General features: G+C 45.3%; 1 protein-coding gene across 5 annotated transcripts; it reads left to right on the top strand.

Annotated features, from left to right (window-relative positions):
- The first annotated feature begins 45,934 nt into the window (after nucleotides 1-45,934).
- On the top strand, nucleotides 45,935-206,507 carry fhl3a (four and a half LIM domains 3a). Of its 5 annotated transcripts, none has more exons than XM_078237814.1 (7): nucleotides 82,931-83,082; nucleotides 175,716-175,884; nucleotides 180,996-181,170; nucleotides 189,019-189,193; nucleotides 191,468-191,637; nucleotides 193,530-193,716; nucleotides 200,833-206,507. In XM_078237814.1, the coding sequence occupies exons 3-7, from the start codon at nucleotides 181,015-181,017 to the stop codon at nucleotides 200,982-200,984; spliced, it is 840 nt and encodes a 279-aa protein (XP_078093940.1). In that variant the 5' UTR covers nucleotides 82,931-83,082; nucleotides 175,716-175,884; nucleotides 180,996-181,014; the 3' UTR covers nucleotides 200,985-206,507. The 5 variants fall into 5 exon arrangements, with proteins under 5 accessions (XP_078093943.1, XP_078093939.1, XP_078093940.1 ...); XM_078237815.1 differs by lacking the exon at nucleotides 175,716-175,884 and adding an exon at nucleotides 136,221-136,344; XM_078237817.1 differs by lacking the exons at nucleotides 82,931-83,082; nucleotides 175,716-175,884 and adding an exon at nucleotides 45,935-45,971.
- The last annotated feature ends 81,851 nt before the right edge of the window (nucleotides 206,508-288,358 follow it).

Below are 288,358 nucleotides of genomic sequence, written 5' to 3'. Positions count from 1 at the left end.
CCGTGATTTTGATTTCTTGCAGTCAGGGGATTTTCACTTTAACTTCATTGCAGTGTGAATGTAAGGTTACTTGTGACTAATAAACAAACTTTTAACTTTTGATATCTTGCAGTCATGGGGGGATGCGGGGGGGGGCTAAGGTGTGCGTCTCAAAAGCACATCCTTTGGAGAAGCGTAGAAAACAGACCTCTGAATGTCCACGTTATTCTGCGCATGTGTGGACTCCAGAAGTTGCTGTCAGTTTTGGTGGAATAACGACAGATTGCTGGATATTTCACCATCGATACCACTGCAAAATCCAAGCTAAATAGATGAGCGCACGTCAAAGTAATTCACTTTTTATGAAGTACTTTGAAATGCCTCTGAGGAAACCACTATCAGTTGGCACGAAGAATACTCAGCTGGAGTACGTTGTACATGTGCAGGAGACACGACCTCATAACGCTGAGAGTACTCCATGACACTGCTGACATTGAGTTAAAGCAAGAAATGTGTTTATGCTGGACAATGAACAAGGTATTGTTACCAAGGTGTCATAAATCTAAACTGGATATGTAAACAATTCAGTAAGTAAGTTCTTTTTCATATCATCCATTATTTTTATTTTTCCCTCTTCATCGATCTCTCTCTCTGGAGCAAGATAACAAAGTTTAAAGATTATTTATTAATCACAAGTACACTTACATTAACACTGCAATGAAGTTACTGTGAAAATCCCCACACTCCGGCGCCTGGGTAAACTGAGGGAGAATATAGCATGGCCAATGCTAACCAGCATGTCTTTTGGACTGTGGGAGGAAACCAGAGCACCCAGAGGAAACCAACGCCGACACGGGAAGAACGTGCAGACACCACATAAACAGTGAGCCAGCTGGGAATTGAGCCCAGGTCCCTGTTGCTGTAAGGCAGCAGTGCTCACCACTGTGCCACCGTGCCATGCAAGCAGTTGATAAGAGCTTTCATCAGAGGCTTTGCCCCAAAAATACTTCTTAAATTCCTCATCCATTAATTCACTTGGAAAATCTTACCCAAAAACCACTATTGCTCAAGCAAAAGAGAAGTCGATGGCATGACCAAAGGAGGAATGTAGAGCCCCTCCAAAATTTATTTTGGCATAAGTTGCACTCCCCTCTCTATTGTAAAACTATAAATTGTCCTCATCCTCTCAACTCTGAGGCTCTTTTGTCCCAATTATCTCAACCAATGGCTAAAAAGAAATAAACATGAACTGTTGTTTCACTCATTATCAAGAGTGCAGGAATGAGATAGAGAATCTGGTGAGATGGCGCGATGACAATAATCTCTCCCTCAATGTCAACAAAATGAAAGAGATTGTCATCGACTTCAGGAAGCGTAGTGGAGAACATGCCCCTGTCTACATCAATGGGGATGAATTAGAAATGGTCGAGAGGTTCAAGTTTTTTGGTGTCCAGGTCACCAACAACCTGTGCTGGTCCCTCCCATGTCAATAGTATAGTTAAGAAAGCCCACCAATGCCTCTACTTTCTCAGAAGACTAAGGAAATTTGGCATCTCCGCTACTCACCAACTTTTAAAGATGCACCATAGAAAGCATTCTTTCTGGTTGTATCACAGCTTGGTATGGCTCCTGCTCTGCCCAAGACCGCAAGAAACTACAAAAGATCGTGAATGTAGCCCAATCCTTCACGCAAACCAGCTCCCATCCATTGACTCTGTCTACACATCCCGCTGCCTCGGAAAAGCAGCCAGCATAATTAAGGACCACACGCAACCCGGACATTCTCTCTTCCACCTTCTTCCTTCGGGAAAAAAATACAAAAATCTGAGGTCACGTACCAACTGACTCAAGAAAGTTTCTTCTCTGCTGCCATCAGACTTTTGAATGGACCTACCTCGCACTAAGTTGATCTTTCTTTACACCCTAGCTATGACTGTAACACTACATTCTGCACTCTCTCGTTTCCTTCTCTATGAACGGTATGCTTTGTCTGTATAGCATGCAAGAAGCAATACTTTTCACTGTATGTTAATACATGTGACAATAATAAATCAAACTTATCCTTAACCAAACAGGCGAACAATCAGTTGATTGCTTCAATGTAGTTTCATCATTGCTGCAGATCTTTAAATGGGGAAGTTATGAATTTTTATTACATTACAAGTCAGTAACTTTTTCACTTAACGGTTAACTTTTGCTTTGAAATGAGTTGCTGCCCTGGTCTATTTTCTGCCCCTGTTTGAAGTCATTGCCTCTTCAGTTTCACGGAACTGCTGGTTGGGAAGTCACGTTGAAGGGTTGTGACACTTGCTCTGGGCATTGCTGGAATTCACCCAGTCACTCAAAATACTCAGCTTCAGCGCACTCTGAAATCTTTGTTTTACTTTTCCCACCAGATGATTTTTATGGAACAGCAAACACAACTCTACTTGCTCCTAAACTTCAAATAAATCAGAGGAGAACTGGAGACTTTCCATGTGGTGGAAGGGAGAATCTGACTCACTGTGATTTGTACCTTCTGCTCCACTTTCGAGTTGCGTATTTAATATCTATTGTTTTTCCATAGCAACAAGAACTTGCATTGATGTAGCCCCTTTAACATAGCTGAAGGTCACAGGGTGCCTCAAAGGGCAAACAAAGTTTGATACTGAATTACATGAGGAGATTTTAGAGTGTTGACCAAATTCTTAGGCTTAGACCCCCCTATTTCCCCCCACTTCCCCGCCCCCCCCTCCAGCCCCTTCCCCACCCCCTCCCCCCTTCCCCACCTCCCCTCCCCCACCCCACCCTTCCTTGCCCCCCTCTCCTGCCTGCCCGCCCTCCCGCCCCCCCTTCCCCCCCAACACCACCACCAGCCCTCCCCCGTGGCAGATTTTCCCATGGTGGATGTGGCGGAGCCATTGGTCGTTGGGGGGGGGGGATCTTCTGGTCCCACCAAAGTCGACGGGCTTTTGCATGGCTTTGCCCACCCTGTCGCTGGTGATCCCGCTGTCAGGGGGTCGACTTCAGCAAGAAAATCCCACCCTTACTCAAAGAGGTAAGTTTTAAAAGTGTCTTAAAGGAGGAGAGGGAGACGGAGAGACAGACAGGTTTAGCAAGGAAATTCCAGTCCTTGGGGCCTTGTCAGCTGACTGCCGAGGCTGCAGCAATGGAAATCAAGGTGCACAGGAGATCAGAGTTGGCAGAGCACAGAGTTAGCTGGAAGAGATACAGAGGTAAAGAGGGGAGGATCGAAAACAAAGACGAGGATTTTAAAAACGAGGTATTGCTGGACTGAAAATCAATGTTGATCAGTGAGCACAGGGATGATGGATGAATGGGACTCGGTGCAAATTAATACACAGGCAAAGGAGTTTTGGATGAGATCAAATCTGTTGAGCGTGCAAGGTGGGAGGTCCACTTTTTCCCCATATCCCTTCTTCTCCTTGAGCGTTCAGAGCTGGGGTAAGAAATGAAACAGCATACATCTGTCACCAGAGGAGTCAGAAGAAAGCATTCATTTTGGTTGCGGTGTGACTGAACCTTTAGCCCATCCACACAAGTCGGCTGGGAAAATGTGAGCCATAGAATCATAGAATCTCTACAGTGCAAAAGGAGGCCATTCGGCCCATCGGGTCTGCACCGACCACAATCCCACCCAAGCCCTATTCCTGTAACCTCACATATTTAACCTGCTAATCCCCTAACACTGGGATCAATTTAGCATGGCCAATCAACCTAACCCGCACAACCTTGAACTGTGGGAGGAAACCGGAGCACCCAGAAGAACCCCACGCAGACATGGGGAGAATGTGCAAACTCCACACAGACAGTGACCCGAGGCCGGAATTGAACCCAGGTCCCTGGTACTGTGAGGCTGCAGTGCCATCATGCGGCTCCCGGTTTATAACAATATATCCAAAGGATTATAACAATCTTTTTTGTTGCCACTCACTATGGAAACCACCCAGTGTCACTGCACTTACTAATTCCCAATCATCACCAAACCCCCTTCAGGTAGAAGTTAAAGGTGGCTTTGCATTCCCTCAGTCAACACAGAGCAGTGCAAATCAGCCAGGCAGCAGGACAGTCCAAGCTCCACTGACAGCTCGAAATCTCTTGTACCAGGGGGACCACCTTGTGCTCTCACTGGTGGCGGGAGGTGGGAACGGCATGGATTTAGCTGGGACAGTTGCTTAATGGAAGCCAACTGCCTTCACTCAAATTAAATTCTGGGCAGGCAGGCCCATGGCTGATCTTCCTGCCCCGTTGCCTATTGAGGCCCTGAAGGGGTCTATCCCAACGCTGCTGGTATTAACCCAACAGCAAGGGGCCTGTTGCCATGCAGTGCACATGACAGCTAAAACCCTGCAGTCAGCGTTAATCAAAGGCACTCAGTGCCTTATTGAGGGAGCTGACATGGGGAAGGTTGGCACAGTGGCACAGTGGTTAGCACTGTTGCCTCACAGCGCCAGGGACCCGGGTTCGATTCTTGGCCTCGGGTGACTGTCTATGTGGAGTCAGCACATTCTCCATGAGTTTCCTCCGGGTGCTCTGGTTTCCTCCCACACTCCGAAGATGTGCAGGTAAGGTGGATTGGCCATGCTAAATTGACCTATTAAAATCCCTGTTAGGGTGATTTGTGAAGGAAATATGTGGGATTATGGGAATAGGCTCTGGGTGGGACTGTTGTCGGCACAGGCTCGATGGGCCGAATGACCTGCATTGTGGGGATTCTATGAATGAAGCACCTCCGACTGAGAACACTTGTAGTACCCGCCCTCTAACTGAGAAAGCGCAGTATTTCTCCTCCGATTGGAAGTAATTATAGCACAACTGACTGAGTGTACTTGTCTTTAACTGTTATGATTCTAAGGGGGTGCCCGCTAAAAGCTACACCCGTGTCTTTGCTGCTGACCTCCCTGACCCTTCCCCCTACAACACCAACTCAGAGGACCCCCGTTTCCTCCCATGTTACTTACCTATGGCCTAGGTCCTTCACAATCCAGTGACCCCAGAGCCTGTCCTGAGGGCAGCAGCCACAACATCCCCAGTTCTGATTGACTCCGATTGACTGACAGCTCTTGGCAAGTCCAAATTCCACCCAAGGGGTCTTGATTCCAGGGGCAAGCCTGCCGCCGAACTCTCACCGGCTTTCCAGCTGGCTGGTGAGACCCCAACACCTCAACAAGATTCTAATTGTTTAATGGTGGCCTGCTCACAACCACACATGATGCACTGACTGAACCATCTTTGCTGACATCCCATCTCGTATTAACGAGCTACACAGCATCAAGGATTTGGCCTCGTCAGGCCAAACTCTTAATTTTGCTACCAAGATAAAGTCATAGAATCTTTACAGTGCATAAAGAGACTATTCAGCCCATCGAGCCTGCACTGACAACGGTCCCACCCGGGCCCTATCCCTGTAACCCCACATATTTACCCTGCTAATCCCCTGACACTAAGGGGCAATTGAACATGGTTAATCAACCTAACTTGAACATCTTTATACTGGGGGAGTAAACCGGAGCACCCAGAGGAAACCCACGCAGAGACATGTAAACTCCACACAGTCACCCAAAGCCGCAATTGAAACCGGGTCCCTGGCGCTGTGAGACAGCAGTGCTAACCATTGTGCCACCCATAAAATTGGAGTAATAGAGGCCTAATATGCGCCCAGGTCTATGCAGAGGCAGACAGTCTTGGGTGGGACAGCAATGGCCCAGGAGATATATTGATGCCACAGTTTCGGGAAGCGAAACATTGACTCCTGGCTCCTATCCCTGTTTATAAGGCAGTGACTGGAAATTAGAACGTGCGCGAATAGGGCTATAACAAGACCCAGCTTAGCAGCGACATACATGCCAAGTTTGAGCAGCTGTCTCAAAGAGTGGAGCAATAAATGAACAAAATAACAGGAACATTTGATGGAAAAAGAAGTACTTTTCAAACTGAGAGGAAAGAGGAAGAGATTGGAGAGGGTTACAAGGATAACGAATGTTTCAGTGCACTTTTGAGGCAGGTTCGAGATTAATGACCCTTTACTGGAAACAAAAACACAGGAAACATTTGAACATGCAGAGGAACACACAGAACCTTTCGCTGATAAACTCGATAAGTATCTGAGAGCTCTGATAACGGGATAAAATCTGAAAAACAACTGCTCCATTAGACTCCTTAAAACTTGAGAGATGTGCCGAATGAACAATTAAAGAGACATTGTCATCAAGTAACGTGGCTTAGTAAATGGAGGAGGGTACGGCAAGAGCATAATGTCGCAACTTTACCCCTTCCCCCACCCCCTCTGGAGCAGGCTGGCAGGCAAGGTGGCCTAAAATCAGGGGATTGTGGGAGTTCCACACCTGTCAGTTTCCCATTTCCGCTGGTATTTTATCAATGGCAGGGGAGATGGCGGGGGTGGGGGGGTGGTGAGGGTAGGCTATGCCATGTGGTGAGATATGATGTGGAGATGCTGTTGACAATGGACTTCCCTGCAGTGGTACTGTTTTCTACTGTGGTACCGGGGGAGGCTTGGTTGCTGCTGGTGGTGATGCCGAGTTTCTCAAGTTTCCTGTTCTTGGTGTGCATGTAGATGGTGTAGTTCCTTTGTCTCGTCTGCTTGGCAGAGTTTCGCAGCTGGTCTGCGTCCTGAGCGCAAGTTGAGAATATGGATTCGATCTTGGTTTCCAGGCTGCGGCATTTGCTGTACAGTTGGTGTATGAGGTGTTTGAGGAGGGTGAGAGAGGTGCGACGGCAAAGTCTCTCAGCGTAGTCTGTGTTAAAACCCACATTATCTGTACCTTTAAGACCTGGCTGGCTGTAAAGATTTGCATTCTAATTAGTATTCTGTAACTTGATTTCTGTGTGTCTGTGCACTGTTGGAGAACAGATTTTCACTCCATCTGACGAAGGGGCAGCGCTCCGAAAGCTTATGGTATTTGCTACCAAATAAACCTGTTGGACTTTAACCTGGCGTTGTGAGACTTCTGAATGTGGTGAGATAGCCAGGTATAGTTGGCAGTTTGCATGTGGGTTCATGAAATGGGGGCTCCTTCCTGTTTGGGCACCCCATACCTCATGGAGGCCCCCCTCATTGGCAAGGACACCTGTTCCCCTTTTGCCTCTGTATCGCAGCCCACATCTCTCACTTGGGCCTGCCAAATGTTCCACCTTGGACTGCAGGCATGGACTTGGCTCTTAGACAGATTGTAGACATACTCTACAATTGTAGGCAAGTTGGTATCGGCTTAACAATTGCTTATTAGCACTACATCTAAACAGGTTACAGAGTCAACATGTTGCTCCAGGCATGATTCCAACCTCTCTCTTTCTCGAATCTAACACATCTGACTAATGTCAAGAGTACATCACTATCTACATACATTAACATATCCCATCTGTTAACCCTTTACACTACACCTCCCCCTGAAATATACTATCCTACTATTTTAACAACAGCATGAAATTATGGCCAGGATTTTCCAGCCTTGTCCAGCAGAATCTACCACAGGAGACTCGCAGGAGAATCCATTGCCTTTTGACTGGACCAGACAATCCTGGTGGCAGGATTTTCCCACCTGATGATTTTAACCATTTGCGTTACATTCCTGTAAATTCCTTTTTACAACTACAGATTCTAGCCTACTCCAACTCCTTCCCCACCTCAAGTCACAGCACCGGGTGGGGGGAGTGGGGGGGGGGGGGGGGGTGGGAGAGAGGTTTCAATCTCCCTCAGTATTCTCAGCCCTGAGTGAAGACAGCTTGGAAACATGAGAGCTTTCTCCTGCATCTGGTGGGACATCATTGTTTGCAGAATAGGACAACACTTTATCAGCAATGTTGTGAGCATAACCTGGAGGCTGAGTGCAGGTTCCAGAATGATTGAACTGCAGAGGCAACAAAGAAAGCAAGTCATTCAAATAATGAGCATCATCTGTTTTTTCCAGGATTCCTGGATGTATCCCAATATCACCACTCCAGGATGTGAAAAAACATAGAGGCTGGAATTTTACCGTCCCATCTGCCACAGGAGTCGGAGCGGGCGAGGGGCGGACCATGGAAAGGTCCATTGACTTTGGGCGGGATTTTACAGTTTCGGGATGAGCGAGGCTGTAAAGTACCACCCAGAGAGACTCAAAGATCTGGCACCCTTTGTAGCCAAGAGAAGCAAGGATCCTGCCTTTGATTGGAAGGTCTATACTGCCTGGATCATGTAACTTGATGTTTGATGGATGAAGGGTCATCAGCTGATTCCAGTCAAGATGATTTGCTGATATGTTAACAGCACCTCCAGGCACATTAGCAACATTTAAGAGGCATCTGGATGGGTGCATGAAGAACCTTCCCCCGCACATCTCCCTTAAACTTTCCCCTCTCACCTTGAACCTGTGCCCCTTTGTAATTGATACTTCCACCCTGGGAAAAAGCCTCTGACTATCCACCCTGTCTATGTCCCTCATAATTTTGTAGACCTCAATCAGGTCTCTCCTCAGCGTCCGTCTTTCCAGTGAAAACAATCCTAGTTTATTCAACCTCTCCTCATGGTCAACACCCTCGAGACCGGGCAACATCCTGGTGAACCTTCTTTGCACTCTCTCCAATAGGGAGGGAATAGAGGGATATGGACCCAAAAAGGGCAGAAGGTTTTTTATAGTTTAATTAGGGCATCATGATCGGCACAGCCTTGGAGGGCCGAAGGGCCTATTCCTGGGCTGTACTTTTCTTTGTTCTTTATTCTGGTGATGTCATGCTGATATCCCTTAAAGGTATATTACAACACCCGAAACCCTGGTTGTCTCCAGTATGTTGCTGACTGCTGATTAGCAGTCGGTGAGAGTTTTGCTCTCCCTATGGCTAATTGACAGTGTTTGGGAGAAGTGGGCACCTTGAAATCGCCTTGTGGATTCCATGCCTAACCCTCAGTTGAGCATCCTGAACACAAGGTTAGATGGCCAGTCACATGCTAGGTTTCTACTCACACCAGGCTGAATTAGTTCTCTCTGCAAATAAGGCAGTCACAGTGAATTGCTTTGTCACTTTACTGCTAAATGTAATTCCTGCACTGAATTCTGTGGTAACTTTCCTGTGCTTTACTGCATAGGGAATGAGATGGCGCCCAAAACTGTGCTCTTACGAGAGACGGTACTTTCAGAATAACACAGCAAAATATTGGATTGAAAGGCAAGAAAACATGTTTCGCGCTTTGGGTGTTGTTAGGGGTGAGGGGAGGCAATTGGAAGAGAGCAAGAGAGAGAGAGATATTGTAAGAATTCCACCTGAGTGCAAATGTTTATTTTCCACACGCCATTTCTAACTTAGATTATCAAATCAACATTACACAAAGTTGATAGTCTGTAAAGTTTGAAGCATAGAGGTTTAAACATTATTCATTCCCTTTTAATTAGTCTGCTTGTTGCAGGATAAGTGATCTCTCAGCCATTATTCAGCACGATCCATGTGGTTGCCAAGCATTATTGATACCAATAAAGGGAGTGTGGGAGCTGCTCTTTTCATCTCATTGACATAAGTGAATATTAAAGTAAAATGGATAGGTACTGCCAGTAATTCCTCATCAAACTGCCATGAAACTTCTATGATTGAGGTGGCTTTGATCAATCTCTGCCCAGTGCCCGCAGTGACCTCCATTACAGCCTCAGTGCGAATGTAAAAGAGGCCACCGCGGGCAGCACAGTGGTTAGCACTGCTGCCTCACAGCAATGGGGACCTGCGTTCGATTCCTGGCTTGGGGCACTGTCTGTGTGGAGTTTGCACGTTCTCCCCGTGTCTGTGTGGGTTTCCTCCGGGTGCTCCGGTTTCCTCTCACAGTCCCAAAGACATGCTGGCTAGCTGCATTGACCATGCTAAATTCTCCCTCAGTGTAACCGAACAGGCGCCGCTGTGTGGTGACTTGGAGATTTCCACAGAAGCTTCACTGCTGTGTAAGCCTACTTGTGATACAGATACAATCAATAAATGGTGCCGGAACAGGGATTATTGGCACCAGTTGAGTCTGCAGTTTCCCTACTTCCTGCAGTTTACATAGAAACTAGAAGCAGGAGTAGGCCATTCGGCCCTTCAAGCCTGCTCCGCCATTTATCTTGATCATGGACTACAGTATCCTGATACCCTCTTCCTCCCATATCCCTTGATCCCTCTAGCCCCAAGAGCTATATCTAATTTCTCCTTGAAATCAGAGAATGTTTGAAAAAATCCAGAGAATGTTTTCTTTCCCTGCTACACTTTTGGTGGTGTCTGGCCGTGTGGATCTGAGTGCTTCACATGCATGGTTCTTGATACAGTAAGATTTGTGTTTCATCTTGCATTTGGGATCTAGATGGCATTTCTTTAGGGGTTGTCTGTTACTCTAAGAATGCTACCATAGATGGTTATTCATAAAAACCATTCTTGCTTATTACAGATCTATGTACATCTCTATTTCACGTGAGGTTATACCCAGCATGTCTCAGTTACTGGATCATGTCACATTACGTCATACTTGCATCAGCAGTTATATCTGTATCAGATGCTTCTTATGTTCACCATTTACTTGACAATTTGTATTGGTATGACATTCACCAGATAGATTAATAAGATGATTCATTAAAAAACCCTCCATTAGTGGCACAATGGCAAGCACTGCTGCCTCACAGCGCCAGGGACCCAGATTCTATTGCCGCTTGGGTCACTGTCCGTGTGGAGTCTGCACATTCTCTCCGTGTCTGCGTGGGTTTCCTCCGGATGCTCCGGTTTCCTCCCACAGTCCAAAGATGTGCAAGTTAGGTTGATTGGCCATGCTAAATTGCCCCTTAGTGTCAGGGCGATTAACAGGGTAAATATATGGGGTTAACGGGGAAAGGGCCTGGGTGGGATTGTGGTCGGTGCAGAACCGATGGGCCGAATGGCCTCCGTCTGCACTGTAGCGATTCTATGATTCTATGTTCTAAGAAACAGAGTGATGCGCGATATAACACACGAGAGGCTGGATGTACTCGGGAAATAAAGGCTTTTATTGCCAACAATAACAGAGCTACCATATACAGTATACGATCCCAGGCTAAAGGGTCACCAGGCAGAGCAGTGGCTTTTATACCTCTCCCAGGAGGCGGAGCCGACTGGGGTGTACCATAACAACTATATTAACAGGTAGAACAGCTCAACCCTAACCCCAACAGTAACATATCTACAGACTCATAGTACTGGCCAGACCATGGCTCAGCACTACCTGGTGGGAACCAACAATGGTTCACCACACACAGACACACCCATATACTTTGGCTTAATTCAATTGTCAGCATCACTGAGATCTAAAACTAGCTGAGTGTGTATAGCAGGCCACAGCTGTTGTGGTTATCATTTCAATAACTCTCTCCTTTCATGCTAGAAATACAAATGCAAGGACTGACCTCGCGATTTCCTACTTGCCAATGGCAGTGCACCAGCGGCTAGTTCAGAGCTGGACATGCAGGGTGGCATTTTGTCCCAAAACCGTAAAATTCCGCCCAAGGTCAATGGACCTTCCAATTGTCCGGCCCTCGCCCGCTCCGATTCCCGTGTCGGGTGGGGCGGTAAAATTCCAGCCACAATGCCATATAGTCAGAGGGCTGAATTTTCTCGCCTCGCCTGCCATGGGAATCGTAGCGGGCGGGACAAGGACCATGCAAAAGTCCATTGACCTCAGCCTGGATTTTCCGGTTTTGGGGCAAGCGTGGCCGGAAAATCCCGCTCTTAGAATAATACAGTGCAGAAAAGGCCCTTGGGCCCATCAAGTCTGCACTGACAATATCTACCACTAAAGGCGTAGCATGGACCTGTTCTCCAATACATTTGACAACTTTGGCCTTATGAACATTTCAAAGAAAACTGAAGTAATGTACCAGTCTACTCCAGGAATACCCTATCTCCAGTCCAATGTTTCAGTCCTTTACCAGAACCTGTCCGCAGTTGACAAGTTCACTTATCTCAGCGCCACACTCACTTGAACTGTCGATATTGACGACAAGACACATACAAGCATTGCCAAATTAAGTGCAGCCTTTGACAGACTTTGAGCAGCAATCTAGTAACTAAGGGGAGTACGTCTGCCTCGCAAACTGAAAGACTGTGGAGCAATAGTCCTGCCCACTCTGTCCTACGCATGTGAGACTTGGATTGTGTACCAACATCATGCCAAGAATTGCAACCACTTGCACTTAAGCTGCTTTCAGAATCTCCTGGCGATCAGATGGCAGGGCAAAATGCCAGATGTTCACCCGAGCTGGCATACCAAGCGTTCACAGTTTATTGAGACAGTCACAACTGAGTTAGGCTGGTCACGTAGCTAGAATGCCTGGCACTCACCCACTAAAACAAATCTATGGAGAGCTCGAGTCTGGTGTGTGCTCTCATGATGGTCAGAGGAAGTGCCACAAAGACACTCTGAAGGCTTCACCTTGGAGTTTTGGTGTTGGCATTGAGTTCTGAGAGAAGCATGCACAGGATTGCTGTAGTTGGCACAACCATATAAGAAATGGTGGGGCCTCCTTCGAAAGTCCAGTGCAGAGGCAGAGAGAAGGAAATCCCGAGACATTAATTCATCAAAAATTCAATCGTCTGCAGTGTCCTGCCCTATTTTCTGCAGAACCTGTCAGAGGCAGACTGGCCACCTAGACCCAGCAGCACTGCACCAAACATCCCAGGTAACCAACATGGGTCAACCTCATAGATAAAGTCATAGCGGTTTACAGCATGGAAACAGGCCCTTCAGCCCAACTTGTCCATGCCGCCCTTCTTTTTTTAAAACCCCTAAACTAATCCCAATTGCCCGCATTTGGCCCATATCCCTTTATACACATCATACCCATGTAACTATCTAAATGCTTTATAAAAGATAAAATTGTACCCGTCTCTACTACTACCTCTGGCAGCTTGTTCCAGACACTCACCACCCTGTGTGAAAAAATTGCTTCTCTGGACACTTTTGTATCTCTCCCCTCTCATCTTAAACCTATGCCCTCTAGTTTTAGAATCCCCTGCCTTTGGGAAAAGATATTAACTATCTACTATGTCTATGCCCCTCATTATTTCATAGACCTCTATAAGGTCACCCCTCGGCCTCCTACGCTCCAGAGAAAAAAGTCCTAGTCTATTCAGTCTCTCCTAATAACTCAATCCATCAAGTTCCGGTAGCATCCTAGTAAATCTTTCCTTCACTCTTTCTAGATTAATAATATCCTTTCTATAATAGGGTGACCAGAATTGCACACAGTATTCCAAGTGTGGCCTTACCAATGTCTTGTACAACTTCAACAAGACATTCCAACTCCTGTATTCAATGTTCTGACCGATGAAACCAAGCATGCCGAATGCCTTCTTCACTACTCTGTCCACCTGTGACTCCACTTTCAAGGAGCTATGAACATGTACCCTAGATCTCTTTGTTCTGTAACTCTCCCCAACATTCTGCCATTAACTGAGTAAGTCCTGCCCTGGTTCAATCTACCAAAATGCATCACCTCGCATTTGTCTAAATTAACCTCCATCTGCCATTCGTCAGCCCACTGGCCCAATTGATCAAGATCCCGTTACAATTGGAGATAACTTTCTTCACTGTCCACTATGCCACCAATCTTGGTGTCATCTGCAAACTTACTAACCATGCTCCCTATATTCTCATCGAAATCATTAATATAAATGACAAATAACAGTGGACCCAGCACCGATCCCTGAGGCACACTGCTGGTCACAGGCCTCCAGTTTGAAAAACAACTCTCTACAACCACCCTCTGGCTTCTGTCAAGAAGCCAATTTTGTATCCATTTAGATACCTCAACCTGGATCCTGAGAGATTTAACCTTATGTAACAACCTACCATGCGGTACCTTGTCAAAGGCCTTGCTAAAGTCCACATAGACAACATCAACTGCACTGCCCTCATCTACCTTCTTGGTTACCACTTCAAAAAACTCAATCAAATTTGTGAGACATGATTTTCCACTCACAAAGCCATGCTGACTGTCCCTAATCAGTCCTTGCATCTCTAAATGCCTGTAGATCCTGTCTCTCAAAATACATTCCAACAATTTACCCACCACAGATGTGAGACTCACTGGCCTGTAGTTCCCAGGCTTTTCCCTGCAGCCAATTTAAACAAAGGCACAACATTTGCCACTCTCCAATCTTCAGGCACCTCACCCGTGACCATCGATGATTCAAATATCTTGGCTAGGGGACCCGCAATTTCCTCCCTAGCCTTCGACAACGTCCTGGGATATACTTCATCAGGTCACAGGGATTTATCTATCTTGATGCACTTTAAGACTTCCAGCACCTCCTTCTCTGTAATATGTACACTCCTCAAGACATCACTATTTATTTCCCCAAGTTCCCTAACATCCATGCCTTTCTCAACAGTAAATACTGATGAGAAATATTCATTTAGAATCTCACCCATCTCTTGTGGATTCGCAAATAGATGACCTTGTTGATCCTTAAGAGGCCCTACTCTCTCCCTTGTTACTCTTTTGCCCCTTATGTATTTGTAGTAGCTCTTTGGATTCTCCTTTGCCTCATCTGCCAAAACAATTTCGTGTCCCCTTTTTGTCCTCCTGATTTGGGCGGCACGGTAGCACAGTGGTTAGCACTGCTGCTTCACAGCTCCAGGGACCTGGGTTCGATTCCCGGCTTGGGTCACTGTCTGTGTGGAGTTTGCACATTCTCCTCGTGTCTGCGTGGGTTTCCTCCGGGTGCTCCGGTTTCCTCCCACAGTCCAAGATGTGCGGGTTAGGTTGAGTGGCCATGCTAAAATTGCCCCTTAGTGTACTGAGATGTGTAGGTTAGAGGGTTTAGTGGGTAAATATGTAGGGATATAGGGGTAGGGCCTGGGTGGGATTGTGGTCGGTGCAGACTCGATGGGCCAAATGGCCTCTTTCTGCACTGTAGGATATCTATCTATGATTTCTCTCTTAACTCTACTCATACACCCCCTATACTCTTCAAGTGACTCACTTGATCCCAGCTGCCTATGCATGTCATGTGCCTCTTTCTTCTTCTTGACCAGGGCCTCAATATCCCGAGTCATCCAGGGTTCCCGACTTCTGCCAGCCTTGCCCTTCTATGAGGAATGTGTTTACCCTGAACCTTGGTTAACACACTTTTGAAAGCATGCCACTAACCAGACATCCCTTTGCCTTCCCACAGACTCCCCCAATTATCATCTCAAAGGACAAACAAGAAGAAGACAGGAGGAATCCAAAAGCATGATTAGCCACATTTTCTTCTCTTTATTTTACATGGAATGTATTTCTGTGGTATTTTTTAAAGGCCACGAGGGTTTCCTCCGGGTGCTCCCGTTTCCTCCCACAGTCCAAAGATAGTGACTTTTAAGGGGCATCTTGACAAATACATGGTAGGATGGGAATAGAGGGATAAGGTCCCCAGAAGGGTAAGGGGTTTTAGTTCACACGGGCAGCATGGTCGGTGCAGGCTTGGAGGGCCAGAGGGCCTGTTCCTGCGCTGTAATTTTCTTTGTTCTTGATATGCTGGTTAGGTGGGAATAGTCATGTTCAATTGCCGCTTAGTTTCAGGGGATCAGCAGGATAAATATGTGAGGTTACGGGGATAGGGCCTGGGTGGGATTGTTGTCAGTGCAGGCTCGATGGGCCGAATGGTCTCCGTCTGCACTTGAGGGATTCTATGATAGGCTTGCAAACCACAAAAGGTACAAACAAGCAAGAGCTTTATTGGAATAGATGTTTACCCCACAGGCTGTTAGGATAGACTGCCCGGTTTGCCCGCGCAAACAGCCGATGATGTCATCAGTACGTCACGTGATCGGACTCTTAAAGTGACCCTGTTCCAACTAGGAACAAGCACCACAGTTTTATTTAAAACAGTCAAACAATTTATTGTTTTAAATTTCCTAACACGGAAATCGGGCCAATGATTACAAAACTCGTCATGCAGGAATTCAATTCAACAATAATTTACCACATTCAAAATATCATCAGCTTTTGTCCTGCCAATGGAACTCTCTAACCTCTGTCTGGAAAACCATCACTCTCAATCATTACTCATTTCCACTAATGAGCAAAAGTGAGCAACGATTAAGCAAACAGAGACGGGAAACCTTTGAGAATGAACAGGAGTTCAGTGACTAATCTCATGCCTTGAAGTCCTGTGAGATTTGTTGAAAACGATTCTGCGATCTGGATTTGGACAATGGTCTGCCATTTGATGGCTGTCGCCCAACATCTATTTATTCTGCTAGACACGGGGAAGAGGTCTGGATGCTTGTTCGTTTTGTATACAAGGAGGAAAACAGCTGCAACACACATGTCCCTCACTAATGTTTCACTGTAATGACCAATGTTTCAATGGCCCAGTGCAAATGTCCGGGTTTGCCATTAACAATAAGTCCCAAGCCCTTTTCTCCTGAGCACTAAATCCTACCTCTCTGCTGTTGCTCATTGAAATGATTCTACTCACTCCCTTAGAGATGGCAAACAGAAACTCCTAATTTACTATGTAAGACAGGGGGGGCTCGGGGACACAAGACTAGGCTGGAAATGAGCCGTAGATTGAGTGAGGAGTTGGGATTTGGTTCAGGTGGGAATTTGTTGCAGAGGGGCAAAAAGGTGCTCCTTTTTCCAGCCTCCAGCAGTTGGTCAGTTTCCCTCCATGTCTCAGATCTAGCTGAGTGCAACTTTCTATTACTTTATCTGTGTAGGTTATCAACAAATTGACTAATTAATTAAGTGAGGTTTGGAAGAAATGGCAGGGCTGGTGCTGTGCTGTGGCTGCAGCAATGGAGGACACAGCAATCCCGAACAACCAGATCTGCAGAAATATACCTGCAGCGTAAGCAACTTCAGCTCCGAGTGGCTGAGGTGGAGTCTGGGTGGTGGACATTGCGTGGTATCAGGGAAGGGAAATGTTACCCGGGCATTTTGTTCGAGGAGGCAGTCACTGCCCTTTGATTAGACAGAAACGGGGGCAGCACAGTGGCATAGTGGTTAGCACTGCTGCCTCACAACGCCAGGGACGCAGGTTCGATTCCCGGCCTCGGGTCACTGTCTGTGTGGAGTTTGCACATTCTCCCCCACGTCTACGTGGATTTCCTCCGAGTGCACCGGTTTCCTCCCACAGTCTGAAAAACATGCTGGTTAGGTGCATTGGCCATGCTAAATTCTCCCTCAGTGTACCCGAACAGGTGCCAGAGCGTGGCGAGTAGGAATAAGCTCCGGAGTTGGTCAATGTTCAGGCACAGGAGGATGTGACTGCCCCTGATTCCAACAATTAAGGCAGCCATATCGAGTACTGTCCCCACTACCCCCAACATCCCGGGGGGGGCCTCAATGCCCTCTGGTCCCACCAGCGAGGTCATCATGTCAGGTCCTGATTGCTGGGGACCAACTCTGATCCCCGCTGTTGAGAACCTTCACCGGCAAGGTTGGAAATCCAAGCGAGCTCGGGCAATTGCGTCCTGGGCTCACTAAGGAGATTCAGATGAGGATATACATATTTAAATCAGCCTCATGCCGTTCCCTGGCACGATGCTAATTACGTCAGAAAAAAATGGCCCGGGACGGTTGCGACCAGCGTCCGGCTGATCGCGGGTCCCGTTTTTGGCCTCCTGCTTAAATTTCCCACCTATCGTTTTTCACAGCCATAAAATCCCCCGATTCACAGGTAGTGAGGAAGTATGCAAATGTAGTTACTGGCCGTGTAGGTATTTTGCACATGGCAAGATCCCACATAAAATGGCGCGATAATGTTGGGTGGATGTATTTGTGTTGTTGCAATACGATAAACAGGAATGTTCCTGGGTCACCAGTTTTTTGACATATGTGCTAACTTTTCCAAGCAGCTAGCCAGCCTTTGCCAGCTTTCTAGGCTGGCACATGTGCTACGGGTCTCTGCGGGTCAAAAAGCACATCCGCCAGTGAGGCATCTGTGTCCCAACCACTGCACTTCGTCAAGCCCCTGGAAGTTAAAGAATTTCTCATTTGCAGAGTCTGCCACATTACTCTGATAGATTCTGTCGGTGCATGTTGAGCAAAAGCATGGCAAGGTTTCTATTCAGCTGCTGGAATCAAGCTGTACAGGTACACTCATTGAAACCAAATGTTGTGATTGGCAAATACGTGCAGAGAGCCTTGTTTCCTCTTGTGCCTCACTTCACTTCTAACCTTTAAAGTAAAACAATACTCCATAACTGTGCGTGAAACCTTTCAAAAAAAAACTGAGCAGGATTTTGTGGAGTCTGGTACGCTCAAAATTAAAATGAAACCACGTTTCCGTGGTTAGGATCTAAATACCACATTGTCAGTGCCAAATGTTTTTCATCTGGTTTCAATTGACTTGAGCAAAACTCCCCCACTCTATTAAAGAGGCAGTGAGAGAGACTGCACTCCTTTCGGAGCTCTCCAGTCTAGCAGCCCTTTGATGGAGTTCTTCTGCTCCAGTTTGCAATAGTTTCGCATAGCCAGCTGTCCCTTTGATTGCAATTTGTTCAATCATTCCTAACCCATGTAATCCCGGGCAGATGTCTGCCCCTCTTTGAAATCCTCTCCCATCCAGCAACTTCCCAATATGGCTGCCTTAATCGTTGGAACACGCCTTGAATCCAATAAGATCCAGTTCTTGTTCACAAAGAAAGGTAATCTATCTCTTTACTCGTTACGCACCTCACCCTCCTATTCATCTCCCACTGCACTAAATTTCTGCTAAGTGTACACTGCTACTTCATTTATAAATACATTACATTTCTAAACTGTACTTTAGTCATTTGATACCCTTATTCTTTCCAAGGTCTTAGTAGAATGAATTTGATAGGAGGCTGCCTTCCCTTGTGCCCTTGTCACTGTAAACCATTCATGTCAAGCAGGGCGCCAACTAGGATTTTTAAGAACCGCTAGAGCTATTAAAAAAAACTTAAACATTAAACGTGTAACTAATATGTAAAGAGACCTTCATTTCTGGCTCCAGTAAGATGCACACATTTGGCATGTCCACGACAACTTTCACCAACTTTTACAGATGCACCATAGAAAGCATTCTTTCTGGTTGTATCACAGCTTGGTATGGCTCCTGCTCTGCCCAACACCGCAAGAAGCTACAAAGGGTTGTGAATGGACTGGATTACATCACACAAACCAGCCTCCCATCCATTGACACTGTCTACACTTCCCGCTGCCTCGGCAAAGCAGCCAGCATAATTAAGGACCCCAAGCACCCCGGACGTTCTCTCTTCTACCTTCTTCCGTTGGCAAAAAGGTACAAAAGTCTGAGGACATGTATCAAATGACTCAAGAACAGCTTCTTCCCTGCTGCCATCAGATTTTTGAATGGACCGACCTGGCATTAAATTGATCTTTCTCTACACCCTAGCTATGACTGTCACACTACATTCTGCACTTTCTTCTTTCCTTCTCTAGGAAGATATGCTTTGTCTGTATAGCGTGCGAGAAACAATACTTTTCACTATATACTAATACATGTGACAATAATAAATCAAATCGAAACAGTGTTGGGGAGCTTCGCTGTCGAGGTGCATCCCAGATTCAATCCCTGCCATTCAATTCAGTGCTGAGTTATCCAATCTCTGTCTGAACGATGGTGTTACTATTAGCCCTGGGAGAGGTTGGTTATTAATTATAATTCCTGATGGAAGTATGGCTGAGTGTTCACATCGAGTGGATACAAACTCAGCATCTGTTGTGAAACATCTCTGATCTAATACATTGTTGACGTCCTCGGGCGGGATTTTCCAGCTGCGTTCGCCCCAAGGCTGGAAAATCCTGCTCAAGGTCAGTGGACGTTTGCGTGGTCTGTGTCCCACTCACTACGATTCCCTTGGCGGGTGGGATGGGAAAATTCTGCCCTGTCAAAAGCCACACAATCACAAGATAGTCATGGATGAGAAAGACTATTTTAAGTCATCAACCCATCCAGATCAATTCCCACCTTTGCTACAGTTTCTCAAATGATTATTGGGTTTTTGCTTCTGTCACTCTGTGCAAAAATCCATTCCAAGTGCTCACACAGTCATAATAATAGAGAAAAGACACAAATTATATCCAGAAATATGGGCGGCACCGTGGTTAGCACTGCTGCCACACAGCGCCAGGGGCCCGGGTTCGATTCCCAGCTTGGGTCACTGTCTGTGTGGAGTCTGCATGTCCTCCCCGTGTCTGCGTGGGTTTCCCCTGGCTGTTCCGGTTTCCTCCCACAGTCCTAAAGGTGTGCTGGTTAGGTGCTAAATTCTCCCTCAGTGTACCCGCACAGACCCTGGAGTGCGGCAACTAGGAAATTTTCACACTAACTTAATCACGGTGTTAATGTGAGCCTACTTGTGACACTAATCAATAAACTTTACTTTTTGGTGAATAAAACGTGAGTTTTTTAAAAATGGACATATGAACCAATGGTGGTTGAGGATATTAAGTCAACCATCTGTTATGGGTGCGAACTTGATAATGTTGCCAGCGAGGGCTGGAGAAGATCCAAAGTTTCATTCTCGCCTGCGAGAACTGTGATTTCCAGGTCCAGATCCCTGCTGGCATTTGCATGGATGGCAAACATGGGCTTCAGATTGCTCCCAGTGAAACCACCCTGTTTCTAGACCAGTCTACTTCTGAAGCATACAGAAATTAATTGCCATATCTGATGGAGACAATGGGAGATAATGGGAGATGAGTATCAACTCAAAGAATATCCTGTGCATAATGTCCCAGGTGGATTCCTGGATTACGCCTTCGAGGAAGATGCAAAGACTGGCATGAAAGCCAGCTGAAAAGCTAGCCCAAGCGTTTATGTTTGTCAGCCAGTGCTGGGGGGGGTGTCGTTACAGCATACGTGACAAAAAAAGCAAAAAGCCAACCCACCAGCAGCACCTTACTAAAGAATCTTGCAGGTATCGCTCTCTCGGATTGTTGAAGTCAGCCATTTCAGCAGCACAGCTGAAATGGAAACAGGGACGCCTCTCAGCCAAACTACAGAACATCGGAATCTTGAAACCAACTATTTGCCTAGTGAACTCAACACTACTAAAATCACAAAACCAACTATCAGTTGAAATCAGCTTGAGTGAAATCAATAAATTGCAACAGCTATAATACTCAATCTACTCCTCACAAGTCAAGGACTGTTTTGTATATATTTTTTTACTCACTTACTTTGAACTCAATTGACCTTTCTAATCTGTCTGAATGTATATGCACTTGCCTTTAATGATGAACAGACCCACTGATTCTTTAACTCAAGTGGGCCTGGTTAAATTGACTCCTTTTAAAACATAAATATTGGGTCTGGGAAAAGGAAGGGATCCCTTTAGATTAATTCTATTCTGAGCAACAGAGGGGGTTTGAAGAAAAAAAGGGAGCCAATTCATCCTGTCTTACCTGGGGCATAACAATTAGGGGGTATCCCAGCCGGATGTTAACAAGTTGGAGTGCTTGTCCGGGTTTTTAACAAATTGTGGATTACTGCTGAGTTAGTTCCCACATAGGGGATGGAGGGTAAACACATTGAGGGACCTTGGCTTGGTTAATAAATTTGAGGAACTTCACCTGAGGACCAGTTGTAACTATATATGTATTTTTAAAATTCATTTTATGGGACGTAGGCATCACTGGCGAGACCAACATTATTGCCCATCCCTAGTTGCCCTTGGGAAGGTGGTGTTGAGCTGCCTTTGTGAACCACTGCAGGTCCTGAGGTGTAGGTACATCCGCAGCACTGTTCGGGAGGGAGTTCCAGTATTTTGACCCACTGATAGTGAGGGAGCAGCAAAATATTTCCAAGCCAGGATGGCGAGTGACTTGGAGAGGAAACTCCAGGTGGTGATGTTCCCAGGTATCTGCTGTTCTTGTCCTTCTAGATGGTGGTGGTGGTGTGTTTAGAAGGTGCTCATAGAAATCATAGAAACCCTACAGTACAGAAAGAGGCCATTCGACCCATCGAGTCTGCACCGTCCACAATCCCACCCAGGCCCTATCCCTATATCCCTACATATTTTACCCACTAATCCCTCTAACCTATGCACCTCAGGACACTAAGGGGCAATTTTAGCATGGCCAATCAACCTAACCCGCACATCTTTGGACTGTGGGAAGAAACCGGAGCACCCGGAGGAAACCCACGCAGACACGAGGAGAACGTGCAAACTCCACACAGACAGTGACCCAAGCCGGGAATCAAACCCAGGCCCCTGGAGCTGTGAAGCAGCAGTGCTAACCACTGTGCTGCCTAAGGAACCTTGGTGAATGGTACTGTATCACCCACCCTCATTGTGGAAAACCTCCAGCTGCGTTTCTTCACCGCACCGCTACACAGACAGAGCAGCAGGGTAGACACAGGCAGGCAGGTAGGCCCTGGGCAACTGTCCCAGTTAGCTTCTAACCCTTTTCTTTATGTATTCCAAGTAGAAACCAGAAGACATTGGTCCATCTTGGCAATTAAGCCCAGGGTCTATGAGATAAGTTAGATATGTTGCCCCTTTGTCTTTACAGGAGATGATAATCAGTCTTTGGATCCTTTTAGAAGTACCTGGTCTGGAAACACAGGGTGGAGTTCAATTGTCTCTTAAAGAACATACTGTAATCATTCCTGTCATGGGTTACATGGGATTTGTGTCCATTTTAAAATATAAAACTCAGGTCGTTTTAAAGTCCAACATTTCTGTGTATGATTTCATGGTCTTTTTCCTCTATCATGATAACATGGCAAAATAATCTGGATATATTACTCTTGAAGGTGGTCAGACAGCACTGACTTATGGGTGGCACAGCGGTTAGCACTGCTGTCTCACAGCTCCAGGGACCTGAGTTCGAGTCCCAGCTTGGGTCACCATCTGTGTGGAGTTTGCACATTCTCCCTGTGTCTGTGTGGGTTTCCTCCGGGTGCTCCGGTTTCCTCCCACAGTCCAAAGATGTGCGGGTTAGGTGCATTGGCTATGCTAAATTGACCCTTAGTGTCCCGGGATGTGTAGGTTAGAGGAATTAAGGGGTAAATGTGTGGGGTTAGTGGGATAGGGATAGGGCCTAGGTGGGATTGTTGTTGTGCAGACTCAATGGGCCGAATGCCTCCTTCTGCACTGTTGGGATTCTACGATTTTAATGTCTTGGCCAGATAATTCAAGATTGCATTGATACTATTGATTGCCATTCTGCATTGGGTGGATATTGAGCCCACCAAAACTCTGAGCAATCAAGGGAACATCTTGCAGCCATACCTGAACAAATGTCTCTTCAATAATGTAAGTGATTAAAATTATAAATTAATTATATCACTGAGAAGGACTTTGCAATGAAATGTGAAAGACCTTACACTAATTGCAAACTTAATTCTTTTTTTAGACATTAGTATCAGGGTGTCTGTTTTCAGAGGGTCACTTGCTAAGACATCTCAGTCCAAAATCATAGAATCCCTACAGTGCAGGAGAGGCCATTCGGCCCATCAAGTCTGCACCAACTCTCTGACAGAGTATCTTACACAGATCCTATCCCCCACCCTATCGCAATAACCCCACACATTTCCCATGGCCAACCCACCTAGCATGCATATCTTTATGCTGCTTAAATTTATTTATTAGTGTCACAGGTAGGCTTACATTAACACTGAAATGAAGTTACCCGTGAAAATTCCCAAGTCACCACACTCCGGCGCCTGTTTGGGTACACTGAGGGAGAATTTAGCATGGCCAATGCACCTAACCAGCACGTCTTTCGTACTGTGGGAGGAAACCGGAGCACCCAGTGGAAGCCCATGCAAACACAGGGAGAACATGCAACCTCTGCACAGACAGTGACCTGAGCCGGGTATCAAACCCGGGTCCCTGGCGCTGTGAGGTAGCAGTGCTAACCACTGTGCCAATTGTGGGAGGAAACCGGAGCACCCGGAGGAAACCCACGCAGACAAGATATTATTCTTTTACTGCCCAGCTCTCCTTCCTCTGTATTTTGCTGTCAGTTGAGCATCAGAAGCCCCCTCATGTACCTCGGCCAGCTGATGCGTCTTTGTGTGTGAATGTCTGTAGTACATTCAGTCAATCAAGCAGACAAGAAACAATTCAGTCCGCTAGCCCACCACATCCAGTTACGCTTCAACCACATGGACCAGTGATTCACTCCTCTGAACACACAATTTCCCAGTGTGAACACAGGAGTGTAAAACGCATCTAGAGATGACTTTAAGTAAAGCTCTTAGCCAATTCCAACTGCATCCCTAAGGTAATGAGTAAAAGCTGCTGGAGACCCCGGTAACCCATAAATTCTTCTAATCCCGACTAACTGGCAAATGACCATTTAATAATCCGAAATGTCCTTTTTTATTAAAGAACTTGTCCAGCTTCCTTTTGAAGGGCTTTAGGGAATCCAAATTCAACATGTGCTTTAGTAATCTATTCCAAAGGATAATGACATTGCGTAGATGTTAAGAAATGTTTCTCTTGACACAGTCTGCTTAGGGATTTGGTATGCATGGGAAATTCAGTTGCATCATGGTCACATTTGGACATTTAATTGCATCCCGCTATTTTGCAAGGAACTCCAGACAACACCACAGGATGAGATCACTTTTGCACCATCCACACTAGCCCTGGGTAACAGGGGTCACCTGTAGACCTTTCACCATTACAAGCAGGCAGTAAACCCAGCACAAATCTGAGAATGAACTGCACTGACTGTCAGGTTTCATAGAATAGAATCCCTACAGCGCAGAAGGAAGCCATTCAGCCCATCGAGCCTGCACCAAAGACAATCCCACCCAGGCCCTACCCCTGTAACCCCAAGTATTTACCCTGTCCCCGACACCAAGGGGCAATTCAGCACTAACCCAATCAACCTAACCCACACATCATTGGAGTGTGGGAGGAAACTGGAGCACCCGGAGGAAACCCACACAGACACGGAGAGAATGTGCACACTTCACACAGACAGTCACCCAAGGCTGAAATTGAACCCAGGTCCTTGGCGCTGTGAGGCAGCAGTGCTAACCACTGTGCCACCATGCCATATCTAGCATTGCATTTATCCATGAGGAGTGATGAGCTATCAATTTTATGTAGCTTTCAACATTCCTTTTGCCTGAATCGTGCCTTGTGGTTACTTCACAATGGAATAAACACTTTTAGTATTAGTATACATGTTAGTGAGCTAATTATCCTGTTTATTTCAGCAGTGGCCAGAGAACCCGATAGTGTAAATAATATGGCACTGTCTCAGAACTCTCACCCCTGACAGTATTAAAGCATTTATGTGGGTTTTTAAGATAGCAGGTTCTGCAGGCCAGCAATGTGCTTCTGCCATCCTTGCCCTGTGTTTGCCTTCTCCAGAGCCAGGGAAAGTTAATGGTCATAATGACAACATTGCAGAAGAATGGCAAAATATAAACAGGGAGGTCTTGGCAGCACAATTTCCAGGAAGTCGTTCATAACATATTGAGAGCAATTGATTTGCGATGTTTGTAGTGAGGATACACTGTGTTGTTTATCTCTGTCTGGCATCCTCAGAGTGAATGTGTGATGGAAGCCTGAATTCTGCAGTACAGTGAACGCCATCATGGCCAGCTGTCTCTTGAATTGAGGGTATCGCAGTTCTGCCACAAGGGTCTTCATGAATAGGCCGATTTTCAACTCACAGATCTTTAGACACGCGGGTAGGACATCCCATGAGGGAGTGTGATCCGGAGTGTAGCATTTGCTTCCTTTTCTTTCCTTCCCTGCCACCACTCTGCCTCATCATTAAGATATTGGGACTCAAAACATGAGGAACCTTGTGGACGAGTTGTCTCCATTTTGAATGGTTGGTCGCAAGCTCATCCCAGACATTAATGTCAATGTTGCCACTCTTCAGTGACAGCTTTAGAGTGTCTTTACATTCTTTGTTTTCTTCTGGAACGTTGGCAATTTATGAGTTAAGAGAACAGGACTTGGTGAGGAGGACAGTTTTTGGCTATCCATAGTGTTTAGTCCATCAGAATTGCTATTGTAGGAGTTTTGCCTGAATGCTTGTGGATCTTCAAGAAGGTCACAAGTGTTAGTTTGATGGTCCTTCCCATTTGAGTCCAGAGGATGCAGCAGAGACATCGCTGATGGAAACACCAAACTTGTGCTGACTGGACTGACCAAACTTACCCTGGTAACAGACCTAATGTACCAGATCTTTAACTTATAATCTGCAAGTTTGATCAAATGTCAAAGACTTATAGTCTTAAAAACTATAATAACCTAATTATAAGCAGCTTTAATCTAATTTATCATTTTAGGGCAGCATGCTATCTCCAAGAGTTAATAAAACAAGGTCATTTGATGAAGTTACTGTGAAAATCCCCAAGTCACCACACTCCGTCAAAAACTTGCTTTTGTAGTTCGCAATCTTTTATTCTTTCAGACAGTGTGGTCGGGATTTTCCGGCCGTGCTTGCTCCAAAACTGGAAAATCCCACCCAAGGTCAACAGACCTTTCCCACAGTCTGCCCCTTGCCCACTACGATTCCCATGGATGGCAGAATGGGAAAATTCACCCCTGTAACTTAAAAAAGTGAATGAGGAACAGATTGTTCTGACTCTGTGGGTTTCGCATTAATTTTACCTCAGCAGGTTTCGAAAATGGCTGTGAATTTTGTTCTGAGAAAATCCGACATCAACTTTCCTTGACTCATTGAGATAACAAGGTCTAAGGTCCCAGTGCAGGATCTTATCTTTATTTTGGTTAGTTGGAATTTTTTGACATGACGATGGAGACCCATCACCATATTTCAGATAAGCCAAGACAAACTACTGAGAAAATGTCGGTTGAATTTTTGTTTGCCTGATATACAATGTGCATGCTCTCACTGTAACACAAAATCAGACTTTCCAAAGTGTAGATAAGTTGGCAGCAGCAGAGGTCAGAAACTCCCAAGTATGCCCAAAGGAACTATTGGAGTTTAACCAACTAAAACCACACAATTTACCAGAAGCTTCACACTGCTTGTCCAGTTGAAGTCATCTTACATGACGGAACTTTTGGTTCAGTTTTGAACTGAGTCTACTTTGGAGCCAGGTTGATTGCTCAATCCTCAACAGTACCCATAGAACTGCCTGGTTTTAGTATTTCATGATTGATCCTTATCTGAGGAAGGATGTTACTGCTATAGAGGGATTGCAGCGAAGGTTTACCAGGCTGATTCCTGGGATGGCAGGTCTGTAAAATGAGGAGAGACTAAGTCGGTTAGGATTATATTCACTGGAGTTTAGAGGAGTGAGAGAGGATCTCATAGAAACTTCTAAAACTCTAACAGGGTTAGAAAGGGTAGATTCAGAAAGAATGTTCCCAATGGTGGGGGAGTCCAGAAATAGGGGTCATTGTTTGAGGGTAAGTGGCTATGGATACCTTTTACAACTGAGGTGAGGAGAAATGTCTTCACCCAGAGAGTGGTGAATGTGTGGAATTCACTGCTACAGAATGTAGTTGAGACCAAAACATTGTCTGATTTCAAGAAGAAATTAGATATAGTTCTAGGGGCTAAAGGGATATGGGGGTGGGGGGGGGGGGGGGGGGGTGGGTGGGGGGGGGGGCGGAATCAGGATACTGAATTCAATCAGCCATGATTAAAATGAATGGTGGAGCAGGCTTGAAGGGCTGAATGGCCTGCTCCTGCTTCTAGTTTCAATGTTTCTATGAGTCTGCCATAGTGCTACCCTGGTATATCTTGTTAACAGCATATTCACTCAAAAGGAATCCTGCTTACCCGAGTTGCTGACCGTGGCTCCGTTGTAGCTCAGTTTGTCTCTCGAGTTAAAATCTTTTGGGTCGAAGGACTTGAAGACAAAATCTAGGCTGACACCCCAGTGCAATAGTGAGCGAGTGTTGCAATGTTGGGAGATGCCGGCATCCTGCAAGACATTAAACCAAAACCCTATCTGCACTCCCAGGTGATTGTAAAAGAGCCTTTGGCACCATTGGAAGAGTTGTTCCCCATGGTGTAAAGGCTAATATTTATCTCTCAACCTCACTAAAATAGATTGGAAGAGAAAATGTTGGAAAATCTCAGCAGGTCTGGCAGCGTCTGTAAGGAGAGAAAAGGGCTGACGTTTTGAGCCCAGATGACCCGGACTCGGACCCGCACCCGGATTTATCTGGCCTCGAAACGTCACCTCTTTTCACTCCTTACAGATGCTGCCAGACCTGCTGAGATTTTCCAGCATTTTCTCTTTTGGTTTCAGATTCCAGCATCTGCAATATTTTGCTTTTATCACTTAAATAGATTAAATGGTTATTATTGCACTGCTTTTTATGGGGCTTGGATGACTGCACATTGGCTGCTGCTGTGTTTCCTATATTATAATACTCTTCAAATGTTCACTCATCCCTTTGACATCAAAGAGGTCAGTAAAACTATCATCTCATTTTCTGAAGAGTCATAAAGATTTGGAATATTGAGTGGAATTGTGATCCCACATTCTCCAACCATGATATCGCTGACGAGGGCTCAATCTCTGGCGAAACCACGATATTCAATTTTCGCCACCCCTCGCTGGAGACATACGAGTATGACACTGATTTCAATTTAAGTGTAATTAAACACCCCGCTGGCCATATAATCCCCCCCTCACTAAATTTTCATTACGTGGCGAGGTTTACAACAGCTTCACCCAGACATGAACCTGTCATGGGGATTTCTCCACCTCCCCCATCCCCCCAGGGGGCACAAAGGTCACTATAGCCCACAGGGGTGAGGGACATGTCCAGGTAATTCCCTTGCAATTCTCTGCAACACTGTCCCCGGCACTTCCCCCAGCACAGGTTGGCACTGCCAGTTTGGCACTCAAGGCAGTTCCAAACTGGCAGTGCCGACCTGTTTGAGAACAGAATTCCCACTCACCTGAAGAAGGAGCTTAAGGCTCCGAAAGCTTGTGGCTTTTACAGCAAATAAACCTGTTGGACTTTAACCTGGTGTTGTTAAACTTCTTACTGTGCCTACCTGTGCCAGGGAACAAAGCCAGGACAGACCCTAGGGGGAGCCTAACATAAGCGGACTCAGCTATTTGTGGTGGGGGGCGCAGACCCTCAGTGCGATGGGGTGCCAGCGATGATCAGAGGGTGGGGGAAGCGATGTCAGGGATGATCCGAGAGGGAGTGTACGGGTGCAATAATCGGACGTGGGGGGAGGGAGAAATGCTGGTGATGATCGAGGTGAGGAGGCCATAGATACCACTGTGGTAGAGGGGGCGGGGGAGACTAATATTTGTTTTAGCGATCCAGTGTGCCCCAATCTCAATGGAGCCAGTTCCTGACTCTAACTGTCCCCGCCTCACTAGAGTAATGGTGAAAACCCCACCCACTCTCATTTTTAGGTGGCACCGTGACAAGTTCTGGAGACAAAACTGGCCTGTGGAGTGGGAGAGTTCACGCCAGTTTTCTTATCAGAACTGACGCTTTGCCAAATTCTCATAAGATTCCAACCATTAACTCTGTTCTCTCTACACAGATGCGGCCAGTCTTGCAGACTTTTCCCAGCATTTTCTGTTTTTATTTCACATTTTCAGCATCCGCAGTATTTTGCTTTTATCTAACTTTCTGCAGTTAACTCTTTGCTGACTGGAGAATGTATCTTAAAAGCAGCAAAGTGGGGACTTTTCAGGCTTGGCTTGTTCAGTTGGCATTGTCTTCAGCATCAACTGTGTGACAGGTCTCAAGGTAAGAGGCACCTTCAGGGATAGTTTCTCTTGAATAGTCTCACTTATGGGTGTCTTTTTGGCTGAAAGACATGCTGGTTAGGTGGATTGGTCATGCTAAATTCTCAGTGGTTAGCACTGCTGCCTCACAGCGCCAGGGACCCGGGTTCGATTCCCAGCTTGGGTCATTGGAGTCTGCACGTTTTCCCCGTGTCTGCGTGGGTTTCCTCCGGTTTCCTCCCACAGTCTGAAAGACGTGCTGGTTAGGTGCATTGGCCATGCTAAATTCTCCCTCAGTGTACCCAAACAGGCACTGGAGTGTGGCGACTGGGGGATTTTTATAGTAACTTCATTGCAGTGTTAATGCAAGCCTACTTGTGACACTAATAAATAAACTTTCCATTAATCGTTCATAATTGTTTGCCTATCATTCTGGCCCAGTCACCAGGTAATGATTCTTCCAAAGCCTTTGCTTTAGCTTGAGGTCTTTCTAAGGTTGAAGAGCTGCCTACCATTCCTGAATCTGACTTTGAATCTAATTTCAAGATGATTGAACACTATTAGAAGCATAGGAGTGAACAAAACATTGCAGAGTGATGGTGCAAGGCCACGCCATTGCTTAATTGACCCTATTTGTAACAGAGAAGGAGATGGAATTGTCCACATCTTCCATCACTCTCCACTTTTCAATACAAATAAGGTGGGTTACATTGATTCAGAAGTCTGGGGTGTTCCTACCTGAATCCAGCTGCTGACGTACTGGGCCATGATCTCCTCCCATCCACAATTAACTCTTCTGCAACAACTTGTTCTATTAGCTGTGTGAACTTTCCTACTTCTATATCACAGTGAATCATGCCTTCCCACAGGTACCACCTGGATGTCATCTCAATGGGCATCGAGAGATGATATCTAAATGACTGGCCGAGAAGTAAGTATAACTGCACACACTATGATCACTATCATCAGGAGATTGCCAGCAATTATGATGGTATCATTGGACTAGGAGATGTCATTGTGATTGGGCAAAAGTTACATATCTGTGGTGATCTTGACATTCTAAGCCACAGTGAGTCGGAGAGATTCTTTCCACTTAGTAAGGAAGTTAAAACTAGAGGACACAGCCTCAAAATAAAGGGGGGTCGGTTTAAGACAGAGTTGAGGAGGAACTTCTTCTCCCAGAGGGTGGTGAATCTCTGGAATTCTCTGCCCACTGAGGTGGTGGAGGCTACCTCGCTGAATATGTTTAAAGCGCGGATGGATGGATTCCTGATCGGTAAGGGAATTAAGGGTTATGGGGATCAGGCGGGTAAGTGGTACTGATCCACGTCAGATCAGCCATGATCTTATTGAATGGCGGGGCAGGCTCGAGGGGCTAGATGGCCTACTCATAGAACATAGAACAGTACAGCACAGAACAGGCCCTTCGGCCCACGATGTTGTGCCGAGCTTTATCTGAAACCAAGATCAAGCTATCCCACTCCCTATCATCCTGGTGTGCTCCATGTGCCTATCCAATAACCGCTTAAATGTTTCTAAAGTGTCTGACTCCACTATCACTGCAGGCAGTCCATTCCACACCCCAACCACTCTCTGCGTAAAGAACCTACCTCTGATATCCGTCCTGTATCTCCCACCACGAACCCTATAGTTATGCCCCCTTGTAATAGCTCCATCCACCCGAGGAAATAGTCTTTGAACGTTCACTCTATCTATCCCCTTCATCATTTTATACACCTCTATTAAGTCTCCCCTCAGCCTCCTCCGCTCCAGAGAGAACAGCCCTAGCTCCCTCAACCTTTCCTCATATGACCTACCCTCCAAACCAGGCAGCATCCTGGTAAATCTCCTCTGCACTCTTTCCAGCGCTTCCACATCCTTCTTATAGTGAGGTGACCAGAACTGCACACAATATTCCAAATGTGGTCTCACCAAGGTCCTGTACAGTTGCAGCATAACCCCACGGCTCTTAAACTCCAACCCCCTGTTAATAAAAGCTAACACACTATAGGCCTTCTTCACAGCTCTATCCACTTGACTGGCAACCTTTAGAGATTCACCATGCCGTGTACTCCTGCTCCTATTTCTTATGTTCTTATGTTCTTATGTTCCTAACTGTTGGTTCCACAGAGGATGATGTTCACCAGAACCCTGGCAGGTGTTGGTGATGTCAGAATACGACTGGCCGAGAATTACCAAACACACTCCTGGGCCTTAAAACCTGTATTTTCAAAAATATAAAGCGCAAGAATCATAGGTTCCTGCAGTGCAGAAGGAGGCCATTTGGCCCGTTGAGTCCTCACTGACTGCAATCCCACCCAAGCCCTATGCCCAAAGCCCCATGCATTTACCCGAGCTAATCCCCCTGACACTAAGCGGCAATGTAGCATGGCCAATCTACCTAACCCGCACATCTTTGGACTGTGGGAGGAAACCGGAGCACCTGGAGGAAACCCAAGCAGACATGGGAAGAGCATACAAACTCCACACAGACAATGACTCAAGCCGGGAATCAAACATTGGTCCTTGGCACTATGAGGCAGGAGTGCTAACCACGGTGCCACCATGCCGTATACGGCATGTGTTCCGGGGATAGCTGGTAAAGTACATTCGATCATCGCATGGATATCCATCATGCCTGTCAGGCTGCAGGAGCCAGAACCTCGATCCCCACGATCGGTCAATGAGGAAAGTCAATGATCATGAAACCAGTGCCCGGAGTGAAGGAGTGAGTGGACACAGGTGGCCCGTCTCATTCATGGAGATCGCTACACCAGTTGAAGAGGACAAGGAGGCGGTTTGTGGGGGACTTTACTTCCAAGACCAACGTCTATCGAGCCCCGAAGGGTCAAGCAAGGTCAGACGTCAAGTGGTGCTGCGGGTAGGTTGGGCGGGTAGGTTATCGTGCGTAGCTATAAATATTGTCGGATTTGTTGTGCTGCCTCTTGTACTTTTTTTTTGCGATTAAAACATCATGAGTCACATGATGATCTTATGGGTAAACGTCTCTGGACAAAAACTAACCCTATCTGGCTCCATTTTCAGTGGCGTGACATTCTGCTTGGCTGCAAACTGTGGTGAGGCCATATCGAATCTCAAGATCAACCCCTTGTTTCTGCCGTAGACCTTCCAGCTGTGGACTATCTGGTGGATGTCATTCAGATTCCATTCTGTAACGTGTGGCATTTTGTCAATGAGTGACATAGAAACTCGGACAAGGCACTCGAGGGAGTGTTTCAAAATGTCTAATTTATTCGATACTTTACTGAAAATTCAGACTGCCCATCCAAAACCATATACGTGGCTACCCTAACCATACGGGTGATATTGGGGCAGCACGGTGGCACAGTGGTTAGCACTGCTGCTTCACAGTGCCAGGGACCCGGGTTTAATTCCCGGCTTGGGTGACTGTCTGTGCTGAGTCTGCACGCTTTCTGTGTCTGTGTGGGTTTACTCCGGGTGCTCCGGTTTTCTCCCACAGTCTAGAGATGTGCGGGTTAGGTGGATTGGCCATGCTAAATTGCCCTTTAGTGTCAGGGAGACTAGCTAGGTAAATGCATGGGGATAGATCTTGGGTGGGATTGTGGTCGGTGCAGACTCGATGGGCTGAATGGCCTCCTCCCACACAGTAGAATTCTATGATACTGTGTCATTAAACAGATGGTCAAAATGTTGGTCAGTCAAGTAGTCTTTAAGAAGCAAAAACAGAAAACGGTGGAAAACCTTAGCAGGTCTGACAGCATCTGTAAGGAGAGAGAATAGAGTCAACGTTTCAGGTCAGGAAGACCTTTCATCATACCCTTTGTCGCAGCTCTGGCGAAGGGTCATCCAGACTCAAAATGTTGGCTCTATTCTCTCTCCACAGATGCTGTCAGACCTGCTGAGATTTTCCAGCATTTTCTGTTTTTGTTGAAGTTTTAAGAAGTGTCTTAAAGGAGCAAGCAGAGATGGGGAATGTTAGTAAAGGAATTCCAGAATTTATAGGGCCCAGGCAGCTAGAGGCACAGCCACCATTGGCTAAGCAGTGTGCAAAAGGCCTGAATGCGATGAGCACAGGTATCTCAGAGGATTGTGGGCCTGGAGGAGAGTTTGGGAGGTGCTGATCCATGGAGGGACTCACTAAACAAGGATACGGCTTTTAAAATCAAGACACTGCTTGATCGGGAGACAACGTGGATCAGCGAGCGTAGGAGCGATGGACGAACGGGAGCTGGCCTGAGTAAAGACATGGGCAATAGAGTTTTGGATGACCTCAAGTTAATGGAGGGTAGAATGAGAGAGGCCAGCCAGGAGTGCATTGGAAAGTCAGGGCCGGAGGTAACAAAGGCAGGTATGCATCTAATGCTTTTGATTCCACTCCTAATCCATACCCAATAGATAGGCCACACTTTGTGTCAACAAATCTATTTCAAATTTGCTTTTTACTAATTTAGGAAGATGTCCTTGTGTTCTCCTGCTTTGACTGCCCCGGCAACAACATTCTGCGTTCAATTTATTTTTGTCATCCAGTGCTTTAACTGTATCTAAATAAGGTTTGAGCGCATAATCAAACAGCTCGACAGCTTATGCACAGACACTGCGAGCAGTTAAATATTCAGTTAACGCTGCCAAATTGCGTAGGGAATGCTGCCTGAATCAGGAGTAATGCAGTCTGCAGACACATCAAACACTGGCAGTCTTCTGTGTCTGTTTAGCCACGGTGAATGGACTCACTATAACGCCTAACACCAATTGTGATCAGATTTCAAGAGTAGAATGAGCGATGTGCTGCTCTTTGATTGTAACAGGAGTTTCTCATTCCAAGTATCACCTCAGGCTGTCGTTTGAAATGGCTGCAAGAAACTACCAACAGAACCAGCTGTGCTTTATTGTTGAAAATTCCACATTCTAGTCAGGAACTGGACTGCCATTTTATCTAACAATCGGGAAACATGCATGTTTTCATTTATCCAGTTTAGATTAGACTTCGGGCTGGATCTTGAGCCCACTCTCAATATCTGCGGGAATGACTGCAGGAGCTCAAGATCGTGATTTCCGATTTTCACCGCCCCTCACCAGCAACATAATCAGGCTCATGCCCGTATTTTGATACTTTTTAACATATTTACATATAATTAAACACCCTCCCCGCCATATATTGCCCCCAGGCGTATTTTAAAGTTTATTTATTGCTGTCACAAGTAGACTTACATGAACACTGCAATGAACTTACTGTGGAAATCCCCTAGTCACTACACTCCGGCACCTGTTCAGGTACACTGAGGGAGAATTTAGCATGGCCAATGTACCTAACCAGCACATCTTTCAGACTGTGGGAGGAAACTGGAGAACTCGGAGAAAACCCACGCAGTTACAAGAAGAACATGCAAACTCCGCACAGACAGTGACCCAAGCCGGGACTCAAACCTGGGTCCCTGGCGCTGTGAGGCAGCAGTGCTAACCACTATGCCACTGTGTCGCCATTATGTCACATCAGCGAGGTTTACAACAGGTTTACCCAGGCAGGAACTTATCGTGGGCTCCCTCCCCAGGAGCATAAAGTTGAGTATGGTCCCCGAGGGAAAGGGACATGGGAATTGACCTGGCTATGCCCCCTGGCACAGGTTGACACTACCAGGTTGCCAAGGGGCAGACAATTAATGGGAGGCCCCATGGGGAAAGGATTCATTTATTTGTGGTGTTGGGGGAAGTGGACATGGGAGCTGGGGGATGCCCACATTGGCTGTTTGGGTGGCGGATTGGAGGGAAGAGGTCCAATGCCAGCGATGTTCAGGGGGAAGGCGGGGACTGCCCATTTAGGGGAGGTGGGGTGCCAGCTCTGATTATAGTTGGGGGGGGGGGGGGGATGGTATGGACTGAGACCTCCGAAGTGGTGGGGTGATTATTCTTTCCAATGATCGGCCGCCCTCTAAACATGGCTCCCCAATCTCGGTGCAGCCAGGCTTTGTTGGCATGTTTAGGCCCCACCCCTAAACATGACAACATGAAACAATGCCTACCTGTTTTATTTGACAGAGTGTGAGGAGATCTGGAGAGAAAGCCAGCGTGTGTCTCTGGAGAGAAACACATCTGTTTTCAGTCAGACCCTGACACTTTGCCAAATTCTGGTAAGATCGCCCCAAATGTTTTTTTTTCCCGTTCTTCTGAGTGGGGAAGAACTGATCACATTGCTGTGTGAAGCAACATCAGAAATGTATTTAAAATTTACTGTGTTGCTACACCATAATAATTCCTCCCTCCCCTTCTCCTACCATCACCACATTGGTACCTTAAGTGTGAGGCCACAGATTTTGGTCGGAAAAATGGGAAGGCGACTTATTATCTAAATGGGGAGAGACTTTGGGGTGCACCAGTGCAGAGGGATCTGGGTGTCCTCTTTCAGGAGTCACAGAAAACTAGCATGCAGTTACAGCACATATTAAAGAAAGCGAGTGGAATATTGGCATTTATAGCTAAAGGAATAGAATATAAAGATAAGGAAGTATTGCTGCAACTATACAAGGCATTGATCAGACTGCATCTGGAGTATTGTGCACAGTTTTGGTCCCCTTATGAGGGAAGATGTAGTGGCATTGGAGGCAGTTCAGAGGATGTTCACTGGATTGATTCCAGAGATGAGGGGTTTGTCATATGAAGAGAGTTGAACAGTTGCTGCCTCACAGCGCCAGGGACCAGAGTTCAATTCCTGACTCGGGTCACTGCCTGTGTGGAGTTTGCATATTCTCCCCATGTCTGCGTGGGTTTCCTCTGGGTGCTCCAGTTTCCTCCCACAGTCTGAAAGACATGCTGGTTAGGGTGCATTGACCCGAACAGGCGCCGGAGTGTGGCGACTAGGGGAATTTCACAGTAACTTCATTGCAGTATTAACGTAAGCCTTACTTGTGACTAATAAATAAATAAACTTTTTACTCTCTGGAATTCAGAAGAATGAGGGGAGATCAAATTGAAGCATATAAGATGATAAAAGGTGTGGATAAAGTAGACTTGGAGCAGATGCTTCTTCTTGTGGGACATTGTAGAATGAGAGGTTATAGTCTTCGAATTAGGAGTAACAAATTTAAAACAGAGTTGAGGAGCAACTACTTCACCCAAAGGGTTGTGAATCTGTGGAATTTGCTACCCCAAAGTGCGGTGGATGCTGGGACAGTGAGTAAATTTAAGGAGGAGTTAGGCAGATTTTTTAATTGATAATGGGTTAAAAGGGCTATGGGGAGAATGCAGGAAAATGGGGATGAGGAGCATATCAGCCATGATTGAATGGCGGAGCAGGCTCGATGGGCCGAATGGCCTAATTCTGCTCCTTTATCTTATAAATTTATTAACTTGATCACAACATCGAAAGTTCAGATGGTAGTAGAGTGCATTTTTGATATTTTTGCTAATCCAGCATCTTAGAACAGAGCTTTTACTGACGTTACCCACAGGGACCAGAAGTTCAGGGGAACCCACCATGAAGCATTCTCTGCTGAGCTGTGGAGTTTGAGTGATGTCAGTTGTCAGTTCCCTGCCCAGAGGCCCAGGTTCATTGAGATGGGTGGGGAGACGGACACTGACAGCTGAGGTAGGCAGGTCCGCGCTAGGACTGGGGTTCAAGGGAGATGAGGGAAGCCCTTGTGATGGTGGTGAGTGTTGGTGTGGGGGATGGGAATTGGAGGATTGGTGACCTAGGAGGGAGATTGGGGCACCTGCTCTGAGTGGCTAGCCTCATGTTAAGAGGTTTTTAAAGTCTCTGTGTGGGTGGGGGGGGGGGGGGGGGAAGCAGGGCCTGGAGGTGGTGGGGAGATCACGGGCTTGGTGGGGTGGGGCGAGGGACATCATAGGCCTCCGGGAAAGGCTATTAAAGGGTCCTGGTCATGCTGACTCCTCAGGCATACATCTGGATCCAGGAGGTAGGCGTGCAGACACTTCCCTCCTGACTCCTCACCTCAATAAGCTGCTGGGTTTCCTGGTACCCAGGAAATGCTGCAGACCGCAGTAAGTGTCAAGAACCAGCATGCCAATAAAACTCAGTCGTATTATCATAATTAATGTTCCAACCCTGGAGCAGTTGGGCCACCCCCAGTGCCTACAATTAAAGCCAGGAATGAACAGGTTGGAGTGGGTTTGACTCGGGGAAGCAGATTTTTGTAAGCTTAACTGCCCCCGCATACCCAGGACCCCCTAGCCCCACGCACCTCCAACTGTGAGCGAGAATGTTGTTTCATGACATGGTCTATGCCTGCTAAAAGTGGATTGGAACAGCTCAAACTGTAATGCCAAAGAGAAATATTTTCATTCCATTAATCTGTGCTGCATCAAAGCACAGATCCCAGGAGAGAGAAGGTTTATGCTCATGGTCAGAATGCCACTCAGACCCTCCGCCCACCACCCCAATCCTCGCGGATAAAAAAATCTTTTGGAATCATCTGCAAAGAATTGAGATTTACTCAATCAAGTAAATAAAAAGATGTTGTTGGGTGACAGTCCTGCCTACACTCCCAAAGCTTGACATTGCGTTCATATCCCAATATCTACCAAATCCATTGAAAAGACCCATGCTGTGACTGAAAATGCCGGAAATACTCAGCAGGTAAGACATCATCTGTGGAGTGAGAAACAGGGTTAACAGCCCCGATATCCACTATTGTATTGTGAGCAGGGGCCTGCCATAGGGTGGCACGGTGGTGCAGTGGTTAGCACTGCTGCCTCACAGTGCCAGGGACCCGGGTTTGATTCCCGGCTTGGGTCACTGTGCGGAGCCTACACGTTCTCCCCGTGGGTTTCCTCCGGGCGCTCCAGTTTTCTCCCACAGTCCGAAAGACGTGCTGGTTAGATGGATTGGCCGTGCTAAATTCTCCCGCAGTGTACCCCCACAGGCGACTTGGGGATTTTTCACAGTAACTTCATTGCAGTGTTAATGTAAGCCTACTTGCGACACTAATAAATAAACTAAATATCACATGGGAAACCAGGAATTAAGTTAGGACATCTGGTAGTGGCTTCATAACTCAGCTAGATCATTTTATTTCTGCTGTTTGCTGTCTGTTGCAAGTTACGATGCATCTCAATTTCATTTGAAATGCTGATCCAAAAGGAAGAATTTGGAGGAGTTTGAGTTTGGAACAAGAGGAACTTTATTGGCAGACTTGAGATGGGCAAAGGTTCCATCATGTTTCAATTATGTATCCCTTGGTGTGGTCGGGGCTAGTCAGGAGTGAGAGAGCTACCCGCCAGCAATGGGGAAATTAAACATTATGGTGACACCAAGAAGGCTTGGCTGGAGGCAGCCAGGATGTGGGCAGTGGGAGAGTAGTGTCATGCTAATGGGTGTAGCAAGAAGTGCTCTCATGACCCGAGCAGGACAAGGAAAGTATAAAGTTGTACATTTATTTATCTGCTGTGTGCATCACCCCCACATTTTTCTAACCTACCCTGTCATAAAGTGCCTCACACCCTTACCTGCCCAATCCACCCACTCTTTCAATTCATTGTAATAAATCCCCATCTATCATTCACCATTCCAATTCACCCTCATCTGTGTGTAAGTCCATGTCTCTCCCTCAGTCATCCTCACCAAATGCACCATATCCATCAGGTGAACTTACACTATTACATAGGTCTGCTTTTTCAGCCAGTTGGAGGGGAGTAGAGTGCAAAACACAAAGGAGAGGGAGATTAATCTTCATAGATTGTGCAGTTCACAACTTCAAAAGGTGGAGCCAATGCATATCACCGGAGTTCTGACATCCCTGATCAGACATGAGCTCCCACGTACCTGGTAACAGAATTGATTATCAGCGATTCATGTGGGATCAACTCAGATTGGTTGAGGAGTGTGGAAGAACATGCCAGGAGAAGTGCCAGGCACCAATCTGGTGAAGCTTTAACAAAGGGCTGAACAGTGGAACAGACAGAGCTAAATGACCAACAAATAAGTTTGACAGTCGTCCTACATTCAGTCATGAATGTTGGTGGATAATTAACTGGAGAAGAGAAGGTGACATGAACACCCCCCTTCACAATTATGGGGGAGTTCTAGACAAGGTTGAAGTCTTTGCAACCACCTTCAGCCTTGATGATCCAACTCAGCCTCCTTCTGAGACCCCCACTGTCACAGATGCCAGTATTCAGGCAACTTGATTCACTTCACATATCAAGAAATAGCTGCATGCACTGGATACGGCAAAGTCTATGTGCCCCAACCACACCCAGACTGTCGAGCTGAAGAATTAGCCATGCCTCTTGCCAATCTGCTTCAGCACATGTACAACACTGGCATCGACACAGAGGGGAAAATTGCCCAGGTATGACCTTTCTACAGAAAGCAATCTGGCCATTTTTTTTTGGCTATATCCAATCAAAGCCCAATTCAAAGTCTCAACCAGTGCGACATTACAGATCCAAGCTGATAAGACAGGCAAACCTCTTCCTGTCTTGGGTTTGATCTACATGATCCAAGCTGATAGGAGCAGGCATTGCATCCCCTCATTGCTTGACCTCATTTGCATCTTAGCCAAAAGGCTGAGATGCTGTTTTAAAAAATGGCTTCAAATGAAGCCTCGGGGTAACCTCATTGACTTCTATCAAATGCAGGACAGCAAAACTACACTTGATCTTAGTAAATTTCCTTTTGGCTACCCCAGTTTTCAACAAAGCGATGAAAGGTGTCATCAAAGGTGCTCACAAGTGACATCCTCACCTACAAACCCCATTAATGTTATATTTAGTGTCTCTGTCTGGAGCTGAATGTTTGGGTGTGTATTGCATATTTGGGTTGATATTGGTGCAGATTGCAGTGAATGAAGTAAATTGGTGAGAACAGTCCCCCTCACCGAATGGAATTTCAGCATTCGGTCAGACATGTGAAGATTTTCTTAATTTTTTTGTGACTTTTTTTAAGCGATCAAAGGATAAACCATGGGAGGCCAGTCCTTAAGATGTTCCCTGTGGAAGAATGGACCCCATTGAACTGACTGGGCTTCAGACAAAAGTGAGTCAGGATTAGTCACTCCATTGGGTGCAGGGAACAAAGTGCTAGAGTATTTTCACCAGTTACTGTGTCTTTGACAAGATGGGGTGGGATCTTAAGCCCACATTTACCATCCGCAGGAATGGCAGCGCGGGCTCAAAGGTTGGAAAAGCATGATTCTCACTTGCGAGGTCGTGTTTTCCAAATTTGAGCTAACGTCGCCAGCAGAGTTACGTGGAACATTCCAGGGAAGGGCAGGAACCCAATTTGAATAGATCAACATATCATTAGCGAGCACTCGTGCCGGATATCGAGTCCGGACTGAATATTCAGCTGGCGCCGCCGTGATGTCACGTTGGCACCATTTACAACAGCTCTACAAAAGTGTGAACCTGGCGCTGTCACTTCTGAGGCAGATATTGGAGGTGAGCACTCATTCCTTTTTTCTTGCAAGAACTGACACTGCAAAATTCTGGTAAGATCACCCCCAGTGTGTGTGTGATCTTCTCAAGTTAGGAAAATGTATGAGGAACAACTGAGTACATAATCTATTCTTCCTGTGTAACAGAGCAACATAAAGATCTGCACGAGGTGATCTTTTTAAAGTCTGCAATCCCCTGCTAATGTTTGTGGTTTTGGGGTGGCAGACATAGGGGTGCCGAGAGGCAGAAGGGAAATGTGTAATTCTTTGAGACTAGCTGAAATGTTACATCTCCTGGCTTCATCCATTTATGAACATTCAGAATATTGCAACATTAACAGATTTGCCTCGGTCATTTCTCTGTAGGTTGAATGGTTGGCTCCAATTCTGAGAATTGTTATGAGTTGAGTCACTGTCTTAAAAACAAACAGTGGCTGTTAGCTTAAGAAAGTTCAGTTCCTTCAGCTATTCAGTTCTTTACAAGAAATGGTCATATGATTTAGCCTGAATTTCTTCCCATTTTACAGAATCAGCAAAATGCCAGGAGTTCTTGAAGAAATATTACAGCTAGGTGATAATGAACATGAAATTCCTGTTCCTCATTTTACCGAGGAGCTGGCATATTTTGTCTCCTTAGATATCATACTTCTCATCGGTGTCTGATACTGCTGGCAAACTTCCCAAGCCACTCTAGCTCCCTTGGTAGCGATGCATGTGGTAAATATGTACATAGCATCATTTGTAAAGAACCTCTAACATTGAAAAGATGCTCAAGAGACATAAATAAATTTGGACATTGACACAAACAAGGAGTGATTAAGAGGAGAAAGCAGAAGCTTGGTCAATTGGCACGTCCAAAGATGTGCAGGTTAGGTTGATTGGCCGTGCTAAATTGGCCCTTAGTTTCAGAGGATATAGCAGGGTAAATACACGGGGTTACGGGGATAGGGCCTGAGTGGGATTCTTGTCAGTACAGGCTCGATGGGCCAAATGGCTTTGATTTGATTTATTATTGTCACATGCATTAACATAGTGAAATGTATTGCTTCTTGTGCGCTATACAGACAGGCCTCCTTCTGCACTGTAGCGATCCTAATTCTTGAGCTGCTACAGGCTGTATGGTGAAGGTGCTCATGATGTGGAGATGCCGGCGTTGGACTGGGGTAAGCACAGTAAGAAGTCTCACAACACCAGGTTAAAGTCCAACAGGTTTATTTGGTAGCAAATACCATAAGCTTTCGGAGCTTGCTGCTCCTTCGTCAGATGGAGTGGTCTCTGTTCTCCAACAGTGCACAGACACAGAAATCAAGTTACAGAACACTAATTAGAATGCAAATCTCTACAGCCAGCCAGGTCTTAAAAAGGTACAGATAATGTGGTTGGAGGGAACATTAAACACAGGTTAAAGAGATGTGTATTGTCTCCAGACAGAACAGCTGGCTTTTTGGGAGAGAGTTCCAGGATGGTGACCTAGAAACAATGAAGGAAAGGCGATATCTTTCCAAGCCAGGGGGTGGGGATGTGTGACTTGGAAGGCAACTTGCAGGTGGTAGTGTTCCCATGCAGCATAGCCCTTGTTCTTCTAGGTGGTATATGTCCTGCTTTTGAAAGATGCTGCCAAAGGCAGCTTGGTGAGTTGCTGACAGTTCATTGTGTATAATACATTCTAATGTCACTGCACATTGGCAGTGGAGGGAATGGATATTTAAGGTGGTGGATGCGGTGCCAATCGAGTGGCTGCTTTGTCCTGGATGGTGTCAAACTTCTTGGGCAGGATTTTCCTGCCATGCTTGCCCCAAGACCAGAAATTCTCGCCTGAGGTTAATGTCTGTGTCCCGCCTGCTACAATTCCCACGGCGGACAGGGATGAGAAAATTCCACCCCTTGAGTTTAATTTACATGTATATTAAAATTGTCAGTAAAAAATGAGCTGTCCTTTGTAATGCTATTGAGTACAGTGTACACTTTGCAATGGTCTATATAAACTGTCAGAAGAATGTATTGCTGTTGGAAACAAACCGTTCCAGTGGTGCTGTAACTGATTTTGAGACAGCACGGCGTCTATCAAACACAAGTTGTGTGTTAGAAGTCAAATTCGAACCATACACTTTCTCTGCTTGTTAAAGAGATGTGGCTATATTTCCATAAATAAACAAGGCTAACCAGATGAAAGGGCAGAGTCATGGAAATATTCTTATCATATTTGGGCGGATTCACCAGTGGGTTTGCATGGAAAATACATTGGACTGAAATGCGTCCTTTGTCAAACAAGTCATTGCCACCCAGAGGATTATCATTTCCTTTCAGAGCGTTTGCTTACCTCCCTGTAAATGCAATTCCAACAGAGATCACCGGACAACCATCAGGAGCAGCAAGTCTGCTTTATTCTGCTTCTCGTCTTTAATCCATGGGGGCGACACGGTGCCACAATGGTTAGCACTGCTGCCTCACAGCGCCAGAGACCCGAGTTTGATTCCTGGTTTGGGCCACTGCCTGTGCGGAGTCTGCATGTTCTCCCCGTGGGTTTCCTCCGGGTGCTCCGGTTTCCTCCCACAGTTCAAAAGACATGCTGGTTAGGTGCATTGGCCATGCTAAATTCTCCCTCAGTGTAACCGTACAGGTGCCGGAGTGTGGCAACTAAGGGATTGTCACAGTAACTTCATTGCAGTGTTAATGTAAGCCTACTTGTGACACTAATAAATAAACCTTAACACTTTAAAAATGTTGTGGACACTGAAGCCAACTGTAATACCACAGGTATTGTCCCAGAAAAGACCAGCTAGCTCTGTGCAGGCAAACTTGTGAATCTGGGATAATCTGGCCCATGGTGCTTAGTCCCACACTTGACGTTTTACCAACTAAATCATTAGATTAAACAGAAAAATACTCCAGCAAATCATATTTTAACACACTGGATAACAAATTGAAATATAGAAACAACACTTGAAGGGTTAATATTCAACATTACACAAAATGTTTTTCAACAGATGGGTCTATTAACACAAATCAGGCAAGTTGGCTGGAAGGGGATATGGTGTGAGTGTTTACGACCAACACAGTAGACTCCCTGAGTTACAACTGTTACTTTGCCCAGGGCTGTTTAATTGCAGGTACTAAGCCATTGTCAAACACTGGTTACTCATTCAACATTGAGCAATGGCTGTTTAATCTCATGTATTTTTGAGATGCAGTTGTCAACTGCCTTAAAATGTACAGGTGATTCAATGGCACAGTGATACATAAAAGATCAGGCATTAATCTGTGATACTGGGTTTGATTGAGAGCTGTGTAAGAGTTTTAAGGAGGCGACTGGGCCATTAACTGGCTTTGGCCTATTCAGAGGTCTTTGAGTATAAGGTTACATTGAATGGCATGTACAGGTTAAGATAATGTCAGTTTTATAGCCAGGACTTTTAAAAGCATTCCAATTTTTTCCATTGAGGTGGGAAGCTTGAGTCAGGAAACTTCCTGACTCAGCAGACCCATCTCCATGGAAACAAATCCTGCATGCATGATTTTTCACTCAGGGGGGGTGAGGTGGAAGGAGTTAGGCGGCCAAGGAAGTGGCAAGTGCTGAGCTGGGCTGATTCTGAGGCTCATTTACCTCAGACTTTGGCCCAGTTGTACAAATGGTCATTATGTCCTCTAGCCCTCACCCTTCACCCCACTACCCTCTTCCCCATGCGCTGCCATACCTCAATAGTCATTTACCCAGTACCCACTTTCAACAGACTCAGCAGCCATTCAGAGATTTTTAAAAAATAAACTTCCGACAATCTAAGGCAGCTCACACTTGATCCCGAAAAGAAATACTTTCGTCCATAAAACCCACTCAAAAAAATGTAAATCCTTCAAGTGGTCATTCTAGTGTAAAAACCGACAAGCTTTTATTCGCTCACTGCATCAGAGACAGCTAATCCTTCTATTACTTCATAAGATGTGCGGGTTAGGTTGATTGGCCGTGCTAAAATTGCGCCTTAGTGTCCTGAGATGCATAGGTTAGAGAGATTAGCGGGTAAATGTGTACAGATATGGAGGTAGGGCCTGGGTGGGATTGTGGTCGGTGCAGACTCGATGGGCCAGATGGCCTCTTTCTGCACTGTAGGGTTTCTATGATTCTATGAACACTCAATCACAACTTTAATTTAGTCCCCTGCTGAGATAAGTGGTTTTGAAGCTTATGAAACTCAGCCAGGCATTGCTGAAGGGCTCAGTTACAACAACAGCCCCCTGGGAAATGTCAACAATGAAGCCTATTGAAAGTGTAGGAACTGGTGGTTTATGTTTTTCCCAAACTACATCAGAAGACATGTCAATCAATCCTTCCTAGAACGAACAAAGAGCAAAGAAAATTACAGCACGGGAACAGGCCCATCGGTCCTCCAAGCCTGCATCATGCTGCCCATCTGAACTAAAATCCTCTACCCTTCTGAGGACCATATCCCTCTATTTCCATCCTATTCATGTATTTGTCAGACACCCCTTAAAAGTTTCCTTTTGCAACTGGGCCCTCACTCTAAGCATTAGCCTGTTTTTATTTTCATTTTTAAAGATCATGACACTTAAACAAACCTTATCTTCCCTTAAAGAGTCATTATGCCTCATACGTATATTTGTGACTCCCACACTGCAAGTTAAGTTTTTTGGAAAAGTGAAAATAGGATCTATTTAATTCAGCACTAATTTCAAATGGTTGTGTGTGATTCATGCATGGCGCCCTTCCCCTTGTTGGTAAAATGGGGGCAGGACTTCTGCATCCATGTCCTACCCATCATTTGTGTCTAGTGACATGTTAACATTTTTAAAATCTCAAACCTGAACCCAAGCCACTTCAGACCCTCTCACCTCCAGTTTTAAAGGAGGTTGGGGGAGTGGGTTGCATGATCAGCCTGGTCCCAAGAGGCAGGTTTAAATATATCAATGACGCTTTGTATCTCTGCTTTTACTCTCTTCCAGCTTTCATGCTGGCTAGACTTTCCAGATGACAGGAAACCCAACAGCTAAAAGGTTGGTGATGAGTGCTGCATGGAAGAGATAAGCTTTTACAGCACAGCTAGTTAAGAATCATAGAATCCCAACTGTACAGAAGGAGGCCATTTAGCCCATTGTGTCTGCACCGACTCTAACAGAAGATTTTACCCAGGCTCTATCCCCGAAACTCCACATATTTACCCTGCTAATCCCCCTAACCTGGGACACTAAGGGGCAATTTAGCATGGCCAATCCACCTAACCTGCATATCTTTGGACTACAGGAGGAAACCGGAGCACCCGACGGAAACCCACGCAGACACAGCGAGAACATGAAAACTCCACATAGTCACCCAAGGTTGGAATTGAACACTGCTGTGAGGCAGCAGTGCTAACCACCGTGCCACCGTTCCACTCCAACAGCAGCTTGTGGGCCAACAGGAGCAGAACTACTACTTCCCAGCTCCCCAAAGCTAACCTATTCCATTGTCTGTAATTGGATTTCACCTCCTGAATTAGAGCCTGCCCTTGAGATCACCCTCACCACTGCAGGGCGATTATATTCTGACTCAATCACTGACTTCCCCATGCGATTGTTGTCCCTTTGATGATCATTGACCTACCCCATATCTTCCAGATTTCTCCTTGAACCTACCCAACCCTCCAAACCACATCAAGTCCACCAGCCCAACCCCAACTCTGTTAATGATCATAACGTGTGGAACCAGAAACCTACTCGCTCCTGGGATACAACTTCTTTGGCAGAGTCCTTTGCCCAGTAGGGAGCTAAGCCAGTTACTGAGGCTGCCTCGGAGGTCTGGAACCTGTTCAAAATCAAAACACAACATGTACTCAAAACCTTTGGCCGACCAGAACTACACCAACACCACACCTGCCGCCCCCAACAACCACTAACTCCACTGCTGTCCCACCATCCCAAAAATCGCTTGAAAATACCAGACCAGCACAGCAGGGTCTTAATTTGAGAGACAACCAAAGGTAAGTGAGCAAGCAATCAGACAGCCTGTCCCACAGGGACAGAAGTGATTTTCCATTTAAAAATCTATGTTCAGAGAGAAAGCACAAAGGTCTATTATTTTATAAACAAGGATTGTTGCATTCACTGCATTATATGGTTTACTGTTGATTCAACTCTTGAGCAAATCGAATTATTTTGATTTCAAGCTTGAGTTCTTGGGTCTGGCAATATTCTCAGGTTGGAGGCAGTGTCTGTGGCAGTACACAATACAGTCCATTAACCAGAGTGAGAATTCTGTGCTACCGTCTTGGACCTTGCTTGAATTTACCTTGATATTGTGCAGAAAAATCATAGAATCCCTACAGTGCAGAATGAGGCCATTTGGCCCATCAAGCATGCACCAACAACAATACCACCCAGGCCCTACCCCATAACCCACATATTTACCCTGCTAATCTCCCTGACACCAAGGGTCAATTTAGCATGGCCAATCCACCTAACCCGCACATCTTTGGAGTGTGGGAGGGAGCCGGAGCACCTGGAGGAAACCCACGCAGACACGGGGAGAAAGTGCAAACTCGACATAGACAGTGACCTGAGATCGGAATTGAACCCGGGTCCCTGGCACTGTCGGGCAGCAGAGCTAACCACTATGGATTTCCTAAATGACCACAGTTGCAGAAAGCCTATTTTGGACGGGGAAGTGCCCAGCAGTGTGCCATCCCCTCCATGGCATGCATTAAGTGACAGGTTTTGTGGGAGATTTGGGTTGCTTGTAGAAACAGCTTCTTTGATGTGAACACAAGTTGACAGTATTGGGAAAATGCCTTAATGGTAACACTGATGTCCCGATGTCTACTTGAGTACTCAGACTGCATAATATTTATCTAGACTCACATTCTATTTAATGTGTCCTACTCATATAAAGTTATGTTACTATACAAGGCAATGATTTAACTGCCCCCGTCATTAAATATTTACGTCAAATTTTCTACGTTGGGCTATTTGGCGCTTTCAGCACTTTGATCAACGTTTGTATAAAGTCTTTTTAGCTTGATGAAACGTATCTGATTATAATTTTAATCTCCAACAATATTTTACAGGGCAATAACTGTCAAAACTAACAAGTGCCCTGAATACATTATTATTGTTGGGACCTCACCAGGAGTCAAGATATTGTACCCTGTTTTACTCTTTCAATTATCTCAGGCCTTTCATCTCTGTTATCTTGCCCAAGTGGATCGACTTTGTACAAAAGGTTTAAGGCGGTGAATTTGAGTTATTAGTCTGTGAATGGCATCAAATGCTGTCCTCATCCAGGTTCACAATGATCAAGGGGTGGATAACCTGTCTATTTATTTTCATTCTCTTATCCAGAGGCACTGCAATCAGTCACAGAATCCCCTACTTATCACAGACCAAGGCTGGGATCAGTGTGGCTGAACACTACATCACCCAGTGAATTAAAACCATCTTCTTCTTGCCTATTTTTCCAATACGGTCAGAGATCTTCCCTAAAACTGTATCTCGTTAAAACCAAGGTGCTCCTCCATTTCAGAACATTTTTCTGTCGTTAAGTTTTGGCAACTGAAAAGTTCACATAATGGAGCATAAAGTTCAATGTCAAAAGGTGAGTATAATCTTTTAAAAATTGATTTTTTTTTCTCCCCATAATGACGTTTAGGGGAGGCAATGGCCCAGTGGTATTATCGTTAGGCTATTAATCCAGAAACTCAGCTCATGTTCTGGGGACCCAGGTTCGAATCCCGCCATGGCAGCTCGTGGAATTTGAATTCAATTTAAAATATCTGGAATTAAGAATCTACTGGTGACCATGAAACCATTGTCGATCGTCAGGAAAACCCATCTGGTTCACTAATATCCTTTAGGGAAGGAAATTTGCTGTCCTTACCTGGTCTGGCCTACATGTGACTCCAGAGCCACAGCAATGTGGTTGACTCAACTGGTCTCGGGCGCTCAGGATGGGCAATAAATGTTTGCCAGCCAGCGACGCCCATGTCCCACGAATGAATTAAAACAAACTTGAGCACATAGCCAAGGTTGATACTTCAGTTCTATAATGCGTTAGTGGTCTGTGAATATGAGTGATATTAATATTTAATCTCATCAGCTGATCAAACATGTATTGAATGACTTAAAAAGAGCTTTTGAAAGACAAGCAAAGACACTGGTGGCTGCCACAAATCACTTGATGTCTGGTATACCAAGTTGACTGGATAGTTCCAATGCAGAATACAATTCAGACTTGCCCAGATATCCTCATGGAATTTCACAACTGCTGATTCAAGGAACTACCTCAATAGGATTTGCTGAAATTGTACTAGAAATTTGCATTTCTATTAAGCAGAAAAAGTCTACCAGGACAATAACTATATGGAAAGGTATTATTTCCCCCTATTTCGGCAAGATGAATAATGAATCACTCAGAAACTCATGGCTGGGACATTGTAGACCGTTCAGACATCAAACAAATACCATCCCAAATCATTATGTGGAGGGAGGTCACGTGACTGGAATACCCAGCTTTTAAATCTCTTAATACAGCACTCAAGCTGCTAAAAGAGCAGTCTGGGAAAAACCTGCCAAGGGGGTGGCAATTCTCTCCCCTTTTCTCTCAAGTCCAAGGCCCTATCTCTATTTCAGTTTAATTCTGGAATATCTTTACATCTTAACCTATCAAAACAAAACCCTTTTTGGTTGAAACGCAGGAAGGCCTGCCATAGTAGTGATTTTGCAATCAGCCTCATGCCTCATCACGGGTACACCACAAATGAGCCATAACACAACATGGTGCTCAACAGTGACACCATAATACAGCATCCCCGTCAGCTCCTTCTGTCCTCGAAGTCCTAATTGGGGGGAGATGCTCCCCCCCGCCCCTTCCCCAACCCCAACCCAACCTCTTGCCAGAAGACTGATATGGAACCCTCTCCTGTGATTAAGTGGGCCTGGCCACCATGGTTCCACTGGGGTACCCCAGTCCAACACCAGCATCGCCACATCATGATCACCATGGTTCCCATAGCAACAGGCTGCATTTAATCCAGCCCCCAGTCAACATTCCTAATCTCACCCTTTAAGAGTTATTTCTCTTCATCCGACTGCAGACAGTTTTCTATATTAAAAATGTTCAATAAATGTTTGTTGTCAGAGTGCCATTGTCATTATGGTCCTCATTCCAGCCACAATCAATCAACTTGGTGCAAATCAGGAATTGAAACCGGAACCTTCTCGTCCCTCCTGATTATTGTTACATCAGGTGGCATATTTACCCACCAGGCCAAGGAACTGCCAATGGTTCAAACTTATTGAATCTATATGCATTTAATCTGCAGAGTTTTTAAAATGTCTCCCTTCTATTGAGTGGGCTGTACCAGGTGGGATGTCTCAGAGTTGCTTACTGTACATTTCCAGTATGTGGATGTCATTTCCCATTGCCACATTGTTTATTGCATTGCCCAACACTCAGTCGCTCCCGATAGGTGGAAAGTGACGTAACACCAGTACAACAGCAATGGTATTCTACAGAATTGTAGGATCTGGCAGGCAGCTGTCTGAAAGACATTTGCTCATTCCCAGACAAAACAAGGTCCGATTTAGAGAATGTTACACTGAAGCTGCACAATGAGGTTAACAGTTGATCAAAAAAATAAACCACAAGTAATGATGGATGTGGAACTCTTGCACCTGAGGGGAGATGGTGTTAAAGAGAGAAGAAATTTGCACAATGCAAAGCATGAATGAGAAAAGTCATTCAGCTCATTGGTGTTATTTCCTCCAGAATCATAGAATCCAGACAATGCAGAAGGGGGCCATTTGGCCCATCGAGTCTACACTAACAACAATCCCACCCCAGCAATAGGAATGATCCTATACTTGCCCCATTGTAGCAGTCAATTATTTCCTTTTTCCATGTTCTCTTGTCTGCATTCTTCTATCCAGGAATTGATTCCATGCATCAGTCTACAAGAGGAGAAACATCTTGAGGTTTGTCCTAAATTTTACTAGCACAAGTCTATTTCCCTTTGTCCAATTCCTGCAAAGCAATTCAATGTGGCTTACTGGATTTATTTCTTTTGTCACAAAGTACAAAGGACTAGAATTGATAAAGTGCCATTCACAAACTTCATTGCCAATGGAGTGCTTTTGAAGTGTAGTCACTGTTTCTACACTTTACCCATCTGGTTTACCCCAAGGATTAGTCTGGAGCATCTAATTCCCGAAATATATGTTGAGGAAGAATGAGTCTGGTGTTTACCTGTACCTTAAAACAGGTTTACTTCCAAGACACCAAGGAAAGTAACAAACTCTCCCAGCTCATCCTCTCCTCAATCTTCCAGCTGTCCCCCTTTGTAGTATTTTTGGCAAAACAAATATACCAAATCAACAAATTGAGGGACAACTTGAAAAGGCAGCCCCTTAAAGAGATACTGCATCAAAAAGAAGAGAATCACAAAGGAAATTTCCAACATCAAATCAGACTGTCATTAAAGTGGTCAACAATACACCCCAACCAGTGCAGTACCCCCCAAGCATAGGTCAGTGGACTGTTCCCATTTATACTCTTTTGGGTGCAACCAATTAAACAAAAATCAAACAAACAGAGGTTCAAATTAGAAGAAAAGCACCTTAAAGGAATATTGCATCAAACAAAAATCACAAAGGAAACTTAAATCATTAAATCAAAATGTGACAAAAGGGGTCAGCAAAACATCCCAGTCCCTGTAATTCCCAAGCGTCATGGCTGGGTGGTGGCAAAAACTGCATGCTTCCTCTCCAGAGACATCCCACTGCAAATATAACCACAATATACCCCCATTTATACTCTGAGTTTTTTTAAAAAGTCTCAATTTATACTATTTTGATTAAACTCAATTAAGCAAACTAAGGGACAAGTCAAAAGAGCAGTCCTTTGAAGGGATACCGTATCAAACAAAAACAACTGGAAAAGGAAACTTAAAACATTTTACCAAAATGTTACTAAAAGACTCCACATGATTCTCACCAGGCATGAACAGCCTTGATGGTGCTGGCAAACACTGTCACCATTTATATACTATTTTAGGTTGAACCAGTTAACTTAAATTAAATAAACTAAGGGACAAATTAAAAGCTAATTCCTTTAAAGGGATACCACATCAAACAAAAACAAATTGTAGAGGAAACTTAAAACATTAAACCAAACTGTGATTAACAGGGTCAATAAAACACCCCAGTCCCCGCGGTGCCCACTGGGTACAGAATGTCTCAATGGTACTGGCACCACGTGTCCCCATTTACAGGTGGGCCAATACCCATCACCTGTTTAACAATGTAATTGCCATTGGCCCTTAACAACGTGATTAATAAGACATTGATACCTTCCCTAGCATGCGGTGTCCACGGGCGCGGTTGACGCCATCCGCGACCGCTGGGCGCCGCAGGGGCTGGGGTGTATTATCGACCCCGATAATCACCTTTTGGTTTGACGTTTTAAGTTTCCTTTCGACTTTGTTTTTGGTTCGGGCTGTTCCCCCCTTCCTTTTGGGGAGCTGCCCCTTTTACTTTGTCCCTAAGTTAATTTGAGTTCGTTTACTTGATTGGTATCGAAAGAAATACCTTCCCTCAATAAATCAATCAGTAGCAACTAATGGCAGTATGCACCAACCAAAGGTGGGAATGTGTCTTCGTGCTAGTCTGCTAGCTCTGTGATATGGGCAGCACGCTGGCACAGTCGTTAGCACTGCTGCCTCACAGCCCCAATTCCTGATTCAATTCCAGCCTCGGGTCACTGTCTGTGTGGAGTTTGCACGTTCTCCCCGTGTCTGCGTGGGTTTCCTCCGGGTGCTCCGGTTTCCTCTCACAGTCCAAAGATGTGCGGGTTAGGTTGATTGGCCATGCTAAATTAACCCTAGTGCCAAGGGGATTAGCAGGATAAATATGAGGGAAGAGGGCCTGGGTGAGATTGTGGTTGGTGCAGACTCGATGGGCCGAATGGCCTCCTTCTGCACTGTAGGGATTCTATGATTCTATTTAATGATTCTATTTCTAATAAACGTCTCATCTACCACCTGTGAGCAACTTGATGTTAAAGTACTGTACTGAAGGTGACTTTACAAGATTAAACATAATCATTGCTAGCTTCATTCGTTGGTGGTCCTGTGGTTAGCACTGCTGCCTCACAGCGCCAGGGACTCGGATTCAATTCCCAACTTGGGTCACTGTCTGTGTGGAGTTTGCACTTTCCCCCCGTGTCTGCGTGGGTTCCCTTTGGGTGCTCGGATTCCCTCCCACAGTCCAAAGACATGCTGGTTAGGTGAATTGGCCATGCTAAATTCTCCCTCAGTGTATCCGAACAGGCGCCGGAGTGTGGCGACTAGGGGATTTTCACAGTAACTTCATTGCAGTGTTAATGTAAGCCTACTTGTGACATTAATAAATAAACTTTAAACTTTTTGTTTCGACCAGTCCCCAGGTGAGATTCTCTAAATTTGTTATCCCAGGGCAGGAGGGATGAACTTGATCCCTTTCATTATTCAATCCCCTCAATTGGTTGTAACAAGATTAATTTAAAAAGGATCCCTTTGCTTGTCTATACCTTTGCCCAGCCCAATATATATATGTTTTAAAAGTAGCCAATTTAACTAAGATTTCTTGAGTTAAAGATGGAGTAAGTTAATTAGCTAATAAATGCAAGAAAAATGATAAAGCGCGTGCGTTTACATTCGCACAGATTAGAAATGCAAATTGAGTCCAAAAGTAAGGAAGTAAAAAAATGTACAACTCAAGATGGAATTTTCCCATCCCGCCCACCGCGTGAAATGTAGCGGGCGGGACAGGACCATGCAAACGTCTGTTGACCTCAGTTTTCTGGTCTTGGGATGAGCATGACTAGAAAATTTTGCCCTCAGTCTCTGACTTGTCCATGAAGAATAGACAGTGGAACATTGTGGCTGCTGCAATTCATGATTCCAGTAGTGCTGACTTCAGCGGGTGAATAGTCGGTTTTGAGATTCCAGCGTTGTGCAGTTTAGCTGAGAAGCTGTCCAGCTTTGTTTTCAGCTGTGGCTTTGCTGCCTTGTCTTGCTTCAGAGAGAGAGAGAGTTACCTGAAAAAACTTTTGCAGTTTCCTCTTGTGTACCACATGCTGACACACCTAGCAGTGGTGATTAAGTTTTGCCGCTGACTTTTATCCCTGTCTTTGTATATTCCTGGAAGGTGAGAATCCACAAACCTGTCCGACATATTGCTCATAAGATAACATTCCTACTGAGATGATAATCAGCTCCCATTATCTCCACAAGAGATGGCAGTTAGTTTCTGTATGGTTTCTGTGTTTTTGATGTGTACTTGTCTGGAAACAGGGTGTGATTCCATTGTCTCTCTCTTAATATCACCCCCAGCAATTCAGCCAATGACTGAACTTACATCGTAAGAAGTCTCACAACACCAGGTTAAAGTCCAACAGGTTTATTTGGTAGCAAATACCACAAGCTTTCGGAGCTTGCTGCTCCTTCGTCAGATGGAGTGGTCTCTGTTCTCCAACAGTGCACAGACACAGAAATCAAGTTACAGAATACATCTCCACATCATGAACTTACATCCTCAGCCATCCTTGGCTTGTATGTGCTTTTTGAAACCACAGGTCTTATTCGAAAGCTTAGTATGTCTATATGTAATTTGGGGTTTTCCTCCATCATCATGATGCTTCCTTAAAAATTCAATAATTTTAAAAAGTTAAAACTTGTCAGTTATTACTTTTGCACCTTAAAAGACCAAGTTCACTTTGAACAGGCACCATACATATGTGCAATGAGTGGAATCCCACTGGGTGGTGTCTTGCCCAAATTTGTCAGAGTGTCAGTTTCAGAGAGAAAACCAATGTGTATCTCTCCAGCTGCACAGCTGAGTTTTCTCTCCAGATTCTCTGACACTGTACACAGGGAATCTGAGGGCGCAGTTTGTGCCATCACCCTGGCGGGGGGGGGGACAGCCTTACAGAACCGGCAATGCCGGCTCCACAGAGATCGGGGCTTTAAAGGGTGTCCTGATCGGCAGTAAAAAGAATACCCCATCCCATCACAAAGGCATTGGGTCCCTGGCACTGCCAGGTTGGCACCTGAGCAGTGCCAGGTGGGCTGTGCCAGGGCAGTGTCCAGGCATGTCCCTCTCCCTGCCCCCCCCCCCCCCCCCCCCCGAGGCTATACTGATCTTTATGCCCCTGGCGGGTTTCCCTCGACAGCTTCAAGTTTTGCCAAAGCTGTTGTAATGTTCAGTGAGGGGAGAATATATTGCGGGCAAGCCCTATAATGAGATTTAACTTTATTAAAATCAATTGGCGCGAACCTTATTAAGTCAATGGTGAGGGGTGTGGAAAAGTGAGAAATGAGATCTCGCCAGCGAGAATCATGTTTCCCCATTCTAGCAAGATTTTGGGCCTGCATATCTGTTCAGACTGACAGCTAATATGGGCTCAAAATCACCCCCTCTGTGTTCATTCTTCTGATTTGGAGGCCTCACCAATTTACAGTGGGGGAAGCATCCAGCATAGTGTTCTTTATTGAACCAGCATTGTTGTCAAACTGTTTCTCATGGTGCTTAACTGCAGGCAACTGAAAACTGAGGAACCACTGGCACAGTGGTTAGTGCTGCTGCCTCACAATGCCAGGGACCCGGGTTCAAATCCCAGCTTGGGTCGCTGTCTGTGTGGAGTTTGCACATTCTTCCCGTGTCTGCGTGGGTTCCCTTCGGGTGCTCCCGTTTCCTCCCACAATCCAAAGATGTGCAAGTTAGGTTGATTGGCCATGCTAACTTGCCCCTTAGTGCCCTGGGATGTGCAGATTAGAGAGATAAGCAGGGTAAACGTGTAGGGTTGTAGGGATAGGGTGTGGGATGGGATTACTGTCAGTGCAGACTTGATGGGCCAAGAGGCCTCCTTCTGCACCGTAGGGATTCTATGGATTCTATGGAAAATAGCTTCAACTCGTTCACTCAGGTATATGATAGTTGTCGGACATTCTGGACTTAAACATCACATCCACTCCTATACCCAGTGGATAAATGCATTACCCCATCGGGTCAGGAATAGAAACTCTCAGGGATATTTTTTCCTTCAATTCAAGGAGGGCTAAGGCCAACTGCATTGCTGCTTATGCCAGCCCAACTTAAATAACCTAACTCAAAACAGACCAGGGATTAACTGTCCTGATCTATTTTGGCACCGAGTTACACTGAGCACTGCCTATACCTACCGAGTGAACAGAGGAACCCAACTCTGTTTAATTCCACGAAAGGATTTACTCTTAAAGTGTTAAAGTGTAGTAAAATCCCGCATGTTAAAGTTACACAGTAGCGATATAAACAAGTGTTTTATTGATATCATAAAGCAAAGTGAAGTAAAGCACATTTCCCATTAACAGATGCACCATATAATATATTTATTGGGTACTCAGTGTATTGAGTAACCTGGCCCCTTGTATAAAATAATAACATTTGATTCTTTCCAACTTATGCATTTTTTCCTTCTTCTTCTCGCCTGCAGTCATCGATTCCAAATAGGATATAGTTTCATGGTGCCTCATTAATGCTTTCCATCATGAGTGAGTCTAGATATTGAGTATTGTCAGACAATTTATCCCAATGGGTTATATAATCAAACCGAACCCTATCTTTAATTGATGCGCCAATCTGGAGCAGGGATCTAGTTTGGTTTTCTTTTTCCTTCTTCCATCTTCCACCTTTGAGAAGTTTAGGCTCATCCAAAGCTCATGTCCTACCCTACACCAAGTCCCGGTCTCCCTTGGTTCTGCGTCAACCTATGCCTCGATTTTACAACGCTCTCTCTTGCACTCCTCAGTGGCCTCCCTCAGTTCTTACCTCTGTAGGAATCTCGAGCCCTAACATCGCCTGAGACTGTGTTCCTCCAGTTCTGGCCTCTTCTCCAATCCCCAACTTCTTTACCCACCATTGGTGGCCACGCTTTCCAGTGTATGGACATTACGTTCTGGAATTCTTTCCTTTAAGTTCTGCCTCTCCACTTCTCTCTCCATTAACATCCCCCTTTAAATATTAACTCTTTAAGTAAGCTTTGGATTACCAATCTGAAAAGCTCCTACTTGGGCTTGTTATCAATCTTTGTCTGGTTCTTCTCCTGCGATACGTTTGGGGAAGGGGAATGGTTCAGGAACAGCGGGTGGGTTAGTGTTACTTATGTTAAGGGAAATATGTAAGTGCCAGTCATTGTTGTTGTTTAGCTGAGACCATTGAACATCACTCTCAGAAGGGAGCATTTTACATAGCACAGACCAGGAATCGAACTCAGGGCATTCTATTGCTCATTTACACAATGATGTTACCAACTGAAGTGTCAAGGGTGTGATTTTCGTAGAATCATTAGAATCCTTATAGTGCAGAAGGAGGCCATTTGGCCAATTGAGTCTGCACCGACCACAATCCCACCCAGCCCCTATCCCCGTAGCCTACGTATTTACCCTGCTGGTCCCGCTGACACTAAGGGGCAATTTATCATGGCCAATCAACCTGACCTGCACATCTTTAGACTGTGGGAGGAAACCGGAGCACCTGAAGGAAACCTACACAGACATGAGGAGCATGTACAAACTTCACACAGACAGTGACCCAAGCTGGGAATCTAACCCGGGTCCCAGGCGTTGTAAGGCAGCAGCGCTAACCACTGTGCCACCGTGCTGCCCATTTTCTTAGTCTTTTTAAAAAAACTTCTCTTTAGATCTCCACCCAAACTCAGGATGTGGGCGGACAGCCCCCTTTCAAGACTCTACCTTTGCTCCTCTGTCGGAAGATTCTGGGAGGTATATGAGAATAGCCTGCTTTGACCCAACCAGAAATAATTCCGGAAACTAACTCAGCAATTGTGAGCGCACCGTTTACATTGCAGCATTCCTTTGAGTACAACGTGTTGATCTACCAATGCACTCAGTTACCCCGAGCAAATCCAGTGCCACACAAGACCATTTTATTTGCAAAGCCTTCAGTTCTGATGCAATTCCCTTTGCAAGCAGCCTCACTAAGGGGCCATAAAGCAGAAAGCATAAAATATTGCTTGGCTCTGTGACCTAGAATCTTTGCCAGGATATAAATCCACATGCAGCAGTGTTGTAGGTTGTAACAAATATCACACAATGAAATATATTGAGTATCGCTCAATGCCTCAAGTTCTATTTTCATTCGTGCTGTAGGTTAGCGCTGGTTGTGAAGCAGCAGATGATTCATGCCGCTGTGACTATGCAATGGAAGGTGTTATTTTACCCTGGCATTTTTCTGTGAACCACAGTTTTAAACATTTTGCCAATCTAACTCTAATTCACTTCACATGTTGAAAGTAATTTTAACATTCGGCAATCTGTTAAAACAGGCCAAATGACTGCCCACTATATGCCGCTTTTAACTTCCTGTGACTTTGACGGCACATTGGCACAGTGGTTAGCACTGCTGCCTCACAGCGCCAGGAACCCGGGTTTAAAGTTAATTTATTAGTCACAAGATACTGTGAAAATCCCCTAGTCGTCATGCTCTGGTGCCTGTTCGGGTACACTGAGGGAGAATTTAGCATGGCCAATGCACCTAACCAGCATGTCTTTCGGACTGTGGGAGGAAACCAGAGCACTCGGAGGAAACCCACACAGACACGGGGAGGATGTGCAAACTCCGCATGGACAGTGACCCAAGCTGGGAATTGAACCCGGATCCCTAGCGCTGTGAGGCAACAGTGCTAACCATTGTGCCACCATGCCTTGGGTGACTGCTTTGTGTGGAGTTTGCTTGTTGTCGCCGTGTCTACGTAGGTTTCCTCTGGATGCCCCAGTTTCCTCCCACAATCCAAAGAGGTACGGTCAGGTGGATTAGCCATGCTAAATTGCCTCCTTGTGTCCAAAGATGTGTAGACTAGATGGATTAGCCATGGTAAATGTGTGGGGTTACGGGTGAGTAAGATGCTGCTCTTACTCAGAGAGTTGGTGCAAACTTGATGGATCGAATGGTTCCTTCTGCATTGTAGTGATTTTATGGTTCCAGTCTGGGCTGAGTTCCTGTAGTCAGCTCAGGTGGGAGAAGAGACACCACAATTAGTTTTAGAAGCCTGGGCTATGGAAAGGAGAAAAGGGTTTACCAGGGAGCTTGCTCCTGATTGTTATTCAGTTACCAGAAGGTGCGTGTCTGTGGAGCATGGGTGTGTACTAGATTTGGAACCAATGTGGCGTCACCTTACTGCACCACGCACCCCATTAAGATGTAACTCAGACCTGAAAAAATAACCACCTGGGCAAGGTATCTCAGGGTTGCTGGTATTTGAAACTGCAACCCAACACAAGTCACCAACTTCGCGAGAGAATGGGAACAAGACTGTGGAAACCTTCTATTAAATCTGCACCACATAAAGGAGAGGAGGTCTTGTGGTACACTGGGTAATGTCCCAACTTCCTGGTTTGAGTCCCATCCTAGGACTTGATGGCTAAGAAAAATGCATTCACAGTGCAGCCAAAAAGGTAGAGAACATCAACCTGCAAAATCCTTCCAACAAGCCACTGGCAGGCGGTGAGAGCAGAAAGTGCTGCCTCTCAAGCTATAAGCCTCTGGCAACGGGTTAGCGACTTGTTCCAGGAAAGAACTCATTATGAGAACAGATTAAAGTCTGCCTTGTGCACCACTAGGTGCGGGAAGTGAAACAACAAACAAAACACAGGAGGAAACAAGTAAATTATTTATAGCTGTAAAATGCACAGTAACTCTTCCTGCCCCAGAGTGACAATCACAGCCTGGCCAGTAAATTTGGCTTTAGTAACTGGGAGCCATATTTTCATCTGTTTCAAGTTTTAAAATGTATTTATTAGTGTCACAAGTAGGCTTACATTAACACTGCAATGAACTTACTCTGAAAATCCCCTAGTCGCCTTCGCGTATACTGAGGGAGAATTTGGCACGGCCAATACTACTAACCAGCACGTCTTCTGGACTGTGCGAGGAACACAGTAAGAAGTTTAACAACACCAGGTTAAAGTCCAACAGGTTTCTTTGGTAGCAAAAGCCACACAAGCTTTCGGAGCCTTAAGCCCCTTCTTCAGGTGAGTGGGAATTCTCTTCACAAACAGGGCATATAAAGACACAAACTCAATTTACAGAATAATGGTTGGATTGTGAATACTTACAGCTAATCACGTCTTTAAGATACAAACAATGTGAGTGGAGAGAGCATCAAGACAGGCTAAAGAGATGTGTATTGTCTCCAGACAGGATAGCCAATGAGACTCTGCAGGTCCAGGCAAGCTGTGGGGGTTACAGATAGTGTGACATGAACCCAATATCCCGGTTGAGGCCGTCCTCATGTGTGCGGAACTTGGCTATCAGTTTCTGCTCAGCGACTCTGTGCCGTCGCGTGTCGTGAAGGCCGCCTTGGAGAACGCTTACCCGAATATCAGAGGCCGAATGCCCGTGACCCCTGAATTCCCCAACAGGAAGACAACAGTCTTGCCTGGTGATTGTTGAGCGGTGTTCATTCATCCATTGCCGCAGCGCCTGCATGGTTTCCCCAATGTACCATGCCTCGGGACATCCTTTCCTGCAGCATATCAGGTAGACAACATTGGCCAAGTTGCAAGAGTATGTACCGTGTACCTGGTGGATGGTGTTCTCATGTGAGATGATGGCATCTGTGTAGATGATCCGGCACGTCTTGCAGAGGTTGCTGTGGCAGGGTTGTGTGGTGTCGTGGTCACTGTTCTCCTGAAGGCTGGGTAGTTTGCTGCGGACAATGGTCTGTTTGAGGTTGTGCAGTTGTTTGAAGGCAAGAAGTGGGGGTGTGGGGATGGCCTTGGCGAGATGTTCGTCTTCATCCATGACATGTTGAAGGCTCCGGAGGAGATGCCGTAGCTTCTCCGCTCCGGGGAAGTACTGGACGACGAAGGGTACTCTGTCCACCGTGTCCTGTGTTTGTCTTCTGAGGATGTCGGTGCGGTTTATCTGTGCGAGGAAACCAGAGCACCCGGAGGAAACCCACGCAGACACGGGGAGAACGTGTAGACTCTGCACAGATAGTGACCCAAGCTGGGAATCGAATGTGGCCCCTGGCGTTTTGAGGCAGCAGTGCTAACCACTGTGCCACCGTGCCGCCCAGGCTTCTCTCTGATGGGATGCCATCAGATGTGCTGAGCATTTCCAACAATTCCTGTTTCTACAGGAGCAAAACAAAATCCCTTGTGCCAACCCTCCAAAAACCAACCAAACACTTGTGAGCCTCTCATGCCCCTCCTGCAAGGAACCCAGCAGCAGCTGCCTGAGATCTGGTTTGACACAACATTAATCATGAGTTTCTAAGAAAAGATAAGGTATGAAGAAAAGATAAACAACCATGTCAAAGCAATGAATTAATAATGTAAAAAACAAGTCACTAATAAAGATAAAAGTGCCAAGCAGCAGAGCTAATCAAACTGTGTTTACCTTTTTGTTTAAGACACACTAGGCCCCAGGTCATGGTCATTAGGGGGGTCGGGGGGGGGGATGGGATTGGAACTGAGCTAAGGAGTTGGGTTTACATAACACTGATCTTGGGTTTGTTTCTGACGGTGCACACTAGCAGCTGGCCTCAGTGGAACACAGACAAAAATAAGGGTCGGAAGCAGGTTTCCTTTCTGCCTGGGTGTTCCACTTCACCCGATACACTTTATGGATAGGTTTCTGGGAAAGTGGTGGGTGGGGAGGGTGGTGGAGAAAATGTGTGGGTACATGTGTGCGCGTGTCTGTGTATGTGTGTGTACCTGTGCGTGTGTGTGAGCGTGCATGTGTGTGTGTGTGTGTGTGCGTGTGTATCTGTGGGTGGGATTTTACGGCTTTGCTCGATCCGAGACCGGAAAATCCTGCCCAAGGTCAACGGATATTTCCATTGTCCACCCCTCACTTGCTCCAATTCTGTGGTGAGTGGGGCGGTTGTGTGTGTGTGAGTGTGTGTATGTGTGTGAGTGCGTGTGTGTGTGCATACTTGTGTGTGTGTGTGTGTATATGAGTGCGCATGCATGTGTATGTGTCTGTGTTAGTCCGCATGTGTGTCTCATTCCCAGTCTCAGGGTTCTCTCACTCACACGCACTGTCATGCACTCACTCACTCACACACACACTCCGACACTCACTCCCACGCTCACTCACTCTTTGCAGTTTAAGTGTAAAAACCCCAAATTCTCACATTTCTCTTCCTAACCCTGCTTTCTGGTGAACCTACAATGTCCCTTTTCAATTATATTGATACCTTTTCTATTTGAAGTTGCCCAAATGCTCCCCCGTTTCTCTCTCTCTCACATTCTCACTCTCTTGCACTTCCACCCTCTTTCTCCCTCTCGCCACATTCTCACCCTCACACACTTTCACCTTCTCTCCCTCTCGCGCATTCTCACCCTTTCGCTCTCACTCTCTTGTGCATTCTTACCCTCTCGCACTTGCATCCTCTCTCTCTCGGCCACTTGTTCTTTCTTTCCTTTGCTCACTTCCTCGCAGCCCATTCTCCCACTGGGATGACTTGCTGCTCACGTCGGGGCCATTGGCTGCTTTTCTCTGTATGTGGGAGGACCCTGCACACCTTTTACCACTCTGGTAGGTTACAGTGACTCGGATTGGGGTTCAGCCTTACGCAAGATGCTGGCCTGGGATTCCCAATCCTCCCGGAATGACCCAAAAGTTCCTGGATTCAGGAGGTTCCTTCCCATGCACGCTCTCTAATAGCCCCTGAGTACACGTGGCATTGACTTACTAATCCTGTGGGGTGGACTGACCACTTGAGAGAGAGGTGGTGCTGCCCAAAGTCAAATGTTGGCCAAAACATGGTAAGAACTCCCTGTTTCAAAGTGACATCATGAGATTATTTACATCCAACCATGGACATCTTTAACCCGTGATCCAAAAGGTGGCATCTCCAACAATGCAGCACTCAATCCTTCAGCAATCCACTGAAATGTCAGCATCGATATTGTGCTCAAATTTCTGGAATGAATTTTAACCCGTAACCCGTAAGCAAGAGAGCGACCAATGAGCCACTGCTGACAGCTTCTAGAAACATCCCACTGATGCTAAGGTCACAAATATTCCAACATGCAAGTTCATGGATGAACCTGAAATCTTTACAGGACACACTGCTCACATGTGAAGAACATCCACTTGGGTGAAGTACTCAAGGAATGATGGAACCTTAGCAACCATCCAACAGCTAATTTCAGGCCCAGAATTGTCTAGTTTTTCCCAGTCTAACACTGGAAAGGACCTCATTATGCAGATGTAGACCTTTCTTTTAAATCAGGATCAAAAAACAATTGATGTTGTCTGTCCATAAGACCATAAGATATAGGAGCAGAATTAGGCCATTCAGCCCATTGAATCTGTTCCGTCATTCAATCATGGCTGATACGTTTCTCAACCCCATTCTCCTGCCTTTTCCCTGTAACGTTTGATATCCTTACCAATCAAGAACCTATCGATCTCTACCTTAAATATACTCAATGTCCTGGCCTCCACAGCCTTTTGTGGCAATCAATTCCATAGATTTGCTTATCTCTGGCTGGAGAAATTCCTCTCATTTCAGTTCTAAAGGGTCGTCCCTTTACTCTGAGGCTGTGTCTTTGCATCCTAGTCTCTGCTATTAATGGAAACATCTTCTCCATGTCCACTCTATCCAGGCCTTTCAGTATTCTGTAAGTCTCAATGAGATCTCCCCCACCACCCCCATCCTTCTAAACTCCATCCATGGGCAAGTTGGGCCGAAGGGCCTGTTTCCATGCTGTAAACCTCTATGATTCTATGACTACAAACCCAGAGTCCTCAAACATGCCTCATATGTCAAGCTTTCCATACCTGGGATCATTCTTGTGAACCTCCTTTGAACCCTCTCCAGGGCCAGTACATCCTTCCTTAGATGACGGGGCCCAAAATTGCTCAGAATGCTCCAAACGTGGTTTGACCAGAGCCTTACAAAGCCTCAGCAGTATATCCCTGCTTTTTAATTCTGTCAGCCACTATCTGGTTTTAAGACATGCGAATCATTACTGAGCAACCATCCAAAAATATGAGACTATCCAGTAAGAAAAACCTGATTGTGGACATTTTGCTGATCTTCTTCACCTTAAACAGCACAACTCTTTTTTTACCTTAAGTGAAACTTATGAAGGATCATTTAGTACTCGAACCTTCCAAAATCCATTCTTACCCAACTCCCATGTCATTTCATCCCTTCCAGCTTGTCTCCAGATTACGTTGGGAGTCTGACTGAGCACCAAGTGGGATGCCACACACCTTTCAAACAGGGTGGCACTGTTAAAACTGAACCAATACCCTTGCAATGACACCTAGTCACAAAGACCAGATATAAAATGGGCCAAAATAAAAGCAGAAAATGGTGGAAATACTCAGGTCAGGCAACAGTAAGAAACTGAGTTGATGGGCGCGATCTTACCTGCCGTTCACGCCACGTTCCCACTGCAATGAGGTTAAAGAATTTGGCAGCCAGCCAAAATCTCCATTCACTTCAGCGGGATGGGAAAGTCCGGCCGGCATGAACATTGGTAAGAATTCCAGCCAACATTTCAGATCTGTGACCTTTGAAATGTCTTCGACTTGAAATATTGGCCAAAATATTCCACCCCCTCATGCTGGTGGGATCTTCCAGTTCCACCGACGCGAATGGAGATTTCAGTGGTTCTTCGATCCCGCCACGTGGGGGCAGGGGGGTTGGCAGGTGAGGAGAGCTGGAAAATTCCGGCCATTGATTCTGTTTTTCTCTCCACGGATGCTGCCCGGTCTGTCGAGCGTTTCCGTTACTTTCTATTTGTGTCTCAGCACTCCAGCATCCGCAGCACGTTGCCTCAGCAAGAAATGGGCCACTCGCTCAGAGGAAAAGAAAGAACTTCTTCAGCCCAATTTAAGTACAGGGAAAGATAGACAGCCTATTTTGAAAAAAGAAACTCATGCCCAATCCCTCCAGAAAGAAAAGCAGACAGCTGGCAACACAAGCTCAGGAGGGTTGGTTGTGTGACCGCAACTCAGGTGTAAAGACTGCCCGTGGGAGAGGAGCTGAAGGACTGAGAAAAGGCTCTGAACAAACATCGATCCCTTAATTGTCTTTCCTGGGATTTATTGAGGCAGTTATGGAGCCGCGTTCAGTCAGGTCAACCTGATCTCGTACACAGGCAATGAGCTGGGAATAAAGCAGCTCACTGCATTCCTTTTCATGTCAGAAGCTCAGGCAGCTTGTGCCATTGAGCACTCCTATTACGAACGATCATTAGATCAATGAATCTTCAATGATTGAAAATCCTGACTCTGGCTTGATGAATTGTGCAGTTGGATTTTTACAGGCAGTCTTTTTCAATCATCGGCACATTTGAATATGGAACCTTAAGCAGCCAGGATACAGTCCTGTTGTAACTTATATGCCAGAATTCTACCCACTACCGAATTGGAGTGGGCGAGGGGCAGATAATGGAAATATCCATTGACCCTCGGCTGGGAATTTCCAGTCTTGCTCGAGCGAGGCCATAAAATCCCACCCATATTCTAATTTCTTTCACTAGTGTCCCCCTCTCTTGTTTAACTGCATTTAAGATAGTGGTCGGAATTCTCCGATCTTGCCCGTGGCTGGAATTATCCGGTCTCGCCGCTTTTAACAGAAATTTGGCCGAGCGCCGAATTCTCCGGACATGCTGGCAGCAGCAGCAAGGAGTGCGAGGCGGGAGAATTCCGGCCTGTTTTTAAAAAAAATTGCCCGGAATTTTTAGTGTGGGGTGTGAGCAGGATTGACGGGCCCGGAATTCTCATCAATTGAACATTCTGTCCCTGGTCTATAGCCAGTAAATGAAAATGTCTGCTAAAATCTGTGACTTGGAGCCCTATTAACATATTTAAATGATAGGCCTGGTTTCTGAGAGCTGGTTTGCCCCACAAGCCAGCTTCCATTAAAACCAGAAGTGTGCGTCTCCAAGGCGAGATCAGTTTTCAGATTTTTACAATGTCACCACTCCCCGCCCAGAAGGAAAAAAACAGTTCAGACCAGTGTTATTATTACCCCATTTTACTGGTGTCCCGTTTTAAAGTATACAAGACCAGTTCGAACCAGTGTCCAGTATCCTTATTTGCCCGTTTTATTGGTGTTCAATTTTAAAGTATACAAGACCAGTTCATACAATTGTAGAATCCCTACAGTGCAGAAGGAGGCCATTCAGCCCATTAGGTCTGCACTGACTCTCCAACAGAGCATCTTACCCAAGGCCACTACCTCCCCCCAGCCCCCCGCCACTGACTGCCCACCCTATCCCTGTAACCCTAGACATTTACCTCACTAATCCCCCTAACCTACACATCGTTGGGCACCAAGGGGCAATTCAGCATGGCCAATCCACCTAACCTGCACATCTTTGGACTGTGGGAGGAAACTGGAGCACCTGGAAACACAGGAAGAATTTGCAGACTCCACACAGTCAGCCAAGGCTGCAATTGAACCCAGGTCCCTGATGCTGTGAGGCAGTAGTGTTAACCACTGTGCCACCTGACCAATATTCATATTTCCACCTGTTATTGGTTATTTTTCCCTTCTGGGGCACCAACACCTTCTCCGGCTGGGCTAACTGGGTCAGCAATGTGATTGTACACTTGCTGCTCGAGGTGGAAATTCTCCAGCCACTGGACACCACCAGAGTAATGAAGTTCACCTCTTTAAAAGGGGTGCATTCACATAGGTGGCTGCACACACATGATGCCTAGCTGCTGGGGGAGAAAAGAAAAAAGCATCCCTTTATGTAAACCGAGTATTTTTTACAACACCTACATCAGTGGGCAATATTATTATCAAAGCAAAAGAGTTCTGTAGTGGGTCTGGTCCACAATTGAAAGAAGCCTTTGGTGCTTTTACTCAACAGGAATGTGGCTGAATGCCAGCTGAACCTCCCAACATCACGGCTGCCTGGAATATAACAGGCCTAGTTATCTTATTCTGACTAACATGTGGCTCTAACTTGGGGCGGCACGGTGGCACAGTGGTTAGCACTGCTGCCTCACAGCACCAGGGACCCGGGTTCAATTCCAGCCTCGGGTGACTGTCTGTGTGGAGTCCGCGTTCTCCCTGTGTCTGTGTGGGTTTCCTCCGGGTGCTCCAGTTTCCTCCCACAGTCCAAAGATGGGCAGGTCAGGTGGATTGACCATGTTAAATTGCCCGTTAGTGTCCCGAGACATGTAGGTCGGGGGATTAGCAGGGTAAATGTTTGGGGTTACAGGGAGAGGGTCTGGATAAGATGCTCTGTTGGAGAGTCAGTGCAGACTCAGTGGGTTGAATGGCCTCCTTCTGCACTGTAGGTATTCTATTCTATCAATGGGAGATGAGCTGGATTTACCAAGAGCAGTTTGTTGTCTGTAAATTTTCATCTAAACATGGACTACAACAATAAAGGGATGTGGCTCACCTAATCTGAACAAAAATATGGGAGAGCATTTTAAAAATACTGTGTCACTTTCCTGAAGCAGGATGTGGTGTTAAGTGTGGAAATATATTATCTTAACTCTACCCAAAACTGGTGGGGATCCCCTGTACTATAGAGCACAATGAATGTACTCTGTTGGATTAGTTTCAATTACCGAAGAGGTTTGGCGAGGAATTGTCTACATTTTGCCCTAATCGGCCGGGGTTTTTAATCAGGTTTTTCACTATTCTTCTGTGAGCGTGTGCCTCCTGAAGCCTGAGGCATCACTACCAAATGAGACAATTGCTGTCCTTAGCTTTCTTTTATGCTCGCACATTCATATTATATTCACTCTGACAGTCGGATCATTTAAGCACGCAAGTTTGAATAGGCCTTTTTAAAAATCCTGATGATCGTGATGATACTTACAACCTTGATTATCTCTGTACGAATCCGCAAAGTTACTTTGACAATCTCTCAATCCACAAAAGGTGTGAACGTAATCAATTGAAAATAAATTACATTTTGAAATGGTTTCCCAGTGGGTACTACCTACATTTTACAGTGGGACTGCCGAATTCATATTATCCTTCATAAATTTTATCCTTAATTCTTGAGAAAGTGACACTGTTGACAAGGGTTTGATTCAATGTGGCCAATCTACTTTGCTTCTTTTTATGCCCCTTTTCTGAAAGTCTTGTGTTAGGGGATTGTGGAGAGCCACTGCCTCTTCCAAATGGTTGCCCTTCATCACTGTACCCAGTGAATGTTGGCAGGCTCATTAACTGTGTGAAGCGATTAGAGTTGAGTTCTAGGACGAGAGGTCATAGTCTTAGGATAAGGAGTAGCAAATTTAAAACAGAGTGGAGGAGAAACTACGGCTCCTAAAGGGTTGTGAATCTTTCGAATTCCCTACACCAAAGTGCGGTGGATGCTGGGACAGTGAGTAAATGTAAGAGTCAGAGACAGATTTTTAACTGGTAATGGGTTGAAAGGTTATGGGGGGAAGGCAGGAAAATGGGGATGAGGAGCATATCAGCCATGATCGAATGGCAGAGCGGACTCGATGGACCAAATCGCCTAGTCCTGCTTCTATATCTTGTGAACTTATGAACTTGAGCTGGAGGCAGTGGGGCCACTGGATAATGATCAGGAATAAGAGCCTATTTTGCCCCCCTGCACCCCCCCCCCCTCCCCCGTTTGTTCTGGACACTTATGATAATTGTATCAGTGCAGCATAATCAAAGACCCAATGCACCCCAGACACACTCTCTCCACCTCCTTCCGTCGGTGAAAAGATACAAAAATCTGAGGTCATGTACCAACCGACTCAAGAACAGCTTCTTCCCTGCTGCCAGCAGACTTTTGAATGGACCTACCTTATATTAAGTTGATCTTTCTCTACACCCTAACTATGACTGTAACACTACATTCTGCACCCTCTCCTTTCCTTCTCTATGTACAGTCTGCTTTGTATAGTGTGCAAGGAACAATATTTTTCACTGTATACTAACACATGTGACAATAATAAATCAAATCAAATTTTAAAAGAAGATACTGGTCGAGATTACCTGCTACAGACTCTCACTATTCTTAAGCTACATGATGCTTTTAAATTGTCCACATGATACTGTGTTCCTCTTGTCAACGGGATCTGGACAAATTTGTCAAAATATTTAAAGAAATGTTGCCATGCCTCACTTCCTTTTATTAATACAGGCCTGCTCTATTATGTCACAGACATTCATGTCAGCATCCCACTTACAGTGACAAAATTGAAGTCCATTTTCATATCTAATACTTACTGTCTATGTCAATGTCAACATTATATCTGGCCTGCTTAATTCAACAAATCTTTTAAGTCCCTAACAGCATTAAAGACCTTCTTTTATTACCATTCATGTCAACAAGTCCTTATCTTCACTGAGCCATCGAAAGGAATGGAAGAAACGCCAAAGTATTTGGATAGTGCTAATCCGAAAAGAGTGTCTCAAGTGAAGCAGCCAAGCCCTCAGTAACTACTTAGAGAATAACCTATGAAAAACACATGCGAATAAACCAAAAATACAGTATTAAAATTTATAGTTTTCTTTTTTACTATTTAAAATGGTTAATATGTACAGATTATAAAAATCATCTTGATATATTGTATTATTAAGTATTTATTGCTCTTTGTATGCAATTAATTTTTTATTTAAAAGGTGAATAAATATATGTTCAATTCCAATTCTCTTCCTGCACCTAGTGATGAACTAAAACAGATTTTCATCTGTTTCCATAGCGAGTAATTCCCAGAACAGGTTGCTAGTCTGTCGCCAGGGGCTTATAGTGGCATCGCTCCACATCAAGTGTGGCTGACCAAGAATCTCCCACTCTTACCGCCAGCCATTGGCGTGTTTGGAAGGATTTGCAGGTGGACACACTCCACCTGTTTGATCGTGTTATGAACGCACTTTCCTTGGACATCAATTCCTGGAGTGGGACTCAAATGCAGAGCTTCTAGCTCAGAGGTGGTGGGGGGGCTGGATACTACCCACTGCACCACAAGACCCCCTCTAAATATATGTAATGCCTTTATATGGAAACAAAATGAAAATGGTCCCTAACGTGTTGCCATAAAGGGGATAGGATTGTCATAGAATCTCTACAGTGCAGACTGAGGCCATTCGAGCCTGCACCAACAACAATCCCACCCAGGTTCCACATATTTACCTGACCAATCCCCCTGACACTAAAGATCAATTTAGCATGGCCAATCAACCTAACCCGCACATCGTTGGAGTGTGGGAGGAAACCGGAGCACCCGGAGGAAACCCACACGGACACAGGGAGAACCTGCAAACTCCACACACACAGTCACCCGAGGCTGGAATCGAACCTGGGTCCCTGGCGCTGTGAGGCAGCAGTGCTAACTGCTGTGCTACCATGCCGTCCCAAATCCGTACTACAGATTTCCCATAGCATTGCCTATGCGATGGCAGCATTTAGGTCATGGTTGTTTAACTGTAAGCCCTGGCCCCACCTACTGAAAATGCTGCTCAGGTAGCGACTTTGGGTAAATGGTCTAGATCATCTTCAGGCAATTTAGTGTTGTTTGACGCTAGAAGTTTCTCAGGCATGGTCGCTGCTGGCCTTCACCCAGTCCTCTGCAGGTCAGTAAAAACAGCAGGAAGCAATTAGGTTTACTTCATTTCTTGGCACATTTTTGAATATTTAACATTCACATGAGCTGGTTGATCCACTGTAACATTTCTGTTAGCGCAGTTGGAGGATAAAGTATTGCATAAAGACAAGCGCATTACACATGTAGCAAATGTGTGAAGTGAAAAAGATCTCCCCAATACTTTTCACAAGCACAAGACGTCGCAAAGAACTATCACATTTCAAGTGCTATCACTGTCATTAGTAGCAGCCACTTTGCACACAGCAAGATCCCACAATCACAATGTGATAGAGTCACTGGGTGGAATTTTCCCCCCAAAAATTCTCAGTCTCACAAAGGTCTGAAAACCGGTTTTCTCAGCAAACTACCCCTGTAATTCTCCCACACTGTCAATTTCTTTGGCAGTAGGGAATGCTAGGCATGCTGCTCTCCCCTGTACTGTGCACAGGTGTACGCAGAATATGAGCGATCTGTCAACCCCCCAACTATGGACATCACCCCACCCACCCACCCACCCCCACAGATCCCCCTCAACAGAGCCCCCACTCAGAATTCCACAGACATCCCCACATTCGCCCTCTCCACAGATACCACCACAGACCTCACACATACACCCACCACAGACCCCAGCCACAGACCCCCCTCACAGATACCCACCCAATTGCAACCCCTGCCTAATGGATCCCCAATCGCCAGCCTCTTGATCGTTGCCCCACCACCCTCCCCCCCCGGATCACTGGCCACCCGATCGGCGTCCCTCAATCCTCCCTGATTGCCATCCTCACCATTAGCCCCCATTCCCCAAAGCAGAGTTTCCCTCTTCCCTCCCCTCCTACCGATCTCCCCCACTCCCCGCCTGGCTCTGTCACTGACTGGCCCCGCACCTCCTGAGGGGGCCTGCCCCCTCAGGCCTCATCCCCTTGGCACTGCCTGTTGCCTGGTGGGCAGTGCCAAGGTCCCAGCCTGGCAGTGCCCGCTCCTGCCCTCGACCACCCGGGAGGCCTCAATGACCTCCGGTCCCACCAGCGAGGCCATCATGTCAGGTCTCTTTTGGTGGGGACCATCTGTTATCCTCACCGGTGAGAACCTCCACTGGTGATGAAGGAAAGTTAACTGAGCCTGGACTATTACGCCCCAGGCTCAGTAAACAGAATTAAATGAGGATATAAATATTTAAATCAACCTCGCGCCTAGGAAGAGTGCAAAAGGGCTCAAAGGGGCAACTTTTTCACTCAGAGGCTGGTGAGTGTCTGGAATGAGCTACCAGGGGCAGTAGTAGAGGTGGGTACAATTTTGTCTTTTAATAAGCATTTAGGCAGTTACATTGGTAAGATTGGTGTAGAGGGATGTGGGCCAAATGCGGACAATTGGGACTAGCTTAATGGTGAAAACTGGGTGGCATGGACAAGTTGGGACGAAGGGCCTGTTTCCATGCTGTAAACCTCTATGACTCCATGAAACAGATTAGCATATTTAAGTTTTGAAGTGTGAGAAATTTGCAAACTGAATCACACCAAACCATCCAGTGGGAATCTCACTGGTTTTCCTACTGGGGACAACATTTTTTGGGAGTATCCCGCTGATTTTGTTTAAGGCACTATGTAAATACAGGTTGTGTAAGGTATGCAGGAAGATGTAACAACATGCACTGGGTTGGAGGTATTGGTGGGAGATGCTATCAATGAAGTTCAATGCAGTTCACAACAGCTTGCATTTATGTTGTGCCTTTAACATGGCAAAACTTGCCTGAGGTGGTTCCCAAGAGTGTAGTCAACCAAAACCAGACACCAAGCCAGAGGAGAGATGCAGATATATGATTGTAGCATTGTTAGGAATTAAAGTGTTATTTTGAACAAAAGGGTGGAAACACGCTCTGAATAAATGCTGCATTAATAGGAACCGCCAAACTGAAAGTCACGACTTAGCACATAATTTTGGGGCTAATTGATGTTTATTGTGAATTGAATGTGCCTGGAGATGCTAACTGAAAAACTAACTGAAAACCTGAGGGTTTGGCACTCAAACACTGATTAGATGCAATTCATGTCGAACAGTATACATTGGTGCCTCACACCCATTTCCACAGTGTACCGGCTGACACACAGTGGCAAGTTTAGGAAACAAGGGAGAGGATGAATCAGTGCTTGGATGCACCACTTGAGACCCTTTTGCAGGAGGAGAAGGAATATCCCATAAAAAAAAGGGGCGGCAAAGATATCACCTCACCTTCCTTTCCTTTCCTTTCCTTCCTTGCCCTCTTGTCTGCCTTTCCTTGTCTGCTTGAACTGCTCTGCTTAGCTTCATGTCCTCTTCTATTCCTCGTCCCAATCAATAGGGACCCCTAGCAAACACAACCTTTGTCCTGGTCACCCCTATAAGGTAGAGGAGGACAGCACGTATTCTTTTTAGGTGAAGTCTTCAGAGAATTCACTGCAATAAGTGTTACCCAAGTGTTGTTGAAGTCTTGATAAAGTATCCCAGAAAATCTCCCAATGTGTTTTAAATGTCTCCATTCTGAAGACTGTCATGAACTTGCCAGTATCCTTGTGAAATGAACGTGAGGTTTACTGCTGAAAAGCTGGACACAATTGGAATAGCCTTTAGTTGAAACAATTTCAACCAGAACTCTGTGCAGCCTCTTGAATGAGCGCCAGCAGATGTTTAAAGTGGTAACCAGCTGATTCACAAGCCTCAGGGTGGTCATTCCTAGCCTGGCTTCAACACCTTTACCAAGATGACATCTTATGTTAAAACCTGGGGTAAATCGGCATTTCAGTTTAAGATCCTACCTGGAGCACCTCTTTATCTCTTTAGATTCTAAATCATTTGGTGGAAATCATCCTCCATAGGTTTTAAGGATAGTCCAAAAGGAGAAGGGAGAGGTGGCATGGCAATGGAATTTACGTAGGATGACACAGTATGTACAAGATAGAACAAGCCAAACAACCCAAACAGCCCCTGCTGCTGGTGTTTATGCTCCACTCGAGCCTTCTTCCATCTTTTCTCAATTAAATTCAGCATCATAGTCATCCATTCCCTTCCTCCTTATATGTTTGTCTCGTTCCACCTTGTCGGGGAGATCACATCTACCAAATTTGATTGGATTTTTCAAGTAGGTAACTAGGTGTGTAAATGAGGGCAGTGAGGGTGATGTCATCTGCATTGACTTCAGTAAGGCTTGAGATAAAGTCCCACACAGGAGACTGATCAAGAAGGTGACAGCCCATGGGATCCTGGGCAATTTGGCACATTGGATCCAAAATTGGCTGAGTGGCAGAAGGCAGAGGCTGTGGTCGAAGGTTGTTTTAGTGACTGGAAACCTGTTCCCAGTGGTATGCTGCAGGGAATCGGTGCTGGGTCCTTTGCTGTTTGTAGTGTGCATTAAAGATCTAAACAGGAATGTGGGAGATATGATCAGTAATTTCGCAGATGACACAAAAATTGGTGGTGTGGTAAATAGCAAGGAGGAAAGCTTTAGATTATAGAATGATACAAATGGGCTGGTCAGATGGACAGAGGAGAGTGGCAAATGGAATTTAACCCTGAAACGTGTGAAGTGTTGGCTTTCTGGAGGAGTAAGCAGGCAAACGAATAAACAATGAACGGTAGGATGTTGGAAGTACAGAGGACCAGAGGAACATTGGGATGCATGTCCAAATCCCTGAAGGCAGCAGAACAGGTAGTTAAGAGGGTTAAGAAGACATATGGGATACTTGACTTTATTAGTCGAGGCATAGAATATAAGAGCAGGGAGGTTATGATGGAGATGTATAAAATGTTTGTTAGGCCACAGCTAGAGTAGTGTGTGCCGTTTTGATTGCCACACAATAGGAAGGATGTCTTTGCAACAGAGAGAGTGCAGAAGAGATTCAGCAGGATGTTGCCTGGGCTGAAGCATTTCACCTGTGAAGAGAAACTGTTTAGCCTGGGTTGTTTTTCTTAGTAAGGAGTCTAACAACACCAGGTTAAAGTCCAACAGGTTTATTTAGTAGCAAACGCCACTAGCTTTCGGAGAGTGCTGCTCCTTCGTCAGGTGGAGTGGCAGACCTCCCACTCCATCTGACGAAGGAGCAGCACTCCGAAAGCTAGTGGCGTTTGCTACTAAATAAACCTGTTGGACTTTAACCTGGTGTTGTTAGACTTCTTACTGTGTTTACCCCAGTCCAACGCCGGCATCTCCACATCTTGTTTTTCTTAGAGCAGAGAAGGCTGGTGGGGGAACCATAGAGGTGTATTAATTAAAATTATGGGGAATATATATAGGGTAGATAAGAAGAAACTTTCCCCCTTAGTGAAGGGGTCAATAACCAGGGGGCATAGATTTAAGGTCCGGAGCAGGAGATTTAGAGAAGGTTAGAAACAATCTTTTTCATCCAGAGGGTGGGGGAATCTGGAACTTACTGCCTGAAAGGGTTATAGATGTGGAAACCCCTCACATCATTTAAGAAGCATTTAAATGAGCACTTGAAATGCCATAGCCAACAGGACTCAAGCCAATTAGAATCATAGAATCATTACAGTGCAGAAAGAGGCCATTCGGCCCATCGAGTCGGCACCAGCCACAATTCCACCCAGGCCCTATCCCCATAATCCCATATATTTACCCCAGCTCGTCCCCTGACACACTCAGGGACAATTTGGCATAGCCAATCCACCTAACCTACACATCCCGACACTAAGGGGCAATTTAGCATAGCCAATGCACTTAACCAGCACATCTTTGGACTGTGGGAGGAAACCAGAGCACCTGGAGGAAACCCATGCAGACACGGGGAGAATGTGCAAACTCCACACAGACAGTGACCCAAACTGGGAATCGAACGCGGATCCCTGGTGCTGTGAGGGAACAGTGCTAACCACTGCTCCACTGTGCCGCCCAAGTTGAAAATTGGGATTAAAATAGGTATTTGACGACTGGCACAGACACAATGGACCGAAGGGCCTCTTTCAGTGCTGTAAAACTCTGTGACTCCATACTCTAAATGCATCTGTACTATCTGCTTCAACCACTCCTGATGGTAGTTAGTTCCACATTCTCATCCCTCTCTGGGTAAATTCCCTGTGGGACTTCTTGGTGATTGATTTATATTGATAGCCTCCAGTTATGTTCTTCCCCGCAAGTGGAAACATTGGGCAAAATTTTAATGTAACTGATGTGGGTTAAACTCATTGTTGGGAGATCCCGGGGGAAGCCTGCATCGTTTCTGTGGGGGAGGCCTGACTGAACTAAAACCCAGCTTGGGGCCTCTCCAGATTCTCGACCCCACAGATGAAAATCCGGCACCGCCAAGCTGTCAGCCAATCAAAGGCCAGCAACTCTCCATTGCAGGTAGTAACCCGGGAGTGATGGATGGTGCCAGTCTTAACAAGGGAATGCTATGGAATTCCTGGACACAGGTGAGTGAGGGCAGGGTGAGGGCACTGGAAAAGGGGTGCAAGGGGGGGGAGCAGGTGTTGGAGACAAGGACAGGTTTTCACTTCCAGCCACCATTGCGGCTGGGTCCTACCAGGAACACGGTACCTACTCTTGCAACTCGGCCAACATTGTCTACCTGATACGCTGCAGGAAAGGATGTGCCGAGGCATGGCACATTGGGGAAACCATGCAGACGCTACGACAACGGATGAATGAACACCGCTCGACAATCACCAGGCAAGACTGTTCTCTTCCTGTGGGGGAGCACTTCAGCAGTCACGGGCATTCAGCCTTGGATCTTCAGGTAAGCGTTCTCCAAGGCGGCCTTCACGACACACGACAGCGCAGAGTCGCTGAGTAGAAACTGATAGCCAAGTTCCGCACACATGAGGACGGCCTAAACCGGGATGTTGGATTTATGTCACATTATCAGTAACCCCCACAGCTCGCCCCCTGGACTTGCAGAATCTCACTGGCTGTCCTGTCTGGAGACAATACACATCTCTTTAACCTGTGTTTAATGCTCCCTCCACCCACATTGTCTGTATCTTCAAGACCTGGCTGGTTGTAGGGATTCACATTCTAATTAGTATTCTGTAACTTGATTTTGTGTCTCTGTGCACTGTTTGAGAGCAGATTTCCACTCCATCTGACGAAGGAGCAGCGCTCCGAAAGCTTATGGTATTTGCTACCAAATAAACCTGTTGGACTTTAACCTGGTGTTGTGAGACTTCTTCCTTTGAATGAGCACAGAGTGCCTAACAATGAGGGAGCCCCTCTGTTAGGCCACTGGCAAACACAGTAGGGTTTGATTGGCAACCTTCCGGAAACACGGGAAAACCGAAACAGCTAACTTTTAATCCCTGATTCAAGTCAACGCCAGGATAATTGGTGTCACTGAGCTCAATAATGAGCCTAACTGACAGCCGACAATGAGCAGGCAAGTTCCCCATGGCTCCTTCCGGCCTTGAACTTAATCACAAGTGGTTTTTACACCACTGGGAGACTGACGTGCAGCTTCTCCCACAATTAGGTTGACCCCACCACCATGAAGGGCTCCATTAAATCCTGCCCATTCTCTGTATTCACTTCGTCAAAACCTTTCAGAATTTCAAAGACCACTGTCACCCCTCAGCCTTTTATTTTAAAGAGAGAAGATCCCACCTACCAATCTTTTCCTCATTTCCACGCTCATGCGTTTCTGCTATTATCCTTGTCAATCTTCTCTGCCCCCTCTCCAGTTCCTCTATATTCTTTTATGATACGATAACCAAACTGAATGCTGAACTCTTTAAGTGTGCTCTAACCAAGGCTCAATACAGGTTTAGCACAACTTCCCCACTTTTCAATTCTACCCCTCTGGATATAAAACCTGGTACTTGTTTTACTTGATGTATGGCCTCGTTAACCTACGCACAATGTTTAGTGATTGATTTGTTCTCTGAATTCCCTTTGTTTCTCTTCTTCGCCTAGACTTGCCCTTTCCAAGTCATCAGTGGCGGCACAGTGGCACAGTGGTTAGCACTGCTGCCTCACAGCGCCAGAGACATAGGTTTGATTCTAGGCTTGGGTGACTGTTTGTATGGAGTCTGCACATTCTCCCCGTGTCTGCGTGAGTTTCCTCCGAATGCTCCCACAATCCGAAAGATGTGCTGGTTAGGTGCATTGGTCATGCCAAATCCTCCCTCAGTGTACCCGAACAGGTGCGGGAGTGTGGCGACTAGGGAATTTTCACAGTAACTTCATTACAGCATTAATGTAAGCCTATTTGTGACACTAATAAATAAACTTAAGTGACCTCTGTATTCTTCCTACCAAAGTGCACTACCTCACATTTATCTGTGTTGAACTTCATTTGACAATTATTTTCCCATTTTGCAAGTTTATTAATTTCCTCCTGTAATTGCTTGCGATCCTCCTCAGTATTGACTTTCCCCCTAATATGGTGTAGGCCTCGAATTTAGAAATTGTGTTTTTGATTCCAAAATCTAAATCGTCAATGTAAATTGTAGACAGTATTGATCCTTTAGAATGCCAATTCCCACCTCTGCCAACCCCTTTATTCCTGCTCTCTTCATCAAAACTAGTTAGCAATCCATTCTAAAATTTTAGGGAGGGAATTCCAGAGCTTGAGGATCAACACAACTGAAGATATGGCCTCCAGTTGTGCAGTAAATGGAGAGGGAAGGTTTGGTTGAGGGTGCAGCCCGCAAGAACTGAGGCCAATAGCCAGAAAGAAGCCAGGCTGAAACCTGATGGGCAAAGGGGAAGGGAGCATACCTGTCTTTGCTATAGAGGGAGTACAGCAAAGGTTTACCAGGCTGATTCCTGGGATGGCAGGTCTGTCATATGAGAAGAGATTAAGTCAGTTATAATTATATTCACTGCAGTTTAGAAGCGTGAGTGGGGATCTCATAGAAACTTATAAAATTCTAACAGGGTTGGACAGACTATATTCAGAAAGAATATTCCCAATGGTGGGGGAGTCCAGAACTAGGGGTCATAGTTTGAGGATAAGGGGTAAACATTTTAGGACTGAGGTGAGGAGAAATTTCTTCACCCAGAGGGTGGTGATTGTGTGGAATTCACTACCACAGAAAGTAGTTGAGGCCAAATGTTGTGTGATTTCAAGAAGAAATTAGGTATAGCTCTAGGGGCTTAAGGGATCAAGGGATATGGGGGGAGGGTGGGATCAGGATATCGAATTTCGTGATCATCCATGATCATAATGAATGGCGGAGCAGGCTTGAGGGGCCGAATGGCCTACTCCTGCTTCTATTTTCTATGTTTCTATAGTTGTGATTGCAGTATTGACTTGGTGGTATGTGTAGGTTGCTCAGCTTTGTCATCACTTATGGGGGGATCTTGGGTCATGGAAGCACTCATTAGGGGTTGTGAGAGGACTGGAGGCATGGGGAGGGAGACAGTGCCTGTGAGCTTTTGGGGTCGAGTGAGGGTGGATTCACTCAGAAGGGTGTGAACAGCTCAGAGGTTTGGAGAGCGCTCCCCATTGGAGAGCTGGCAATCATTGCACAGGGAGCCTGGATTCATAGTGGGTAAGCTTGGGCATGGGAGGAATGATGTGGGCATGAAAATGGACAGGATTCTGAGAGCTCACATGCGTTGTTGGGCTGTGAGCCACCTGACCAGGAAGAGCGCGTGTCGGGCAGATGATTGAACAGTAAGGCCTCAGATTGAAGAGGCTGCTTTGCAATGGATGGACATCTAAATGAGTTGAAGATCATTATGGATCGGTTGGGAAATGTTTGGAAAGGTTGGCTGGCAAGTACTTGGGCTGATCGGGTAAGTGAGCAGGTGGTGTGAGATAATCAACCAGTCGGTAAGAAATGAAGTGGAATGGGTACTTGGAGTGCGAACGTTGACAATTCTCATGGAGTCGAGGAATGTATGGCCTGGATTTTCATCCTTGAGATGGGTAGCAGAGACCATTGAAGCCCTCTGGGGGAGGTCAGAGGCAGGGGACACAGTGCCCCTTGGGCAGTGCCAATCTGGCACTGCCAGCATGGAACCCTGGCAGTGCCAGCCTGGCATCCTGGCACTGCCCTCTGAGCATCCTGGCACTACCAGCCTGGCACCCTGCCAGAGCGCACTGGGGACTGGGCAGTGCCAGGTGGTGGGGCCATGATGGGGGCTAGGCTATGTGAGGCGGGGCAATGATGGGGAGACAGGAGGATACTCTGCAACAGTATTGGGGCGCCGATTGGCTGGGGGGTATCAGGGCGGTGATAGGCCAGTGGGGGGGTATTGGGGTGGTGATTGGCTGTGGGGGGGTATTGGGTGGCGATTGGCCACGGGGTACTATCGGGGCAGTGATTGGCCAGGGAGGCCAGCGATCATCTGGGGAGGCCAGCGATCGGCCGGGAAAGGCCAGCAATCGGGGGATGGGGGAGGTGATGTCTGGGGGGTGGGTTGGAGGGGTAGGGACAATATTCGGGAGGGTGGGGGGAGTGACAGATCGCTCAATGTTCAGTGTACACTTGTACACAGAACACTGAGAGATCAAGGTGCATGCACAATAGCCCCCCTTGCAGTCAGCAGCCAGCTTCCCGTGAGAATAGACTCCGTGTACTCCCCCTATTGGCGTGAATCACACTTTGTCTCTTCTTTTGCACTAAGTGCCATGCGATTGCATCTGAGAACTTGCCCAAAAGTGGGTGCGATTCTCTCCTGTTTTCATGCTCATTCGGCACTTAGAAGTTTTTTGGTAAGATCGTCTCCCCCCCTCCCCCCAAGTATTCTAATCATAGAAACCCTACAGTGCAGAAGGAGGCCATTCGGCCCATCGAGTCTGCACCGACCACAATCCCACCCAGACCCTACCCCCATATCCAAACATATTTGCCCGCTAATCCCTCAAACCTACGCATCTCAGGACTCTAAGGGGCAATTTTTAGCATGGCCAATCAACCTAACCCGCACATCTTTGGACTGTGGGAGGAAACCGGAGCACCCGGGGGAAACCCACGCAGACACGAGGAGAATGTGCAAACTCCACACAGACAGTGACCCAAGCTGGGAATCGAACCCAGGTCCGTGGAGCTGTGAAGCAGCAGTGCTAACCACTGTGCTACCGTGCCGCTAATGTTGTTCTAAAGTTCTAAGGTTGTTTCTGATCTGTAACGAAGAGTAACACCAAGTGTGGGATGCATGGATAATGATATCTCTGGTCTATAATTCCAGCTCTGTGGGACCTATTTTTCTCCTTCCCACTCCCTCTGGCTTCACTTATAGAGTCATAGAATCCTTACAGTGCAGAAGGAGGCCATTCAGCCCATTGTGAATGCACCAACACAACAATCTGATCGGGCCCTATCCCGGTATTTACCCTGCTAATTCCCCTGACCCTAAGGTACAATTTAACATGGCCAATCCACCTAAACCCACACATCTTTGGATGGGAGGAAACCGAAACACCCGGAGGAAACCCACGCAGACACAGGGAGAACGTGCAAACTCCACACACACAGCCACCCGAGGCCAGAATCGAACTCGGATCCCTGGCTCTGTGAGGCAGCAATGCTAACCACTGTGACCCCCATGCCGCTGTGAGAGTCACTGTAATGCTGACAGTGGCTGGATCTTGATCTCACCTTTGCGGATTTGGTTATAATGAGGTCTGAGGCTGGATATGGCAGAACTCCATTCAAGCGCAGGGCAATGCAACCAAAAATAGATGTGCCTGAATTTCAAGGCCTTCTTTGGCTTGGATTCCAGTTTTATTTGATGAAGCACCTTGGTTATTTTACTCCATTGAAAGTAAATGTAAATTGTTATTGAACATTTGAAATGTTTCAACAGAAGTAAGATAATAGAAATGTTAGTCATGATCTGAAGGAGCCAGCTATAAATTCATGGCATGTTTCAGGTGCAGGATTTTTATTGGGCTTTGCCAGGCTGCATTCAATTATTAATCTTGTTTGATCTTTCAGAAGGTGACTATGTATTTCCTGTTTCAATGTTCACCTCTCGTGGTCTTCCTGTAAAAGGAGTTTTGATGCACTGTTTTTAACTACTAGGGATTGATCACAATCATTAATGCTACAAATGCACCAAAACTCTTATTTATTCGCAGCAAGGGCTCCAGTGGCTGCAACATGCTCTATAATTCAACATGACTGCGATGTGTGTTGAGTAGGATGATATCAGCTGGGCTCCAGGAAATAAAACACATACTTTGGTTCCTCTGGAAGGTTGGCTACCAAATCTTTCCTGCTGGGATTCTCTTCAGAAGGAAGAAGTGTCCATCTTTTCTCCCCCCTCCACAGTGGTTAGCACTGTTGCCTCACAGCGCCAGGGTTCCGGGTTCAATTTCGGTCATGGGTGGCTATGTGAAGTTTGCACATTCCCCCCGTGTCTGTGGGGGTTTCCTCCGAGTGCTCCAGTTTCCTCCCACAGTTCAAAGATATGCAGGTTAGGAGGGATTGGCCATGCTAAATTGCTCCTTAGTGTCAGGGGGATTAGCAGGATAAATATGAGGTGGAGATGCTGGTGTTGGACTGAGGTGGGCACAGTAAGAAGTCTCATAACACCAGGTTAAGGTCCAGCAGGTTTATTTGCAATCAAATAAACCTGTTGGACTTTAACCTGGTGTTGTGAGACTTCTTACAGGGTAAATATGTGGGATTACGGGGATAGGGACTGAGTGGGATTGTTGTCAGTGCAGGCTTGATGGGCTGAATGGCCTCTTTCTGCACTGTATGTATTCTATCTCGGAATAGCCTGCAGCAGTTCCTTCTTTGATATCATCAAATTTACTGCGGATAGTTGGGAACCTGTCTCGGGGGCAGGGAATTCATATGGTGTTCATGGAAGTGGAAATGACTAGGGTTGGGAAGCATTTTCCGATCAGGGCCATTGTGATCTCCTGGACTCGTTTCGATCGCCTCAGGGGGTCGGAGAGGAATTTCCCAGATTTTTTTTTCCCCATATTGGCCCTGGGGTTTTTCACTCTAGGTTTTCGCCTCTCCCTGGGGATCACATGGTCTGGAATAGGGGGTGGGGGTGAGTTAATAGGTTGTAATGAACAAAGCATCGTAGCTGTGAGGGACAGCTCGGTGGATAGGATATTGGTATGTAGATAGGCTGAAAAAATTGGGCGGGGATCCTGGATTCAGGATTCAATCCTGGACCGGGGAGCGGCGCGGGCTTGGAGGGCCGAAGGGCCTGTTCCTGTGCTGTATTGTTCTTTGTTCTTTTGTTCTTTGTTGAAGGGAGGACTGAGTAGGTGTTGATGGTGTTATCAGTGTATAGTGATCTACAACTCCAAGGTGCCACTCAGTCACACCTCCCGGCTATGCCAGCAGAGTCAGGGGAAGGAGGCCCCGAGTCAGAGCCAGTTAGTTGCTTGCTAATTACCTTGGCTTGGATACAAGGGTTTCAGGGCGGGATCCCGTGAGTCACTTCCTGTGCTTGTTGGGCCCCTATTCTTCCCTCAGTTCTGCCAGAGCAGTCAGACTCGAGCCTGCCTCTCTCGCAGACTGTATGTCAGGAGAACTCCAACCACTGCCCAAGCAGGAAAGCTCAAGACAAAGCAATTCAGCACAGTGAACCATTGAAGTATTTATGTTAAAGCAGCGCTTTGATCAGTGACCTGAGTTCATTGAAATACTGCTGGTAAGTGTCCAATTTTTTTTCCTCTCTCCTTTGAAATCTAACAATCTACTGTTCTGCTGCTCGTGCTGCCTGTGACGAGCTGTCTGGGAGCCATCTGGAGCTGTATGCTAGTGTTTCTAAAGATCTCTGAATGCACTTTGCTCTGCAGATTATATCCTGGTACAGTGTGGCACTTCTGGCTTTGCAGAATCACAGAGGTCATTGTTATGTATAGATTAAAGCAGGCAAGAAATCTAACTGCACATTTTGCTGGCAGCTTCTCCCTGACTGTATGCAGAATGTATAGTTCACTACTTCAATTAAAGGGTAGCCTGTCTCTTTTGGATATGTCCAGCTCCTGACCGCTTCAATTACCATTTGACACTTCAGGGAAAGCGGTCGTATTTTTTTCGTAAAATTTCATTAACCATCGCTCAGGTCTGCACCCCTAAGATATTATAGAATTGCAGCAGCAGTTGCCCACTGTATGGGGAAAACCGCTGTAAGACTTTGGCTTGGTCAAGCTTCCAATGTTGCTCTGAGTCACCTACTGGGTGATATTGACAGGGACAGTGAGGGGACGGGGTGAGGGGGGTGAGGTGTGGGGCGCTGGAAGAGTTTCTACAGATGGGGAGTCACTCTTGAAATTGCAGGCTCGCTCTTTGAAACTCACACGTTGAAAGTGAATCCATAAACATCAGCTTTCAGCAGCAACTGGCTGAGTCCTGTGAGTGCTTCCCTCCCCAGCTCCCGTTATCTCAAATCCTGTATTAGATTACCAGCCCAGCATTTGTCCCAAAGCTTCCCTTGTCCTCAGAGAGCCAGAGCAGTCATGCTGCTCTGAGAGTCTGTAATTGGGTACAAATGCTTTGTCAGCAATGTTTGCCCAAATCACAATCAGACCCAAACAAATCTCTACCATTTAGATGGGAAGATTTTCTTTCCTTGTAAATCTGTGGATTTTGATAATTGCTCGAGTGTTGCTATGGTTCGCTCCAGATTATCTGTGCAGTCTGCGGAAGGGCTGGGATGGAAGTGAGGAATTTATCAATTTTGCATGAGATTTCAAGGTTTCGAGTTGGAACACCATTGCTTGCGGTTTTAAGCGAAAACAGGCCTGCTGAGCATGTAGGAATGGAGAGAAAAGGAGATGTGGGAAGTATGAAGGAGTCAACATAAAACCAAGATGACAAGGTTTTAAGAACAATGTGCTCCTTAAAGCAGAACCCACTCTTGAAATGTTGCACACACCGTCATTGGCAAGCAGTGCCTTTCTGCAGAAATTTCAAAGATTCAGAGCGGTCTCAAGTGAGGTGTATTTGAGAACAATGTGAAAAGAGTGTGATTTAAGTGAGGAAAGGCTTTGAGGAACATCCCAGGTTCTCCCAAGTATTTCACACATCAGTGATGCAGGGTGTTTGGTGGCGGTGCTATGTTAACAGACTCATTTACTATCAGGGTGTGAAAAATTGTAATTAGGGATGGGCAATAAATGCTGGCCTCGCCTGTAAACACAGTAAGAAGTCTCACAACACCAGGTTAAAGTCCAGCAGGTTTATTTGGTAGCAAAAGCCACTAGCTTTCGGAGCGCTGCTCCTTTAACCTGGTGTTGTGAGACTTCTTACTGTGTTTACCCCAGTCCAACGCCAGCATCTCCACATCATGACTAACCTGCAAAACCAACATCTCTTGAAAGGATTTTAAAAAATGGACATTGAAGGCAATTCATCAACCAGTACTCCACCAGAAACAACTGAACCCCAAAAGGTTAAATTGTTTTAAACTGCGTGCCCAAAATGCAAAAGTTAAGAAACAATCATTCAAATATCTAGATAACAATATTCACAGCACTTCCAAAAAGTACTTTATTGTGTAAAATAGCTTGCGAGGTTTTGACATTATCGGCATTACATGGATAGAAATATTACTATAACTTTCTGAGGAAATATTTTGGAATGCATTTTTGGTGATCAAAGGTTCGGTTAGATGCTTCGATTTGTCACTCACTTCCTAAAAAAAAATCTCCTGGTTTTACACTTCATCTCACCCAAGTGGCCAATAGCCATATGTGAGCGGTTTGAGAGGGTCACCAGGGTATTTGATCATGGGGGAGGGAGGGGAAATTAAAGTCCAGCTGGATTTTGACCCGAGCTGGTGGTTTTTCCTTCCTTAACCTGTGAGCGCTGAGGTGAATTACATTATCATCTATCCTAGGCTGGACACCCTTTTCAACCACTTTTCATAGAAAGCATTCTTTCCGGATGTATCACAGCTTGGTATGGCTCTCGCTCTGACCAAGACCCCAAGAAACGACAAAGGCTTGTGAATGTAGCCCAGTCCATCACGCAAACCAGCCTCCCATCCAGTGACTCCGTCTACACTTCCCACTGCCTCAGCAAAGCAGCCGGCATAATCAAGGACCCCACACACCCTGGACATTCTCTCTTCCACCTTCTTCGGTCAGGAAAAAGATACAAAAGTCTGAGGTCACGTACCAACCGACTCAAGAACAGCTTCTTCCCTGCTGCCAACAGACTTTTGAATGGACCTATCATATATTAAGCTGATCTTTTTCTTCACCCTATCTGTAACTGCAACATTATATTTTGCACCCTCTCCTTTCCTTCTCCCCTATGTACTTTATGAACGGTATGCTTTGTCTGTATAGCGTGCAAGAAACAATACTTTTTACTGTATCCCAATACGTGTGGCAATAATAAATCAAATCAAAGGCTTTTTGCCCATTGAATCATACAGGGCGTGCGATTTGCTATTATGCAAGGCTGGATTCCAAACCCTACACTGAATATTCTGTGGACAAATTTTACCTTTCACACCCTGATATTACAGCAAACCGAGTTTCTAAATTCACTAGCCAATTACAATGCCAAACACGACCTTTGGAAAGAAAAACTCCCATTTGTATAATGCCTTTCGCAACCTCTGATCATTCCAAAGTGCTTGGCAGCCAAAGAAGTACTTTTGAAGTATAGTCACTGTTGTAATGTAGGAAACGGGATTTTAGCACAGCATCCTGAGATAGCAATGTGAAAATGACCAGATAATCATTTTATTTTTGTGATGTTGATTGAGGGATAATTATTGGCCAGGATATCAAAGATAATGCCCTGCTCTTCTTGAAGATGCTGCCAAGGAATCTTTTCATAGAATCACTACCGTGCAGAAAAGGCCATTCCGTCTATTGAGTCTGCACCAATTCTCTGACAAGAGTATCTTATCCAGGCACCCTCCCCCCCTATCCCTGTAACCTCATGTATTTGCTCTGATAATCCCCCTACCCTTCACACCTTGGGACACTAAGGGGAAATTTAGCATGGTCAATCCACTTAACCTGCATATCTTTGGATAGTGGGAAGAAACAGGAGCACCCGGAGGAAACCAACACAGACACGGGAAAAATGTGCAAACTCTGCACAGACCCGAGGCCAGAATTGAACCCGGGTCCCTGGAGCTTTGAGGCAGCAGTACTAACTATTGTGCCACCATGCCACCTGTCCATCTTAGAAAGGAGACAGGGCCTTGTTTTAAAGCCTTGTTTTTGAAAGACCGTGCCTTTGACAGTGCACTTCCTCAGCATTGGTTAGCACTGTTGCCTCACAGCGCCAGGGACCCGTGTTCAATTCCGGCCACGGGTCACTGTGTGGAGTTTGCACATTCTCCCCGTGTCTGCGTGGGATTCCTCTGGGTGCTCCAGTTTCCTCCCTCAGCACAAAGATGTGTGGGTTAGATTGATTGGCCATGGTAAATTGACCCTAGTGTCAGGGGTTTAGCAGGGTAAATATGTGGGGTTACAGAAATAGGGCCTGGGTGGGATTGTGGTCGGTGCAGACGTGATGGGCCGAATGGCCTCCTTCTACACTGCAGTGATTCTATGATTACTCTGTCAGCATAGATTTTATGCTCCATGCATTGGAATGGCACTTGAAGTCACAACCTTGTAAATCAAAGGCGGGAGTGTTTCCAATTGTGCCACAGCTCACACCTATATAAGCATAATAAGAACCTAATATTATCTTGGATCAGACAGTGCTATACAACATGTAATATACACATACCAAGTGGTTGCTTGGTATGTGCAAAAGTGGCTGTCACTTCAGTTCATTCTGGAAAAAAGTGATACATTTTGAGAGGAAAGACTTCTGGCATGTAAAGAGTCAGCATCACTGAGGAAGAACCTGCACAGGACTGATGTGTGGGAAGTCCAGCAGTAAGGGGCCTGCTGGAAACTTCTTATCAAGCTTGTGCACAGCCAGTTGCTGAGCACCCTTGATTTGGGCATGTGTAGTTTCTGTGCAGGAACCTCCTAACTTCAAACTATCAAGGCTGTTCTGGATAATTCTTTCAATTTCATTGCTGCCTTTGCAAGATATGATGTGGAGATGCCGGCGTTGGACTGGGGTAAGCACAGTAAGAAGTCTCACAACACCAGGTTAAAGTCCAACAGGTTTATTTGGTAGCAAATACCATAAGCTTTCGGAGCACTGCTCCTTCGTCAGATGGAGTGGATATCTGCTCTCAAACAGTGCACAGACACAGAAATCAAGTTACAGAATACTAATTAGAATGCGAATCTCTAAAGCCAGCCAGGTCTAAAGACTCCATCTGTCTAAAGACCTGGCTGGCTTTAGAGATTCGCATTCTAATTAGTATTCTGTAACTTGATTTCTGTGTCTGTGCACTGTTTGAGAGCAGATATCCACTCCATCTGACGAAGGAGCAGTGCTCCGAAAGCTTATGGTATTTGCTACCAAATAAACCTGTTGGACTTTAACCTGATGTTGTGAGACTTCTTACTTTGCAAGATATGACAGAAAATTAAAACATTACAAAGACAGAGCAACACTTTCCAATAATCACTTGTCAGGTTCAAATCATTTGGGGGGAAATAGTATCAGAGCAAAATCTATACTCATGGCTTTATGGAGCTCAATAATTACTTAAAAGGGGTCAGTAAATGTTAAAATGATCTTGATCTATTGATTTAAGTTGCTGTTTTGCTGCCCCTTTAAGAAGGTGCAGTTGTTCTGGTGTGTAAGGTTTATTGTCAATGAACAATTGCCACAATAATGCCCTTGCACACCCAACCCTGTGTCCCACTAAAAATATTCTACCTTTCACAAAATTCTTTTGGAAAACTAGCAGGACCAGGCATAGGTTGAGATTTGCTCGACAGTAAACTCTGGAGCTTCTGCAGTGCAAGTGTCTCCCGGTGATTAGCAGTCACTCTTTTTTGAGAGCTAACTGTTTCGGATTGCCCCAATGTTTAGTGCTTAGAGGTAGTAGAATGAAAATATTCATGTGTTGTTTGCTTAGTTCATCTGAGTTACCTCATCCTAAGGTCTCACTCGCTTCATATGACCTCAATGGAAGTGAAAGCAAGATTTTCACAAATATCACCATGCATATGAACAGGATTAGGCCATTTCTCTCGTCAGACCTGTTGACTATCATTCAATAAGTTCATGACTATCCTGTGACCTAATTCCATGCACATTCTCCCCCACATTCCTTATTCTTCCTTTGTTTAAAGTTTATTTATTTATTAGTGTCACAAATAGGCTTACATTAACACTGCAATGAAGTTACTGTGAAAATCCCCCCGTCGTCACACTCTGGTGCCTGTTCGGGTACACTGAGGGAGAATTTAGCATGGCCAATGCACCTAACCAGCACGTCTTTCGGACTGTGGGAGGAAACCGGAGCACCCGGAGGAAATCCATACAGACATGGAGAGAACATGCAAGCTCTGCACAGGCAGTGACCCAATCCAGGAATCGAACCTGCGTCCCTGGCACTGTGAGGCAGCAGTGCTAACCACTGTGCTGCCTGAGTAATGTAATCCTTGGGGATCACTTACCATTCTGGTAACTGCTGCACTCTCTCCAATACCAATATATCCTTCTGAAAATGTGATGCCAAAGAGCTGCTTACACCATGAGAAACTGTCTGGCCTACAGCTTGTAGTTAGTCGGTAGCTGTGACAGAAGAGCAGCCTTGTTTTGAATTTAATCTTTTTATTTTTTGTTTTATGGCATTAGAGTAGCAAAATTACAGAACTATCCAGCAATAGTGCCAATTGGAGTTGTACAATCCATTATCACCAGAGATTCCAGGTGACAGTCAGGGCAGGGACTTCCCGCCATCCCGCAGTGGGTTTTACCACAGCGAAGGCATCTGCCATTGGCCGGCGGTGGGATCTTCCTGTACCATCGCTGTCAACGGCATTTCCCATTGCTTGCACCCTCTGCTGCCGGGGAAGCCTTGAGGTGGGGTGGTGGCACTGTTGGCGGGACTGGGGGATTGCAAGATCCCACGGCGGAAATGGCCAGAAAATCCTTCCTTCAGTGTCTGAGTTGCTTACGGGCATTCCGAGAATGTGAGAAGCAACATTTCAGTGTTTGTAGGTGGAAGAAGGTTAACCACAATATGAATAAAGGCAAGAAGTGACAGTGAAAATGGACTCGGGAAAAGGGGAGGGGGAGCCTCGGGGAGAAGCTTCGTGTTAACTTGCATTAATTTATGGCTTGGAGTGGAGTTACCAGGTCATGCATAGGGCTTTCATTAGAGAACAGGTGGAGGCTTAAGGTGACGGTTACTTATAAATCTTATTTTCTGCCTCCGGCCTTTAAAGTACAAAAGGGAGCAGAGACAGGCTTCCTCGTGAAAGGTGGAAGGTTAAGGAACATTCTGGTTGAAACCTCATACAATACATGCCAGTTTTAGCCGGCCTTATGGTCGCTAACCCCTCACCCTCATTTACATTTAGATCCTGCAATGTGTTGGGGGGTAAAGAGCTGGGCATGAACTAAATATGCTGGCACAAGCGACTGCTCTCCAGGGTGGGCTTCGTGCCAACTGAACATCAAACTCTTTGCAGCATAATCTGCTACACAAGGTCGGACTGGTATTGTATGTGGGATTTACTAAATGTTGGCACTGCGGATGTCAGTGAGAGGTATTCGCTCCATTTTTGACCTTTCCTGTTTCATCTTAAAGCTGGATGGAATACCTAATAGGTTAAAGCATTTAAGTCATATAGCCTGAAAGGACACAGATGCAGCTGTGTTAGCATATCTTAAACAGGCAGCATTAGCTACCATGTTGCCCTCACTACTCCAGTCTTACAGAATGAAACAAGTAGCAAGAGTTTGCATTTCTGATGATCAATGGGGGAGGTCTAGCTGAATGAAGTATCCCCTTAACTGGCTGGCATGGGCCTTCCCTGGAGTTTAGGACCCTTGTGGCTGAAATGCTGCCAGCCAAAAGCTCCAGCCAGTCAGGGGCTGACAACTCTTCAGTGCAGGGAGTGATGGTTGGTGCAGGTCCTACAGTAAAGCCTTCACTAAAGATCATTGTGGGATCTCTGGAGAGGGGAGATTGAGGTGGGTGAAGGATTTCTGGCAAGGGTGAGGGGAGGGGTGTTTAGGATATAAAGGTGGGGGTGTGGGTGAGTGGACACTCCCCTTTCCATTTCTGAGTTCTTCAATCAGGCACTAAATGCCTTTGAAAGAGGGACCACCACCACCAGCCCACCACCACCTGTCCACCTCACCCCATGCCATACCTCTCCCCTTCCCCCCACCCCCTCACCGCGACCCCTCCCAGGAGACCACTACCGAATTCGGCAGGGTTTACTGAGCAGCCTTCAGGACCAATGCTGGTCTGGCTCGCACCCATGTAAGCCACCACTAACTCCCAATAGGCTTACAGATAATGACCTCCAAAGATGTGCGGGTTATGCAACTACACACCTTTAAATCGCGGGACTGTCCCAAGGATACATGCTTTCAAAATGTCAGCTGCCCCCAAACTATCCAGGTATTACTTTTGGCAGATTTCCCCAAATTCCCAACACTTCCCTCACTCGATCCCTTTTAGAATATTCAGCAGCAGAATATCTTTTGCAGATGCTGTCTCTCTGGGTCTCAGATAAATGATCCTCGAGTTCTGCTGAGGACGTATATGTGTGCCCTGAGACTGGTTTAAAGAAAGATCTTTGGCAGGAGATCAGATGCTATTTGAATGTTTGCTCATAATGGATGTATTTTCTCTGGTAACAGCTTGCACAGAGCAGTTAAATGTAACTGTTGAGAAGCTCAAGTGATAGGGTACTTAAATCTCAGCAGAAAGGTCACACAAGGTCACTTGCTCAAACTCCCTTTCAACCAAGCAGCTTGATCAAGCATTATTTTAACGGAGACTTTCTCTGGTAGACTAACAAGTTGAGGTGGAGAGCAGGGCAAGGGGCATGGGGGTGAGGTGGGCAGTGATGAAGGGGGATGTGTGGTGTGGGCATTGAGATGGGCAGTGGGGGAGGGTGTGTGGTGTGGAGGATGAAATGGACAGTGGGGGAGGGGGTGTATAGCATGGGGGTGTTGTGGACAGTGGGGGGGGAGGGTGGCATGGGGGTGATGTGGGCACTGAAGGGGGGGTGATGCATGGGGATGAAATGGACAGTGGGGGAGGGGATGAATAGCATGGGGGTGATGTGGACAGTGGGGGAGGAGGGTCTGGCATGGGAGTGAGATGCATAATGGGAACAGGGCGTTTGGCGTGGGAATGAGATGGGGGTTTGGGGGAGGAGGTTTTGGAGGAGGGAAGGTGTTGGAAGTGAAACTGATGAAAGCCAGACTTGCTAACCTGAAGGTTGATGAGCAAATATTATTAATAGACAGTTTTCCCTCATTCATAGAGCTTGGTCCAGATATTTAGATGGCAAGACTGGCTACACCAGGTTCACATAAAGCCTGCTATGCAGTCCATTGTTGCCACATTCTACTCATGATTCTTACTGGAGATGAAATACCTGGATGGTGGGAGAAAATGGACCTAAAGAATCCAAACATGATTGTGAAAAGGAAAGTCCAGTTTAAGTGCAGAACAGTATAATTGTTCCTCAGTTATTTGTGGTGTGAGTAACCTCTCGTGAATGCTGCTATCTGTTATCCACTGATTGTTTTTCATAAGGCTTCTGTCATATTTAATTGTCCCATAATTGCTGTAATGGGTGAGACCAATTTAAATGCAACTTCCAGATTGAAATTCTGCTGTGTGATATTATGAATGAGCACATTAACATGGGTGCATAGAATTCCTATGTCCACCATCTCAACAAAGTGATTAATGCTTTTGATAAACGAATTAACTAAACGTTTGTCACAAATATCAACGCAAAGACCCATTAAACCATTGTTGACTGGTGTAAAAACTCATCTGGCCCATTGATGGCTTTTAGGGAAGGAAATCTGCCATTCTTACCTGACCTGGCCTACATGTAATGCAGGCCCAAAAAAATGTGGTTGACTCTCAAATGCCCTCTGAAATGGGGTGGAAAGCCGTTCAATTCACAGGGAAATAGGGATGGCCACCAAATGCTGGCCTTGCCAGTGGCACCCATATCCCATAAAATAAGTTAAATTAACTGTGTATGGGATTTTGATTGAAATTGATGATATGCAGTCACGGTGAGCACTGATAGTATGCAGAACTGAGATAATGGCATGTTCCTGAAGGCAGCAATATACCCTGGGAACTTTCACAAAGCTGTTGTGGTTGTAATCCCTCCTGAAGCACATAGTGGATCAAGTGGAAAGGTGTAAACTCATCCTGGGTGTTTGCAAATTGCTTAAAGGTTTCTTCTTCCGGTTTTTAATGTGAACTAAACTGCGTTTCAGTCAGGCCAGGGCTTCGTAACTCATTCGCAGGCAGTCAGAGAGAAATTCAACAAGGGTTCGACACGGCAATGAGCAATGACTAACCACAAATCATACGGAGTATCCCTTTTTGGCAGAATGCCAAGTGATTAAACCCAGCAATGTAAATGCTGTACCTATTCCCCTGACTCCACGGGATGTTTGTGAAATATGTACTGCATGAGTGATAGGTATTGTACGTGTGGTTTGTATGATATGTGCTATGTGCAAACTAAAGATTAAATGTAGGTGTGGTATGTACTGTACTGCAATGAATGGCTTGTTGGGACTTGGTAGGCAGTACATCATTCAAGTCTTTTGAATTAATCTTGCCTATATATGGAATTATGATCCGGCCAGCATGCTCTCCCGATAGCTCAGTTACTAATGATAGTATATCGCTAATCCATACAGACCCAGAAGGTCAGATGTGACTCCTGAGTTGCATTGATTTAACTGATGCAATAAAAGGGTGCTACAATTAGCCTCAGTGTCACAGAGTTAAAGAGGAGTAAACATAGTCAGGCCATTCCACTTCCCTGATCGCTACCCACTCTGTGCTGGAATAAGTGTACATGTTGAATGTCAAACAGGACTTTGGACTCTGGATGCTATAACAGTTGAATGACCGACCAGGATTTCCGAGAGCAGAAATATTTCTCACTTTTGTTGCTGTCCTTTCTTTTCCCACCAATATTGACGTAGAGATTCCAGCATTGGGATCCTGTCTGTTGCTGTGGTATCAACAACCTGCTGCCAACACCACAAGCTTTTGCCCCCCAGTTGCATAGTCTATAATGCAGCAATGATAGAATTACATAATGTGCCACATTTTCCATTGCTGCAGCCTAGGCTACCAACAAGAACATAATTGGAGCAGAATTGACCATTCAGCAACTTAAGCCTGCTCTACCATTCAATGCGTCATAGCTGATCTGCCTTATCCCCACTAACCCGTCAGCTCTCCACATCCCTTGAGATAATTTGTCGATTTCAACCATAAATTTACTCAATTATGCAGCATCCATAACCCTCTGGGCAGACAGTTCCAAAGGTTCTCAACCCTCTGAGTGATGCCATTTCACCTTATCTCGGTCTTAAAGTGATCAACCCTTCACCCTGAGACTGTGCCTCTGTCTTCTAGGTTCCCCAGCCAGGAGAAACACCTTCCGTTTACCCTGTCAAACGCATTCAGAATATTGTAAGATTCATTCTTCCGCACTGCAGAGAATGTGGGCCCAATGCACTCAGCTTCTCATTGTCGAACAACCTCTCATCCCAGAAACCACATGAACTTTCACCGTACTGTTTCCAGAAGGAATTGATTTTTTTTCCTGGGTCCCAAGATGTTGGTTGCCCTTTGTCCTCAGGTGGCGGTGTGGAGTTTGCACGTTCTCCCCGTGTCTGCATGGGTTTCCTCCGGGTGCTCCAATTTCCTCCCATAGTCCAAAGATGTGCTGGTTAGGTGGATTGGACATGCTGAATTGCCCTTGAGTGCCCAAAAATGTGTGGGTTAGGGGGATTAGCGGGGTAAATATGTGGGGTTATGGGGATAGGGCAGGAGGGTGAGTCTGGGTAAGATGCTCTGTCGGAGAGTTGATGCAGACTCGATGGACCAAATGGCCTTCTTTGTACTGTAGGTTCCTCTCCCAAAGCGCCATTTTTCAGGTGCAAGCCAGGTTTTTCTCTTTGCTGCGATTGGCAAAGTTGGCAAGTCAGACTTTCTATCAATTCTTTCCAGGCCCCCCGCCGGATCTACCCAATTTAAATCATTTCTGTGGCATCCAGAAGGGTTTCTGCCCACGGTTTACAACGTGGGTTGGCGGAGACAGCCAATAATGTTCAATGCCTGTGCCAGCCCAAGAAGTTAGGCAGCCTTATAGAAAGAAACTTTCTTGGTGCAATGAATCCACAAATGCCGTATTGCCACCCCATGGTATCTCAATCAATTCTAGCCACCACTGAACATCTGCTAACAACACCAGACAGTTGTTGAATACTGGAGCAATTCACATCTGGCATCAAGAAACTTTGGGCAATTAATATCAACAGAGAAAATGCATTGGAGAATTTTGGGCTTTGAACTAAAAACGAAAAAAATCCCCAGGATCAGATGGCGTACATTCTTAGATTCTAATAGAGGTAGCTGTAGGGATAGTGGATTTACACAAGCTATGAATTTCCAACATTCCCCAGATTCTAGAACAATCCTAGGGGATTGGAGGTTAACAAATATTTAAAAATAAAGAGAGAAGCGGAATAGGCTAATTAGCCTGAAATCAGTCATCAGGAAAATGCTTAAGGAAGTCTTATCAATAAGCTTGAAAAATCATGATATGATCAGACAGAGCTTTTGAGGATGTAACCAGGAGGATAGATAAAGGGGATCCAGTAGATGTGGTATATTAGCATTTCAAAAAGGCATTCAATCAGCCACACAAAATGTTAGTATGCAAGAGGAAGGCCCGTGGAGTTGGAGGTGATATATTAACTTGAATAGAGGATTGGTTAATAGATCGAAAGCTGACAATAGGGGTATTTTCAAGTTGGCGCCAGTGGAGTGCCACAATGACCAATGTAAGGATCTCAGCTATTTACAATCTATATTAAAGACTTAGCCAAAGAGAATTATGGCTCAGATCATCCGATCTCCAGATAGCCAGAGACAGGATGTGCTCCAGAAGACGTGTTACGTGAATGGGAATTCCCAATGCAAGGACTCTGGCACAATTGCTCGAGAAGTTTGCATTTCTGATGGGCAATTCCCCTACTCATGGTGCACCTGCTCAGGTGGAGAAATCACTGGTTATCTGGTCATTTATCTCATTGTTGTTTGTGGAACTTGCTGTTTGCAGGTTGGCTGCTGAGTTTACCAACATTTACAACAGGGACTGAGTTTCGCGAGTACATAATTAGCCGTGAAGTATTTTGAGAAATTCTGTGGATGCCAAAGGTGATATAGAAATGCGTGCTTTTTTTTCTATTTCATGGGTGGCACAGCGGTTAGCACTGCTGCCTCACCGCGCCAGGGACCTGGGTTCAATTATGTCCTCGGGTGACTGTGTAGAGTTTGCACGTTCTCCTCATGTCTGCGTGGGTTTCCTCTGGGTGATCCAATTTCCTCCCACGGTCCAAAGATGGGCAAGTTAGGTGGATTGGCAATGCTAAATTGCACTTGAGTGTCCAAAGATGTGTAGGTTAGGGGGATTAGCAGGGTAAATGTGTGGGGCTACGGGGATAGGGCAGGAGGGTGGGCCTGGGTAAGATGCTCTGTTGGAGAGTCGGTGCAGACTCGATGGGCCAAATGGCCTCCTCTGTACTGTAGGGATGTTATGATTCTATGATTCCTCCTTGGTGGTACATGGAGCGCATGCGAGAAGGTTGGCAGCAATGGATGTACAACAGTAACTGGGGTATGCTCCAGCTCCTATAAACTGATCAATAGGAAGCATATTGAACCTAGCCATCTCCAAAGATGGTCGAGGAAAGGCAATCCACCATCACCCATTAAGATTAAACTAATTTATCAATGATACGTTGGATGGCATCATGAGGGAGGTGGATGGTGTAGGCCATGAAATACAACTGAAAACTCGGCTTTTGGTTTGGAAAAGGCAAAGAATGACAAGATACCAAAATGACAATTAAAGCGCTTGTTGTACAAGAATAATGTCTGCATTCCATATTCTGTCGTAAGTGCAGCCTTTAAGTTACTTCATGTGGAATCTGCTGAAAATGTTCATTAAATGTGGGCTGTATTACAGTTTAAAAAGGGCTTTGGAAGTTGTCTTTGTTTGGGAAATGAGAAGAATGTAGCCCAATCTCTGTAGCAGTAGTGGGTTGCACAATAATATGGCTAGTTGCAGTTCTTTACAAGCAGATTAGATTTGCTGGATGTTGTTTTCACTGTAAATGCAGCATATCCTTTCATTACTTGTGTGAGGGGAGGCACTGGATACAGTAAATCTATTTTTTTTTGCTGACTCTTCTTACATGTACTTGTTTGAAAATGATCTTACTGTACCAATCTTTGAAAGTTTGTTGTGTTATTTGTAAAAAAAAATCTTCGATAAAAATATATATTTTTTAAATGCAGCATTCAGCTGTACATGGCATACCTGGCAAAACAAGTGTTACTTCAGTAAATATCAGTTGACCATTGTAATCCAAACAGGTGTGACTGACCAGATTGTGTTACCAGCTGCAAGTATGATATTATATAAATTCAGTGAATTGAAAAGGATTTTTGTTGGCTAATGACTAGGTGTAAAATCTTGAAATATTACGTGGGATTTCTGAAACTAATCCTGTCTGTTAACAAACTGTCTTACTCAGCACAGTAGCATTGCTGCCTCACAGTACCAGGGATCTGGGTTCAATTCCGGCCTTGGGTTGCTGCCTGTGTGGAGTTCGCATCTTCTCTCCGTGTCTGCGTGGGTTTGCTCCGGGTGCTCCGGTTTCCTCCCACAGTCCAAAGATATGCGGGTTAGGTGGATTGGCCATGCTAAATTGCCCCTTTAATGTCAGGGTAAATATATGGGGTTACGGCAATATGGTCTGGGTGGGATTGTTGTGGGTGCAGGTTCGATGGGCCGAACGGCCTCCTTCGGCACTGTAGGAATTCTATGATTCTGGAATTTTGAAATTTCCAATTTGCATTGATATTGTCTGCCTTGTGCGGGCTTGGGTTGCCACGGAAAAGTTTAAAATATCTGTGGTGTCAAAATTACAGTTTATCAAGCTCTGAAACGGAGCTAGAACAGCTTCCAGGGAGTCTGATTCTCTCAGGATCTGTCTGGCAATGAGCCCTACACTGTCAAACCACTGGAACTATCAAACTGCAGACACCGTTTGGAGTTGGTTGTCAGTTGGAGGATCAAAGATCAGGCACTTACATTGGAAGCTGTGTTTGTCTGCAGCATGTAATTTCGAGACACTAAAACAAGAGGGTTTTCTCGGGAGTAGCCTGGAGGCTGAAGGTTTGATGATTTGTTGCTGTCTGTTTTTGATCCTGAATGTTGCTGCCTCTTAAAAACGTTTGACTAGTGTAACATGTAAGGGCTCCATTTCCTGGCTCAGATATACTGGAGGTAATTTTTGATGATGCTGCATAGGTGGTAACATGGTGAAGAGAGAATGACAATTAAGCTGGTCCCACAACAACAGTTTAGTGGGTAAAGGTATCATACATTACAATAATGGACCACAGGATTCCAGACCAGGTTCCTGATCTCTGCTGAACCTGGGCAGCATTGAGGCAATACAATTGACACTGCGTGGTGCGTGCGTGTGGTGCATACGTGTGGTGCGTGCGTGTGTGTATCAAATAAGGACAGGATCGAGCTTGGCTGTAAAGCCTCCACCCCATATCTGGGCCTACATATTTCATTTGATTTATTATTGTCACATGTATTGGTATACAGTGAAAAGTATTGTTTCTTGCACACAATACAGACAAAAGCATACCATTCATAGATAAAGAAAGGAGAGCGTGCAGAGTGTACTGTTAGAGTCATAGCTAGGGGGTAGAGAAAGATCAACTTAATGCGAGGTCCATTCAAAAGTCTGATGGCAGCATGGAAGAAGCTGTTTTTGAGTCGGTTGGTACGTGTCCTCAGACTTTTGTTTCATTTTCCCGACGGAATAAGGTGGAAGAGAGAATGTGTGGGGCCCTTAATTATGCTGGCTGCTTTGCCGAGGCAGCGGGAAGAACGGACAGTGCCAATGGGTGGGAGGCTGGTTTGAGTGATGGGAGTGGGCTTCATTCACCACCCTTTGTAGTTTCTTGTGGTTCGGAGAAAGCAGGAGCCGTACCAGGCTGATCTTATCAGGGAGCCCTCCCTGTTGAAATGTGTGTAGAAGTTAAGATATGCTGTGCCTGGTTTTCCAACCATTGCTCTAATAGGTGGAAAATTTTGTGCATAAATTTTTGATTTGCCTTCCCAGCTTTCCAGTCATCACTGAGAACTACTGCCCTGAGGAATGGCCACAAGCACTGAAAGAATACCATGGGCATGCTATGGAAACTACGACATTGACATCCTCAGTGGCACAGTGGTTAGCACTGCTACTTCACAGCGTGAGGGACCCGGGTTCAATTCCAGCTTCGGGTCACTGTCTGTGTGAAGTTTGCACATTCCCCCCGTGTCTGTGTGGGTTTCGTCCAGCTTCTCCGGTTTCCTCCCACAGTCCAAAGATGTGCCGGTTAGGTAAATTGGCCATGCTAAATTGCCTCTTAGTGTGAGGGGGAATAGCAGGGTAAATACGTGTTGTTACGGTGATAGGGCCTGGGTGGGACTGATGTCGGTGCAGGCTCGATGGGCCGAATGGCCTCCTTCTGCACTGCAGGGATTCTATGATTCTAGGAGGGAAAAGTATCTTGTGAGAATCTCTTCCATGTGCATAAACTGAGAAGGATGGTCCATTGGTACGAATTTATTTCAAATTAGAATCTTAACAATGCAGTTGAGAGTTTGAGACATGGCCTCTGTTGCTACAACTCAATCTTACCGCAGTTTCTCAAAGCTCATTGCTGAGGTCTCTGAATTGCCCTTTCTAAGGCAGTGGAAATAACTGGGATATGTCCCCACAAAGTGGCCACTCGCTCTGAAGTGGTGATCTGCTTTTGTCAGGCTAAAGGATTCTTTGTAGGGGAAGAACTATTGTTTCTACAGCTTTTTCTATATGCAGTTGTTGAGACAAATATTCTGGAGGTGGTCAGTTTGCTGCCAATGTGCCATTTCCAGTTTGTGTAACAACAGGTCAGAGTGGGAAAAGAGGTTTATTTACAGGTTGGCTTAAAATACCCCATGACAATATTCAAAGGCAAGCAGGGGAGTTCACCAATATTTCTCCCTCAATATTTTTTCCTATATCACAACAGTAACTTCTCTTACAGATGCACCATAGAAAACATTCTTTCAGGTTGTATCACAGCTTGGTATGGCTCCTGCTCTGCCCAAGACCGCAAGGAACTACAAAAGGTCGTGAATGTAGTCCAATCCATCACGCAAACCAGCCTCCCATCCATTGACTCTGTCTACACTTCCTGCTGCCTCAGCAAAGCAGCCAGCATAATTAAGGACTCCACGCACCCCGGACATTCTCGCTTCCATCGGAAAAAAGATACAAAAGTCTGAGCTCACGTACCAACCAACTCAAGAACAGCTTCTTCCCTGCTGCGATCAGACTTTTGAATGGACCTACCTTGCATTAAGTTGATCTTTCTCTGCACCCTGATTATGACTGTAACACTGCATTCTGTACTCTCTCATTTCCTTCTCTATGAACGGTATGCTTTGTCTGTATAGCGTGCAAGAAACAATACTTTTCACTGTATAGTAATACGAGTGACAATAATAAATCAAATCAAATCGAAAAGTTCTTTGAGATGTCCAGAGGCTGTGAAAAACATTTCATAAATGCAAGTCCTTTCTTTTTTCAGCCAAGATCACTGAAACAGATTATACGAATCAGAAACAGGATGCACCCTTTCAGTCCCTCCAGCCTGCTTCGCTGTTCGATAAGATAATGGCTGATCTGATTGTAGCCTCAACTCCACATTCTATCTATCCCCGATAACCTTTGACTCCCATGTTCGTCAAGAATTTATCTACCTCCGCCTTAAAAGTATTTAATGACCCAGCCTCCACCATTCTCCAGGAAAGAAAATTCCAAAGAATCACACTCATCTGAGAGAAAACAAATTCTCCTCATCTCCATCTTAGATCACACACCAGGTTAAAGTCCAATAGGTTTATTTGGAATCATAAGCTTTCGGAGCGCTGCTCCTTCATCAGGTTAGTGAGCAGTATTCCAAAAGCTTATGATTCCAAATAAACCTGTTGGACTTTAGCTTGGTTCTGTGAGACTTCTTACTGTGCCCACCCCAGTCCAACGCCGGCATCTCCACATCCATTTTAAATGGGCGACCTCTTATTTTTTAAATATGTCCCCTCATTCTAGTCTCTCTCACAAGGAGAAACATCCTCCCAGCATCCACCCTGCCAAGTGCCCTCAGGATCTTACATGTTTCATTCAGATCACCTCATTCTTCTGTCCCAGCCTGACCCAACCTGCCTTATAAGCGAACCCACCATTCCCAGGTAACAGTCAAGCAACCTTTCATAGAATCTACAGTGGAGAAGGAGGCCATTCGGGCCTGCACCAACAACAATCCTACCCAGGTTCCATTCCCGTGACCCCACATATTTACCCTCCTAATCCCCTATAAAGGACACTAAGCGGCAATTTAGCATGGCCAATCAACCTAACCACACATCTTGGGAGTTTGGGGGGAAACTGGAGCACCCAGAGGAAACCCACGCTGACACGGGGAGAATGTGTAAACTCCACACTGACATCCGAGGTCGGAATTGAACCAAGTTCCCTGATGCTGTGAGACAATACACATCTTTTTAGCCTGTCTTGATGCTCTCTCCACTCCCATTGTTTTGTTTCTTAAAGACTGGATTAGTTGTAAGTATTCGCATTCCAACCATTATTCATGTAAATTGAGTCTGTGTCTTATAAGTTCTGTTTGTGAACAGAATTCCCACTCACCTGAAGAAGGGGCTCAGAGCCTCGAAAGCTTGTGTGGCTTTTGCTACCAAATAAACCTGTTGGACTTTAACCTGGTGTTGTTAAACTTCTTGCTGTGAGGCAACAGTGCTAATCACTGTGCCACTGTGCTCTGAACTGCTTCCAACGTATTTATATTGTCATAAATGAGACCAAAATTGTACGTCAGTACTCGAAATGTTTCCTCACAACCTATAGCAAAACATCCCTACTTTTATATTCCACTCCCTTTGCAATAAATGATAAAATTCCATTTGCTTGGCTATTACCTTGATTGGGATCTTGCTGCATGCAAATTGACTGCTTTGCTTCAAACATTACAACAGTAGGCAAATTTCATCATTTGCAACCTGCTTTGGGATGTCCTGAGGCCATGCTACATGTTACAAGCTCTGCCGAAGGGTCATCCTGACTCGAAACGTTGGCCCTATTCTCTTTCCACAGATGCTGTCGGATCTGCTGAGATTTTCCAGCATTTTCTGTTTTTGTTTCCGATTCCAGCATCTGCAGTCTTTTGCTTTTATCTACATCGATGTAATTTCTTTATTTGAAGAAGCAACAACAAGAGGAATTTCAGGCTCGCTTGGCAAAACAATAAACAAGTGAACTTACCCTGAGTTCCCAGGCAGGACTATTGCATTAAGCAGTGAAATATTCAAACAGTTCTAAATTTACAGCTGATGTCAAAGGTTTGCATGGAAATTACATTACACATGACTGCAGAGATTTTAGAAATTGGAAAGCAATCATTCATTACAATTGGTATCTCTTTTAATAATCCATAAATCTTCCTCTTATTATTTATTCACCTACGGGGTGTGAGCGTCGCTGGATAGATTGGCATTTATTGTCCTAGTTGCCCTTGAGGAGGTGGAGATGAGCTGCTTTTCGAATCACTGCAGTCCCTGAGGTGTTTCTCTCAATATCAGTTGTGTGGCTCAGTTAAGACCATAAGACCATAAGACATAGGAGCGGAAGTAAGGCCATTCGGCCCATCGAGTCCACTCCACCATTCAATCATGGTTGATTTCAACTCCATTTACCCGCTCTCTCCCCATAGCCCTTAATTCCTCGAGAAATCAAGAATTTATCAATTTCTGTCTTGAAGACGCTCAACGTCTCGGCCTCCACAGCCCTCTGTGGCAATGAATTCCACAGACCCACCACTCTCTGGCTGAAGAAATTTCTCCTCATCTCTGTTCTAAAGTGACTCCCTTTTATTCTAAGGCTGTGCCCCCGCGTCCTAGTCTCCCCTGTTAATGGAAACAACTTCCCTACGTCCATCCTATCTAAGCCGTTCATTATCTTGTAAGTTTCTATCAGATCTCCCCTCAACCTCCTAAACTCCAATGAATATAATCCCACGATCCTCAGACGTTCATCGTATGTCAGGCCTACCATTCCTGGGATCATCCGTGTGAATCTCCGCTGGACCCGCTCCAGTGCCAGTATGTCCTTCCTGAGGTGTGGGGCCCAAAATTGCTCACAGTACTCCAAATGGGGCCTAACCAGTGCTTTATAAAGCCTCAGAAGTACATCCCTGCTTTTGTATTCCAAGCCTCTTGAGATAAATGACAACATTACATTTGCTTTCTTAATTACGGACTCAACCTGCAAGTTTACCTTTAGAGAATCCTGGACTAGGACTCCCAAGTCCCTTTGCACTTTAGCATTATGAATTTTGTCACCGTTTAGAAAATAGTCCATGCCTCTATTCTTTTTTCCAAAGTGTACGACCTCGCACTTGCCCACGTTGAATTTCATCAGCCACTTCTTGGACCACTCTCCTAAACTGTCTAAATCTTTCTGCAGCCTCCCCACCTCCTCAATACTACCTGCCCCTCCACCTATCTTTGTATCATCGGCAAACTTGGCCAGAATGCTCCCAGTCCCGTCATCTAGATCGTTAATATATAAAGAGAACAGCTGTGGCCCCAACACTGAACCCTGCGGGACACCACTTGTCACCGGTTGCCATTCTGAGAAAGAACCTTTTATCCCAACTCTCTGCCTTCTGTCTGACAGCCAATCGTCAATCCATGTTAGTACCTTGCCTCGAATACCATGGGCCCTTATTTTACTCAGCAGTCTCCCGTGAGGCACCTTGTCAAAGGCCTTTTGGAAGTCAAGATAGATAACATCCATTGGCTCTCCTTGGTCTAACCTATTTGTTATCTCTTCAAAGAACTCTAACAGGTTTGTCAGGCACGACCTCCCCTTACTAAATCCATGCTGACTTGTCTTAATCCGACCCTGCACTTCCAAGAATTTAGAAATCTCATCCTTAACGATGGATTCTAGAATTTTGCCAACAACTGAGGTTAGGCTAATTGGCCTATAATTTTCCATCTTTTTTCTTGTTCCCTTCTTGAACAGTGGGGTTACAACAGCGATTTTCCAATCCTCTGGGACTTTCCCTGACTCCAGTGACTTTTGAAAGATCATAACTAACGCCTCCACTATTTCTTCAGCTATCTCCTTTAGAACTCTAGGATGTAGCCCATCTGGGCCCGGAGATTTATCAATTTTCAGACCTTTTAGTTTCTCTAGCACTTTCTCCTTTGTGATGGCAACCATATTCAACTCTGCCCCCTGACTTTCCTGAATTGTTGGGATATTACTCATGTCTTCTACTGTGAAGACTGACGCAAAGTACTTATTAAGTTCCTCAGCTATTTCCTTGTCTCCCATCACTAGATTACCAGCGTCATTTTGGAGCGGCCCAATGTCTACTTTTGCCTCCCGTTTGTTTTTAATGTATTTAAAGAAACTTTTACTATCATTCCTAATGTTACTGGCTAGCCTACCTTCATATTTGATCCTCTCCTTCCTTATTTCTCTCTTTGTTATCCTCTGTTTGTTTTTATAGCCTTCCCAATCTTCTGACTTCCCACTACTCTTTGCCACATTATAGGCTCTCTCTTTTGCCTTGATGCATTCCCTGACTTCCTTTGTCAGCCATGGCTGCCTAATCCCCCCTCTGATAACCTTTCTTTTGTTTGGGATGAACCTCTGCACTGTGTCCTCAATTACTCCCAGAAACTCCTGCCATTGCTGTTCTACTGTCTTTCCCATTAGGCTCTGCTTCCAGTCGATTTTTGTCAGTTCCTCCCTCATGCGCCTGTAATTACCTTTATTTAACTGTAGAACCTTCACATCTGATTCTGCCTTCCTTCTTTCAAATTGCAGACTGAATTCTACCATATTATGATCACTGCTTCCTAAGTGTTCCCTTACTTTAAGATCTTTTATCACGTCTGGCTCATTACATAACACTAAGTCCAGAATAGCCTGTTCCCTCGTGGGCTCCATAATAACATCTTTCCCTCCAAATTATGCAGTGCGGAGGTTCAAATCCCACTCCAGGGCTTGAGCACATACATTAAGGTGCAACACTCCAGTGCAGTGCTAAAGGAGTGCTGTCTGTTCCTGTGGGTTTATCTCAGTGGGATTGTTTGGTTTCTTACTCTCAAAGAGATCTTGCTGGAGACAATGGTCTTTAATTCAAAAATACCTTTAAGTTTATTTATTAGTGTCAAAAGTAGGCTTACATTAACACTGCAATGAAGTTACTGTGAAAGTTCCTGAGTTGCCACGCTCCAGCACCTGTTTGGGTACACTGAGGGAGAATTTAGCATGGCCAATGCACCTCAGCAGCACGACTTTCGGACTGTAGAAGGAAACCAGAGCACCCGGAGGAAACCCACACAGACACGGGTAGAACATGCAGACTTCACACAGATAGTGACCCAAGCCGGGAATCGAACCTGGGTCCCTGGTGCTGTGAGGCAGCAATGCTAACCACTGTGCCACCGTGCCATCCCAAAAGCATCACTAGCGGCGTACCAGGCTGTAGAACATCAGGATATAGTTACAGCTCCTCTCGAAAGTGCTTCTCACTCATCTTCTCTCAGTGTGACATCACTGTGACAGAGCTCCTTATGCATGTGCCCGGGAGCTATTACTAGAGTTAACCCTTTACTGTACGTTGCTGTACTGTCTTTCAGATGAGACATAGACATTAGTCCGCCTGCTTGAGTTGATGCGAAAGATCTCATCACATTATTTTAAGGAAAAGTAGGGGAGTCATTTATCTAGTCATTTAGTACGAGCAAATATGCATTCCTGAATGAACAATTCATAAACCGATGATCTGGTCATTAACCCACAGAAACATGGTTCCTCATGGGGGTTTGCTGTGTTCAGAACTGGTTCCTGCAAATTCATTAGAACAGCAACGTCATCTCAAAAAAAAATGTCATTGTCTGTGAAGCACATTTGGACACTTGGTAGCCTTGCAATTCTATTGGCAATGTTCTGTACCCTCTCCAAACCTCCACACTACCAGAAGGATGTGGAGGCTTTGGAGAGGGTACAGAAAAAATTTACCAGGATGTTGCCTGGTACGGAGGGCATTAGCTATGAGGAGAGGTTGGAGAAACTTGGTTTGTTCTCACTGGAGCGACAGAGGTTGAGGGGAGACCTGATAGAAGTCTACAAGATTATGAGAGGTATGGACAGAGTGGATAGTCAGAAGCTTTTTCCCAGGGTGGAAGAGTCAATTACTAGGGGGCATAGGTTTAAGGTGCGAGGAGCAAGTTTTAAAGGACATGTACAAGGCAGATTTTTTACACAGAGAATGGTGGGTGCCTGAAACTCGTTGCCGGGGGAGGTAGTGGAAGCGGATACGGTCGTGACTTTTAAGGGGTGTCTTGACAAGTACGTGAATGAGGTGGGAATAGAGGGATATGGTCCCCGGAAGGATAGGGGGTCTTAGTTAAGTCAGGCAGCATGGTTGGTGCAGGCTTGGAGGGCCGAAGGGCCTGTTCCTGTGCTGTAGTTTTCTTTGTTCTTTGTTTTCTCCCTCCGGGGACATATCTAACAATGCTTCAACAAACTCTCTAGTAACAAATGAATTAGTTTTCTCATTTGGGTGTGATGAAGTTCCACTTTATGTCAATTCTTTGACAGAATGGGAAGCACATTGAGCAGGATGGAGGCCGGGCGGCACAGTGGCACAGTGGTTAGCATTGCTGCCTCACAGGGACCCAGGTTCAATTCCTGGCTTGGGTCACTGTCAGTGCAGAGTCTGCACTTTCTCCGTGTCTGCATGGGTTTCCTCCAGGTACTCCAGTTTCCTCCCACAGTCTGAAAGGCGTGCTGGTTAGGTGTATTGGCCATGCTAAATTCTCCCTCAGTGTACCCGAACAGGCGCTGGAGTGTGGCGATGAGGGAATTTTCACAGTAACTTCATTGTAGTGTTAATGTAAGCCTATTTGTGACCTTAATAAATAAAACTTAAACCACAGAGTCACAGATGAAGAGAGGGAAGTATGGTAGTTTACCCATGCTGAGTTGATCGAGGCATGTTTTAGGTTTTGGGTTTTCGCCAATGAAAGTTTGTCCTTTCCAGTCATTTCGGCCTTCTGTAGTTGTGAAGTTGTCAAGCTGAAGGACAATGTGAAATTTGAACTTCCCTTGTCTTTTATAGATTATTCTGTGGACTGAAATGTATTTGAACATTGTGTTTTTAACGAGGGCCATAAAAACTCGCTGCAAGTCTGTGCGACATGGAACAGCTGTAATATCTGGCTTGCAATGCCGAGATGTGCTGAAGCACTGGATAAATACAATTAAACAGTTGAGTCTAAGTTTCAAAGGGCTGTACTGTCAGGAGCTTTGGAATTAAGGCCGTTTTACAATTTGCGATTAATCACAAAAGTTAGTGTGGAATTTGAGCATTTACGACACCACCAGGAATAATAGCCGAGAAGTTCAAAAAAGAGATCTTTTCAACATCATTTTCCTCAGAGAACGGGAATGGTTATCTTATCGTCCGCTTTGTGACCACAGACACACTGATACAGATTAGAGCCAAGCCAGCCTGTCAGAATACAACGCAAGAAAATATTACCTGAGTATCTAATTTTGGTTGAAGTCAGTCGGGGCTTCTGGAGTATTTTGACATTTTTTTTCATTCAGTCCTGAGATGTGGGCGGCGCTGGTTGGACCAGCATTTATTGCCCATCCCTGAGGGCATTTAATCGTCAACCACATTGCGGTAGGACTGGAGTCACATGTAGGCCAGGCCAGGTAAGGATGGCAGATTTTAAAACAAAATTATTAGTGTCACCAGTTGGCTTATGTTAACACTGCAATGAAGTTACTGTGAAAATCCCCACACTCCGGCACTTGTTTTGGTACACTGAGGGAGAATTTAGCATAGCCAATGCACCTAACCAGCATGTCTTTCGGACTGTGGGAGGAAACCGGAGCATCCAGAGGAAACCCACACACACACGGGGAGAACGTGCAAACTCCACACAGGCAATGACCCAAGCTGGGAATCGAACCCGTGCACTGTGAGGCAGCAGTGTGAACCGCTGTGCCACCCTAGAGGGCATTAGTGAACCAGATGAGTTTTTACGACAATCGACATTCATGGTCATCATTAGCCCTTTAAATCCAGATCTTTATTGAATTTGAATTTCACTATCTGCCGTGGTGTGATTCGAACACTAATCTCTGGGTTACTAATCCAATGACAATATCACTGCCTCCCCTGCTGCAGTTCACCAGTATAGAAATATTTCTCACAAATCAAATTTATTTTCGGCAAGGTGTTGCCAAGTTCCAAACCAAGAGGCACATGTTTAGTGCAGGATGGGTGACTTTGGCAGGACAGTGTCTGGGATGCTGCAGATATTGGGATACCCTTTTGTTCCTTGGGCTGGAGAGAGAAGGCAGGTTCACTCGTTTTACACAAGAGTGAAGATCGTACTTTCATTGTCAGGAATTTAAGCAGACTGAAAATAGACAAAACGCAGCTATCAATGACAGCCCACAGAAAAAGTCGAGGCAATAAAATCATAGAATCCCTATAGTGCAGAAGAGGCCATTCAGCCCATAGCGTCTGCACCAACTCTCTGACAGAGTAGCTTACCCAGGCCTTCTCCCCATAACCCCAGACATTTTCCATGGCTAATCTAACTAACCTACACATGTTGGGACACTAAAGGGCAATTGAGCATGGCCAATCCATCCAAACTGCACGGCCACGATTCTCCCATCCCACTGTGCTAATCTTTTAGCGAAGCAAGCCGTGGGATTCACGTGTCGGCTGATTCACGGGATTCGCGCATGTGTTCCCGTTGCGATAGCGTCTCCCAGCGCCGGATTTAAATTTCATTAGTGGGCCTGGGACTGAAGTCTCCAGGCCCGCTAGCCTCTCCCATCTCCCTGCCAGAGTATTTCACTCCATCAGAGATTACAGTAGCTCCCCACTAATGGGGAGCTAGTGGTCCGACCTCTGCTGGGGGTAATCAGGGCCCCCCAAAGGGCTGGGCAGCCCCCTGGACATTGGCACCCTGACAGTAAGGAGTCTAACAACACCAGGTTAAAGTCCAACAGGTTTATTTGATAGCAAACGCCACTAGCTTTCGGAGCGCTGCTCCTTCGTCAGGTGAGTGGGAGATCATGGCTACCCTGACAGTGCCAGCCTAGGCCCCCTGGCACTGCCCAAAGGGCAAAGTGCCCATGTCCAGGGGGCACATTGGCACTGTCGATCGGGCACGGGGCAGTGTCAAGGGGGCAGGGCCTTTGGGGATGGGGCTTGGTTGGCCAATCTGATGGGGTTGGGGGGTCCCGCTGCCACTCTGCAAACAGGATCGGTGGGGGAATGAGGGAGGCCAGCGATCAGGATGGATTGGGGGGAGGGGGAGGTGTCAGCCTGCTCGGGGGGCTGGGACTGCGGGGGGGGGGAGGTCAGGACTGCAGAGGGTGGGGAATAGGGGTGGTGCAGGAAATCAGGGTGGGCCAGGACAGGGGGTTCGGGGCTGGCCTGGGAATGATTGGGGGCGGGGGGGGGGCAGCAATCGGGCTGTGAGGTGCTCGGAGAGCCAGCAATGGGGGGATCACGGGGCTGGCTAGCAATCGGAAGGACAGCAGTGCGGGGCCACTGCCCATGCGCCAATCTCGGCACTGGCAGATCGGTGCATGCGCAGTGGCCCACTCAGCACTATGCTGCTGGCTTCTCCAGCGTGTATAGGCCCTGACCCCTGATTTTTAATTATATACACACTAGTGATCTCTGCAGTGCACAGAGTGTGGGAGATTCTTCTCTGAACTCCCATTGAAAAAAAAACGTGAATTACTCCAGTTTTCATGCAAATTTGACACCTAGAATTTTTGGGGGAGCATTCTGGCCCACGTCTTTGGAGCGTGGGAGGAAACCGGAGCACCCAGAGGAAACCCACATAGACACGGGGAGAACGGGCAAACTCCACACAGACAGTCACCCGAGGCTGGAATTGAACCCAGGTCCCTGAGTGCTAATCACTGTGCCACCATGCTGCCCTGATCATACCATGTGGTCTCATGGATAAGAGATTAAGGTGGGGGGGGGGGAGCAAAAAATTACTCAATTGTTTAAGGATGAAGGAAGGAGAAAAGTCCGTCCGGATTTCACATGATCATTAGCTGACACATTGTGGAGTGTGTACTACTTGTCACTTATTAGCCCAGCTCTTGATTACATTTTCCCTTCTTATCTTTGGCTCAGCGATGCAGAAAGGCCATTGAATCTCCCATCCCACCTCCACTTGGTGCATGTCCTATCAGTCACCATCGATTGCTGGCAGTTTGCTGATCCATTTAAAGTCGGAGGTGATCAAGAAAACAGACATTCTGCCCAGCACACCTTGATCTACACCATTGTCTCCCAATTGTTTACACAGCATTACTCGGAAAACCTGATATATTTTACTTGCTGGACTGCAATAACTAATCCAGTGGTGGGATTATAGTGAATCAAATAGTCCTACCTTTCAAATCCCTCCATGGTCTTGCTCCTTCAGAAGCCTCTCTGTGCTCCTCCAGTTTAGGCTTCATCTCGGATTTTAATGATTCTGCTTTGGTGGCTGTGGCTTCAGCTGTCAAATCGCTAAAAGCTCTGTACTTCCCTTGCTAAACTACTCTGCCTCTCTACTCCTCACTTCTCCTTTAAGATGCTCTTTAGAAGTGATCTCTTTGACCAAGCCTCTGGCCTCAAGTCTCCTGATGTGACTTTGTGTCGAGCACTGGCTGTTAGTGTTAGCGAATGCTTTGGGAAGTCTTCCTACATTGAGTCCGCTACAGAAATGCAAGTTGAAATTCGTGCATTATTGCAAAATCCCAAATGAATTTATTTTCTTGGATCGCGATAGCATTTTATTGATTCATGCCTGGCACTGAGCAAGGAAACATTACTGGTGCAGTGATTCAATGCTAATTGGATGTAAGTCAGTGTGTCCAATGCATTCAATTGAATATTTAAGCATATCATTTATGTGTTAACAAATTAACAAAAATGCTCAAGCGTTTGCAGCATTTAATCGCAATGCCTCCTCCTTCCCCCAAGACCCAGAGGAATTTGAATAAGTGCAGAGACCGCATGAGTCGCACACATTACCTCACTGCTAAAACATGCTTTGTTATTGAGAAAATGGAAACTGTGGTTTATGCTCTGAGCAAATTCATTGCCTTCTGCCGAACCACTATGAATTGCACTGTAACCAAAAATGGTGGGCTTCCCTCTGTCAATCTTTGTGGCAAATCAAATAATCTAAATCAAACAAACTGAGGGGCAAAGTAAAAGGGACAGCCCCTTAAAGGGGGGTGGTGGGGGGGAGAGGAGGGAGTGAGGAGGGAGGGGGGGGGGGAGGGCGACCACCCAAAACAAAGCGTAAAGGAAACTTAAAACATCAAACCAAAATCATAAACCCCAGTCCCTGCGGGGCCCAATGGGCATGTAAGGCCTCAACAGCACCCAAGAACACCGCATGTGCCCTCTCCAGAGCCACCGGCCACAAAGTAGCACGTTAGAGGGACAGACACTCAGGTCGGACGACCCCCTCGGTCGTCCGCTGCCTGGACTGGTTTATGGCAAGCTTGGCCAGTCTCAGGAGCAGGTACACAAGGAGGTCTTCCTCCTTCCCCGTTCTCCTACACTCCGAGGGGGGGGGGGTGGGGGGCTGTGGGGGTGTCCCTCTGTCAGGTCTGCGCATCTGCAGTAATTAAAAGGGCCACTGTCCTCAATTTCCATCTTTAATCAAAGACAACTATTTGAAGTGGCTGTTAAAACTGGCAGGTAAATCTCAGGTAAATATCCCAATAACGAAAAGGTACTCGACCAATTCATTATCTATTTGAAATTCCCATTCACGTGCCTGGATTTGTAGCATGCAAGCAAAAGTAGATAGCTCCAAAGGGATGATATTAATAATGAAAACAACTAATGGATCTGTGGGGTGCTTACTACTTGTCACTTAATAGCCCAGTCTTTTCCTTTTCCTTTCCCCATCTTTAAAGACTTACTTCTGGCTCAGCGACACAGAAAGGCCATTGAATTTCCCACCCTATGATTTTTCATTGATCGGTTTATCACAATCACAGTTTCTATGGATAGGTTTTGTCCTCAAATCTAGCCTGCATTTATCAATAGACGATCTGCAGCATATGTTGTGTATCAACCTCCAGCTATTTATTTGTTTTTAAGGGGAGGTGATCACGGCCTAGCGGTATTATTGCTAGACTATTAATCCAGAAACTCAGCTAATGTTCTGGGGACCCGGCTTTGAATCCCACCACGGCAGCTCGTGGAATTTGAATTCAATAAAAAATATCTGGAATTAAGAATCTACTGATGACCATGAAACTATTGTCGATTGTTGGAAAAACCCATCTGGTTCACTAATGTCCTTTTGGGAAGAAAATCTGCTGTCCTTACCTGGTCTGGCCTATATGTGACTCCAGATCCACACCAATGTGGTTGACTCTTAACTTCCACTCAGGTCAAGGGCAATTAGGGGATGGGCAACATATGTTGGCCTTGCTCGTGGCTCCCACATCCCATGATAGAATAAAGAAAAAAATGTTCACATTATAGAGCAAATACGTCTCAGAATATTGTGGAAATTTGTTTAACATAATGGTGACAATAAAAATTGGTGATCAGCATGGGGATACTGGAAGAATTTCTTGTATTGGTACAAAAAGAAATAGATTTTAGCTGTTCAAAATCAGAATGAGAGGCCCAATGCTAGACCGCAAGAAACTACAAAGGGTTGTGAATGAAGTGCAGTCCGTCAGCCTCCCATCCATTGACTCTGTGCACACTTCCTGCTGCCTCAAAAAAGCAACCAGCATAATTAAGGACCCCAAACTCTCTGGGCATACCCTCTTCCACCTTCTTCCGTCTAGAAAAAGATATAAAAGTCTGAGGTCACGAACCAACTGGCTCAAGAACAGCTTCTTCCCTGCTGCTATCAGACTTTTGAATGGATCTACCTTGCATTAAGTTGATCTTTCTCTTCACCCTAGTATGACAGTAACACTACATTCTGCACCCTCTCCTTTCCTTCTTCCCTATGTACTCTATGAACAGTATGCTTTGTATAGCGCGCAAGAAACAATACTTTTCACTGTATACGAATACATGTGACAATAATAAATCAAATCAAGTCAATGCTATCAGTTTGAAATTGATATATATATTTTCCTACTTGCAAACTAGAAAATAGATAACAGGAAGATTGGGAATGGGTGGGTGAACCACTCAGTTAGAAGAAGACTCCAGCAGTTAGGGATCGCCGTGATAGTTGACAGTGTAGTTAACCACCTATGTTTGGACAGTCTGTTTTATACAGACGATGAACTTCCAGCCAAAACCTCAGCTGTAACTCAATCCACCATGAGTCACTTGCAGCATTAACCAGAGGCAAAGCAAGACAAAAGCACAATGGAGGTTCACCTCATTACTCTCTCCCACCATTCCCCATGGACATCGTGACCGTAGTGAACGTCCTTTTGCTTTGTACAGTGAGCCAGCTCGATGTTGTAGCAGTTATCCTGTCAGCCTCTGCCACCGTTTAAAGGTTTTGCACCATTGTTGTTCTTATTGAAAGAAGTTAGAAGAGCAAGGCAGTGGCTCAAACGATAGCAGAAATGATCTGACTGAAAAGGATTTCTGGGTCCTGCTGCGCGGGGAAACTAAGAATAAGGAAGTATCCAAAACTAATTTTAGCAATGAAGTCATAAGTGGGGAGACAATGGCCCAGTGGTATTATCGCTGGACTATTAATCCAGAAGCTCAGCTAATATTCTGGGGATCTGGGTTCAAATCCCGCTACAGCAGCTAATGGAATTTGAATTCAATAAAAAGAAGTCTGGAATTAAGAATTGATTGATGACCATGAAACCATTGTCGGGAAAATCCATCTGGTTCACGAATGTCCTTTAGGGAAGGAAATCTGCCATCCTTACCCGATCTGGTCTACATGTGACTCCAGAGGCGCAGCAATGTGGTTGACTCGCAACTGCCCTCAGGCAGATAGTGATGGGCAATAAATGCTGGCCAGCCAACAACACCCATGTCACAAAAATTAATAAAAAAATGTTAAAATGTCATTTCACAGTCGTGACTTTTTCCACTACAGTTAGCAGGGATGAGCATTTCATCTCGATAGCTCTCGATTTTGCCTACTCCTTATAATATTTGAATACAGTTTAGCTCATCACCTATTAATGCTTACATTGGAGTGACTGTTGCCTTTTACGGAATTGGCTGCACTGAATTTGCATGGCAGTTTTGAAGGAGGCTGCTTTACCGGCAATGAGCTAAGCACTGCAATCTTCAGGCTGAATATGCAGCACGCTACTTATAATAATAATGATGGGGTTTTTGGCTCCTAAGTTCCATACAGTGGCTCTGGAGAGTGGGATTGCCACTCTGTCCCTTGTTACTTACCTGGAAATGAAGCCACGTCTTCCTCACCTGACCTCCCGCCTCAGGCCGGGTGAGAACAGTGTAGTGTGGCAGGGTTCCTGAGGTCCTGTGCCGGGGGCAGGAGAGTCCAAGGCAAGGAGGCCACATGTTTTCTTCAGCAACAGCTGCCGTAAAGCAGGTAAGTTTAAAGGTTCAGCCATTTTGAGAAGCCAGGAAGAAGGTAAATTTGCGAGGTAAGGGAGGAGGATTAGGGAGGTTGGGGGTGTTGGATTGGGTGGTCAGTGGGTGCCAGATGGTGGGTGAGATCGAGTGTTGAGGGTGTGTCCAATGGTCCAGGGAGAGTTGGGTGGTGGGAGCTGGTTCGGGTGGTCGGGGAGATTTGGCAGGGCTGCGTGATCAGTGGGAGGGCGTCAGGTGGTCAAACGGGGCATCAGGTGGTGAGTAGATGGGTGGGGGTTGGGTGTCCAGTGGGGGTGGTCAGTCGGGACATTAAGTGGTCAGTGGAGGGGTGGGGGGTTGGGTGGCCAGTGGAGGGGTGAGGGTTGGGTGGTTGGTAGGGGGCTGGGTGGGCAGTGAAAGAGTGGGGGTTGTGTGGTTGGTGGTGGTTGGATGGCGGTGGGGGTGGAGGTTGGGTGGGCAGTGGAGGGGTGGGCAGTGGGGGTGGGGGCTGAGTGGGCAGTGGGGGTGGGGGCTGGGTGGTTGGTGGGGGTGAGGGTTGGGTAGTCGGTGGGGGTGACGGTTGGGTGGTCGGTGGGAGTGGGTGTTGGGCAGCGGAGGGGTGGGGATTGGGTGGCCGGTGGAGGGGTAAGGGTTGGGTGGTTGGTAGGGGTGGGGGCTGAGTGGGCAGTGAAGTAGTGGGGATTGGGTGGTTGGTGGGGGTGGGGTGAGTGTTGGGTGCTTGATGGGGGTTGGGTGGGCAGCGGAGGGGTGAGGGCTGGGTGGTTGGTGGGGGTGGGGGTTGGGTGGGCAGTGGAGGGGTGAGGGCTGGGTGGTTGGTGGGAGTGGGGGTTGGGTGGGCAGTGGAGGGGTGAGGGCTGGGTGGTTGGTGGGAGTGGGGGTTGGGTGGTTGGTGGGAGTGGTGGTTGGTGGGAGTGGTGGTTGGTGGGAGTGGGGGTTGGGTGGTTGGTGGGGGTGGGGTGGGTGTTGGGTGCTTGATGGGGGTTGGATGGGCAGTGGAGGGGTGAGGGCTGGGTGGTTGGTGGGGGTGGGGGTTGGGTGGTTGGTAGGGGTGGGTGTTGGGTGCTTGATGGGGGTTGGGTGGTTGGTGGGAGTGGGTGTTGGGTGGTTGGTGGGAGTGGGTGTTGGGTGGTTGGTGGGGGTGGGTGTTGGGTGGGCAGTGGAGGGGTGAGGGCTGGGTGGTTGATGGGGTTGGGTGGTTGGTGGGGGTGGGGTGGGTGTTGGGTGCTCGATGGGGGTTGGGTGGGCAGTGGAGGGGTGAGGGCTGGGTGGTTGGTGGGGGTGGGGGTTGGGTGGGCAGTGGAGGGGTTGGTGGGGATTGGGTGTTCGGGGGTGTAAGGTGGGCAGTATTAAGTTTAGACAGTGCTGAGACAGCAAAACGCACTAATCCCTGTGAATTAGAGGGAGTGCAGCATTATTGCTCCTGGTCACTTTGATTCAGTACATTTCCTGTTGTTATAGAAACTCACTGCGGATTGTGCTTAACCAACAATAAAGAAAGAATTACATCTGACTATAACAACCTCCAGTGCAGCACCGATAACACAGTCAAAGAGTGAAAAATAAATAAAGATAGGAAACGAGTCTCAGGTCTTTGTGTTCCCTCCCAGCACAGGTACGTCAATAACTGTTTAGTTAGGTGTCCTCCAGGCCTCCTGCACAAGGCATTACTGACATATTGAGGGGAATGGAGAGAGGCAATACAAATTTTTATGGAACTTTCCGATCCTGGGTAATCACAGATAATCGGCCTTCCTTAATATCCTGCTACCTCACTGCCATCAAAACTCTCCAGGCCTCAGGAGACCGCTTGCTTTTGCTGGCCCAACTCACCTCTGAGAGTGGGACTCTGGCCCAAAAGCCCCCCTGTTGATGCAACAGCTCCAATACAGCGACTCTCATCGCCTGCACCATGTGTTCACAGCCCCAGTGTTAGCCAATGGGTCGGTCTGGGTAAAGGGGTATTAGGGAGGTGGGTGATGTATTCGGAACCCCCGAACTGCAGTCGATGCAGCCAAGCCCAGCTGGGCCATTCTTGCACGACTGACCACTGAACCAAGACTCCCGTCTGCCCATCCACATGGAACCTTCTATCAAACCACCATCTTGCTGGTGGATGTACTGTGTGTCTACAGCAGATTTCTGTTGGTTTTATACACAATTAAGGCCCCCCCTCCCCCATCTCCCCACCACATCCCCGCCCTCTCCAGGGAGGGTATCAGGAAGATGCTATTTTTGGCATGAGCCTCGTGACAGCTACAGCCACGGGACAACCATGCCGACATCGTCAACGATGGAGGGAAGTACATTGAGCTTCTGGAAGATTTGTCGGGAGAGACAATGCTAGAGTTGCTGGACAAAGTGCAATGATCAGACTTCTCTACGATGCATTCACGGTTAACTAACGAAACCTCTCCACCTCTCTTAATAGAGGCATACAAGATGATCAGAGGATTAGATAGGGTGGATAGTGAGAGTCTTTTTCCTCGGATGGTGATGGCTAACATGAGGGGACATAGCTTTAAATTGAGGGGCGATAGATATAGGACAGATGTTAGAGGTAGGTTCTTTACTCAGAGAGTAGTAAGGGCGTGGAATGCCCTGCCTGCAGCAGTAGTGGATTCGTCAATGTTAACAGCATTCAAATGGTTATTGGATAAACATATGGATGATATTGGAATAGTGTAGGTTAGATGGGCTTTAGATTGGTTTCACTGGTCGGCGCAACATCGAGGGCCGAAGGGCCTGTACTGCGCTGTAATGTTCTATGTTCTATGTTCTCTCTCTGTATCCTCCTTCCCGGCGCTCCTAAAAACCTAACTCTTCAACTGAACTTTTCATCAACTGTCCTCACATCTTAACGTCGTCGCTTGGCGTCAACATTTGTTTGAATGCGTTCACAAGAAGCTCTGTGGGACACCGGGATTTTCCGGCCACGTTCACCCCAAGACTGGAAAATCTCACCCGAGGTCAACGGACCTTTGCGTGATCCGTGTCCTGCCCACTAGGATTCCCGTGGCGGGCGGGGCGGGAACATTCCACCCATGGGCCGGAATTTTACCAGCATGACCCCCCCCCCCCCCCTGGAATCGGGGTGGGCGTGGCTCACAGCGGAATTCTCTGTTGGCCTTGGATGTGATTTTACGAGCCTCAGCCGAGCGAGGTTGTAAAATACCAGCGATGGTGTCACATAAATGCAAGATTTTGTTGTTTTTGGTTGAGGCTCAACTATCTGAGATGACAACAGTTGGTGTCGACGGGACTCTCGTTGAGCTTGAGCCAACACCTTCAGCAGAAGGGGGAAGAAAAGGAAGAGGGCGCAGAGGGAGGGAGGGTTAAACAATCCTTTGCCGATTTTCTTGTGTGCCCAAGTCAGCCACTCAAAAGAATTGACTCATCAGGCAAACTGATTGCCTTTGTCGTTTTTTTTCTGCACCGAGGCCAACTTTGGCTTCAGATCAGAAGCATTTACAAAGCACTGGGAAAAATTAATCTCTCAGAGCTGACAAACAAATGGCCATCACCAACGCTACAGGAAGTTTTAAATGAGCTGATTGGAATTTTAAAGATTTGGAAAGCAGTTGCCTCCACCTCGACGGTACGAACAAAAGCAATGGAGTGAAGAGGTTGTCAGAAAGGTCTGTACCGAGTTGATTGTTAAATGCTGAAATAACACTGAACTTCAGTCTCCCAACTCCAATCACTTGTTTCCATGATCAATTCGGCCCTCGCTGCGTTCCTGCTATGTGACATTGTTACAAAGGAATTGACTGTTCGCAGAGAAAAATGATGAGAATGCATAAAATGTGTTTTTGTAAATGATAAAATCATGTTAGATTATACAGATGATCTAACCTCATTTGACTCATTGCTTTTGCAGTAAATCCCTTGGCTTTAAATAAAATAGACACTTGGTAATGCTCCTTCTTACCAGCCCAATCGCCCCTATCACCCACCATCATTTTTGTTTATGGGCAGCACGGTGGCACAGTGGTTAGCCCTGCTGCTTCACAGCGCCAGGCTCCCGGGTTCGATTCTCGCCTTGGGTCACTGTCTGTGTGGATTCTGCACCTTCTCCCCGTGCCTGCGTGGGTTTCCTCCGGGTGCTCCGGTTTCCTCCCACAGTCCGAAAGACGTGCTGGGTAGGTGCATTGGCCATGCTCAATTCTCCCGCAGTGTACCCGAACAGACGCCAGAGTGTGGCGACTAGGGGATTTTCACAGTAACTTCATTGCAGTGTTAATGTAAGCCCACCTGTGACCCTAATAAATAGACTTTAAAAAACCCAAAAAATTTAACTGAGGGTGAGTTTGAACTTAAGGGAGAAAGGAACTCACTGCTGAACCACCTGGTCCTCTGCACAGGCCCATCTTATCTCACCGAAATGCAAAGTTTCAAACCCTCACCTTCCCGATCACACGTCTCTTATTTCCCTTCGTGAAGACATGTAACGTTTATCTGTGTTTCTCACCCTTGACCAAATCATTGAGTTTCTAATCCACATTCCTGCTTTCACTCTCCCAGTGGTCTGATCTTGGCAAGTAAGTTGACATGAGAAATTTCAAGCAAGATTTGCATTTATAAAGAGACTTTTCCCCATCGCCGGCAATCCAAATGCACTTTTACAGCTGGCGAGGTCTTTCTGAAGTGCCCTCAACTGTTGTAGTGTCAGAAATGTGGCTGCCAGTTTGTGCACAGCAAGCTCCCACAAGCAGACATGATAACCTGTGACCAGATAATCTGTTTGTGTAATGTCCATTGAAGGGCGCTCTTGCTCTGAATTAGTCTCAGGAATTTTTTATATCCACCTGAGAGAACAGATAGTGCCTCATATTAACCTCTCACCTGAGTAACAGCAACTCTGTGAAGGGTTGTGTGGAATGTTTATGATGGTATGTCTGCAGTGGTGTGTTTCTTGATGGAGTGTCTATGATGGGATGGATGTCTGTGGTGAGTTCTCTATGTTGAGGGGCAGACTTTTACAGGCACCCTCCACTCCCCACAACCGCCCCCCCCCCCCCCCCCCCCCACCCCACCACCACCACCACCGCTGGAATATTGGGGATGGAAGGTTGCTCATAAAATACAATGTGTCCACTGCCATCCTGTCCGCTCCCAATCTGTTCTCCCATTTTACGAAGGCTGAGGGAAGCCTCAGGTAGCCTGCCTGCCATTGGATCTATTAAGACCTTTAATTGAGCAATTAATGGTCATTTAAGTCCATCACCCTGCCTTTTACCCATGCAGGGTCACCCCCGGCCTTTTACCCATGGCAGGGTCACCCCCGGCCTTTTACCCATGGCAGGGTAAGACCCATATCAGGCAACAGCCCAGCAACATTTACTGTGCAGGCTAGTGTCGAGTCCGGGGGAAAAGAACTCCTTTGGGAGTCTCTTGTGCTGATTGGAGACACCTCCCTCCACCTCCCCAGGTCGTGACCCTCTTTAATGCTCCCCCGGCCTCACAAACCCACTCCCGCTTCCCTCGTTGAGCTCTGCCTGCCAGGCCCGAATGATACTTCAGACTTTTGAGGGAGATGGCAGAGTAGCAGTCACATCAGTGAACTAGTGATCCAGTGGCCCAGGCTGATATTCTGGGGATAGAGTTCAAATCCCACCCTGACAGCCGGTGGGATAGAAATATTCAAGTCTGGAATTAAAAGCTAGTCTCGGGTAATGGTCTCCATGGAGCCATCATTGATGATGATTTTATAAAACTATCTGGTTCATGAATGTCCTTTAGGAAAGGACATCTACCGTCCTTACCTTGTCTGGCCTACATGTGACTCCAGAGCCACAGCAATGTGGTTGGCTTTTAACTGCACTCTGAAATGGCCTGGCAAGTCATTCAGTTCAAAGGGCAAGGAGGGATGGGTAGTAAATGCTGGCTGTCCCTTTCTTGCCACATCCCAAGAAAAAAAAATCTTAAGAAAAAGCATAGCTTGAAGTCCAGCTCCATAACTTCCTCTTGTTTGGGGACTCCCTGTAGTCCAAGAAGTTGCCACTGCTCAAATCTCGAACCTGACACTGCAGGGACTACAGAAGTTATTGGCCAACTCGACTGGTTTGCAGCAATCTTAAGGTGGGACTTCCTTCCAAGATGTTGGGGGTGGAAGTCTGATACTTGAGCAATTAACGTCGCTTTGAGCATAAACTGGCTGTGGGGCACCTGGCTTTTTGCTGGGCAGGCTCCCGACCTCCCCATAAAATACAACTTGGGATGTCTACGATAGGGTACCTGTGGTCAGGAGTGATGGCTATGATACAGCGCTTACGATGGAGTAATGGTGTCTGTGGTGGCATGCTTTTGACGCCATGCCTGCAATGGCATGTCTGATGGCAAACTGATTGGTGGGGTTCTGTGACTGGTAGGTGCAGGCTGACTCCCTGGTTATTTGGTTGCGGGTTACCTGGCTGGCTGGTGAGGTGACTATGCTGCTGCGACAGTCCTGAATGTTCGGCTGGGGATTTTGCTTCAGCTCCTGCAGTTTCAGTACTGTAAATTTATAGTTCAACCGCTGTTCCCTAAACTTGTTCTTCTTAAGATAAAAATTGCTGCTGTCACCTTCTTAAGACTTAAGTACCTGCAGACCACTTAGCGATGCACCACAGAATCCGTTCTCTTCCCAGGGAATTTGCTTGGACTTGTCCCTAAAATGGGTTTGACAGTGCTGCAGATTTTTTAGCACAGCAGGAATCCCATAAACAAGGAGCAGGAGTAGGCCATTCATCCCCTCAAACCTGCCCTGTCATTTAATCAGATCAAGACTGATCTGATACTAACCTCAAATCTGCATCCCACTGCTCCCCGATAACCTATGACTCCTTTACTCACCAAGAACCTATCCACATCAGTCCAAGGATGTGTGGGTTAGGTGTATTGACAGTACGAAGTTTAACAACACCAGGTTAAAGTCCAACAGGTTTATTTGGTAGCAAAAGCCACACAAGCTTTCGAGGCTCTGAGCCCCTTCTTCAGGTGAGTGGGAATTCTGTTCACAAACAGAACTTATAAAGACACAGACTCAATTTACATGAATAATGGTTGGAATGCGAATACTTACAACTAATCCAGTCTTTAAGAAACAAAACAATGGGAGTGGAGAGAGCATCAAGACAGGCTAAAAAGATGTGTATTGTCTCCAGACAAGACAGCCAGTGAAACTCTGCAGGTCCACGCAACTGTGGGAGTTACAAATAGTGTGACATAAACCCAATATCCCGGTTGAGGCCGTCCTTGTGTGTGCGGAACTTGGCTATCAGTTTCTGCTCAGCGACTCTGCGCTGTCGTGTGTCGCGAAGGCCGCCTTGGAGAACGCTTACCCGAATATCAGAGGCCGCTGAAGTGCTCCCCAACAGGAAGAGAACAGTCTTGCCTGGTGATTGTCGAGCGGTGTTCATTCATCCGTTGTCGCAGCGTCTGCATAGTTTCCCCAATGTACCATGCCTCGGGACATCCTTTCTTGCAGCGTATCAGGTAGACAACGTTGGCCGAGTTGCAAGAGTATGTACCGTGTACCTGGTGGATGGTGTTCTCACGTGAGATGATGGCATCTGTGTCGATGATCCGTCACGTCTTGCAGAGGTTGCTGTGGCAGGGTTGTGTGGTGTCTTGGTCACTGTTCTCCTGAAGGCTGGGTAGTTTGCTGCGGACAATGGTCTGTTTGAGGTTGTGCGGTTGTTTGAAGGCAAGAAGTGGGGGTGTGGGGATGGCCTTGGCGAGATGTTCGTCTTCATCAATGACATGTTGAAGGCTCCGGAGGAGATGCCGTAGCTTCTCCGCTCCGGGGAAGTACTGGACAACGAAGGGTACTCTGTCCACTGTGTCCCGTGTTTGTCTTCTGAGGAGGTCGGTGCGGTTTTTCGCTGTGGCGCGTTGGAACTGTTGATCAATGAGTCTAGCGCCATATCCTCAACCGGGATATTGGGTTTATGTCACACTATTTGTAACTCCCACAGTTGCGTGGACCTGCAGAGTTTCACTGGCTGTCTTGTCTGGAGACAATACACATCTTTTTAGCCTGTCTTGATGCTCTCTCCACTCCCATTGTTTTGTTTCTTAAAGACTGGATTAGTTGTAAGTATTCGCATTCCAACCATTATTCATGTAAATTGAGTCTGTGTCTTTATAAGTTCTGTTTGTGAACAGAATTCCCACTCACCTGAAGAAGGGGCTCAGAGCCTCGAAAGCTTGTGTGGCTTTTGCTACCAAATAAACCTGTTGGACTTTAACCTGGTGTTGTTAAACTTCTTACTGTGTTTACCCCAGTCCAACGCCGGCATCTCCACATTAGGTGTATTGGCCATGCTAAATTGCCCCTTTGTGTCTGGGGGGCTAGCTAGGGTATATGCATGGGGTTATGAGGATAGGGCCTGGGTGGGATTGTGGTCAGTGCTGACTCGATGGGCCGAATGGCCTCCTTCTGCACTGTAGGGATTCTATGATCTCTGTCTTAAAAATATTCAGAAACTTTCTTCCTGAAAAGGGGAAGAGAGTTCCAAAGACTCACGACCCTCTGAGTGAAAAGGTTTTGCCTAGTTTCCATTTTAAATGGGTGATCCCTCATTTTTAAACAGTGACCCCCTGGTTCTAGATTCTCCCACAAAGAGGAAACATCCTCTCCACGTCCATCCTGCCAAGACCCCCCAGGATCTTTAGATTTGTAATCAGTGGCATCTTCAGTTTCTTGGGGGCTGCACATTGTCTTGTTAGGCCTGCATGAAAGAAAGAAGAAGAAAGATTTGAACTCCAAGATTATAGTGCCTTTCGCAATCTCCGAACATCCCAAAGCACTTCTCGAGCCAATTAAGAACTCCTGCAATGCAGTCACTGTTGTAATGTAGGAAACATTGCAGCCAATTCACTCACAAGCTCCCATAAAGAGCAATGCTGGCAGATTATTTGCTTTCTTTAGTGATGTTAATTGAGGGATAGATATTGCCCAGGATTGCAGGGTTGCATAGTGGTTAGCACTGCTGCCTTACAGTGCCGGGGACCCGGGTTCGTTTCCCGGCTTGGGTCTCTGTCTGTGCGGCGTTTGCGCGTTCTCCCTGTGTCTGCGTGGGTTTCCTCCGGGTGCTCCGGTTTCCTCACACAGATCTGCAGGTTAGGTTGATTGGCCATGCTAAACTGACCCTAGTGTCAGGGGGATTAGCAGGGTAAATATATGGGGTTTCGGGACTAGGACCTGGGTGGGATTGTGGTTGGTATAGACCCGATGAGTCGAATGATCTCCTTCTGCACGGGAGGGATTCTATGATACAGGGAATAACTCACCTCTTCTTCAAAGTAGTCTGAGGGACCTTTTACTCCCAACCACGCAAGTGGTCTGTGCATCTGTTTAACATCTCATCCAAAGGACAGTGCCACCAACAGTGTAGCACTCCCTCAGTACCGGACTGGAGTCCCAGTATTGATTTTTTTTGTGCTAACGTCCCTGCAGTGGGGTTTGAACACACAGCATTTTAACTCAAGGGAAGAGCTTCCGACTCTCAATGAACAATGACTGAGAGTCCCAGATCAGGCTGAGTGTGCTTTCCTGTAAATATTTATACCTCCGCACATAAAAGTTGACCTTTGAAACTTCACAAAATCCTCCCAAAAACGGCCATCGACTTATACACCGAGGCTGGAATTCTCCAACCTCGCCCATGGCTGGGATTCTCCAGTCACGCTACATTGGGGTTATGGCTGTGCGCCAAATTCTCCATTCTCGCTGGCAGCGGTGGCGGGGTGTGCAAGATCGGAGACTTGTGGCCCAAGCATCAAATAAGTAAAGCCAAGCAGCAAAAAGGAATGTAAATATTTTGATTTGTCTCATGGGCGGCACTCAAAAACTGCATGCCGCTTACACAGGAAGGTCAATCATAGACTCCCTACAGTGCAGAAGAGGCCATTCAGCCCATCAATTCGGCACCAACACTCTGACAGAGTATCTTAACCAGGTCCCTTCCCCTGCCCTATTCCTGCAACACCACACATTTATCATGGCTAATCCATCATAACCGACACATCTTGGGACACTGAAGGGCAATTTAGCATGGCCAAACCTCACCTGCACATCTTTGGACTGTGGGAGGAAACCGGAGCACCTGGAGGAAAGCCACGCAGACATGGGGAGAACGTGCAAACTACACACAGTCACCCAAGGCTGGAATTGAAGCTGGGTCCCTGTGCTGTGATGCAGCAGTGCTAACCATTGTGCCACCATCTCCCATAAGTTGGCAAAACTAAACCCTGCTCTTTTTGAATAGGGAGGAATATTTTCAATATTTTATTTGATACTCTGATATCTTACAATTGTGGTTTATGCCAAAAGAGATCACTTTCTTCCCATCCAGCAGCACCTGGCAAAGGAAAAGAGAGATGCATTGGACAAATTTCACGGAAAAATGTAATTTTTTCCCTGCCTCTTTGTTATGCTCTCTCAATAGAAGAACAACTTAGGGGACCATTGATCTGGACTGAATTAATTGGTGCATATGTAACTCGTTAAAAATTCATGTTTCTGCTTTCAAATCAGTCAAAATTGCGTAGATTCAGTTAACACAAAAGCTATTCATTTATTAACACGACTCAGAGACTATGTAGACAGAAATCCAACTCCAGTCGCCTTTAAGGTACTTTCACTGCCCACCAGTGTCCCTGCCTTGAGCTTCAATGAATCACAAGATCCTGCAAAACTACCACTGGGTACAGCAAACCCTAGATCTGATGTGATAAAATGTTCATATATCACCCATGGAGATTTGTTCGCCGGATAGTTTTACAGTTCACATAAAACAGTAAGAAAATTATTAATAACCAGGACAAAAAAAATATAATGTTCCTTTTATTGTAAACTCTCAACATGGTTTCAATAAATGTTGTAACTTATCTTTTTTACGTGTAACTTTAAAGTTCAGTGACGCTTCCCCAGGGCATGAATGAAGTCATGCAATAATGCTGCATTTCGCGGGGGGTGGGGGGGGAGGTGGTGGTTGGCCTAGTGGTATTATCGCTAGACTATTAATCCAGAAACTCTGCTAATGTTCTGGGAACCTGGATTCAAATCCCACCACGGCAGGCAGTGGAATTTGAATTCAATCAAAAATATCTGGAATTAAGAATCTACTGATGACCATGAAACCATTGTCGGTTATTGGAAAAACCCGTCTCGTTCACTAATGTCCTTTAGGGAAGGCATGATGTGGAGATGCCGGCGTTGGACTGGGGTGGGCACAGTAAGAAGTCTCACAACGCCAGGTTAAAGTCCAACAGGTTTATTTGGTAGCACGAGCTTTCGGAGCGCTGGTCCTTCATCGGGTGAGTATCACCGGGTGATACTCCTGTTGGACCTTAACCTGGTGTTGTGAGATTTCTTACTTTAGGGAAGGAAATCTGCCGTCCTTACATGTGACTCCAGAGCCATAGCAACGTGGTTGACTCTCAACTGTCCTCGGGCAACTTGGGATGGACAATAAATGCTGGTCAGCCAGCGACGCCCATGTCCCACAAATGAATAAAAGAAAGGGTGACTGAGGAAACTTATGAGCAAGAAAGAAAGGGTCGACTTTTACGCTAAGAGGCCTAAACGCACATTTTGGTGCCGAACAGATGGGGTTGTCTTACATGCTGGGTCAATGTATACACCACAAGCTACGGTAACCAAAGGAGCAAAAAGATAAAGATTCCATTGCTTTCAGCTCCAGTCCACTTGTTGCACTGTGATATAAAAAAAATGTATGAATGCCTAAATAGTCCAGGAAAATCAGCACTCAGTTACTGAATGTAAACTGCAACCATTGATATCAGTGCATCCTTTGCCAAACAGGACGTGCCTATTGTTTCAGCCGCCCAATTTCCCTCTTCCTTTGCTTCTCAAAATAGCTACAAGGTTCGGTGAAACCTTCAGGCTTTCCTTATTTCTTACTTTGGGGAAGTGTTTGTTTTATCCACCCCGAGCTAGAGTGAAGAATGAGGTGCTCAGACAGGGAAAGACTGTGCTTGCTAACTGAATATTCTGCTAATTGAATATCCTGTCGGTTACTGATCCCATCGTTAAGTCTTTGGATGTTGTGCTTTCGCAGCATGACTGCAACCGCTTGCGGCTCAGGTCCTGTGCACTTGAGCGCTGAATGCATCTCAGCTCAGCCCCCTCACATTTTACACCCAATAAGTGTTGGGGTGACACAGTGGGAGGGGCGGCACGGTGGCACAATGATGAGCATTACTGCCTCACAGCGCCAGAGATCCGGATTCAATTCCAGCCTTGGGTCACTGTCTGTGTGGAGTTTGCGCGTTCTCCCTGTGCCTGCGTGGGTTTCCTCCGGGTGCTCCGGTTTCCTCCCACAGTCCAAAAATGTGCAGGCTAGGTTGATTGGCCATGCTAAATTGACCCTTAGTGTCAGGGGGATTAGCAGGGTAAATGCGTGGGGTTACAGGGATAGGGCCTGGGTGGGATTGTTGTTGGTGCATGCTCGATGGGCTGAAAGGCCTCCTTCTGCACAGTAGGGTTCTATGAATGTCAATTGCTTGGAGACCATCAGTTCATTTCAGTGCAGTCTCATCACAACATTGTCAGTGGTATTGTGTGGAGAAGCTCCAGATGTGTATTTGCCACTCTGTACCACAGTCAAGATAGGCGACAGGTCAATTCATTCATTGACTTCATGTTCTATCTGTTAACTGGGAAATGATGGGTGCTTAGGAGTCATTACAAGGCAGATGCTGGATCTCCAAGGCTCATATAACACCTCTGGTTGCAAAGGTGTAGCACCAGATCAGTGAATCCCAAGATTAAATCACAGACTTGAAGTGACTTCTGTGTATCTGTTAGTTTTATACTGTTTGTGGCGCTGTTTTATTGATTTAATTACTTGGAGCCCTTTGCTGCTGCAGTGAATTCCAATGAGTTGTGGCTTTGTACAATTACTCTGGGATTTTGACCCGAGTTGCAGCTGCCCTCATTATAACATTGCAGAGATTTCCATCCCTGGGCTGGGTGTGCTGAGTGGGGAGATTTCCCGGCTCGGGGTAAAGCCGATCTTTGAAAATGTCCCCACAGGTCAGATTTTTGATTGTGGGGGGTCTGAAAAGGGAATGGGGGGCAGATTTCCCCAGGATGAGTGCAGAGGTTGCAGGGTACAGAGGCAGGCTGGGTCCAAGGCATGTCTCTGTGTTCTGGCTTGTGTTTAAATAAATAAATATAAATAAAGGAGAAACAGCCCCCCCAGCCCTCACCTCCCCCTCAACACCCTACACACTCCCAAAGCCCCATCCTTGCTAATCTATGTTCTCCAGCTACCATCCATGGTCCTCTTACCCCGATGCCAACTTAGTGCCCCCATCCTTCACCTTTTGCCTATGCCCCCTCCATGTCAACTCAACGAGTATCCTTGGATAGTTTTGATAGCTGGGCAGGTCTTTAATTGTAATATAAACGCAAAATACTGTGGATGTTGGAATCGGAAACAAAAACAGAAAAATGCTGGAAAATCTCAGCAGTTCTGACAGCATCTGTGGAGAGAGAGTAGAGCCAATGTTTCAAGTCTAGATGACCCTTTGTCAGAGCTGAGAGGAAAGAGAGTCAGGAGAGATTTATACTATGGGAGTTGGGAGGGGTGGTGGAATTGGACAAAGGGAATGTAAACGAGCACGCAGAAGGCTGAGAAGGCGTTGAAAGTGTCCATTAAGTGATCAGAATGTGTGAATGGCAATAAATTTAATTGTTCTTTGAAGCTTGACAATTTCAATGAGTTTGTGCATGAGGACTATATAATCAAGTTCACTTTTAACAATCCCAAAGGATGCTTCACCTCTCCCAAAGAGGTCCTGGGACCCTTTTCAAAAGTAACCTGGCTACCCAAACAAGATGTGGAGATGCCGGCGTTGGACTGGGGTAAACACAGTAAGAAGTTTAACAACACCAGGTTAAAGTCTGGTGGACTTTAACCTGGTGTTGTTAAACTTCTTACTGCGTTTACCCAAACAAGTTCAGACCTTCTCTTACCTCTCATAATCTGCACCCTCTGGGTTTCACATTCCTGGCCCACCGAAATCCCATTCCGTGGAGGCTACTGGTGATTGTAAATGGACAGCAGCTCCTGTGAACCCCGCATGTGCGAATCTTGCCCCGACAAAGATGGGAAACGCTGCAGATACAAAAGCCAAAAATGGCAGAAGCTGGTACTCGGAAATAAGAACTGAAAATTCTGGAAACACTCAGCAGGTCCTACAACCTCCGTAGAGGGAGAAAGTTAACTAGCACAGCCTTAGAATCATTACATGTGCATCAGAGATCACAAAGCAGTGAAGCGATGCTGATTTAATTTCAGTTGAACTTGTTTTCTCTCACATAATAAATGAGTCACTGGTTGATCTTTCACTGCTGTAATGTCCAATGGTAATGCTGCTTTAGAAATGCACTGGGATCATTACATGCTGTCCATTATGTGCAATAATCTTCCAAATCCCCGGCCTTAACCAACTCAAAGAACAAGGCCTCAATTGGACGTCTGGCAGGAAGCTCGGCCTCGACCCTTCCCGTCCTATACTTGATTGGAGGGAGTCAGTAGGAGATAGCCTCTACACCTCCAGCCTTATTACATAGGCCCTGCCCCACCCCACCCTGCCTCCCAGCCTGTTTCCGGGGTCACGCGTGGTGGGTGATTGTTGAATTCCACTTCGCGGCTGGACCTCTACCACCTCGCCCGCCACGGAATCGGCACAGGCGAGGGTCCAACAATGGAAATCCCCGTTGACCTTGGGCAGGAATTTCCGGTCTCGCCCGAGCGAGGCCGCAAAATCCCGCTCCACGTCTCAGCAAGAAAGGCAAGATGTCAGTGAAAGGAACGGAGAAAGAACTTTTTAAAAACACAGCAGTCCACGATGCTCAGTGAGTCGATTGCTTTTCCAGCTTATCCTTCAAAGACTTTGGTAAGATGGTCAGCATCAATCAGCACAGGAAAGCCATATTCCCCTTGGACAGGATAGGGGGAAGCCGAATGTCCTTAAGGTCAAGCGCAAGATATCCTATATCAGAATCAAAGGAAAGTATAAAGGCCGCGGACCCTGACCACTGAGATCCTGTTGTCTCTATCTTTAGTTTCAAACTAGTACTTAATCAGACAGAGAATCTTTAAGCAATTGGCATTTGTTTATTGTACAATAGAACAGTAAGAAATGCTTTGAATTAGCCCCAACCTTTCCCCCCCAAAAAAAATATATGTTATTCGTTAAAGTTAAGGTACATTATATAATAGTTTAAATTTAGCATGACATAATGTGCAAATCAGATTAGTTTTAATACAGTATGTGGCACCCAGAGATATTTCACCACACTTACAATTACAGTTACATTTACAATATTCATTTCATATCAGATGTATACCTGAGGGGTTTTACATGGGTCCCAGCCCAAATGTTTCCCTAACACTTCTGCTTTGTTCAGATTGAATCCTGGAGCTGTGATTTGTGTAAAGTTTTAAAGTTTGAAGTTTATTTATCAGTGTCACAAGTAGGCTTACATTAACACTGCAATGAAGTTATTGTGAAAATCCCCTAGTCGCCACACTCCTGCGCCTGTTCAATACACCGAGGGAGAATTTAGCATGGTCAATGCACCTAACCAGCACGTCTTTTGGACTGTGGGAGGAAACCGGAGCACCCGGAGGAAACCCACGCAGAAAAGGGGAGAAGGTGCGGACTCCGCACAGACAGTGACCCAAGCCGAAAATCGGACCTAGGATACTGGCGCTGTGTGGCAGCAGTGCTAACCACCAGATTGACTCAGGAGCTGTAATTTGGGATCTGTTTTGGTATTATTTTGTCTCTATCACAGACATATTTTGATGAGGGCAAGCCTCACAAGTCAGGAATTGACCAAAAGGTTGCTTGTACCGCCCCCTGCCTGAAGTGATCACCCAAAGATTTCTCTATCACTTGATTCAAAGTTGCTTCCATACCACAATTTAATAGAAGACGTGCAGGCACATAGAAAAAAAATTCCATGTTTTAATTGTGGTCACACTAGAGATGGCAGATGGGGTGGAGAGTTGAAGGAATTGTCACCCTGACATTTTATACAGCGAGACCCTATATGGACCTCAGGGAGACTAAAGTGGGTCTCGTTGACCCAGGAATGAACATGAGTCATTCATGTTTAATTGTAAACTGAGTCTGTGTATTGGGTAAACGTGAATGATTTTTACTGCAATCAGTGAGGTAAGGTCTGCAGCACTTGTGACTCATGTAACCTGTTTTCCTTGGGGGATTTTATTTGCAAGCTCTCTGCAGTACTTGAGAACAGACAAAACAAAGTCTGTAAGGTTTGATCTGGGCATTGGCCTTTTGGGTAGCAAACACGGGAAACCACTGTTTGAAGGACAAATCATTGCACCTCTGGGAGCATGAAAACAAGTTAGAAGGACATTCCTGTCCTTAAAAGTTTATTTGTCAGTGTCAAAAGTAGGCTTACATTAACACTACAATGAAGTTGCTGTGAAAATTCCCTAGTCGCCACACTCCGGCGCATGTTTGGGTACACTGAGGGAGAATTTAGCATGGCCAAAGCACCTAACCAGCACGTCTTTCGGACTGTGGGAGGAAACCAGAGCACCCGGACGAAACCCACGTAGACATGGGGAGAATGTGCAGACTCCACTCATTCTGTCCCAACATCCAGCAGAATAAATATAGCAGGAAAATAATATCTAAGCATTCAAAGGGAACTCAACAAGATTAACTTTCTAAAAATTGTTTGTATAGTTGAAGAGGTAAAGATCGCAGGGCTAGGAGGTAAAGGGCAGTGAAAGAAATTGATTAACTCCTCCGAAGAGCCACCTCAGACACAATGGGCTGAACGGCCTCCTTCTGGGTTGCATGATTCTACGAATGAGGAAACGTCCTGTGAGAAAGAATAGGGTTTTGTCTAAAAGAAAAATCTCCTCTAACCGTAAGTCTCATTTAATAGTGCAATCGGGGACTGCAGAGTTGGGTAGATTCTGTTCAACCAAAGATGTTAATGTCACAAGCACTTACGCACAGACATGTGGCATTTCTAAAACAAGCTAACGAAAACAGCTGGAAACACTGAAACAATGAATCTGTTCATTCCTCCATTGATTTTAATACTGCAGGTCTTTTCCCCCTTGCATTTTTGATGTGTCAAGTTGCATACTCTGCAGCTCGGTTCCAAATCAGCCGGGGCTGTGACTGACAGGTCGATAGCATTGGAACATATAAGGAAATAAAGAATAGACTAAAGCTTCAAGACTTATGTAGAGTGGAACCATCTGCTCAGAAACATTTAACAGGAAGAGATACCAGTGCTGCTTTATTTTTCCCTGATGTCGTTGTCTGGTGTCCTGGCATTCCATGGCAGAGTGGTTAGCATTGCTGCCTCACAGCGCCAGGGACCCGGGTTCGATTCCCGGCTCGGGTCACTGTCTGTGTGGAGTTTACACGTTCTCCCCGTGTCTGCGTGGGTTTCCTCCGGGTGCTCCGGTTTCCTCCCACAGTCCAAAGATGTGCAGGTTAGGTTGATTTGGCCATGCTAAATTGCCCCTTAGTATCAGGGGGACTAGCAGGGTAAATAGATGGGGTTAAGGGGATGGGGCCTGGATCATTGTTGTCGGTGCAGGCTCGATGGGCTGAATGACCTCTTTCTGCACTGTTCTATGATTCTAGATAAACTTCAATTCAGACCACAAGCAAAATACACCTTTGGGCAGATAACAATTAAGATTTCTAGCGGCAACACGAAAACAGGATCCAGCCTGGAATTCCTCAAGGTCATTTCAAATTTAGCAGCAACTGATTGAGGGATAGGCTATCTACTTGTCTACAGCTTTGTAAAGCTGGCGCTGTATCTCAGTGTCAGCTAATTCATAACGTGGAAAGTAAATTGAGCTTGAATTACCAAGGAACGCTCGCTCTTCTGAGCAGATCTTTGACATTCCCGCCTTCTCCCCGAGGGAAAGCTCCTTTTGAAGTCTTTGGTTATTGTCATCCATTTCTTTTACTTTCTAAAAGGTTTTCCTCTCCCCTTTTAACGTGCATCTGCCCGGGATGATTTGAGGAACTTCTCTTTCAAAAACAAAATTAATGAGTTGCCTTTCGGTGTTCGTTTGAAGAGTTCGATTGAAATTGAAATGAGAAACATCAAAGAAACATCAAATAGACAAAAAAAAGTTCAATTTTCTTTTGCCCCACCCCCATCTCTCCAAAATGATCTGGAAGTCCTACAGCTGGTGTTGTCACACCCTGCTATCTTTTACAACGAGACTTTTAAAAATGTATCGGATCTGTACCCGTTCAACTCCAGTTTAGCCAGTGTGGAAAGTAAGTTTCAGTGCACCTACTTGTGGGAGTATAGAAGAGAAAACCCCATACTCACAATGTGGGACTTTGCCTTCATTAAAGTTGGTGGATCTTCCGTCATAGACGGGGAGTGCACAATTTTGCAATTTTAACTCTCAGAGCAAGGACTGAGACATCTGGTTGAGTTGAGAATGAGCATTTTTATCTGTAGACAACACTAGGTGCAGAATCAGTGACTATGGGTGGGATTTTACGACCTCCCTCGTCCCAAAACTGCAAAATTCCGCACGAGGTCACCGGAACTTTCCATGATCCGCCCCTTGCCTGCTCCGATTCCCGTGACGGACAAGGTGGTAAGATTCCGGCCCATGAGCCTGTAATCAGTAGTGGTAGCGAGGTTAGAGTGAACAGAACCACATAATGGTAAAACTCTGAAATATATGGGTTTATTTGTGACTTTTATTTCCCTCTTTTTTGATTTAATTACGAAGCCTAGCAGCAGCACTAATTGAACTCGAGAAATAACAGCACATTATGCAAACTGTATCTGACTAGGATACAGATAATAGGGACAGTTGGAGGTCATTTTCACCCTTGCCTCTAGGACAATGAACTGACAGAGCAGATCACCGTTCTGGTAAAAGGTCATCTCAACCTGGAACACCAACTCTCTTTTCCTCCACAAATTCTCTCTGAACTGCTGAGCATTGACAGCATTTGTTGGTTTTGTTTATTCTATCAGCAGATCACTGGCCCATTATGGAAGTGGTAGAAATTGAAATCGCGACAGTCGGGGGGGAGGAGGTGGGGGGCGGGCGGGCTCGGCCTTGCAGCGCCAGGGACCCAGGTTCGATTCCCAACTTGGGTGACTATCTGTGTGAAGTTTGCATGTTCTCCCCATGTCTGCGTGGGTTTCCTCCGGGTGCTCCGGTTTCCTCCCACAGTCCAAAGATGCGCGCGTTAGGTGGATTGGCTATGCTAAATTGCCCCTTAGTGTCAGGGGGACTAGCTAGGGTAAATGTATGGGGTTATGGGGATAGGGCCTGGGTGGGAATGTGGTCGGTGCAGACTCGATGGGCCGAATGGCCTCCTTCTGCACTGTAGGGATTCTATGATCAGCAGGCCTGACAGCATCTGCGGAGAGAGAACAGAGCCAATGTTTTGAGTCAGGGTGACCCTTTGACAGAGCCGTAACAAGAGGCTGGCCTGACCCTCCTTATTTACCTCAAATGATGATGGTAAAAATTATCCCTTAAAACTATCACACTTTGGGGCTGAGTGGTTGTGTTGTCACAACCCCAAAGCATAATAGTTTTAATGTTTGGATTCTGAGCACTTCTGCTCTACTCATTTGAAAATTGCCAAACTCAAAAGATCTCTGATCACCAAAGTATGAGCACTGCTGTGTTATTTTTGTTGCTCACTTCTAACTTGGGATGATTCTGTTTTTGTGAGTAAAACATGACTTTTGAGCAGAAGAGTCTGAAGACGTGCTGGTTACGTGCATTGGTCATGCTAAATTCTCCCTCAGTGTAACCGAACAGGATGTCGGAGTGTGGCGACTAGGAGATTTTCACAGTAACTTCATTGCAGTGTTAATGTAAACCTACTTGTGACAGTAATAAATAAACTTTAAATCTTTAACATTAGATTGCGTTCATTTTGTGGTGAGCTCCACACACGATGCACTGGAGTTTGTCACCTCGAATGACATTAGAAGAGGAGCTTCACTAGATCAGGAGGCAGCAGTTGTTCTGACATTTCATGGGGACATTTGAAACTCTTCTACCATAAAGGGAGACTTGTTACAATATAAGGGAGACGTCTGCTATGTCAGATAAAGGGCTGGAACTGGTTAGCAGAAACAGCTGTCCTGTCTGTCAGTGACTAGATGCATGTGATCCGTCACAGCTGAGGTTTTGTGAGGTTTGCAGTTGGTCACATGCCCCTCATGCGAGCTTAAAAAAATATATGTTTTGGATTTTCCTTTGAACCCCTTATAATGGTCTCTTTTCACCATTGTTCCACCTCTGGCCAGTTGCCTAGTCACTTTAGAACAGTGTTGCTTCGGTGACCCTCAGCTGAACCCATGAATGACCACTTTGAGATAGTGATGATCACCCTCCCCAACAAGTGATTATTCACAGATGCTGGAGGTTCTGCTGGGATTTTGGCAACAATAATTTGAGGTGAAAAGTTTAGTATTGAGGCAGTAGGAGGTAACTGTAACTGTGGCAGCTCAGAATCAGGCATTGTGTTGGAGTCAAATCCACTCCGTTACAATAGAATCATAGAATCCTACAGTGCAGAAGGATGCCATTCGGCCCATCGAGTCTGCACTGACCACAATCCCACCCAGGCCTTATCTCCATCATCCCATGCATTTACCCTAGCTAGTCCCACTTACACTAAGGGGCAATTTAGCATGACCAATCCACCTAACCCACACATCTTTGGATTGTGGGAGGAAACCAGAGCACCCGGAGGAAACCCAAGCAGACACGGGGAGAATGTGTAAACTCCTCACAGACGGTCACCCAAGCCAGGAATCGAACCTGGGTCCCTGGCGCTGTGAGGAAGCAGTGCTAACCACTGTGCCACCGTGCCACCTAAAAAATGCCCCGCACAAAGGCAATTTTCCTCCATGGAGCTCTGTGCGTGTGGAATTCAGACAGTACCAACCGACTCAAGAACAGCTTCTTCCCTGCTGCTGTCAGACTTTTGAACAAACTTACCTTGCATTAAGTTGATCTTTCTCTACACCCTAGCTATGACTGTAACACTACATTCTGCACTCTCTCGTTTCCTTCTCTATGAACAGTATGCTTTGTCTGTGTAACGTGCAAGAAACAATACTTTTCACTGTATCCCAATACATGTGACAATAATAAATCAGATCAAATCAAAATCAAAGGTTTGTTCCTGTACGTGCATTAGAAAGGAGTGGGGTCTACTTTCACTGTGTTCCCCACTGACACAACTTGGCATAGGATAGCTGATGCTGAAAATTGAGAGGACTTGCACCCTGGATGGTGCGTGCTGCATTCTTTGCGTGTGTTGTCATTTTGCAGATATAGTTGGGGCCCAGAATTTATGAAGATCTGTTTTAAAAAATGACCAGTTTTACCAAAAATGCACCATCAAGCCAACAGACTGGAAGGACTGTGATTAAGAGGATTAGAAACATTTTTGCTGAATGAGTCTTCATTAAAATAGGAAACTGAAGAGTTGGCTCTCTGATAAACAATAAGGCAAATACTTCGATTGTCCACAGAGTATTGATGCACAAGGAAAGAATATGATCCTATAGACAGTGTCAAGCCAAGAGCTCATAGCCCAGAAGCAGTGGTAGATTTGATATAATCCCAGTTTAGCCTTGCTTCATATTGGACGCAGTCCTGTTCCGAAAGCTCTGATACCATGCTCAGAGCAAACACAAAACCAACAGCGCCGCGGCAAGTCTACATTCATTTCATAATTGAATAAAGATGTCCCAAAATCTAAATGGAAGAAAGTTCATTATACTTGGGTAATAAGAGAAGCAAGGATTGGCAGATGCCCCAGGGTTGCAACTCTGTTGGAGGTTCCCCTGATTGGCGACTGAAACTTTCAGGCTGTTTCCCCAGGCTTCCTCTGACTCTTCACCTGAAATCGAGAGAAACTGCACAGAAATCTGACTCTATAGAGGGGTCCTTACAGTGGAAACTTCAGCTGCAAGTGAACATTACTGTTACGTTTTGTTGAGAAAATGTGAGTTTTCTGATTTCAAAGGACTTAATTTGCCAAGGGTTTCTTCATAATTAAATGCCTGCCAATGAAACTTTGCAGCAATCATGCCTTTCAAGGTTGCATATTGTTAACTTGCTGCTTAACAACAGAAAGATAGCAGTATTGCCTCATTTTTATTGAAAGGAGGAATTTTACCCACTCTGACCCTGGCAAATGCCAGTTTCTTGTGCCATTGGGTGCAAATATATAGCCAGAATTAGTAACACTGCTGCCTCACAGCACCAGAGACCCAGCTTCGATTCCCGGCTTGGGTCACTGTCTGTGCTGAGCCTGCACGTCCACCCCGTGTCTGTGTGGGTTTCCTCCGGGTGCTGCCGTTTCCTCCCACAGTCCAAAAGACGTGCTGGTTAGGTGGATTGACCATGCTAAATTCTCCCTCAGTGTACCCGAACAGGCGCCGGAGTGTGGCAACTAGGAGATTTTCACAGTAACTTCATTGCAGTGTTAATGTACGCATTAAACTTTCCTCTGATTTAACCATTCCTCCAGAAAAGTAGTCATCCTCTGTTGTATATGCAACCTCCCTCCCCACCCTCCCGATGTATCTCGCTGACGGTACAACTGAAACCGGGAGTGAGGCATGAGAGGAGCCATGTGGCGTATACACAAAAGAAAAATCTCCATTCAGCGCTCCCATTGGCTTTTCTAGGCATGTCCTTAGTCATGTTACTGCACTGGGTGCATAAAGGCACCCATCGCCACTCTTAAATCAGGCTTTGGATCAGACTTTCCCAAATAAGACCCTCAGTTAAATCACTAATCCTGCAACTTGCACACGCGAAGCCGGCAAGTCCGGAGTAAAAAGTCGAACCGGCGACTTGCAGGAGAGCAGGGCAGGGTTTACAATCGGCTGGAAGTGTTTGTGTTTCCAGTCGCTGCCCTTCCGACAGCCTGAAATGACATAAGGCAGCTGCGTGCTTCAAGGGCCCTCAGACAGGTTGCAGCTCCCGGCAGACTGGGAGGCTTTACATGAGGAACAACAATCTCATTTTTCCAAGGAGTCTGAACTGGCCCCCAGTTTCAAGTGTCACTGTAGGTGGTCTGTCAGTGAAAAGAAAACAAACAAATTGTAAAACGCTGCATTACCTCGCTTGGTTTTTTGTCGAGGATGCTTCCCTTAAGAGTTTTGTTCCAGCTTGTTCGTACTTTCTGCATAGTTTTGCTCTTCTGCTCTGTCCTCTATCCTTTCCTCACTCTTATCTTCACCTAAAATTTTTTAATTCAATCCATTATTTTTAGGCAGTCCTTTGGCCTTGAGTATGAAGTACAGGCTACACAGGTATAAAAGCGGGCCTCAACATTTAAACAAACAAAACTCTAATATAAACATCAAAAATAATAATTCACGCCTTCATTGTTTCAGGGAACAAAGTAAATCAATAGGTTCTGTTAGTAATTGCGTACAACACTCAGACATTTTGAATGGGTCAAGCTTCATGGAACTTATAGCTCAGACACAGGCTACTCAATCCACAATGTTTTACCAAAGAATAAGCCATCAACCCAACAGACTGGAGGGACTATGATCAAGACAATTACAAGTATTTTTTCCTGACTGAGTCTTTATTACAATAAAAGGTTGAATATTTGGCTCTCACAGGAGGAAAGGGTGCTTGCTGATTGACTGACAAGTGGGTTGGCCAAAGTGCACAGAGCTGGTCCTGGCATGCCATGCTCTTAAACACTCGCTACTGAGCCAAGGTTGGTCCTCTGGCTTGATGTCAGTTGTAAAATAAGGGTTATACTGGGCCACGGGTTACCAGCAAATGTATTTTTGCTGCCACCCTCAATTTGTGAGCTGCTGGACTGTTCAGAGTTTAGCTCTTTTAACTTGGTGATATCACCATACAACGCAATAAGACCTTCCTCCATGTGAAGATGGTATTTTATCTTCATGGAGTCACTCCAACCAATGCTGTAATGATGTGGAGATGCTGGCGTTGGACTGGGGTGGACACAGTAAGAAGTCTTACAACACCAGGTTAAAGTCCAACAGGTTTATTTGGAATCACGAGCTTTCGGAGCACTGCTCCTTCATCAGGTGAGTGGAGAGGTGGGTTAACAAACGCAGCATATATCGACCGAGACACAATGGTTGAAATGCGAGTCTTTACAGGTAATCAAGTCTTTACAGGTGCAGACAATGCGATTGGAGAGAGGATATATCACAGGTTAAAGAGGTGTGAATTGTCTCAGGCCAGGACAGTTAGTAGGATTTTGCAAGCCCAGGTGGGGGGTTACGTGTAGTGTGACATGAACCCAAGATCCCGGTTGAGGCCGTCCTCACCCGATGAAGGAGAAGCACTCCGAAAGCTCGTGATTCCAAATAAATCTGTTGGATTTTAACCTGGCGTGTGAGACTTCTTACAATGCTGTAATGGACAGATGCATTGGTGAAAGATTGAATTGGTGAGGACAAGGTCAGTTTTTCCCTCTTGCTGATTCTCTTACAAGATGATGCATGTGAAGTCCGGCGGCTCTGTCCCTCAGGACTCATGATGTGGAGATGCCGGCGTTGGACTGGGGTAAACACAGTAAGGAGTCTAACAACACCAGGTTAAAGCCCAACAGGTTTATTTGGTAGCAAATAGCTAGTGGCGTTTGCTACCAAATAACCTGTTGGACTTTAACCTGGTGTTGTTAGACTCCTCAGGACTCAGCCAGCTCAGTCAGTAGTTTTGCCAACAAGCTACTGTCCAGAATACATTCAGTGCCCTCATTATTCTGAGTGCTTCCAAGTGGTGTTCAACATGGTGGAGTACTGATTTATTGATTGAGGGAGGGTGATAGGTGGCTATTCCTTGCTAATGTTTGACCTGATGCCATCTGTCTTCATCGGGTCCAGAGACAATGTTGAGAACCCCCAGGACCTTAACTTTCAAACACTTCTGGTAGATCTGTCCTGTCGATGGGACAAGACACATCCTGGGATGATAGTGGAGAATGTAGGGTCAGTGACTGAATTGTCTGATTCTGTGAGTATGACCATCATCAGCATGTTACTTGGTTCGTCTTGGGACAAATCTCCCAATTTTGGTCCTAGTTCCAAATGTTAGTAAGGAGCATTTTGTGGTGTTAACTGGGCTGGATGTGATTTGTTGTGAACAGTTAATGCCTAGGTCGATGCGGGTGATCCATCCAGTCTTATTGTAGTTTTTCATAGGCGCAATTTGACAACTCAATTGCTCAGCCCATTTCAGAGGGCAGTCAAAGTTAACCACATTGCTGAAGCTCCAGAGGCGCATTACAGGCCAAACTAGGGAAGGACATCAGGTGCCTATCACTAAAGCAGGTGGGAGTTTACAACAATTCAGTATCTTCATGATCACCATAATTGCTTCTAGATTTTTATTCAAGGTTTAGTAAATTATCCGAATTTCAATTCTACAGCAGCTGTTTTGAACCTATTTCTCTGGATTACCAGTGTAGCAATATAAACTGACGTTACTGTACCAATACGATGGCCGGTATTTTACGACCTCAATCGGGCGAGGCTCGTAAAATCCCACCTGAGGCCAACGGAGAATTCGGTTCTGCGAGCTGTGCATGGCGGTAAAATTCCAGCCGATATATCTGTCAGTGGACAATTTTTTGTTCTATGTCTTGAGCATGTATTTAAGTTGCGTCCTCAAACCATCCTGAAGCAACCATGCCCCTCCGCACTGTTGATGCTGGTAAACTTTCAAACAAGACTTATTTCTTCAAACTCATGTATTAATTTTCCTTAAAATACACTCGCAACAATTTAATGGCAACATCATAATGATTGTAAACTGAAGCAGGAGGAAAGCTCAGTAGATTAAAAGGCATGGCCCATAGTATTTCAGTCAACTGAGCTGCCCTCAGCCCCTAGCTATTTTACAAGCTCCTACGAAGCAGGTTTCTTTCAGTCGATCTCCCTAGAATCCTGGCTCTCTCTTTGCGCTTCCTGCTCATTTTTTTGGGAAAGGAAACATGCCGAGAATGATATTTGATGGTCTGTGTTGTGGCCCTTGGCTGTTTCTGACTGTAGAGTGAATGACTGGAATTTTGCCAGAATCGGGGCGGGCGAGGCTTGCAGAACGGCATTCTCCATTGGCCTCAGGTGGGGTCGTACGAGCCCCTGGCAGGCATGGACGTAAAATACCACGGAGTATCTGTGAGGCAGTCAGCAGTGGCCAGATGCTATTGGCTGGTGTCACCACCAAGTGAGGAAAGATAGTTTTTATTCAGAGCTGACTTTCAATGATTGAGAATAGAATGTGGCCCTGTCATGATTAGGTCCACATCATGATTAGGTTTACCTTGATTTATGTTGCTGCAAAAAAATGAATGTTCCCATTTCCACTTTAGACTGCTATGTAGGCCCATGTCCCGGCCACGAGATGAGAGGCAAGAAATCTCATCCTAGGCTTCCGGCAGTACCACCGTCCATAAGTTGATTTCCTGGCCGATTGGCTAAGGGCCAATTAATTCTCTTTCCTTCCTGCAGGGAAGAATCTGGTCTCCATGGCAACCTCCTCCTGACAATGGTGAGGAACTCAATTTGTGGCAAATGGGGAGTGCAAATTGAGGCTTTGCTGAGCTGTGCTCCTGCTCTGTCTTGCGACGGGGTGGAAATTTGGTAGAGTTGATTTGGTTTGACTTATTATTGTCGCGTGTATTGAGATACAATGAAAAGCATTGTTTCTTGCACATTATACAGACAAAACATGTCGTACATAGAGTACATAGGGAAGAAGGAAAAGAGAGGGTGCAGAATATGGTGTTGCAGCCTCCGATAGAGTGAAGAGGTGTTAGGTGGATTGGCCATGCTAAATTGCCTCTTAGTGTCAGGGGGACTAGCTAGGGTAAATGCATGAGATTATAGGGCTTGGGTGGGATTGTGGTTGGCGCAGACTCGATGAGCCGAATGGCCTCCTTCTGCATTGTAGGGATTCTATGTATCAGAGAGAAATCAGGTTATTATGTGATAGGACCATTCAAAAGTCTGATGACAGCAGATTGTGCCAACATACCAGCCATTGATTTGAACTTTAAATAACTATACAGATGGTACTGTCAAATATTCCCTGCCCTTTGTCATGCATAATGCTAAACAATAAATATGTTGCCTAAACACATTCTGAAGAAGTTGGAAAGCACTTGCTAGCCAATTACTTTTGAAGTGTAATAGTTATTATCCAGACAAAATCACCAGCAGCCAGTTTCGACACATCAAAGCACCCAATTGAAAGAAAGGACAGATAAACCTGTTTTCTTTTGACTGACGCAAGAATATTTGTCACCTAATGGGAGAACGTCATGTCCTTCTTTGAACAATATACGGCATCTTTTAAATCCACCTTGAACTTGGCCTGGGGGGAGGGGGTCAACGTCTCATCAGACTGATGTCGCTCCCCCTGACAGTGCAGCAGTCTCCCAGCACTGCACTATAGCGTCAGACTAGATGAGGTGCAGAAGGCCTGGATGCAGCTTAAGCCTGCCACCTTTTGACTGACAACAAAGATGCTATCAGCTAAGACAATATGAGTATCAAGCTCTGTTTTTTTGGACAATGGCAACATCAGCCTTGGTGGAAGGAAAGGGTGAACAGTGAGTTTTCCAGTCAGTGTCATGGGCGCACAGGAGTGGTTCGCACTGAGAAAGTGTCCAATGGAAAAACTGATGGCTGAACTGAAATTAGGAAATTTTCAGTACACTCTGCTCTGGGCTGCAGGGATGCAGAGATAAGGAGAAAATGATTGCTTCCAGGGACCCTGCTGTTCAAGCACCGGCAGAATTCTAGAGAGTTCCTTTAGGTTTGAGGACTGTGTGTATTATTTTGGACAGCAGAATGTGTTAAAAAGATCAAAGTTAAAACTGAAATGAGTGGCCAATTTTACATAGTGCAGATAAATCTGACAGAAATGCCACATTTAATTCAAACAGCTACAATTTGGTGACGTAAATTGTTTCCAGCGCCAACGCGGCCTTCCAAGACAGGATGCATATCTTCAAAATGCAAAGCAGATGTTACATTCTAACACAGACTTGTTTTCTTTTTGGTTTGTGTGTCAGTGATTTTGCAATCCACTGTCATCATGCCCTGTGATGTTCGAACAATTCTCTTGTGTCGTGTCTTTGTTTCTGTCCCATTTTTCTCATCCCATCCTCTGTTTGGGATGGGATCCTCACGCTAAGATATGGTTGAAAGGTTGCCAGGTGTCCCCTCATTCTTCTAGCAGTTCTTTAATTTGAAGCCCAAATGGTCAGTTTTGGTCAAGCCTGCCCAGGGGTTTCTGGGCGCTGACCTGAGGCTTTGCTATCCCTTTCCTGGCCCCCACTCTAAGAGACCCCCCTCTCATCAGTGTGACATTCTGTTTCTCATACTAGCTATTCTCAAGGCCTATTGGACGGAGCGGGACACATTTTTGTCAGTTGTGCAAAGAATGAGTTGAGAATCTCCTGCTCATCCGAGATATTGTCAGTGCAGACTCAATGGGCCGAAGGGCCTTTTCTGCACTGTATGACGCTATGACTCTTAGGCAGGGGTATGCGAGGCACTTGGTGTTTAAAACTCTCTTTGGCCTCACACATCCCTACCTCCAATTCTTCCTTCCAGCTCTATTCTCTTGTGCTTCCCATTTCCCCATGTCCCACCACTTATTCAGCTGCTTAGGAATTCTTTCACTTCCCTCTCTCTTTAAGGATCAAGTCCTGGACTTGAGCATAAAACTCAAGGTTGATACTCTCGTGCACTACTGAGGGCATATTGCACTATCGGAGGTGATGTTTCTCAGATGAGACGTTAAACTGAAGACTTTTCTGCCTGCTTTGATGGCAGGGGGGGGTTGTGAAAGGTCCCATGCCACTATTCCAAAGGAGAGCAGAGGAATTATTCCCAGCGTCCAGGCCAATATTTTAGCCCATGGCCAACATCACAAAAATACATTTGCCGGAATTCTACCACCTCGCTCGCCATAGAATTAGAGCGGGCAAGGGGCGGACAACAGAAATGTCCATTGATCTTGGGCAAGAATTTTCAGTCTTGCTCCCATTATATGGTCATTAAAGTTTATTTATTGGTATCACAAGTAGGCTTACATTCACACTGCAACAAATTTACTGTGAAAATCCCCGACGCCTGTTCGGGTACATTGAGGGAGAATTTAGCATGGCCAATGCACCTAACCAGGTCATTTTTCGGACTGTGGGAGGAAATCGGAGCACCCGGAGGAAACCCATGCATGCATGGGGAGAACGTGCAGACTTCACACAGACAGTGACCCAAGCAGGGAATCAAACCCAGGTCCCTGATGCTGTGAGGCAGCAGTGCTGACCACTGTGCCACCTGTTGTTGCACTGTTGCTTGTGGAAGGAAGTTCACTGTGCACAAAACCGATGGCTGGGTTTTCTACATGCGACAGTGACTATATTTCAAAAATACACTTCCTTGGTTGTAAAGCAGTTGGAGACTGTGGTGAACCATAGATGGTTACCACTATGGGTACTGAACCATAAATGGTTAGCACTATGGGTACTTGTACATATGTTACTGTTGTCACTGTTGGGGTTAGGGTTGGGGTGTTCTACCTGTTGGTATTGTTCTGTGGTACACTCCGGTTGGCTCCGCCTACCTGTCGGAGTATAAAGGTCACTGCACTGCCTGGTGACCCTTTAGTCTGGGATTGTATTGTTATGCAGTATGCTCCATTCTTGTTACTAATAAAAGCCTTTATTTCCCGGGTACGATCCAGCCTCCCGAGTGATTTAATCGCGCATCAGAGACATTGAGTGAAAAGTGCTACACAAATGCAAGTCTTCCTTTTTCTTTAAGATTCTGCCAAATATTCATCTTCTTGGTCAAGCTTTTGGGTCAACTCCACCTACTTCATTGCTTCCTAGGAATTCTACCTCACGTCTCTGTGAAGGATTTTGGAATCAGGGCGGTGCAATGTAAAATCTATTGTCTGTCTTGACAGTGTTAATTGCTGAGGTTTGCCACCACTCCAGTGTGATTGATAACTGAACGTGGCACAAACCTTTGGAACTATTGAGAATGAGTTTGTAGCTATGATATTAAAAACAGCTGCTCATCAGCAGTCCTTACATGTGTGGCAAAAAAAAAGGTTACAAGTCAATCTCTTGTAGTCAGTTCCCGTTAAGAGCAGTGTCTATTTGCCGGCAATATCTTGCTTTTAGCTGAAATTTCCTGTCATTGAATGATCCAGAGCCAATATAAAGCTCCTTAAACCGCACGTGTCTAACTGGGGGAGCAGCGTATAAACTTCAAGACAATCATTCGTCAAAAAAAGTGGCAACAAAATGTGTCAGTTCACAGTTTGCCTCTTGCTCAGACTGTTTGCCTGTGGCATAATCTGTACTGGTGTGACAGAAGAAATGCTTTGAATTTGAGAGAAGGTAGTCAACTTGTGTCAGGAATCGGCTCAAATCAGGAACATTGAACAAACATGATCTCACATAGGAGGGAAAAGTTTAACAAGCTCTTGTGGCATTTGTCTGAAAGGCCACCCCTGTGTTTGTGCAAGTGTTTGCCTCGGCTCGCCATTCCGAGCGCTGGGATTCATTCCTGTTTATTAATCAGACCCAAGGGCAACGTCTGACTCGGTTAATCTCTGATCTGCCTTGAAAAATAAGGTCAGTTCGTTCCATTCCCAGTTCAGCAGTTCAGATGGTAACAAAACAGCATTGACTACATCACCGGTATCAGTACCAGTGCCTCAGGCAACTCGCACTGTGGTATACCCCAATTTTAAACAAAGACCACTCCTGACTAATGTCATAGCACCCAATGACCCAGCATCCACCTCCACCTACTTCCCCACCCCTCCAACTTGGGGGCTTTGTTTTTGTCGTTCTTGAACAGAACAGTACAGTGGACCCTCTCTACAAAACCCTCCTTTTGGAAGCAATACACAAAGTACTTTACACCGAAGGCCCAGTTATGGAATCTATTTTTTCTCCATTGCAGCAGGCTCCTTCATTGTCAAAGGCCATGATGCAACAAAGTGTTCACTTAAAACCTTTACAGAGTCAAATTTCTTCGTCTGTGAAGACAACCATAATCAGTGTGTTAGAGAATTACAGTCAAAGCCATGTTAGCAGCTAGTATCTGTATTCCTGAAAGGAAATATAATCCACAAGTGGACGCAGTATTCAGCTCCTTAAAGCCAGCTTTGTCAGTGCAGTTTTGCCTCCAAAATGGCATCAGTAATGTGTTCCAGCGCTAGCCATGCCTAATGCCATTTTGGTGATAGCGCATAGCGGGGATTGTCTGCACATATGCAGCACTGGCAGACTGTGATGCCAATCAGCATGTGGTGTTGATTTGATGCCAGGACTAATGTTTTGGAGATCAACAGCCCAGCTAACATCATCTCTTAGCCTCACACAGCTGAATAGGTGGTCTTGAAAACCTGTATTATTTGGAGGGATTGTCAACTACTTCCAGGTTAGTTGCTGATTCCACTCGGTCTCGGTCTGATTGTAGAAGTTTTTTGGGTGGTTTATGGAGTTGTTTAAAGTTGCTGTTGTCTACAGGGGGTGGCGTGGCACATGCTGAAGCATAATGTTCTGACTTCTAGGATCCTGCACAATCACTGGTACGCAGACATGAGTGCAGTGGTTAATATCCCCCTTGACCTAGAGCTTGACAGGGAGAATGAAAGAGGCTGCACAGAGCAGGACATGTTGCTAGAAGGAAGAGGAGGAGAAGCATGAGGGAGAAGGGCTCTCAGAGGGAAGCCAGATTCACGCAGAGTTTTTGGAGAACAATTCTTCCACCTGCACATCAGTCAGGTACAATGGGTAAATGAACCATGAACCATGAAACCGGGAACCATGACCATGACCATGAACCTTTGTGTGCCTGGTTCCCTCCCGGTTGGAGGTAGCAATAATCACAACATCTCCCAGATTTCCATCCACTGCTGCAAGAGTCCCTCTATCCACGATGGATAAATAAGAGGGCTTTGTGAAATTTAAGGTATCCCCATGGTGTAGTGACGGCATGTACGTTTGCTTTGAGGGCAATACATATCAACTCTGAGAGGTCCCACAACCAGAAGTAATTTCACTCACTAAAGTCCAATGCAATTATACACAGTGCTCCTTACTGTTCAATGCCCAATATCCTGAGAGTAGTTATGTTGCTTTGATTATGCAACATTTTGTTGTCTCATCTGCATTTGGAATTAAACAGAAAGAGCATGAAGATTTTTTAAAAAAAGGAACTGGGTGGATATTCTTGTGGGTCATGTCACTTGCCACCATTGTATCAAAATCTTCTTTCTATTATTTTAACAGAGGTGTTAGATCAATGAATTTCAAACAGATGAGTGCTTCTATTAAGCTAGCTGTTATGGACATGAGAGGAGAGACAGATAAGCCCAATTCCCGCCTGTCCATAATCAGCACTGTGGGTGTACCTACACCACATGGACTGCAGTGGTTCAAGAAGGCAGCTCACTACCACCTTCTCAAGGGCAATTAGGGATGAGCAATGAATGCTTGCCAAGCCAGCGATGCCCACATCCCGTAGATGAATTTCTAAAAATTGGTATAATTTACTTTTGAAAAGGTTCATGAGTATGTTTCTAAACCCCCATTAGTGTGTGGTCAATTAAAAAAATAGCAGCAGCAGACTTTTGTGGTTTTAAACAAAGAGGATTATTTATTCACATACTCAGGCCGAAAGATCTAAGCACACACGTCAAAAATGAAAAAAATTAGAAATCCAAATAAAAGTTAAAAATACATAAATCAGTCCTTGGCTTTTCCATGAGGCATAGATTGTGGTAAAATGTGGCCGTTAAGTTAGATGGTTCCAGTATAACTTTGTAGTGGTCCTTGTTGGTTTTGCAGTCAGGTGGAGACACTGTTGACTTGTCCCCAAAGGGAGAGATGGCCTGGCTGCCTCTGCAGGGTTAAACAAAGAGGCTGTCCTGTTTCTTCCTGCTTGCATCTAAAATGCATTTGTTTCCAGGGAGAGAGAAAGAGAGAGGTCCTTCTTGCTTCCTTGTTCCTGTGCTCCACCTCCTGCTGATCTTCAGCCAGTTTTATCCCATTCTCCCTGTGTATTCCTGACAGAGGAAAATAGGCATCTATAGTCCATTTTGCTTTCATCTCAGAACCTTTTTTTACATATTCTGAGATAAAGATCAGCTCTTGGGGATGTCCTGAACCCATGGAAGACACAATGGAAATGCACAATCTGCCTACACTTCTTTTGCATTCTCGGCTGTGAAGAAATGAAAATGTTGGATTTTGAGATGAAAAAATGCACTTGCGATGCCTCTCTATCAGCTACCACAAGGTTTGTAAACAGCTCCTTTCCTCTGTGATTCGCTTGAGATTGGATTTGTGTAAACTCATAACACAGTTGACGTCAAGCACTTGTACCAAACTTGAGGCTGTGTTTGAAGTCTCTCTCTGTGATTATAATCACTCCCTCTCATTGTGTGTAAATGAAGATACTCCAAATGAAAAGGCACATCGTGACTGAGATAGTTCAATTCAAAAGGATTCAGATTTCAGTTGATACTTTGTGTAGACAGTGCCCTTCTCGTTGGGAGCCCTGCTGCAACTTGGCGATTCACATTTTACCTTCCTCTGCACCAACTTGAGTTTAACATTTTATCTGAAGGGCCTCCGACCATGAACCTTAGGAGTCGCGTGCAGCATCAGTCCAGAGCGTGCGCCCAAGAACTAGAACCCCACAAAGAGGAAAAGTGACAAGAAATTTAACCTGTGCATACCTGGCCTCTGTTACATCCAGGGATTTGAATGCAGATGGATGTAAAAGAATTAAGGGTTAAGGTGAGCGGGCAGGTGAGTGGAGCTCAGTCCACAAAAAGATCATCCATGATCTTACTGAATGGCGGAGCAGGCTCGAAGGGCCGGATGGCCTACTCCTGCTCCTACTTCTTATGATGTTCTTATGAAGCTAATCATAGATCATAGAATCCTACAGTGCAGAAGGAAGCCATTCGGCCCATTGAGTCTGCACTAACCACAATCCCACCCAGGCCCTATCCCCATAACCCCATGCATTTACCTTTGCTAGTTCCTCTGACACTAAGGGGCAATTTTGGCATGACCAATCCACTTAACCCGCACATCTTTGGACTGTGGGAGGAAACCGGAGGCACCTGGAGGAAACCCACGCAGACACGGGGAGAAAGTGCAAACTCCACACAGGCAGTCACCCAAGCCGGGTCACTTAATGTTTCATTTAATGGGGCACTGAAATAATACTATGTAAGGGTATTGTATAATATCTGTGTCTGTGATGGACAAAGCTAAGCCTTTTTGTGGATTGTATACAGTATCTGTCCCTGTGTACCTCAGCCTCTATTTTTAAAATGCTCTTGATTCCCAGGGACTGTAGTGTCCGTAGGGGGAAAGGTGCCAATCCATTTATAATCTATGGATGCACCAGAATGATTTATCTCCCTCCTGGGAGAGAACTTGATGTTGGGATGTGGCCTTTGGCGACCTAGGACAACGAGCGTTCCCATCATTATCAATCTGTTTAGTGCGGGTTCTCACACCAGCAAGTGGTAACATGTGGATGAGATAAACAGTCTGCAAGTGGTGGCAAAAACCATGTCAGCAAGTAAACAAACGCACACATTGTTTTAACTTCCAGCAATTCCCACTGCAAATATATGACGCATGTGTAGCAAACATTGTACATGTCCCTTAAGAGTCGGCATTGACACTCAGTAACAAAGTGAATAGAACTTGAGAATAAAGGAATACAATAACTGGCCTGGGCAGTCATGGATAGAATTACTTTGATTTAATTTAATTTATTATTATCCACTAGTGGCTTTTGCTACCAAATAAAACTGTTGGACTTTAACCCGGTGTTGTGAGACTTCTTGCTATGTTTACCCCAGTCCAACGCCGGCATCTCCACACCATGTATTAGTATACAGTGAAAAGTGTTGTTTCTTGCATGCTATACAATGCAGACAAAGCACACCGTACATAGAGAAGGAAAGGAGAGAGTGCAGAATGTAATGTTACAGTCATAGAGTACAGAGAAAGATCAACTTAGTGCGAGGTAGGTCCATTCAAAAGTCTGATGGCAGCAGGGAAGAAGCTGTTTTTGAGTCAGTTGGTACGTGACCTCAGACTTTTGTATCTTTTTCCTGACAGAAGAAGATGGAAGAGAGAATGTCCAGGGTGCGTGGGGTCCTTAATTATGCTGGCTGTTTTGCCGAGGCAGCGGGAAGTGTAGACAGTCAGTGGATGGGAGGCTGGTTTGCGTGATGGACTGGGCTTCGTTCACGACCGTGGAATATTTGAAATAATTAATGGACTGTCATTGGGGCAATGTAACTTGTGAATTCAAAGAAGATATGAAAACAAAATATGGCACCAATGGTCATGCCTCTGACGTCAAACAGTATTATTATCAATACTTCAAGTTGCGGTTTAAAGAGGTTAGAATATAAAGAAAGGCAAAACATCAGTTCAGAGAAAGTAAATTCCATAGAATCCTACAGTGTAGAATCCTACAGTCGGCCCATCAAGTCTGCACTGACCACCGTTCCACTCAGACCCTATTCCCGTAACCCCACATATTTACCCTACTAATCCCCCTGACACTAGGGTCAATTTAGCATGGTCAATCAACCTAACCCGCACATCTTCGGACTGTGGGAGAAACCCGGAGGAAAACCACAGGGACACGGGGAGAATGTGCAAACTCCACGCAGATAGTATCCCAAGGCAGGAATTGAACCTAGGACCCTGGCGCTGTGAGGCAGCAGTGCTAACCACTGTGCCACCCCAATTAAAGTTGTTATCTGAAGGGCCATCTGATAATCACGGGATATTTCCCCCCTAGTGATATATAAATGTATATCTCACACAAGACACATATCTCACATAAGGGCAATGTAACTTGTGAATTCAAAGAAGATATGAAAACAAAATATGGCACCAATACAGCTTCTTCCCTGTTACCATCAGACTTGTGAGGCTCTCCCAGTACTTAGATCGGATTTAATCTGGAATTTCTTCTTTTTAACATGTCTGTCTAAAGATCTCATACTCGAGACTTCCAGAGTCACACACTTAGAGAAGGAGCAACAGATGGGTAAATAGCCCCTTGACCTGGGAGGAAGGGGTTGCTGTGATGTGTGGTCCGGTATTTTCCGAGCTGTCGCTGCACAGTCCAAATCTCCATACCTTACCTTATGAGGGCACATTTTTAATTCCCTATCCAGGTCTTCAATGATGAAGTTCCTGAATTTAAAAAAAAAAAATCTTTTCATGATACTTTATTCCTCAACTGTGAAGACAATTTGTTCACATTCAAGTTTCAGGCAGAGGGTGAGATTTTCCGGTCTTGGGGTGAGCACGGCTGGTAAAATCCCAAACTTTTGCATGGTCGGTGTCTCGCCTGCTACGATTCCTGCGGCAGGTGGGATGGAAAAATTCCGTCCAAAGTCTCTGTCTGCCAAAACTGATGAAAACTATTTCATCCTCTGATGAAATAGCCCGAACATGCCTCATGGAGAATCCTTCGAACCAGTAAAGTGGAGATTTTCATCCTTCTTGTCTTGGCAGAATCCACACTCTGGTCCCAAGGGTGAAAGGTCAATATGCCAACCTGCACGGGCTGGATTTGTCCTTTGCCCTATTTGACATTTTGTCACCAGCAGCAATATCAAACAAATGACTGAATTTCTCTAAATATCTTCATGCAACATCCCACCCATTGACTCTGTCTCCACTTCATGCTGCCTTGAAAAAGTAGCCAGCATAGTCAAGGACCCCACGCTTCCTGGACATTCTCTCTTCCATCTTCTTCCATCAGGAAAAAGATACAAAAGTCTGAGGTCACGTACCAACTGACTCAAAAACAGCTTCTTCCCTGCTGCCATCAGACCTTTGAATGGACTTACCTCGCACTAAGTTGATCTTTCTCTGTACTCTATGACTGTAACATTACATTCTGCACTCTCTCCTTTCCTTCTCTATGAATGGTATGCTTTGTCTGTGTAGCGCGCAAGAAACAATATTTTTCACTATACACTAATACATGTGACAATAAATCAAATCAAATAATAAATCAAATCAAACATCATTTTTCCTGGAGAGAAGGGGACCATGGTACAATCACACTTATTACTTTCTCATAGATTGCACAATTTTCCTAAGAATGTACCATTGTCCTGAAGATCACAGTGCCACTCCACGTCAACTTATTATGATTCATGTACAGAAATACCTACGCCATTATATTAATAGATAACACTTGCATTAGTGTTGCGTCTTATTACATCAAAATGTCCCATAATAATTAAATTCCAATGATTTTCTTTGAACCTCAGTGACTTTTGTTTTGGAATTAAATATTGCTGCCATTTTCTGCCAATAATATTACACAAACTGACATAAGACAAATCATAGAATCCTACACTGCAGAACGAGGCCATTCGGCCCATTGAGTCTGCAGTGACGACCATCCCACTCAGCCCCATAACCCAATGCATTTTACCCTAGCTAGTCCTCCTGAAACTAAGGAGCAAACTAGCATGGCCAAGCCACCTAACTCGCACATCTTTGGACTCACGACGGGCCTCATCTCTTTCTTTTTTGAATGTGGTATTAATTGAGGATGAGAGACAGGTCAGGAGACCAGGAAAACATTCTGCTCTTCGCCATGACCAGTCTAAGGTAAAATTTGTGATTTTATACTTGGTCAGCGGTAGCTCAATATAGCACCCTAGCCCCTGTCAGAAGGTTGTGCATTCAAATCCCATCCTAGCATTTGAGTACAAAAATCCAGACTGATACTCCAATGCAGTACTGAGGGAATGCTGGATCAGACCAAAGATGTGCAGGTTAGGTGGTGGATTGGCCATGGTAAATTGTCCCTTCGTGTCCAAAGATGTATAGGTTAGGGGAATTAGCAAGGTAAATATGTGGGGTTACTGGGATAGAGCCTGAGTATGATGCTCTGTCGGAGAGTCAGTGTAGACTCAATGGGCTGAATGGCCTCCTTCTGCACTGTAGGGATTCTATGATTGGAGATTTTAGGTCGGATTTTCTGGTCCCATCTGCCCCAGGACTGGAAAATTTACCCCGTTGTCTTTCTGGTGAGATATTAAAATAAAGTTTTAAAAATTTTATTAGTGTCACAAGTAGGTTTATATTAACACTGCAATGAAGTTACTGTGAAAATCCCCTAGTCACTATACTCTAGTGCCTGTTCAGGTATACTGAAGGAGAAATTAGCATGATCAACACACCTAACTGACATGTCTTTCAGACTATAGGGGGAACCCGGAGCACCCAAAGGAAATGCACGCGGACACGGGGAGAACGTGCAGACTCCACGCATTCACCCAAACCGGGAATTGAACTCGGTCCCTGGCGCTGTGAGGCAGCAGTGCGAATGAATGACTGTACCACTGTGCTGCCTCTTCCCCTGCCTCAGGTGGATTTAAAATACCTGCAGTGTTTGAGAGATGAGCAGGGAAGTTATCCCTGGTTCTCTGGGCAACATTTAACCCTCAATCACATTCTGGCCATTGTTTTGCTGTTTGTGGGATCTTGCTGTGCAGCATTTCTGACGTTGCAGCAGTGACTGTGCGTTAACAGTACGTCATTGGCTGTAAAGTGGTTTGGATGTGAAGGGTGCTAAATAAATGCCAGGTTTTCATTTCTTTCATCAGTGGAGAACTGTCCAGGGAGGAAGGCCCTTCAAACACAGCTCCTTCTGAGAGCATGTGATCACTGTACTTAGCAATTAACATGAAATTTGTAGGTTTCTCAGAGATACCCTGAGGCTCGACATAAACACTCCTTTTGTTTCACTGAGACAAATGGCACATATCATTCAGCAGGAGAAGTTATACCAAAACAAAAGAGGGAATAACACCACATTGACACACGTTTGATTTATTTAACTAACTTAGATCCTCATAACAAAGCCTGGTGCCATAGCCACCAAATAAAGCAACTTGAGTGTGTACTCATTCTGATTTTACACTGGATTGGACAATATGTTTCCTTTTCCTGCCACTTTCCTGTTTTTCTGTTTGGAAATCCACATCCTTCTTCCCAGCACAAGTGAACGTACAAAGCTGACCCACGGGCAGGCAGCTGGGTTCTCCAAATCTCGCCGATTTATCTTGGATCAAGAGAACAAGTATAGGAAGCGTAATTTTGATTTACACAATACGTATACATCACTACAATACATACATGATACTATACAGCCACATTTACATATACAATATATGTTCACACACATATATATATATATATTTAGCCCATGGGGCGGCATTTTATGACCTCACTCGAGCGAGACCGGAAATTCCCGCCTGAAGTCAACGGACATTTCAGTTGTCCGCCTCTCGCCAGCTCCGATTCCGTGGCGGGTGAGGCGGTGGAATTTCAGCGCATATTTCCACAAACTTGGTCATAGGTATAGATACTATGGGTGGGATTTTCTAGCCATTCCTGCCAGCGGGATCTTCTATACCCGCTGACGGTGACCCCCGCCAAAGGTTGCTCGGCCGTGGAGAGTGTGAACAACAGGAAGCCCCATTGAGAGTGGTGGGACCAGAAGAGCCAGGTGCTGGCCTCTGGCAGGTCATCTCCACTGCTGTAGCAAGGTGCAGCCATGTAGCTGCTGTTTTCTCTTATTAATAAATCCTTTCTGTATTCCCAAATAAAGGCCTGAATTCTCCAGCCGTTCACACTGGCGGGATTTTCTGGTCCCGCCGGGCAGCTCACTTCCACCCACTGGTTTCCTGCCGGCTTGGGGTGACGTCAGCAGGAATTCCCATTGACAGAGGCAGAACCAGAGAATCCTGCCGCTAGCAAACAACGCACCACCTCCCGCGACGGGAAACACGCGACTGAGAGGCCAGAGAATCTCGCCCGAAGTCTCTGAAAGTGAATCATTACGTTATTGCAAGAGTGAATGGGATTAATTTGAAATAGGATAACATTTTCTATAATTCACCCTGTATGTTGACTTACTGGAAGCCATCAGGCATTCTCCTGACAGTCACGCATCCACAAGAAAAATATATCATAAGTCATACATTTTTCTCACAGTTTGGACCATGCTTTAACATGTTGCATTAAGTTCTGTACAAATTCCTTTCTAAGCATTAAAACATTAAAACTTGATTTAACTCTGCTGTGACTTAATGGCAGTAAGAAGTTTAACAACACCAGGTTAAAGTCCAACAGGTTTATTTGGTAGCAAAAGCCACACAAGCTTTCGGAGCTGCAAGCCCCTTCTTCAGGTGAGTGGGAATTCTGTTCACAAACAGAGCATGTAAAGACACAAACTCAATTTACATGAATAATGGTTGGAATGCGAATACTTACAACTAATCAAGTCTTTAAGAAACAAAACAATGTGAGTGGAGAGAGCATCAAGGCAGGCTAAAAAGATGTGTATTGTCTCCAGACAAGACAGCCAGTGAAACTCTGTGGGGGTTACAAATAGTGGGCCATGAACCCAATATCCCGGTTGAGGCCGTCCTCGTGTGTGCGGAACTTGGCTATCAGTTTCTGCTCAGCAACTCTGCGCCATCGTGTGTCGCGAAGGCCACCTTGGAGAACGCTTACCCGAATATCAGAGGCCGAATGCCCGTGACCGCTGAAGTGCTCCCCAACAGGAAGAGAACAGTCTTGCCTGGTGATTGTCGAGTGATTGTCGGTGACTTAATGGCACAGGATGTTTCTCCAGGTGTGTTTTATGAACTGCAAATAGAAACATATACTTTCCTTTAAGTGATAAGTAGAGAGCATGGGGGCACACTTGTATATATGTTTGACAGAGAGTTGCCAAATGAATGGGAATATCCATGGTGGCTATAAGGAACAATAGTTTCTAAAGTTTCTCTTGTACCCAATCTTCAAACAGTTTCACCATGTTCCCCAGTAAGAATCATTCTTTTATTAAGTCATAATAAATAACAATATTTATTATTATAGCAATCAAAATGGTATAATTTATGGCATCTATTGTTCCCTTCTGCTGTTACTACAGTTCCTGTTCAATTAAATCATAAGAAACATCACCGTTAATTGCTGCATGTCAGGATAATAATATCCCTTTTGCGCCTTTGTGTGTTCGCTTGCACATGTTCATTTATAATCAGTGGATAATGGTTATACAACTGAATATGCAAAATTGGAACTGATATTGGTACAGTGCATGGGTGGTTGTCCCAACCAGTTTTCCAAAGGGGTGCCCAGTAAATGTTCCAACTTGGACAGCAGTGGGCAGCATGGTGGCACAGTGGATAGCACTGCTGCCTCACAGTACCAGGGACCCAGGTTCAATTCCTGTCTGTGTGGAGTATGCACATTCTCCCCGTGGCTGCAAGGGTTTCCTCTGGGCGCTCCAGTTTCCTTCCACAGTCCAAAGATGTGCAGGTTAGGCAACTTGGCCATGCTAAATTGTTCCTGAGTGTCCAAAAATGTGTGGTTTGGTGGATTAGCCATGGTAAATGCATGGGGTTACGGAGTTAGGGCGGGAGGTATGTCTGGGTAGGATGTTCTCTCGGCGAGTCAGTGCAGACTCAATGGGCTGAATGGCCTCGATCTGCACTGTATGGATTCCATGGTCCTATGGTTCAGCAAATTCTAATCTAGTGTTTGCAGATTACTCATGCTGGGGAGAGTCACTTACTTCATTAATGGGCAGCACAGAGGCAGTGTTTAATACTGTTGCCTCACAGCTCCAGGGACCTGGGTTTGATTCCCGGCTTGGGTCATTGTCTGTGTAGAGTCTGCACGTTCTCCCAGTGTCTGCGTGGGTTGCCTCCGGGTGCTCCAGTTTCCTCCCACAGTCTGAAAGATGTGCTGGTTAGGTGCATTGGCCATGCTAAATTCTCCCTCAGTGTACCCGAACAGGCACTGGAGTGTGGTAAATAGGGGATTTTCACAGTAAGTTCATTGCAGTGTTAATGTCAGTCTACTTGTGGCACTAATAAATAAACTTTACTGTAGAGAGTTAGAACAAATCACAAACTGCAGTGTTGATTTTGTGAGTCAAAATAGTATCACTGAATGGTTAAATTAATAGTTATGGTTAAGTTAACCTCAAAGAAAAGTTAGATTCATTCAAAAGTACCTTCATACCGAGATTGTATTGTTTAAACACTACAATTAAAAAGTGAAAGCAATCTCACAGTTTGCTATGATGGTTCGAGTCCATACGACTATCAATATTTTCAAATTTCAAATCAATTGGATGGTTCCAATATTTCCAATAATACGTTGTAAAGAATGTGATTTGTTGCACAAAGTTGGATCATCATTAATTAGTGGTTTGTTATATGATAAATTAGAGTCCTTATCCGGATACGTTGCAAAAAAATTCAAAACAAAATGGTACCTTTTCCTACCATTAGACATTGTAATAACTTTCATGATCTCAGCAGGACAGATGTAAAAGGGATAGTTTCTCTGACATGCTGTGTATTGCAGCATTTTCAGTATTTGCCTGCAAGTTGACCTCAGAAGGTGCCTATTTAGAGGGGTTTCTGATGGGTGGCTTTAAAGGCACAACCAAGTTAGCCAAGTGAAACTACCTGTAAGCACTACCAGGCAAGACAAGACAGTTATTGTGCAATTGAGCATCTCACCCTCACTGGCACTGGTATGGATTTTATTCGGTGTGTCTGTTTATCACATCCCCGTACAAATGTGAAAAGTATCTATAGAATCATAGAATCCCGACAGTGCAGAAGGAAGCCATTTGGCCCATCGAGTCTGACTGACTCTCCAACAGCCAGGCCCAATCTCCATAACCTACGTAATTACCCCGCTAATCCCCTAACCTACATGTCTTGGGACACTAAGGGACAGTTTTAGCACAGCCAATCCACCTAACCTGCACATCTTTGCAGTGTGGGAGGAAACCGGAGCACCTGGAGGAAACCCATGCAAAGGTGGGGAGAATGTGCAAACTCCACACAAAGTCACCCGAGGCCGGAATTGAACTCGGGTCCCTGGCGCTGGGAGTCAGCAGTGCTAACCACTGTGCCACCATGCCACCCAATACTAGGCAACCTGCTGATGTGAGCGAGGATTGGATCGTGCAACAATGGGAAGCAATATATTGTGGAAATTGAACGAAAAGGGGTGATTTTCACCCCACGAAAGCCCCTTTCCCATCTGTAGTGTAGATTAAAGTTCCTAATGTCATCTGGTACACAAACTGGCACATTCCGATAATCCATGGTTGTTTAGTGAGAGCTTCACATTGAGGTAACATGGCCACAAAGTAGACAATCTCGAGCAGTGAGTGATTTGAGGTAAGATGTGTTTTCCAATCTAGAGATGATTGTAACTTTCTTCTCCCCAGCAGAAATGGGGTGGCAGCAAAGTTCAAATCAATAAAGTGGGAATGCTTGTTTGATTCCGGGCTACATGTGGCAGTAGGACACTGGTTTGGAGCTTAGAGCTCACCAGCTTAATTCCCTGGCTCACCGACAAGATAGACTGTTCCTCTCACGGCAAAGATCAAGCATCCAGTTCATGGGCTTTGAGTTTAAATGTAGCCTGTTGTGTCAAGTGGATGTTCAAACTCTAATCACAAGCCACTAATCACTGGTTTTCTTAACCTGCAAACAGGTCATCCGACAAAACTCAGACCTGTGCACAAAATCTATCTTGAAATGACTGCCCAATGACACCATGCTGGAACGTTGCTGCATCTCAGTGATCCTGCTACTTGCCGTTTGAGATTATTGTAGGTTTCAGAGAGACAGATTTATCAGTGAGAAGCTAATAGTGAAATACGTTTCGCAAAGCACTGGTTTTTGATTTGATTTGATTTGATTTATTATTGTCACGTGTATTAGCATACAGTCAAAAGCATTGTTTCTTGCACGCTATACAGACATACCGTTCATAGAGAAGGAAAGGAGAGAGTGCAGAATGTAGTGTTACAGTCACAGCTAGGATGTCGAGAAAGAATAACTTAATGCAAGGTAAGTCCATTCAGAAGTCTGACAGCAGCAGGGAAGAAGCTGTTCTTGAGTCGGTCGGTACGTGACCTCAGGTTTTTGTATCTTTTTCCCGATGGAAGAAGGTGGAAGAGAGAATGTCCGGGGTGCATGGGGTCCTTAATTATGCTGGCTGCTTTGCCGAGGTAGTGGGAAGTGTAGACAGAGTCAATGGATGGGAGGCTGGTTTGCGTGATGGATTGTGCTGCATTCACGACCTTTTGTAGTTCCTTGTGGTTTTGGGCAGAACAGGAGCCATACCAAGCTGTGATACAACCGGAAAGAATGCTTTCTATGGTGCATCTGTAAAAGTTGGTGAGAGCTGACATGCCAAATTTCCTTAGTCTTGCGAGGAAGTCGAGGCGATGGTGGGCTTTCTTAACTATAGTGTCGGCATGGGGGGACCAGCACAGGTTGTTGGTGATCTGGACACCTAAAAACTTGAAGCCCTTGACCCTTTCTACTTCATCCCCATTGATGTAGACAGGGGCATGTTCTCCTTTACGCTTCCTGAAGTCGATGACAATCTCCTTTATCCAAAGCAAATGTCTGCAGGCTGGGTGTGCAGTGAATTTTTGGGTCTGCTGTTGCTCTCTGCTCCAAGCAATGTGTTCAGAAAGGAGTTTGCATTCCATCAAACCCAGTGGCTTTTTAAAATCTCGGATTGACAGCTTATGATGTCACATGGCTAAATCACTTTAGGCACCTTTGAGTTATGGCTGGAAGCCACAAGGATGTGGGTTTTATCTGGACTGCATGAGCAATTACTTTCCATTTCCTCAGTCAGATCCCAATGGTTATAAAGCCTGAACTGCGGAATTTCACAACTCCCACAGTCCTTTTACAATAATCCATTCTCTACTCCTTCTAGTAAGTTTTGCAATATTTTGATCAGGACATTCTGGATTGCTGTGTTCAACATCAAACTGGACTGAGAGGCTTCAAGTATATACCCTTTTCCTAACTCTCTATCACTTGCTTTGTCTCTCTTTTCTCCCCCAATGGAGGGAATTTTACGGCCCTTTCGTGGTGGTTGGGGGGTGAGGCAGGGCAGGGCCGGAAAATGTGGCGAACTGTTCAAGAGTCCATCGACTTCGACGGGAGTGGAAAATCAGGCCGGCAAGAGGGGCTGGAAAATTCCGCCCTATCACTGAAAACCTCCGACCTGATCCATGGTTGGAATTTGCCGGTGCTGCTCCAGTAATGTACTATGTACTCTGTGAATGGTATGTTTTTTCTGTATAGCGCACAGGAAACAATACTTTTCACTGTATCCCAATACATGCGACAATAATAAATCAAATCATATCAAAAGTGAATGGAGTTTTGGCTGAGTGCCAAGTTTGGCACTCTCGCTGGCAGTGGGAGCAAGATGAAAAAGATCGGAAAATCCCGCCTTATGTCTTCCTCTTTAGTCTCTTTCCTTCCTCCCTTCCTTTCTCTCTCATTCCCTTTTCTCGCTTTCATTTTGCACCCTCCCTTCCATGTCTCTGATCTTCCTCCCTTTCCCTCTCTCCGTTGCTTTGACTCCTCACTCTCTCTTTCTCTCTTCTGCAGTATTTGAAGCTTTTCTTTGGCTGGACAGCATTTCTGCTCAAGCTGCGGGATTATCCCCAGCAGTGCAATTTGCAGAAAATTGAAACAAAATGGAGGGAATCCATTGTCTGTTTATGGCACTCACTAAAATATTTCAACATCAGCTGCAAAACACACCTTATTTCATCATTATTCGGTGTCTTTCTGCAGGGGAACGGTCCTTACATTGATGAGATCAGAACTTCAGGGTCATAAACACATTCTTATTCTGTTAGTTATGCACAGTCTTGATGCGCATTGTTTGCTGTCAGACTATTTCATAGAATCATAGAATCCCTACAGTACAGAAGAGGTCATTCGGCCCATCGAATCTGCACCGAATCTCTGACAGAGTACCTTACCCAGGCACCCTCCCCTGCCATATCCCTGTAACCCCGCACATTCATCATGGCTAATCCATCCAACCTAAACATCTTGGGACACTGAGGGGCAATTTAGCATGGCCAATCCACCCAAGCTGTACATCGTTTGGATTGTAAGAGGAAACCGGAGCACCCAGAGGAGAACCACGCAGATATGGGGAGAATGTGCAAACTCCACACACAGTCACCCGAGACTGGAATTGAACCCGGGTCCCTAGTGCATGAGGCAGCGGTACTAGCCACTGTGCCACTATGCCAACCACATTAAAAATACCTTGTTTCAGGGGGCATTTTAAAATTATAATATATGCAATTCCACACATTTCAGAGGAAAACCTTGTTTCAATGCTTTGTTTTCCTTAATTTCTATGTCCAGTCAAGGTGAAAAAATATACCACAGCCAGTTAGAATAACACTGCAAAGTGTTTCACATTTGTTAAGTAATTCTTCAGCCATCTACATTTCTCAAAGAAGGTAGCCTCATCATGTCTACAGAGGGCCATCTATATAGTCTGTAAATACCAATCACACAAGTGAGCTACCTGCAGTTCAACATAGAATATATTCCAGGCAGTGGTTAGTGGTGGCTGCTGGAAGAGGGGAGAGACCGTTATACTTTAGTCAGCCTGAAAGAACACTTCATGAATGGCCCCTGGTCTGAGCTGAGTTAGCCAATGTTCTGGGTACCCAGGTTCAAATCCCGCCACGGCAAATGGTGGAATTTGAATTCAAGAAAAAACATCTGGAATTAAGAATCTACTGATGACCATGAAACCATTATCGATTGTCAGAAAAACCCATCTGGTTCACTAATGTCCTTTAGGGAAGGAAATCTGCCGTCCTTACCTGGTCTGACCTACATGTGACTCCAGAGCCACAGCAATGTGGTTGACTCTCAGCTGCCCTCGGGCAACTAGGGATGGGCAATAAATGCTGGCCACCTAGTGGCACCCATGTCCCATGAATTAATTTTTTAAAAAAGCTGCTTTGAGCTAGTGTTACAATTAGCTGAGGTTTGGGGAGGGGAAAGTTGAATGGGTTTTGTAGTCTTGATCGCCGTTCCTGAGGGGAGTGAAAATTTGTAGATTTTGAGGGCAGGATCGGGGTTAACTGTGATACCCTTAGTCCTGCAGGTTTGGGTGAGGGAGCAGGAAGCATGCGACCAACCTCTCTGAAACAGGTAGCCTTGTGAGGAATTCGTGCATTCAGGAGGCGACAAAAAATGAGAGAGAATGTTTTGATATGTTTATATCGCAGTGTATATACCCTGATAAATGTTACTCATACTCGCTGGAACATTTTTGATTCTTGACTGCACAGAAAAGAGTTGTCCCTTGAATCAGAAAGAAATTTACACTTTAGACAACAGGGGAAAGTATTTTTTTTTTAAACTGTAGAACTTAGAGCTTTATGGGGAGATACTGGAGCGATGCCATGTTGTTAAGAAGAATATGCCGGATATTCTGAGTTCTCGGAAAGCAACTGCAAAGAACCAGCCCAGACCTGAAGGCAAGATGATCAAACTCTTGACAAAATCAGTTGTCCTAAGCTGTGTGCGTTTTTTTTCCCAATTATGACACTAATGTGGATTAGCCATTCATTTTGTGAGCATCATGATCAGATAAGATTGTTTTCTGTCTTTGGTGACTCTTAGGGATCTTATGTGATGGCATCAGATCTTTGATTTGATTTGATTTAGTATTGTCACATGTATTAGTATACAGTGAAAAGTATTGTTTCTCGCGCGCTATACAGACAAAGTATACCGTACATAGAGAAGGAAAGGAGAGAGTGCAGAATGTAGTGTTACATCATAGAATAAAGTTTTAGAAGCATAGAACGAGAGTAAAAGATAGAATTAGAAGGTACGCTGGGCACAGCTTGCAAGAAGTCACCACGCTCCAGCGCCATCTTGGTTCTAGATCTTGGATCATCTTGGACCTATCTCTAGGGCAGGGGTTGGCAACCTTAATAATAAGAATAGCCATTTTTTTAAACATTGGGGGGAATTTTTCTGTCCTACCTACCATGGAAATCGTAGCGGGTGGAGGGGTGGTGGGGACCATGCAAAGGTATGTTGACCTCGGGCAGGATTTTTCAGTTTTGGGGCAAGCACGGCCAGAAAATCCCACCTAGTGTGTCTAAAACGCAATGCTGTTACCCAGGGTGGCACAGTGGGTTAGCACTGCTGCCTCGCAGCACTGGGGACCTGGGTTCGATCCCCGGCTTGGGTCACTGCCTGTGCAGGGTCTGTGTGGGTTTGCTCCAGTTTCCTCCCATAGTCCAAAAGACATGATGGTTAAGTGCATTGGCCGTGCTAAATTCTCCCTCAGTGTACCCGAACAGGTGCCGGAATATGGTGTTAATGTAAGCCTACTTGTGATGCTAATAAATAAACTAAATAGTAATAATAAGGAAAAGCAAGAGGGAAACACGTTTCAACAACATTTTAAGGGTTTTCACAAGAAAACATAGAATGAAACTTTCTCAAAAATACTAAAAGTTTTAAAAATGAAATGGGTTTGATTGATCAGGACCAGAGTCACATTAGACTTGAGTCCTTAAATGATTCACATGCAGCTTTGGGGCTGCAGGTTGGAAACCGATACAAGTCTGTTGCACACAACTATCCATAGTTAAGCTGTTACATGTCTCGTGGCCAGTGGACATGGCTGCCAGTAGATCCACCCTTTCAGGTGCTACAGAGGTTTTAGAAAAGATACCCTCAGGACATCCCAAAGCACTTTCCATAAGAACATAAAAAATAAGAACAGGAGTAGACCATAAGGGGCTTTTGTGGGGCATTTGTGACTTTTAAGGGGTGTCTTGATAAATACATGAATAGGATGGGAATAGAGAGACATGATCCCCAGAAGGGCAGGGGGTTTTAGTTCAATCAGGCAGCATGGTCGGTACAGGCTTGGAGGGCTGAGTGCCTGTTCCTGTGCTGTAATTTTCTTTGTTCTTTGTAAGTGGCCCATCGAGCCTGCTCTGCCATTCAATATGACCATCGCCAGGCTTTGGCTTCAACTCCACTTTTCCGCTTGTTCTCCATATCCCTTGATTCCCTGAGTGATCAAAAAAAAATCTCTCTTTAAATATATTTCAGCCACATTTTGATGTGAATTTTGCTTTATAATATGGGGAAACACAGCAGTGAAGTCCCATAAACCCTTCTGACCACATGATCTATTTTACTGATGTTCATTGATTGAAAGATGAATATTGGGCACTATTAGCTGTGGATAACTCCTCTACTCTCCTCCTTTGCAATGTCATGGGGGCTTCTGCATCCACATGAATGGGTGGACAGGACTATGGTTTAATGTCTTATCTGAAAAACAGCCTTTGCAGCACTCGCATCAGCATTTCACTGGGATGGCAGTCTTGGGTATGTACTTGAGCCCTTGAGTAGGCAGGGGGGAGGGGGGGGGGGTTTCAGTTCACCACCTTCTGATACAGAGATGAGCATACTAGCACTGAGCTAGGTCGATACTGCTTTTCCTACATTCCAACAGTGACTGCATTTCAGAAGTATTTTACTGGATGTAAAAAACTTTGGGACATCCTGAAGTTATGAAAGAAGCTTTAGAATTGAAACTTTTACAAGCTGCTTAGTTTGAGGGGGAGAGGAATGGGTCTGAGACTATTCCCGACCCATTGGGTTGCTCGAGTAGCGCAGTGGGTTGGGAAATGTCAATGGGTGGCCAAAAACGGGAATCGCAGCCGGCATCCGGGGAACAGTGCCAGGCTGATTACAATATGCATCTATTTAGTGATCCTGGGAGGCAATCGGCCGGGCTCACTGATATTTCCGACCCCGCCATTTGATTTCCGGGAAGAATGCCCTCAAATGAGGGCAATTATGAGTGTATGAAAGGAGAGATGGCTGAAGTGAATTAGCAAATTAGGTTCCAAAAGAGAAAACGCTGGAAAATCTCAGCAGGTCTGGCAGCATCTGTAAGGAGAGAAAAGAGCTGACGTTTCGAGTCCAGATGACCATTTGTCATTTAGACCCCCACATTTAGAGTACAGTGTCATATTGGCCCCCTTATTTAAGGAAGGATATAAGTGCGTTCAGAAAAGGTTTACCAGATCTGAAATGGGTGTGTTGTCTTAGATAGGCTTGTATCCGCTGGAGTTTAGAAGAGTGAGACAACTTGATTGAAACAGAGGTGTCTTGACGGTGAATGTGGAGAGGATGTTTCCTCTTGTGGGGGAACCTAGTACTAGAGGGTCACTGTTTACAAATAAGGGGTCACTCATTAAAGACAGAGACAACGAGAATTTATTTTCTCTCAGAATGTTGTGAGTCTTTGGGTCTCTCTTTCTGTAAAGGTGTTGGAATCAGAGTCTTTAGATATAGTTAAGGCAGAAGTGGATAGATTCTTGGTAAGAAAGGGGGTGATAGTCTATCCGGGGTAGGCAGGATACAGTTTAGAGGTTACCATCAAATCTGTCATGATCATATTGAATGGCAGAGCAGGCTTGAGGGGCTGAATGGCTTATTTCTGCTCCTTATCATAGAAACCCTACAGTGCAGAAAGAGGCCATTCGGCCCATCGAGTCTGCACCGACCACAATCCCACCCAGGCCCTACCCCCATATCCCTACATATTTTACCTGCTAATCCCTCTAACCTACGCATCTCAGGACACTACGGGGCAATTTTTAGCATGGCCAATCCACCTAACCCGCACATCTTTGGACTGTGGGAGGAAACCGGAGCACTCGGAGGAAACCCACGCAGACACGAGGAGAATGTGCAAACTCCACACAGACAGTGACCCAAGCCGGGAATCGAACCCAGGTCCCTGGAGCTGTGAAGCAGCAGTGCTAACCACTGTGCTCCCGTGCCGCCCAACTTATTTGTATGTTTGTGACTGTGTCATAAGCACATGTTTACAACAGGCGTCTGCTGGTCTGTGAAACTTCCCACCCTCTGTGGCACAAATAGTAAAAGTAATTCATCTAAAAGATTATAGATGAGATGGTCCAATATAACAGCTTAATGGAAACAGTGGTAAAACTAAGAATAAATGCACCCTACATATGTAATTAGCTTGTGGTCTCACAGTTTGGTTACTAAATACAGAAAAAGACTATGGCAAAGCATTGAAAAGTACATTTTATTCTATGCTCTGTTGCAAAGTGGCGCGAGGGAGGAGTGCTGACAAAATTACAAGTCGGGTCAGTTGTTGCTTCATTTTTCAAGAACCTTGTAGTAGCACTGACTAGTTTAAAGGTTTCATGTGGAGGTGTTCCACTGTTAAAAGTTATTTATTAGTGTCACAAGTAGGCTTACATTAACACTGCAATGAAGTTACTGTGAAAATCCCCTAGTCACCACATTCTGGTGCCTACTCAGATACACTGAGGGAGAATTTAGTATGGCCAACATACCTAATCAGCATGTCTTTTCGACTGTGGGAGGAACCTGGAGGAAACCCACACAGACATGAGGAGAATGTGCAAACAGTGACCTCAGCTGGGAATTGAACCTGGCTCCCTGGCGCTGTGAGTCAATAGTGCTAACCACTGTGCCACCGTGCCGCCACAACACAGCAGGTTCTCACAAGACAGTGAGAAAGCTGTTAATGTTCAATCAATCCCACACATTCAGAGCAGAGATCAACAACCTGAAGCACATCAGGAGGAGAGATTGTCCCAAATAGTGCGAAGATCCGCACTTCAGGATGTTGGTTTCTGCTACGACAATGCAAGCATCTTCCAGACTAGCCCCACACTGCTTTATCCTTACTCCAGCTGATAAATTGACAGTGGCAAGATCCAACATTAAACAGCGGTGGACGGGGAAGGCATGAATTCACAGACTGAGCAAATTGATGGAACAATCACACATGTAGCGAGTGGAGCCGTAGCATTTCCTGAAACCCCCTCTAATTGTTGATGCTGCTCACTCCCAGTAATTAAGCTAAAGCGGTGGAGTTTCTTTTTTTAGCACAGCCTAACTTACTTTTCACCATCTGATCAGAATAATTACAGGGCTTTACCTCTGTCATTGCTTTAATATCTCAAGTGCGCTGAGTGAAGTGAAAAGTCTCTTCACATTTTATGGTAGGTGATAAGTACAGCTGGTGTGAGTTTGCATGATTCTGCCTGAAAGGTTATAGCTGCAAGGAGAGGCAACTGGTGCAGCGTTGAAAGTTTTGTCGGGAGCGTTGCCTTATACTGCGCAGCAGAAAGGAGAAGACATTGTTATGCTGAACTGTAATTCGCACGATGCAAACTTTTCATATCCACATTGGCCGGCATGGTGGCACAGTGGTTAGCTATCTCATAGTGCCAGGGACCCGGGTTCAATTCCAGCCTTGGGTCACTCTCTGTGTGGTGTTTACACGTTCTCCCCGTGTCTGCGTGGGTTTCCTCCCAAAGATGTGTGGGTTTCCTTCAGGTGCTCCAGTTTCCTCCCACTGTCCAAAGATGTGCAGGTTAGGTGAATTGACCCTGGGTGTCCTGTGTAGGTTAGGGGGATTAGTTATGGTAAATGTGTGGGGTTACAAAGATAGGGTGGGGGCAAAGGCCTGGGCAAGACACTCTGTCAGAGAGTCGGTGCAGACTTGATGGGCTGAATGGCCTCCTTCTGCACTGTCGGGTTTCTCTGGTAATCCTGAAGGATTGCTGAGCAATAGGTTACTCATAGTGGGAAACTTTATGGAAAAATGTTTTCAGTTTGTATCTGCTGATACTATGAAGTTGATGGGTTGGTGGGGGAATGGGATGTCACAGGAGATAATAGGAACAAGACAACCCTGTGAAAATTCCAGAATAATCAGGCAGCTCTAACTGAGGAGCATTCATTATGTTTTTGCTTGGCTGAGGTGGTCAGAAAATTCGGTATTGCTGACTGTTTGACTGACTACTAAGTTCACGGAGCTGTGCCTTCACCACCAAGTGCCTCCAGAGCCACAGCAATGTGGTTGACTCTCAACTGCCCTCTGAACAAGGGCAACTTGGGCAACAAATGCTGGCCAGCCAGCGATGTCCATTCCCACAAATGAATGAAAAAAATGTTTCAGCTAGCGAACTGAGGGGCAACGAAAACAATCGAAAAGATAACTTTCTTTGCACGGTTGTCCATATCCTGGTGTTCCCCAGCCTGCAGCCCTGAATCAGCAGTCACAAGCTCTGTCAGACACTGCAGAGAAAGACCCACATTCATATCGCGCCTTTTCCGCCCTCAGGGCATCTCAAAGTACTTGACAGCCAATGAACTACTTCTGAAGTGTGGTCGCTGTTTTAAAGTGGAAACCACGGCAATCAATTTGTGCAGAGCAAGATCCCACAAAGAGCAATATCACGACGACCGGGTAATCTGCTTTTTGTGATGTTGTTTGGGAGATACGTATTGGCCAGGACATCCTGGAGAATCTTGTTCAAAATGGTGCCATTGGATCTTTCATGTTCATCTTTGAGAGCAGATGGGGGCTTGTTTTAATATCACTTCTGAAAAGACAGCACTCCTGACTGTGGCCCACTTCCTCCAGTGGAGACGAAAAGGGGAATAAGAAGTAAACAAGAAAACGAACAAGAAAAAGAATAGTATCTATTCCGCCTGCTCCACGTATAATTTTACTCTCGATACCGATGGGAGTTCTGCTGCACAGACCACTTATTTCTCGCCATTGTACAGAACCCACTGACAAGCAAGACACAAAGCCTGGCTCGAATGTAACTGTTTCCCAGTTACAGAGCACGGAATTCAAACTCACTGCAGCCAAGTGTGACCAAGGCACTGACATAGTTTCAAAATTAATGTTTTACTTCGGATTATGATTTGTGTTTCATTCGCACTGAATTACTGAAATGCAGGCCTCATGGCGCTGCCTTTCAAACTGTTTGTTCTTCCTAGTTTACAGAAAGCGGATGGAGCTAGAACACTTATTAACAAGTTAGTATTGCAGTTAGGATTTCAGTGCCTTGTTTATTAAAAGAACAGGCTCCCACCCTTCATTAGGAGCCGAGGAGGTACAGCCCAACTCCCTCTCTCTCTCAAGCGCTTATTTACTGTGTCTTTGATCTGATTCCTTTATAAACTTGCAAAATAATTGTGCCTGTCCATCACTTATGCAGATGGCTGTGATCACCTACCCTCCACATCTTTGCTCAAGGCACTCGTAGGAAGTTCCAGATTCATTTTTAACCTCACTGCCCTCGTATAAGCTGACTCGGGAAAAAAGAAGACATCAAAACGGAATGTCAGCATTAGCCACGGACCATCTGTTTAAAGTAAAATTGTCTCTGCTTGAACCTTCAGGAAGCCGCAGGTATGAGTGGCTTTCAATTAGTGTGGTATGATTCACCCCAATTATTCAGTAGCTGCCATTGTATCATCTGCATTTCCACATCCCACTGTCTGATTTTCTGAGCTCTATGTATCTCCTGTAACTACTGTATAAGATCAGCTCTTCAACACGCTTTCCGCAGTGTAGTATTTATTCTCTTGAGATACAAATGGCTGTATTATTGAATGAATCATTGCACAGATTGCAGGGGTTCATTGTTTTCTGTCCAATTCCACACACACATTGTTATTGCCATCAGCTCGCAGTAATTCTGCTATTTGGTGCAAACTTTAAACACTTCAAAAGATCTTTCATGTCAGCTCCACAACAGTTGGCGGACAAAAACACTCTTGTTGGAAATCTACCAGCTCACCCGCCACGGAATCAGAGCGGGCGAGGGTAGAACAACGGAAATCTTTGCTGACATCAGGAGGGAACTTCCAGTCTCACCCAAGTGAAGCTGTAAAATCCTGTCCTCTAGGTCCACGACCATCACTTAAGGGACCTGTCCCCCTTGCCTCCACTGGAACACGCTGACTGCCTCCCCTAAAAACTATTGTGCCGCTATTGTGTCATTGGCCAGAATTCTCCCAGCTCCCCCATGGCTGGGATTTTCCAGTCCCTATGCAGTGAATGGAGATTTGGCTGGGTGCCAAATTCTCCAATCTTGCTGGCAGCAGTGGTGGGGCATACGGAATCAGAGAATTCTGGACATTGGCTGAAATTCTCCCATCTTGCCCTTCATGGGAATCGTAGAGAGCGAGACGGATCATTTCAAGATCTGTTGAGCTCAGGCAAGACTTTCTGATCTTGAGAATGACCGGAGAATCCCAGCAGTTGGCCGGAATTTTACCTGCCCGAGCACCATGGGAATCAGAGTGGGCGAGGGGTGGAGCGTGGGAAGGTCCGATGACCTTGGGTGGGATTTTACGGTTTTAGGACAAGTAAATCCCACCCCATGTGTTTGAACATAGCTAGAGTAATAAGAAGCCAGAATGACGTCTGCTGCTGATGCACATGCTACAATGGAATAGCAATCTTTCCAAAAGAGATTTGTTATTTTCTAATGGGCAGCTGGGTCAGAAGGATTCACCGTGTAGGAAACACCAACTGAAGCAGACCAAGATGCAGTGATGGAAGTGATTCAGTGTGAAAAAAATGCCAAAGGAGGACTTGTCAATCAAATTGATCCCCCCTTCTGCTATTCCAGTCAGACTTGCAAGAGACTCATGTGAACCCACCCCTGTGCCTCTGTCTCTGTATCACTTTGTCTCTAACTCTGGATGATAATCGCACTAATATCTCAACTACAGCAGTGGATCAGATTATAACAACCCAAGGATAGAAACATAAGAAAAAGGAGCAGGAGTATACCATTCCGCCCTTCAGATCTGCTCCATCATTCAGTATGATCATGCTTGACCCTCTATCTCAACCCAGTACTCCCGTGCCCGCCCCATAGCATTTGATGCCTTTAGAGTCTAGAAATTTCCTTCTTAAATATATTCATTGACTTGGCCTCCACAGCCTTCTATGCTAGAGAATTCCACAGGTTCCCCAACCTCTGAGTGAAGGAATTTTTCCTCATCTCAATCCTAAATGGCTCACCCTGTATCCTGAGATTGTGGCCTTGGGTTACTGCCTGTATGGAGTTTGCACATTCTCCCCGTGTCTGTGTGGGTTTCCTTCAGGTGCTCTGGTTTCAATTCACAGTCCAAAGATGTTCCAGACCACCCAGCCAGAGGAAATAACATCCCTCCATCCAGTCAGTCCAGCCCTGTCAGAATTTTATGGATGGGATTTTACAGCCTCACTCGGGCGAGACCGGAAATTCCCACCAGAGGTCAACGGAGATTTCCGTTGTCGGACCCTCGTCCTTGTCGATTCTGTGGCGGGTGAGGTGGTAGAGTTCCGGCCTATATGTTTCAATGAGATGCCCTCACATTCTCTTAGACTCCAATGAGTGCAGGTCTTGTCATGAATCAATATTTCTGAATTTGGGAACAGTCAATGTTTTAAAAATGAATAGATTAAAGCTTTTTATTCGTGTCACACGTAGGCTTACATTAACATGGCAATGAAGTTACTGTGAAAATCCCCTAGCCGCCACATTCTGGTGCCTATTCTGATACACTGAGGGAGAATTTATCATGGCCAACCTATCTAACCAGCATGTCTTTTGAACTGTGGGAGGAAACCAGAGGAAACCCACACAGACACAGGGAGAACATAAAAACTCCACACAGACAGTGACCCAAGCCAGGAATCGAACCTGGGTCCCTGGCGCTGTGAGGCAGCAGCGCTAACCACTGTGCCATCGTGCAAGCAATCTGTTGCAAGCTGTAAGAATGTGGTTCTACTGCATTAGCTGTTAGATGTTCGCACCTCTCCCCTTCCAGACATTTGAGTTTGGTATGGGGACTAAATGATGCACGATGGCACAGTGGTCAGCACTGCTGCCTCACAGCACCAGGGACCTGGGTTCAATTCCGGCCTTGGGTTACTGCCTGTGTGGAGTTTGCACGTTCTCCCCGTGTCTGTGTGGGTTTCCTTCGGGTGCTCTGGTTTCATCTCACAGTCCAACGATGTGCAGGTTAGGTGGATTGACCATGCTAAATTGTCCCTTAGTGTCTCAAGATGTGTAGTTTAGATGGATTGGCCATGTTAAATGCATGGGATTATGGGGATGGGACAGGGCTGGGCCTGGGTGAGAGGCTGTTTCGGAGAGTCGGTGCAGACTCGATGGGCCAAATGGCCTCTATCTGCAGGGATTCAATGGTTCTATGAATAAAAGATGCTTTACCTTCTTGGCACATTACAGCAGCCAAGTCATATTTTATATTTCACATATGCCTGAGTTTACTCATTGCTCCTAATTGTAACAATAGATATTGCTTTATTCCTGTATCCTAGAGTACGTTGTATATGGAGTGAGGGATTTGGTTGTGAATGTTTCACTCTAATGATTCATTTTGATGATGGCATATACGAGTTTGATTTCAAATACTTTGACTGCAACCCAAGAATTGACTCCGTGAGACTGAAGCCAATGCCGTGGCCCAAGCGCTAGCACAGACAGCTGAGTTCAGCTAACAAAGCCAAGATCGGGAATTAAAGCTACCATCTTCCAGCCTCAACATTTCACTGGGCTGTCCCTTTATCCATTAATAATAGGCAGCTGTGTGAAAGTGTCAGTTCTCAGATAGATCATCTCATTATGGAGATACCTGCTTGTACTAATTCTGGTGTCAGTGCACTGGTAAAGATCACCATTGTCTATTCCAATTGTTATTGAACAACAACATTGAAATTCTTCTGTCATCAGGATAAAAGTGAAATACATTCAAGTTTAGTTTAAGTCCACAACCCTGAATGTTTCCTGTTATTTTTATAATAGAGCACAGTTCCAAGTATCTGACCTTCATTTTTTTTCAAGCCATTTAATAACCTTTTAATAACCATTATAATTTGCTCTTCCCTAGTGACATCCAAGATCTCTTAAGTCATGAGAAGCCTGGAGTTATGGGGAACACACACGAGTTATGGGGAACACACACGTACTTCAGGCACTTTCTGAGCAAAGTGCTTTATTTTAAATAATCTGTGTGCTCCATATTTACTTGGATTCATGTCTCTCTTTGGCTGAGAACAGATGTGTTCCCTTTGGGCAAGCACTAAGCCGTATGAGAGATTGCGATGGCTTTCCCTCAGGGAGGTGCAACTGCTTCTTGCTGGCTCCTCTCATTTGGGTGCAATCCAGATTTGTGGCTGAGTGGATCAGGTGGACTGCATGTAAAACCATATAGGAGCAGAATTAGACCATTCGGCCCATCGAGTTTGCCCTGCCATTCAATCATGGCTGATATGATTCTCATCCCCATTCTCCTGCCTTCTCTCCGTAACCCTTGATCCTCTTATTGATCAAGAACCTATCTATCTCTGTCTTAAAGACACTCAATGACCTGGCCTCCACAGCCCTCTGTGGCAATGAGTTCCACAGATTCGCCACCCTCTGGCTAATTCTTCCTCATCTCAGTTTTAAAGGAGTGTCCCTTCACTCTGAGGTTGTGCCCTTGAGTTCTAGTCTCTCCCACTAGTGGGAACATCCTCTCCACGTCCACTCTATCCAGGCCTCTCAGTATTCTGTAAGTTTCAATTAGATTCCCCCCTCATCCTTCTAAACTCCATCGAGTATAGACCCAGACTCCTCAACCTCTCCTCATATGACAAACCCTTCATATGACTGCTTCCCACTCTGTAACTAGTCTGCACATATGTCTTTGAAAAAGTTTTTGATTGTTTGTGAGCCAGATGTAGAAATGCCAATGGACAACTGTTGTCAATAGATTAACAAAGATTGCCTCACCTGAAGCCTAAAACATTACAACTTCAAGCTAGAATGACTGCAGTGATACCATTGAAATGAAGGCTGGACTCAGCAACATTAAGAATGACAGCAACATGCTGTATAATGCTACTCTACTGATGTCCTCTCCACATACTTGGAGGATGTTTCAGTGACCAAGGAAATATGCGGTGTTTTTTTATTAGTCTACGTTAAGACTGTTCTGAAAGCAAAATACAGCGGATGCTGGAATCTGAAACAGAAATAGCAAATGCTGGAAAATCTCAGCAGGGATGACAGCGTCTGTGGAGAGAGAATCTGAGTTGAAACGTTGGCTCTATTCCCTCTCCACAGATGCTGTCAGACTTGCTGAGATTTTGCAGCATTTTCTGTTTTTGTTTAAGGCTATTCCGCACAGGATTCCTGAAAATTGGAAATCAATGGTAGAGGAATGTTACAACACAAAGGACTGATATTACAAATTTCATTCCAAAGAGGAAAGTGGGGGAGGCAAAGGAAGAAAATATACATTCTTAAAATGTTGGCAGTCAGAATATTTTTCCATCTTTGAACCATCGGTAATGCCTAGCGCTGAAAGATATATTCCCCAACAGCATGGAATTTGATGCCCTGAAGCCATTCCAATCAGCAATTGGGTGGAGATACCTGAATTTGTACTTACAACCCTTTCAGCGAGCAGAAAGGAGAAATGTTACCAAGATAAATTAGATTCATGCAAATTTGACAATCCCTTTTGTTGAAGCATTTGCCACACAGATGTATGGTTGCTTACTGATAAGTGAACAAGATATTTTGCCACCCAAAGAACAAAGAAAATTACAGCACAGGAACAGGCCCTTCGGCCCTCCAAGTCTGCACCGACCATGCTGCCCGACTGAACTAAAACCCCCTACCCTTCCAGGGACCATATCCCTCTATTCCCATCCTATTCACGTACTTGTCAAGACATCCCTTAAAAGTCACTATCGTATCTGCTTCCACTATCTCCTCCGGCAGCGAGTTCCAAGTACCCACCACCCTCTGCGTAAAAAAACTTGCCTCGTATATCTCCTTTAAACCTTGCCCCTCGCACCTTGAACCCATGCCCCCTACTAATTGACTCTTCCACCCTGGGAAAAAGCTTCTGACTATCCACTCTGTCCATGCCCCTCTTAATCTTGTAGACTTCTGTCAGGTCGCCCCTCAACCTCCGTCGTTCCAATGAGAACAAACCAAGTTTCTCCAACCTCTCCTCATAGCTGATGCCCTCCATACCAGGCAACATCCTGGTAAATCTTTTCTGTACCCTCTCCAAAGCCTCCACATCCTTTTGGTAGTGTGGCAGCCAGAATTGAACACTATATTCCAAGTGCTGCCTAACTAAGGTTCTATAAAGCTGCAACATGACGTGTCAATTTTTAAACTCAATGCCCCGGCCGATGAAGGCAAGCATACCGTATGCCTTCTTGACTACCTTCTCCACCTGTGTTGCCACTTTCAGTGACCGGTGTACCTGTACACCCAGGTCCTTCTGCCTATCAGTACCCTGGTGAAATAACTTGATATGAAGTAGAGGATGGTAGACAGTAACAACCTCTCATCCTCTGGGGGAATGAAGAGGTGCAGTTGTACCAGTCCAGCAGCAAATGGCCATTGAGGATATCCCAGTGGAACATGACTTCTGCCGCATGCTGAATACTGTTTCTTTATCTGGCTGAAGTCATGGGCTGCAGACTCTGCATTGTTAGTATTAGTAAGGAACATGCCAAATCTGATATTATCTACCACTTCCACAAGTGGTAGCCGTGTCTCTTGTTGTTGGCAGCGCTGTCAGGAATGGGATAACTGACTAGGCTGCACGGAACTGCTTTACTGCTAACCCAAGCGTCTTCTATTCAGGAACTGCATCGTAGTTCCCTACTTGTGCCAATCATGAATTATGGTTAATTGAAACCCCCATCTGTGATCTTATTGATGGCAATAGGGGCAGACTGGAATAGTAGGCAAGACAATGCTGTCCAATTTTTTCTTAGTTACCTTTCCAGTATTTGATTGCATTAAGTAACAAAATAACACAGATTTTACTGCTTAATTAATAGCTGTCATTCAAGCGTCATATTTGGGATATGTGGAGATCATTATCAGAGCACTTCTTGGACTGCATCGTAGCCTGTCCATCTGTAAACCCAGACTTCCTCCTCCCTCACAGGTTTCAAATAGTGTTACCTTTCTGACAAAGGTTTGTTTTATCTTAAAAGCAGCTGGAAGGTTTGATGGCAAAACAGCAGCTGACGGGCACACAATAAATGCAAACATTGTTTGAGCCACTGCTCTCTCTGGGTATCAGCTGCCACACTGAGTTTTCGGAATAGCATTTGCTTCTCATTCAGACCCTTGTGATTTGAATAAATACAGATTGATAATTGTTTTCTCGCGTCTCTTGAAGGCATGGCTTCAGACTGGGCCGTAGTTCCATGGACGACAGAGGCCTTTGGTACCTTCTCAAGCGCTTGAGCCAAGTTGGTGAATATTGGCAAGCATTGCAGTTGATGTTTGTCCTGTTTCAGCTTGGTTTTCTGCAGGGATCATTGGATTATAATCAGGAGGGGAAAGGTCGTCTAATTTTTTTTCCCTCCCCCTCGGCCAGATATGCTGACTCCAATGCTTCAGTCTGACAGCTAACTTAGCACAGACAAACCTAGACGTAGAATGAACATTTATTCATTTTTTCTTTTAGTTTGGCTGTACTTCTCTTCAGTGTTGCTGTGACCTTAAAATTGAGGTGTGAGTCTGAAGTCTGACAAGACCTTAAACGGTTTTGAGAGAGTAAATAAGGAGAAACTATTTCCACTGACAGGAAGGCCAGTAACCAGAGGGCACAAACGTACAAATAAACCAGAAGGAAGGTGAGAAATTTTATTTTTTACACAGTGAGTTGCTTTGATCAGGGATGCACAGCTTGGAAGGATGGTGGAAGCAAATTCACTGATAACTTGCAAAAGAATGGAATATATGTTTGAAAATAAATAATGCTGCAGGGGCAATTGGGAAGGGGAATGGAACCAATTAGTTAGCTCTTTCAAACAGTCACAAACATGGGCCTGAATTCTCCGATCTCATTCGCCCTGCCACTGCTGCCAGCGAGAACAGAGAATGTGGTGCTCAGCCACATCTCCATTCACAGCAGCGGGACTGGAGAATCCCAGCCGTTGGCAAGGTTGGTGAATTTCAGCCGTGATCATTCACAGCCACTAGTCTGTATCGATTATTACTGAGAAGAATTGACAGCCCTCTTTGGTGGTGAAGGAATTTGGTGTTGACAAGCCTGGTGATGGGAATCAACAACCCAGCAAATCCTCTTTGATATTCTCAGCAATCTGGTACCTGCGCTGGGAAGGTCCACAGATCCATGATACCTTTGATGGAAGACATAGTAGCTAAGGTGAACATAGGAACAGGCATAGGTCAATGAGGGCACGGCTGATCTGTGACTAACTCCATACGCACCCTGTTCCCCATAACTCTAACTCATGTGGGTTGATCGACTCAGTTGGTTAGATGGCTAGAGTGTGGCATAGAATGATGCTAACAGTGTGGATTCAATTGACAGACTGTGGTAGTTTATGGAGGTCTACTTGCTTCCTTGTCTTGCCTCAAACTTGTGGAGTGGTACCCCTCAAGCTATACATAACCAGTTGTCCCTCTCTCTCTAAGTGAGAGGGAAACTCATGGTCATTTGTGGATTATGACTAATTACCTTTACCTAATTAACCTTAACAAATGATTTAGAATCAATTGCTGTGACAGTTCTAAACTTTGTGTGTGAAAATATGTCACCCCTGAAAGTTCTGGGTCTGAATTTCAGGCTATGCCTCCAAGCTGAAGACTCCCCATGCATTTTCTCTCCATCCAGCCCATCAGTTCCCTGTTATCTTGAAAACTTCAATCCAATTAACCATTCGCCTTCTAAACTCCAGGGAACGCAACGCTCATTTGTGCAATGTCTCCTCATCATTTAGCTCTTGGGTGTGCAGGTAGGCTTGTCACTGGGAGCTGGAATTCTTTCGGCCACTAGTTCCAGATAACATTATGCGTGAACATCCATATGGCAGGGAGGCTTTGACGAACAAGCAATGAGCAGTTTATTAGAGCTTGTGATGGGAGGCTTCGTGCAGTTAGCTGTTTCATCTCTTGTAATATCAGTGCACAGGTATGGGGGTTCTTAAGTTTTGTTTTTGCCAACTTGCGCCCAAGACTTGTCAACCGAGGGATAAATGGAACTTGCAGGAAGTCAGTGTCTGCTTGTATCAATTTCTTTTATAACTTGGCCAGATGTAGCGTATTTTAGGCACACAGCTGACCAGAAAAAAATGTATATTCATTGCTTTCTTATTTTTGCACCCTTCACTTTGAGGTTAGCATGATGTGGCAAAGGTATTGTAGTCTGACAAACAGACTGACAAGCCAAGACAAGAATGTGGCCAAAATCATCTTCATACCAGAGGACGGGGTAGCTCGTCGTAGACAGAAAAGAGGGTTTGATGGCCTCCGGGACACAAGCATCCCAATGGATGTTAAAACTCCAGTAGGAAGTCCACAACCAGAGTTCCATTTGTCAGGGCTGTCTGGAGTTGGGTTCAAGCATTGCACCAACTGGGTCAGAGGTGGCAATGGTAGTCCAAAGCCAAAATCTCACTCCAGTCTATCGGTACAATACGCTCAGTAAGATCAAGCTAAATCAGGCGCTTGTAAATTTCATTAACCAGATGAATTCAATTAATCAAGTAATTGGTTTCAGGCACAACATGGTGAATGGAATGAAGTGCATTCAAAGTGACAAGTTATTACAGGTTTCATTCCTTCGGTGAATCAAAATGTCCAATGTTACACTCAATGAACAGTTACACAACATGTGTATATGTGGGAACACATTACTTCACCACACCATGATTTGATTTGATTTATTCTTGGCACATGTATTGGGATACAGTGCAAAGTATTGTTTCTCGCACGCTATACAGACAAAACATACTGTTCGTAGAGTACATCGGGGAGAAGGAAAGGAGAGGGTGCAGAATATAGTGTTACAGTCATAGCTAGGGTGTAGAGAAAGATCAGTTTAATAAGGTGGGTCCATTCAAAAGTCTGATGGCAGCAAGGAAGAAGCTGTTCTTGAGTCGGTTGGTACGTGTTTTCAGAGCTTTGTATCTTTTTCCCGATGGAAGAAGGTGGAAGAGTGTATGCCCAGGGTGTGTGGGGTCCTTGATTATGCTGGCTGCTTTGCCGAGGCAGCGGGAAGTGCAGACAGAGTCAAAGGATGGGAGGCTGGTTTGAGTGATGGACTGGGCTTCATTCACAAACCTTTGTAGTTACTTGCCATCTTGGTCAGAGCAGGAGCCATACAAAGCTGATGGCAGTAAGTAGTGCACAGTGTAATAAAAATGCAATGTGTTTCTACATTTTTTTTGTGATGTGTAGTAGAATTCTCTGCAGTGTGAACCTTGAGGTATGTGAAATTGGTTGTGCCGTTGGGATGGAGGCTTTCATCAGAAAGGTCATAAATAATGCACGTTGTATTCAGGACCAAGCCAGGGCAGAGAATGTCATCATATCACATCACTGTTAGCAGCATTCGCTGTATCTTTTCACAAGGCGAGCGCTGATACTTTCAACTCTCAGCTGTTTTCATATTTTACTTAACTGACAGTTTAATACAGGCAGCTTTGCTTTTTCACCAGTTTTTAATCTATCTGTCAGCACTAATAGACCTCTCTTTATTCCCATCAGTGAGCTGCAGGGGTTTGGATAGACGCAGTGAGATGGAGATTCAAATTAACAGCATGCTGCCTTAATAGCCCATGTGTTACATATTCTTGTGATAAGTCATCTTCCTGCCTAAACGAGTCTGTTAACTGTGGCATTTGGTGTGAGAGTAACGTAGAGTGCTGTGTACCCTTAGCCTGTCAGTACTAATCCTGCTGGTAGCTGTGGATACTTGTTGGAAGCGCTTCTCGTGAGTCCTAACCTTGTTTTCTTTGCATTTTCTCATGCTGATTTTAGGAGTCTGGTAACAATATAAGTTATCTTAATCACAACTTGTTTTTTATTAAGAACACTGTGATTTTGGGCATGTTGTTCGCAGTAGTTTTGTATCCTTATAATGTTTCAACAGTAAAAACTTGCAGAAGTAGCATTTATGTATACTGAAAATTCCAAAAGACAATCTTCAGAGCATAAAGAAATGGTGTGGGGACATTCAGCATTGTTACAACTGGAGCTAAAGCTGATTTTTTTGTTTAGTTTTCATGATTAGCTGTATTTCTGAAATTGCATTTAACTTAACGCAAACCTATCTGTTATATTGTGATATTATTCGTAAAAACAAAGCTAAGCACTAATTGTTCTGCGAATATATGTCCGTCCTGGGTGTCACGTTTTACTGCTGCAGTCATGTGCAGAGTAACAATGTATCAGTCTTTCAGTCCACCAGCCACATGGAAAGTAGCAAGAAGTACACTTAATGAAACTCCAGAATTTTGAGTCAAAGCATGATTTCTTTCTAATTTATGGGACCCCTTAGCAAGCGAGACCTTAACGTATACAGTAACAGTGTTGGAATTCACTTGCGGGTTGTTCCAAGTCAACAGTAAGTCCGAAACAGAAGGTTTCCAGATTCCCTTGTGTACTTTAATATAAAATTTTTACGTTTTCAGAATTAAGAGCAAATAGAACACTCCCTAGTGAGTTCCCTTGTGAGCTAAGTCTTGGCATGGTGGCACAGTGGTTAGCGCTGCTGCCTCACGGCGCCAGGGACCCAGGTTTGATTCCTGGCTTGGGTCACCGTCTGTGTAGAGTCTGCATGTTCTCCCCGTGTCTGCGTGGGTTTCCTCCGGGTGCTCCGGTTTCCTCCCACAGTCCAAAGATGTGCAGGTTAGGTTGATTGGCCATGCTAAATTGACCCTCGTTTCGGGGGGCGGGGATTAGCAGGGTAAATATGTGGGGTTACGGGGATAGGGTGGGATTGTTGTCGGTATAGGCTTGATGGGTTGAATGGCCTCCTTCTGCACTGTAGGGGATGCTATGTAATTCTCTTATTTGTAAAAGTATCCATCAGTCCATTATTTCAATGTGATTTGAAGTCCTGTTTGACTGAACTGGCAGGCACCCTCACTAACCCTATTTTTGTTTTAAATCACAAACCAATGCTGCTGAATAGCGAGTGAGTTTGTCCTTTTTAACTGCTCGTTGCCAGCTACACCACTCCACTGTTCAATGAAACTTGGCACATGTGGTTCTAACCACAGTGGGAAACGGTGAAATTCTCAAAAGGCTTTTAACAAGCTTCAGATTGGGGAAACGTGAAGCAAAACCATATGTGTAAGAAAGGTTCCGCTCATTCTAACCTGCCTGGGGATAACAATTAGCAGATGTCCAGATGGCTCAATAAATGAAGGCAGTGTTGTTGTGTGATATTGAGCTATGTGGAACTAGTAAGGACAGAGGTTTGATCTCTGCATCAATTGAGCTGAGGGAAGTTGGCTGGGGCAGTCTCTTGACTGCACTCCAGTTGGTTTCATTGCTCCTGCGCCAGGGAAGGGGAGGTTTTTTCTCCTTGTTTTAATGATTCTTGTTGCACGGGCATCAGGAAAGTACCAGAACCAGGCTCCTCTCTGCTGTCTTTCATGGCTGAATAGGCTGTCAGCATTAGTCTAGGTTCACCCATGGTGAATGACCACTTGGGCAAGTTGCCTACAGAACTATTCACTAGCATGTGAGTCAGTCAGAGAAAATGGGGGAGCACGGGGGAGGCGAGTGGACCAATGATCCAAAGCTTCCCTCAGAATTTCCAAGTCACCGGGTTGGAGGGGGGGAGCGTTAATTCTTCTATATGTCTTAACAATTGCAACAAAGCAGCATGTTCTACACTAAAATACATTCACTCAAAATAAGCAAATGCCTATCATTGTGCTTGTCAATTAATGCTTGACTAAAGGCTTTCCCTCATTTCTCTTCACAGTGATAGCTGACCGTTTAACATGAGTGAACGTTTTGATTGCGACCACTGCAAAGAATCCCTGTACGGAAGGAAGTACATTCTATCTGAAGACAGCCCCTACTGCATCCCATGTTATGACTCGCTGTTTGCAAACACATGTGACGAGTGCAAAGAGCTGATTGGACATGAAGCTAGGGTAAATACAGTGACTTGAACATACTTAGAATGTATTACTTAATTTTGTTATTAACCCTCATCCAACTGTATTACTGTGATATGAAAAGCATTGTGCACTTAGTTAAAACACCGGCCTCAGGTCACTGTGTGGCGTTTGCACATTCTCCCCATATCTGCGTGAGTTTCCTCCAGGTGCTCCGGTTTCCTCCCACAGTCCAAAGATGTGCGGGTTAGGTTAGGTTGGTTAGCCACGCTAAATTGACCCTAGTGTCAGGGGGACTAGCAGGGTAAAATATGTGGGGTTACGGGAATAGGGCCTGGGTGGGATTGTGATCAGTGCAGACTCGTTGGGCCGAATGGCCTGCTTCTACACTGTAGGATTCTATTAGCCACAGATATAGAGGAAATGCGTACTTCATTCTTCAATCTATCTTGAGTTTAAGACTCTCCCCCTGCTCCAGAAACAGAATCGGGTAATGTTACTGGACAATGTGCACGTCCTTCTCATTACAGTTGTTAATGTGCCAGTTCAATGGTTTTCTGAAATTTCTCGTGAATGTGGAGCCAAATCTGTGCACTATTTCCATGCCTCATAACTTGGCTTTTCACTTACCTCCTGTCCAATTGGCTTTTCTCCAAACTTACTGAGTCAGGCTTCTCATCAGCCTCTAGTCCAGAGGTGGGCAACCTGTGGCCCATCTGGGGTCTGAGTGTGGCCCGTGTGGCATTTTGTTGACCTTTGACCACACACAGCACTGCCACATTCTATTGATTTCCATCCGCATTGGGTTTTTTTCCTATCGGTGTGACTGAAGTGTTATGTATGTGAAGCATGAGTGAAGTGAAGGTGCTGATTGCTCACAACATTGACTGGGAGAGCTGTGCTCTGTGTCCAAAGTTTCAATATTTCTTTTGTTTTTACTATTTGAAGTTGATGACAGATCTATTCTATTACATATAAATGATTAAGCATTTTCTATAACCTGTTATGAAATATTCGGGGTGAATTCCATGTATTTAATCATGTTCATGGGGTCATAGTTAGTGAACAGGCCAGATTTCAATCTTGTAGCCCACTGGGATGAAGGAGGGCCTCTCATGCAGCCCACTCACTAGCCTAAGTTGTCCATCATTGCTCTAGTTTCTAGAAAGTAGCAAGAGCCATTTGTCTCTTTTGTGCCTCTTAGGTTGTTTAGGAAATAATCCTTCGTGACTGTGTGATGCCGGAGGGCTGGGAATCTGACAGCATGAGGGCAAATGAAGGGGCAATCATTCAGGAAAGAACCTATTTCCATTTGGTTCACACTACACTATGGCTCTGAGAAAACATTCAGTGTTGAGGGAGAGCAAGTGCATCTATAACTCGCTCCCACCTCACATCATTGTGACATTGCTTTCGAAGATGAGACTGTAGAGGTTTGCCCACTCACAACATTTTATTGGCTGCCAACTAAAGCCGAATTTTACAAACGCTTTCAAAATGCTCCCTTGACTCCAAGGTTGTTACTATCGCCCCACTCCAAATCCTCCTCATAGACCTTGACCTTCAGGCCAGTGCTGGTGAGGGAAGCAACCTGTTATTCGTGCTGTTCAAACAAAAGAGTTTCCAGTGGATGGGCCTCATGTGAAATGTTGATGAGGCCCAAGGTTTCGTGACAAGCTGGGCCTCAGTCCTCCAAGTTGGGACCTATGCAGGCCCAAGGCTGCGCCCAACCTCTAGCTTCTCCGATCCAATGTTCACTGTCTTTGATGGGTCTCATCTTCCTGAACAGCTTAGAATGCATTCAAAATGGCAGTGCAAGGACTGTCTCACATGGACAGTAAATCCTAACACAGGCTCATTTTGCTGAATGTCCTGTCTTAGCATTGTAACTCCTATGTGAAAATCATGTGGTTCTTTGTTCTTGCAACTTTCCAAAATCAATAGCTTTTAATATGCTTTTATTGCATTTCCTCAAAAATTAATGGATGATTTCCTTGAGTAGGAAGTTGGTTCCTGTAGAAAATGAGCAAGTCCAGAGCACTGCAAATACGTGTTATTGACTTTCCCAGAGCTGCATTCTGTAAGAACACTAGCACAGCACAGAGTACTGTTTTGTGTGCCTTGATCCTAGTTTTACACAGTCAGGTAGTTAATCATTTTGAGATTTACATATTTGTTATATTAACACAAGTCCTGCTCTGAGCTTCCAATAAACAAATGGTTTTGTGTTTACATTGGCCGTGCCTGTCTGTATGTTCAGTTTCTTCTCTTCAAATGTTGCTCTTTGAATGCTTTCCCAAACATTTAGCAACTTTATTTGTTTCATGAGAGGATTTCGGGAGTGCGGCTCATTTTCCTTGTCTCCCTTGAGGAGTATTTCATTTTCTTGGTTTGGTGCCAGGCAACCTTTTAAGAGTATTTATTTTAAAGCAAAAGTCAAGACTTCGAAGACTGCTTGTATTTAATGTAGCGAGCATTCCTCCATTACTGAGTTACTCGAGTCAATTTGCTCCTTTATCAGTTGATCTGTGCAGTGAAAACAAGCCTGAAAGTGACTATTTTCTTCTTACCTGACTGAGATCATTAATTACTTCAGCGAGGTCGTCAGCAGTGTTTTATCACTGTGCCATGCTGTCAACGTATTGGTTTCCACTGCGTGAAATCTGTGGGAAATAAGCAAAGTCAACACGAGGAGACCTTTCTTTATTTGGAAGTTTCCAAGCCAGTATTTCACTCTTGTGTTTCAAAGGAAAGTTCTCAAATGTGATTCCCACCCATGTACCCCATTCTCTCTGCTCTCCCTGTGGGGCTAATTCATTGACCCATTGGTGGCAGTCATGCCCCAGTCATGCCATTCTTCCATGAGACATCCTCGATATGAAAGGAATCAGGTAATTTGACCACAGGCAAGCGTATAGGAATATTCGATCAATGGACTAAGAATGTGCTTTCTTTTCCCTTTCCTTGCAATGGACGTTTTTCCTTCCCAGTGGCCAGACATTGAACATAGAAGCTTCCTGCTTTGTACAGTACAGGGTTTAATTTTTTTTTTAATGGGATGTTGGCGTCACTGGCTGGGCCAGCATTTATTGCCCATCCCTAACTGCCCTCCATTTCACAGTGAATTTAAAAGTCAACCAGATTGCTGTGGATCTGGAGTCACATGTAGGTCAAACCAGGTAAGGGTGGCAGATTCCCTTTCCTAAAGGACATTAGTGAAGCAGATGGGTTTCTAACAATCGATTCATGATCATCATTATAGAGTTTTACAGCATGGAAAGAGGCCTATCGTGTCCATGCCAACCATCAAGCACCTATCTATTCTAACCCCATTTTCCAGCACTTGGTCCGTAGCCTTGTATGCTATAGCATTTCGAGTGCTCATCTAAATCCTTATTAAACTTTCAATTAAGGCTTTTAATTCCAGATTTTAATCAAATTCAAATTCAATCTGCCATGGCGGGGTTTGAACCGGGGTCCCCAGATCTTGCTCTGGGTCGCTGGATTACTGGTCCAGTGACAATACCACAACGCCACTGCATGTCTTATGAAATCTACTCCGCACACATGAGGACGGCCTCAACCGGGATCTTGGGTTCATGTCACACTATCTGTAACCCCCACAACTTGCCTGGATGTGCAAAATCTCACTAGCTGTCCTGTCTGGAGACAATACACATCTCTTTAACCTGTGCTTAATGCTCCCTCCACTCACATTGTCTGTACCTTTAAGACTTGATTAGCTGTAAAGACTCACATTCCAATCATTATTCATGTAAATTGAGTTTGTGTCTTTGTGCCCTGTTTGTGATCAGAACTCCCACCCACTTGACGAAGGAACAGCCTGTTCCGAAAGCTAGTGGCTTTTGCTACCAAATAAACCTGTTGGACTTTAACCTGGTGTTGTTAGACTTCTTACTGTGTTTACCCCAGTCCAACGCCGGCATCTCCACATTATGAAATCTACTGTCAGAGATGGACAATAAATGACAACTTTGCCAGCAATGCCACCATTCCAAGCATGAATGTTGGAAAACTTGTGAAACACAAAGTGCTTGCCTCTAAAGTTGTGTCCCAGTCAGGATAAGCTCTCCTGTAAGATGCTGATTTTGAGCTTAGGAACATGATTGAGTCTTGAAAATGATTGCAACACGGATGAGGCTGTGCAGGAAAATTACATCCTCAGCTCACCTCTGGCCCAAACATGAAGTAAAATAAGAAAGTTGTTTGCCCCATTGAAACTTAACTTGCTTTATTGTATTTAGAACTGCAACCAACTCCTTTTTCTTGCCACTACAAAGCTGGTAGATTGTTAAAACATTTTACTAAACTTTGAGTCATGCACAGCATGGTGTATTTTTAACAATGAATTGTAAAACTGACTTGGGTGATTTTGGATAGAAACTTCAACTTATAAAAGTCACTTGTCCTTGACCATGTGTGGTTGTTGTTTAAAAATTGTGGTATAAAGTTTGGCCATTTGGAACTAAATTGCTTATACAGGGGATTAACAGGCTGAACCACTTCCTTCTGTGCTGTAACTATTCTATAATCTGAGCAAGTTTCCAATGGTTCTTTGGCTTCTAAAGCCAATGATTACATCTGTTTACTGTTACAGACAGAGGAAAGCAAACTGAACTTTATTTTTCTCACCATCTGTCTGTAAGCAGACATGTTTTAGTTTTTTGAAATAGGCTATGGTGTGTTTCCCCAAATCCTTTGTTTGCGAATTCGTCAAATTTAATGTGAATCACATCAACCTCTCTTTTTTGGGTGAAATTGGAAGTATTGTTTATTCATACATTCAAACCTGGGGAATGGTCATCACACAACTACACACAAACACACATACAAGCTCGTAAGAAGAAGATAGAACAATTGGGACAGCACGGTGGCACAATGGTTAGCACTGCTGCCTCACAGCGCCAGAGATCCGGGTTCGATTCCCGGTTTGGGTCACTGTCTGTGCGGAGTTTGCACATTCTCCCCGTGTCTGTGTGGGTTTCTTCTGGGTGCTCCAGTTTGCTCCCACAGTCCAAAGATGTGCGGGTTAGGTGGATTGGCCATGCTAAATTGCCCCTTAGTGTTAGGGGGACTAGCTAGGGTAAAATGCATGGGGTTACAGGGATAGGGCCTGGGTGTGATTGTGGTCAGTGCAGACTCGATGGGCCGAATGGCCTCCTTCTGCACTGTTGGATTCTATGAACTAGGAACAACTTTAAACAAAAATGCCCCAAAGATACAGATATTAATTCACGTGAATGTTAGAGTCCAAAATATTGTGTACACTGATGGTTTCTTCATGTAGGAGTTAAAGTTCAGGTGGTTCCAAAATCTGAAAGCAGGAGTTGCCGAATTCCAAGTTGGTGATGGCGCAGCAAGATGAGTTTGGTGTCAAGAGACTTTGTTCACTCTACAGCTGATGGCAGAACCTGGGACCTAGGCATCAAGGAGGTTTAGACTTGTGGCAGGCCTCTTTATGTCAGCCTGGAACTTAGCTTTTGAGTTGACAGGCTGGAAGTTTAAGAGTAGACTGCCTTGGGGGTCCAGGAATGTAATATTAAAACTTTCCAAAGGCCAGAGGAGCTAGGTCATGTGGTGTTTCCCATTGAGGTATCAGTTTATGGTGAACATTCAGTTTCTCTGCCTCTGGTCAAAATCCATTGTTCACCTTAGGAGATAAATGGTGGCTATTAGCATCTCCACAGATACAATGAGTTTTGATGGTTCTCTCTTAGTTCTGGAAATGTCCAATAGTAATTACAGGAGAAAGCTCAACCTTCATCCTTGTGGAATCTCATACCTATCTTTGTGGCACCCCTTTACAATTAACAAAACAAGGGAGCAGCTGCTGATCTGTCTCCTCAGCCTGGACTTTTTACAAAGAGAGAGCCATCTGTAAGGAGAGAAAAGAGCTGACATTTTGGGTCCTGATGACCCTTTGTCAAAGCTTTTATTACAACTGCATTCTATTGGAACCATGATCCGTCACAGCAAGGTAAATCTGAATGTACTTGCATTGTATTGAACATCTTCTTGGGAAAGAATAGTTCTATTTTCAACCTTTCTAATGAATGGCCGCTGAACATGATGAGAGGAACGGCCTTTAGTCAGCTTCGCTGCCTGGTACAAACTTTGGGAGGGTGAAAGGGCAATCAGCCCAGGAAATGATCTAGATTCCTAAGCTCTTATGCTGCAGTGAATTTCAATGGAACTGCACAGATGTTTTTGAGAAAGATACAAGGGAATGTTCTGGTGTGCACTGCCTTTCAAAATCAAGCATGGAGCTTTTTGATGTTTGCCGGTAGGTTATTGCGAATGTGTTTTGGCATGTTGTCACGTAACACTTGAGATCAGCTTTGATGTGAGTGCCCAGTGGATGGGGTCACTGAGACAGGACTGCCAGGTTACGGAATCCAGCAGGAACTTCCCCAGTCATGTCACTGGTAAATTTTCCGCTCTGCATGGAACTGAGGCACAGCCAGGAATTTTCCAGGCTCAATATTCCATCTATGTTGAATGAATTGATCTTTGCCAAGGTTTAAGTACAAAGTCCCATTCCAGCTGAGGCATGCAATGTATGTAACCATTTGAGTTCAGGTACCAAATAGAACCACATTCCAATGTGTCATCACCTTTAAGGAGATGCAGTGAGAAAATTGGAGCACAAATTGAATGGACAGCAATCCATGATGTGCTCTTGATGGACATGAACTTAACATGGCTGTTAATAGGTTTACATTTTGTTTGCTGTCTGATAGCAACCACGGACAGATTATAGTCTCTGAAATAAGAACAGAAAGTGCTGGATAAACTCAGCAGGTCTGAGAGCAGCTGTGAAGAGAGAAACAGAGTTAGCGTTTAGTATCATATAACAGAATCACAGAATCCCTACAGTGCAGAAGGAGGCCACTCGTCCCATCGAGCCTGCACCGACAATCCCACCCTATCCCCATAACTCCATGCATTTACCCTGATAGTTTACCCTGACACTAAGGGACAATTTAGCATGGCCCCCAATCAACCTACCCACACATCTTTGGAGCGTGGGAGGAAACTGGAGCACCTGGGGGAAACCTACACAGGCACAGGGAGAACATGCAAACTTCACACAGACAGGAGGCCGGAATTGAACCTGGTCCCTGGCGCTTTGAGCTAGCAGTGCTAACCACTGTGCCGCTCTTACGAACTCAAAACGTTGGCTGGAACTTCTCGGTCGTTCACGCCAGCGGTGTCTTCCACTTCCATGGACGGCGCACCCCAAAACGGATTTCACATTGGTAAAAGGGGTGTATTCAACGGGAAACCCCGTTAACAATGGCTGGACCAGGTGATCCTGCTGCTGGCCAATGCTGAGCGGCTCCTGCCGCTGCAAAAACACGTGATTGGTTGTGCCGTAAATTCCATCCGTAAACTTTATTTCTCTCTCTCTCCACAGATGCTGCCAGACCTGCTGAGTTCATCCAGAATTTTCTGTTTCTCTTTTCAGAGTTCGAGTATCCGCAGTATTTTACTTTGTATAATAGTCTCTCTACCTGAGTTGTTCTCCCAATGTGTTGATTAAGATTCATTACTCAACCAGCACCACAAAACCAAGGAATTGCTCAATTATCCGATTATGGCTTGTGGCACCTCGTACACAAATTAGCCACCTGGTTTGCCACATTTACCATACTGGGGAACAATTCATTGGCTGTGAAGCATTTGGGGTTATTCTAAGGACAGGAGAGGCAAATTCTTTCTTTAGCTGAATGATTTACCCGCGCTTAAGAGTTAACATTGAACCCTTTGAATCATTGATGTAATTGAGCCGCTTTCCTAAAAAGCTGCCTCTCCACTTGTTGCTAAATATCACGCTCCTTCTCCTTTTGTTTCTCGGTTTAGGAGCTGTTCTACGAAGACCGCCACTACCATGAGCATTGCTTCAGGTGTTATCGGTGTGACAGATCTTTGGCAGATGAGCCATTTACATGTCAGGAAGAAGAGCTGTTATGCAATGATTGCTACTGCAGTGAATTCTCCTCAAAATGTATTGCTTGTGACAAGGTCGTCATGCCTGGTATGTGCCCTTTAGTCTCATTTGTCAAACGCTTGATTGCCCTTCCCTGCCTCTGCTGGAGTAGTCTGTCAGACCATTTTTCATCCATCAACTAAAGTGATGGTGTAACTTTAGCAAATTATTCATCAAATGCTCATAATTAAGCTTTTAAGGGAGGAGGAAGAATTAGAAAGATGACCTGTTAACTGAACAGGGACGGAAAATCCTGGAATTGTTTTAAGTGTGGACCTGTTTGCTCTTCCCTGTTGAGTTATTTTAGCCCTTTAATACCAAGTTCTAAATTTGCACATTTACATGTATCCACAGGCCGAATTGCACACATTCACCAGCTGTGTGATTTAGGCCGTTCCAACAATCTCCCTAAGTTACAGCCAGTTAAGCATGACCAACCATCAGAAACATTTCATTTTCCTTTGCAACGTGAAGCCAGCGAGGTATTAGACAAGAACACATTCTCATTCGCAAGGAATCCGGATGGCTGACTCACTCTGATCAGTTAATAGCAAGTTGTGGAACACAAATCTTTTACTGCATAACAACTTGTATTATACTCTGCCTATACTTCCCACGGGTTCGGGAAAGCAGCCAACGTGATCCACTCACCCCGGACATACTCTCTTCCACCTTCTTCCGTCGGGAAAAAAATACAAAAGTCTGAGGTCACGTACCAGTCAATTCAATGACAGCTTCTTCCCTGCTGCCATCAGACTTTTGAATGGACCTACCTTATATTAAGTTGATCTTTCTCTACACCCTAGCTATGACTGTAACACTACATTCTGCATTCTCTCCTTTCCTTCTCCCCAATATACTCTATGAATGGTATGCTTTGTCAGCAGCGCGAAAAACAATACTTTTCACAGTATGCCAATACATGTGACAATAATAAATCAAATCAAAAATATTGCCTTTAACATAATTAAATGTCGTAAGACGCTTCACAGAAGCACCAGGAAAAAAATTGAACAAATCGAATACTAAGATTTCAGGTCAGATGACCAGAAGTGTTGTAATATGCCTTTAAGGGATATCAGCATGCCATCACTAGAAGGGAATATGTCATGTGATCCACTCTGTTTCACTTCTGCCTGTGAGCAGAACACAGCACACACAGCTCTGCTGCTGATGTCTTTAATCTTTCTCCCCATATATGTATGTTCTCATGTGCCTAGTTTAAATAAATAAACCCATAACATGTTCACATCCCTTATTAGTGATTGATGCCTCTATATCATTATAAAACATGACAAAAAGCTTGGTCAAAGAAGTGTCTTAATGGGGAAGGGGGGACAAGTTTGAGAGGCTGGCTGACAGAAGAGGTTAAAGAGGGACTTGATCTTGGGGCAGGGATGTTGCTTCCGATTGGCACAGGGGACCTTCCCAAAGGTGACTCCCAACCCCCTTCCCCACTTCCTGCTGAACAGCAACCCGCACAGTGAAAGCTGCTGAGATTCCCGTCTTGGCCTTCCACTGCTGAGGGTAGCAAAGTGGTGGAGGTGCAACAGATGATTAATTGGCAACTCAAGTGCCTCGCTAGGCACAATGATGGTGCTAAAGGATACTTTGGTAGCAAAAGCCACACGAGCTTTCGGAGCCCCAAGCCCCTTCTTCAGGTGAGTGGGAATTCTGTTCACAAACAGGGCATATTGAGTTTGTGTCTTTATATGCCCTGTTTGTGAACAGAATTCCCACTCACCTGAAGAAGGGGCTTGGGGCTCCGAAAGCTTGTGTGGCTTTTGCTACCAAATAAACCTGTTGGACTTTAACCTGGTGTTGTTAAACTTCTTACTGTAGTCAGCCACCTAGTGAGAGAATTATAAAGTTTATTTATTAGTATCACAAGTAGGCTTACATTAACACTCCAATGAACTGTGAAATTCCCCTAGTCGCCACACTCCGGTGCCTGTTCACGTCAATGCACCTAATATTAATTGTTCAGGCAGCAGATGTCCACAAGCTATTCTGATCCACCCAACTATATGATACATACATGTCCTTTGTGCTGAGGTAGATATCAATGGACAGGAAAATCAAGAGCAATTTTTGCTTAAATTTGTGATAACTGTTTCCACTCTGAGGAGCTACTATATTGAAGAGTTGAAGAAGCAATCCACCCAACTGAGTCATTGATAAGGCTTTCATTCCATGATGCTATTGAGTCCACCTTGGTTCAGCTACTGTAACACTCAGTTTGCTCAGTGGCGTTGCATTGCTGCGCATTTTAAATGAGTTATTTTTCGGTGTGATGGGGATTAATTTTTCTGTCTCTCTCAGGTACCCGGAAGCTCGAATACAACGGCAGCACCTGGCATGAAGGTTGCTTCATTTGTCACACTTGCGAGCAGCCAATAGGATCAAAGGCCTTTGTTCCTGATAAGAATGAGATTTACTGTGTGCCTTGCTACGAGAACCACTTTGCCCCTCGGTGTTTCCGTTGCAAGAAGGTAATGCCTGAGACTTGTTTTGAGAATACTCTAGCGCACTGCTTATCTCTGAATGTCCTTTCACTCAGGAACTTTGACACACAGCTGTACACCCATTCTCTGCCACTTTTAAAAAATTTATTCGTGGACTTGGGCATCGCTGGCTGGCCAGCGTTTACTGCTCATCCCTAGTCACCCTTGAACTGATTGATTCGCAGCTATTTCAGAGGGCAGTTGAGAGTCAACCACATTGCTATGGTTCTGGAGTTATATGTAGGCCAGACCGGGTAAGGACGGCAGATTTCCTTCCCTGGAGGACATGTCATGATCTCGCACTGTTACGCAAGGGAAGGAAGTATAACTGTGTAGCTGAATATGCCATTAATTGGGCAGATTATTAACTCGCCAACCAAGAGAATGCTGGCAGTTGGGCGGCACGGTAGCACAGTGGTTAGCACTGCTGCTTCACAGCTCCAGGGACCTGGGTTCGATTCCCGGCGTGGGTCACTGTCTGTGTGGGTTTCCTCGTGTCTGTGTGGGTTTCCTCCGGGTGCTCCGGTTTCCTCCCACAGTCCAAAGATGTGTGGGTTAAGTTGATTGGCCATGCTAAAAATTGCCCTTAGTGTCCTGAAATGTGCAGGTTAGAGGGATTAGTGGGTAAATATGTAGGGATATGGGGGAAGGGCCTGGGTGGGATTGCGGTCGGTGCAGACTCGCTGGGCCGAATGGCCTCTTTCTGTACTGTAGAGTTTCTATGATTTGATTGACTGATTCAAATCTCTTATTATGGGCCTTATTCCTTCATCAGTGAAACTAATGCCAAATTAGGAGATAATTAAATGACTGTTTATTTTGCATCCTTAATACTAAAGTGTTACTGCCAGCATTTACACCAGAAATCATTACATCTCAGATTTCTATAAAAAACTCTCAGAAGGTAAGAGAGGTACACTGCACAAGTGGACAATCAGCCCATCATGCCTATGCTGTCATATTGAAAGAGATGTCCAATTAGTTTGCCTTCCCTGCTGTTTTCCCTTAGGCCAACATGTTTTGTTTTCTCCCTTTTCAAGTATATATCAAATGTGCTTTTGAAGAGTACTTTTTGAATCTGTATCTCTCACCCTTTCAGGCAATCCATTCCAGACCACAAAACTTGCTGTTTTAAAAAAAAATTCTCCCCATTTCCCGATTATCCTTAATCTGCGCCCTCTACTGGCCCATCTATCACTTGAGACAGTGGCCGGAATGTTACGGCCATTCATGCTGGCGGGGTTTTCCCATCCTGCTGCTGTGAGCAGAGAATTGGTAAGGCACCAAATCCTCTGACCTCGCTGCAGCCGGGAGCGCGGTGGTGAACAGCCAGTAAGATCGCACCCTGTTTCGTCTTCCTTTCAGTTCTCTGCCCCAAGGCAGGTCAGATCCACAGCACGGTGACCCACAATAGGGCAATCTGTCTGTGGCTCACCACAATAGGGGAGCCTGTGTATGGCTCATGTACTGGGATGAATGAACTTTGCTCAGGGAACAAAATATTATTTTCTCATAGTCTACTGACTATCTTGCCACCAAAATAATCAACTACCTAGAAAGCTAACGACAGGAGCTCCCAAATATTTTTCTCTTGCCACTCTGCACAACCAGCTAGTATAGATCAGTGTTTCTTCAGTAAATGTTAATTCCTGAGATTCCTTCATTCTGCCAGCACTGTTTCAACACTCTAGTTATATGTCATAAAGATGCCAATAACAAACCCATTCACAGTTTCTCGTATTGCCACCAGTTGAATGGTCTTTTAGATTGCTCTTGTACCTGAAGAATTTTCTCAAGCTCTACAAACTGTATAAAAAGATGGTGTCAAATGAATCTGCTACATGGATAGTTCTAATGATCTCTTCTGAATGAATGTGCAGGCATTGACCAAAGGAGGTGTTACTTATCATGATGAGCCCTATCACAAAGAATGCTTTGTCTGCAATGGGTGCAAGACTCAGCTGGCTGGCCAGCAATTCACCTCTCGGGAGGACTCTCCGTACTGCCTCAAGTGTTTTGGGAACCTGTACGCCAAGAAATGTGCAGCCTGTGCCAAGCCCATCACAGGTAAACAGCCGTGTAGCTTAACTCTTTCTAACAATATTCCCCTGAGTGTCTGCCACACTTCAGTAAAACAAATCCTATTATCTTACAACGGTGCAAGAATTTCTACAAAGTGTTTCTCTTGAAACGCTGCTTGGTGCCACATTCTAGACTGCTCCAATCCGAATTCTTCTTATTTACTGGTAAGATTCATCGTTATTTAAAAGGACTCGCTTCAGTGGGAGAGCACAGTGGCCTCATACACATACATCAGATCTGGGTTTGATTCCAGCCAAAGTGACTGTCTGTGTGGAGTTTGCACGTTCTCCCCGTGTCTGGGTGGGTTTCCTCCGGGTGCTCCGGTTTCCTCCCACAGTCCAAAGATGTGTAGGTTAGCTGGATTGGCCATGCTAAATTTCCCCTTAGTGGCCCAAGATGGAGGGTTAGGGGGATTCCTGGGGTAAGGTGAGAGGGGGGGGGGGGGGGTGGTGGGCCTGGGTAAGATGCTCTGTCGCAAACTCGATGGGTTGAATGGCCTCCTTCTGAATTGTAAGGATTCTATGAATCTCACTGTTCATAGTGAGATTCACAGTTTAGATATACGACCACTGGAAATGGTGACCACATTTGCACAAATTACTAAAATGGAAGATACTTGAGCCAGATTTTCCGGCCCTTCCTACCAGCAGGATCTTCCGGTTCCCTGAAGTTGACCCCTGCCGTGGGTCCCCAGTGACCTGACGGACGAGCCATGCAAAGCGCCGTAGATTTCAGCGGGACTGGCCGATCTCACCGGCAGCCAAGGGCGAGTTGTCTCCGCCACGGGAAAACCTGTGAGTGTGGGAGTGTGGGGGTGGGGGCCGGGGCTGGAGAATTCCAGCCAAAGTAAATAGATGCTGAAGAGTAAAGAGAACTGTAAGGGATGGTTGAAGATGGTGTATTGTGAATGTGAGGTGCTTAAAATCCATAAATAAGATGTTATGGGTGAAGTTGGATGACGGGGAGGAGCAGAAGGATTGTGGGGGTTGTGTGTGGGGGGGCGGGGGGTGGACCTCATGCTCAAAAGACATTAAAAACTATACCTGAAATGGATAAGGCAATGTGTGTAAAAACAAGCAAACCGAATGTTGGGCTTTATTGCAAGAGACAAAGAAAATAAACATTGAGTGGTCATGAGGATGCGATACAAAACATAAATAAGACCACATTATGCACAATCTTCGGCTCCACACATTGAAAGGATATCAAGATATTTGAGAGGGTACAGTGCAGACCCTCCAAACTACGGCCTGGCATGAGGAAATATAATTATGAAGAAAGTGCTGGAAATTGTGGCTACTTTCACTGGAACTGAGGTTATGTGCTTAAGGTTTTGAAGAGTTGTAACAGAGTCGAAAGAAATATGCGCTGGAATTCAATCCCCTAGCCCGCCGCGGAATCAGACAACGGGCAGCCGCGGAATCAGACAACGGGCAGCCAGGGGCAGACAACGGAAATGTCCGTTGGCCTCGGAATTTCCGGTCTCGCTCATGGCTTCCAATAATTTAAGACTCTAAGAATGCAGGGGCACAGATTGAAATGTGGCAGACGGGGATCTGGAGAAGCCTTTTTCCACAGCATTGTCAGGCTGTACAATACACTTTGATTTGATTTGATTTATTATTGTCACATGTACTAGCATACAGTGAAAAGGTATTGTTTCTTGCGCGCTATACAGATAAAGCATACCGTTCATAGAGAAGGAAACGAGGGAGTGCAGAACGTAGTCATAGCTAGGATGAAGAGAAAGATCAACTTAATGCAAGGTACGGTCAGAGTTAATGGTTGTGGCCAATATGGAAGAATAGGTGAGGAAGGTGGCTGAAGGAAAAGGAGAATAAAGTGGGAACAGTGCAGATACATGAGATTAGGGAGGATTAACACCAATATGGAGTGGCTGGGCTCTTTCAATGCTGTCATTTCTATGTAAATCTCATTATATCGCCAGCTGCCAAAATTAGGAGGTTGCACAGGCTGCGAACGTATTCTGATCTGATTACAAAATGTCCTTGTCTGCTTTAAACTGAGCGCTGTGCTGCTTTCAGTGATACAGACAGTCTCCAATGAAACCCATCCTTCAGCCAGACATTGCATCATCCCTTCACTCTGCTTCTGCTCAATCTTGAGATTAATTGGAATTGTTTTGCACGTCAGGGCTCTGGATGTCAGCCGATTGTGGGGGCACCTCCACTTGGCGTGTTTTGCATTCTAACCATGTGTTTCATTTCTGTGGAGGGTCCAGGTATTATGGATTTGGCCAGTAACTCATCTCTATGACAGCTTGTGCACTAAATATTTCACTTCACCATACTGTCATAAATGAAGTCCATGGAAAATAAGCAAAATGTCAAATTCTGACAGCAGTCCAATGGTTTTCAGCTGTGAAATGCTAAACCTGCAATCGGGAGACCAGTTTCTTAAATTGGTCATTTTTGTGCTTATCCAAATGAGATATGTAAAGGGTACAATTTGCCTGCTCTGCAACGTTGTACCTTAAGCATGACGCAAATCTCCATCTGCTGTACCAGTGTGACATTTGCATTTTTTTATTCATTCGTGGGACATGCACGTCACTGACTAGCCAGCATTTATTACTCATCCCTAGCTGCCCTCAGGTGGCACGGTGGCACAGTGGTTAGCACTGCTGCCTCACAGCTCCAGGGACCTGGGTTCGATTCTCGGCTTGGGTCACTGTCTGTGTGGAGTTTACAAATTTTCCGTCTGCGTGGGTTTCCTCCGGGTGCTCCAGTTTCTTCCCACAGTCCAAAGTATGTCCTGGTTAGGTTGATTGACAATGCTAAGTTGCCCCTTAGTATCCCAGGTTGTGTAGTTTAGAGGGATCAGCGGGGTAAATGTGTGGGTTTGTGGGGATAGGGCCTGGGGTGGGATTGTTGTCGGTGCAGGCTCGATGGGCCAAATGGCCTCCTTCTGCACTGTAGGGATTCTATGGTTTGAAAAAAAAAAGAAAGTGACTTGCTAGGCCATTTCAGAGGGCAGTCGAGTGTCAACCACATTGCTGTGGCTCTGGAGTTACATGTAGACCAGACCAGGTAAGGACGGCAGATTTCCTTCCCTATAGAACATTAGTGAACCAGATGGGTTTTTCCAACAATCAACAATGGTTTCATAGTCATCAGAAGATTCTTAATTCCAGATTTTTCTTTAATTGAATTCAAATTCTGCTTTCTGTTGTGGCGGGATTCGAACCTGGGTGTCCAGAACATTAGCTGAGTTGTTGGATGAATAGTCTAGTGATAATACCACAAGGCCATCGCCTCCCCTTCCAATTCACGATCCTGATTGACCAGCTAGTCATTTTCTTAAGGTTTCCGAGAAGCCATTAGGCAGAAGAGACTTTCTTTCCTTGGAATCCACTGCATCACCCAATCCAAAACCTTTCAGCGGGCAGACCGAGGTTTGGAACACAGCCACGGATAATATTTGAAATCGGTTGCGCTGGCAGCTACACTTATTTGTGGCTCTGAGCTAAGCTTGTACACTGAGTTAATCCCATTCCAGCCCATCTCTGGGGTGGGAGCAGAAACCAGCTGGGCCATTCCACCTGGCTGATGAATATTCTTTTGTCAGCTCGAGAGAAGCCTGAGGCCTGGAGTTCATGGCTGAAAGAGAAAACACAAGCAGTTGGGAGCTTTTTTAAAAACAACCTCTGCTCGAGCCAAGAGCCAAAACAATCATATTTTATTGCTTTAATGTTTCAATCTGTGACTTACATAGACCCTGGCCCTTTGCGAGTTGCAACTTTTTAATGATTCCACTACTTCTTTGCTTTAAAAGCTATCGGTTCTGATATCTTGATTTTTTTTTGTTAGTGAAGAAAGACTCCCAGCTGAGTCAAGAAGTTCACCCACCATCATAAACTACACCTCCAGGCATATTCCAACATATTCACAGGACTATCAGAAACACTTCTGTCAGACTTGAAAGGATTTCATGTGGCAGAAGTCAGGAAGATAAATACCCCAATGTTTTTCTTAGTGCAGTGCCAAAACACTGGAGCTAAAGCTTTGAAGAGAAACCTCTGAGGGATCAAATATTTTGCGATAATGTCGTAGGTATACACTGCAGTATCTCTTAAATTAACAATTCTAGAGGGCTCTTAACGACAGTAATAGCATCAGCATTGAGAACTGGAATGCTGATGGGCAAGTTCACAGGGCCTTTGGATCTGCAAGTACAGAGCCTTATAAAATAATCTATGTCCTAATTTATGACTTTTTGATTAATGAGAACAGTGCCAGTGCGTGCACTGTGACTTGCAGTTCTGTGAGTCGCATGCATCATAGTTTAAGCAGGCAGTCTACTTTTTAAATGTGCCCTATAGTACTTCTAACTGAGCAGAATCCTCGACTTCAGTGATTTTTAAATACTCACCCTTTGACATAGTTGTGCGTAGTCACTGCTGAGAATATGGCAAAGTGGACAAAGCTTTTCAGAGTTGAAGCATTAAAACAAAAGTGGGAAAAAGCACCGCACCAAAACCAAAATTTCCTCAAAGAATCATTTTATTCGCTCATGGGATGTGGGCATCACTGGCTGGACCTGCATTTGTTGCCCTTCCCTAATGGCCTTTGAACTGAGAGGATTTTCAGTGGGCATTTTTAAAAGTCAACCACACTACTGTGGGTCTGGAGTCAGATGTAGACTAGATGGCACGGTAGCACAGTGGTTAGCACTGCTGCTTCACAGTGCTAGGGACCTGGGTTCGATTCCCGGCTTGGGTCAGTGTGTGGAGTTTGCACATTCTCCTCGTGTCTGCGTAGGTTTCCTCCAGGTGCTCCAGTTCCCTCCCACAGTCCAAAGATGTGTGGGTTAGGTTGATTGGCCATGCTAAAATTGCCCCTCAGTGTCCTGAGATGCATAGGTTAGAGGGATTAGTGGGTAAATGTGCAGGGATATGGGGGTAGGGCCTGGGTGGGATTGTGGTCGATGCAGACTCGATGGGCCAGATGGCCTCTTTCTGCACTGTAGGGTTTCTAGACCAGGTTGGCAGATTTTCTTCCCTAAAGAGAATCAGATGGGTGTTTCTGACAATCATTTCATGGTCATCATTGGATTTTTATTTCCAACTTTTTACTGAATTCAGATTTCAACATTTGCCTTGGTGGGATTTGAACTTGGGTCCCCAGGACATTACCCTGGGTCTCTGGATTGCTAGTCCAGTGACAATGCCACTGCACCATTGCCTCCCCTTAATGCTTGAACATCCCATAATTGATCTTCAAATTTTGCAAGATGACTGATTTTATTACTTCCTTCAGCTGAAGCTTGACGTTTTCTGACAGAAAGAGGGTGAAAATAAAAAGGAAACCCCAAATTAACTAAATATAACAGTGAGCGTGGCTACAAGTCCGTCCGGCAGGTTGTGATGAGTTGCCTAAGCTCAGCCAGGGCAGCAGAAAGTAGTCTCTGGCAAGAGTAAAGGGTAGCCAACCACAATTCCTGCTGACTAATTTTCACCAATCTCTGTTGGAAAGGGATACATTTAAGCTTTGGCCTCTACTCTAATTACCCCCTTCACCTTGTTCTAATGCTGTCCTGGTAGACTTTTGCCTGACTCTTGCTAACAAGCCTTGCCTGAGGAATGGTTATTTGAACAAGATAGCCCAGGAGATATCAGCACCTGGGACATTTTGAGCCTGTACCTTTAAGAGAGTCGGGGGATGGGGATGCACAACTTGCACCAGTGTGGCATTAGGCCATTGAAAGCACAGTTTGTGTCTCGGAGAAAACCTTTCCTTTCACACTCCCCTAGTGACATTTCGTACATGAATAGACTTTGTTCAATAAAGATTTAACAGGTTCCCTGCCCCTCCCGACTGTCACTCAATCTTATCTGTAATGCTCATTCCTATGTATCCCATAGTATAACATCCCACAATGTTTCTGCAGAATGAGTTTATCATAGCCAGTATGACATAGAATAGTTCATAGAATCCCTACAGTGCAGAAGGAGGCCATTCAGCCCATCGAGGCAACACTGACTCACCGAAAGAGCATCTTACCCAGTCTCACCAACCCCTGCCCTATCCCTGTAAACCCACACATTTTCCATGGCTAATCCCACCTAACCTACACATTTTTGGATACTGAGGGGCAGCTTAGCATGGCCAATCCTTCTAACCTGCACACCTTTGGACTGTGGGAGGAAACCTGAGCATCCAGAGGAAACCCACGCAGACATGGGGAGAACGTGCAAACTCTACACAGACACCCACTGTCAGAATTGAACCGGCGTCCCTGGCGCTGTGAGGCAGCAGTGTGAACTAATGTGCCACCGTGCTGCCCTAAATCAAGTCAAATTTCCCCATCTGCTGTGGTGAGATTTGAACACGAGTCCACTTGGGTCTCTGGATTGCTAGTCCACTGACAATATCACCACACCACTGCCTCCCCTTTGAATAACTTCAGGTGGTACGAGAATTGAACCCATACTGTTGGCGTCACTCTGTATCACATACCAGCCGTCCAGCCAACTGAACTAACCGACTCCCCATTGCCAGGTACTTTTGTAATCAAGGTAACCTCCTATATTTGCTGTAGGAGGCAATAGCAAGATTGCCATTTCCCCTTCTCAATCTCTCCCATAAGAAGTTGTCAAAGATGAATAAGTCATTGCACAGACTTGCTGTATCTTCAGAGAATCTTCATAGAATCCCTACAGTGCAGAAGGAGACCATTCGGCCCATCGCGTCTATACCGACCACAATCCCATCTAGGCCCTATTTCCGTAATCCTCATTTACCCTGCTAATTCCCCTGACACTAGAGTCAATTTAGCATGGCCAATCAACCTAACCTGCGCATCTTTGGACTGTGGGAAGAAACCGGAGCACCCGGAGGAAACCCACAAAGACACGGGGAGAATGTGCAAACTCCACACAGACAGTGACCTGAGGCTGGAATGGAACTTGGGTCCCTGGCGCTGGGAGGCAGCAGTGCTAACCACTGTACCACCGTGCAGTGCAATTGTCGAGTATTGTTACTGCATTTCCACTTTAAACACTTCAGTTGGAACTTACAGAGCGCGCAAAACTATTGGCGAACTGTTTTTAAAAACCCTCTTTTTTTTTTCTCTCCAAAGGTTTTGGAGGCGGCAAATACATTTCCTTTGAAGATCGCCAGTGGCACCAGAGCTGCTTCACCTGCTCGCGATGTTCGGCCTCGCTGGTGGGAAAGGGATTTTTCCCTGAGAAGGATGACATTCTTTGTCGTGAATGTAACAGTGACTTATGAATTAATTGCTGACACCAATTCCACTCTTCATATATTTTTCTACACACAACTTGCACCAGTGTGGCATTAGGCCATTGAAAGCACAGTTTGTGTCTCGGAGAAAAGCTTTCCTTTCACACTCCCCTAGTGACATTTCGTACATGGATAGACTTTGTACAATAAAGATTTAACAGGTTCCCTCCCCCTCCTTACTGTCACTCAATCTTATCCGTAATGCTCAGAAACTCTCTTGGGAAGGTGCACAACAGCAAATTGTCTCTTCTCATCAAGTGGGACGTCTGTTATTTATTCCATAGAATTAACTCGCACATTCAGACAACATAGCTAAAATAACTTTGCAGTAAGTAGTCTCAGAACACCAAGTTAAAGTCCAACTGGTTTATTTGGTAGCACGAGCTTTCGGGGCGCTGCTCCTTCATCAGGTGAGTGCTGGATTTGTTTCACAAACAGGGCATATATAGACACAAACTTAATTACAAGATAATTATCTTGTATTTATCATTAATTATCATGATCTTGTAATTAAGTTTGTGTCTATATATGCCCTGTTTGTGAAACAAATCCTGCACTCACCTGATGAAAGAGCAGTGCTCCGAAAGCTCGTGCTACCAAATAAACCTGTTGGACTTTAACCTGGTGTTGTGAGACTTCTTACTGTGCTTACCCCAGTCCAACGCCAGCAACTCCACACCATAACTATTTGCAGCATAGCTTTCCTGATGGTCCAATAACTAAATGCATGGGGACTAAAATTCAACTGGAGCGAGGGTATAAATTGCCCAAGATTGGTTGGCCGTTATCTTTCTTATGCATTATACACTTGCCTGATGCTTTCTGTTGCTTTCAGTCAAAAGGTAGATCAGGCTGATGTATAATACGCAGCTGATCCAATCCCACTCACTTTACTGCCCTTCCCAAGTTTGGATAGCACTGATCCATTCAGACCTGAAGGACCCCAGGCTTTATCCCTGGATCGTGCCAGATTTGCTGATCTCAATCATGTTAGGATACTATAATTAGTGGGCTTGAGAGTAGAAAATGAGCCTGAGACCTTGCAGTTGATCATTATCCAGTGTTTCCTTTTGGAACACATGCTGGTGGATATCAACAGAGGATAGATAGAATTTGGCTTGACCCTCATCCCCACCCTCCCCTGATATTCACTCTTGAAGGATGATAACTTGGTGACTTACCCGACGTCCACCAAAACTCTTACCATCTTCACAAGAGGAAGATGAAGGAGAGGAAAGGGAGTACTTCAGAGTTCTTTGGGGCAATTTTCCCAGCCTCTTGAGATGTGTGGGGGCGGAGGGGGTAGTGGAAAAATCCTGAAACAGTTTGTTGTGTCAGCCCCTCTGATAACTTGCCTTCGGCTGCTTTTCCCAAGGGTGAGCTGCATCCCGAGCAGCCCCATCTTGCTGCAGTGGGAAACCAATTAAGGCCATTATAACAACAATTGACCAACATTTTCCACGGTCAGTGACTGTTTGCCAGAGGTTCACAGGAGGCTAGAACAACGTGGAAGGTCAAAGCACTGCAGAATGATTATGTGGCGTGGTCTTTAAATGAGCACGTATGTTCTATACGCCGTATCCACAGACAAATGCTTTCATGTGGAAGAGTTTCCCCTCTAGACGGATCAACCTGACAGATTTACATTGGGAGTTGTCTGCCAATTCCAACATTAGCCGTGCATTCCTTCTTTAGTCACTGTTTACCTCACCGCATGCTATTCTGAGTGGGGCTGCGGAGCACCCTTCTCTTCAGCCTCTCTGAACAGCCTCCAAATTTAATTTCTATCCTCTGGCCCGAATTAACTGGCACTCCTGGAGGAAGTTTTCCAAGGGGACGTCTCTGGGAAGGTTGTGCTGGAGGGCGCACTGCTGACATGGATGGGGCGCGATCCTGCAAATGGTGCGGATTCCCGCAAAACTAGTCAGTGGAGAAAGTTCTGGCCGTTTTCTTAATACCCTTTGTTGAGCCCCTCATGCCAGGATATCTGCAGTATTTTGCCTGTGAATTCTTTCCAGCTGTTTGAATCCTCTCATCATTTGGGATGAGTTGTCAGGAGCTTGTTGGACACCTAGTGCAGATGGGTTTAAAAAATAATTAGATGTTGCAAGAGAAAGGTTGGTATTCTGAAAGAATGAGAGCAAATGATTAAAAGGGTCTTCTTTGTTGAAACTTATGTTCTGAGAAGGACAACCTTAATTCCCCTGCGATGGTACATCGGAGCATGTGATTCTATCTGTTATTCACCAACCAAAACAGTCAGCTCCATTGTCTATTGTACCCCTTGATATCAGGGCCACTGCATCCCACTAGTCCGGTATCTGACCTGATGATTCATTGAGTAGGTTTTTCAGACTAGGACAGACAGTTAATTAACTATAGATCAACCAGAATTCACTAATAAGACACCATTTTATGTTGTTCTGTCTGTGGACTCCATTAGAATGGCTCAGAATAGTAATAAAAGAGACTAAGAAGTTGCTGTGTAGTGGGTAAGGACAATCTTTGGCCTGTATACGGCAAGTTTCCCCACTTAATTGCGCAGTTTCCTTGTCCCAAGGATCAATTAACAAATCACTTGACCTTTGCTCGCTTGATCTCTTCCCTAATTCCGGTTGTGGTATTGAACTGGTTGCTGAGGTGGAACACCACTGTCCATTATACCGTGCTCATGCTAACAATGAACCTATTAATTTGAGCTACTTGTTAAAACTGAAATGGGAAAGCTGAGCCAGTCACACCTGTCAGTATTTACACCAAATGCATCTGATCTCGGACAGAGTTCACTGCCTGTCTGACTGAGGGACATGAAATGGCTCAATGGCTACAAACAGGTCGGGAATGCATGGTCGCACTTGGCATCGCGTTAATTAGGCAAATAAACCAAGTAACAAGTTAAAGAGACAGAGGGTGTTCTACACTTTAAATGGAAAATCTAAGTTTGTTTGGAAAGGACTTAAAGTTGAGATGAGAACCCGTCTTTGGAATTTTGCATTTCTCACATGATATTGAAATAGAAACAGTATGTTTTCCCACAGATATCTTGACTGTAGACAGGGGGGTAGGGTGCAGCATGGGGGTGACATTTATTTTGAGGAAATCAAAAGATATTGCTATTAATGAGTCGCATTGAGAATTTACATTTGAGTGACGTAAATGGGATGTGTTTGGAAGTTGCTACAAACGGAAGGGGAATATGAGCAGACTCATATAATACAAATTATGGTTCAGCTGTGCTTTGTCAGTAGTTCCATTTGCAAACAAAAGCTAGCGTTTATTTCCATTTACTTTAGCCATGGTATTTGTTCCACTGCCCGTTTTGAACACCCTATTTACCGAGCGCACTGAGGATTAGTATTCCACTTCTTATACAAGATAAGCTATTAAATTTTGGTGAAAGTCCATTCTGTAAAGTCAACGATTATGTTACGTTCCAATTGTTGAAAAGTGGGTGGATTAAAGGCTTGCAAATACAAACATTCCTGCTGTGTTACTGGCTTCAGTCTAAAAGCTTACTATAAATATGAAGCCCTGTTTACAACGGATGGATTAGGAGCTGATAGATGTTCAAATGCAAACCCAGTCTCTGATTCAGAGTTTTACAGTTTGGTGTTCACATGTACAACTACAGTTAGAATATCTCACATAGCCATCATAATATTTTACATCAGAATTTTGTTAAAACGACATTGCAACCACTTCCGAAGTCTAATAATTCCCAACTTGACATTTGGTACAATGGCTAAACACCTTGTGGTAGCAATAGGATGGGCAGCATGTCATGAAAGCCTCAAATATTGTGGGCTCAGCTTTGAATTCGAGCTTGTGAATCCACTGAGGATTAATCTTGGAGTGAGGGTCTATTGGACGGAGCTTCCTCTTCTGAGGTGGTGTGCTGTGTCTGGGAGAGATGAGGGAGTTAGCATAGGTAGTTGATGTTGCGAAAATTTGATGAATCAGAATGGCGCTGTTGGTGCTTGTAGACTGGTCTTCATTGTGAGCGTTCTGCTCGCATTGATGAAAGGAATGGCAAGATAGCGATCTGGCTCTGAACTGTTGCAAATAACATGAAATAATTGACAGCCCAGCCCCTTTCTTTGTATGGAAAATAGGAGCGGCTGCTTAAATGGTGCAGAGGTCACCTTGCCGTCTCAGAGCTATACAGATCCAAGACTATTCTGGTGGCTAATCTGAGTTACCCTCAGCACTCCTAGGCGAGGGAGGAAATAACTGACCTGTGAACCCTTTCCTAAGGAATGCTCTGACGAAGGGTCACCTGGACTCAAAACGTTAGCTCTATTCTCCCTCCACAGATGCTGTCAGACCTGCTGGGATTTTCCAGCATTTTCTGTTTTTGTTTCCCTTACCCAATGACTATGTTGTGACAGCTATTGGGGGTACAAGGCGAGGACAAGCTCACGGTTGGCTTTGATGTAATTAGTTGAGCATTATTGATGTGCATGGTACTTTAGATCAGCTGATTGCATTACTGCACTGGGGGGTGGGGAGTTTGGGGGGGTGGTATCTTAACACAGGAAACCTGACCGGTATACGGTTATCATATTCATCCAACACCACAGATGCAAGGTTAGCACCTTTAATTTGAAAACATTGGGCATAATTTTCCAGCCATGCTCGCCCCAAAACTGGTCCAAACCCGCACGAGGCCAACGGACCTTTGCATGGTCTGCCACCCCCACCCTCCCCTGCCCACCCGCTACGATTCCCGTGGCGGGTGGGATGGGAACATTCCGGTCATTGTTTCAATTATTTCCCTGTGGGTGGTAGATCCTAAATGGCTTCCTTCCCACCTGAATTTGTGCAGCACTCGAGCAGATTCAAGACCTTTCTAAGCTTTGAGTAAGAATTGGCTCCATCAACACTGTCCACTCCAATTAGGATTGTTAATCGGGCTGAGAATTCTAAAAAGAAAGATGGCTGTGGACAGAGATTGGGAGAGAAGAGGGCAAGCTCCAAAACTACGCTACTTGAAGGGTGTCTAAAATCTTGCCTGTGGAATAACTGCCAACAATGCAGCCTTAGAGATTGTTGCTCTGCGACGGTTCATACATTCCAGCTTGTCTACCCATCAAAGTTCCCTTGATGTTACCACTAAATATGTGTAAAATTGCCAAATATTGTTGGTGTGTGCATTGTTTTTTTTTTGTTTGTTTCTCTTTTAAAAGTGTTTTCTTGTTTTTAGTAAGTGATTTGTAACCTAATACCATTGGGAGTGGTGGGCCAGTCCCACATGTCACGAGAGAGTTTACATATAACAGAATGTTATGCATGTTTTTTTTTAATTAATCACTGAAGCAAAGTTCATATATAACACTATTTTAAAAGCTTTGATGCTGGTAAGTCAGAGTATACTGTGTACTGGTTAACAAGAGAGCTGTGATCAGCAGCATGCAATGTCTGCTTAGTGTAGTTGTCCTGTCTGACTTACTTACATTTTCATTTATGTGTCTCTAAAATGCTTACACAATAAAAAAAATAAACTATACCTTCATTGTCTTCAATGTCATTCTTCTCTTTTACACATTACACTCAATATTTTTGTGTTGGCACCAACCCCAGTGTCTCGCTAGGTATATGCGCTGATGTAACCTGTACTGAGTACATTACTGGCATTGATGTAGTTGATCTCCATCTCTCCTGGCTGGGAAGAAAATGCGTATGAAGATGTGCAGAGTGAGGACAGCATGTCCCCCTCCTCCTCTACAGCTGTCCAAGATCATAGAATCATTGAATCCCTACAGTGCAGAAGGAGGCCATTCAACCCATTGAGCCTCCAATCCCACCTATCCCCGTAACCCCACGTATTTACCCTGCTGATCCCTCTGACGCTAAGGGGCAATTTAGCCGAGTCAATCAATCTAACCCACACACGGTGGCACAGTGGTTATCACTGCTACCTCACAGCACCAGGGATCTGGTTTTGATTCCTGGCTTGGTCACTGTGTGGGGTTTGTATATTCTCCCTGTGTCTGCGTGAGTTTCCTCTGGGTGCTCCAGTTTCCTCCCACAGTCCAAAGGTGTGCAGGTTAGGTGAATTGGCCATGCTAAATTGTCCCTCAGTGTACCCAAACAGGCGCCAGAATGTGGTGACTAGGGGATTTTCACAGTAACTTAATTGCAGTGTTAATGTAAGCATTCTTACTAATGTGACTAATAAATAAACTTCACTTTATCTTTAGACTGCGGGAGGAAACCGAGCACCCAGAGGAAACCCACGCAGATACGGGGAGAATGTGCAAACTCCACACAGACAGTCACCTGAGGCTGGGTATTGGACCCGAGTCCCTGGCATTGTGAGGCAGCAGTGCTTGCTACCGTGCCGTCCCTCTGCACACTCCCTAATCTGGCTGTTTGTGCATACCTAATTTGCAGTGAACATAAGAACATTAAAACTAGGAGCAGGAATAAGCCATCTGGCCTTTCGAGCCTGCTCCGCCATTCAATAAGATCATGGCTGATCTTTTTGTGGACTCAGCTCCACTTACCCGCCCGCTCACCATAACACTTAATTCCTTTACTATTCAAAAATTTATCTATCCTGGTATCCTTGGTGACCGTGCCTTCAGCTATCAAGCTACTAAGCTCTGGAGTTTCATTCCTGAAGCATTCTTGCCCCTTTACCTCTCCTAGAGTCATAGAGGTTTACAGCATGAAAACAGGCCCTTCGGCCCAACTTGTCCATGCCGCCCTTTTTTAAAACCCCCAAGCTAATCCCAATTGCCCGCATTTGGCCCATATCCCTCTGTACCCATCTTACCCATGTAACTATCTAAATGCTTTTTAAAAGACAAAATTGTACCCGTCTCTACTACTACGTCTGGCAGCTTGTTCCAGACACTCACCACCCTCTGTGTGGAAAAAATTGCCCCTGTGGACACTTGTATCTCTCCCCTCTCACCTTAAACCTATGTCCTCTAGTTTTAGACTCCCCTACCTTTGGGAAAAGATATTGACTATCTAGCGGATCTATGCCCCTCATTATTTTATAGACCTCTATGAGATCACCCCTCAGCCTCCTACGCTCCAAAGAAAAAAGTCCCAGTCTATCCAGCCTCTCCTTATAACTCAATCCATCAAGTCCTGGGAGCATCCTAGTAAATATTTTCTGCACGCTTTCTAGTTTAATAATATCCTTTCTATAATAGGATGACCAGAATTGCATACAGTATTCCAAGTGTGGCCTTACCAATGTCTTGTACAACTTCACCAAGACATTCCAACTCCTGTATTCAATGTTCTGACCGATGAAACCAAGCATGCTGAATGCCTTCTTCACCACTCTGTCCACCTGTGACTCCACTTTCAAGGAGCTATGAACATGTACCCCTAGATCTCTTTGCTCTGTAACTCTCCCCAACGCCCTACCATTAACTGAGTAAGTCCTGCCCTGGTTCAATCTACCAAAATGCATCATCTCGCATTTGTCTAAATGAAACTCCATCTGCCATTCGTCAGCCCACTGGCCCAATTGACCAAGATCCCATTACAATTGGATATAACTTTCTTCAATATCCACTATGCCACCAATCTTGGTGTCATCTGCAAACTTACTAACCATGCCTCCTATATTCTCATCCAAATCATTAATATAAATGACAAATAACAGTAGACCCAGCACTGATACCTGAGGCACACCACTGGTCACAGGCCTCCAGTTTGAAAAACAACTCTCAACAACCAGCGTCTGGCTTCTGTCAAGAATTGCAACATTGCAGCATTGCTGCAACGGCCTCAGTACTCAAAGGCGACAACTGCCAATCTCCAGATGCAATTTTACAACTCATCCATTTCATCCTGGACCACAATGTCTTCAGCTTCAGCAACCAGTTCTTCATCCAGACACATGGAACAGCCATGGGGACCAAATGCGCACCTCAATATGCCAACATCTTCATGCACAGATTTGAACAAGACCTCTTCACCGCACAGGACCTTCACCCGATGCTATACACTCGATACTTCGATGACAGTTTCTTCCTTTGTACTCATGGTGAACAATCACTGAAACAACTATATGATGACATCAACAAGTTCCATCCCACCATCAGACTCATCATGGACTACTCTCCGGAATCAATTGCATTCTTGGACACATGCATCTCCATCAAGGACGGTCATCTCAGCACTTCACTGTACCGCAAGCCCACGGATAACCTCACGATGCTCCACTTCTCCAGTTCCAACCTAAACACATTAAAGAAGCCATCCCCTACGGACAAGCCTTCCATATACACAGGATCTGCTCAGATGAGGAGGATTGCAACCTCCAGATGCTGAAAGATGCCCTCATAAGAACAGGATATGGCGCTCGACTCACCGATCGACAGTTCCGACGCGCCACAGCGAAAAACCGCACCGACCTCATCAGAAGACAAACATGGGACACAGCGGACAGAGTACCCTTAGTCGTCCAATGCTTCCCCGGAGCGGAGAAGCTACGACATCTCCTCCGGAGCCTTCAACATGTCATTGATGAAGACGAACATCTCGCCAAGGCCATCCTCACACCCCCACTTCTCGCCTTCAAACTACCGCACAACCTCAAACAGACCATTGTCCACAGCAAACTACCCAGCCTTCAGGAGAACAGTGACCACGACACCACACAACCCTGCCACAGCAACCTCTGCAAGATGTGCCGGATCATCGACACGGATGCCATCATCTCACGTGAGAACACCATCCACCAGGTACATGGTACATACACTTGCAACTCGGCTAACATTGTCTACCTGATACACTGCAGGAAAGGATGTCCCAAGGCATGGTGCATTGGGGAGACCATGCAGACGCTACGACAACGGATGAATGAACACCGCTCGACAATCACCAGGCAAAAGTGTTCTCTTCCTGTTGGGGAACACTTCAGCGGTCACGGGCATTCGGCCTCTGATCTTTGGGTAAGCATTCTCCAAGGCGGCCTTCACGACACACGACAACGCAGAGTCGCTGAGCAGAGACTGATAGCCAAGTTCCGCACACATGACGACTGCCTCAACTGGGATCTTGAGTTCATATCACACTATCTGTAACCCCCACGACTTGCCTGGGCTTGCAAAATCTCACTAACTGTCCTGGCTGGAGACAGTACATCTCTTCAACCTGTGCTTAACTCTCTCTCCACTCACATTGTCTGTACCTTTAAGACTTGATTACCTGTAAAGACTTGAATTCCAATCATTATTTTGTAAATTGAGTTTGTGTCTTTATATGCCCTGTTTGTGAACAGAACTCCCACTCACCTGATGAAGGGGCAGCTCACCGAAGGCTAGTGGCTTGTGCTACCAAATAAACCTGTTGGACGTTAACCTGATGTTGTGAGACTTCTTACTGTGTTTACCCCAGTCCAACGCCAGCATCTCCACATTCTGTCAAGAAGCCAATTTTGTATCCATTTAGATACCTCACCCTGGATCCCGTGAGATTTAACCTTTTGCAACAACCTACCATGCGGTACCTTGTCAAAGGCATTGCTAAAGTCCATGTAGACAACAGCAACCGCACTGCCCTCATCTACCTTCTTAGTTACCCCTTCAAAAAACTCAATCAAATTTGTGAGACATGATTTTCCACTCACAAAGCTATGCTGACTGTTCTTGATCAGTCCTTGCATCTCTAAATGCCTGTAGATCCTGTCTCTGAAAATACCTTCCAACAACTTACCCACCACAGATGTGAGGCTCACTGGCCTGTAGTTCCCAGGCTTTTCCCTGCAGCCCTTTTTAAACAAAGGCACAACATTTGCCACTCTCCAATCTTCAGGCACCTCACCTGTGACTATCGATGATTCAAATGTCTCGGCTAGGGGACCCGCAATTTCCTCCCTAGCCTCCCACAATGTCCTGGGATACACTTTGTCAGGTTCCGGGGATTTATCTACCTTGATGAGCTTTAAGACTTCCAGTACCTCCTTCTCTGTAATATGTACACTCCTCAAGACATCACTATTTATTTCCCCAAGTTCCCTAACATCCATGCTTTTCTCAACAGTAAATACTGATGAGAAATATTCATTTAGGATCTCACCCATCTCTTGTGGATCCGTTGCTTTAAGACACAATTAAATCCTATCTCCTGATCAAACGTTTAGACATCTACCCTGGTATCTCCTTATGTGGCACAGTGTGGAATTTTGTTTGATGAAGTGTCTTGGGATGTGTTATGGTAAAGGTGCACAAGCTGTTGTCTCCATTGAGATGCTAACGATAATTGCCTGGCTTCACTCCAGAATGTCCATCTGGAAGAAACATAGGGCCCGATTTTACGGGCGCGAAATCGTGGTAAAGTTGGGTGTTGGGTCTTTAACGCAGTGCGCACCCGATTCCCAGCAGAGCGCGGCTTTACCAACACCCACCCGCGCCCGGATCGGGCGGCCCGCCGATTTAAATGCATTTGCATGCATTTAAATCGACTTAATGAAGCGCGCACCCAACTCTACCAACAAATCCCACTTTACCACCATGCAGCCCAATCCGCGTCCGCGTTTTTAACGACCTGGTAAATAAAAGTCGGAAGCCGGCACTTCCTCAGTGAGGGTTGGCGAGGAGGTAGGTGCGTTGCATTTGGAGGCTCCCCGGTACTTACATGTGTCTTGAGTCGCGGCCATTCCGCTGTCCCGGGTCCGTGGCGTCTCTGCGAGTGTGTGGTGGGGAGGGGGGGCTGTTGCTGTGCATGAACTCCGATGTCTGTGTGACAGCAAGGACCTCGGGTCCTGCAGTGCAGCTGGGTCTCAGCACTGCAGCTCACTTCAGGCTGAAGGCTGAAGATGCGCACACAGTGCAGATAGCACTGCTGCAGCCTTCCAATGTTACCAGGGGCTGTGACTGTGTGCTGCATGGGGCTGGGGGGACTGGGGGGCAGAAATCTGGGATAATATTTCAAAATGTATATCCCCCCATCCATGTTCTGGAATATTATCCCAGATTTTTGACTGTCAGGTTTTTAGTCCCTGCGATTATAATTTTGACATTATCTTCCAAAGGGAATTCCTCTAATTCTGTGCAATGTTCAGATGAAAACAAGATGACAAAGGATCCAAGGCTGCTCCAGAGGCAGAGTAGCTGCACCCAACGTTGCCCATGCAAATCACATTCATAAGTAGGGGCACATCTGCCATGGAATGTGAGAGGAGAGTTGCCAATACAAGCTTCTTTTCACTATGGTTGGTTTCCCAGATGCAGTAATCTCCTTGAATCTTATTTCCAACCAAGTTCCACCACGGGGACAATTTTGCCAAGTTCACCACAGGACTCTGAACATTTGAGCATCCACAATCCAGTTACAGATCACAAATGTATTATACAGGTCACTACTTGCTCACTAGGACACTGTAGTTGAATTACCTTTCCCATAGATAATTAGGCAGCACAAAGAGGATGCGACATTATTTGCAGTTTGCAAGATTCTCCGAAGTCCATCCATCTCTGCTCCCTCTGCTGTTTTGTATTTCACGCCCGGGCGTGCTGCTTCGGATCTTTTTCGAACTGCGCATGCACCGTCGAGAGTGCGCATCGGGCCGGAGCCGGCAAAACGCGTATGGGCGCGCTGCAAAGAGGATTCCGGGCTCGGATCTGCATTACGCCCGGATCCTGCCCTTCGGCTCCGATTGGTAAATCATAGAAACCCTACAGTGCAGAAGGAGGCCATTCGGCCCATCGAGTCTGCACCGACCACAATCCCACCCAGGCCCTACCCCCACATATTTTACCCGCTAATCCCTCGAACCTACACATCTCAGGACTCTAAGGGGCAATTTTTAACCTGGCCAATCAACCTAACCCGCACATCTTTGGACTGTGGGAGGAAACCGGAGCACCTGGAGGAAACCCACGCAGACACGAGGAGAATGTGCAAACTCCACACAGACAGTGACCCGAGCCGGGAATCGAACCCGGGACCCTGGAGCTGTGAAGCAGCAGTGCTAACCACTGTGCTACCGTGCCGCAGGCCCATAGAAAATTAGCAGGAGGAGGCCCATTGAACCTGGAGAGTTAACAATACAGGGTTGAACCTGGAATTGCTCCTGCAAACAAGAGCTGAAATATAAGTTATTTGAGTTTTGTAAATGCATTTGGTGTTACAAATTGACATTGATGATTTCATTTAGAATCTAACACAGTGGCGTCTGATGTTAACACATATATCAGCCGTCGTGTGGCTGCTTCCTGCACTTTTATTACAAGTCACTTTGACCTTGTAAAAAGTTTAACAACCCTGGAATGTTGAATTTTAGAAAATGCGTGTCTAAGATTAACAATTTGTGTACAGTTGGGGTTAAACTGGACTCGTGCATTAGAAATGATTGAATGATCTAATCGGAAGAGGAAATATTGAGATTTTCAGCTTCTTCCCCACTTCTGCTCCTAATGGTTTGATTAATAAGTGTTAGGTTCTTGAGTCATAAACATTAGAACATCCTGGTTCAATCCTTGCACTTGGTTGTTTGATTTCGGGCAGAAAAATAGTTCAGATGTGAGAATAATCCACAGCTTGCCTGGCCTGGGAATGGGGAAAATTAGCTGGCATATTCCATATCCCCGCCCTTCAAAGCTGAATGTGCGCAGACATAAAGATTCTCCCAGGAAAATTCTAAGTGTCGAATTCACGTAAAAACTGGAGTGAATCCCACTGTTTTTTTCAGTGGGAGTTTAAAAATTAATCTCCCGCATTCTGTGCACTGCTGAGTGCACAAGAGTGATTCACATGAAAAATAATGGGCGGTGCCTATTCCCACTGGAAAGGTTGCCAGCATAGCACTGAGCGGGCCACTGTGCATGCGCTGATCTGTCAGCGCCGAGATCGGCATATGCGCAGTGGTCCCTGTCTGCTGGCCTCCCAGTCACTGGCCAGCTCGATCACTGGCTAGCCCCACGATCCGCAATGCCGGCCATGTGACCACGCCCCCCCCCCCCCCCCCCCCCGCCCCCCGCCGCCCCCCACCTTCCGATTGCTGGTCTCCTGGACATCTCCAGGCCAGCCTCGGCCCTCCCCCTTCCCGGCCTCACCTCGATCTACACCCCCCTCACCCTCTCTCACCAATATCCCCAGCACCAGCAGTCCCAACACCGCCCCCCCCGCCTCCCCCCCACCCAACAATGCCTCATGCCTGGTGGGCAGTGCCAAGGTGCCCCTGGGCATTGGCAATTTGCCCCTTGGGCAGTGCCAGGGCCCAAGCTGGCACTGCCAAGGTGCCATTGCCAAAGGGGCACCCCCTGGCTGGGGGGCCTCGATTGCTCCGCGTTCACTCCAGCGGGGCAGGGCCGCCAGCTCCCTGCAAGTGGGGAGTTATTGTAAACCCTGCTGGAGTGAACCACGAGTGGGCCTGGGGACTTCAGGTCTGGGCCCGCTAATCATATTTAACATAGATTAAAATGAGAAGCTGCATAAAATAGTCAGCTTCATGCCAATTTCTGTCATAGAGCTGACGGTGCCAGAAATCCAGCACTGGGAGATGCGCGGATGCCCGTACAACCAGCGCAGAATGCACAAATCAGCCAGCGCTAGAGTTTCCCAGTCGGCTGCACTAAAAAAGCAGCGCAGTGGGATGGATGAATCACCCCCATGATGTGAGCAGAACCAAATTTGTAGTTAATAGTCACCATAATAGACTACTGAATAGCAGCCACTTGGAGAGCCACCAGATACTAAGAACTGTCTGTACTTTGTAAGAGTGGACTTCAAAACAGATTCAGAACCAGAAACAAAATCCAGTGGTTGATTGCTTTGCAAACTGACCCCATTAAATTGAAGAAATTTTTTTTTTGAATTGAGGGAAGGAGCAACTCAGGTCCATGCATTTTATAGAATGGATTGTCAGGAGCCATGTTTAGAAATGAAGCTCATAAAACAGGCACAATGTATTGCCATGCCCAATAAGGGCACGTCCTATTATGATGGCCTTTCAGCCAATACTCTGAAAACTTGCCGACAGAAACAAGTTGTTAAGATGGCTGTTGCAAATCATGTGACTTATGGCATTTAGAAGACAAACAGTATGAGGTCTCCAGTGAATAACTAATTAGATATGAGCAGATGTGAGGTTAGCTCACAGCCATCCGTGGAATTCACACATCTCATTGTTTAAGGATGAGCCAACTCCTAAAGACTATGGAACTTCGAAGCTGTATTGTCTCCATGTTTCATACTGGACAAAATGGAAGATCAAAACTCAAATGCAACTATCAACTTCCCATTGTTTCATGATGGCCTCCTCATCCAAACCAGACTGAATAGGCCTCAGAAGTGTTAACCCAGAAGTTATGTGATTGAAAGTGGTTTCGGGGACTGCACCCTTGTTACTCCAGGAGATTAATCAGAATCACATGTCATCAGCCAGTCTGAGAAACAATTAGTTGCAAGTCACCATACTTAAACTGTTCCAGTTTCAAAGCTCACCTGAGAATCAAGATCCTCAATAGTTGACTACAAGAAGCATCACAATTTGCTGTGAGCCCTTTGCTTTACAAGAAACTCACTTTGACTTTAAAATGTCAAATCCATTCAAGAAATCACAGTCCTGCCAGATGGGAGACCATAAATATAAATCAGAGACTGAATGAACCGTAATCTGTAAAGATGCACTATCTTTATCTGTATCCAATCTTTATGTGTGTGTGCATGCACAAGACAGAGTGCGTGATGTGTTAGTTCAGAGTGCGTTTGTGAGAACAAATATTCTTCTTTATTTTAAATTCATGAAACCTTGCTGCTGCATTATTTAATTGAAATTCACACTCCAAGGGTCAGATACACCTCTTTCCATACAAAACATACTGTTTACAGGTAGCAGGAGAGCAGAAAGCAAGATTTAGGTTTAAATTAAAGCTTTCTCGGTGGCACGGTGGCGCAGTGGTTAGCACAGCTGCCCCACAGCACCAGGGACCCATGTTCGATTCTCAGCTTGGGTCACTGTCTGTGTGGAGTTTGCACGTTCTCCCCGTGTCTGCATGGGTTTCCTCCGGGTGCTCCGGTTTCCTCCTACAGTCCGAAAGACGTGCTGGTTAGGTGCATTGGCCATGCTAAATTCTCCCTCAGTGTACCCGAACAGGCGCCGGAGTGTGGCAACTAGGGGATTTTCACAGTAACTTATTGCAGAGTTAATGTAAGCCTACTTGTGACACTAATAAATAGTGAAAATTGCTTTTTTATTCAGGACTGTGGTGATATATCTACACTGAAAAATAACACAGCAAAGGCCAACTGCCGCAGGCTCTGAAACAAGGGATTTTTAATTATCTGACAAAAAGCAACAACAAAAAAACCCAAGGCACTGGGAGTCTGAAACAAAAAGCAGAAAATGTTGGAAACATCTGCAGGCTTCATGAGCTGTGGCAAGAGTTGGAACTCGGAAATATCAGGTGAATTTTCAGATCACCACCCTTGGGGCAATTAAAATCCTCCACAATTGACAGAAACACTTCATCAGAACTGCAAAATATCACGGATGCATAGCATTTAAACAGATCAGAGCAAGTGAAGGAGTAGGAGGAGGTGAGGAACGCCTGCAGAGGAAGAAACAAAAGATTCTTACAGCTATTTCTGTCCTTTCCCACCAGTGGATACTTCCTCCTTTGTCAAGGTGTTCATCTGAAATTTCTTTCAGATCCGAGGAAGTGTCTACAGCTGTAGCATTACCACATCTGTTCTCACCATGAAAACATGACTAACCTGATGGCGGCTTCCAACATTAGCTGATCCCAGTGATCTGATTTCATTCCAAAGGCAGGATGAAGGTTCCGAAGTAAAAAGTGCAGAAAATTAGAAAACAGAGCAAAACTGACGTCAAATTCGACCTTGCTTGGGGCCATCACGGCAATGTTTTGGGGTGATATTATTGGAGAACGGGATCAGTGTGTCCTGAGCTAGGGTGAGGGGAATAATTGGGGTGAGCAGCAAGCTCACAGGGCAACACGCTATGTGAGGCCTGGAGAGATTTTAGCTTCAGGGATCTCACTTCCATGCTCAGCTAAGACTCCCGCCAAACACACCAGGAATCGTCCCCAAGCATCTGGGCAGGAATGGGATTTTGGGTGGCCAGAAGCTGCCACCGGGATCCCAAGGAAGTGGTGAGGTAGGTTGTCGGTGAAGGGCCTAAAATGGATGGTGATCGGAGGGAGGTGAAGGGTGGGTCTGCTCTAAGCTTTCCTTGTAGGGCCTGGAGGAGTCCTCCTGCTCCCATACATACAAAGAAAGAACCTTTCCTCTGCTTCAAAGTGATCCTTCTTGGCCTCTTCGAACTCTCTAGTTAAGACTTTCTTTGGGCCCACAACTGGGGTGGTAGGGCAGCAATGGAGTTCACCAAAGCCTGCAGAAGTTTCGAAAGTTCCCCTCTGTCTTTCTCTATTTCTCTTCTGCTGCTTAGTGTGCCATTCTTTTAGGCAAAACAATTAAACTAAATTAAGTAAACTGAGGCACAAAGTAAAATGGGCATCCCCTTTAGGAGCATTTAGGGGAACTGCCCAAACCAATGAACAAAGCACAAAGAAAACTTAAAACATCAAACCAAAATGTGATTAAAGGGGTCAATAACCCACCCCACTCTCAGCGGGGCCCAACCATCACGGAAGGCCTCAACAACGACCGTGGACACCACATGCTCCCTCTCAAGGGAGTGACAGAGTGCTGGGGCAGTGCCAGGGTGTCAGGAGGCAGTGCCAGAGTACTGCCAAGGCATGCCCCTCTTCCCCCAGGGGTTGAACTTACCTTTGTGCACCCAAGAAGGTTCTCTTCACCTGGTTCCCATTTTTAAGAGTCAGTTGTAAACCTTGTTGATGTGACGTTACACAGGCGAGGGGGGATTTCCTAATGTGGGAGGATGATATGGCGGGCAAGCCTTTTAAAAAGATGTTAATTTATTGGAATTAAGTTCTCGATCTTTCTGGTCCGGAACTTTGTTATGTCACTGGCGAAGGGCAGGGGAAATCAGAAAAACAGATCTTGCCGGCGTGATTCTTGCTTCTGACTCTTGCGATATTTTGTGCCAACGTTGCCATTTGCACCCATGGCGGTCATGGGCGCAAAATCGCGGCCTGTATTTCATGTTATGCAGATACAGCTTTGCCCATTTTAAAGAAGGAAAATAAAGAAAGACGCATTTATTTGGCACTTTCCATGACCGCTGGATATCTCAAAGCACTTTACAGCCAATGATGTACTATTGAAGTTATAATATAAAAAATGTGGCAACCAATTTGCGAATGTAGCCACAATAGAAGGGCAGACATTCGGATTGGACCCCACCACCCTCCCCCCTCCTCCCCTCTTCCCCCACACCCCCCACCCCCCCTCCCCCCCACCCCCCTCGATCGTCTGCTGCCTGGACCTGTTTATGGCAAGCTTTGCCAGGCCCAGGAGCAGGGTCATGAGGAGGTCTTCTTCCTTCTCCTCCTCCCTCCACACTAGGTGCAGCTTAGTGGGCCTCGGACTGACTCCTGTGGATGTGGACTATGCCCCTGAACTATTACTAATAAGCAATTATTACTGGGTTCCCAGTGCTACCTCCCTCAGTCTCTCTCATTTCTCATGTGAAAAATTTCCATCTGCTCCAAATAAACAATTGCCTTCAATTTGCAGCTGTCGATTAAAGTCATGTGTTAGCTTGGTAATGTAATGCTTTTGCACAGTTTTGTCAATCAAACAGTGCCTGCACTGGGCTGTTATTTTGATGCTTTTGCACAATGTCTGGTTGATTTACGGCAGGCCCTCTTCATTCCGGGAGATGGTTACACTTAGTTCCAGTAACAATGGAGTGAAGTTGATCTAAAATTCAAATAAAGATTGAGTCAACAAATGAAAGGAAGAAGTGGAGATGGGTTTTGAGTTGCGTTCTGTTCGAAGAACAATTGTGATGGAGACAGGATGTGAAACTGCCTCGAGGTATCAACATTCTGGGTGGAATTTTTCCATTTTTGCGCAGAGTCCTGGCTGAGGTGAGAAAACTGTTTGATAATGGAGCACTCTGTGTGAAACCAGACTGCAGGCATGGCCCAAGCTGTTAGGCTGGCGGGGCGAGACCCATAGCCAGGAATCCCAAGATCGGGACACCTTTTTTATAGGACGCCCCAATCTCCAATAAAAATCAAAGACGTTCCCGCTCCCATGTACACAAAGACTGCCCCCTTCGCCCCACCAACAACATGCAGAAGGGGTACACCCCATGGATAAATGGAGACCCCCCACAGACACAGGATACTTCTCCTCAATGGAGTTTTGCAGAAGACTCCCGCTGTTCACTGCCAGGGCACAGTCCAAGGGGCAGTGTCGGCGTGTCAGGGGGCAGTGCCAGGGTGTCAGGGGGCAGTGCCAAGGTACTGTCCAGGCATGTCTCTCTCCCCCAGGGGGTTGTAATTACCTTTGCACCTCCAGAGGGTTCCCTTCACCTGGTTCCCATTTTTAAGAATCAGTTATAAACCTTGCTGATGTGATGTTGCACGGGCGAGGGGGGATTTCCTAATGTGGGAGGATGATATAGCGAGGAAGCCTTTTAATAAGATGTTAATTTATTGGAATTAAGTTCTCGATATTTCTGGTCTGGAACTTTGTTATGTCACCGTGATTCTTGTTCTCTGATTCTGAATATCTCGCGATATTTTGTGCCAACATTGCCATTTTCACCCACGGCGAGCGTGGGCGCAAAATTGTGGCCTGTATTTCATGTTATGCAGATATAGCTTTGCCCATTTTAAAGAAGAAAAATAAAGAAAGACGCATTTATTTGGCACTTTCCAGGGCCACTGGACATCTCAAGTGCTTTTCAGCCAATGATGTACTTTTGAAACTGTAATATAGGAAATATGGCAGCCAATTTGCATACAATATACTCCAGCAAACGTTTTATGATGTTGAATGAAGTAATAATATTGGCCCGGGCACCCGACTCTTCTCCAAAATAGTGACCATCAACCGAGCAAGCAGATGGGCCCTCAGTTTAATATCTCAGCTAAAAGACAGCACCACTGACAGTGCAGCACTCCATCAGTTCTCAATTTCATTAAAATAACTTTTTCAAGTGAATTACCCAAGTCATTAATATGTATTGTCTTTTCTGTGCATAGCAGGCAGCACCATTTAATCAGTAACTAAATTGAAAAAAATCACGCGTTGCTAAATCCTAAAACCGCACATGGTTATATCCAACGGACTGTTAATTAATTCTAAAGGACTTACAGTGATAGCAATTTTATATACAGCCAAATTTACATTGCAGAATAATTACCGGTCATCTATGTCCATTGGATGAATGACCTTCTGTATGCTGATCCAGCTACTGGGTCACCACTTCCAAGGCATCTACACCTTTGCTACAAGGGCACCTGCAAGTGAGATGTAAAGACGGCAGACATTGACACTGACAACTAGGACAACAGTTGCTGCAGCCATGACCTGTGGAGGCTGACTGTTTTGAGGAGCATTGGAAGAGCTGAGCAGAAATAAATAACTCAGCTGGCCCCCAGAGAGAGTGGCACGGTGGCACAGTGGTTAGCACTGCTGCCTCACAGTGCCAGGGACCCGGGTTCAATTCCAGCCTCAGGTGATTGTCTGTGTGGAGCTTGCATGTTCTCCCCGTGTCTGCGTGGGTTTCCTCCAGGTGCTCCGGTTTCCTCCCACACTCCAAAGATGTGTGGGTTAGGTTCCTTGGCCATGCTAAATAGCCTCCTAGTATCCCAAGATGGGTAGGTTAGGGGGATCGTGGGGCTACGGGGTTAGGGCCTCGGTAAGATGTTCTGTCAGAGAGTCGGTGCAGGCTTGATGGGCTAAATGGCCTTCTTCCGCTCTGTAGGAATTCTATAAATCAATGAATACAGGGGCCATTGAATTCTGTACCCTCTCAGCCCTCTGTCTTATAGCAAATCTGGCAGAGAATGCCATGCCACACCAGATGATACTTAACACGGAGTTGACCACCATGGCTCAAATCTTGCCTTACGAGGCTGCCATATACCAAACATCACTTTTACGATAAAGAGAAAGTAACCATTACTTGAAATGTGAATTGTGACAGACTCGTTGAGCATAACAGTAGGGATGGGCAATAAGTGCTGACCCAGCACTTATTTTAAGGAAGGCGTCCCCAAGGAAATCAGTAGACTCATTTTGGCCATATCGATAGATCAGCAACTAATGATTTACTACTTGTCAATTATTGCATTAGCTTTTAATAACGTTTTCATTTGGAAGATAATTTTCAGCTTAAAATATCTTAAAATTCTTGTCTAAATAACTTTCTTTGGAATGCACTCATCATTGTTATGTAGGCACATACTAATAATGAGATTTGACAGTCAACAGTGAAAGTCGTCCTAATGCCAAAATCACAATTTGTTTGATGAGGGCTAAACATACTGAGCGGGATTTTCCAGCCACGCGCACCCCAAGACCGTAAATTCCCGCCTGAGCTAAACGGACCTTCGCATGGTCCGCTGAATTTTCTGTCTCGTCCGCTGCAATTCCCACGGCGGGCGAGATGGGAGAATATCGGCTACTAAAGAACCGCTGTGATATTTTGTTATTGTCATTCGGTGAACTGTGTACCTTGAATGGCTTAGTGATTGAAATACATTTGCTTATATATAATGTGGGAACATTTTCCCAGTGCTTGCAGGGAATAGAAAGAAATAAACATCTTTTAATATTAATTTCAAACAGGCGTGTGTGTGCGCCACAAACTATACTTTCAGCCTTAGGTTAACTTTGCAAAAAGACCAAGCGTTATTGCCAAAAAAGGAAATGAACAGCTTAATGTTTTCTTGGAAAAGTTAAGCACTTAAACATCTGGATTTTATCCGTGTCTTGATGTTGGTCACGGATAAATACAGGCTAACTTCTGATTTATGTAAGAAAGTAATGACGTAATGGATATCCCAATAGACAGCGCACACTCTGAACTAGGCTGCGTTTCAATGGAGAGAGCACAAATTGGGCCCTAGGGCATTGATGCATATGTTCCTTCTTGCTGCTGTGTTTTCAATGAATATTAGGATGAAAGATAGTAAAGGAATGCTGCCTTGATAATCCCAGCAGTCATTTACTTGGGATCTAACTTGATTCTCCCTTTTCTCCATGGGGGAGAGTAGTGTGTGAGAAATAGCTAAAGGATGACGTGGAGCCTAATGGCTCTCATGCAAAGGAGACATGGAGTAAGTTATTTACCTCAACATCATCGAATCCCTTCAGTTCAGATGGAGGCTATTCGGCCTGACACTAAGCACGAGCATACATCTGAAGCTGGCTTTTTGTTTAGCAGGGCAGGTTTTGTGCACGTCAAGGAGAGGATTTTAGATGTTGGCGAGGGAAGAAAATTTCCGCTTTTGTCACTCAGTTTCTGCATTTATTTCAAAATAAGTTGTCTTATCCTTTGGCAAGCAGAGAGAAACTGTTGATGTCAAAAGATCAATGAATAGGATGGACCTTTTACTGGTGTGAGCAGCACATTTCTGTCAAAGGGCCTGTCACAAAGGTTTGAAAGGTTTTGGCCAGAATGTTACCACCATTCACGCCAGCGGGATTGTCCCATCCTGTCGCAGTGAATAGAGATTTGGCTGGGTGCCAAATTCCCCAACTTCGCTGCACTGGGAGCGTGGCGTGAACGGCCGGTAAGATCGCATCCTTTGACTACTTTCTTACATTCTTATGATGCCGTGTAGGCCAGACACAGAAAATAATTCCCTTCTTATTCCTCCTTTATAACAAGAGCTTTGAGGCTGGAGAAGACCATTGATCAATGTTCCTTCTAAGCGGCACGGTTGCGTGGCAACCTGAGTGTTCTCATACGTGATGCTCAGAAGTCGACCCCTTTAAGTTACCGAGCATGAGAGACTGCACAATAAAAAATGAAAGTGGTCAAATAATGAAAGGCATGGCTGGACAGATTTTTGAAGCTTAGGGAATGAAGGAATATGAGTAATTGGGAAAGTCAAAGCTTAAGATCAGCCATGGTTGTTTTAAGCCTACTTGCAAAGACCCCCCAAAGACGGACTTATCTGGGTTCCTCAGCATGGTGGGACTGGCTGCAGTTACAGCAGTGGCCACTTCTGTGGGCTGGCGTTGCCCGGATTTCAAAGCTGCCAGCCAGCTGATTGGCGAACAATTCTCTAAGACAGGACTTCTTCCCAAAACAGGGGCAGAAGTCTTGCCTTAAAATAGTTAACTCTGCTCCCAGAGTTAAAATTGGTGCAGGGCAGCTGTTCATGGATCGTGGGAGATTCCCCCTGACCGTTAGCTGGTGGATGTGGAGGGGGGGGTGGGGAATGGTCGGGGACTAGGCACCCTGTAAAAGTTCAGCCATATTGCTGCAATTGTGTGACCAACAGACAGCCAAATGCCGACTTGCTCAAATTCATTGAGTCTTCATCTCTAGTTCATTGCAAATGCTGAACTGATTCAGAAAATCTGCCATGAATTCTCTGGTGGCTTCACACCCCCGTTTGCATTGTGTTGCCTCCAGATTGTCACTGTGATGCCTCATCCCTCAACAGTTTGGTTCCACAAATGATTAACTGCAGCAGGCGTGTAGATTGAGGATGCACACCCAACCACATGTGCAATCCTGCAGCAGGTATGGGTTGATTTTTAACTGGGACATTTGAGTTAATAAATTAAAAGCAAATTGTTTGACTTAATTGCCAGTAATTATGGAATGATCTGATTTCCAGGGTTTTAGAGCAGTGAATGACGCTACTGGAAATTTTATCATCAATTAAGGTCAACACGGAAGCTAACTGCTAATGATTCATGGATTAGCCACTGGGAAAGGTTGGGTTGGATGACTCCAGTGTTAGTGCAGTGAATTAGCAGGAGTTTGAATGCAAATCCATGATTTGGTCAACATTTGGCTAACATTTCCCAGCCCTTGTTTGACTGCAACAAGGATTTGTTTTTAAAAGGACTTGCTTGTCAATTCCGTGGATTTTTATCTGTTTGTGTGCTGTGAGTGTAAAAGAGAAACACTGACAGGTTTTCTTGTAAGATTTGAACAAAAAGAGAAGAGTATCTATTATGCTTAACTACTAAATGAAAATAATAAAAATGCTTCGACTTTCACACACACACATGCATTCAATTGTTCACACATGTACACGCAAGTGAGTTACAGAAGTGGAATGGCAGGTTAAATAGTTTAAAAGTCCAATAAATGGATCTTGCAGATTGATGGCTTAGATGGTTTCAGACCGGGTCCAATGGTCACTCTGGATTCTGTGTTAAGATGATTTAAAGACATTGACAGATGATTTATATATTTTCTACTAGAGCCAGCAGCTGCCGGGTTGATTCTTAAAACACTGCCTGTGGCATGTGGATGGTCAAACAACAGGCAGGTCTCAAGCTTGTAGGATGGACAGAGCGAGAGTACCCACTTAGGGTCCTATTTCTTCTGCATCTTCCTTCTTCTGTTCTGTGGCCTGAAGGAAAGCAGTTTCCTAAACACAAAAAAGGGATTAGTTAGCTCATCACATGACACTGACTCACTAACTGACCAGTTATCCAAACATGGTCGTAACAAGTTTATTCCATGTTCAGATTAGGGCTGGAAGAGTTCCCTTCTCAGTCAGGGTTGATTATTCAAAGTGATTGCACCTCCTGGCTTGTTTCACACCCAGTTGAATACACAGGTGACTGGGTGTTTTGGGAATGGTTCAGGAGATGGGATCATTCACATTACTCTAAGGTAACTGCCTCTGATAGGGTTTCTAGACAGCCTGGCTCCACTACAATGTCTTTGTGTTCATATGTCAGCGAGAGTTAAAGAAACAAAAATGAGTACTAATGCGCCCTAATATCTCACATATGTTGCATGGTTTACATATGCTGAAATTATCTTAATGCCCCGCACAGGTATAGTTTTCACATTGCCATGACAGCTATAAAAGGAAATCTTTTAACTGGCGAAACGATTTAACCTCAGCATATATCTCCTTTTAAAATAATTTCACTTCCACACAAAGCTGGAGGATGTTGTAGATATTACTCACCCTTTGATGAGTAAGGTCTTTTTTTATTTGACCTATGGCTGGGTGGCAGGAAGAGATGAATCAGGAAAACAATGACATCTTTATTATCCGCAGATTGAATATAGCAGGAAGCGGATTCAGCTTGGATAGGAGATGGGAGGGGAGGTGGGGGAATGTGTTAATGTATTACCTACACTGTAATTCTCCCGGTTCCTGGAGATCATATGGTCAAGTCTTGCAAGTGGCGATCATGGCCATTTACTTAAGGCCAATTTGTTAAACGAAGTGAGCTAAATTAAGGCTTGTAGATAGTTCCATGGATGACAAAGAAATTAAACACTTGCTCTGAGCCTGATTACTTATCTGAATTCTGAGAACTGCCCCTTTCCCTTTTTTCTCTTTCCCCTTTCCCTTAGCAATATAAAGCAGCTGAGGAGAAGAATATTGAAACAAATATATTTTGTGGAATTGGGTATGTGTGCTGCAGCTAATGGTCTGCGATTCCCAGCTCTGCTGTTGCAGCTTCTCTGTTTTCTTTCATGACTTTGTTACTTCCAATTTATGGGAAAGAGAATGAAGAGATTTTGTAGGGTGCCTATGAATGGTTCAATGGCCCATCGAGGTTTATCATCAGCTCCATGCGCGCCACCACCCCACCCCGATCTTTCACAGGAGCTGCCTGTTACTTTAATTTTTAAAACTGTCCTCAGAAGGTAGAGGAGCAGAATTAGGCCACTCAGCCCATCAAACCTGCTCCGCCATTTGATCATGGCTGATATGCTTCTTAACCCCATTCTCCCGCCTTTTCCCCGTAACCTTTGATCTCCTTATCAATGAAGAACCTATTTATCTCTATCTTAAATACACTCAATGACCTGGCCTCCACAGCCCTCAGTGGCAATGAATTCCACCAATTTAGCACCCTCTGGATGAAGAAATTCCTCCACATCTCGGTTCTGAAGGATCATCCCTTTACTCTGAGGTTGTGCCCTTGCATCTTAGTCTCTCCTACTAATGGAAACATCTTCTCCACATCCACTCCATCCAGACCTTTCAGTATTCTATTTCAATGAGATCCCTGCTCATCCTTCTAAACTCCATTGAGTACAGACCCATAGTCCTCAAACACTCCTCATAAGTCAGGCCTTTAACTCCCGGGATCATTCTCGTGAACATCCTCTGAACCCTCCCCAGGATCAGCACATCCTTCCTTAGATACGAGGCCCAAAATTGCTCACAATATTCCAAATGTGGTCTGACCAGAGCCTTTTCTTCCCAATCTCATTGTTGAGCTTTTATAACCACTATTTTTAGGGATTCTCTCATGCTGTGTATTATTTCTCCACTGATAAGATTTGCTAAGCAAGACATAGCCTAGTTCTTCTATTGTACCTCAGTCAACCTCTACCTTCCAACAATCCTGCCTCCTCATGTTAATTTATCTGGTTCATCTGGTTTAACAAATTGGCCCTTGTAAGCTGTCATGATCCTCACTTGCAAGACTTGACCATATGATCTGCCTCAGTACAATGCTGAGGGAATGCAAGTACTGAAGGAGTGCTGCCTCTCAGGTGAGGAGGTAAAGGAGGACCTGTCTACTGTTTCTGTTTCTCATTCGGAACTTCACAGATCCCAAGAATAGTAAGGAATTCACAGATATTCAGTGGAACATTTGTCCCTCAACTAACCATCAAAATAGGTTGTTTGTTTACCTCACTCTTGCTTGGGGAGCTGACTGAACACAAAATGGTTGTGCTGAGGAAACAGATAGTGACTGCCCTTCCAAGTAGTTCAGAAAACTGTACATGGAGTGTGGCCACGTATTTGTGAAAAGCCTGACAAGCAATTTTTAGATGCATGGTATTTCTTGAGTAAGTACATTGCTTCTTCTCCAGATGTAACCAGCTAAGATCAGGAAGTCATTTTATGTGAAAGCTTTACGCCCGATCTATCATTTGGTTCTGTATTCCTCTCCATCACTTATGACGATACCATCCACGTGCCTCAGAACCCAACTCTACATCCAGATGTAGGTCATTTCACTTCAGAAGTTGAGGAATCAGAGAAGTTGCGATGTTGCATTATTTTTGATGGTGGAATTGCCCAAGTCTAGACATGTTTCTCAGCCAGATTTATATTTGTTACCCGTAAACTTCAGTCTGAAACCCTGGAGGTCATGGCAGGATATCAGAGGAACACATCAATATTACTGTCAAGTAATCAACGGATATAGAGTAATGCATTCTTGAGGTTGCCAATTGAATTTTCTATGAAGTATTTTGTATCGAATTACTTTTCTCTATAAACACTTTGTTGAACCTTTTCATGTGCAATGTAGTGAAAAGCTGTTCCGAATTCTCATTGAAAGTGGGAAAGGCAGCGCACACTAAATAAACCAATTTAAATGGCTGGAATTCTCCAGTCTCGTTTGCCTCACTAACGCTGCCAGAGAGAATGGAGAATTTGGCACTCAGCCAAAGATCCGTACGCTGCAGCGAGATCAGATAATGCGGGCAAAGTCGGGGAATTCCATCCTATATTTTGTCCCAAAATATTTTTGCCTGTTGTGGACCATCCTTACACTCTTGTTGCCATCTTCAAATTTTGATTTGATTTTTTATTGGCACATGTATTCGAATACAGATTATTGCGCGCGATACAGACGAAGCATACCGTTCATAGAGAAAAAAATGAGATGGTACGGAATGTAGTGTTACAGTCATAGCTAGGATGTAGAAAAAGATCAACTTAATGCGAGGTAGGTCTATTCAAAAGTCTGATGGCATCAGGGAAGAAGCTGGTACGTGACCTCAGACTTCTGTATCTTTTTCCCGATGGAAGAAGGTGGAAGAGAGCATGTCCAGGGCGCATGGGATCCTTGATTATGCTGGCTGCTTTTTCAAGGCAATGGGAAGTGTAGACAAAGTCAATGGATGGGAGGCTGGTTTGCGTGTTGGACTGGGCTTCGTTCACGATCCTTTGTAGCTTCTTGCGGTCTTGGTCAGAGTAGGAACCATATCAAACTTTGATACAACCAAAAAGAATGCTTTCTGTGGTGCATCTGTAAAAGTTGGTGAGAGCCGTAGCAAACATGCTGAATTTCCTTAGCCTCCTGAGACAATAGAGGCATTGGTGGGCTTTCTTAACTATAATGTCCCATTTTCCCATCTCAAGACCAGTACTACCCATTGCCTCCCTGCCATGACCTAGGTAACAAATTTCCAAAATTGATCCACTCCAACCTGTGAGATTGCAACATGCCCAACATAAAAATGTATTCCCTCTCTATCAATTTGAACCTTTCTTGCTTATTCATGTGCCGTTCATGAATAGCTTATCACAAAATTATTGTCCTCTGTCTTGTTCATAGTATTTACATTCTTCACACTGACTAATGCTTCTTATGCCCATAAACCGAATAGTGTCCCTCAATTTTGCTGCACATTCAGTCTAATAGTGGAGCCAGAAATTTATCTCAAGTCAGATATCCTTATAATTTGTAGATGCAATTCCTGTCACAAATTAAAAGTTACTGCACACTGAAGTTTGGCAAATCCCAGTAAAGTTCCATGCATCCAAACAAACCAATGCAAATTGATTTTGCTGATAAAAGGCCTTTTGTCAAATCTTTTCATCTTGCACTCTTCAGGACAATCACAAGAATACCAATGTCAGGAGAAGCAACAACTTTATATTTTATGGGAAGAGGCTGCTGAGTTGTTGGCAAGTGGACTCTGATTGGTCAAGGCTTTGACCAATCAGAATAAAGCTGACTGGTTTAAATTTCAAATAATGCTTGGCAGTTTAACTGTCAGTCACCATTAATTGGTGTATTGGCAATACCTCTACCAATCACAGTTCACTCACCAACCAACCAGCAGTCTCTTCATATACAACATAAAGTTCTTATTTCCCCTGACATTGGTATCCTTGCAATTGTCCTGATGAGTACAGAACAAAAGACTTTGACAAAATGTCTTTTTTCAGCAATACTCAAGTTCTATACGACTAAACAACTAATTGTAAATTGTGACTATCTTCATACGTTACTAAAGAAAAAGAACTGAAAATAAATTAAAGCATCTTTATTTTTCATTTACAAGATGTGGGCATCACTTATTGCCCATCCTTAGTTGTCCTTGAGAAGATGGCAGTATGCCATCTTGAATACAATTGAGTAGCCTGCTAAGCCATTTAAGAGGGCATTTAAGAGTCAGCCACATTGTTGTGGATCTGGAGCCACATACAGGGCAGACCAGATCATGACAGCAGATTTACTTTCCTGAGGGACAGAAGGGATTTTATGGACAATCCAATAGATACATATTCATTATGACCGACACTAGTATTTTATTCCAGATTTGTTCAATTAATTAAATTTAACTTTCCCTGTTACTGTGGTGGGATTTGAACTCATTAACTCACCGTCATTGGTACAGGGCTCTGGATTGGAGAGACCAAACGCAGACTGTGTGACTGCTTTGCAGAACACCTTCGGTCTGTTCGCAAGACCTTCCTGTCGCTGGCCACTTCAACACACCACCCTGTTCTCCTGTCCACATGTCCGCCCTTGGCCTGTTGCAATGTTCTAGTGAACCCCAACGCAAACTGGAGGAAGAGCACCTCATCTTCCGATTGGCCACTTTACAGCCTTCTGAACTGAACATTGAGTTCCACAACTTCAGAGCATGAACTCTCCCCTCCACCTTCACCCCATTTCCATTTATTTTATTTCATTTCTTCTTTTCATCTCATCCATCCATTTTTATCACCCTTTATTTTCACTTCTATTTTTCCACTTCTTCATTCTCACCCTCCATCTTGCCTCCAAACCCTGCCTCCTCCCCACCCCCCATTCAGGGCAACTGCCACATTCCTCAGGCAGTCCCTTAACAATCTGTACCTCTGCTCTGCCATTCACACATTCCGATCACTGAATGGACACTTTTAGCACCTTTCACAGCCTTGCTCATCACCATTTACATTTCCTTTGCCCAATTACAATGCCCCCACCCTCATAGTGTGAATCTCCTCTGATTTTCTTTGCTCTTAGCACTGATGAAGGATCATCCTGACTTGAAATGTTAGCTCTATTCTCTCTCCACAGATACTGTCAGACCTGCTGAGATTTTCCAGTGTTTGCTGTTTTTGTTGCTCTGGGGACGCACAGTGGCACAGTGGTTAGCACTGCTGCCTCACAGTGTCAGGGACCCGGGTTCAATTCCGGCCTTGGGTCACTGTCTGTGTGGGTTTCCTCTGGGTGCTTGGTTCCCTCCCGCTGTGCGGGTTAGGTTGATTGGCCAGGTTAAATTAACCCTGGGGCGGCACGGTGGCACAGGGGCGGCACGGTGGCACAGTGGTTAGCACTGCTGCTTCACAGCTCCAGGGACCTGGGTTCGATTCCCGGCTTGGGTCACTGTCTGTGTGGAGTTTGCACATTCTCCTCGTGTCTGCGTGGGTTTCCTCCGGGTGCTCCGGTTTCCTCCCACAGTCTAAAGATGTGCGGGTTAGGTTGATTGGCCATGTTAAAATTGCCCCTTAGTGTCCTGAGATGCGTAGGTTAGAGGGATTAGCAGGTAAAATGTGTGGGGGTAGGGCCTGGGTGGGGTTGTGGTCGGTGCAGACTCGATGGGCCAGATGGCCTCTTTCTGCGCTGTAGGGTTTCTATGATTTCTATGATTCTAGTGTCAGGGGGATTAGCAGGGTAAATATGTGGGGTTATGGGAATAGGGCCTGGGTGGAATTGTGGTCTGTAAAGACCCTATTGGGCTGAATGACTCCCTTCTGCACCGTAGGCATTACAAGCCCACTATCAGAACCATGGTGTGACCATAATCCACCACTGTATAGATAATTAATGGTCTTGTGTCTATTGGACAGCTGTACAAAGAACAAAGAAAAGTATAGCACAGGAACAAACCTGCACCGATCATGATGCCTGCCTAAGCTAAAACCCTATGCACTCACAGAGTCCGTATCCTTCCATTCCCATCCTATTCATGTATTCTTCTAGTCGCCCCTTAAATGCCACTATCGTACTTTCTCCCACCACCTCCCTGGGCAGCGCATTCCAGACATTCACCACCCTCTGTGTAAAATACTTGACTTGCACATCCCCTCTAAACTTTTCCCCATGCACCTTAAACCTATGTCCCCTAGTACTTGACTTTTCTACCCTAGGAAAGAGCATCTGACTACCCATTCTGTCCATGCCACTCATAATCTTGTAAACCTTCATAATCTGTGTCACACATAAGAGAAAGTAGGAACTATTCATTAAATATCACATTGTACGTTAACTCATCTGCTATAAAACAGTTCATTCTTTGACTTAGTCTGAGCAACATCATGGCATCTTGCAAGCAGTTTTTAATAAAAAAGGTTCAGATCAATGGCTGGGATCCAATTTGGGATTAAGTTGATAATAGCTCAGATTTTGCTGTGGGTGTTTTATGATGACATCTAGTTCAATCCCTGAGGTTTCACAACCTTGGAACGCAGTCCCAAGGATCTGTTTTTCTCACTAACGGGAGAAAGGCACTGAATTTTTATTGCGAGCTGAAAGATGTTAGAAGTACGGGAGATTAAAACGTTCACAAAAGCAATAGCCCCTTGAGAACTGTTTGAAAATGAATTCGTAATTTTTTTTGGGATCTTGTCGCATTCTCCCTCACTCCTTGTGACCACCCTGGTGTGATCCACGAGAACGCTAAACGTTAAGTCTGCCTTGTAATTAGATGCATCAACATTTTTATGCTTCTGTTTTGCTTTGTACTTTTGTATCCGTCCCCCGTTCCTGAGAAAGGGCACCGACCTTGCAGATATGGGTCAGGCACAACCCGAGCAAACACTGATGTGCTCACACTGCAGTCTGCTATTCCATATATGGAGACTGTTTGAAAGTCAGCTGCCTCGAGCAGTGGGGGAGGGGGAGGAGTGGGGGGGGGGGGGGTGGGGTGGGGGAAGGGGCGGAGAGGGATCAGAAAGTAAAGGAGCTAGAGGTGGCTGGATTTCATCCATCTGGTTCGAATTGCATTTTTGCTTCAAACCTTTGAACCACGCTGTGAAAAAGTGGAAAAAGATTTCGAGTTCCCCAGGATTAGGCCTGCACAGCATCTTAAAGAGCAAACCTCAATGAGGTGTTTGCAACTGCGCAGTAAACTACACACTTAAATGAATAAAATCAAATTTGAAAGGCAGTCAATTCTGTCTTAAGGTTGTTAATGACACACAGGAAAGTGAAGAGCGAGTGAGTTGAAGGCATGCTGTTGCAATGCCTTCTGGCCCTGTAATGTGTGCACTTATGGTGCTGTGTGTTGTCAGGTGAATGTGCTGCTATCAGGATGTGGAGATGCCGGTGTTGGACTGGGGTAAACACAGTAAGGAGTCTAACAACACCAGGTTAAAGTCCAACAGGTTTATTTGTAGCAAACGCCACTAGCTTTCGGAGTGCTGCTCCTTCGTCAGGTGAGCGGGAGATCTGCTAACAAACAGGGCATATAAAGACACAAATTCAATTTACAGAATAATGAATAATGATTGGAATGCGAGTCTTTACAGCTAATCAAGTCTTAAAGGTACAGACAATGTGAGTGGAGAGAGCATTAAGCACAGGTTGAAGAGATGTGTATTGTCTCCAGACAGGACAGCCAGTGAGATTTTGCAAAGTTGTAGGGGTTACAGATAGTGTGACATGAACCCAATGTGCCGGTTGAGGCCGTCCTCATGTGTGTGGAACCTGGCTATCAGTCTCTGCTCAGTGGCTCTGCGCTGTCGTGTGTCACGAAGGCCGCCTTGGAGAACGCTTACCCGAATATCAGAGGCCGAATGCCCATGAGTCAGGTGAGCGGGAAATCTGCTCCTTCGTCAACCTGGCGTTGATAGACTCCTTACTGCTATCAGGAACCAGCCACTTAAATTGCTCCAGTTATTATTGGCTGCAAGACTTAACTTTTTTCAAAGGATTGAATCCATGTGCCACATCTTTCAGATTGTCCTGTATATATTGGACCGCTCTGAAGTGCAGTGATTTGTTATTTAGACACGGGTTCCGGTCGAAAGCTCGTTGAAAGATGGTTGAGCAACTCGTACTGAGTTCCACAATTCGAAAAAGAAGAGCGAGGGTTCAATTCCCTCGATGGTGCCGGAGTAGCCAACCTTGACTGGGGGGGAGGAAGGCGAATCGTAGAGACGTTACTGTCGGTGTCAATGGGCCCAATTTTACAATCAAGTTACTCCGGTTTTCGGGCACGAAAGCTTGGTAAAGTTGGGCGTGAGGCAAGTAGCGGGATCCGCGCCCACCCCCGTGGCGGTTTCCCCTTTATCAAGGCCTGAAAATGGCCACGATCGGGACCATGCCCGAAATGGGCCGGACAGCCATTTAAATGCATTTGCATGCATTTAAATTGACTTAATGGGCGGCACGTCCAACTTTACCACTGCGGTCACCCATCCAAAATTGGCGCAAAACAGATATGCTCTATATAAGTATGATTCAGATGCTCCATCAGTGAGGGTTAGTGAGGAGGTAAATGCCGAGTGTCCGATGGCTCTCTGCTTGAGATCAGTGGGGCGGGGGTGGGGGGTGGGGGGAGGGGTGGGGTGGGGTGGTGGTGAAAGGGGGGTCCGCTGTAACTCTGCCTGTGATCAGTGGGGAGTGAAAGGGGATCTGCTGCCTCTCAGCCTGTGATTAGTGAGGGTGAAAGGGGGTCCGCTGCCTCTCTGCCTATGATCAGTGGGGAGGAAGGGGTGTCCGCTACCACTCTGCCTGTGATCAGTTGGGGGGGGGGGGGTGTCCGCTGCCACTCTGCCTGTGATCAGTTGGGGGGGGGTGGGTGTCCGCTGCCACTCTGCCTGTGATCAGTTGGGGAGAAGGGGATCTGCTGCCACTCTGCTTGAGATCGTTGGGGTAAGGGGGAGGGGCCCACGATCAGTCTTGGTGGTGGGGGTGTGGGGGAAGATAAGGGGGTCAGCAATGTTGTGGGGCTGCGGCAATGTCTGTGGGGGCTAGAGGGAGGCATTATCTGGCCCAGGCGGGATGTGGCAGGGGAGCGGCATTCTATCATTTTTTTTCTGCGCATGCGCAGTTGGAGGTGCCGATCGGAGCCGCAGGGTTTCGGGCGCACTAAGCCCCCCGCCAGCTTGTGCAGCACGATTCGGAATTGCTGATATTTTTGCAGGCAAACTGCGTATGGGGGTGCCTCAGAATGGGTCTTCAAGTCGGATCTGAAACACTCCTAGTTTCAAGTCCACCCAGCACTTAGAATCAAAATGATAAGACAGGGCCCAATGTCTCGGGATCAGTTTGAGCTTTTTCTGTCGACCTGGAACACTATTGAGGTGGATGCACGTAAGAAACAGGAGCAGGAGAAGATCACACAACTCCTCACCTCTGCTTCTTTACTCTATATGAACATGGCTGATCTTCAGCCACAAATCCACTTCTCTGCTTGTTCCCCATATCGCTTGATTCCCTGAGAGACCAAGGCCAGGATTTTTTGGCCCCACCACGGTGGATGCAGTGAGCTCGCCCAAGGTCCACTCACATCAGTGGCATTGGTAAATCCCATTGCAAAAATCTGTGTATCTCAGTCTTAAACTATATCAACTGTTGAAAAGAACTGCCCTGTGAAGTAGAGAATTCTAAAGATTCACAACCCCTTTAACAGATTGCCCCATAGAAGGCATCCTTTCTGGATGTTTCACAGCTTGATATGTTCCTGCTCTGATCAAGACCGCAAGAAACTATATAGGGTTGTGAACATAGCCCAGCCCATCAGGCAAACCAGCCTCCCAGCCATTGACTCTGTCTACACTTCCTGCTGCCTTGGAAAAGCAGCCAGCAAAATCAAGAAGCCCACATACCCGGGACCTACTGGGTGGGATTTTCCAGCTGTGTTCTCCCCAAAACCAGAAAATCCTGCCTGAGGTCAACGGACCTTTCCATGGCCCACCCCTCGCCTGCTATGATTCCTGTGGAGGGCAGAACGGGAAAATTCACTCCATTTTCTTCCATCTTCTTCCATCGGGGGGAAGATACAAAAGTCTGAGATCACGTCCCAACTGACTCAAGAACAGCTCGTCCCTGCTGCCACCAGACTTTTGAATGGACCTACCACATAGTAAGCTGATCTTTATCTACACCCTAGCTATGACTGTAATACTATATCCTGCACCCTCTCTTTTCCTTCTCCCTTATGTACTCTATGAATGTTTTGCCTGTATAGCGTACAAGAAACAATACTTTTCACTGTATCCCAATACATATGACAATAATAATCAAATCAAATCAAGAAATGTATTTTCATCTTAGCCCTAAATGATCAGCTCTGAAACCGTGCCCCTGTGTTCTAGATTCCCAAGGCAGGGGAAACAACCTCTGAAGGTCCATCCTATCAAGTCCCTTCAGAATCTTGTATTTTTCAATCAGATCACCTCTCATTCTTCTAAGCTTGAAAGTATATAGGCCCTATTTAATCGAGAGAGTATAGACCCTATCTACTCAGCCCCTCATCACTGAATAGCCTCAAATCCCAGGAACCAATCTAGTGAACCGTCACTTGTACTGCCTCCAATGCAAGTATACTGTTCCTAAAAACAGAGACTGTAACTGCACGCAGTATTCCAGGTGCAGTCTCAAGTGTCGGAATTTTACCGCCTCGCCCACCCGAGGCTTGTAAGATCCCACCCAAGGCCAACGGAGAATGCCGTTCTGTGAGCCGCACCCACCCCAATTCCAGGGCAAGCATGGCGGTAAAATTCCGGCTGAGTGCTGTACAATTGTTGCTGGACTTCCTCATTCTTGTGCTTCAGTCCCCTTGCAAACATGACAATTGCGTTTCTAATTTCCTGCTGTACCTGCACGCTAACCTTCTCCTTGTACGAGTCCCTCTGAACATTCACAATTACAAGTTTCACGCCTTTTTAAAAATTCTGGTTTTTTTCAGACTATCAAAGTGAATAAGCTCACACTTGCCCACTTTATACTTCACCTGCCATCTTCTTGCCCACTCACTTAACCTGCCTGCATCTCTTTGCAACCTTTCTGTGTCACCCTCACATTTTGTATTCTGACCTATAACTGCAAACTTAGTTACATTACTCTCTGTCTCTACATCCAAGTCATTGATACTGCTTACAAACATCTGAAGCCCAAGTATTGATCCTTGCAGCTTGTCAAATTGAAAATGACCCATTTATCCTTACTCTTTGCCTCTGAAAAATTAAGCAATCCTCTATCCATTGCTAACGTGTTACCCTCACCTTTAATATGGCAACTTATCAAATGCCTTTTGGAAACATTGTTCATGTGAATGGTGTAATTAAAAATAAAATCATGGTATGTGTGCATCGCTACTAGGCCAACATTTATTGCCCATTCCTAATTGCTCTTGAGAAGGTGAGGGTGAGCTGCCTTCTTGAACCGCTGCAATCCATGTGGTGTAGGTACACCCACAGTGCTGTCAGAGATGGAGTTCCAGGATTTTGACCCAGTGATAGTGAAGGAATGATGATATATATCCAAGTCTGGATAGTTTGTGGATTGGAGGGTAACTTCCAGGTGGTGGTGTTCTCCATGTATCTGCTGCCCTTGACCTTCTAAATAGTAGAGGGTGTGGGTTTGGAAGATGCTGCCTAAGGGGGCTTGGCGAGTTCTTGCTGACTGCTTGTAAATGCTACACACTGCTGCCACTGTGGTAGAGGGAGTGAATGTTTGTGGATGGGGTGCTAATCAAGCAGGGGTGCTTTTTCCTGGATGGTGTTGAGCTTCTTGAGTGTTGTTGAAGCTGCGCTCACCCAGACAAGTGTATTCCAACACACTCCCGACTTGTGCCTTGTAGATTGTTATAGAATCATAGAATCAGCCAGTGCAGAAGGAGGCCATTTGACCCATCGAGTCTGCACCAACCACAATTCCATCCAGACGATATCCCAATAACCCCATGTATTTACCCTAGCTACTCCCCCTGACACTATGGGCAATTTTAGCATGGCCAATCAACCTAGCTCGCACACCTTTGGACTGTGGGAGAAAACTGGAGCACCTGGAGGAAACCCACGCAGACATGGGGAGAATGTGCAAACTTCACACAGACAGAGACCTGAGGCTGGAATTGAACCCGGGTCCCTGACACTGTGAGGCAGCAGTGCTAACCACTGTGCCACATGCCACCCCAGGCTTTGGGAAGTCAGGAAGTGAGTTACTCGCTGCAGGATTTCCAGCCTCTGACCTGCTCTTGTATTATTTATACAGCTAGTCCAGTTAAGTTTCTGGTCAGTGGTAGCCCCCTGGATGTTAATAGCGGGGGATTCAGTGAAGGTAATGCTATTGAATGTCATGGGGCAATGGTTAGATTCTCTTTTGTTAGAGATGGTCATTGCCTGGCCCTTGTTTGGCATGAAAGTTACTTACCACTTGTCAGCCCAGGCCTGGACATTGTCTAGGTCTTGCTGCATTGAACAATATATACAAAGTACTTGAATTGCTGGAAAGGAAAACGCTCTGTGTCCTTAATTTGCTACAAACAGATGAGTCAGACTGTTGTGGTAACGGAAAGTGCTGAGACATCAGTCAGATTTGGCACAGGCTGTTACATCAGTAACCTCTGCTTCTAGTATGACTGAGATCTGAGGTGAGGGTGACTGTGAGAGTGAGTTGGTTAAGGGAACAAGTAAATGAGAACAGGGTGCAGTCGTGGGGTAGGTAAGAGGCAACATAACAGAGAGGGACAGAAGGAAGGAATGAGTGGGAAAATCTTGTGAAGGAGAAACGAGAAGAGGGAAAGGTGGAAAATGGGTGAAAGGGACAGGGCAAAAAGAACTTGGATGTTGAAATACAAAATAATGAAAGCATTAGGAGTGAAGCTGTGGGAGATTTATGTGAAGATATTTGAAATAGATACCGTAGCGGCACCACTCGAAACAAATCATCTTTAGGTCGCATGAGTAATGTATCTCTTCCACACCTTCAAGACGCATGGCTCTTCCAATGTATTTTTCTTAATCCCCTTATGCTTCACTCAAAACATAGTAGCGCAGTGGTTAGCACTGCTGCCTCACAGTGCCAGGAACATGGGTTCAATACCCGGCTTGGGTCTGTGTGGAGTTTGCACATTCTCCCCGTGTCTGCGTGGGTTTCCTCCGGGTGCTCCGGTTTCCTCACACAGTCCGAAAGACGAGCTGGTTAGGTGGATTGGCCATGCTAAATTGCCCCTTACTGTACCTGAACAGGCGTCAGAGTGTGGCAACTGGGGGATTCTCACAGTGACTTCATTGAAGTGTTAATGTAAGCCTACTTGTGGTACGAATCAATAAATAAATAGATAAAATGAAATAAATAAAAACTTAAGTTCATCCAGAATTCTGCCACCCATATCTAATCCCACAATTGGGGCAGAATCTTCTGCTCTCGCTGGTGGTGAGCTTGGAGGCAGGAAGGGCAGTTACTGAGGCTGGGTGGCAGTGTACTGGAAACCTCTCTCTCTACCCGCTCTCCCCCCACCATCTTCACCCGGCCAGAATTGAACTCTGGGTGAGGAGGCTCGTTGTTGACCTTGCCGCCCCCACCCAAATTAAGGCCCTTCAGTGACCAATTAATGACCTTATTAGGCCTCATCCTGCTGCCACTGGTCTGTCACCGTGCACCATGCAGGAGAGAGGAAGCTGTGTGAGCCGCTTGTCACTCTGGGAGAGGGGTCAATTATAGACAATCAATGTTCAATCCAGATATTGGACATTGGGAAGGGGGTGAGCTGCTGAGAGATATCCCCCGCCCTTGCTTCCAACCCCCCTACCTACTCTCCCTGTGAGCTCCACCTTGCAAAACCCTGCTCTCCTCACCCCCAACATTATTTATATGTAGCCGAGCTCCTCTGCGATCCAGTGAGTCCAGTACCAGTCCTGGCAGCAGCCATTGCCCCCCCCCCCCCCCCCACAGTGGCACTGCCAGCTTAATAATGAACTGCCACCCTGTGATTGACTGGCAGCTCTCAATAGGTGAGGCTTCTGCCCCCAGGCTCTTGATTCCAGGGGAAGACCTGCTGCAAGCCTTGCCGCTACCAGATTGGCATGTGGTTTGGTGGCCTTCCCTAAAAGAGGCACCACGGGTCTCTCGCCAGCTCTCCAGCTATGCCCGATGCTACAACAATATTCTGCCAGAGGTTCCACTCAGTACCATCTCCTTGCCTACCTACTCCAATTGGCTCTTGACTTCAAACTTTTTATTTTCATCTAAAGTAACCTCAATGAACTCTATTTCCTCCCACAGGCCAAAGATGTTCAAGTTACGTGGATTGGTCATGCTAAATTTCCCCTTACTAATCCAAGATATACAGGTTAGGGGAATTAGTGGGGTAAATACATGGGGTTATGGGGTAAGCCTGTGTAAGAGTTGGTGCAAACTTGATGGGCCGAATGGGGTTCTTCTGCATTGTAGGGATTCTATGATTCTATTCACCCCAACTCCACAACCTGCTTTGCCTCTAAGTCTATGTGTGCATCCATCTCTCTTCTGACTCTGGGCTTACTGGATATTAAACCTTCCCTCCTTCAGCCATACTTTGAAATTCTTTTGCTCAAACCCTATTGTTATGATATCTCAATTCCACCCATCAAAGTCTCCTTAAGACCCGTCTCTGAAACTGTAGTTTATGTTACCCCCTGGCCACCTTGTTCCATTTAAAATATTCTATAAATGCATATTGTTGTAATATTTTGGAATAGTCTAGATATAGGTCATGTGCGAATACTACAGATGAAATCGGATCTGTGAATGTGTGCTTTGTATCAGTAACTTGCACTGATGGCTGCAATACTTGGGCATGGCGGACATGTGAGGGAGAAGGAACATGATGAATTAATCCTGTGTCATATGTATGGACTACACTGTGTATCTGGAAGAGATAATTGTATTTTGGAAAAAAGAATCCCATTGGCCTGGATTCTGATGAAGTGTTTAGCTACCCTTGTCTTATACCCCACACCTGGATCTTTGGAACCGGCTCAGCTTTGCCAGTTCGTGCTCCACTTAGCTAATCTGTTTTACATTTCAGGCGAAGCGGTGGCGTAGTGGTATTGTCACTGGACCAGTGATCCAGTGACCCCGATAATGCTCTGGGGACCTGGGTTCGAATCCCACCGCTACAGATGGTGAAATTTGAATTCAATAAAAATCTGAATAACATAAAATTAAAGTCTAATGCTGACCATTGCCTAATGTTGTAAAAACCCATCTGGTTCACTACTGTCCTTTAGGGAAGGAAATCTGCCATCCTTACCTGGTCTGGCCTACATGTGACTCCAGATCTGCAGCAATGCTCTTAACTTGCTCCCTCAAGGGCAATTAGGGATGGGCAATAAATGCTGGCCCAATTAACGATGCCCATGTCCTAGGAACAAATTTTAAATAAAAGGAGAGATGAACTAGACTGGGAAGTGACTCACATGGAGCATAAGCACTGGTTTTGACCACTGGGCCAAATGGTCTATTTGTGTGCTGTACTTTCTATGTAATTCTCTGGGCCTTGTATTTCTCTAACTTCTCTCATGACGCCTCCTTTAGTCTTGTCTTGTCATCACTTCTGTCATTTCACCACCTCCAACCATTCAATTTGCAGGTTATTCTTTTTCTTTTCAGTTTCCCCCCTTCCTCTTTATAAATTGTTAACCCCTGCTATTTTCCAGTTCTGATGAAAGGCTATACTTGAAGCATTGATCTTTTCCCCCTTCCTTCCCCGATGCTATCTGACCAGCCGAATGTTTCCAGCATGGTATGTGTGTTGCTTTCGGACTTCCAGCATCTGCGGTATTTTATTTCGCGTTCCACTTGTGTCCTGTCCCAGTGCACAGCTGACCTTAAAAAATTCAACCCCTTCGCTCCTTGTTTCCAAGCCTCTCTGAGTTTCTCAAGGTCTGTTTCTTGTAAAGAGATTGCAATCCACAATTATTTTATCTCAATAATGATATTGGAATCTCACTTCCTAGCTCTTGGGCCGACAGCAGGGATTTGTATTTTAACCACACACGCACCTGGTGGGATGAAATAATTTCCCAGTGAACTTTTGCTTTTACAATGATAAGTTGCATGTCAGATATGTGGAATGCAATGAATGATGCAATAATTACTCATATTTTTTGGCGAATAATTACTCATGTTAAGTGTTCACAACCTAATGCTCAAAAGATTTATGTGCTCAAGTCAACTTATAAACAACTTAGATCAGATGAGAAATTATTTATCTTTATGAAAGAATTGATTAACTGTTATGCTATTTAAACTCATTCCAGTTTAAACTGTTGCCTGTAGGATCAATTCAAGAAGACTAAATTATAATCCCAATAATTAGCCAATGAATACTTTCAATCCAATTCCCTTCCCTCAATCTCAATCTAGTAACTCTTGATTGTGAGATATGTTTTGATGCAAAATTAGATTGGCATTAGTAGAATACCAAATGTTTTCGAGGTTCAGGCAATGAAAAACACGAGGCAGGATTTTCCCAACTGGTCCGTAGCGGGTTTGGTAGCGGGCCAGTGGCATGAATGTGACGGGAACCAAGAAGTCGGAAGCCTGCCGGTGTAAACTCACATTGCAATTCTCTTAATGGCGAGTCGGCTCTTCCCGCTGGCAGGTGGTGCAAACGCTATTTGGTCAGAATTTACTGCCCCACCCATCACGTGAATCGGAGCAGGCACGGGGCAGATAATGGAAAGGTCCGTTGACCTCGGGCGGGATTTTACGGTTTCAGGGGCCATAAAATCCCGCTCTTTGAGTTCATTTGCATATCATAAATGCTCATTCCAACAGCTGCCTACCAGAATTCTGTCAGATCTTCCAATCTTGCGTCATGCCAGCAGGAAATCAATCAGTGCACGTCTGATTGATAAAGGCTGGTGTATACAAGATGGCACTCAGATCTCCAGAGACTTTGAGGTGAGTGCAACGTGCAAAGCCTATCTGCTATCGTGCTGCACTGTTCACCACTCTGCCGGGACAGACCAGTTCCTGCCTCCATCTCCATGTTGAGCTATCCCTGGGGTAGAGGACATGCTAGTGGACCTGCATGCCCTGGATAATGTTCTCAAGGGCCCTGGCATTGAAGCTGGTGCTGCCTTCTTCTTCAGGCTGCTAGCTTTTGCCACTGGGTTCTGGACATGTTGAAGGGTCTGGTGAAGACAAGTAGACTTGTCTGCTGGACTGGTGCTTAAATATGGTGCCGAGACCTTTGAACCCATCAGCTGAAGGCGGGTGGATGAATCAGCTGCCGACCTGCTAGGAAGTTCGGAGGGAGACATGCTGTGCATAATTAATGAGGTTCCGGGTGCTGAATCTGTTGCGGGATCCCGCCATTCTGGTCAGCGGGAAAGGCACCACCAGAGCCGCCCACCACTGCACTCAGTCTCAAAATGGGAGAATTCCACCCACTCAGTCTACAGGAAGTCACACAATCTATATAGATTTACAATTTATAAATCTAAAATCATGCTGTCATCAAGAATCCCAAGTCTCGTGATCTTCTGAAATCTGAATTTTCCCTGTCCTTATAAATCCAGGGGATTTGAACTCTGCAAAACCGTAACCCGACAGCATGATTGTGATTGTTGAGCACAGTTATGCATGGCATGGACGTACAGTGTACAGAGAAGATATTTCATGACATATCCGTTAGGGCAAACTGAACAATCAGAGGGTAAAATATGCATTTGAACTGGGGCAGATTATCTAGAAGCGTGGAAAATCTCAAGGTTGGAAAAGACTTCAGACCCTGATGTCCTTCAGAACTGACAGCATCTTTCTCATTGCTTGCCCTCTTAGCTCAAAATAAATGCTCCTATCCCAACTTCTCAAGAATCCTTCTACCGGTATTTGAGGCTGGCATAGGTCAGCCATGATCGTATTGAATGGCGGGGCATGCTTGAAGCGCAATGTGACCCATTCCTGTTTCTATTTCTTGTGTATCTGTCGATCCTATCCTGGATAGTGGACAGTTTTCCTTTGGATGGATAACAATCAATTGTGGAAACCCTGGTTGCCTTTTCATTGGACTAGGAGCACTGGCTGTAACTTCTCGTACTCTCAATTGTAGTGAGCCATGCAAATCAGGAAGGCCCCGTTTCAATCCATGGTTTATGATAACTGATTTCAAAAAGTGGTGAAGGAACAATTGGCCTTAAAAAGTAAAGTGTGAGCTGAATTTAACACACAGGGTGGAATTTTCCCGTCCCGCCTGCCACGGGAATCGTAGCGGGCGGGACATGGACCATGCAAAGGTCTGTTGGCCTCAGGCGGGATTTTCCGAGTGAGCGCTGCCGGAAACTCCCACCCATCGTGTCTTCTGCTGGGAAATGTGTATATTGTGGAGGTTAGCTGGTGGGAATAGGAATCTCATTTACGGTTGCTTGGTCTGCTGACATTCACTATCTGGAAGGCAGGGAGGATAAACTTGCATTTATATGGCATTTTTCCTGACTGCAGTTCAGTTGGAAGTGGAGCCAATGAGTGGCTTTGAAGAGTGATCACTATTATATCATGGAGGGAATTTGGGGAGTGGTGGGGGGGGGGGGGGGGGGAGTTCATGCACAGCAAGTTCCCATAAACAGCAATCTGATAATGATCATAGAATCCTACAAAGCAGAAGAAAGCCATTCAGCCCATCGAGTCTGCACCGGCCACAATCCCACCCAGCCCCTATCCCCGTTAGCTCATGCATTTACCCTAGCTAGTTCCCCTGACACTAAGAGGCAATTTAGCATGGCCAATCCACCTAACCTGCACATCTTTGGAGTGTGGGAGGAAACCGGATCACCTGGAGGAAACCCACGCAGACAGGAGGAGAATATGCAAACTCCACACAGACAGTGACCCAAGCCGCGAATCGAACCCGGGTCTCTGGCGCTGTGAGGCAACAGTGCTAACCACTGTGCCACTGTGCTGCCCAGACAACCTGCTTTAGTGATATTGGTTTAAGGGGTCAAATATTGGCTCGGGCATTGTGAAAATTCCCCGTTGTTTCTTCAAGTAGTACCCTGGGATCTGCCTGGGAGGGCGGTTGGGATGTTGGCTTAACACCTGATCTGAAAGACAGCACCACCAATGGTGTCCTATACCTCACTGGAGAGCACATTGAGAATCTGTGCCAAAGTTACTGGAGGGACTTGAATCCATAACCTTCTGACTCGCACATCACAAGTGAACATAGAATCATAGAAACCCTACCGTGCAGAAGGAGGCCATTCGGCCCATCGAGTCTGCCGACCACAATCCCACCCACGTCCTACCCCCATATCCCTACATATTTACCCGCTAATCCCTCTAAGCTACGCATCTCAGGACTGTAAGGGGCAGTTTTTAGCATGGCCAATCAACCTAATCCGCACGTCTTTGGACTGTGGGGGGAAACCGGCGCACCCGGAGGAAACCCATGCAGACACAAGGAGAATGTGCAAACTCCACACAGACAGTGACCCAAGCCGGGAATCGAACGCAGGTCCCTGGAGCTGTGAAGCAGCAGTGCTAACTACTGTGCTACAGTGGCGCCCAGAAGGGAGGTACTCATACTGGTGGTGCCAGGCCCAGGCTGACTGAACAACTTCCGGAACAGGAGGGTGAAAACCGGAAGGAGAGAAAAAAAATCATCTTTAAAAAAGACAGTTCAGAAATTTGGAGTGTCACTAATTGCAGACAAGGTGAATCAGGCTGCAGGTGAGTGTAATTCAAAATGAATGCGGTTTTGCAATGGAAATAAATATAAATTACTGAGCCTGGGAGCAGAGTAGGAATAGCTACACAGTTGGTGCTGCAAAATCCAGTACAGAACAAACTGCAGCTTCATTTATTGCCACAACAAATAATAACTTTAAAAGGAAAAGAAGTTGGAGAGAGAGAGATGGGAACGTAAGTGAGAACATGGAGGTCTAGCCTGACCTGACCCTTCCTCCAATTTATCCAGAGATTTGATACCATTCAGGAAGCAGCGTATGTAGCAACCCGATCTCTGGCCTGTACATTATAATTGCTCAACATTATGTTTAAGCATCTGATTCCTCAAAGCTCACAAAAAAACTGTAAAGTAAACCTTCACAATAATTGCACCTTTTAGCTGTTGAATTGTTGTCAGTCTAAGAGATTTGTGTTGTAGATGTCATACTGCCATGTGCACAACATAAGACATTTGCATCAATTTTACAGAAGACAAAGAGGTCATTTTGACTTCTGGTAAAAGTCTGATATAGACCTCCATCTTAACATTGATGACTTCACTTTAATGAGAATTGGGAAAAGTTTCTAATGGGCGACCAATTCAATGTTGTGCTTTACCTTTTCCCCCCCTTTGCCTAACTCAAGACTTCACTGTTCCAATTACTCCGGGCTAAACTCTGCTGCCATGTGTCCTATAACTCACACCAACACCCATTCACCCAGGCCCTGTGCTCACTGACCTGGCCTGGTTCCAATTTTAACACCTCAGTTTTAAAATTCTTATCTTCGTTTTCAAATCTCTCCATGGCCTTGCCCCTCCCTACCCCTGTAATCTCCTTCAGCCACACCACCCTCTGAGATATCTGTGCTCATCTAATTCTGGCCTCCCTGATTTTAGTTGCTGCGTCATTAGTGGTGGAATGTTACCCCTGTATCTCCAACCCTTCTTCCTCCTCTAGGAAGCTTCCTAAAACCTATTTATTTCATCACGTTTTTGAGCACTGTTATAAAAGCTCTGGTGTCAGGTTTTGCAGCCTGTGTAGCAACCCGATAAGAATTGGATGAAACAGATCAGCAGAAAGTTGACCAATACCACAGCATGCTGGGAACTCTCTAATACCGGAGACATAAGACACAGAATCAGCCCTATCCCCAATAGCCCCTGATAAAACAATAGAAGTCAGGAATGCATAGAACAGTCACAGACAGGAAATAATTTAATGGAGCAATAGAGTCAGGAACTCACCTGAATGCATTTAGGAAATAATCAGACCTTCATTGATGAAACAAGCACCTTTAGATACTACATCAGACAAAATTGATAAAAACAAAAGAGCAAATGCTATTCTGACATAAAAACAAGATATACAGGCAGCAGGACACTAGCAAAGTAAGATTGATCATCGAAACTCATTAACAAAGTTTTGAGGTGGCAAAACTAATCAAGTCAGGGCCCCCAATTGGCCGAAAACACCAGAAAGTTCTGGAAGATAGCCAGAAAGGTATAAGACCCCCAGTTCGAATAGAGCAAGTAGAGACCCCCCTCTCCCCCATCCCGAGGCACGGCTGGACATGGTGAAGACACGAGCAGCTCACCTTCTACACCGAGAGAGAGAGACCAGAGACAGAGAGAGATCAACAGTAATAGGCTGCAGGAATCAAGCAATCGGAATCAGCGACTTGACAAGGAATAAAGATCTAGGAAGTATTTGTTCAAAGGTTCAGGGACTGTTAACAAGTAAAAAACATATAAGCTTGTGTTGTTTGCTAACTGGGTTGGAAGAGGAGTTTAAGTCAAAAAAAGGAATATTGTTTGAATTGGAACTAATAGAGATAGGCTAGCATTTAAGATTTGTATCTTGTCATATTTAAATATTTCAATTGGTAAAAGTTAAGCTAATTAATTCATTATAGCTAAACTGTATTGTTAAAATAAAGTTTGTTTTAATAAAAGCTTCCTAGTGTGTCAATAGAATCACACCTGGAGTGAAATACCTTATCCTCACCCTAATGCCAAAATTAAAAAAAAGTTGGCATCTAGTTTAACTTCGTAACAACATAGTAACCTGGGAAAAAAAGCAAAAGCTGAGATGCTTCAACAATTGACAGCTGAAATCTTATCCTATGCTATTGCCTTTATCGCTTGCCAGCAACAGCAACAGCAATGAGGTGTCCAGAACGAGCTTGGATCGTGCTTTCTTCCTCCCCTCCTTCCTTGCAGAGAAGCACCTCCCTTTCATTCAATGTCTCTCCGCATGACCCACAAGACACAAAACTCATGGCAGTGGATAAATATGAGTAGCAATCTACCGCTCATCACTCTGCACTTCGCCATACTGGGTCACTGTACTCCCGCTGCCTGCCCAATATTTACAGGATTGGAGGCAGCATCCTTGATAAAGACTAAATTGTTCTTTGTGGAAAAATACCAGGGAGAGCCCTTGCTCATTGTGAATTTAATACATGTATACAGCATTCCATTTCGACACTCAAATAAAAACCTTCTGTCTGTCACATCTTGGCACATAACACCACAGCTTCAAAATGTCTTTTTTACTGTGTTTGGAACACATTTTTGCCATGGCCACAAGTCAATGCATCGGTTAAACTCTGGCTTTTCACCTCTTAACCAGCGGCATGGTGGCACAGTGGTTAGCACTGCTGCCTCATAGAGCCAGAGACTCGGGTTCGATTCCCGGCTTGGGTCACTGCCTGTGCATTGTCTTCACGTCTCCCCGTGGGTTTCTTTTGAGTGCTCTGGTTTGCTCCCACAGTCTAAAAGACATGGTGGTTAGGTTCATTGGCCATGCTAAATTCTCCCTCAATGTTCCCGAACAGGTGCCGGAGTGTGATGACTCGGGGATTTTCATTGCAGTGTTAATGTAAGCCTACTTGTGACACTAATAAATAAGCTTTTGACACCTTACATAGGAATAGGTTACTCAGCCTCTCAAGTCTGTTTCACAATTCAATAAGAACATGACTGATCTATATCTTAACTCCTTCCACTTTAATACCCTAACCTATATAGAAGCATCAATCTTAGTTTTGAAAATTTTAATTGTTCTTGTCTTCACTTTGGGATGGCTGTTTGGGGTCCAGGTTCCAGAATGTCACTACCCTTTATTCCAGGCATCATTCCTAAATGGTCTAGCTTCAATATTAAAGTTAGACCTTTTTGTTCTGGACTCTCCCACCAAAGGAAATTATTTCCCTCTATCTACTGAATCAAATCTTCTAATCATCTTAAACACCTCAGTTGGATCAACACTTAATCCTGCCTGCTCAAGGGAATCGCAAGCCTAATATCTGCAACATGTCTCTTTCAGCTCGGTACATGTGGTGCCCAGATGGGATGATAGTCTGCTCAGTCTGGTGGGCATAAGAATCTACAGACAATGCGTTCGGACTGTCTGAATCCAGTATCTTGTTTGAATGGGAGACCAGCACAAAACCTCCCCTTAATTGGGACTGATTGGCCACAGCATGGTTGGTTGGAAATGTTGCATTGCTGCTTTTCCAAAACAATGTTAGTGTAGAGAGAAATTTACTCTGCATGGAACTGCACCATCAGTATTGACGCTGGTTGCCTGCAATAGAAAGAATTCTACTACCCAGCACCTGATGAGTGTAGGAAATCATATGAAAACTATATTTTTAAGAAAGCAACAGTGAACTCATCCTCGCATTATTAAGGTTGGTGTAATTCAGCTGACTGGAATCATAATTGACCACAGGCTAGTTATGTGGGTCTGAAACAAGGCTACAACCTTGTCACCCCATAGCAAATACCAGGTGCAACTGATTCACTTATTTTTCATAGAATCCCGAAAGTGCACAAGGAGGCTATTCAGCCCATTGAGTCTGCACTGAGTCTCCAACAGAGCATCTTATTAGGCCCTATCCCCACATCTTTAGCATGGGAAATCCACCTAACCTGCACATCTTTGGACTGTGGGAGGAAATCGGGGCACCCGGAGGAAACCCACGCAGACATGGGGAGAATGTGTAAACCCCACACAGACAGTCACCCGAGGCTGGAATTGAATCCGGGTCCCTGGCAATATGAGTGTTGTCGACTGTGCCACCCTCTAAATTTAATCTAAGTTTTAATGTAGAAAACTAACAAAAGGTGCAGCACAGATGCCTAAACAATTGACAACTGAAGAACAGCCTTGAATTAAGTGATGGCACATGTAAATAAAAGTAATTACATTGAAAGTGTAGTGGGAGATAATGCTTGTGCCCTGAGTTATGGATGCAGGCACACAAGCAAAAGCAATTCAACAATCAGGTATTCCTGGAGAGAAGCAGCAGTCACAGAGAGCCCAATCTAAGATACCGCATATCTTAATTTCCTAGTTTAATTTTAATGGACAGCAAAACATTTTTTAAAGTTTATTTATTAGTGTCACAAGTAGGCTTACATTAACACGGCAATGAAGTTACTGTGAAAATCCCCACCTGTTCAGGTACAGTGTGGGAGAATTTAGCATAGCCAATGCACCTAACCAGCCTCTCTTTCTGACTGTGGGAGGAAACCGGAGAACCCGGAGGAAACCCACGCAGACGAGGGGAGAACGTGCAGACTCCACACAGACAGTGACCCAAGCCGGGAATCAAACCCGGGCCCTGGTGACGTGAGGCAGCAGTGCTAACCACTGTGCCGCCCTTTTCATTTGCAGGCCTGTGATTTCCGAATCATTGTCCCTGCGTGAATGGCATCTCTTTTAAATGCGTACAATCCCTAAAATCCTTTTGCTGTAATTACCTGATAGCATGAAAGATGATACAAGTGTTGTTGCCTTATTTTTCATAGACAGTCCTGGGAACATGCCACTCCAGAGTTTTAACTGGTGCATTTTTTCAAGAATTTGGAATCTACAAAGGTTAGAAAATGCTTCACATTGTTTTTCCTTTCCCAACAGAAAGGTCTTTTGCTTAATTGCATTTAAAAGTATTATTCGATTTTGAGAATTAATCATTTATTTTCTTTCTATTTTAAACTTTTCCCTTCAAAATATTATACAATAGCAGAGCCAGGCATCATGTCCAGATTTATTGGCCACAGTTATTCTAGACATGGCTATACACATCAAATTAAGATTTGCCCTTCTAAATGCTTTCCTCACACACAATTGATGATGCAATTTCCAGGGGGTCCAGGGATATGACCCTCTCCCCAATCATGAATTTTTACTTTGCAAATGCTGCATTCTGGTAAAGTTTCATCACTTTTATACTTCACAATTGGTAGATTTTAACTCATTAGAAAAAAGGGGAAAGCAATGACATTTGGGGTCCCAGTACTCCCACTGGACAGAGCTTTTCCCCCACCCTCGCAAATGCTACCACCAACTTCCCTCCCTCTACCGAGTGTTGCTCCTTCCAGCTTCGTCCTGATCTGCCTGTTCCACCCACCCAAGAACCTTGGCTGCTGGTCATGATGCCACCCTTCCCTCCCTTTTCCTCGAGTACCGTGCTGGGATCCCATTTGCTTGCATGGCTGAATGATTGATAAGGATGTACGCTGGGTGAGAAATGTCCATTCTCGTGAGGATTCCCAACCACCATATACAACGCTGCCAGACACAAAGGAAAGTGGGCAGAACAGTGAGAACAATGATGGGGAGGAACCTGGTTACAGAGCAGTGCAGTCCTGAAAATCGTGCGTCTACTTCAAAGGTGAAAGGTTGACATGTTTATGTTCAGCAGAATTAATTGTTGAAAGTGACATAATTAAAGCAGCCTGAAGCAAATACGGTAGTCACATCAATAAACATGAGGAATAATGTATCATATCACCAGAGGAACGGTGGATTAATTTTACATTCAGAGGACCAGATTTGCTGTAACTCTGATCCTGGGAGATTAGATTATTTACAACCCATGACGGCGGATAATATGACAGCAATAAACTCTTGCTTAGAGGTCAGAAAGAAACTAAAATCAGTTTGATCATAAAAATAAAATCTGATGTGGTCAAAGGTCTGCAGCAAAAGTTTAAAAATGTCAATCTTTCTTCCAAGACGTAAATGTAAATCACATCCAGCTGAATCGCAATGCTGTTTTCTTGGTACTTCTTCAATAGCCAAACTCCTGGTGCATTGAAATCTGAGCTCGTCTCCTTCTGAAAGGAGGTTTCAGACCAGCTTCAAAAGCTCCACTGGACGTATTGACACCTACCGAGATATGATTTTACAGATATGAAGGAAGTACTAGCATTGTTCCCATCTTTATGTTCACCCAAAGCACTTCAAAGCTAATGGTTTCCTTTTGAAGTGCAGCCTTTTTTGTTTTGAGGGCAAACATGGTGCCGCACAACAGGGTGTTGCAAACAGTAACGCAATAGACAGGCGGCAGGGTGGCACTGCTGCCTCACAACACCCGGATTCAATTCCGGCCTTGGGAGACTGTGTGGAGTTTGCACGTACGCCCCGCGTCTGTGTGGGATTCCTCCGGGTGCTCCCATTTCTCCTCACGCTCCAAAGATATCCAGTATCTTCACAGTATAACAACAATAAGCTACTTCTTTAAATTGCCTCTTAGTGTCCCAAGATGTGTAGGTTAGATGTATTAGCTATGGGAAATGTGGTGGGTAATGGGGATAGGGTAGCAGCTGTGGTGGGGGGTGGGGGAGGCGGTGGGAGGGCCTGTTTAAGATTCGCTGTCAGGGAGTTGTTGCAGATTCACTGGGCTGAATGGCCTCTTCTGTGCTGTAGAGATTCTAAATGACCCGTTTTGGTGCTGTCAGCTGAAGGATAGGTTGGCTCTTCTTTTCCAAAAAGATGCCATGCCATCTTTTACATGTGGCAGAGAGCTTGGTTAATTGTAAATTAAAAGTGTTTAATTGTAAGGAGATGATGGGCATTAACTGGGGACTCACTTGTATGCAGATCGCGACCGTGGTTGCTGGGTTGTCATCTTCAGAGATAGATTACGTTAGCGTGAGTGATACGTGTTGGTGATGATGAGTGGAATGAGGAGAAAGATCAGGAGAAGGCTAGCATGAATGGTAAGATGGGCGAAGCTTCTTCCCTCCTGATTTGTTGATTGCTCATTGGAACCATTCTATAGGGTAAATCAAATGAACTAAATTAAACAAATTCAGGGACAAAGCAAGAAGGGCTGCCCCCAAAAAGAAGGGTACCACCCAAAACAAAAGACAAAGCGGAAAAGAAACTTAAAACATTGAACCAAAATGTGATTAAAGGATCAATAATACACCCCAGTCCCTGCGGTGGCCAATGAGCACGTAAGGCCTCAATGATGCGCTCATTGGAATCTGTACCATGAATCTACAGCCTATTTCCGAGAATAATTCAGATTGTCGGACAGACTGAGATATCCACGTGTAGCAGTCCACAGTGGGTGAATCTCATCCTGCACGCAGTTTAAATAGAACTGGATGCGGAGGAACTCTTTTCTTCCTTCTCTTCATTGTGTGATAACAATAAACTGCTTCTTTAAACCTCCTTCAGGTTCTGTAGCAGTATGACAGGTTTCCATTCATAAATGAAGCCATCTCCAAATCAGAGTTATTTAGCCTTCCTATCAAAATGTGACTTGAGTTGACCGTAGGAATACAGGCAGGGTCAACACATCAACTGATATGCAAATTACCAAACATCCATCATCCCTTTGAACAGAAATCTGGATGTAAAGAAACAATGCTCCTAACTTATCATAATACTAATCAAAATCTGTAACCTCACTTCCCAGTATTTCCCTCGCTCCACCATTGCCGTGAAGCCAGGTGGCCAACAATGATGTACCACGACAGGACTACATGAATGCTAAATACTGGGAGCAGAATGCCATAGACAGAGATAAATGATCCCACAATCAATAGATCAGTTCAATGCTCTGCACATCCAGCCATGCAATGGTGGTGGACTATTAAACAATTAACAGGAGGAAGTTCCGCAAGCATGCTTAACTTCAATGATGGCAGAGACCAACACATGATTTGCAACCAGCCTTGGCCCAAAGTGCCAAGTTGAAGCTCCTTCTCCTGAGATCCCCAATATTACATGTGCCAGTCTGGAGTCAATTTGATTCACTTTGCATGATATCAGGAAATGGCCAAGCGCACTGGATACAACAAAGGCTGTAGTGCTGAAGATCTGCGTTCCAGAAGAAGGGTTCAGCACCTAGCCCAGCTGTTCCAGTACAACTACACAACTATCATCGAATCCCACCGCAGCAGATGGTGGAATTTGAATTCAGTAAAAAATATCTGGAATTAAGAATCTACTGATGACCATGAAACCATTGTCAATTGTTGGAAAAACCCACCTGGTTCACTCATGTCCTTTAGGGAAGGAAATCTGCCGTCCTTACCCGGCCTGGCCTACATGTGACTCCAGAGCCACAGCAATGTGGTTGTCTCTCAACTGCCCTCTGAAATGGCCTGACAAGCCACTCCGTCCAAGGGCAACGAGGGATGGGCAATAGATGCTGGCCCAGACAGTGACGCACATGTTCCACGAATAACAAAAAAACCTGAGAATGTGGAAAATTGTCCACCTGCATCCTGTCTATAAAAAGCAGGACAAATCCAACCTGGCCAGTTCCTGCTCCACCACCTCACTCTCAATCATCAGCAAAGTGATTGCAATGTTGCCACATGGATTTACTCACCAATAACCTGCTCATTGATGAATCATGATCCCGCCATTCTGATGAAATGTCATTGACCTGAAACATTAGCTGGGATTTTCTGGCCACCGCACGGCGGGTTTTCCTGCAGCAAATACAGTGAGCCATTGGCCACTGACGGGATCTTCTGGTCCTGTCAATGTCTACGGGCTTTTGCGTGCTCACCTGCCCCACTGCTGGGACACTTGCCCTGAAGTGGGCGAGGAGGAAACATCGATTTCAGTGGGACCAGAAGATGCCACCTGTTAACTCTGTTTATCTGCACAGCTGTTTCCAAACCTGCTGAGTGTTTCCAGCATTTTTTCTAGCTTACTGATCCTCTGCTCAGTGCTTGTAAGGATCACTTGGCTTCAGGCCTTATGACAGGTATGGTCCAAACGTGGACAAAAAGCTGAATTTTCGAGGTGAGGCAAGAAGGACTGTGATACATTCAAGGAAATTAACATAGACAGAAAGGAGGTTCTGAGGGGTCTGGTAAGCTTAAAAGTAGATAAGTCTCCAGGGCCGGATGAAATGTATCCCCAAGCTGTTGAGTGAGGCAAGGGAGGAAATAGCAAGGGCGCTAGCAATCATTTTCAATTCCTCTCTGGCTACAGAAGAGGTGCCAAAGGACTGAAGGACAGGCATTATTCAAGAAGGAATGAAGGGATAAACCAGGAAACTACAGGCCAGTCAGTCTAATCTCAGTGGTGGGGAAACTATTGGAAGCAATTCTGAGCACAGAATTAATCTGCATTTGGAGAGGCAGGGATTAATCAAGAACAGTCAGCATGGTTTGGTTCAGTGGAGGTCATACCTGAACAACTTGATTGAATTTTTTGAAGTTTGGACCAGGTGTATAGATGAGGGCAATGCATGTGACGTAGCCTTCTTGGACTTCAGCAAAGCTTTTAACAAGGTCCCACATGAGAGACTAATCGCGAAGTTAAGAGCCCATGGGATCCAAGGAAATTGGATCCAGAATTGGCCGAGTGGCAGAAGGCAGAGGTCGATGGTCGAGGGGTGTTTTTCTAACTGAATGCCTGTGTCCAGTGGCGTCCCCCAGGGATTAGTGTTAGGGCCCTTGCTGTTGTGTTTTATATAAATGATTTAGACTTGAATGTAGGAGGGTTTATTAATAAGTTTGCAGATGATACGATAATTTGTAGGATGGTAAATAGTGAAGAGGATAACCTTAGATTACAGGAGGATATGGACAGGTTGGTGAGATGGGCTGATCTGTGGCAAATGGAATTCAATCTGGATAAGTGTGAGGTGATGCACTTGGGCAGGACAGACAAGGCAAGGGAATATCTGATGAATGGCAGGACCCTGGGAAGAACAAGGATCAGAGGGACCTTGGTGTGCATGTGCATCGGTCCCTTAAGGTAGCAGGACAAGTGGATAAAGTGGTTAAAAAGGCATATGGTATATTTGCCTTCATTAGCCAAGGTATAGTGTTTAAGAGCAGGGAGGTTATGCTGGAACTATATAAAATGTTGGTTCAGCCACAGCTACAATATAGTGTTCTGGAATCCACATTGTAGGAGTGCAGTGATAGCATTGGAAAGGGTGCAGAGATTCACCATTATGTTGCCTAGGCTGGAGAGTTTTAGTTATGAAGAGAGATTAGATAGACTGGGGTTGTTTTCCTTGGAGCAGAGGAGACTGAGGGGGGTCATGATTGCGATGTATAAAACAATGAGGGGCATAGATAGAATAGACAGGAAGAAACTTTTCCCCTTGGTGGAGGGATCATTGACTAAGGGGCATAGATTTAAGGTAAGGAGCAGGATATTTGTGGGGGCGGGTGTGAGGAAAATCCTTTTCTCCCAAAGGGTGGTGGGAGTCTGGAACACATTGCCTGAAAGGAGGCAGAAACCCTCATAATATTTAAGAAGTGTTTAGATGGACGGCATGGTAGCACAGTGGTTAGCACTGCTGCTTCACAGCTCCAGGGACCTGGGTTCGATTCCCGGCTTGGGTCACTGTCTGTGTGGAGTTTGCACATTCTCCTCGTGTCTGCGTGGGTTTCCTCCGGGTGCTCCGGTTTCCTCCCACAGTCCAAAGATGTGCGGGTTAGGTTGATTGGCCATGCTAAAAATAGCCCTTAGTGTCCTGAGATGTGCAGCTTAGAGGGATTAGTGGATAAATATGTAGGGATATGGGGGTAGGGCCTGGGTGGGTTTGTGGTCGGTGCAGACTCGATGGGTCGAATGGCCTCTTTCTGTACTGTAGCGTTTCTATGATTTCTATGTGCACTTGCAGTGTCAGGCATGGCCTAATTCTGCTCCTATATCTTATGGTCTAAGTGTAAATTCAGAAAGTCAACCCATTGCCTAAAGCCCATTGTCGAATGTGAGTCTCAAAGCAGCTGAGTTCTGATAAAACAGAAGACTCTAAATACTATTTACTGCCTCTTTGCACTCTTCATTCCACCACTGCTTTTTCTGATAGCAGGAAAGGAGAGTAATTTCCTTCCAACCAGACATTGGCCTTCGATCAAAGCAGCTGCTCCTTACACAGGGTGGGGGAGAAATTGAACTTTACAAGGAAATTAAATGAAATCCCCTTTGTATTGGTGCATTAATAGGGAAATGCCAGGACACTCGTATTTAAAGTAGCTATATCCCAGAATCACTGATGTCTAGACATTGTCACAATAGCCTGGATTTAAATTGATCCATTTTTGCATACATTTATTCTTTGTTTTGTTTAAAAAGAATCCATTTAATTGAGTCCCTCTCTCCTTATCTTTGCCATTAGCTTCAGAGCACGCCTCCAAGCGCTTCATCTATGTCATCATGCAGTTAATGAAAGCGGTTAACGTATACATTCATTTCTACATAAAGAATCATGATTTATAAAAGTCAATGAAAAATTGATGGGGCTGCATGAAACCACGAAGGGGGAGCATTCCGACAATTCCTTCAATTAAAAAGTCCCTAGTTCAGGCCACATGGATGTCATTTAACTCCTTTAAATTATGAGGTGTGATGGAGTTTCGCTGAAAACATGCAAGGCCTGTTATTACTCTGAATGTAGTTTATTCATCTACCATAAATTAAAACTTCTGCACCGACCCCAAAAAAAGTTTGCTCTACTTGTCAAAGATTTATCCTCCAGCCTCTCGGTCAGTACGAGGGGACCATCAATGTGCCTGAAACAATCGTCATAACTTTGCACCAGGAATTAGGCAGGCAGTGATGGGGATGTGGACAAAACCATTTATAGCCACTGTCCTGGTTCACCTCACTTGCAGTAATACTGAAAGATAAAAGGGTCCCAACAAAAGGGGCTCCTAAGAAAAGAGAGGCATTGAATGTTCGTTTATTTTAGGCAAGTTGCTATTTCCTCTCCCTCTTGCTGCAGCCCACCTACACTTTGCACTGCAGCAACTCACCCAAGGCTTCCTCGATTGCACCTTCTAAATCTGTGACCTCTACCACCGAGAAGAAGGGTGGTAGATGCATGAGAACAGCACCATCTGCAAGATCCCAGTCCCCCCCCTCAAGCCACACACCATCTAAACTTGGAACTATATCGCCATTCCTTTGCTGTCACTGGATAGAAATCTCTTCCTAACAGCACTGTGGGTGTACCTACACCACATTGACCGCAACGGTTCAAAAGGTGGCTCCCCAGCACGATCTCAAGGGCAGTAAGGGATGGGTAATAAATGCTGGCCTAGCCAGTGATGCCCACACCCATGTAAGAATTAAAAAGAAAGATACCCCTTACACTCTGCAGGACTCCCCTTTTGGGGAGGGTGGGTTGAGCGGAATAGTCTGCACCCAACGTCTGCTAAAGTTTCTCAATAACCAATCATAATGAGATCAAAAATCTCCTTTGTTGTACGTTGTGGTAGTGAGGCAGTTTCCTCTAGTTAGATGTACTAAATTAATGTGCCACTATGGAGGTCTTGTGACACAATGGTCGTTTCCCTACTGCTGCACCAGAAGCTCTGGGTTTCAGTCCAGTGCCAAGACTTGTTGGCCATGGAAGGAGTATCTATCACACAGTTCAACAGGCTAATAATCAGCTCAGGAATCCTTCCACCACTTCCTCACTATTCCCAAAGGGAAAAAATGTTTGTGTGAAGATACACTAAAGCCACAGAATCGTTCCCCTTGTTTTCCACCATAGTTCAGGGAGAGATGGGAGTAATGTCACTGAACAGCAATCCAGTCGGCCCAGACTAATGTCCTAGAAACAAAGGTTCAAATCCCTCCACGGCAATTGGAGGAATTTGAATTCAATTAATAAAATCTGAATTTGAAAGCTAGCCTCAGTAACGGTGACCATAGAACTATTATCAATCAATCCATCTGGTTTACTTATATCGTTTAAGGAAATAAATCTTCCATCCTCGCCCAGTCTGCCCTACACGTGACTCCAGACCCACAGTAATGTTTAACTGCCCTCTGAAATGGCCTAGCGAGCCACTTAGTTCAAAGGAGATTATTGATGGGCAACAAATACTGGTCTTATCAGTGACGTCCACACCCTATCAAAGAATATGTTTATTTTAAAGTTACAGAAGATCCAACAACCAAGGTTGGCACTTTGAGTCCCATTAGCAATCCGGGCACAAATTGTACTCAAAATTACAATGCTTTTCTGAAGTAAGGTGAAGGTTCAAGTTTCTGTTCAAACTCATTTGCATTCTAATGAAAGCAACATCTTCCACAAACGAGTGCAGCGTAATAAAATGTTACTTCTGCTCTTGTAGAATCCCAGTAAGGAGTCTAACAACACCAGGTTAAAGTCCAACAGGTTTATTTGGTAGCAAACGCCACTAGCTTTCGGAGCGCTGCTCCTTCGTCAGGTGAGTGGGAGATCTGCTCATACACAGCAAACAGGGCATATAAAGACACAAACACAATTTACAGAATAATGAATAATGATTGGAATGCGAGTCTTTACAGCTAATCAAGTCTTAAAGGTACAGACAATGTGAGTGGAGGGAGCATTGGCACAGGTTAAAGAGATGTGTATTGTCTCCAGACAGGACAGCCAGTGAGACTATGCAAGTCCAGGCAAGTTGTGGGAGTTACAGATAGTGTGACATGAACCCAAGATCCCAGTTGAGGCCGTCCTCATGTGTGCGGAACCTGGCTATCAGTCTCTGCTCAGCGACTCTGCGCTGTCGTGTGTTGTGAAGGCCGCCTTGGAGAATGTTTACCCAAATATCAGAGGCCGAATGCCCGTGACCGCTGAAGTGCTCCCCAACAGGAAGAGAACAGTCTTGTCTGGTGATTGTCGAGCGGTGTTCATTCATCCGTTGTCATAGCGTCTGCATGGTTTCCCCAATGTACCATGCCTCGGGACATTCTTTCCTGCAGCGTATCAGGTCGACAATGTTGGCCGAGTTGCAAGAGTATGTACCGTGTACCTGGTGGATGGTGTTCTCTCGTGAGATGATGGCATCCATGTCGATGATCCGGCATGTCTTGCAGTGGTTGCTGTGGCAGGGTTGTGTGGTGTCGTGATCACTGTTCTCCTGAAGGCTGGGTAGTTTGCTGCGGACAATGGTCTGTTTGAGGTTGTGCGGTTGTTTGAAGGCAAGAAGTGGGGGTGTGGGAATGGCCTTGGCGAGATGTCCGTCTTCATCAATGACATGTTGAAGGCTCCGGAGGAGATATCGCAGCTTCTCCGCTCCGGGGAAGTATTGGACGAAGAAGGGTACTCTGTCCACCGTGTCCCGTGTTTGTCTTCTGAGGAGGTCGGTGCGGTTTTTCGCTGTGGCATGTCGGAACTGTCGATCGATGAGTCAAGCGCCATATCCTGTTCTTATGAGGGCATCTTTCAGCATCTGGAGGTGTCTGGAGGTGTGTAATCCCAACAGTGCAGAAGAGGCCATTCAGCCAATCATGTCTGCACTGACTTTCTGACAGAGTATCTTACGCAGGCCCTATCTCTCACTCTATCCCTGCAACCTTGTGCATTTGCAATGGCTAATCCCCCTAAGCTACACATCTTGGGATACTAAGGGACAATTTAGCATGGCCAATCCACCTAACTTGAACATCTTTGGACTGTGGGAGGAAACCGGAGCGCCTGGAAGAAAACAATACAGACACGGGGAGGATGTGCAAACTCCACACAGACAGTCACCCAAGGCCACAATTGAAACTGGGTCCCTGGAGTTGTGAGGTAGCAGTTCTAACCACTGTGCCACCGTGTCACCCTTCATTAAAGAATATTTCTTAATATATTCAAAAGTGCAGTTTTATTACTACACCTGAAAATAGGATTATCACAAAAGAAACACTTTTAGTAAGAGTGCTTTGTCCAACACCTGGATATAGCCTGATTTTTAATAACTGAAAATGACTTTAAATAGCTCACTGAACCATTTACTAGCTTCATTTCTGTGAAGCTTCTGAATGAATTAAATGTAAATTTAAAGCTATTAAATGCTACTCATTCCTTTGCACCTAAAAATCTAACTCTATTTGAATAGCCTCCATGAATGGCCACAGACGGGGATATTGAGTGGAAACTCTCCACACTGATCAGTTCAATTTAGGGCATGGTCAATTCTGTGGGCCTGCAATGCAATGGTTTTTAAACTGGCCACAGAAACTCAATTTGCGCATGTGCTTGAAATTGAAACTTGGCATAAGTTAATTTATTAGTGTCACAAGTAAGCTTACATTAACACTGCAATGAAGTTACTGTGAAAATCACCTAGTCGCCACACTCCGGCACCTGAGTGAGAATTTGACATGGCCAATGCACCTAACCAGCACGTCTTTCGGACTGTGGGAGGAAACCGGAGCACCCGGAAGAAACCCACGCAGACACGGGTAGAAAGTGCGGACTCCACACAGACAGTGACCCAAGCCGGGGAATCAAACCTGGGTCTCTAACGCTCTGGGGCAGCAGTGCTAACCACTGTGCCACCATGCCGCCCCTGGGGATTTGAGCTTGCGAAAAGATACGTGCCATTATGTTTTGTGCGGGGAAGACATAAAGCATCTGGGAAAAGATAGTGCATCAAATGTTCAAAAACGCATGTTGAAATCTCAGTTCAACTGCAATGCCGAGACATTTTGTGCTCCAGTGTGGTGGAGAGGGTGAAACCAGACCTGTTATTTTCACATGATAAAGCCCCAGTTTTCTTCCATCTGTCAGTAGTTGAAGTCTGAGATTTTCTGCCTTGTGTCATTTTTCTTTTAAGCCTTAATAGACTTGTACCTTAATACTACTTTCTTACAAGTCAGGTAGAAAAGCCGACAGCTGCCTTGGAGTAGCCAATGTAATCAAAATGTCCACAAGGCAGCAGCAGAAGTCATCGTGTCTGTTTTGTTTTACATTGCTTTTATTGGAAAATGCTTTGTCCTCAATGTTTCTTTGAGGGAAACGACATCATTCCTGGCTGAACCATCGGAGTTCGACTGAAACATCCAGATACAGATTAACTCTGATTCCTGGCTCCACTTTACATAGCTGGTGCCAAACTCTGCGTTGATTTATATGGACATACAGCACTGAACTTTTGCGTATCAAGAACCCTTTCCTTTACCAAGAAAAACAAATCACTGAAAATACAGGCTTTCTTCAGGGTTATAGTTTCTGTTACTGCTGATTTAGCCTCTTCCTGGCCACATTTTTGCCACTTTGATGAAACAGAATTAAATCTGATGATAAAAATTCTGAATATGTGATCAATATTTTCTCCAAAATTTAAATAGCCATTAAAATTAAGTAAAGATCTTTTGATTAAGTTCAAGTATCACATTGACACTGTAATGAAGTTACTGTGAAAATCCCCTACTCGCCACACTCTGGCACCTGTTTGGGTACACTGAGGGAGAATTTAGCATGGCCAATGCACCGAACCAGCACATCTCTCAGACTTCAGGAGGAATCAGAGCTCCCGGAGGGAACCCACGCAGACACAGGGAGAATGTGCAGACTTCGCACAGACAGTGACCCAAGCTCAGGAATCGAACTTGGGTCCCTGGTGCTGTGAGGCAGCAGTGCTAACCATTGTGCCACCAGCAATGTTTTAAAAAGTAGGCTCTTTGTATCTGGCAATGCTAGCAAGAGCACATTTGTTATCCATTCCCAGTTTCCCTGAGAAGCTCATAGTCAGTTTGTCAAGGATTTGTTGTGTGCAGTGCATTTAGCTGCTTCTAATGGGCCATGGAATGAACCAAATTGACTGGACACTGGCACCTATAGTGGAGACAACCTTGGGAGGAGGTTGAGTATTATCACCCACCACACACATTTGGCTGGAGACACTTGCAAACACTTCCTGTCCTTGCCTTGATGTGGAGATGCCGGCGTTGGACTGGGGTGGGCACAGTAAGTATCTCACAACACCAGGTTAAAGTCCAATAGGTTTATTTGGAATCACGAGCTTTCGAAGTGTTGCCCCTCACCTGATGAAGGAGCAGTGCTCCGAAAGCTCGTGCTGCCAAATAAACCCATTGGACTTTAACCTGGTGTTGTGAGACTTCTTCCTGTCCTTGCCTTGTCTTTTTCCACTCAGGTACTGGGCTTCACCATTACGGAGGATGTGGATATTCATTAGCTTTCTCCTGTTATTCACCTGCTGTGGTACAGCTACAGAAGTTTTATTTGATCCAGTAGATATGGATTGCTTAGCTCTGTACATAGCCTGCAATATTTGCTCTTTAGCGTGCAATTGGTCCAGTGTGGTTGCTTCATGAGTTGAAATCTAAGGCATACTTAATGCTGCTCTTGGCAAGTCCTTCGCATAAAACAAGACTTGGTCCACAATGCTTCATGGATACTTTGTTCTGGTTAAGTTTAAGTTTATTTATTATTGTCATGAGTAGGCTTACATTAACACTGCAATGAAGTTACTGTGAAAATCCCCTAGTTGCCACACTCTGGCGCCTGTTCGGGTACACTGAGGGAGAATTTAGCATGGCCAATGCACCCAACTAGCATGTCTTTTGGACTGTGGGAGAAAACTGGAGCACCCGGAGGGAACCCACACAGAGGAGAAGGTGCAGACTCCGCAAAGGCTTTGTTAAATTTATCTGAGGGATAAATCCCGTCCAGGGAAGGTGATGTTGGCTGAAAGATAGGATTGAGTGAGCTGGATTCATAGAATCCCTACAAGTGCAGAAGGAGGCCATTCGGCCCATCAAGTCTGCACCAACCACAATCCCATCTGAGCCCTATTCCTGTAATCTCACATATTTACCCTGCTAATCCCCTTGAAACTAGGATCAATTTAGCATGGCCAATCAACTTAACCCACACATCTTTGGACTGTGGGAGGAAACCGGAGCACCCGGAGGAAACTCATGCAGATACGGGGAGAATGTGCAAACTCCACACAGACAGTGACCCGAAGCCGGAATTGAACTCAGGTCCCTGGCGCTGTGAGACAGCAGTGCTAACCACTGTGCCACCATGCCGCCCATTTATATATAGCAGGTTGCAGATTATAGCAGGTTGTTGCTTGTCTGTGGGACAGCTCTCAAAACTTGAAGCCTTGGTTTTGAACGTTATCTGAAGGACAATACAGCCCTTCTTCAACAATGTGCAGAATTTCAGCCTCTGTTACTTGGTTGTACTTTGATGTGGGACTTAAACACACCACCTCTATTGCTAGCGATGGCAGGGTGGGGGCCTGATGCGATTCATTTTCAGAGCTAGTTTATTGGGCGGGTGAATTGTTACACACTCCTTAGCAGATTCCAGGACAACTATCCTACTTATTATGTCAATCAACCACTTCTATGCTGTCCGCTGAGAGTTAGAATCAGGCACTTTAATCCTTTGGGGAGATGGATGCGCAGTGAGTAATGTCACTGGACAAACAATCCAGAGAGCCAGGCTAATGCTCTGGGGGCATTGGTTGAAGTCCCACCACAGCAGCTGGTGGAATTTAGATTAAATTCATTAATCTGTAATGTAAAGCTAGTCTCAGTGATGGTGATCATGATGAGTATCTGTAATGGTGACCATGATAAATATCATTGTTCGCAAAAACCAACCAGGTGTACTAATGTCCGATAGGTTTAGGGAAGGAAAATTGCTGCCCTAAGCTGGTTTGACCTGAATGTGACTCTAGGGTGACAGCAAAATGGTTGAATCCAGGGCCAGGGAGAGAAATTATGGGCCCTGTTATTTCTCGTTCTGGGACCCTTAATGAAATAACTCCTCAGAGGCTGGTGTCCCTTCGCCAGATTCCCTTAATTTACAAACGCTACTCCACTCATAGTGTGCTGCTGGTACATAGTCAGAATCTGGAGTGCTGGAAGACCCAACACCCATTTTTAAATACAGGTGAGGCTCCCTGAGTGGGCAGGAAATTATGACTTCAGAGAGCTCACACTCTAAGAGGCCAATCTCATGGGCCTCATTGAAGTCATCACACTTACTCCCTACTTCATCCTCCCTGTCAATCATACATAATATTTTTCTCCCTTTTAAGATGCACCAAACAAGTCACGAATCACAGAAAGGTACCAGTAAAATGATGACGCCCACTGTTGACATCTGGTTACAAATATTGTCCGATATATGTGCAGCACAGGCCAGTAGTATTAAGAGATATTGCTGTGTTAGTTTGGTGTGTCCTCTAAGCAATCCCACCGTGACTATTAAACAAACCAGTAAAAACAAATTTTACTTTATCAGCATTGTTCAATGTTGTTAATTTGAGAGGAAAGGTCCCCATTTGTCACACTTTGCAGATGGTAATACCGATTTCAGTGATTGCCTCAGCCTCATTCACATGTTCTGCACTTTGCACCATCTGAACACGCTGAGAGTGAATTTATGTTTGGGGGAAGGATTCAATACTTACAACCAAGATAAACTGCACAAGATCTTTTCCATTCTATAGAAGAATGTAAAAGAATTATAATCCTGCTGGGTGCATGATATTATTCAAATTGAAAATGTATTTAATAAATACAAAACTCCAGCAGGGAAAAAATGAGTTGCACGCCATACCCCTGTCATCCTACCCACCAACACCCTGTAAACACTCTCATCATTCCAACAGCCCCCAATCCCACTTCCCCTCCAACAGCCCCAAACTCCCCTAACGCTACCAACAGCCCCCAATCCCACTACCCCTCCAACACTCCCAACCTATTTCCCACTCCTCCAACACTGTCAATCTCCTCCCCTAGCACCACTCCAACACCTCTTAATCTACCTCCCTTCCTATCCTACACCCTGAAACCTCCCATTGTCCAGGATGCCAATGTTTGGCACTACCTGCACCACCTCTCCCAGGCCCTGATTGACTCTTAACTACCCTGATCTGCAATGGTCTAGCAAGCCACCCAGTTCAAGGGCAATTAGGGGTGGGCAACAAATGCTGGACTTGCCAGCAACACCCATATCCCAGGAAAGAATAAAGAAACAAAAATATTGGTGATCTCCAGACATTTGCTCCTTACCCAAATAACCAATGGGTATTTTCCTGATTCTTTCGACCTCCTTGTCTGGTTCCTTTTGCTTTGCCACCTCTGTCCCCGTTTTCAAAAATCTCCGTAAGAAGTCTAACAACCCCAGGTTAAAGTCCAACAGGTTTATTTGGTAGCAAAAGCCACTAGCTTTCCGAACAGGCTGTTCCTTCGTCAGGTGGGTGGGAGTTCTGATCACGAACAGGGCACAAAGACACCCTATTCGTGATCAGAACTCCCGCCCACCTGACGAAGGAACAGCCTGTTCCGAAAGCTAGTGGCTTTTGCTACCAAATAAACCTGTTGGACTTTAACCTGGTGTTGTTAGACTTCTTACTGTGCCCACCCCAGTCCAACGCTGGCATCTCCACTTCAAAAATCTCCCACAGCCCTTCCCTTCAACCTTGCCTTCGACCGTGCACCCTGACTCTGTGTCCTCCCTATCCCACTGCTTGTGGAGCAGCGTTCTATCTGTAAGACTCACTGAGACATTTGCCTGCACATGGAGAGCATTGTAAAAAATGCAAGTTGTGGTTGACATCACTTGAAATGAACAGCAGCAGTGTGAAAGCTCATAGCCTCCTACGCCTATTGAAACATTCAGCCATTCATTATTATCACTGCCACCATTCAAGCTCTGATTAGAATGTCAGCAGCAGGTCGATGCTTGTTTTGCTGTGTTGTGTATTCACCGAGAAAGAATTGTGAACTTTAAGACTAAATCATCAAAGGCAAACATCGAGGTTCAAAATTAGTTTGATAAAGTGGTCTATTATCGTTTATGAAATGATCATGTCAAGTTTATGATAACCGGGATTAGAATTAAAAACATGCCATTGAACTAATTATGGATCACTCCATATGAAAACAAAGACCGGTTTCTTGGATGTGGGAGAAAGTAAAAACTGTTTTGGAAATAGCATGAATGCTTAATGAAATGGAAGAGTTCTGGTGACATTTTCCTGTGTCTCTTGTGCACCCCCACCTGACCTTTGTTCCATTTCTTATGTTTCTGGTGCACTCCCCATTGCCTTTCTGTTCCCAGGATTCTGAGGGAGGCATTCTGCATGATTAGAAACTGGGAGAACATTTGGGCTCTGGTTATTTAAGTTACATTTGATATAGATAAGGCTTGAACCGAAAATAAACGTTCAGATATGAAAGAATGTTTGAAGAACAAATTTAAAGGTAAAATTAAATCCATAGAATCTGAGACCAAAAGATTTCAGCCACTCAAGATCAGGAAGGGACAGTTGAAAATTCTTGAGCACATAATAAAGATTCATGGCCGGGATTCTCCAGCCATTCACGCCGGCGGGGTTCTCCGATCCCGCCGGCGGCGCACTCCCATCTGCGGGTTTCCCGCTGGTGCAGGGTGATGTCAATGGGAATTCCCATTGACAGCGGTGGGACCAGAGAATCCTGCCACTAACAAACAACGCGCCTCCTCCCACTGGTGGGAAACACACGGCTGCGAGGCCAGACAATCTCGCCCCATGATTTTGTAAGTCTATGGGGAACATTGATGGCGGTGGGACTGGAAGATCCCACCGATGGCCAAAGGCAAGCCAAATTCGCTACTGGAAAACAGGCCGCAGGGCAGAAAATCCCACCCTCTCTTCAGTTACCATGCGGCACGGTGGCACAGCAGTTGGCATTGCTACCTCATAGCGCCAGGTACCCGGATTCGATTCCCCGCTTGGGTCACTATCTGTGTGGAGTTTGCACGTTCTCCCCGAGTCTGCATGGGTTTCCTCCGGGTGCTCTGGTTTCCTCCCACAGTCCAAAGATGTGAGGGGTAGGTTGATCGGCCATGCTAAATTGACCCTAGTGTCAGGAGGATTAGCAGGGTAAATATGTGGAGTTACAGGAATGTGGCCTGGGTGGGATGTGGTCAGTACAGACTCGATGGGCTGAATGGCCTCCTTCTGTACTGTAGAGATTCTATGGAAAAGAGATTGAGGTAGACTAAGAACTAACTTTCTAAAGAGCCTTGTAAGAGCCACCAATGAGGAATGTGCCACCAACAGAAATGTTCCATTCCTCCAATCTGAGCGTCCATGATATCCAGCACCCTCTTATGGCATGGTAACTGAAGCTAGTATGGGATTTTCCATTTTGCGGCGTGTTTTCCGGCAGTGGAGGTGGTTTGACATTGGCCGCTGGTGGGATCTTCCAGTCCCACTGCCTGTCCCGCCACCAGGGAATATACCACAGGGGAGTGGTTGCCTTTGGTGGGGACTGGAAGTGGGATCCTGCTGACAGGAAGGTGCAGAAAATCCTGATTCTAAGGGTGAAAGTTACCCTTATGGCTGGTAAAATGGGCACTTCTGTGAAGTACGACTTCACAGGACAAAACATCTCATGAGTAAGCACAAATTACATATTACAAATACATAAGTACAAGATATTGGCCAATAAATTAGAGAGAAATTCATTTTCCTGCGAGTGGTAGAATGTGGGACCTCGGACCATGAGGAGAAGTTGAAGTGAGTAAGATAATGGATAGATCAGCACCCGAGGGTGAAAGGAAAGGCAGTATATCCTCATGGGGTGAGATTAAGCAGAGTGGAGCATAAATGCTGGCAGAGACCAGCTGGCGGCATGGTAGCACAGTGGTTGGCACTGCTACCTCAGTGCCAGGGATCCGGGTTCAATTCCGGTCTTGGGTCACTGTGTGGAGCTTGCACATTCTCCCCATGTCTACGTAGGTTTCCTCCAGGTGCACCGGTTTCTGCCCACACTCCAAAGATGTGTAGGTTAGGCGGATTGACCATGCTAAATTGCCCCTTAGTGTCCCAAGGTGTGTAGATTAGGGTAAATACATGGGGTACCAGGAATAGGTCCTTGGTAGGATGGTTGGCAATGTAGGCTTGATGGGCCAAATGGCCTCCTTCGTCACTGTAGGGATTCTCTGGTTCTAGAGGCCTGTTTTCTATGTTGTAGGCTCCATGTAATTATCATTTTGACCTAAACATGGAACTATATATGAGGTAGAAAAGAAGAAAGAAACCAATATGATGGTAATGATCATTGGATCATGGTCTTAACTTCCACAGAGATCCATTCGAGACACTCCGCAACTGATATTCTTTATAACCGGTATGCCAGGGGAACCTTCAGGCACTTAAAAGATTGAGAACATTCAAAGGAATTGGGATTAAGTAGGTGGCCTAAAATCTGGGGAAGGAAATTGTATTCTGACAGATGTAAGATAACTCACTTCAATATAATAAACAGGGGGTGAGTCCAATTAATAAGCATGGGAAGAAAAAGAAAATAATTTGTATGATCATCCATCATCAGTTAAAAGTATGCATCAATTTCAATCTGCTGTCAACAAGTCTAATATAGAAAGGGAATGCATATGAGAGCAAATAGTTACAAGTTAAAACAAGTTATGTCTTAATGCCGCAGATTCATTAAAAAAAAATTGCTCTGGAATGCTGCTCACAGTTTTAGTCACTTTATAGATAAACGGACACGGAAGGATTGGGAAGAGAGCAGGAAAGTCTCAGGGGATTTGTGTGGTAATTCATGACTCCTTTGGGCAATGCATTGTCTGGAATGGTGGATTGCGTGTCACACAGAACGGGGGAGGCCTGAGATCCTTGGATTATGTAAAGTTAGCCGAGGTCAGCAGCAGTTCGGGTGGTGGGGGGGTGGCGGGGCTGGGGGTATTGGGTTCACTTGGACGCGGTGCATCTGGATTATAGGGAAACATCAAGTAATGTTTCTTGTCCTGGTTCATGCCCGTACTAGAAAAGTGTGCCAGTATGGAAGTTGGATGAGAATAGGATACAAAATTGGCAATATTGCCCTCAGCAGTTAAGCACTCATTGAAGAATGAGCGCTTGGGTAAGTGCTAGGGTGCTGCCAGATCTACAGAATTGTATCCAAGGAAAATTTAGTAACTTCAGGAGGAGAGAGTGAAAAATATGACAATTGGAAATAGAATATCATCAAGCAGCTTTATTGTCATAGAACCGTAGAATCTTATAGTGAAGAAGAGGCCCTCCATCCCATCATAAAAACATTGAAACATAGAAACTAGAAGTAGGAGTAGGCGATTTGGCCCTTCGAGCCTGCTCCGCCATTCATTATGGCCATGGCTGATCATCAAATTCAATATCCTGATCCTACCTTCCCCCCATATCCCTTGATTCCTTTAGCCCCAAGAGTTATATCTAATTTCTTCTTGAAATCAGACAACGTTTTGGCCTCAACTGCATTCTGTGGTGGTGAATTCCACACATTCACCACCCTCTGGGTGAAGAAATTTCTCCTCACCTCAATTCTAAAAGGTTTACCCCTTATCCTCAAATCATGACCCCTGCTTCTGGGCTCCCCCACCATTGGGAACATTCTTTCCAAGTCTGCCCTGTCTAACCTTGTTAGAATTTTGTAAGTTTCTATGTGATTCCCTCTCACTCTTCTAAACTCCAGTGAATAAAATCCTAACCAATTTGGTCTCTCCTCATATGACAGTCCTGCCATCCCAGGGATCGGCCTGGTAAACCTTTGTTGTACTCCCTCTATGGCAAGACATCCTTCCTCAGATAAGGACACCAAAACTGCACACAATACTCCAGGTGTGGCCTCACCAATGCCCTATACAATTTTAGCTATACTCCATACTCAAATCTTCTTGCAATGAAGGTCAACATACCATTTGCTTTCTTTACTGCCTGCTGAACCCGTGCTGTACCATTGAGTCTGTCCTGGGAGAATTATTCTTTCAGGCACAAAGATCTATGCCAACCATCCTGAAAACACTTTCAACATTCAGAAACTCAGTACATGTCTGTTAGGCGCCAGCGGTGCAAAGACCTAAGGCACTTTAATCTTCTCACTTAGAGCACCATGTAATCTTTAGCTGATCATCAATCTCGATTGCATTAATTTGACCAAATATGTACATTTTGTCAGCGGGCATACTCCACATTCAAAACAGTCTCTCTTTGTGCCAAAGGTTAAAAATCACTCCCCTTCCACTGCACGGCACCGCAGTTTATAAAATATGTATCAGAATTTGACCACGAATGTGAAATAAAATCCATAAAGGAGCTTTAAAATTGTTTTTGCCGCTACCACGCAGCTCTATCTGCCACATTTATTAATGAACTTGCGTTCTATTTGAAATTGACTTTTCTCACTCCGTATGCACGCTTTCCTATTTCTGTAATACTTAGATAAAATATTCTTCAGTGACAGCATCCATTTCTGACAGCAACTTTATAAACTGCATTCTTTTCTTTATTAAAAAATGTAAGTTATATAGTAATGACCTCGACTTGGGTAGAGGGAATACACAATTCAGAAATTTATGGGTGATACAGAACTTGGCAGCACGGTCAATAGTGAGCATGTTGGTAGCAGACTTCAGGGGGACATGGACAGACTGGCGAAATGGACACATTGATGGCACACCCCATTCAATGCAGCCAGGTATGAAGTGATGCACTTTGGAAGAATCACCCCGGAAAGGCCGTTCGATTGAAATGGTACAAAAGCACAATACTGTGAATGCTGGAACTCTGTATTACCGGCAGGAATTATTGGCAATACTCAGCAGGTCTGACAGCATTTGTGGAGAGAGAAACATTTTTAAAAATTCATTCGTAGGACATGGCTGGCTGGCCAGCATTTATTGCTCATCCCTAGTTGCCCTTGAGAAGATGGTGGTGAGCTGCCTTCTTGAATCGCTGCAGTCCATGTTCTGTGGGTTGTCCCACAATGCCACTGGGGAGAGAATTCCAGGATTTTGACCCAGCGACTGCGAAGGAATGGCGATATATTTCCAAGTCAGGACGGTGAGTGGCTTGGAGGGGAACTTGCAGGTGGTGGTCTTCCCATTTTTCTGCTGCCCTTGTCCTTCTAGATTGAAGTGGTTGTGGGTTTGGAAGATACTGTCTAAGGATCTTTGGTGAATTTAATGGGCAGAGTTTTTCAGACTTAGAAAGATTTTGGATGTTGGGACCATTTGCCAGTCCTGACCTCATTCACAGCGTATCTGGTTCAATCTTCAGGAGGGTGGCCCAATTATGAACCCACATCTGGGATTATTGTCTAATTAATGACTGCAAGTGGCCTTGAGGAGATGGGAATGGCGATTCATTGTGAGGGTGGCTAGCAGCCTTCACTGTGTCTGCAGTGAGAGTAATAGGGAGATGCAGTCGGAGCAGACAGAGCACAATGGAGGCACCTTCAGAATGATGGGTGTGATTGGCACTGCGTCACCACCAGCACTATCGGAGACATCGATCTCCGGGAGCTCCTCACACAATGGCAAGCCCCCACCGGCGGAAGACATCAGCCTTGCCATCTTTTATCATTAAAGGGTAGGCCTTGAATTCTCACCCCACTCTGACCTCCCTCTGTGCAGCCACCTCTACTGGGTTTCTGAGGTGCTGACTCTGGTGATGCTGTAACAACTGCAATGTGGGTGGACGAGTGCACAGTAATTGGCTTCCGCTCGCTGCCTGGTGGGTGTCCGACATCAGCCACTACCGGGAAAAGCAGCTACAGGCAGCAACACATCAGCAAACTGGCCCAATGTTTCTTTCTCGAATTTGGCTCCCTCCCTGCCTCCAAAGGCCGACAAGAATCCCCCAATGTTTCAGGTTGATGACCTATCATCAGAATATAATGTAAATGGTATGACTGTGGAGGGCAGTGGGTCAGATGAACCTGCGGGGGACGAGGGGGGAGGGGGCGGGAGCTGGGAATATTCACAAATCATTAAAAGCGATCGAGCAATTTGATAAGGCAGTTAAGAAAGGTTATGGGAGGATTTAATTTTAAATAGGGATGCTAAATACAAAAACAAGGAAGTCGTGCGAAACATAAACCTTTACATGTCACTGTTTAGGCCTCACTGGAGTATTGTGCACAATTCTGGGCACCACACTTTAGGAAGGATGTCAAGGCCTGGAGAAGATACAGAGGACATTTAACGAGATTATACCAAAGATTTCTGGAGAGACTGAAGGCATTGGGATTGTTCTCCTATGAGCTGTGATGGTTAAGGGAAAGACCGAATAGGGGTACTCAAAATTATGAATGCTTTTAATAGAGGAAGTGTGGAGAAACTGTTTCCTCAGTAATTAGAGGTCATAGTTATAATTGGCGAAAGAAGTGGAGAGGAAATGAGGAGGAATTTCTTCACATGGAGAGTAGTTAAGATCTGGAGCTACCAGGAAGTGTCCTGAATCCCAGGAAAGGCCCGATGGTGACCACTTAAGCATCTGTTCCCCTATAAAACTGCCAGGAGTGCCACACTAGTTCTCTAACAGGTAGCTGAGACCCCTGTTGGGCCAATTTAAATCCTGCATAGTTACAGGGTCCTTCGGGGTTTCTTGTCCATCCACTCTTGGAATGTGAGTGTTACTGGCAAAGTCAGCATTTATTTCCCAACCCATTTGAGAAGGTGGCGGTGAGCTGCCTTCTTGAACCACTCTAGTCGATGCGGTGTAGGTGCACCGACAATGCTGTTTCGAAGGATTTTCAGGATTTTAGTCCAGCGACGGTGAAAGAACAATTATATATTTCCAAGTCAGGATGGTGAGTGACTTGGAGAGGAACTTGCAGGTGGTGGTGTTTCCATGTATCTGCTTCTCCTTGTCCTTCTAGATGGTAGAGGTTGTGGGTTTGGAAGGTGCTGTCGAAGGATCCTTGGTGAGTTGCTGCAATGCATCATGTAGATATCAGATCTTGCCATCTTTGTCAAGTCCAAAATTGACAATAAGTTGGGGCAGGTCAGTCCATAAATGCTCCAGATAGTGCTTGCTGCCTTCTATAATTTCTCATGCAATCCTGGATTGTACATTTAATCCTCATCCTGTCAAGCTTGAGGTAGAATGTGGGAAAGTGAAGTTGTGGTAAAACACCAATTCTAATCATATTGAATGGCGGAGTAGGCTAGTAAGACCAAATCATACATTCCTGCTCCTATTTTTTCTGTCTTATATTTCAGACTTGTTGGACAGAATCTTATGGAAGCCATGGAGGTCTCGCCCAACAGCTGAAGAGCTATGTCACATCTTTCCAGAAAGATCTTCCACATCTTAAACATAGAAAAGGGGAGCAGGAGTACGCAATTTGGCCCTGTGAGGCTACTCCGCCATTTATTCTGATCATGGCTGATCATCCAACTCAGCAACCTGTTCCTGCTTTCCCCCCATACCCTTTGATCCCTTTAGCCCGAAGAGCAATATCTAACTCCTTCTTGAAAACATACAATGTTTTGGCCTCAACTGCTTTCTGTGGTAGAGAATTCCACAGGTTCACCACTTTCTGGGTGAAGACATTTCTCCTCATCTCAGTCCTAAATGTATCTTTAGACTATGACCCTTGGTTCTGATCTCAGCAGCCCTGCCAACTTCCCCCACCTCCCCCACCCACCCACCTTTCCGATGCTGGGTCTCTTGATCAGACACTGAGGGTGGGATTTTCAGGCTGCACTCACCCAGAAACTGGAAATCCCGCCCCAGGTCAACAGACCATTCCATGGTTCGCCCCTTCCTTGCTCCAATTCCTATGCCAGTCTCAGTAGCCCTGCCAACTTCCCCCACCATCCCCACCCACCTTTCCAATGCTGGGTCTGTTGATCAGACACTGAGGGCAGGGAAATTCACCCCTGAGTGCCTTTGAAGAAGACACCTTCCTTGGAGCCAATAAGCAGCCATGCATGACAAGCCCCCTGCCAATTCCTGGGTGCAATATCAGCCATACTGGTAATAACTGGGCATCCATTTCCCACTTAAGGGCCTCAGTTGGCAGTGGGGTGGGAAAGCCATGCATGAGACTTTCTGCCACGGACTAAATCAGGGTAGAGACAGCCACTCGCCGGCAAGACTAAATGCCCCCTTCACCACGGAGGAGGGCACAAGATTTCATCCACAGCCTTTAACTGCCCTTTGGAAGTCTTAGCGCTTCAGAAAATTGGTTGAATCAACTGCTTGTAATAAATATTTACACTCTGTAAAATCTGTTGGTTTTAACTGACTTGTGTTTTTGGAACTCACACTTTGTTTAACCTGGGAGCTGAGGAATACATGACACAACAGCACCAGGAAAGAGCATGTGATCATCCACACCTGTAATTACAGAACAATTTGCTGCTTCCTGAAGCCTAGAAAAACACCTGGTACCTCAACACTTCTCACAAGGCCCGAAACAATCTCTTTCCCTCCAAGATTTATACTGTGTATGTTCCAAAATCCTGCGGCATTTTCAATTTTCTGCATTCACTTTCTCTTCTGAAGAGTATTGTGAGGTACTTGCATGGTCTTTTCAAGCTTCTCAGTTCCTTCAGTTGTCCAATCTTGCCCTTGCAAGATTGTACAGGGTCAATATGTCATCTTTTTAAATCAACTTTCTCTTCTCTAAGTATCAGTCCTGACGATGTGGTATCGGTTTCACTCTCATCTCTATGTCAAAAAGGTATGATTTCAAGTCAAAGAATCATCATAGAATCCGTACGGTGCAGAAGGAGGCCATTCAGCTCATTGAGTCTGCACTGACAACAATCCCACCCAGGCCTTTCCCCGTAATCCCACGTATTTACCCTGCTAGTCCTTCTGACACTCAGGGGCAATTTAGCATGGCAAATCAACCTAACCTGCACATCTTTGGAGTGTGAGAGGCAACCGGAGAACCTGGAGGAAACCCAAGCAGAGACGGGGAGAATGTGCAGCCTCCACACAGACAGTGACCCAAGGCTGGAATTGAACCCAGATCCCTGGCACTGTGAGACAGCAGTGCTAACCACTGGGGCACCGTGCCCGCCCAGTAAGAACATTGCACTGTTGGATGTGCCATCTATTGGATGTGAGAGTGAAGCCCAGGTCCTCTCAGGTGTATGTAAAAGATCCCAGTGCTCTACAATAGGAGCAGCAAGGGAGGTCTTTCAGTGTTCTCATTTATATTTGTACTTCAACCAACCAGTAAAATAGATAAGTTGGTCACTAATTTTCTTGCTATTTGTGGGGACTTGCTGTGCGAAGATCAGCCGAGGTGTTTCCTACAGTATGACAGTGGCTAGAGATGAAATTGGTTGTAAGGAGTTCTGGGTTGGAGCTAAGATACAGATCAGAACTAACTGAATGGTGGAACAGCCGTGAGAGGCTGAATGGCCTTCTCCTGTTGCTATGCCCTTAACAAGGCATCATGCCAGGGTGACAATTTGCCCCTTTAAGTGGGGAGCAGCAGATGCATGGTAAAATGCAGCTTTATAAGACCCTCGTCAGACCCCACTTGGAGTACTGTGCTCAGTTCTGGTCGCCACATTACAGGAAGGATGTAGAAATTATTGAAAGGGTGCAGAAAAAATTTACAAGGATGTTGCCTGGATTGGGTGGCATGCCTTATGAGGATAGGTTGAGGGAGCTCTGTCTTTTCTCCTTGGAGAGACGAAGGATGAGAGGTGACCTGATAGAGGTGAACAAGATGTTGAGAGGTATAGATCGGGTGGATTCTCAGAGGCTTTTTCCCAGGGCTGAAATGGCTGCTACGAGAGGACATAGGTTTAAGGTGCTGGGAAATAGGCACAGAGGAGGTGTCAGGGGTAAGTTTTTTACTCAGAGGGTGGTGGGTGAGTGGAATCGGCTGCCGTCAATGGTGGTGGAGGCAAACTTGATAGGGTCTTTTAAGAGACTTCTGGATGAGTACATGGGACTTAATAGGATTGAGGGTTATAGGTAAGCCTATATATAGGCCTAGGTAGGTAGGGACATGACCGGCGCAACTTGTGGGCCGAAGGGCCTGTTTGTGCTGTAGTTTTTCTATGTTCTAAAACTTATTTTGCTTAAATAATCCAATCTTGCATTTTAAAGGGTTCCTTTCTTGTGAATTCTTTTCACATTTAATCATTGTCATTTTGATAAAGTACAGTTGATCCCTTTTAACTTGATTACAGCAGCGGGATGGCAGCTCAGTTGTTTGAACAAGTCAGATACCAACCTTCTCTGCCAGAACAGATAAAGTATTAGGTCCTCTCCGTCATCGCATCCAGTATCATATTGTAACTGGTGATGAATCATAAAAACACATGCTGATGGGATCTGGGACATTTCACTGAAGTGTACTGTCAAATATTAACTTGCCGTGTGACTGAAATGATTGAATAACATTTATAAACAGTTCAGAAGACACGGCTGCTGTACTTTGGCTTGGATTTTAGAAGAGGAGATTTATTTTTTCCAACGTTGAATAGTAGCATCAACATACCTTGCTCCCAGAGACTGAATGATATCTGGAAAAAGGATAAGGCCTAAATGGAAGACAGCAAAGTTAAAAGATGTGCCTGCCTCAGGTCCCTGCCTCACAGCGCTAGGGATCCGGATTCGATGCCCGGCTTGGGTCACTGTCTGTGTTGAGTTTGCACATTCTCCCCGTGTCTGCATGGGTTTTCTCCAGGTGCTCCGGTTTCCTCCCACAGTCCAAAGATGTGCGGGTCAGGTTGATTGGCCATCCTAAATTGCCACTTAGTGTCAGGGGGACTAACAGTGTAAATATGTGGAACTGTGGGAAAAGGGGCTGGGTGGGATTATGGTCGGTGCAGACTCAATGGGCCGAATGGCCTCCTTCTGCGCTGTAGGGATTCTATGGGTTCAATGTGACTCTTGGATACCTGGGTGCGCAACTCAGTCAAATTCAAATCACATCCCTTCACTAACTGACTCCCCACCTACTTGTGTTTGGAGTAAAGCACCATTCTTAACTGTGATGTGTTCACTTCAAAATGGCTATTGTCCACCCAGCTTATTTTGACATGCACCAGTGGTTACATGGCAGAGTCTGCTGATGTCCAGTTGCCTTTGAAGAGAAATGCCTGCTTCAGTCCAGTGAACTGCCTCTCCAGCTGTATAATCCATTTGACAAATGATTGGTTCTCTTGTCACCCGGCTTTTCGAGTCATAGATTGAATTTTAGAGTGTTCAGGAAAGAAAAGGGGGAGAAGCTGCTTTAAACGCTTCTTGTCTTTGTCTGAGGTCCTCGGTCTGACTCCTGGATGCTGCATACAGATCAGCACCTATACCCCTTGTTGCCATGTATTTATGGTCATGAATTATTCCAGAGGTTGGGCATCATTTTGTGGAATTATTATCCATTTTGTTATTACCTTTCACTGCCTTTTACTCTCTTAAAGGCTTGCTGATTTCTGGAGGGGTATAACTCCATGGGTACGTTATCTAATTAGCCATTCATCATTGACAGCGAGTCCAATGCATACCAATGGGAGTGCTGCATTGCCAGAGATACTACCTTTCATATGAAACATTTAACTGAGGCCCGTTTGTTCTTTCAGGTGGACCTAAAAGATCCAACAGCACGATCTGAGAAAAGAGCAAGAGATATAACCTTGGAGTTATGCCTCAATCAACATTACTCAAACAGATTTTCTGATGATTGGCTGGAATTCTCCGGCTGTTCATGCCATGCCGCTGCTGCGAGCGAGGATGGAGAATTTGGTGCTCAGCTAAGTCTCCGTTCACAGCAGCGAGACCGGAGAATCCTGCTGGCATGAATGGCCGGAGAATCCTGCTGGCCATTATCACATTGCCATTTGGGAGAGTTTGCTTTGCACATATCGGCTGGAATATTACCGTCCAGCCTGGCATGGGACTCGGAGCGGGCGAGGAGCAGACCATGGAAAGGTCCCTTGACCTTGGGCGTAAGTTCCTGTCCATTGACTGTGATGTTTTCTTGAGGAAGTCACAATTGTGATTGCACTGAAAAAAGGGCTTAATTGGCTGTGAAGCATTTTGACATGTCCTGAAGTTCTGAAAGGAGTTCTATAAATGCAAGTCTTTCCTTCTTTAAGTGTCGACATATTATTCAGCTACAGTGCGTATCACAGTTGTGCTGATCCTGACTTCTCTATCCATTTACACGGAAGCATTTTAAAACAGAGGTCACCAAATAGTTAACAGGAGCAGACTGACTTTGTCCTTTCTAATCTAGATTTAGTACTAGTTGTGATTTACCAACTGCTGCCTAGCAGTCAGTCAATTAGCACAGACTGAGAGCCATATCTGGGCCCATTTCTTAGTAGACTGGTGGGAGGGGGAGTGAAATAATGAGGCTGATAAAAACAAAATCTGAGAGTGTCCATCAGCTTGTATAAAATGGCAGTTGTGGAAAGGTACAACAAGCTGTCTGGTAGAAGATCCTGTATTGTTAATAACATGTGGGAGTGCAACAATGAGTTCAGATGTATAGTTTTGACAGGCCACATGTGACCTTAGATGACTAGTGCGTGTTGCCTTTGGCTTTCGAGGATGGAAGGCCTATTTATCACAATGTAGGGCAGTATGAAATCCCAACTTTAAGCAGTAATGCGAGGAATACATCTTTTGTGTATGAGAAATACAAATTAGTAGGCAAATCACAAAAGGTCACAGTACTGGAAAAAACTCCTAATTAATTTCATCATGGAATAGGTAACTAATGGAAATGGGTGAGTTAAGAACAATGGCACTGCTCCTACTGCAGTTTCTTTGTGAATTCACGGTGGCTTTGATTGCACAGTTTGTAATATAACAATTTAATGTTTTTACAGTTCAGATTATGATCTGAAAGCCTTGATGAAGTAGTTACCTTGTAGCTCACAGACACTGATTGTCTAATTGCACCCTACCAAATCCTGCTTCTCAAGCTATTGTCTGAATCTTTATTACACAGCGTGTATCTTGAAAGTTACAAAGCAAATGGTGGGCTACAAGAGACATATTAAATAACTGTTTACATAAAGACAGGAGGTATTTCTGAAAGGTATAATTGCTAGCACTTTTGAACTCCCCCTTAAGTTGAGCGGAAACACTCTCTAATTAAAAACAAGGCAATACTAGTGTAAAGTATAATTTCTAAAGTCATTTTTATAATTGTCTACTTCTGGTGGAACTAAGTTCTACAAACTGTCAGCCAGAACCTTTTGACATTCTAAGTGATAATGGATCCTTTATGCTGTTCAAACATTTGAAATGCTAAATACGTCTTCTGTTTAATGATCAAATTTATTTTGTTCTCCTTCTTCTACCATGGGCAGAATTTTCCCCAAACTGCACAGAGTGTTGGCTTCACAGATGTCTTCTCTCACCTGATTAAACAGCACTTCGTGCAATTTCAAATTGCTGGCGAGAATCACACACAGTAAGAGTTTTAACAACACCAGGCTAAAGTCCAAAAGAGTCCATCTGACGAAGGAGCAGCATTCTGAAAGCGAATGGCATTTGCTACCAAATAAACCTGTTGAACTTTAACCTGGTGTTGTTAAAACTCTTACTGTGTTTACCCCAGTCCAACGCCGGCATCTCCACATCATGAGAATCACACAGCCAGCTGGAGGGGCGGGGCCCAAATTTACCAGCAAAGGTCAGATTCTGAGATTGGGGTGCCTTTTATGAAGCAAAGTTAAATGATCCGTCCCTCCTTACATGGACATTTGGACCCCCATGAAGATCAAGACCCCCAGTGGCATGGGGTACACCCGCAATCCTTGCATGCAGAGGGGCAACACTCCCAACCAATGAAAGATCAAGGCATCCTCTCCCTCCATTCCTGGCAAGCAAGGTGGTCCAATCCCCCCTCCACTGGCATCAGGGCACCCCCACCCAAAATGGAAGAGAATCTCCCCCCAGTGGGGCAACACAGAGGACCTGCCCCTGGCAGTACCAAGCTGGTACTGCCAGGGTGGCACTGTCAGAGTAACACTGCCGGGTTGGAACTGCCAAGGTGGCATGGTACAATATCATGGCACTGCCATGACCCTCACACCCAGGGGGTTGTACACACCTCTGCGCCCCTGGTGTGGTCATCATGACTGGTTTTAGTGATGTCACACGGAGGGGGAAACATCTACTGATCCCGGAAGCAATGGCGCTGTTCAGTGTAATGATATTAAAATCTATTTTAATTCATGGAAATTAGATTCACTCCCGTTAGAGTCAGAGTCATTGAGGTTTACAGAATGGAAACAGGCCCTTCGGCCCAACTTGTCCATGCCACTCAATTTTTACCATTTAGCTAGTCCCAATTGCCCACGTTTGGTCCATATCCCTCTGTACCAATCTTACCTGTGTAACTGTCTAGATACTTTTTAAAAGACAAAATTGTACTCGCCTCTACTACTACCTCTGGCAGCTTGTTCCAGACACTCACAACCCTCTGTTTGAAAAAATTGCCGCTCTGAACCCTTTTGTATCTCTCCCCTCTCACCATAAACCTATGCCCTCTAGTTTTAGACTCCCCTACATTTGGGAAAATATGTTGACTATCTACCTTATCTATGCCCCTCATTATTTTATGGACTCTGTAAGATCATCCCTAAGCCTCCTACGCTCCAGGGAAAAAAGTCCCTGTCTATCCGGCCTCTTCTTATAACTCAAACCATCAAGTCCCGGTTGCATCCTGTAAATCTTTTCCTGCACTCTTCCTAGTTTAATAATATCCTTTCTATAATAGGGTGACCAGAACTGTACACAGTATTCCAAGTGTGGCCTTACCAATGTCTTGTACAACTTCAACAAGACGTCCCAACTCCTGTATTAAATGTTCTGACCGATGAAACCAAGCATGCCGAATGCCTTCTTCACCACCCTGTCCACCTGTGACTCCACTTTCAAGGAACAATGAACCTGTACCCCTAGATCTTTTTGTTCTATAACTCTCCCCAATGCCCTATCATTAACTGAATAAGTCCTGCCCTGGTTCAATCCACCAAAATGCATCACCTCGCATTTATCTAAATTAAACTCCATCTGCCATTCGTCAGCCCACTGGCCCAATTGATCAAGATCCCATTGCAATCCTAGATAACCTTCTTCGCTGTCCACTATGCCACCAATCTTGGTGTCACCTGCAAACTTACTAACCATGCCTCCTAAATTCTCATCCAAATCATTAATATAAATGACAAATAACAGTGGACTCAGCACCGATCCATGAGGCACACTGCTGGCCACAAGCCTCCAGTTTGAAAAAGCTACCCTCTCCAACCACCCTCTGTCTTCTGTCATCAAGCCAATTTTGTATCCAGTTGACTACCTCACCCTGGATCCCGTGAGATATAATCTCATGCAACAACCTAACATGCGGCACCCTGTCAAAGGCCTTACTAAAGTCCATGTAGACAACGCCGACTGCACTGCCCTCCTCTACCCCTTCAAAAAACTCAATCAAATTCATACTTTTCCACTCACAAAGCCATGCTGACTGTCCTTACTCATCCTTGCATCTCTAAATGCCTGTAGCTCCTATCTCTCAAAATACCTTCTCACAACTTACCCACTACAGACATTAGGGTCACTGGCCTGTAGTTCCCAGGCTTTTCCCTGCAGCCCTTCTTAAAAAAAGGCACAACATTTGCCACCCTCCAATCTTTAGGCACCTCCCCTGTGGCTGTCGATTATTCAAATATTTCTGTAAGGGGACCCGCAAATTCCTCCCTAGCCTCCCACAATGTCCTGGGATACACTTTATTAGGTCCCAGGGATTTATTTACCTTCATGCACTTTAAGACTTCCAGCACCTCGTCTCTGTAATATGTACACTCCTCAAGACATCACTATTTATTTCCCCAAGTTCCCTAACATTCATGCCTTTCTCAACAGTAAATACTGCTGAGAAATATTAATTTAGGATCTCACCCATCTCTTGTGGATCCGCACATAGATGACCTGTTGATCCTTAAGAGGCCCTACTCTCTCCTTCGTTACTCTTTTGCCCTTTATGTATTTGTAGAAGCTCTTTGGATTCTCCTTTGCCTTATCTGCTACAGCAATCTCGTGTCCCTTTTTTGCCCTCCTGATTTCTCTCTTAACTCCACTCTGACACCCTTTATACTCTTCAACAATTGGGCGGCACGGTAGCACAATGGTTAGCACTGCTGCTTCACAGCTCCAGGGACCTGGGTTCGATTCCCAGCTTGGGTCACTGTCTGTGTGGAGTTTGCACATTCTCCTCATGTCTGTGTGGGTTTCCACCGGGTGCTCCGGTTTCCTCCCACAGTCCAAAAGATGTGCGGGTTAGGTTGATTGGCCATGCTAAAATTGTCCCTTAGTGTCCTGAGATGTGTAGGTTAGAGGGATTAGCGGATAAATGTGTAGGGATATGGCGGTAGGGCCTGGGTGGGATTGTGGTCTGTACAGTCTCGATGGGCCAAATGGCCTCTTTCTGTACTGTAGGGTTTCTAAAGGATCCCGTCCTGAGCATGAACCTGATTACATCACGGGCAGGGGAGGGGGGGTTGGTGGGGAGGAGATTTCAAACTGAGATGTCACTGCCATAAATCCTGTTATGGCCCTCATGAGAGTTAACAGCCACAATGGGATTTGACCACTCAGGGCAAACAGGCCCTGAGAATCTCACCCAATGTGAAAGTTTGCCCCATGATGATCTGCAAAAACATGAAGTGTGCAGGGGGAAAACCTTGTTCTCAGTTAGCCAGTCTCGTACTTATGCAGGAGCATAAAGTGGGTTTCGAGACTGGAGGATTGATGAAAATTGATTGATAAAAGAATCATGTCGCTCCCAGGAAAGAGGGCACATATATTTTTAATGATCATGATATTCACCAATTGGATATTAACAGAGTGGAAGGTATCTCCAATCATGTCAGAAGGATGTGGATTCAAGTCCCACCCCAGATGCTTGAGCACATAACCTACCCTGACACTTCAGTGCAATAGTGAGGCAAGTGCTCCATTGGCAGAGATGCTATCTTTCAGAGATGAACCAGAGATTGCACGATGCCACAGTAGTTAGTGAGGCACTACTGCCTCACATTGCCAGGAACCTGGGTTCAATTCCGGCCTTGGTTGACTGTGTGGAGTTTGAATGTTCACTCCGTGTCTGCATAGAATTCCTCTGGGTGCTCCGGTTTCCTCCCACAATCCAAAGATGTGCAGGGTAGGTGGATTGGCCATGCTCAATTGCCCCTTGGTATCCCAAGATGTGTAGATTAGTGGGTAAATACGTGGAGTTGACTCCTGACACCCCAAAGCCTGTCCACCACCGATAAGGCACAGGTCAGGAGTGTGATGGAATATTCCCCACTTGCCTGGATGGGTGGAGCTCCAATAACACCCAAGAAGCTTGACACCATCCAGGACAAAGCAGCCGCTTGATTGGCACCACATCCACAACCATCCATTCCCTCCACCACCAATGCTCAGTAGCGAAGTGTGTGCTATCTACAAGATGCACTGCAGCACAATCCACCAAAGATCCTTAGACAGCACCTTCCAAACCCACGACCACTTCCATCCAGAAGGGCAAGGGCAGCAAATACATGGGAACATCACAACCTGCAAGTTCCTCTCCAAGTCACTCACCATCCGACTTGGAAATATATTGTTGTATCCCATCCCAGTCGCTGTATCAAAATCCTGGAATTCCCTCCCTAACGGCATTGTGGGTCAACCCACAGCATGTGGACTGCAGCATTTCAAGAAGGCAGCTCACCACCATCTTCTCAGGGGCAACTAGGGATGGGCAATAAATGCGGGCCAGCCAGCGATGCCCACAAATGAATAATTTTTTAAAAGGCTGCGGGGATAGGACCTGCGTAAGATGCTCTATTGGAGATTTGATGCAGATATGATGGGCCGAATGGCTTCCTTCTGCACTGTAGGGATTCTATGATATTAAATCGAAGCTCTGCCTGGCCTTTTAGTTGACAGAAAAGACTCCACAGCATGATTTCCCGGCAGAGAAGTGGAGTAGTTCCAATGTCCTGGCCAACATTTCTCCCGCAACCAACATGGAAAACAGATGACCTGGTCATTTATCTCATTGCTGTTTTGGCTGCTGCATTTCATTATAACAGTGACTAGACTTCAAAAATACAAAACTGCAAAGCGCTTGATGCTACCCTGAAGAACCACACTATTTTTTAGTACCATACATGATTTATGGGTGGCATGAGAAAATGGTAAGAAACTGGACAAAGGTGATATGTTGGAAATTCTGATGAGATAATTTGATGAGAATTTACAAATATTCATGAGGTCATTTCTGCAGAGGATCTGTGCAATTTCCTCTGGTTCAAGTCAGTTTGTACCTTCATAGGAGCCATGATGTCAATTGTGGTTTTGTGCTGAAATACAAGCCATTTTCTCATGCTGCCAAGCAGATTTTGTGTGGCTCTCCACTGCAAGTTAACATTCTTTCGCGAGTGTGGTTGTATTTAATTGTGTAGCAATTGCCTCATGGAAACAGGACATTTGGTTCAAACAGTCCGCCTAGTGTTTATTCTCCTGATGACAAGTAGTCTCATTACACATGCACCCCCGTCCCCATATTCCTTTATTTCCCTTTTCCATACAATCACCTATGACCTCTATTTCATTCACTATCTCTGCTGATGCATTGGATAGTCTCTTGAATTTTTGTGTAAAAAGATTGCACCTACTTTTTCTTTGCATTTAATCTTATAACCAACTTGTCTGATTCGATACCCCACCCCCCCACCAGTTATTGGAAAAGCATTGCCCTATGTATTTGCCAGAAGGCGAGGAAGGGACAGAACATGTGTATCCCAATTTTAATTCTCTTCCCGCACCTAGTGGTGCACTAAAGCAGACTTTCATCTATGTCCATAGTTAGTAATTCTCAGAGTCGGTCGCCAGGGGCATATAGCATGAGGGGCCACCACTCCACATCAAGCGTGGCTGACCAGGAGTCTCTCCCACTCTTGTCACCAGCCATTGGCGTGTATGGAAGGACTTACAGGGTGACACACTCAACCTGTTTGATTATGTTATGAATACATCTTCCTTGGCCATCAAGTCCTGGAGTAGGAGCCAAACCCAGAACTTCTAGCTCCGTGGCCATTAGGTTGACGGGGTTGTAAGGTCGCAAGGAATGGGGGAAGCAGATCACAGTTTAATTGAAGGGCCAGGGAAAATACTCCTGGACTATCACAAGTACTGTAAAGATCACATAACTGTTACAGCTGAAGTTCTCACCTCCTTTTAGCTGCCTGAATTCCCAGGCATTGGGAAACTCAGCGCTTGGTGTTAAATTCAAATCGTTCCCAAAATAGTCCTCATTTAAATATTGTAATTACCAACCCACCTCTCCAGAATAATTTACTCAAATTGTTTGGGTTTTGCAAATATAAGGCTAACTGGCTTGCCATAGTCATGTGACTCTGCCTCTGGAGGAAGATATCATAAGACCAGTTCAATAAAAGCTTCTCACAGAAACACGCACTGAGGAAGTACAGCTGTCATCGTAGCAACATGGCATCAGGAGAGAGTGGCAAAAAGTAGATTTTTGAAGGAGCAGAGAAGGCACTGAGAACCCAGGAGCACAGAAAGATTCAAAACCTGCAAAAAGCTGCTGAAAAGAACAAAGATACCTTTGTCTATTTATCTGCAAATGAAATTACTGTATTCAGAAAAAAAGGACAAAAGAAAAGTACACACAGGCTGCAAGTGAAATAACTAGCTACAGAAAGAAGGACAAAAGGAAGGCACACACATGCTGCAAGGGAATTACTAAGTGAGTAAAAATGGCTGCAGTAAATTTTCCAATCCTATCTCCATCCAGTTGAAAAATGATGCATGGCATCACTTGTAATTTTTCCAATCACAATGACAAAACTATGTGATTGCAACAGGACAGCACAGTGACACAGTGGTTAGTACTGCTGCCTCACAGTGCCAAGGATCCGGGTTCAATTCCCAATTTAGGTCACTGTCTGTGCAGAGTCTGCACATTCTCCCCGTGTCTGCATGGGTTTCCTCAGGTGCTCTGGTTTCCTCCCACAGTCTGAAAGATGTGCTGATTAGGTGCATTGGCCATGCTAAATTCTCCTTCAGTGTGGCAAATCGGGGATTTTCACAGTAGCTTCATTGCAGTGTTAATGCAAGCCGACTTGTGGCACTGATAAATAAACTTTAAACTTTGATTAAGAAGCCTGAAATGATAAAAGTAGCTGCACTTTTAACAATGCTGGGAGAGAATGCTACAAAATGTATACAACCTTAAATCTAACAGACAAGCAAAGGAAAAAGGCAACAGATTTTAAAAGCCTTGAATGCACATTTTGAATCCCAAAATAATATTACATATAGAAGGGATGTATTCAACACTAGAGTTCAGAGTGAAAATTACATAATTGAAAGGTATATCATGGCAGTAATGCAGCCACCAGAGTTATGTGAATTTGTACAGCTATTACATGATCTGTTAAAATATATATTAGTCCTAGACATGAGAGCAGGTCTGCTGAAAGGTGAGAAACTGGCGCTAAAGTCAACGATAGACATGTGGTGAAAAGCAGAAGTTGTGAAACAACAGTGAGAGCTTATGTATGGCAGAGCAAATCAAGAGATACATTATGTTTAGGGACAGTATATGCCAAAAGAGCTGAGCAATTTCAGGCAAAAGCTAGGATGCAAATACTGCAGAGGACTGCATGCATAGAAAAAGGACTTCCCAATGTGGGGAAAGCAGAGTTTTATCTGCAAGAAGCAAAATCATTTTGCACACGAGTCTGATTAGTAACTATACAAGTCCATAGGTGACAAATGGTTTGTGACTGTTACCATAATGGAAGTATCAGCGAACAAGTGTCAGATAGTTTTAGGTGCATCATGCAACATAATGGCCTTCAGTAACCTGTGTGAAGTGGATCAACATGGTGACCTGAAGACAAAGCCCTCGAAAGTAAGATAAAGGCTATATGATGGCACAAGACTCATACCGATAGGACAAATTAGTCTGACAGCCGATTGCAATGCAAGAAACAAGGTAGAGAGATAGGATGCAAAGGCCACTCATCTCAGCTGGAGATGGTCTAAAGCTTGGACTGGTAAACCTGAACGTGCCAATACAGAAAGGGCGGAATAAGACGCCAGAGAGAAGGAAACAAAAGAGTCCAGAGAGAAAGAAACAGAAGACCCCAGAGAGAGGGAGGTAGTATTTGAGTATTCAACTGGATAGTAATACAAACAGTGTTAATGCATCAGTGGGTGCATAGTGGGTAACTTGGGCAACTCACAGTCACACAGGATTATGCGTGCAAATGTATCTTGTGCTTGCTAGGAAAAAGGGAATGTTTGTATTTTTTATATGAAAAGGGGATGTTTTGATTTTGGATATACAATAGGGGACTAACTAACTGGCTTGCCATTGCCATGTGACTCTGCCTCTGGAGGTAGACATCTTAAGATCAGTTCAACAAAAGCCTCTCACAGAAACAGACACTAAAGTACAGCTGTCCTTATACTGGCAACACAAATGGCCCCAAATCTACCAATTGGAGATAAACATGCTCATGGGTTTCACATATTTACCAATTTAATATCCGTCCCCCTTTCCTACCTCTTGTTTACTGGGGGATGTGGGGAGTGGGGGGGGGGGGTGGTGGTCATTAAAATGTTCTCTATGTTACAATCAATTTTGATGACTTTAGGTATTTTGAAATGAATCAAATCTTAATTTTCTCAGCTTGACCAAAACAAGTTTAATAATTTTTCCAGTTTTCATTGGTATTAGCATTTAATTATATCAAACAAAATGGATAAATGAATCTGCAGCGCATTTCCGCAGAGATCTTGCCTTTTCCTTCTACAGCCAAGGCAGTTCAGCAATTTGGACATTGGTGAAAGGAATTAAATTCAGGATAGCGTTTGTTTTGGATGGACAGACTGGAAGCTGCATTCAGCGCTCAGAGAGTTAAAGTGATTGTTCCGAGAAGCAACGACGCCTGGACTGAAAAACCATAAAAGTATAACAGGCCTTGGGACAGATCCAGAATCCATAAATGGTTTTGGCTGATGGCCCATCACTGAAACACCCATTAACCTTTCTCTTGCTTACCAAGCTGTGTCTTAATTGTAATTCTGTGGCATCAGCGGTCTAAAGGTTACTGGCTATTTCTTATTTCCTACGATAAGGCTTTATCATCAAGGATGGGATAACACACCCAAACATTGTCTCACATGAATGCAAATTCTCTGCATCATTCATCATTCTTATGACTACAGAAAAACCCACACTTAAATCACCCACATCTCACATTCCAATTCCACATACAAGCACTCGTTGTGTATTAGCACTCTTCAGATGGTAATCAGTTAATGAGATGACAGAGTGTGTGGTAAAGTTACTTGACCTTCTCAAATAGCCATTTTCTTTCTTGTGATAATGACTGGATGGGGCATCGTTCATTATTTTTACTGACTTTTTAAAAAAAAATTTGGATATTTAAACATTTTTTCCCCCATCACGTAATGATTGTCAAAATTCTGCCTCTTCCCAATCACTCAGTTCAATCCATTGGGTCTGTGTTTATTACTGTGTCTTTGCAAAATCTATTGGCTGGGGCTCCCTACATCTGCATTCCGCAGACTGTGTTCTGCTCAATGAAACTATTGGGCAACATGTTATCAACTTTGGCAAGGAAAACCCAAAGGATCCGCTCTGAAATCTAAGGATCTGATAAGTACAGCACTTGGGTGGACGCACCCTGTGGATGATGCTTACACAGCTGTCCAAGACTGCAATTCTAGTTGGTATACCATTTTCTGCTGGGTAACCACATAAACCATCAAGGTTTATTGGTTTAATGGATGTGTTTACAGTAATTGGGTCTGGCTTCCCGCAATGGACATACAGTAATGCCCAACCCCA

The sequence above is a fragment of the Mustelus asterias genome, chromosome 21 (assembly GCF_964213995.1).
Source record: "Mustelus asterias chromosome 21, sMusAst1.hap1.1, whole genome shotgun sequence".
In the NCBI taxonomy this organism is placed as follows: domain Eukaryota; kingdom Metazoa; phylum Chordata; class Chondrichthyes; order Carcharhiniformes; family Triakidae; genus Mustelus; species Mustelus asterias.
This window is presented reverse-complemented; position numbering and strand designations above follow the sequence as displayed.

Coding starts and splice junctions, on each gene's coding strand:
- fhl3a (XM_078237817.1), top strand. CDS start 181,015: ATGAGTGAACGTTTTGATTGCGACCACTGCAAAGAATCCCTGTACGGA. Junction 181,171..189,018: donor TGATTGGACATGAAGCTAGG/GTAAATACAGTG, acceptor TTCTCGGTTTAG/GAGCTGTTCTACGAAGACCG. Junction 193,717..200,832: donor CTGTGCCAAGCCCATCACAG/GTAAACAGCCGT, acceptor TTCTCTCCAAAG/GTTTTGGAGGCGGCAAATAC.